The sequence below is a fragment of the Sphaerodactylus townsendi genome, linkage group LG04 (assembly GCF_021028975.2).
Source record: "Sphaerodactylus townsendi isolate TG3544 linkage group LG04, MPM_Stown_v2.3, whole genome shotgun sequence".
NCBI classification, from domain to species: Eukaryota; Metazoa; Chordata; class Lepidosauria; order Squamata; family Sphaerodactylidae; genus Sphaerodactylus; species Sphaerodactylus townsendi.
In genome coordinates, this window is record NC_059428.1 from 8,404,546 (window position 1) to 8,679,096 (window position 274,551).

Below are 274,551 nucleotides of genomic sequence, written 5' to 3' on the forward strand. Positions count from 1 at the left end.
GGCTCCGCTCGGCCGCTGAACCCTTTCCAGACAAAGTCCCCTTGCTTGGGAGAAAGGCTGAGGGGCAGGGTGAGTGAAGTGCACCACCCGTGCCAAAGGGGCACCTGCTGCCCTCTCTGCCCGGATCCCAGGCCACGAGTGTGATGCCTCCTGCCTGCTGGGAACGTTTGCTCGGAAGCCGCCAGCCCAGCCGGGCTCAGGGGGACTTCCGTGCAGAGAGAAGCCCTTCAGTGGGTGGCAGCTGCAGGACACACCATTAGTGTAAGGAGCTGACGGGGACTCCGCGCCCAACCCCCGCCCCAGCAAAGGGGAGGGCTGAGCTGGGAAGCAGTGGGGGGTCTGAGAATGAGGGGGGGCTTACCTTTGAAGAACAGCATGGTGCGGGGACTGCGTCCAGAGGGTCCGAGGCGTCAAACCCTTCCTCTCCATCTGCACAGAAAGCGAAGCTGCAGGAGGAGGCTGGAAATAGCATAGGAGGGGGCTGGGAGGTCAGGACCCCCCCAGGTGCCCCTTTGACACCCCCCACCTCCTGGGTGCGTTCTGCAGTGTCCCTCCCTCCTGGGCACAGAAGTCATTGGGGGGGGGGGCGGTTCCTTCACACTAGGGGAGGAAGGCAGTCTGGGCAATCCTACAAGGCCCTCTGGCCCGGTGGTCCAGCTTTTTCCTGCACTTTCTCCAGTGGGGAGACAGAGGCCAAAGTATGTAGGGCCCAAAACAGAAGAGAGTCACGGGAAGGATACCCCAGGGCACCATGTGGGGTGGGAGGTGCCCAGGTGCCTGCCAAGCTGCCAGTCTTCCCTCCATTGGGCAAGTGGTTCAAAGACACAATGTGCAAGCCCCCTTCCAGGGTGGAAGGCGTGGGGGGAAATGCATTAGGGGGGGGTTGCGTGCAGCAAGGGGTCAGTGTGAGGGTGGCAACAGCTACCACCTGATGTGACCGGCAGAGATCATGACCAGCCTGCGTCCCAGGGCAGGGTGCCAGCTCAGAGAGTCACAGAGCTGGAAGTGCACATAGAGGCCATCTAGTCCAACCCCCTGCTCAACACAGAAGCAGCCCAGAGCATCCAAAGGAGGGCAACCAAAATGGCAAAAGGTCCGGAATCCAGAGGAGGAGGAGACTTGGGAGCCTGGGGATGTGTTTGATTACAGTGGGGGGACATGATAGCCATGTTTAAATATTGGAAGGGATGTCATGTCGAAGAGGCAGCAAGCTCGTCGGCCCAGGAGTGATGGGTTCGAGGTGAAGGAAAAGAGATTCCACCTAAACATGAGGAAGAACTTCCTGACCGTCAGGGCTGTTGGACAGTGGGATGCACGGCCCCGGAGGGTGGTGGAGTCTCCTTCTGTTTTTTTGCTCTGGGAGGCTGGATGTAGACATCTGTCAGGAGTGCTTTGATGGTGTGTTCCCTGCATGTGGCAGGAGAATTTAGACTCTTGCAGTAGATAGCCCTTTGGGGGATTACTCTCCAACTCTATGAGTCTATGATCCCAGGTGAGTGCTGGCCCAGCCACTGCTTTAAGACTGCCTGGGAGGGGCAGCTCACTCCCACTCTGGGCAGCTGGTTCCACTGTTGCCCAACTCTTACGGGAAATAGTTTCCTAACACCCTGCCGGTAGCCCCTGCAATCCCACCCACCCACCCCTCTGCTGCCAACAGGAACAGCGGCTCCCGGCCCTCCTGCAAGCGAGGGCCCTTCAGATACTCCAAGAGTGCCGTCCTGCCCTCCTCCCACTGGCCCCGGCCCCCCTTCTCCAGACCCCCTCCGCCTTCCCTCCTTCCCTCCTCTGCTTCAAACGTGAAGTTAGAGAACAGGACCCCAGACACAACAGGCCAAGCTATGAGGTGGGGAGAGTAGTGGTTAGAGGTGGGGAGCTACGCCTGCAGAGTCCCTGGCTCAAAACCTCGCAGGGCTGTTGTAAAGGTACAGTCAAGGAGGAGGGGAGACGCAGGACAATGAGGGGAACTCCTGGAAAGGCAGGTGAGATAAAGCTCTGGACACAGCCTGTCTGGGACAAGGTCCGACTCGCAGGGGGCCCCTGGGAAAGAGGCAGTATGGGTCAGTGGTCAGGCTGCTAAGCTGGGGCCTGGGAGACTGGAGCCAGGACGCGCAGCTGGGTAGCTTCAGTCTCTCTGTGAGATACCCGGAAAGGGGGGGGGGGGTTGCTATGGGGCTACAACAGGGGGAGGAGAGAAGGGGCTGCCCGGGACGTACCTGTGTCGTTGAGGGCCCCGTGTGACCCCAGATGGTGCCAGCTGCTTGTGCCGGTGCGGTTTCTGCCATGGTCCCTGCCGGAGGAAGCTCTCCGGTTAGAGGTGTGTCTCTCGGATCTCCCCCTCCTCAGATCCCCCCAAGAATCCACACGCCCCCGTCCTGCTTCCAGAAGTGCAGGGGAGGGGGAGGCGGACCAACCCACCCACTCTGTCCCACAGCAGAGCAGCCGCTGCGCCTCCTTCCGGAGCCTCCCTGCCCCCCCCCCCCCAGACCTCTCGGGAAGCAGCCAGAGGGAGCCCTCCTCGCAAGCCCCCTCGGGGCTGTGTGTTTGGGGCCCTGGGGCTCAGCCCCACTTGCTCGGCAGTGGCAGGACCGGAGCGCCCCCCTCCTCCCACATCTCCACTGCCTGCCGGAGCAGCACTCACTTGGAAACGGGGTGGGTCAGGCCCAGGGCCAACGTCCAGGCCAGGCACAGACGGCCAAGCATGGTCTGCAGCAGGCGGGACAAGACTCACAGACTGCCCCACGGGGGGCTGCTTTTATAGGAACAGCAAGGAGCATTGCACAACCTGGAGCAGGGCACGCACACACACACACACACAGAGCCCTCTTGTGGCAGCCCAGTGTGTGCTCAAGCTTACAATGGGAAGCCAAAGGCCAGACGATTCCCAGGCAGGGAGGGGGAGGGGTCTCCACACGTCATTTCTGCTTTGTTAGACGCAGGAGGGCAGCTGCCTGTCACTTCAGCGAGACTTCCTTGAGAGTCCTTGACAGTTGAGAGCCAGAGTGGCATAATGGTTAAGAGCAGGTGCACTCTAATCTGGAGAGCCGGGTTTGATTCCCCGCTCTGCCACTTGAATTGTGGAGGCTTACCTGGTGAACCAAGTTAGCTTGTGCACTTCAACACATGCCAGCTGGGTGCCCTTGGGCGAGTCACAGTTCTTCTGAGCTCTCTCAGCCCCGCCCCACCTCACAGGGTGTTTGTTGTGGAGGAAGGGCAAGGAGGGGGGGAGGAAGGGCAAGGAGGAAGGGCAAGGAGACTCCTTACAGGAGAGAAAGAGGGGATATAAATCCAACTTTTCTTCTTCTTGAATGCCCCCGCCCCAACTTCCCAGCCTGCTCCCTGGAGCCTTAGCTGCTCTGGGCAGGCAAATCCTTGGCCTGGATCTGGAAGAGGACCTTCCGGGAGAGCAGCAGCCTGGGAAGCCCCCGGGGTGGGAGGTCTAACCGGGGGGGTCTGGCTGCAGGGGCCCCCTCCCACCTTTTCCAATTGGGTGTGGGGAGGGCAAGATTCAAGTCAATCAACGGCCGCCCCCTCAGGATTCCGCAAGCCATTACAGAATGGTATTGTTGGAGGCCTTCCCAGCCAGAATCCAGGAGCTGCTGGGGGTCTTCATCCCCCTGTGGGCTGCGGTAGAAGCCAGCCATGTTACCGCTGCTGCTCGGGTAACATTCAGTGATTTCAGTTCAGGCAACATACCGAGGCGCAGGAAGCCGGTGCTCTTCGAAAACAGAATATCTTTATTCGAAAGTGATTGCCACAGCTCAGGCAGGGGACCGCGCGGCCGTAGCCAAACGCAGGGCCTTTTATACACGAACATCAAAGGAGGGCAAGGAGGCAGGTAAGGGGGCAGGCCCCTTACCTTGCAACAAAAAGGAAACATCAACACATAAAAGAAAGGTAGTTACAACTTTGAGAATGGAACCATGAGATCTCGCTGTCAGGAGTCTTCCCGCGAGACTTTACAAGAGCGCAGGAACAGGGAGCAGAGAGTGTCCATTCATAAAACTGGGTGAGGCTGTTAACGCACCCAGGAATCTGGTTATCAGATGGGCTGCTTGCTTGAGTTATGTCGTGAGGCTCCCGCGCCTCAGTCCCACAACCAAAGAAAGTTCAAATGGTCCAGTGGTGATCTTGGCGCGTTCTTCAACGGCTGGGACCTGTGGGGTGCTGTCATCAGATTCAATTTGTAATTCCAAAAGGGTCTTTGTTTTTGCTAAAGAGGTTTACCGGGTGTTGGTCCAAACTGAATTCCAGGACTAACTTCCTTGGGTCTTAATGTCAGCTGCTACAAGCTATTGCTTTTACTAACAGATACAAATATCTAAAGTAACGTTTCTAATTTAAACATTAGATGCAATCCTAAAGAACTTACAATATAATAAAGAGCACCCACAGCACCCACAACTGGAAAACCTAGTGAAGATGTATGATTGACATAAGCATAAACATTAGGCAAACAATAAATCCAACACTGGGGGACTTGCACTCAGTCTTAAGGAAATAAAAAGCAAGAAGAAAACCATGTGAAACATTGGCACAACCACATATACGCGTCCTTTCCAGACTCTATGGAGACTTCTGGATAACACTCGTCTCTTTGCTCTGGTCCTCAGCCAGTGCAGTCTGGCGATAGGCTTAGGAAAATATTTTTCGTATTTTCCTGGCGGTAACAGCCACAGATGCGGGTGAAATCTTAGGAGCAAAACCTACCAGGCACGGCCCCCCAGCCCAGAAACCCCCCAGCCCTCCACAGCCATATTATGAAACTGCTTCCGAAAAGATAATTTTCTGCTTAAATCACATTTATCATAATATCACAACTTTGCACCCACGGATGTGACTGATTCACAGTTGTCACAAACGCGGCGAGAGCTGCAGAGGCGGGACCTTTGGCGGCCTCCTGAAATGCAGTTGCCAACCTCCTGGTGGCGCCTTGAGACCTCCCAGAATTACAGCTGATCTCCAGGCAAGAGTTTCCCACGGAGGAAATGGGGGGAGCGGGGGGAGGGGGCTGCCGTGGCATTACGTCCTGCTGAGGTTCCTCCCCCCCAACCACACCCTGTCCAGGCTCCCCCCACCCCGAATCTCCAGCAATCCCCCCCCCCCGGGTTGGTCAACCCTATTTAAAAGGCCTGCAGATCAAAGGTGAGTCCTAAGAAATGGTGTCCAGTGGCACAAAGAAAGTCTCTGGTCCAAAATGTCAAAGAAGGGGGGGCTCCTTCTCCTCCCAGCCCACGTTCTCTGCCAGGGCAGCAACTGCTGCACGGGACGCCATCTTTCTTCGGCTGGGGGTGCAAAGAACTCAGAAGCCCCCCCCCCGCCAAGCTCCAGGCCGGCTGCAGCCCAAACCGGTGGGGAGGGGCAGGGGGGTTGCTCAGTAGGTAGTGTGGGAGCCCCGTGCCCACCCCCCACCCCCCAGGACCTTTGGCTCCCAACGCCCCGGCTGCTCAGCCTTGGAATAGAGATAAAATAGCCCTGAAAGAGAAGAGGCCCCGAAAGGCCCAAGAGAGACTCTGGCCGCTCGGACTGTTTCTGCAGGTCTGCAGTAGAAGAGGTAGATTGGAGTCCAGCAATACTTTAGAGACCGACCTGACTTTGGGGGTGGGGTTTATGTATACAGGTATGCATACAGCACCTCCCTCCAGAGTTTAAACTAAGAACAGCAAGAGCAGTAGAAGACCACTCCGGCATCCCATCAGCCGTCCACTGAGTCCTGCATCGTGTCCCCCACAGGGGCCAACGAGTCGCCCTAGAGGGCCAACGACCAGGGCAGACAGCCCAAGGCCTTCCCCTGACATTGCCTCCTAGTACTGGGATTCAGAGGTAGACTGCTTCTGAGTGTGGAGGTTCCCTTCAGTCCCTTTGGCTAGTAGGCGAATACGCACCTCTTCCTCCGCGCACCCGTCCCACCCCCTTCCAAAGCCACCTGTAAGAGCAGAAGAATAAGCACAACCACCGGAAACTGCTCTGCAGGCAACAAGGAAAGATCTTTGCAGCTTCATCTGTTCTTTTCATAAACATGCTGAATTTATTGCGTATGTCTCAAAGGTCTGTTCCAGGGGGAGGCCGCCCACGAGCAGGACTGCGTAGCCCCTCTGCCCAGGCAGACTTGCCTCCGGGGTGTCCAGCCAAGCAGTGGCGTAGCCAATGGGGCCATGAGGCGACCGTCTGTTCCTCTTGGGCACACTTTTGAAAAGGGGCGCCTTTCTGGAGTCATTATTTGACCAACCTCCCATTTACCCACAACCTCCTGAGTCTGGACGATCCTGTGGGGTCATGACTCCACCAGCACAGCTGTCCCTCCGGAGATCGCGAGGGTCAGAGCGCAGCAGCCCCCGTCCCCCGCGAGCTGGAAAACCGTAACATCTTTTTTCCTCCCGCTTCCAGCCGAGCCTCACCCCTGGAGCCGGGCTTTGCCTCCTCCCCATGCTCGGGGCCCATTTCCTTTTTTTCTTTTTCTTTTATATCCTATTTATTTAGATCTTTTTTTCTTGTTTGGAATAATGCATCTGTTACAATACAGATTATCCAACTGCATCTCCAACTAATGCACATAGTAAACTGAAATATACTTTGGAAACCAATTCAACTGTTAGTTTTGTCAATTTAATAAAGAAACTATTATTTGGAGATGTTTGAAAGCATGTTTTCCCCCCATTTTATCTTCCTAAGCATTTTTTCTTTTTTAATTTATTAAGAGTTCCAAGTACAGTTTTAAAAACAAATAATTAAACTATGCCTAATTCAATAATTCTTACAGAACATATTTCATTCAGTAAATTAGTTGACTTCGGAAAAAAAGATATTACCTTCTAAACTATTTTGAATAAGAACTAAACATAATTTTCTCCTTCCATGTTTTTGTATTTCTCTCCAACTATACATATAATAAACTGAACTTCCATCTAAGTTTTAAACTTTATCCTAGTTCCATCCATTCTTTCTTAAAGATAAAACATGGAATCACATTCCGGAAAAAAACCTTTTCCCCAAGAGTTTATTGCTCCTGTCCCTATAGCTCTAAACACTCTATTTCCTAATTCTCTATTTCCTAATTCCTAAACACTCTATTTCCTAATTTCCCATTTCCTGACCTCCATCTGCTTTAGGGACTTCTGGGACAGCACAGCTGCCTCACCTGCATAGAATCTACAGTTGTCTAGTAGCAGGCTACTGTCATTTATGTATTGCAAAGGCAAGTTTAAGTTGCGTTTTCATTTTAGGAGTCTTTATTATATGAGTTTCAAAGTGTTTTGCATGTTCCGTGGCGCCTTTTCAATGCGCTCACTGACTTTAGGACCTGGCTACGTCGCCCCCTGCAGCTGCGGGAGCACTCCTCCTGCCCCCTCCCCCTTTTGTGCCTCGCTTTCTGTTTGCCGGCCCTCCCTGCCAACCTCTTTGCCAGTAAACGCTGTGGGTCTGTTGGCCAAAAGAGGCTGCCTCTCCCTTATTTATCCAGTAGCATTCAATAGTGCTGGCAGGGGAAGTATTGACCTCCTGCGGGGTTATCGGCTCTCTTCCCAGACAGATTCTCTCCTGAGCCTCCGGAAGGACAAAGTCTTTCCCGAAGCAACATCTGCCCGGAGTTCCATGTGGCTCAGCACAGGCCCTTCACTGGACTGTGAGCTCAGGCCCCAACGTAGGGTTCAAGAGGGATATTGTCATTGATGGAAAGGGAGTTCAGCTGGCAGTTCACGCGGAACTGCCAGTTACCTAGAGGAGGAGTGAAAGCTGTTTTGGGTCTATCTTGTTCTTCTAATTCAACTTAATAGTATCCATTTTTAAGGTCCGGTGTAGAAAACCACTCAGCTCCAGCAAGCAGTGAACATGTCTCTTCTATCCTAGGAAGAGGGTAAGCGTCCTTACGAGTTATGTTATTTAATTTGCAGTAATCTACTACCATTCTTAAGGCCCCGTTTTTTTTCCTCACTAAGACAACAGGTGAAGCATAGGGGCTATTTGTTTCTTCAATGACTCCCATTGTTAACAATTCTATCAGATGATTCCTCAACTCCTGTAAGTCAGAAGGGGGAACTGGTCTAGTCCTTTCTTTAAAGGGTGTGTCATTAGACAAACGAATAGTATGCATGACTCCACTCTCTTGACCTAAATCCAGATCATGTTTTGAAAAGGCTCCACCCACTTCTTTTAAGATCCTTTCTTGCATTCGAACACGAATCTCAGGGTCAATAGGGGAATCACCAAAATCTAAAAAGAATCCACTATCTTTCACCTTCAATGCATTAGGCACTGGTCTAATCCAATCTATTACTTCCCCTTTTCCCAGTATACATTTTGGAGGCAAAGTTACACAGTGAGAACTCTCATTACTCAATTGAACACTAATGTGGTTGCAGGAAGCTGCAGTCATCTTAGCAAATTGTGTTTTTATCACCAACCCTGCAGGTAGTGCTTTACAATTTGTATTGGTCACCATTACTTCAACCTCTTCTTCATTTGGCATCAATCTCATCCACCCTCTCACTTCTTTGGTTTCTCCTGGCTTTATAATGATAGATTTGTTTGTAGCTGCTTTAATAGCTCGCTCTTAGGTTGCTGTTGCAATTTTTCTGTTGCATTAACTTCAGCATAAGCTGCGGCCCATTCAGTAGCCACTTTCAGCCTTCTAGGAAAATGCTGTCTTTTCAGTTTCTTACAGTCTTCTGCTAACCGACTTCAAACATTGGTCCCTACAATTACTGGTACTGCTGCTTTAGGCTCTTGATTAGGGCACACAATAGCAAGAATTTGGTATGATTGATCAGTTCCGCACTGCTGCTTAGCAAATTTCACACAAACGCACACATACCCTAAATAAGGAACTTCCTGTCCCCCTGCTCCTGTCACCTGGAGAACAATATGTGACAGGTGTTGCAATTAAAATTCTTCTGTAATACAAGTAACTTGAGATCCAGTGTCAATAAGACATTCACACTGAACCCCTTCTACATAAACAGGGAAATAATAGGGATCTCCTACCAATTCTGGTAATACCTGTTTAACATTTGACTGATGTGCTGGCTCCCATCTTCATTTGGATTTCGGCCTGCTTGACACGTCCTCTCCTTCCACTTCTGGAAAGCAGCTTTGTTTGCACTAATTCTGGATTTGATGGGGAAGAACACTTAGTTTGAGAATGTCCTTTCTGACCACAACGATAGCAAAAATACCATTCACCATGGGATGTTGCTTCTTCTTTGGAGCCTGAGAGAAGCGATAAGACAAAGGAGCTGCCCTGTAGTTGATTACGGGTCAGCGTAGTAAGAATGAACTGAGCAGCTGAGATAACGCATCTGGTGGAGATGCCAGCAGTGTGGAACCCGGAGACCGAGGTCCATGTTCCTAGCCGAATCTCCCGATCTGCCGGTTCCTGGCACCTTTTAGTATTACTCTACTCGGGCGGTAGGAGGGAGGGACTGGGGAGTTCGGGAGTTCCGGAGGCGGGAGGTAGGGAGATCATCCAGGTGATGCATGATCTCACATCTGGCTACGCGATGCGGAGAAGAAGCGCATTGCGATCGTCGAGCCTAATCCTCACCTGGGGGCAAGATCATTGTCCCTGCGCCCGGTGATTGAAGCTTCAGACAGTTCGACGCGTATTGCGACTCATGGGGGGGGATGAGAGTGGGAGTCGCGATACGACCGGCAAAGCGCCGCGAGGTCCGTTAGGCGTGCCAGCGTTCTACTCTGGCACTGCTGGGTCCGACGGTGCACTACTACATCTCCCTCCCTTTATTTTACATTTGGCGGGGGGGCGGCGGCTAACGAGGGCCGCATTTAAAGGGATAGCCTTTGTCTCCTCACGCCGTTTGGTCAGGCTGACCAAGCAGCAATCGACATTAGAGTTTGGCTATGTGCGGGGTAAAAGAGAAATCACGAGGGAGCTTACACACGTTTACAGGCACATAATGAATATGCGCATTTTGAGCGAAACAAGATCTGATAACAAGGCACACAATCAAGAGACAGCATGAGAGCTGTACAATAGCACTCAACCCATTCCCTGGCTATAGCCAGCCCCAGAGGGCTGACCATAGCGGGGCAAACATCACACTCCAGATTGGGGTACAATTTCTTGCAACTCACGTAAACAATCCGGGGAGTCATCAGGAAAGGAATCAAACAGCATACATATTATGTACACTCTCACTTGCAACTTTGGTGATTCAGTCCAATGGCGGCATGATTATCCTAGAGCCGCTTTTAATGAAGTTCTTTGTTGCTGAGGAGGCCAGGGCATCCAAGGCAGTGAAAGCGGAGTTGGTGGACTTGCGAACAGGTCACAGATCCAGCTGGCCAATAGATACGGAGGAAATAAGTCGAAGGGGCTCCCACAAGGGGAAGTCGTGAGGGAGGCAGACTCGCACTTCGAGAGGAACTGATGTCGCATCATGAGCGGCAGGAAAGGGATTGAGAAGCGGAGTGGAAGCGATGGCCCGGCAGTGTCGAAGAGCTCCTGGGGTGGAGCCTGGGGGTAGGAGTAGCTGGCAGTGATAAGCGGCAGAGAGTCCCAGCAGATAGGCAGGCCGAGGAGATGCAGTACTAACTTCGAAAAGCTGGAGCATGCGCGATAAAATTAAGCTTAGTAGGTGCATGGTTACCAAAGCTATAAGTTCGGGTGACTCTCTGCGAGCAAAGGTCCTGGAAGAAGGAAGCGTGGTTCCTCGATAACATGCAAGTGGCTGAGAGGCAGCGGAGAGAGTTCCAAGAGTTAATCTATGGGGGGATGTTCCGGCTGTAGGTTCAAATTCGGCGGGCGTTAGAAGGAGGGGAAGGAGGGATGAAGGTCGTAGATACAGGGATCCTGCAGGGGTACCCGACTGTCATGCCGGTGGGGTTAAGCTGCATTAGCAGGCTGCTGATGGCTGTAAAATCCCACAGTGAAGTAGCCACAAAGTGCTACAAGCCTTTGCAGGATTCTTAGGCGTCCTAGAGGCCGGTCATTAGAAGCTGTTACTTGAGAACCTTGGGTTGGCCGGATCTTCGCGGAATTAGTTCCGATGCTGATTACGAACCTGCTGAAGAGGCTGTATGGGATGGGAGTGCGTCCCGGAAGGCCTGTTCCGTCCTCGTGGCATTTATTAGCCTGGCTTCGCTTTGCTTGCATCCCCGTTCCTCCGGACCGCTGGTTGGACATGTCGGGCTACGAGATCGCTAGAGGACCTGTAGGGAGAAGGGACGGCATACCCCCTTCCCCAGGTTATGAGGGGCGGTCCCGCCAGGATTCGGTCTAGGAGTTGAGCGGTAGTAGACCTTGGCGTGGGGGGGGGTCTGACTGCCTGAAGTGTCTTTCTACGGGGGTGACCTGTTGTCCCTGATGGTGGGAGCAAATTTAGATGATTAATGGTGAAAAGTACCTTTTGAGACTGTTTGTTGTATGTGGCCTAAAATGGAAATTTAAACCCCTCTCTCTTTTAGGATTTGTCTGGCTAAAATCTCTTTGGGAAGATTCGCGATTTGCCCTTTCAGCGCATTGCTTGCCTGGTGCTGTTGTAGGGAATCCCGTGTGTTAACACGATTCCCCAGTTATTGCAGAACTGGAGCATGGCTCGCGGGAAAAGAATATGCGATGACGCGTTGTCCGCTTTTAAGCGAGGAGTGACCCATACCTGATTATACATAAAGAAGGTGCTGGATAGCGTGATTGAGTGGTCTCACCTGAATTAGTGTAGCCCAGTGACGATACCCCGAAGTGGGTAATCTATATGGTTACATGTAGGAATTGCTTCCAGGGGCTGCTAGGCAGGAGGGACCAGGGTTGGTCCATTTGCCACAAGTCATTTTGCAGGGGCCCCTCCTACCGGGTTTACTCCGAGGGGGGGTCTGGCAAAGGGAGCCGAAGCGTGAGAGCATTGAGCCCCGAGGTAGGATTTAACGCGATAGACTGCTACGCCTGGTTGAGAGGGATGTTGCAGGATCAGGCCGAGGGTGCTTTGCCCCTGGTGCAGAGGAAAAAATCGTGTGACTGGAAGGGATCCCGAGGAAAGAAGGTGGGAGATGTGGGTAAGCGCTTGTCCTGCGTGCTGGTTTCCCTCGCTGAGGGAGCCCTGGGAGCCCGCGTGTGGCTCTGCGCATATGGCCCTACAAAAGTACTAGGAGGTTCTGCAGATGCTAGAAGGTTCCGTAAGCGTCAGGAAAAGAACTCATGTGAGGTTTAGAGTGGGTCCGAGGGAGAGACCCACGTAGGCTCTCGGGTAGGTGGAAGGCAATTACGATGCGCCCGATACTACAGGAGAATACGCACCAAGAAGGTTGAAGAAGGGGTTGGGGAAAGTTTGAAAGAGACCAGGATGGCCGCTTGGCCGGGGTCCCGCTCTCCCGTTGAGCGGAGAGCTTGAAGGCAGAGGCGTGTAAGCGGTCTGTCACCATTGACCATTTACGTTTGAAATGCAATGCGGCATGCCTCGACCGCTGCCCTCGGGTCGGCGAAGATGGTGGGGCAGCCTTGGAGTGGGGCAGAAGGGGGCTTCACCATGCCGAAGTAAAGCCCGGGAATAGGACAGGGGTGGAGGTGGAGAGTGAGGGGCCGAGGGTCTGGGGGGGGGAGATGGGAAGAGGATCTCCCCGCGGAAATTTCTCTAGGGAGCCAGCTGGAGGGTGAGGGAGGCATTCAAGAGGTGTTGGAACTCTGTCCTGTTTAGAGGCATGTGGCAGTCTTTCTAGCCGGGTCCCATCCCACCATTACCAGAGTGCGTTGGACGCCTTTGGTTTGGAAATGGGGAGATCTCGCGTTAAAGCTGGCCCGGTGTGGAGAAGCCAGCGGAAGGCACATGAAGTGCAGGTAAAAAGCCATCTCGACAAAAGGAAGGTTTGTGGCGCCGCCGTGTACCCTAGGACTCGGTAGGGGAGGGAGGTGGGGTGTTCAAGGAGGAAGGCCCGAGAGGAGTTGATCTTTGAGGGGACTCGATCCTACCACCCATCGGTGCCCAGGCTAGGACCTCCTTTACTGCTTCGAAAGGTGTCCTTGTGCTTCTGGGTGAGTTGGATCTTGTCCCTGGATTTTAAGTTGGCCGGGGAGTAAAGCTTAAAAACAGGGGGGGCTGGAGCAAGGGGTGGTGAGGAAGGCGAAAGGGAATGAGGACCCAGTTGAGGGTTCCGAGCAGCTATGCCTGCAGCCTGGAGGGCGTGGCGATGTCTGGGATTTGGATCCCGGTGCTTGACAGGGGGGCGGAGTAGGAGTGGGAGGAGCTTATACCCCAGATACAAAATGGCTTCGTTCTTCTGCACCTTTTCCGGGAGGCGATGTGTGCGAGCCTGACACTGTTTTAAGCGTGTGACTAGCATTGCTTGGCGTCCTGCCACTGCAGAGGATGGTGGCCAGCGGCTACTAGGATATCATCCATATGATGGAATGATCCTTAGCTCAAGCTTTGGTGTGAGAAATGGGAACCTAAAGTGATGAATGAAGAATTGACACAAGGTGGGGCTGTTGAGGCATCCCTGGGGCTGAGACCTTCCATTGGTATCTGGCATTGGGCTGCTGATGATTAAGCTTACCGGCACCGTGAAAGCAGGAAATGTACTCGGTCTTCAGGGGAGAGGGGATACAAAAGAAACAATCCTTCAGGTCAGCAACCTGGGACCCTGGTAGTCCCTGAGGGGATAAAAGGTTGGGGTTGGGTAAACCGCGCATTGAGGAGAGCCCATGGGCTGGATACAGGCATTTACTGCTCTGAGATCCTGTAGTATGCGCCACCCGGCCGCACTCTTCTTTTATTACAAAGACAGGTGTGTTCCAGAATCGGCGTTAGAGAATCTCCCAATGTGGCCTGGGTCAGCTGCTCCTCTACGGAGTTGGTGCATGGCAATCAGTTTCTCTCTGGGCAGCGGCCACTGTTCTACCATACTGGGATTAGCCCGTGGTCCCACGTGAGGGGGGGAGGGGCAGTGGTGAGCCTGGTTTAGAGCTACTCCCATGACCATGGGAGGCGATGAGCTACCCTTGATTTCTAGGGGGGGGGGGGGTTCCAGTGCTGACCCTGCTCCCTTTCCCTCCCCGAGGCCAAATGTGTCCCGGCGGCCGCCTGATCAGGCAGCTCCGGACACTCGTCGATAGCCCGTGCTGGGGCTCCCCACGCACCGCCCTAGGGTTCCACCTGGGCCTCCGAGGCTGTGTGCAGGTGGTGTGGGGATGCTCTTGGAGGCGAGTAGAAATTTGGCGATGCGGCTTTGCCCTCGTGAAGGCCCGTTCCTGCAGGATGCCCGCCCACATTGGGGTGTCTTGCAGGGCTCAGCCGGCGAGCGAGATCTACGTGCCCCTCTGTAAGCTCAAAGGGATAGATTTTTTGCCAGGGTGGAGAGCTTGGAGGCGGAGCCTCCCTGAAGGTCTTCTCGCTTTGAAGAGGGCCACCCCTTTGGTCTTGAGTCATAAGAGCCTACTGGGCAGCCTACAGGAAATCCCTCTGGAAGTGTGTCGGACTGAGTAGCATTTAAGAGCACTTGCCTCGGGGCTGTTTTCCTGGCCCGGTGGAAAGGGCTGCCGATTTAGGAGGTCCAGCGTGGTGGGCGAAGGACCCGATATCCTGGCAAGCCTTAAGCATGTCACGGCCAGTTCAGGGTCCTTACTAAACCCGGTGATAGCCCTTGCGGCATTCAGCCCGGAGGTAGCTCTCTTTGGCGAGGCAGCAGGAGTTAGCCCTGGGCCTCCCTGGACTGTCAACCACCTGCCTCTTAGCGAGCCTCCTGGAGTCTGCTCCGCGAGGAGCTTCGGCGTAGGGTTCTTGGGGTTTTGCGGATGGCAGAGAGAAGCTCTGTGTGGAGGCTGGCCAGAGACTGGGGACCCTGACAAAGCGCCCTCGTAAAGCACTCCAGAGGCGACCGCAGGGAGTAGCTTCAGGTAAGGACAATCTGACTATTGGGGTTACTACAGAAGGCATCGAAGCCGTGATCAGTTGCTTGTGATTAGCAAGAAGAAACGCCCGGGACTTACGCCCTGCTAAAGGCATTGCTGGGCGGGAACTGGCTCTCCCCAGATGCAAACTTCTGCTTGGGAGCTCAGGAGCATCGCGGGAAGGCGGCCTTCCAGTCGAATCCGGGACCCATTAGAAATAGCTCACCATGACCGCCTCGAGCATGTTCCTCCACGGTAGGGGTGGTAACTCCCCGTCCGCGCTACCGCTTTCGCGGGCTTCGGTGAGATTTTATAAGCTCAGAAGTGATTGCTTCGACAACCAGCGAACTGCCATCCTCCCGGTATCCTGTGGAGTGAATGAGGGCACAATGCAAGAATCTCAGCATGCGTCTTCCGTCCAGGGTTTCTTTCTTCTACAGATGCATTAGCTAATACGTTCTGCCAAGAGTTTACCTGAAACCAGCAGCCATTCACGATAAATGGCTAATGGCCAGTCTGGTAACGGAAAATGAAGGCAGAAGAGTAGGGGCGGCCGAGAACCCAGCAGAGAGTTTGAAATGGGTGAAGGAGGGACAGAGCGTCCAATTTAGTGGATAGAGAAAATTCCGGGGTCAAAATTGAAGGTGAAGATGTCGAAAGGTGACCTACAGCAAGGGGCCGTGGAGTCTGCAGGCTGATAAGCGACAAAACATTGTCTCCACGTCAGTAGCTTGGCGACATCGGTGGCTCTGTGTGAATATATTAAAGCGCTGATGTTTTCCCAGTCAGCATAAGATTCAATGTCCCCCCTCTGGGTTACCATGGACACTGAGCTTCCAATCTCCTCAACCAATTTCGCGCAGCTCCCTTCTCCCTTATGAGGGACCCTGCAGCATTTAAGCTAGCAGCTTTCAGTTGAGTCAGCGTGCTTGTCATAAGCCCTGCGCGAGCTCCATACTCCACCGGTGTTCCACGTCGGGGCCGAGAGAGTGTCGGGGCGGCGATGTCTCAGGATCGCGCCCGATCGAGGACAAGCGATACCCGAAGCAGGGGAGTCCCTGGATCGCGCCGATCAGCGGACTTGTTATGTCAGCCCTTCCCAATGAAGCGGCAGTGAGCAGGGTTTGGAGGTTCGAGGATTCCCTCGGTTTTCGCGCACCGAAACGCGGTAGAAGGTCGGTAATCTAACGCGTCAGCGTAAGAACGTAGACGAGGCGCGATGATAACATCTGGTGGTGGAGATCGCCAGCAGCCAGCGGGGAGACAGGAGGTCCGTGGTTCCTAACCCGAATCTCCCGTCTGCCGGTTCCTGGCACCTTTTATTGTTACTGCTATGGGCGTGTAGGAGGGAGGACTGGGGGGAGTTCCGGGAGAGCGGGAGGTCGGGAGATCATCAGGTGATGCATGATCTCATCTGGCTCACGATGCGGAGAAGAGCGTCGCAGCAGTCTGGGCCTAATCTCCTCACCTGGGGCAAGATCATTGTCCCTAAGCCCGGTGATTGAGCCAGACAGTTCCACGCACTCACGTGGGACTCATGGGGGGGGATATGAAGGTAGGGGAGTCGCGATGCGACCGGCAAGGCCGCAGGTCCGTTGGCGTGCCAACGTTCTACTACGGCACTGCTGGGTCGGCAGTGCACTACTACACTGCCCTTTCCCTAGAAAGGTTACTTTCTGTTTTAATTGGACTCTTCTCCTGTTTGTCAAATACACTTTCAAGACAAGCCAATCTGCTATTTAAGGACGCAACGCTTGTCTCCTCTTCCATACCATTTCCTTCAATGAACTCGAGCTGAACCTAATTGACATGAATTGCTATATATCAGTGGTGGCGAACCTATGGCACGGGTGCCAGAGGTGGCACTCAGAGCCCTCTCTGTGGGCACGCGCAAACAGAGTCCCCCCCACATCTAGGCCATGCTGGCAGGGGCTGATGGGAATTGTAGTCCATAACATCTGGAGTGCCAAAGGTTTGCCACCACTGCCCTACCCCAATCTCCTTGTGGCAGTGTGGGCTTCTTGCGAAGGGGGGAGTCTTTCTCCCTTCCCCTGGTACAACACAGACGCCCTTCCTGGCACAACAGCCACTAGCACAGGAGTCTGCAACCTGTGGCTCTCCAGATGCTGGCAGGGGCTGGTGGGAATTGTAGTCCATGAACATCTGGAGAGCCACAGGTTGCAGACCCCTGGGCTAGCAGTTTCCACTGCTGTCTTCTCTTCCCTGCCGTCATAGCCCATATCCAATACTCCCAGCTGCTGACATTCATGACTGGTGTGTTGTCGAAAGCTTTCATGGCCAGAATTACCAGGCTGTTGTGGGTTTTCCAGGCTGTGTGGCTGTGGTCCGGTTGCTTTTGCATGTGGCAGTGTGGAGCTCATTTGCAGTTGTATTTGAATGTCTTTGTATTTTTGGTGTTTTTTAGTGCCAATAGTCAGGTCTTGTTGATTTTCAGATTATCTTCCTTTTTGTTGAAACTATCCAGGTGTGTGCATATTTTCAATGGCTTCCTTGTGTCTTCAAATAAGATCCTATGTCCAACATGGTTCAGAGCATGCCCAGCTGCTGCTGATTTCCCAGGTTGGGTCAGTTGGCAGTGCTTTGGTGTTCTTTCATTCTTGCCCAAATGCTGTGTTTTGCAGGCACGATGTACAGTTGTCCACAGCTGCGTGCTGTGTGATAGACTCCCGGGGGTCTCTGCTGTCCTTTGCTGACCACAGCCTTTATTGTATTTTCCTGGTGGCTCTGAAGACTCTTTGAAGGTTTTGCTTTCCATCAGTTTTCCCAATTGATCACTGCAATTCCTTTGATGTACAGTATAAATACCTCCTCTTTTGTCTGTGTGTGTGGGGGGGGGGGGGCTGTTTTTCCACAGTCCGGTGTTCTTCTCTCAGCTTTTTAGCTCTTCTGATTTCCGCTGTGGAGGAGCCATTTGCTTGCAAGGCCCAGTTGAGGTGATTCAGTTCATCAGTAAGAAGGTGAGGTTTGCAGGTCCATTTTGCACCATCTACCCGGCTTTTGATTGTAGATATCGGTCTGTATAGGTTTTTTCCACCCTCTGGAGCCCAATTGTTGGTTTGTTTTACAGATGATCATGACATCCAGAAATGGCAGTTTCCCCTCTTTTTCTGTGGTGAACTGATTGTCTGGGTGGATACCATTAGGGTGGTCCAGAAATTTCATCAACTCTCCATCGCCGTGGCTTCAAATGGTAAAAACTGGACTCATAGTGTGGTTTTTTGGTGCAGTTTCTAGGACTTGTTTTTCAAAGTGTTCCATGTGAAGATTAGCTAGTAGTGGGCTGAGGGGGATTTCCCAAGGCCGCCCCATCCAACGGTTCATAGAAGTCATCGTGCCATTGGAAGTAACCGGTTGTCAGGCAACGTTGAAACAGGGCTGAGATGTCATTTAGGAAGATCTGGCTGGTAAGTGTGAAGGTGAAATATTGCAGGTAAAATGTTAGAAGCAAAAACTACCAGCCCACGGCCACACAGCCTAGAAAACCCACCACAGTCTGCTGATGCCGGCCATGAAAGTCTTTGACAATCCAGGGGACGCTCGGATCATAAAGGGAGTTGGATCACGGTCTCTTCCACAGTTGGTATTGCCTTGCTCTTACTGCATCGTTTTCTACTTTTGTCGTTCATTTTAAACACCTTTTATAACATTAGTGTTTTTTTAAATCCTTTGTAATGATAAGAATCGTTGCCTTCCTGCACCATTCGTAGAGGGTCTCGAGCTATGTGAGTATTGTATCTTATCGTGTATACAGACAGTATTGTATCTTATATCTCTATTAAGATATTGTATCTTGTATCTCTATGTATCTTATTGTGGCATAATCCGCAAAAGAGACTCAGAAGGGCAGGAAGCCCTGGCCAGACGGCTACCCAGCTTGACTTGGGCTGACCTGGCCACGTGGATTCATGCCATACCTACCTTGCTGCTGGACTACTGTAGTGGAGTCTACGTGGGCCTGCCCTCAAACACAACTCAGATGGCAGGGAACACACAGGCCGGTTACTATCGGACTCCAAACAGAACATGGGTCGTTCGTACTCCACAGTCACCCCATTAGCTACTGACTGGTCAGCAAGTTCAATTCGCAGTCCTGGGGATCCCCACATCTGTATACAAGGAGGTCTGCTCTGCTGTGACAAGCCCACTCACCCTAGCAAAGCTTCCTAAGGGTTCCCCCCTTCAAATGGGTAAGATCGGCAGCTGCCTGTTCTCGTGCATTCCCTGGGTGGCCCCACCATACAGAACAGCTGGCCTGCGGTGGTCAGGAAAGCCCCCCCTCCCCCACTCCATGGAAGGTGCAAAACAGAACTGTTTGAAGGGCGCTTTAAAGGGATTTGAACTGTAACAGAACAGCCCAGGAAAACACCTTTATAACCGAACAGGACTGTAATTCACCAAGGGGAGAAAAAAGCAAAACCCCTCCCCAATGCAAGGCAAGCATGCTTGGGGGGGGGCACGGCATCAAATGAACCTGTCCCCCCCCCCCACCTTTCTGTCTGGAGAGAAGCTGCTTGCAGCTAGAAGGTAAATGGAAAGAGCACCCAGAGACCCCGGCCGATGGAGAGGACAGAGCTCCAGGCCCCCCACCCCCTCCCCCTCCGTAATGGCCCACAAGTGAGATGCTGTTGCGGTGCTGAGCACGGGGGGGGGGGGGGGCTTCCACCAAAGGATGAAGCAGAGCTACTTTCAGAATACTTTATTGTTATTTTTACATACATTTCATTTGCACGTGGCTGCCTCCCCCCAGCCCAGCCCAGCCCAGCCCAGTCGGCCGGAGCGTGTGTCAAAGGCCCAGGGAGCAGAGCGGAGAAGGGGCAGATCGCAGCAGACAGGAGCAGCAGCAGCAGCAGCAGCTCACAGGTCTGACATGGGCTGGCTGGTGACTGAGGCTATGAGCCCAAGGCTGGCTGGCTGGCTGGTTTGGGAGGGGCAAGGAACAGGGGCAGTGCCCCCCCCCCCCCCGCCCCAGAACGCGACAGGAGGGATGAGGAGCGACCCCCAAGGGTCAGCTCCAGCGCTCTCGTCAGCACAGCGCTGGCCACTGCCCAGCCTCCTCCGGCTCAACGGCTGCTGCTAAAGGCTGCTGTGGCCGAGGGCCAGGCAGACGGAGAGGCAAAGCACAGCCGAGGAGGAGAGCCCCGTGGAAAACGGCTGCCTGTGTGTGGAAGTGAGCCACGCTGCCTGTATGGGGCAGGAAGAGGCAGAGCCGCCACCCCACACACGCTCACTCGCTCGTGCTCCCTCCATGGCACCCCCTCCCCCACCTAAGAGGGAAGAAGGAAGGGCTGGGGCCGAACTCCTCCGGGGATTCAGGGCAGGCCTCACCCCCCCGCCCCCGTGACACCAATATGACGCAGGTTATCTGGCACGGCTGAGAGTCACCTTCCTGCTGCTCCCCCAAAGAGCGACCGGCTGACCAGCCAGCCCCCCTGGCTTCTGAAGTCATAATGGGGGGAGGTGAGCAGTCGGTGTCGGCCCACGATTCTCCTGCACCGCCCCCCCAGGACGAGCCCGGCAAAGTCTCTGCAAAGCAGGACAGGAGGGGGCGGAGTGGACTCGGCCCCCTCCCCAGACAGAGATAAAGTGCAGAAAAAAAGCCAAGTTGGGGAAAGACGGCGGGGGAGGGGTGGGAGAAAAGAAACAGGGACCCCCCCAAGCAGACAGACTGCGACAAAGCCCACACGAGACCCACCTCCCCCAGCCCCCCTCCCGCAACGGGACTGCAAAAGTAGGGTGGTCTTGCTGGAGAAGCCAAGCGGACGACGCCTCCCTGCGCACCCCAGGGAGCGTCCGGAACTCCAACGCGCAGATGCCGTGGTAGCAATTGGCACCTTCGCACGTGGCTGCCAGAGCCCCCTCAAGTCCCCCTGGGGCCCCCACCACCTTTGGGGGCAATGAACAGGCAGGGAGGAGGGCATCCCAGTTACGCCTCCACCCCACTGTCCCCCCGCCCCCACAATTACTGCAGGTATCGGTAGGCCTTGAAACAGTGGTTCCCGGAGTCGGCCACCACCACGTGTCCGTCAGAAGTGAGCGCCAGGCCCTGGGGCCCGTAGAGCGGGTCTGCCGTGGTGTTGATGTAGGACAGGAAGGAGCCGGAGCTGTCGAAGACCTGGAAAGACAGGCGGGAGGGGGGGGGCGCAATCAGCCACAGCAGCCAGGCACGGTGCCCCCCCGCCCCATCAAGGTCCCATCAAGGGGGGGGGGAGGCCTTTCTTGGCCTGTTGCTGCCAGTTCAGATCCCATCCGTGTCTATGAGAAGTCGGGATTACGGGCATCATCCCCCCTCACTTTGGTCCTTTTGGAGCTCTTTGCAACCTGTTTTGGTCTTAACCACCCTAAACAATTGGGGGGGGGGGATCTACAAATGTGGTCCTCTTGCTGTTCGCCCCCAATTCCATGTCCTTTATGAACAAGTTGAAAAATGCTGGTCCCGATGCAAACCCATACGAGACCCCACTGCTCCCCACCCCACCCCCCCCTCCACTGCACGAACCAACCATTTGTTCCAACTCTCTGCTTTGTATTTTGGGCCAATTTTCAATCCACAAGAGGACTCTGAAGTTTGCTCAGGAGTCTTTGGTGGGGGACTTTGCCCAAAGCCTCCTGGAAACCCAAATTAACGACACATCTGGCTGCCTCATCCCTGTCCACATGTTCCCTGACTGTTTCAAAGTACTCTACAAGGTCAGTGAGACCGGACTGACCACTGCAGAGGCCCGGCTGCTTTTCATTCAGCAGGACTTGCCCTTCCAGGTGCGAGAGAGCTTCAACTTCACAAACGCTCTCCATCAATTTGCCTGAAACAGACCTTAAGCCAGGGGTGTCCAACTCTGGTGCTTCAGATGTTCGTGGACTACAATTCCCATCAGCCCCTGCAGAGCACTCCCATTTTAAAACAAGGATCCAGAGCGATCCAGGAAAATACAGGCTGGTTAGCTGAATGCAGAGGTGTCCACCCCTTTGGTGCAGGCCCAGCTTCTCCCACCATGTCTCCCCCAGTGGTGCCCCCTGCCCACAATTTTCTCACTCTCTAGTTGTGCGTGTCCAGCTGGCCCAGTTTTCAGACAGAGCTGCCTCAGAGGTCCTCACGGCTGTTATTCTCCTGCCAGGCAACCTCAACATGGCTTCCTGGAAACCCCCCCCCCCCCCGCTTACTGCACTGCCCCCCTATCACGGGTGCTCACCATCAAGCTCTGCAGAAGATGACCCACAGCCTCCACACCAGGAATCCCACCATGTGCCCATCACAGACCCAGCTATCTACGTGCCCAAGCACTGACTCTACCTCTGCAGCAAGGGAGACCCCTCCTCAGCATTCACCCGCCAAGGAGGGAGTTCCTCCTCAGTGCCCCCTTTCTTCGGCCCCCAAATATCCATGACTGGCAAGAATCCACCCCCCTGAGAGCGGGACCCGACTATCGCTCTGGTTTGGGGTCACTGGGGGCTGGAGGTCAGGGCCAGGACTGTTGGGGCTGACTGAAGACAAGACAGGTCTTCTACTGAGCCAGAGCTTCCGTTTGGTCCCCCAGACGGGTGCTGCCTCTTTCTCCAGGGTCTCCGGCAGAAAAGGGTCTTTCGCATCACCGACTTTTCTCATCCTTTTATTTGGAGTCCATGGGGACTGAACCCGGGGCTGTCTGAACACCAAACGGGAGCTCTGCCACGGAGCCTCAGCCCCTCCCCATCGCATCGTCTCCCCCAAGACACGGGCACAGCTCCCTGGCCTTTCACGCCTCCAGCAACGGCACCGGCATCACGACACGGGCTGCCCTCTGGACCATGCAACCCTCCCACCCCCCCTCCCTCCCTCCCCCCACAGACACAAACTGGCAAAAGGCAGCACGAGACGATGCTCCAGCCCCCCCTCCCCAATACCTGGACCCGGCTATTGCCCCAGTCGGCCACAATGATGTTCCCGTTGGAGTCCACAGCCACGCCCGTCGGCGCATTGAACTGCCCGTTCCCCTCGCCGTGAGAGCCAAATTTGAAGAGGAATTCTCCGTCAGCGCTGTACACCTGGGGGAGCAGACAGGCCTGGTTGGTGAAGAGAGCTCAGCCCCAGCACCTCCAACCCTTCCCAGTGAGGCAGTGAGTGAGGGTGCCACATGTGAAAATGGATGATGGCCGGTCCTCAGTGCATGTGCAGAGAGCAGTCCCCCCCCCTTCCACCAGCCAGTGCACCACAGGCTCTGTTCTTACCTTCACGGAGTGGTTGTGGAAGTCGGTGACCACAATCTCATTCTTGTTGTTGACGGCAACAAAGTGAGGCCCTGCCAAAAAGGAAAAGGGGGAAATGCAGACCTTTGAGGCCCGGGAGACGGAGGAGCTGAGGAGGAAGGGGGGGGCTGGAGAGGTTTTTCTGGGACGCGGAAGGAAGAGGCTGGAATGCAGGGCAGGGAAGAGACCTGGCCCAGTGGGACTCCAACCCCCCCGCCCCCGGGCAGCAGAAGACACAGCGCGCCCCCTCCAAGAAAACGTCCAGGGAGTTCCCAGTGATGGGAGAAGAGAATGCACCTCAGGGACACAATTGTGAGCTCAGCAATCAAAAGCCTTCAGTTACATTCAGGAAAAGGATGAGAGTCAAGGTGACGATCAGAGCTGGGGCCCCCGGAAAATAGAGGGAGCGAACGCCACGGGGCTAAGCTCCAAAGGCGGTCAAAAGGGAAACTTTTTCATATGCCCCCCTGGAGCTGCAAGCCAGTAATCCAAGTCTCGGGGGGGGGGGGGGATATTGGCCAGCACAGTGTTGGTGGTCTGACTGGCCTCCAGGAGGGGGGGTGAGACCCTTCACCTGCCCGGCCTCTGGGACAGGCCTTGTCCAGCTCTTGGCCTCTTGCACCCATTCCAAAGAGCCTGGGCCGGCATTTGGACAACGTCTGAGTGGCCCAGCTCTCGTTTCCTCCCGGCTGACTGTTCCCAGTTGTTTATGATGCCTTGTTATTAAACACCTGATCCTTAAAGATCCGAAGTCTGGCTTGTCTGAGCTGGAGAATCTTGCCCGAAAGTTGGCCCTTCCTCTTCCAGGCGGCCACAATCCAGCCAGGTGCTGGCTGAGGAAAGGGGGTCAGGAGAGACGGGGGGAAGGAGAGCTCTGCTCCTTGACCCCCTCCCACAGAGGTCTTCCTTAGGACTATGAGCCCCAGGAAGGGATGCAGAATTGGGGGTGGGGGGTGTCTCTTAGTGGCGGCCGGCTTCTTGAGAAGAATTTGGGTTCCCTAACTGAAGGAGCTGGGTTAAAAGGGGCATTGCTTTAAGGAGCCATGAGCCCCAAGTTCTCCCACGGGCCTCTGCACCCCTACAAGGGAAGGAGCTGTTTCTTTTGAGTGGGGGACGGTCAAGACGTTGTCCCTCTGCCTCGCCACACAGATGCCACATGGGTCTCCCTCACATCATGGCGAAATGGATTATTGCGCAGACCCAGCTCAGGAGTGATGCTAGCGTTGAAAGAGGAAAGGGCGGCGGGGCCCAAAGTGTTACAGCCAAATTAGTGATTATCACACCAGCCAGCAGAATCGTTAGTCGGTGAGAAAGAGCCGAGAGAGCAGAATCCCAGCAGGCCACGCGGTCCCTGGAGCCTCCCGGGCAGAGCCCCCCAGCCAGCTGGCCTTCCACGAGCGACCTTTCCTGCTGAGACCCTAACCCGCAGCGGGGCAGCTCCTCGTAGGAGTACTCACCGACCCAGTCCCGGCCTGGCCCCGGCAGAAGCCAACGGCATGCAGTAACGAGAGGGAACCTGTGGCTGTATTACCATCGAGGGTACCTGCAAACTGCCGCTCCGACGTGCCGCGGCTCCCAAACTTGGCCACGAGCTTCCCGTTGGACTGGAAGATGAAGACGCAGCAGGCCTTGTTGTCCACCACGATGATGTGCCCGTTGCGGTCCACAGCCACGCCCTTGGGCCCCATCAGGCGGCCCGCCCCGATCTTTGTCTGGGGAGGTGGGGAGTGTCAGTGGGCCCCAAGGACTCAAGGTCTGGGAATCAGAGGTCAACACCCCCCCCCCACCCCCGCTGCCGTCAGCTTGAGCCAATTGCCGTCTCAGCCGGACCTCCCTCTTTGGGAGCACGGTCAGAAGAAGAAGAGTTTGGATTTATATCCCCCCTTTCTCTCCTGCAGGAGACTCAAAGGGGCTGACAATCTCCTTGCCCTTCCCCCCTCGCAACCAACCCCCTGTGAGGTAGGTGGGGCTGAGAGAGCTCCGAGAAGCTGTGACTAGCCCAAGGTCACCCAGCTGGCGTGTGTGGGAGTGCCCAGGCTAATCTGAATTCCCCAGATAAGCCTCCACAGCTCAGGCGGCAGAGCGGGGAATCAAACCCGGTTCCTCCAGATTAGACACACGAGCTCTTAACCTCCTACGCCACTGCTGCTCCGAGGGAGGGAGCAAGAACCATCTCTGTGCGCTCAGCTCCTCAGAGGCAGGACGAGGGCAGAATGGAGGAAATGTTCCGTGCGCCAGAGGCCAACAGTGGGCACCCGACCACACCGGAAGGCTGAATGGGAGCCCACCCATGCCCCCGGTACGGCAAAGTAGAGCGAGGGGGAAGTGGAGAGACCCAAAGCTGGTCCCACACAAGAGACACAAGCACGGCCCCTCCCTGCACCCACATCTCCTCTCCTGCACTGCAGCCCTGCCACGGAATCATGCCACGCCAGCCACGCCTGTGCCCAGTGGGCACTGCTAAGAGGCCAGCTGCAGGGCCTGTCAGGAGTTGCCCCCGTGGAATCACGGCCCGGGCGGGGGCTGCGGGGGGGCTGGACAGTCCAGCAACTGGCTGCACAACTGAGCCGCCTGTCCCAGAAGGCTCCCAGCTCCAGAGGGGCCAGCTCAGCAGGGCCCTGGGGCCGCCCATCAGCCCCCCACGGAGGCGGCCCCGGCCCACGCGCTCAGAGTCTCCCTCCAACCGTGGGGCATCCTGTGCACACCCACATGGAGAATCTCTTGCTCTCGCAAGACTGCAGCGCAACCAAGGGCAAAGACGTATGGTGGAAGACGAGGCTTAGAGCGACCTCCCTGCGGAGTCACCTTGGCCCGCTGCAGCTGCTCCGGCCTCCTCTGACCAGCAGGGCCTCCCCGGCACCCTGGGCAAAGAGACGCCTTCCCCACCCCCTCCGCCCTGGCCCGGGGGCCTTCAGCTTTGCCAGGGGATCGTGGTGCCTCCCAAGCTCCTGGCGGGACTGCGAGACGAAGCTCCGCCCCAACGCCTTCCGCAAACAGGTGTTTTGGCAAAGCCTTATCCCGGCCGCTGACCCCACGTGGGGCCCTCACCTTGAACTTGCCCTCTGGCGAGAAGATGCTGACCCAGCGATTGTCATAGTCAGCAATGATAATGTCCCCATTGAGGTCCACCGTGACGCCCGTGGGGCGCTGCAGCTGCCCGGGGGAGCGGCCCCGCACACCAAAGCGCAGCCGGAACTGGCCCTCGTTGGAGAAGATCTGGCACAGAGGCAGGGAGGAGGGGCTCAGCAGCCACGCAGACACGGTGGCCAGGGAGAAGGGGCTGCTTCCGGTGGTGGGGGGGCGGGGGGGAAGAGGCATGTCCCCTACCTGCACACATTGGTTATTGCTGTCGGCCACCACAATGCGCCCGTTGCTGGAGGTGGAGATGCCCTGCAGGTTGGTGAATTCACCTTTCTCCCTCCCACGATTCCCTGCAAAAAAAGGGGCAGGAGAAAGAGTTCGGGGCCCTGCGGAGCCGGACGCAGCAGCACTCCTTTGCCCCCCCCCCCCAGCGGAGGCTGGCCCTGCTGTCCACAGGAAATAGGTCTGTCCCTCCCCGCCCACACCGGTCAGTACAGGGGAGCAGCTGCCACTCCGGTGAGCGCCTATGTGGGCAGCGGGTGACTGAGCACCCTTTCTCAGAAAAGCCCGTTCCACCCCCACCCGAGAAAGTCCTTCCTGTCCACCCACCCGCCCACCTACCCCCCACTGACCAACGCGGAAGATCAGCTCGTCCTCGATGGGATTCTCCTTCTTCTTGCCGCTGCTGTACATGCTGGAGGGGCGGCGCACGGCCTTCTGGCGGATGTGGCCGCTGCTGGGGGACTTGACGCGGCGCTTGACGTCGTCCGGGGAGGGGGGCACGTCCGAGGCCTTCACGGCCTTGACGCGGAAGGGGCTGCCTCGGATGGGCTGGCCGTAGAGGCGGATGGAGAGCAGGTGGTCCCCCTCCTGGCGCGGCACGTACAGCAGCTCGTAGGTCCCGTTCTTGTTGTCCAGGACCTCCGGGCTGGCGGAGGAGCCGTCGGGGGCCGTCACCTCGGCCTGCAAGCAGGCGCTGCCGCTCCGCACCAGCTCCCCGTCCTTGTCTTTGGTGGTGATGGTGAGCGAGGTGGCCTGGCCCACGATGGCGTGGCGCAGCCCCTCCCCCGTGGCCACCGTCTTGTGGGCCGTGGCGCTGGTGGTCAGCAGCACCCCCAGGTTCAGGATGGACTTGCGCACCCCCTCCGTCTCCACCACGTAGTCCACCTGCGCGTTCTCGTGGGGCTGCTCGGGGAACTCGCGCCCGGCCAGCTCGCTCAGCCGCTCGCTCATCTGCTTCTTCACCAGCAGCACCTCCGTCTCCGAGCCGTGGTCCAGCGCCTGCTCCGTGAAGCTGCAGCTGCTGAGGATGTTCTCCTGGCCCTGGCGCAGCGTGTCCAGCTGTACCTGCAGCACCTGCAGCAGGCAGAGGAGGGATGGCTGGCAGCCGTGGGGGAAGGACCCCCGGGGCTCCGAGGGAAGCAGGCACCGACCCATACCCCATACAGCTGCCGCCGCCGCCAGCTCAGGGCCCTTCTCGGGACAGGGAGCGCGCCCCCCTTTGCGCTGGCCAACAAGCCCACGTGAACGGGCACGTGACCCCAGACAAGGCTCCGCCCCTTGGCCCCAGGCCACCCCAAACGGCTCCAGCGGAAACGGTCCAGGCAGAAGAGTTTCTTCTGAACTGAAAAGGGTTTGCAAAGATTGTCCAGAATGAGAGAGTGGGGTGGAGAAAATGCCCCCAGAGCCCGCCCACCCAAATCACTCAGCCACAGACTGACGGAAGCGTTTCTTTCCACAGAGGTCTGGTCTCTGGTGGGATTTGCTACCCAGCTCACAGGCTTCCAAAAAAACCCTGGATAAATGCAGCAAATAAATCTAAATGGAACCTCCATGCAGAGAGAGAAGGCATTTCTGAAAGCATGGGATGCTGGGGGGGAGGGCAGGGGGGGGGGCTGTCATTTCAAACCTTGCTTAGGACGTCCCCAGAGGCAGCTGCTGGATCCAGGGGACGCAGGACTAGAAGTTCCCCCAAGACAGATGCCTCTACGCTAGGCAGCAAAGCCCTCCAGAGTCCAGCAAGCCTTCCCAGTCAAAGTCCAAAGGGCGAGGGGGCCAGGCAAGGGAGCTGGGGGCCCAGAGGGGGCAGGGAATGCCCCCCCCACCTTCTCCAGCCCAGCCAACTCAACGGGCCTGCTCAGGGCTGCTGACCTCCACGTAAGGTCGAGCATCCTCTTGGAACGGCAGCCGACCTCCCGACCCCCCCTGGAGAAAATGGCTGCACTGACCCAATCATTGGTCACCTCAAGACTGGACGGCTGTCACTCGCTCTACAAAGAGCCGCCCTCAAAATCACTGCCGGGAGAAAACGCCCTCCAGGCAGTGGCTGCAGCCTGGGCCCCCACCGAAGACGAGGCACCCAGAACCAAGGCCAGGCTCCTGGCAGAGGAAGCTGGGACCGAAGCCCCCACTCTGGCCCACCCAGGTCCTGCCGCAGGACCTCTGCCTCGGTTGGATTCAGTTCCAGCCAACTCTGCTGCAACCACTTCATCAGGGCTCCCAGGCACAGGGATAGAACGCCCAGGAAGGAGCCCGGCTGGCCACCTGTGCACAGGTACAGCCGAGCGTCACCTGAATGTCGATGCCCCTCTAGCCCAAAGCTCTGGACTAGCCAGGCGAAGGAGCGCCTGTAGGCATTAAAGAGCACTGGGGAGGGGATCGCCCCCTGTGGGACTCCGCACACCAATGGATGTTGTGTCAAGACCCCATCCCCTGACACACACCCTTTGTTCCCTATTCTGTAGAAATGAGGACAGCCAACGAAGGGCTGCCCCACCTATCCCAGCGTCAGTAAGGCAGTGGGGTCAACAGGTGGTGTCAAACACTGCCGATAGGTCTAGCAGCCACCGCAGAGGAGAAGAAGAAGAGGAGTTTGGATTTATATCCCCCCTTTCTCTCCTGCAGGAGACTCAAAGGGGCTGACAATCTCCTTGCCCTTCCCCCCCTCACAACAAACACCCTGTGAGGTAGGAGGGGCTGAGAGAGCTCCGAGAAGCTGTGACTAGCCCAAGGTCACCCAGCTGGCGTGTGTGGGAGTGCACAGGCTAATCTGAATTCCCCAGAGAAGCCTCCACAGCTCAGTCGGCAGAGCGGGGAATCAAACCGGTTCCTCCAGATTAGATACACGAGCTCTTAACCTCCTACGCCAGAGCTGACCTGCCTCAACCCAGGTGTCTCTGGAGGCTGTTTGTGAGGCCAGCCAGCGCAACCTCCGTCCCACGGCCAGGCCTGGTGCTGGAGGGAAACGGGCCTCGGACCGACATGTCCTCCGCAGCTGACCCCCCCTCCCCCAACTGGGCGGGAGCTGGCAGGACCCAGAGGAGGCTACTTCAAGCGCAGTCTTGCTCCGGCCTCTTCCTATTCCGCCAGGAAAACTCCTGTGGGGATGGACAGATTCATAATAATGTCCCTTAAAGGGGCCTGAACCCCCCACCCGGCACTGGCTTCGGCCTGTAGGCAAGTGGTTGGCTTCCAGCTGGCAGGATCCAGTCAATGTTCCACCTGAGCGAGGAGACTGAGCGGGCCCAGCCTCGGACCACAAGGCAGCCGAGGGGCCTCCAGTGCACTCGGTGGGTCAAGACTGGCGAGGAGGCCGCAGCAGAGCAACAAGGTTTTACGTGCAAAACAGCTTGCAAAAATGCCTCCCGGCTGACGGTCCAACCGCTCTCCTTCCGGGCGTCATGACTCCGTGAGCTGGCAGGTGCCGCGCAGGACGCCCGGGAACTCTTCCTTTGCAGCCTTCGCTGCTGTCTCCCAGGACTGCACAGCCCTCCCACCAGGTGGTCCGGCCACTTCCTCATCCCACCGGCTCCCGTTCCTTCAGGCCCAGCCCCTTGGGAGGCCCGGGGGCCATTTTGGAGTGGGAGCCAAGAGGGCAACGGAGCAACGTCAGTCGTCTGGGAGGAGACCCCACACACTTCAATAGTTCAACACTATAATGGCGACATTCTGTAATTGTGACCTGGCCTTGTGTTATTTTTAACTCATTTGCACTGTTCTGATGTGGTCAGTGTCTACCGGATCCTTTGGGGGCGGGGGGCAACTGAATCAACATCTCAAAATCAGTAAATCAAATAAAGGGATTTCCTGCTGCGGCCCCTCCCCTCGTCCTACAAATCCCCAGGAATTTCCCAGCCCAGCGTTGGCAACAGGGCGGCCTGCAGGCCTTACTTTCTGCTTCGCCCCACAGAGGGCCTCCAGGTCCCGGACGAGCCCCCCTTTCCGCTGGTGCAGGGCCTTCTCCAGCTCAGCGAAGGTGCTCCCGATCTCGGCCACGGCGTCGTTCTTGCGCTCCATCAGCTGCTGGCTGATCTCGGACACCAGCCCGATAGCGGCAGTCAGGTGGGGCAGCCTGGGTGGGGGTGGGGAGGAGAAAAGAGCCTCAGCACACCAGCCGGCCCCGATCCAAGCCACCCCCTCCCTCAGCCCCCAGCCCTACCGGCTCTTGATGGCCTCCAGCTGTTGGCGCAGAGAGGCCTTGTGCTGCTCCACCACGTCCCGCAAGGGCACCGTCATGTGCTCACGGTGCTCCCCGACCGTGCATTCGTGGCACATGGCTGTTTCGCACGACTCACAGTAATACTCCATCATCTGGGGTGGGGGTGGGGGGGAGAACACAAGAGAGAACAGAAATGAATGATCCACCCAGCCAGCAAAAGCAAGCCCTGGGTCGCCCCCACCCGTGCAGAAAGGGGCAAGGCCACGCGTGCAGATCCTCTAGGGCCGTGGTGGCGAACCTTTGGCACTCCAGAGGTTATGGACTACAATTCCCATCAGCCCCTGCAGCAATTGACCATGCTGGCAGGGGCTGATGGGAATTGTAGTCCATAACCTCTGGAGTGCCAAAGGTTCGCCACCACGGCTCTAGGGAGAAGAGGGCCCCCCTGTGCCTGCTCTGGTGTGACTCCCACTCCCCCCCCCCCGCAAGCAGCAGCAGCGCCGCTGACCTTCCCTTCGTGGTTGGGGCAGGAGAGCGGCTGGCCAGGCACGGCGCTGACGGAGTCCAGCATGGCGGCAGCGGCATCCTCGTGGCTGGCGCTGTCCGGCTGGCGCTGCAGCACCTCCATGAGGTTGGTGATGAAGAAGTTGTTCTGGAGGGCAGCCACGCCCTTCTCGGGCAGGATGGAGGTCTGGCGGCACACGGGGCAGGAGAGGGTCAGGCTCTGGGGTGGGATATAGTTCTGCAGGCACCTGGGGCACAGCGGGCGAGAGGAGACCAGAGGGAGGGGTCAGCTGGCCGCGGGGAGGAGCCAAGGAGGACGCAGCAGGCAGGGGCAGGGATGAGCCGCGGGAGGGGCGGGATAGCAGAGGCGGGCAGCAACACAGAGAGTGGCCGGGAGGGCGGGGGGGGGAGAGACAGATAGGCAGGCCCCCCCTGCCGTGTAGGCGCTGGCAACCAGAGGCGTCCAGGGAGTTGCAGTCTCTCCAAGCCAGGAGCCCCCCCCCCCCACACACACTCTCGACTGAACAAGTTTCTGTCTTTTGTAATCCACCTGGAGTCTAAGTGAGAAAGACGAACTATAAATGCAGCTGTTTCATAATAAGAAACCATCACCCCAGCAGGCGGTTTCTGAGAGCCCCAAGATCAGGAGGGGAGCCAACTGTCCGGAGCTTTCGCTGTCCTGGTTTCTTTTAAATGAAGACAGCCGTATTATATCGTTATCATAATATATAATGTACTATTATTGTATTATATTGTTTTACATGCCAGCCTGAGTCCTTTAGGAAATTTCGTGGGGTAAAAATGTAACAAATAAACAAACAAACAAAACCTCGCCTGGGCGGGGAGGGGGGGGAGGATTTAGGTGAGTCGAAATGCTCAGGAATCTCCTGCCCTGAAAAATTGCAAGGGAGAATTAGAACCCTGCACACAAAACTCAAACGTGACCCGCTCGCAAAGCACCACGAATGCAAGGGAAGTGTGATAATCGGCCTGTTTCTCACACTGCCCCGTGCCACCCGCTGCCCACAAGGGGCACAATGTGCAAACCCCCTTCCGACGCGCACCATTGAAAGGGGGCCTTTGGGGTCTCGCCTGCCACAGCACTGCGAGACGTTTTGGCAGCTTCTCCCCCATTCCTGCTCACAGAGTCAGGGATCCCAGTAGAAGCCCCCTCCCATCTCAGGGGACACCCCCCCCAACTGCTTCCAGCTGCAGGGACCTTTCTCCGTCTGCTGACCAGGCCCTGGACCACAAAACACACAAGCCACCCATGCCCCAGGGGCCACTGTCCCAGCTGGCAAACATGCCACAGAAGCAGACCACGTAGTCAGAAGGGCATGGAAGAGCAGGACTGTGACTCAAGAGCCTCTGGAACAGGGGTCTTCAAACTATGGCCCTCCAGAAGTTAATAGACTACAATTCCCATGAGCCCTACCACTTGGCCATGCTGGCAGGGGCTGATGGGAATTGTAGTCCATGAACATCTGGAGGGCCATAGTTTGAAGACCCCTGCTCTGGAAGAACCACAGCACGTCCCCTGACAAACCCCTGGGAATTAACCACGTGATCGCCACAGTACCCTTCTCCCTCGAAACTGGGAGGAGGACCAACCGGGAGTCCCAGCCGGCCAGCCAGGCCAGTGTGCCCTTGAGGTGCCAGAGGCCACGGCAAGGGAGCCCACCCAACCACAGGTAGGCAGGCCACCCAGCCCACAAGGCCACGGCTGGTCCTGGCCAAGAGACGCCTCCCGCATGAGAACAGCTCGGGTGGTTGCTCCACTGCTGCTGCAGCTATTGGCAGGCAGAGCAGCAACAGGCCTCTGGCCGGCAGGGCTCCCCACACCGGCCGTTCCGCCCCACCCCATCCTATGTACGCACACAGCAGCATCGTCACACAGCTGTCCGCCTGACAGGTCCTCTGAATTGCCTGTTTCATTTTTTAAAACAGCCTCCACCCCTTTCTGTGAGGAGAGATGCCTATCCCCTTATATCTGGGCAACAAAAAGGACTCAAGATGTACTCCTTTAAAGGAGAGCTGGCAGTTCAGACAGCCCAACAGACTCCTGGGACATGACAGCGCTGTGACATCGTGTCAATCACCAGTTAAGAAAAAAACACCGGGGGGGGGGGGGCAGAAGCCGTGGGGAAACCTGCCTTGGGGGCGCTCCCAGAGGGAGAATGCGGGAACCTCCCCAGCCCCTCCCTGTGTGGGGAACACCCCCGTCTCCGCAGCTTCTCAAGGGGAGGGGCACACGTGGACCTCCTGGGGGGAGGCAGCAGGGCCAGGTAGAAGCAGCACCTACAGCCGTGGTGGCGAACCTTTGGCACTCCAGGTGTTATGGACTACAATTCCCATCAGCCAATTGGCTATGCTGGCAAAGGCTGATGGGAATTGTAGTCCATAACATCTGGAGTGCCAAAGGTTTGCCATCACTGACCTACAGCCTTGTTCGAAGCCGCCTTCGTCTGAGTCAGCTGCCTGGTTGTCTGACCAGGAGATGCTCCTTCCACGTGCTGAGCAGAGCCCCCCCCCCCCCCGGGCCCCTCCCCTCTTGTGCTGGTCTGAAGCCAGCTTGAGAAAAGGGCTCGGCCAGACTCATGTAGAAACCCAGTGGGGCTCAGGGGGCACCTCTCTTGGCCAGGGGCTGGCAGGGATCAAACACAGGCAGAGACCCCTTGGGCCGTGCTCCCCCTCCTCACTGCCACTCTGGTGGGCAGGCCAGGCTCAGCAAGTCCAGCGGGGCCTCTGCAGGTCACCCCCGTCAAACCCGGCCTCCCTCCCAGCCATCTTGGCCTTGCCTGGTGCAGCTCACGGCCTCTGGGAAGCCGGCCTTTGGAGAGGAAGGCGCCTCGGCCTCCAGGCCCCTGTGCCACGGCCACAGCTTCTACGAGCCCAGCTCGGGGGCAACCCGGCAAATGCCCATCATCATCTGTCCCTTCCTCAGCGGGTGACTCCCCTCAAGAAGGCCCAGGGGAGGGGGGCATTTGCCGGGCGACTCCTCAAGAGCGGCGCCGTCTGGCCTTCCCCCGCAGCCCCCAGGCTCCCGTGGCTGCTCCCTCACTGAAACCAAACCCGAGTGTGGCCTGGGGGGGGGGGCTTCCTGCAGGGTGTGCCCCCCCCTCTCACCTCTCACAGAAGGTGTGCAGGCAGGGCAGCACCTTGGGGTTGAGGTAGCGGTCCAGGCAGATGCTGCACACCAGGAACTGCTTGTCGATCTGCCGCACCACCGGGCTGGAGCTGGACTCCCGCTTCGCCATGGCGCTGCTGGTCCCGGGCCCCCTGGAGGGCACCCACCGCCGCGGGCCTGCGTGGGGAGCGGGCACAGAGTTGAGGCCAGGCCCCCCAGGCCACCTAGGGATCCCCCTGCCCCACCAGGGCCTCCTCTGATCCACCCCCTAGGCAGGGCAGCCCCCCCGCCCCCCCCCGCGCCGCCCACACGCAGATCCGGCCCCGGCCCCAGCTGGGCATCTCCGGGTTCTGCGCGCACACTCGGCCGGCCAGGGGCCCAGCAGCAGCAGCAGCAGCTCAGCCGCCGAGGGGCGTCCGGCAGCCAGGCCTCCTGCAGCCCCGGAGAGAGGCCAGGCCCGGCGGGGCCCCTCCTCCCTCCCGCGGCCGCCCCCTCCCTCCCTCCCCTCCCCCCCCAGCACCGGCCCGCGCCGCCCCCCGGAGGCCTCCCGCCCCCGCGCCGGGGACCCTTCCGGGTGTGCAGCCGGGGCGGGCCGGGCCGAGCTGTCCTCCCCTTCCCCAGGCAGGCCAGGCGGGCAGGCAGGCGGGCAGGCGCGGGGCGCCAGGGCGGGGGCCGGACGCGCGGCCCAAGCCCCCGCTCCCGCCAGGAGCACCCCCCGCCCGCCCGCCCGCCCGCCCTGGCGCAAGGCCGCGGCCTCCCGGGCCGGAGGGGGCGCGGGGTCGGTGGGACAGGCGGGCGCGGTCGCCACTCACCCGAAGGGCTGCCTAGCAGGGGGCGGCCGGAGCCCGCAGCCGCATCGCCCCGGGGCCGGGGGGCGGGGGGAGGAGCGGCGGGGGTTGCCGCACCGGGCGGGCGGGCGGGCGGGAGGGCGGCCGCGGCTCGGGGCTGGGCGGGCTCAGCGCATCCCCGCAGCGGCCGAGCCGGGCTGGAGCGCACCACCGCCGGCGCCGCGCACGGGGGGGCGGGCGGGCGGGCGGGCTCTTCCGTGGAAACCCCGCACGCCTCCGCCGCAGGCCGGCCTGGGTGCGCGGCCGCTGGGAGGGAGGGCCGGGAAGAGCCGCCGCCCTGGCCGTGGCCGCGCCCCCCTCCCCGCCGCCCGAATGGTCGCGTCCGCCGAGCCCCGCCCCGCAGAGCCCCGCCCCGCCCGCTCAAGGCCCGCCGCCGCCGCTGCAGTGCTGGGGGGGAGAGGGCGGCGGAATTGCGACCCCGCCCCGCCTCGGTGACAGAAGCCGGCCCGAGAGGAGAGGCGTGGCGTGGCGGAGGAGAGGGGCTGGAGTGGGGGGGGGGTTGATGCTGGTTGCTATGGGAACTGCATCCCTGCCCTGGGTACCCGCCGAGGATGCTGCAGGGAGAGGGGATTGGCAGGAGGGGGAGTGGGCTGCGCAGCCTCGCCCCCCAAGACATTCTGTGCTGGTGGGGGGCTTCCTCGAGGGAGGCTCCTGCAGGCCCAGCCTCCCCCCCTCCCCCCCCCCACAGCCCTCTGTCTCCAGGGCAAGTGGCAGACCAGGCCCAAGTGCCGCCTCCCTGGCAACAGAGGCGGGGGATGGAGGTTGCCTGGGCTTACTCACAGGTCCCCCCTCAGCATTTCACTCATCCTTTTTAGCAGGGGCAACCCCAGAGCTGTCCGCAGCTGGCGGCTCCTCCCCTTCCCCTGGGGTTCAGGCAAACTGGAATTTGGCGCCACCCAGGGTGCCCCCCCCAGGGCAGCCACCCTCCCCCACTGTGACCAAGCAATGATTTTTTCCACCAGGTTGTTTCAAAGTCACCATCACATTATAGAACATGTCCCAACTCACAAATCTGAACACAGCAATGGGCCATGCCACACAGCAGAAATAATTTTTTGGGAAAACATTTTCAAAATGCTTTCAAAATGTTTTATTACTGCTATGAAAACATTTTATGGTGTTGTATCCAGTCCCCCCAACTGGGGGAAACAGCATCACTTTCAATGTTGTTTAAACTGGGAACCCCAGATTCTCCCTTTAAGGTGGATTTAAAAGGAGAATCTGGGCTCCCTAGTTTAAACAAGTGATGCTGGAATCCACCCCCCAACAGCATCATTTTCAATGGTGTTTAAACTAGGGAGCCCAGATTCTCCTTTTAAATCCACCTTAAAGGGAGAATCTGCAAACAACATTGAAAGTGATGCTATTTTGGGGTTGATTCTCCCCCACCCTGAAACAGCATCACTTTCAATGTTTAAACTGGGGACCTCAGATTCTCTCTTTAAATCCATGTCAAAGGCGGGGGGATTTAAAAGGAAAATCTGGGGAAATTTGGGAGGTGCCTGCTGTCAGGGGTGCAATTGTTAAGCTAGCAGCACCAAACTTTTGGGGTATCTTTAGGAGACTCTCCTAATGATACCACCCATGTTTGGTGAAGTTTGGTTCAGGGGGTCCAAAGTTATCAATCCTCAATGGATGATGCGGCACCCCCTTTGGGGGTCCATAGCTTTGGACCCCCTGGACCAAACTTCATAAAACCTGGGTGGTATCAGTAAAAGATTCTCCTGATGATGCCTCCCAGGTTTGGTGAAGTTTGGTTCAGGGGGTCCAAAGTTATCCACCCTCAAAGGTGTAGCCTCATCTCCTATTAGCTCCCATTGGAAACAATGGGGGATGGGGCACCCCCTTTGGGAGCCCATAACTTTGGACTCCCAGAACCAAACCTCACCAAACCTGGGTGATAGCATCAGGAGAGTCTCCCAAAACATCCCTGAAAGATTCTTGGTGTCTGCTAGCAGTGTAAAAAATTGTGCCCTCTGCAGGCCAAAAATGGAAAAAACACTGAAAATACAAAAAATCCCAAACGAACCTGCAGTTTTTGCGCCCCCCACAGGGCTGCGCCCAGGGCAACTGCCCACTTTGCCCAATGGGAGGAACGCCTCTGCTTCCAGAGCTCTCTCCTGTCCCCCTCTGAGCCATAGCATCAAACTGGAAGGGCTCTTGCTTCCTTTCCTGGCTCAGAAGGGACAGGTCATGCTGCTGCATGTGCGTGTGTGCGTGCGTGTGTGTCCCTGCTGGTGCCATCGTGGCCCCTGAGGGATCGGTCACAACCTATTGCACAGTGCCAGTGGTGGCGTCACACATTCTCCACTCACTGCCCACTCGTGGGGCATCTAAGAATCTTTGGGGCACAAGTTTAGTCAGAGACGGAAGGGGTGGGCTTGGATCCTGTGTGGGTGGGGCAGCTCTTTGTGCCCTGCTGTGCCCCCTTGCAGAGGGGCCCCTAGACTGGGGCGAAGCCCTGCTGGGCTGCAGGAGGCCCCATACCACCACCATCCACTCACAGGGGCTGGAAAGCCTTCGGATGCGTGGGTGGGGGTCCAGAGCTGCCTGGAGGGGGGCAGGGGGAGGCAGGGAAGAGTCTCCAGGCAGAAGCCACATTCTGGTCTGCCTCCTTCCCCCCCCCCCCCAACCAGGCCTTTTGCAGAAGACAGGGCCCAAAGGGGGTCTGGCCTCATGCAGTAGAGCGTCCCGGCAGGACTGGGGGGCTTCCCTCCCAGCGGAGGCTGCCCCCCCTTCTCAAGACCCCTGTTTGCTCAGCAGGCCGGTCTGTGGGAAGTAAAGGGGAGGTCGGCCGGCCGTCCTCCCCAGCATGCACCAAAGGCATTATTCTGTAAGCCCCTCCCCCACAGCCCCGCACCAGACCCACGGATCATGGCCCTTTCCTCCTCACCTCAATCCCTCTCCCCCCCCCATAGTCTTACCCGGCCATCGCCAGACCAGCACGGCCGTCTTCCACCACCTCCTGGGCCGCTGGAAGTCCCTGTGCACAGAAGCAGCATGTCAGGAAGACCGGCACAAGGCCGGGGGGAGCAGCTGCCGGCCCACCCCCATTCCCTGTGGATCCCCCTCCTCTTCCACGTCCACCAGTGGCTCTTCCACATGGTCATGTATTTCCCCCCCACCCCCGAGCTTGTATTGCCCTATTCTGTGAAGCCCCGCCCCCTAGCCTGGGTCAGGACAAGGTGAGGTTTGCGAAGCTGTCCCCTCGCTGCCCCCCCCACCCCCGTGACTAGGCCTTGTCATCCCCGGCGCTACAAGGTGTGTGGAGGGAGAAACACAAGAGTTGGAAGGGACCTTTGGGTCATCTAGTCCAACCCCCTGGATAATGAAGGCAATTCACAACTCCCCCCCTCCATTTGCACGCACGCACGCCTCCAGAAGCCCCCCCCCCCTGCCCAGAAGATGGCAACAAACCATCCCTGGCAGATTTGGCCCACAGGAAAATCCCTCCAAGGCCTCCAGATCATGGCAAGCGGCATCTCCCTTGGCCCTGAGAGCCCCTCCCCAGGGACGTAGGTATAGATTTTTTATGGGGGGGGGGTTCAGGGGTGGGGCCACACCACCACCTGCCCCTAAGGCATGGCCATGCCTTCCAAAGCCCCGCCCCCGGCCTAGCGCTTATAAAAGCAGCTCTCTGAGGCCAGGGACAGCAGACTCCACTGCCCTCCCCCAGTTGGGCTCCCAGCCGGCAGTTCCTTCTGCCCTCCCCTCTGGGCAGAGGCACAGAGGGAAAATGGAGCCCAGTGCAAAATCTGACACACACACACACCCCGGGCAGCCACTGTAATGCTGGAATCCACCCCCAAACAGCATCACTTTCAATGGTGTTTAAACTAGAGAGCCCAAATTCTCCTTTTAAATCCACCTTAAAGGGAGAACCTGGGGTTCCCAGTTTAAACAACATTGAAAGTGATGCTGTTTTGGGGTGGATTATCCCCCACCCTGAAACAGCATCACTTTTAATGTGGCGTAGTGGTTAAGAGCAGGTGCATTCTAATCTGGAGGAACCGGGTTTGATTCCCAGCTCTGCCGCTTGAGCTGTGGAGGCTTATCTGGGGAATTCAGATTAGCCTGTGCACTCCCACACATGCCAGCTGGGTGACCTTGGGCTAGTCACAGCTTTTCGGAGCTCTCTCAGCCCCACCCACCTCACAGGGTGTTTTTTGTGAGGGGGGAAGGGCAAGGAGATTGTCAGCCCCTTTGAGTCTCCTACAGGAGAGAAAGGGGGATATAAATCCCAACTCTTCTTCTTCTAAACTGAGGACCTCAGATTCTCCCTTTAAATCCATGCTGAAGGGGGTGGATTTAAAAGCAGAATCTGGGAAAATTTGGGGGATGCCTGCTGTCAGGGGTGCAATTGGTAGGCTAGAAGCACCAAACTTTCAGGGTATCTTTAGGAGACTCTCCAAATGATACCACCCAGGTTTGGTGAAGTTGGTTCAGGGGGGGCCAAAGTTATGGACCCTCAAAGGTGTAGCCCTCATCTTCTATTAGCTCCCATTGGAAACAATGGAGGATGGGGGCACCCCCTTTGGGAGTCCATAACTTTGGACGCCCTGAACCAAACCTCACCAAACCCGCGTAGTATCATCAAGAGAGTCCCCCAAACAATCCGTGAAAGTTTGGTGCTGCTAGTCCAAACAATGTGCCCTTGCAGGCCAAAAACCGAAAAAACACTAAAAATGTTTTAAAAACCCACGAACGGAGGGGCGGGGCTTCGGACATGGACCAGGACTCCTTGGAAGAGCTTTGTGGACGGACAGGCGCTCGGGGGTGTGCTGGCCCCCAGGAAGGATGGGGCCAGTGCCCCAGGGCCTCCGCTTCGACCTGCCCCTCCCGCCCCCACTCGTGGAGGAGCGCAGAAGTGGGTACCCGCGGTTGGGGCATGGGGGTGGGGGCAGCTGCCCCAGGAATGTTTCCGGCCTGGTTGTGTGGAGGCGCATCCCCGCCTTTGGAGAGGAGCTCCGACGGCTCCTCAGCCCCCGCCCCCCCCCGCCACTCGGCTGCAGAAGCTCCCCCGCCCCGCGGGTTCCAAGCCACCAGCCAGCCCCACTTGGAAGCAGACGGGCGGGCGCGGCAGGCAGGCGGGCGGGCGGGCGGGTGGCCCGCCAGCTGCAGCAGGAGAGGAATGCGGCCGGGCCGGCTCCCTCGGCGGAGGCTCCGGCTCCAGCTCCGCCTGCTCCCTCCCTCCCTGCCTCCCTCCGGCTGAAGCCCACGACCTGGACGGCGGCCGCTGCCTTTCCCGCGCGGCGGGGGCGCCCTCGGGAGGGAGGGAGGAGGGCCAGCCAGGCGGGTAGGGCGCCCCTCCCCTCGCCCGCGCACGGAGCTGCCGCGGGCCTGCCTGGGACCGGCAGCGACGCCCCCCCCCCCCCCGCCAAGCCGCCGCGTGTGGCCTCCCCGTCACCCGCGCCCGCCCCCTCCGAAGCGCGGCGCAGCCCTGCCAAGCGCCCCCCTCCCCGCCCCGGAGTGGGCAGCCGGTTCCCTGCTCCCCCCCCCGCCCCCCGTCCGGCTGCTGGACCCCCGTCGTCGTCGTCGTCACCTGGGCTGTGGCCAGGAAGCGCCTCCCGGACCGGAGGGGCGCAACTCCGGGCAGGCAGGGGCAGGGCAGCAGCCTGGGCGCCGGAGCAAGCGCCGGGCCAGCCCCGTCGAGGCCAGCCCCGCAGAGGCCGAGCCAAACGCACACCCCGCCCGCCCGGCGCACCGGCTGCCTGCCTCCGCCGCCAGGTCGAGCCAGCCAGCGCGGGGGCTCTTCCGACCGGGGGCCTCCCCCCCCCCGCACCCTAGCTCCCCGGGGAGCCGTCGGGCACTCTGCCCGTGGCTCCCGCACTGGGTGGGGGGGCAGAGCCGCATCTGCTCCGGCGGGAACCCCCTCCAGGGCCTTGGCCAGATTCAGCGCGCTCAGACCAGTGGCAGGCAGGACCAACCCAGCCCGAGAGACCCCCGTCCCACCAACAACCCGCAGCCCCCCCCCCCCCGTGGAAGCTCCCATGTTGGCGGTGGGGGGAGAAGATACCTCAGTTCTGCTGGTGTCGAGGTCAGGAAGGGGGGGGAAGCACTGGATCCAGCTGTGAGGGTTCCTGGCGCCCGCCCACCCCCCCCCCAGGGTGGACGAAAGTTGATGCCCAGCTGCCATTCTGAAGTGAGCCGCCCTCTCCAAAGCTGACCCCCGACAATCCCCTGGGAGGAGGAACAGCGAAGAGAGACCCCAGGAATGACTGCTTGGGGCACAGACCCCGGCCTCTCCCCAGGAGACTGTCCAGGCAGTGGGGGCAGCGGATGGATTGGCTGGCCTTTCACAGTGCCAACATTGTGCAATTGTGGGTCAACTGTGTGGGCTTCGTGTGGGGGATGCTGTTTGATGATGTTGCAGAGTCTCCCTTGTAAGCTGTGCTGCTGCCACATGGTCAGACAAATAAAGATGCCGAAGGGAACGGCCGGGAGGGTGTTTTTCCAGGCGTCTCACACTTCTAACCTTAGCTGCTGAAGCTTTACAAAGGGGGAGGGTCTGGACTCTGGACTAGGTGTGTGCCGAGTGGACTGGGGCAGGAAATCTCACAGCAACCCACAGCCTCCGCTTAGATCGACCCCCCCCTCTCCCCCAGAGATGCCAGAAACCCCCTGGTCCCTGCTGCTAACAACCTCATAAGGCTACCTGCATTACTTTCTTTCCTTAGCCTTTATTTGGCATAAAACAAATAAAATAAAATCCTATCAAAAATACAGAACTTATAATAAAAGCAGTATTCAAATATGTAGCATAAGTGCAGGCTACTGGATATACATCACTTCCAATAAAAATTATGCTACCGTTTCACAAGTTGTGAGATCAGAATTATCCAGTAAAAAAAGGAGTCTGCAGGGAGCCTCCATTTCATCAGGAATCAGAGAAAACATATTAGAATATTTTAATCTAATATTTGCCGACTCGGGGCAGAACAATTGATGTATCAATATTTCAATTTGTTGTTTGTTACAAGAGCAGAACTCCCTTTCACTCGTTTCTACGTTGTTGAATCTACCACGCAATAAAGCAGAGGGGCTACTGGCATTACCAAATGGGAAGGGGGCTCGGCCTAGTTGCCACCCTGGTAGGGGCTGGGGGGGGGGCTCGGCCCAGTTGCCAGCGGGGGGGGGGGGCTCAGCCTAGTTGCCAGCCTGGGGGGGGGCTTGACCCAGTTGCCAGCCGGGGGGGGGGGGCTCAGCCTCGTTGCCAGCCTCCCACCAGCCAGCACCAGAGCCCCCTCCTGCTGCTTCCAGCTCTCCTGCTCCAGGGACGGTGAACTGGGTCCCTGCTGCCCCCACCCTATCCTTTGGACAGTGTTCCCAGACCTCAGGCTGTGTCACTTAAGGAGCTCCTCCCCCCAAGTGTGCAGGGTCCACACAAAGACTCAGGCTCCACGGGGGGGGGGGGAGGGGAGGTGGAAACCTGCAGCCCCCTCCCCATCCCTGTCCTTAGGCTGGACGATGTGTGGACAACAGGCCAGTGTTACTTGAATGTCCTCCGTTCTCAAAGTCGGGGCTTCTCCCGCACCCCTTGCTCCTCTATTGAGTCTGGGGGCCCTGTGAGGGGACCCACGGGATGGCGGCCCCTGCTGGAGGCAGACACCCCCAGGCAAGCAGAGGGGACAAGAGGAGCCGGTTGTAACCCTGCCCAGGGAAGGTGGAGAGACAGAGGTGCGCACGAGGAGGACCTTTGCACTTCATGAGACAGGCTGCGCCACTTGGCTCTCATCCCTTGAAGTGGGAGAGGAGAAACACCCCCCCCCCCATTAGCAGGTCATCCTTCAAGGGGTCTGTGCTTGGAGCAGGACGCCTCATTCGCGCGCCCCTCCCCACCACCTGTGAGACTGCAGAGGGTCCCAAGTTCCTAAAGACTGACACTCTGGGGCAAGTCCTTGGTGGGGGTGGGGTGGGGAGAGAAACACCCTGGCTCAAGGAAGGGGGCTGCCATCTCCCTCCACGGGCCAGCTCCCAGGGACCCCCCCCCTATCAAGCATGGGGGGGCATGAATGAGAGAAACTGGTCAGGAGGCTGGAACTGATCCAGGGAAGGTGCACATAATCTCACTGGACTTTGAGACTTCAGCTGTTTATAGGCTGCCTCTCCCTGAGCCTCCAGGTGCGTTGGATCGTGGGAGTGGAGGCAGGTCAGCACCTCCCTGAGACCAGGGCCTGGAGCACGACCTGCACATATCAGGGAAAACTTTGCTTCAGACGTGGTGAGAAGAGCCTCTCTGCCCTCGCCGCATCCATCTGGAATTCTACACATTGGGGGGCCCCACTGAAGCCAGGCTGGCTGACCGCCCCGTGTCGAACTGTGGACACTTTAGCCAGGTTGCCACCAAATGAAATACTGAAGACAAACTCTTTGAGTTGGAGTATGATGTCTCGATGGCCCAGGCCAGCAAGTTCTGCTCGCCAATCCCCCTCGGTATTTCATACGACTCCTGGGGCATGGCCAAATATCTGCTTCCACTTCCTGACCCTAAGTTGCTTCGTGCTCTAACTGCAGCTAGGTCTGACCCTCTGCCGTGAGACAAGCCACGTTCTGCTCCACTGTCCTCTATATGAGACAGCTCGATTAAAACTTCTGCTACCTCTCTGGGGCGGTTCTGAAAACTGGACAGATGAACAAAAGACATCGTTTCTTTCGAATAATATTTTGGGTGCAGCTTTAGAGCAAATAGTTAGGTTCCTTAGTATAGTTATAAGTGTTCTTAATTATCTTGGACAGATTTATGGAGACATCAATCTATGGCTCCCAATCTTGATCTTCCTTGATCTGAGATGGCAAATGCCTTAACAGACCAGGTGCTCGGGAGCAGCAGCCGCAGAAGGCCCTTGCTTTCCCCTCCTGCAGGTGAGCTCCCAAAGGCACCTGGTGGGCCACTGCGAGCAGCAGAGAGCTGGACTAGATGGACTCTGGTCTGATCCAGCTGGCTTGTTCTTATGTTCTAACTTTTTGTTTGGTTATTTTAACACCTGTGTTTACTTTCACTTGAGTGTGTGCCATTAAAGGTCTCGACTTGACTTGAGATAGTGGGAGTGAAACACAGTGAACAGGATTGGGCGTCCGAGGAACTGTGCAAACAGCTGCAGAAACCAGAAACGCAGCTGGGAAAAACCTGCTAGCAAAGCCCCCGGGTCCCTGCGTCAGCTTTCCGCCTGCAGAGGGCTGCGCTGCCAGAACAGGGATTTGAGGGTGATACTCGGATCCAGCGGGACTTCTTTTCTCCAAGGAAGGCGTGCCTCTGCTGTCTACTTCCATTTTCCGGAATGCAAGTGCTGGAACTTAACCCCTCCCGCAGTCTGGTGCCACCGGTCAGCATCCAATATCAGGAGAGCAGACATAAGAACATAAGAACGAGCCAGCTGGATCAGACCAGAGTCCATCTAGTCCAGCACTCTGCTACTCAACAGTGGCCCACCAGGTGCCTTTGGGAGCTCACATGCAGGATGTGAAAGCAAGGGCCTTCTGCTGCTGCTGCTGCTGCTGCTGCTGCTGCCAAGCACCTGGTCTGCTAAGGCATTTGCAACCTCAGATCAAGGAGGATCAAGATTGGGAGCCATAAATCGACTTCTCCTCCATAAATCTGTCCAAGCCCCTTTTAAAGCTATCCAGGTTAGTGGCCATCACCACCTGCTGTGGCAGCATATTCCAAACACCAATCCCACGTTGCGTGAAGAAGCGTTTCCTTTTATTAGTCCTAATTCTTCCCCCCAGCATTTTCAATGGATGCCCCCTGGTTCTAGGATTGCGAGAAAGAGAGAAAAATTTCTCTCTGTCCACATTTTCTAACCCAGGCATAATTTTACAGACTTCAATCCTCTCCCCCCTCAGACGTCTCCTCTCCAAACTAAAGAGCCCCAAACGCTGCAGCCTCTCCTCATAGGGAAAGTGCTCCACCAAAGGCCTCCGTCACTTTGCACCACTGGGATTGGTTGACATCAAAAGTGTGGCAAGGATTTTCCTTCCTGCCTCTTCTCACCCCACCCCCACCATTAAAAATCGTGTCATGGAAAAGTCCCTCTGAGATACCCCCCACCCCCCAAAAAACAGCATTAGGTGGGAGCCAGGATTCCAACTTTGCTCAAATCCAGCCCAGGCAGTAAAGACTCAAACCATTTATTCAGATTAACACATTTAAAAAGAAACAAGAGAGGGAGCTTTTAAAAACTCTGGAGCAGCAATATTGGGCAGGGGTGGGGTGGGGGGGCTGCTGCTGCTGCTGCTGCTGTCTGGGGCAAGGAGTTATGGGGAAGACCTGGGCGGTCCCGCTCTGTGCTCGGAGGCTGGGGGGCCAGAGGCTCCAATCCCAGTGGCCGGAAGGAAGGGAGGAAGGAAGGGGAAGGGATGCAGGCTGGACGGAGCAGAGAAGCCCCAGTAGGACCAGGCAGGAGCCCCCACCGAACCCCCTGCTCCTGGTCTCCCCCTCCCCAGCCTCCCCCCCCCGCCTGGGCAAGCAGCCAGGGGCCCCTCAGCCCTCAGACGGGGACTGTCCTTTATCTCCAACGCTCAGCCTGCGGAAGAATCCCACCAGCCCAGAGCCCTCCTGGGGGGATCCTGGGGGGGTCGCTGCTGCTGCTGCCCCTGGGAGGAGCTTCCTTTGGAAAAGAGTGGGGAAGCGGAGGCCCTGGGGGGCGCCTGGCGAAGGGAGCTCCTTGGAGGGCTCCAGCAGAGGCGACCTCAGCAACGCCTTGAGGCCCTGTCCGAAGCGCCTGCCCCGCTTGGCCTTGCTGGGGGGAGCCGACGCGGGGAGAGCTGCTGTGGGCGGCTCTTGCAGGGAAGGCTGGGAGCCGGGGGACAGCAGGGTGAGCGTGTGCCTCCGCCTGGGGGGCAACGGCCTCTCTCGGGGCTGGGGGCTGCCTGGGCAGGGGTGAGGCCCCCGCAGGGAGCGGCCGCCCTGGCCAGGACGAAGCGCCCCCAGGAAGAGCAGGTCCAGCTGCATGTCCAGCAGGTCAGGATCCCGGGCGGAGCACGTGGCGATGGAGCGCCGCTGCCTCTTCTCCCGGCGCACCTGCTCCTGCTGCTGGCGCCGCCGCTCCGTCGCCTCCCGAGCCTGGTTCTCCTGCCGGTGGGGAAGGAGGAAAGGAGGAGGGCTGCCACCTGGCCCTCCCGTTCAGACCGGCCGGCCCCTGAGGGGGATGGGGCGGGCTACGCCCTGCTACCCCAGCATGCTTTTGGGCAAGGAGATGCCCCCGCCCCCCGGCCTAGGGGTTGTCCAGTGGAGAGCCAATGGGCGCAAAGGGCACACAACATCTCCTCAAGGTTCAGTCTGTCCCTGAAAAGCAGGAATTTGGCACCAGGGCCCAAGCTGGGGGGTTTAAACCGCCCCCCCCCCGAGCCCCTGTTCCCTACACAGACAACCCAGACAACACAGACAACTACACAGTAAGCCAGTGGAAGGGCGACTGCCCACAGCCACGTTCTGCTAGTTCCCTCCCAGTAACTTGCATCATGACTATACTGGTCAGCCACACTAAAAACTGGGCAACTGCACTGGTCATTCAAATAAGGGTGGCCCACTGAGAAGGGAGGCAGCAGGGAGGGAGGACGAGAGGCCACCGGGGGGGGGCAACTCTTTGCGGGCAACAACCCAGCGCAGCACCCACCTGAGCCGCGAGAAGGAAGCGCTCCCCAAACGCCTGGAAGATGCGGCAGCACTCGGCCAGGCTGAAGGCCTCTGGCTCCTCGCAGAAGAAGTTGCAGAGCGTGGCCGTGGCTCGCTTCAGGTCGTCCAGCGAGGCCCCCACAAGGCTCAGCTCCGCCTCCGCCACGTGCAGGAACGGCTCCATCTGGGCCTTCAAGTCCAGGGCCTCCAGCCCCTCCCGAGCCCCCACGACTCGCTGGCCCAGCCGATGCAGCTCCGCCGCAACCTCTGGACCCACAATCCTGGTGGGAAGAGACGCGGATCCTTGCAGGACGGAACCCGGGGCGGGGGGGGGGGGAGCGCTGAGGAGGCTCTTTTTGCTTGGGGGGAGGAGCGTGGCCTTGCTCCACTGGGCACTAAGAGCCAGCTCTCCCCCTCTCTAACGGAAGGAGTGCCCCCCCTATTGCAGCCTTTCTGGGCAGTCACGGTGTGTGCCCACCCCCTCTAAAGGACTTTATAAAGAAAAACCCAGCAGGGGACTGACTGTTTGGGCCAATAACAGGCCACCGGGATGGTGGTGGCAGCAGCAGCAGCAAGGGGCTCCAGCAAGGTGGCAGCAGCCAGCCAAAAGGGCACTCGGCCACTGGGCCTCTAGCGGCCGAGCCAGCCTCAGGATCACGGAGCCCCCCTGGGCCCGGGGTTGGCCAGCTGCGTCCCCTGCAGTTTCCCTCTCCCTCCCTTGGGAAGGGCCAGTCGGCATCAGCCACGCAGGAGGGGTCCAGACAGGCCCTCAAGCAAAAGGGACCCTCCCAGAAAGCCCATCGTTCTGTGTCTGCTCGCGGGGAGAAAACCCTCCTGGCACAACTGGGGACGTCAAGGTTGGTGGGTTCTGACGGTCCCAACGTCCCCTGTTGCCCACAGCAACGCCACGTGCCCCTCTGCCCAAAAGATCAGCCCAGCCCCCTCCCTCTGCAGCATTCAAGACCTCCCTGGGCCCTGCTGATTCGGGGGCGCGGATGTCCAGACCTCTCACTGGGCCTATGCAGAAGATCCTCCAGCTGCAAAGTGGCCTACGAGAGACCCCACCCCCCCCACCCCCCCGGGGGCTCCCCCAAGCCCTGGAGGTGGTCATCGGTGAAAGCCCACCGAATATCCACCAAGGCCTGGAATGGCTCTATCCAGTCAGAGGTCGGCTTTGTCCATCCGGCAGGCCGGATATGGACAGGGATGCTGCTGCTGCCGCTGCAGGGTCAGGTCTTCCTGCCAAGGAGTGCCTCTGCCTCCTCCGCCAATCAGGAGTCGGTGCGCCCAGCACCCACCAGGCAGCTGGGGGTGTGGCTGGGGGTGGCTCCTCCCCTGACCCCAGGGCCTCGTGGGTGGCGGCACCGACTTCTCCTGACAAGGTGTTGCTGGAACCCTTCGCTGCAGCTGTCTTCTTGCCTGAAAGGACTGTGGGAAGGAGCGCCCCGTCCCCTGTGCCCGGCCAGCCTGGCTGTGCTCGACTGGAGCCAGGGGCAGGAAAGCACTCACATCTATTTCGCCGGGGAGGGGGTGGGAGGGACCGGCAGAAGGGCACTTGGCCCATTGGGTCATAATCTCCTGTGGGGGCGGGTGGGCGGGTGGAGGGATGTTCAAAATAAGAAGATCTCTCAAACTTAAACCTCTCTCTCCCACCCCCCCAGATGCGTATGGGGGGGATGGCGCCCGAATACAACCCCTTCTCTGGGCACCCCCTCTGTGGGTGCTCTGAGCCCCACCCCCACAACCTGCATAAAGGGTGGGGCTCGCCCGCCCCCCCCCAATGACCAAAAGGCGTGTACGCCTCTGCACTCCCCACACTCCTGCCGCCCTGGACCAATTCAAGGGCTGTGGGCAAAACCACACCCAGGTCACAAAAAGAGGGGAATAAATGCAAACAGATACATGAACAGTGACTTGGTTCAAGTCCCCTTGGGCAGTTTTGGGAGGTCACTTCTGGCCCAGGTGAAATGCCAGGAAACCGGCGGTCATGTCAGCCATCTTCTACTCTACGGCATGAAGCCTCCGGAAGCCCAACGGCCAGGCCTCCCAGAGCGAGCAGGACCACCACCCCCACCCGCGCCCAGGCAGAGAAGGGAAGGGGGTGCCCTCCTTACCGCGAGGCCGGCCCAACATGGGGGAGCTTCCTGGGGAAGAAGAGAAGTCGCGGGTCTTTCTTCTCCGCCTCCTGCGCAAAGCAAAGGGAAAGCGTCCCTGAGTCAGTCGCTCTTTGGAGGCCGCTGGTGCGAGAGGTGGCTCCGGAGTCTGGGCCTGCGCTGGGCCAGCTGAGCCCCCTTCCCTTCCCTTCCGCCTCCCCAAGAGCCACCCTGCTGAGCTGCTGTGCAGACCGGGTCCAGAAGCTCCCAGTAGCCGTGCAGACCCCAAACAAGGGGCTCCTGTTCCCCCACCTGAGAGATGACATTTTCCAAGCTGCTGAAAAGTTGGTCCAAGGTCTCATTACGGAAAGCCCAGCAAGGAAAGGGCTGAGGTTGGGCAGCGAAGGACAGCCATTCTGCGAGGGGCTTATCTCTGCCTGCGTCAGCAAGGGGGCCAAAATGCCTTTGTGGCGAAAGGGCTGCCCTCCTTCCCCTACAGCCCCCAACTGCAGCCATTCTCCCCCTTCCCCACCCCACTCCAAGAAGGGCAGCTAGTCACCCCTCTGGGAAATGGGAGCCAGAGGCCAGGGAGTGGCCGGGGCCAGAGGGCTCCGGGGCGACACTAGAACCCCTGAATCCTTTCCACAGGCATTTCTACGCATCCAATATTTATAAAACTGATCTTTTGTATTACTTAAGTGCAACACTTCATACTCATTAAACGCCCTTTAACTTGCCTGGGCCCAGTCCTGCCTCCTGTCGAAGCCCAACTGCATCCCAGCTCTGCCTTCCAAGGTATTGAACCCCCCCCCCCCAGTTCAGCGTCATCCAGACTTGATGCGCACCTTTCTGCGCTCCCTTCTCTAAGTCATCTATAAAGCTGTTAAACGGCACCAGGCCCAAAACAGAACTCTGAGGCATCCGACCCGTCACCTCCCTCCAGGCCGATGGGAAGCCACAAAGCCTCACCCCTGGGTTCAGCCGGCCACTCAGGCCTTGATTCACCCCCCAGAGACTGGGCTTCCTGTCAGAGTCTGGGGCTTCTGTCCTGCGTCCTGCCTCATTCACATGCCTGGCAGTATCTACGTCCTGTCATCCTGCTTGCTGCTTTGCAGGTAAAGAGGCCCCCCCAGCTGGAGGGCGGGAAGCTGAAGGGCAGGGGGTCATCACACAGCGGCCCCAAGGTCCGGCTCCCAGGCAACGAGAAGCGGCAGAGGTATCACCAGGGACATCCGGTGGGCCCCTCCCTGCGAGGAGCAGAGTGCTGGGCTGGCTGGACTCTGGTCTGATCCAGCCGGCTCTTTCTGATGGCCTCAGATGTCTGACATCATTACGCCTGAATGTGCACGGTTCCCGCTGGCATGAATGGCCGTTCGCCCAGCGACATGGGTAGCCCCATGTCTCCTTAGGCCATAGGTGTCAAACTCGTGCCCCTCCAGATGTTATGGACTACAATTCCCATCATCCCCTGCCAGCTCATGCTGGCAGGGGATGATGGGAACTGTAGTCCATAACATCTGGAGGGCCGCGAGTTTGACACCTGTGCCTTAGGCGGTACGCCACTGGTCTGGCATGACTTATTTCTAAGAAAGCCCTGCCGAGACTTCACCGTGCCTCTCCAAGGCTCACAGGCTCCTTCGCCATCCCATGTGCTCAGGGTTCAGAGGGGGCAGCCCAAAGTCAGGTCCCCCCCCCCGGGAAACAGAATCAGCACTTTCTTAGCAGTTCCCTCCCACAGACTCTGCTCCCCCAGAGACCCTGGGAAACGGCTCCTTAGAGACCAAGAAGATTTGGGGTGCACAAGCTTCTGAACCCCAGGGTGCCTTGGTCTGGTTCTCAAAAGCTCACCCCCCCCCAAAACCTGGTTGGTCGCTCTGGTGGGGCTCCCAGATCCCACCCCTCCCACCACCAGTGGCGGGTGAGGAGCAGGGCTGACAGATACAGGCGGAGAAACTCCTGGCACTTTAAGGGGTGGATCCTATGTGGGACGGGGGTGCAATACCAGAGAGCCCCCCCTTCCGAGGCAGCCCTTTCCCCCAGGCAAACTGGTCTCTGTCGTCTGGCAAAGAGCTGTAATTTTGGAGGGTCCCCAGGTGCCCCCTGGAGGATGGCACCCCCACTCTCAGGCACTCCTGGATTCGACTCCAGCTCTTCCGCTGCCGACCAACATGGCCGCCTCCTGCCCCTGGTTTTAGGAACAGCCCCACCCAACCTTTGATGCCCACGGCCGGCCTGCTCTCCAAAGAGGGCCCCCAACGTGGCGAGCCTCCAAACCGCTTCCTTTCCCTTCCCTTTGGGACTGACTGGAGAACGCCAGGTGGGCCACGAGCGGAGCAGGGAATCGCCAAGCGCCCCCCACGACTCACCAGCGCCACGAAGTGCAGCAAGTCCACGCCAGGCCTGTTGGCTTTGGTGTCGGCCAGCCGGAGCAGCGAAGACATGTGGAAGCCGAGGGCAGAGCCGGCGTAGCCTCCCTGCGGGTGGGGCACGAAAACGGGAAGCCGCCAGTGGGACAGCCCCCGGCCAGAGCCCCCCCTTGCACAGACGCGCACCTCTGGCCCCCAGAGCCCCAAGGCCCAGAGCCCCACTGCCAGCTCCTCCGGGTCCCTGGCCAGCCGAAGGAGCCCCTGGCCCAGGCCTAAGCGGCTGGAGGAGGGGTTGTCTCCTGCCCAGGTTGCCCCGCTCTGTCCATCCCGAGCCGGGTACCTCATTCATGTAGTTGCCAGCCTCCAGGACCAGCCGGATGACGTCATGGAGCTCTTCGCAGCCCAGCAGCTCTGTGGGGGAGGGAGGGGGAGGGGCTGCGTGGGGACATCTTTGCCCTCCCCACAGTCTGGGGACTGAGGTGCTGACCTGTTGATAGGGGGTGGGGCAAGGAAGAGCAATGGGGAGCCCCCCCCTGGCCACCCCCAGCCCCCACAAGGCAGACTGGAGCGCAACCCACCCACCCCCATCCCTTTGTATTTTGCACTTTCGCAAGCACAGCGGAGCCCCCCCTCACCCCGAGGAGGGCCCATCAGGCCCACGCCCGAGTCTCTCAGGACAGAACAGTCCAGCCCAGAGCCCCCCCCCCAGCCCCCCCAACTTTGCCCACCTGCAGCTGCCTCTGCCATGGTCTGGATGGCCGACCGCAGGGCACTGAGATGCGGGAAGAACTCCTCCTTCAGCACCAGCAGCTCCAAGCGGTGGGCATAGCTGGGAAAGGCAAAGGCAGCATGGGGCCCCCTGCCAGAGCAGTGCCAGGAAGGGCCCCCCTCGCCACACCGGCCCCCCCCCCCCCCCGCCCTCACCTGGGCACCTGGACCAGCAGCAGGGCGAAGACCTCGGCCTCGGAGAGCTGGCTCGGGCTCCCCTGGAACGCCAGCAGCCTCTGGACCTTCCCAAACAGAAGCAAGCGGGTCACTCCCGCTGGGGAGCAAAGCAGCGGCCCCGGCCCCTCCCCACTCCTCCCCTGCTGCTCACCTCTTCCCCGTCGGGCAGCAGCTTGGTCAGCTCCAGCAGCTTCTCTGCCCCATAGAGAGCCCCGGCTCCATCCCGGATGTCGGCCACGATTGCTTGCACAGGCCTGGGGGGAGGGACAGCGGTGGCTGGCAGGCAGGCAGGCACTGTGGGGGGACCCTCCGCACCCAGCCCACAGGAGGGGCCCCCCTGACCCAGAGCCCTCCAGCAGGGGCTCAGGCTCCCCCCCACCCCCACCCCCCGGGCCTCCACTCTACCTTTTGAACTGCTTCAGGAAGATGCCCAGGTTCAGAATCCTTTTGGAGTCCAGCAGAGAGGCCTGTGGGAGTTGGGGGGGGGGGGAGGCAGCCCAGGTGAGGAGAAGGACAACCTGCCCGCTCGCCTGCAGCCACCCTGGAAGCGCCACTCATCTCTGCACACACAGCCGAGCAGTGGCAGCTGCCTCCCTCCCTTTTGGGGAACCAAAATGTTGCCTTTTCATTCCTTGGCTTAATTTGGCAGAGTTTTGCTTTGCAATTTTTTTTTTTAAGTTTGGGGAGAAAAATCAATACAAATGTCACTGAAGCAGGAAAATGGGATGCACTTCTGGAGGCACCATCTCAAAAAGAACATCCCACAGCTGGAAAAGCATCAAGGGGGGGACTGGAGCAGGGGCCTGCAACCTGTGGCTCTCCAGATGTTCATGGACTACAAATTCCATGCTGGCAGGGGCTGATGGGAACTGTAGTCCATGAACATCTGGAGAGCCACAGCTGCAGGCCCCTGGACTGGAGAAACATTCTCTCTGTGTGGAACAGGAGCGTTTAGGGCTCTCTGGTGTAGAGAAAGGCCAGCTGGGACGGGGAGAGGTCGTGCCAGAGAAAATGATGCCCGGCGCAGACAGCAAACCTCTCCCTCTTTTCTGAAGCACGAGCAGGAGGCGGGGCTGCCAAAGGAAATGATCTGCACCATTCTTCCCCCTAACCCAGCAGGCCTCCTTCACTTCGGGAGCTGACAAACTTCGATGACTTTGAGAAGGTTCTGCAAATCCGTGGCGCACGGTTCCACCAAGGGCGCTCAGCCACAACACACGCGCACCAGAACCTTTGTGCGCTGGAGATGCCACCTCTGACTGCCGAGCCATTCCCTTCCTGGCTACTGTGGCTGGAAACAGAGCGCCACAGACTCAGCAGGCCACCCGGTTGGCTCAGAGCTGGAGGTCTCAGCAGGCTGATCCACTGGGGCTGGGCAGAGGGCAAGCTTCCGGAGAGCCCCTCCCCCACTGACCTCGGCCTATTTATGTTCAAGGCAGTGAGGAGTGAGGGGCCCTGCCCTGCCCTGCCCACGCACCCACCCACGGCACCTGGCCACTCTCCATTCAGGCAGGTGAGTCAAGCACATACATAGAGGAAAAGCCACACACGCCCATAGGTAAGGCACCTTCACATTGTCTCTCCTGTGGGCCAGGGCAAGGAATCCCCCCACCTGCCAGCCAAAATATTTTGCACTGGAGAAAAGGGGCTCAGCCCAAAGGGGAAGATCCGAGCTGGTCTCTGCACCCCCCCCCCTTCCTGGGCAGCTGAGAGGAGAACTGATTTGGAGACCCCCTGCACATTCACAGGCGCATTTAGAGGTGGAGTCAAGGGTTGGGTGTGTGTGTGTGTGTGGGGGGGGGGTGTTTCTGAGTGATGCTTCTACCATCCTTTGGACAGCAGTCCTTTGGACAACTTTGCCAAGTAGGCCCACAGGATCTAGAAATATAAGATTTCTATAAATGTTCAAGTTGCAGGGAAAAACAATACTTTTTGTAAAAAAAAACTTGAAATGGAAATATATGAAACATCCACCTACATAGCAAATCTAAACTTCTTTCACTGATTTAAAAACATAGAATGCAACCGTTATAACTTAATTAATATGTACAATTGTACTCTTTGGAGTACTTATGGAATTTGAATACATAAATGACTGTGTTTTCTGTATGAAAACTGGAAGTATCCTCAATACTTGAGAAAGGGTTCCAAACTGTTGCCCCTTGGCCAGCATAGCACAAGCCCCCTACCCTATTTCCCCGAAAATAAGAAGGGTCTTATATTAATCTTTGCTCCAAAAGATGCGTTAGGGATTATTTTCAGGGGATGTCTTATTTTTTCCCCATGATTTTGAGCCCCCAGATCAGATCAGCTGTGCTGGGGAATCTGTAACCAGAGCTTATTTTTGGAGTAGGGCTTATATTTCAAGAATTCTCCAAAAATCGTGGTAGGGCTTATTTTTGGGGAAGGGCTTATTTTTGAGAAAATGGTATTTTATGCCATTTGAGAGGCTGGAGAAATAGGGAAAAAATGCCAGAGTGTGCAAAAGAAAATATAATAATTGGACAGAAACATGCTCATACATCACACTACGCTTTTTCTCAACGAAAGATAACAGGAGATTTGTGAATTAATCCACCATTTCCTGGACTTTCTGTGTTCTAGTTTGCTCCACTTGGGGGTCCTAGTGCCGACCTAGTTCTCAGCCCAGGGCTCTAGGACCCAAGCACAGCATTCCATAACAAAGACGGTCCAGAAAATGGCGGATTCATATACCATTCTACTGTCATCTTTATCTGGACATGAAGTTAAAGTTGTTAACAATGAAAACAGTGAACTCTTGGATAGTGTATTGTCCTTCAACGCACAATAGCATATTAATCGTTGCCAAAATTATTTCCATTTAAGCAAAAATATTTATTAATTTATTTGACTTCTACGTCATCTTCCCCTTTGAACAGGCTGAGAGCAGGTTACAACAGCTACGATTTACAACATTAAAATCAACCAGAGGTAAAAACATAATCTCTGCACCCCAGAACTAACAGGCAGGAGACCAATCAGGAGGGAAAGCAAATGAATCAAGGGCACAAAACAAACAGAAAAAGGGGCAGGAAGGAAGAGGGAGGAGGAGAGAGGCCAGCTGAGTCGGATACTGTTGCTGCTGTCGGCCACTGGGGCCGTGGTGGCGAACCTTTGGCACTCCAGATGTTATGGACTACAATTCCCATCAGCCCCTGCCAGCATGGCCAATTGGCCATCCCTCAGGGGATGGGGCGGTATAAAAGTTTAAATAATAAATAAATAAAAAATAAATAAATGCTAGGAGAGAGAGACAATATTCAAGCAGGCAGGAGTGCATCAAGTGCTAGAGATAATAGTCTGAAGGTGATACAGACAAGAACCCTGAAGAAGAAGAAAAAGAAAAAGAAGAAAAAGAAGAAGAGGAGGAGGAGGAGGAGGAGTTTGGATTTATATCCCCCCTTTTTCTCCTGCAGGAGACTCAAAGGGGCTGACAATCTCCTTGCCCTTCCCCCCTCACAACAACACCCTGTGAGGTGGGTGGGGCTGAGAGAGCTCCTAAAAGCTGTGACTAGCCCAAGGTCACCCAGCTGGCATGTGTGGGAGTGCACAGGCTAATCTGAATTCCCCAGAGAAGCCTCCACAGCTCAGGCGAATCAAACCCGGTTCCTCCAGATTAGATACATGAGCTCTTAACCTCACTACGCCACTGCTTTAAGAAGCAGCCGTGGGGAATGAACCGCGGTCCTAGATGTCTCTACACTAATGAACAAGAGCACGGGAAATAAACAAGACCAACTTAACCTCTTAACCGGGCAAAGCAAATATGGGATAACGGGCAGCACTGAAACCTGGTGGTGGGACGAGTCTCGTGGTCGGAATGTAATAGTGGAGGGGCATCACATATATTTAGAAAAACAGACCCACTAGGAAAGGAGGAGGAGGAGTAGCATGGCAAGTCAGGGGTGATTGCACCTGTGAGCAGGTCCAGGACTTAAATCCTGGAAGCCAGGCTTACAGCAGCTGGGTACAAATTCAGGGGAAGAGAAACAAGAGTGATCTCATGGCAGGGGTCTCTCACAGACCCCCCAAGCCAGACTGAAGAGCTGGACGATGCCTTCTTGGAACAGATGGCCAAAGGTTCAGAAAGAAGGTCCCGGTAGCAGTAATGGGAGATTTCAATTACCTGATATTTGCTGGGAATCCAACTCTGCTGTCAAGACTACAAGACCAACAGATTCCTCCCTGGCCCGGCGGGCAGCTTCATGGTCCAGAAGGCGGAAGAGGACCAACTACCTTAGATCTATTCCTATCCAGCAATGATGACCCGGTTAATGGGGGGCAGTGGTGGGGGCCCCAGAACAAGGGAGAGACCGTCTTCTCAGGCAGTTTGTTCATCCTGGGCAGAAGCGGGCAGTGGGGCGCCGCCGCCACAGACAGGAGCAGACCCCGCCCCCGCCCCCCCCGTCAAGACTCCAGAGCAACCGAGTCACCTGAAGACCGAGGGGGAGGAACCGCCCGTCCCGTCCCTCCGAAGGCAGGCCGACCGAGCAGCCGCCCGCCAAAAGCGCAGGCCGGAGCGGAGGCGGCCATAGGAGCCGGGCAACAGCCAGCCAGCCAACAGCCCCGGCCCGACGGCAGCCCCGGGGTGGAGTCACGGTTCACGGGGAGGGGGCTCCCGGCCGCCAGGACTCCCCGCCACGTCGGGCCTCTCCCGCCCCTTCCTCACCTGGTGGGCGGACGGACCACGCAGGCTCCCCCCGGCCGCTCCCGACGGCTGCCCGAAGAGCTCGTCCAGCAAGCGCCGGTCCAGGCCGAAGCCGCCCGGCCTGCTGCTGCCGCCGCCCGGCGTGGTCCAGAGGCTGCTTCGGCCCCCGCGCACCCGCTCGGCCGGCAGCACCTCCCAGTGGAAGGTGCGCAGCTTGCGACGGGCGGGCGTCGGGCTCCGGGCAGGCGGCGGCGGCGGAGGGGCCGGAGGGCTGGGCCCGGGTCGGCCGCCTGGGGCCCCGCGGCCCGGGGGAGGAGAGGCGGGGGAGCGGTCGGGGGTCGCCGCCGCCTCCTCCCGGGCCTCGGGCGACGACGGGGCGTCCCGCACCAGCACCATCGTCCGGCAGGCGCCGCCGGCCTCCTCCTTCCGCGTTCTCGACGGCGGCCCGCGCTCCTCGGGGGTCTAGCCGGCGCCTGAGCCAAGCCCCGCCCCGCCCCGCCCCGCCGGGGGCTCCCGCCGGCCCCTCCCCCACCCGCGCGGCGGCGGGTCAGTCTCCTCTGAGCAAGGCCGGCCTTCCCGGGCGACGACGGGGCTCCAGGCGCGGGGGGGCACCCTCCGGATTCCGCCTCTCCTCCTCGGCCCCAAGGGCAGCCGCCTGGGCATGTGCAGAGTGCGCAGCCCTCGCAACGGCGCTTGGGCCATCATAGGATCCCCCTTTCCCAGGCGCAGGACCGGACGGACGACAGCCCCAACCTCCCGGGCGACGCTGCCTGCCTAGCCCCGGGCCTCCACCCCCCCCCACGTGCCCGCCGCCTGGGACAGGGGCCGTTTGGAGGCCTTTGCGGCGGACTCGGCCCCTCTTGGCCACCCGCGGCTTAAGGGGAGAGAGGGGGGGTCACGGGGGGGGGGCTTCCCAGGGATTCTCCAGTTCTCCACAGCCGCTGTAACCAGCACAACTTTACACCATTGTGGGGGTGGGGAGAGAGACTTTAATGGCCCGCAGATGCGCCAGAGGTCACTGCACCCCCCCCCCCGTCTCACGGCAAGAGCCACAACAGAGCTGACAGCGCGGGGGGGGGGGAAGGTTCAGCTTTGGGCAAAAGGTTCCCCCCCCCCCGCCCAGGAGGGAGTCGTCTTGCGTGTTCCGGCCCCTGCGGACCTGTCCCGTGGCACTTGCAACCCCCCCAGTGAAGAAGAGGCCCCCCGGGGACCCGCCCCACAGCCCAGCTCAGGGGGTCATGTACGGGGCCGCCCCCGGACTGAGGGCAGCACAGCAGGTGGGGGGGGGGGAGCCCTGGCCTGCACGGACAAGCCTGGGGGAAGAGGCAGGACTCGCAAAAGCACTGCTGGAAGGTCCAGCAGAGCAGCCACTCCACGCCCCGCCCCCAAAGGACCAGCCCTGCAGCCCAACCACACACCGGCACTTGGCCTGGCTGCACCTGCCCACCCCACCCCCTACGGAAGAAGAGAGCCCAGCGGCAGGGTCAGAGCCATGACTCACGTCAGCCTGTCTCCTTGGTGCAGGGGCCAGCAGCTGAAAGGAGCCCCCTCCCCACCAGCTTGCAGGGGTGAACTTCAGGCAGAAGGAGTGAGGCGCGTGTCTGGGGGGGTCAGTGGGCTCTGCTTGGGGGGGGGAGGGTGACAAGCCCCGAGAGGCGTAGTAAGGGGAAATGGAGCCTGGTGCAAAAGATTAGTGCCCCCCCCCCCCCGCTGTCAGGGGTGCAATTGTTAAGCTAGCAACACCAAACTTTCAGGGTATCTTTAGGAGACTCTCCTTATGATACCACCCAGGATTGCAGAACTTTGGTTCAGCGGGTCCAAAGTTATGGACCCTCAAAGGTCCAGCTCTTATTAGCTCCCATTGGAAACAATGGGGGATGGGGCACCCCTTTTGGGGTACCCCCATAACTTTGGACCCCCTGAACCAAACCTCACCTAACTTGGAAAGTCCCACATAAAATCCCTGAAATTTTGGTGCTGCTAGCCTAAAAACTGCCCCCCCTTGCAGTCCAAAAATTGAAAAAAACACTTAAAAATAAAAAACCCACAAATGAAGCTGAATTTTTGCACCCCCCAGGCACGTGCCCAGTGCAACATGCACCCCCTCCCCCTTGTAGCGACGCCTCTGCAAGCCCCCCCCCCAGGTCACGGTCACCGTCCAGGGAGAACTTCCTCTCCTCAGCCACCCACCCCGGCAGGCAGGCAGGCAGGCGGCGGCAGCAGGCTGAAGGCAGAAATCCCGGTTCATGATGCATGTTGTCAGAAGAGCCCCCACCCCCAGGGCCTCCCAGCAGCAAGCCTTCCCACCCACCCCACCCCCTCCAGAAAACAGGGCGGCGTGAAGGCAACTGCCCCCCCCCCCCCAGGACAACAGCCATCTCTGCTTCGTACCGTTTATTCTGGAATCTTTACAGACTGTAGTAGGCATTGGGGGGGGGGGCTTCACTGGGCAGGAAGAGGAGCTGGACCCTCCCCCACGCAGCAGTTCCCACCCCCCTCAGGAACGTCAGAGGGGGCTACTGGCCTTGATCCCTCCCAGAGCCCCTCGGCCCCCGGGCAGGGTCTGGCTGGAGCTCGGTCCATAGTCCCAGGGCGCTCCAGGCTCCTCACACACCCACCCCCCCCCCCCCCCCCCAAATAGCAGCAAATGAAGACCTACGAAGGCCTTCTCCAGCCCTCAGCCAGAGCCCCCTCCCCCCCCCGCTGCAGGGCAGAACAGTGGGAAGAAACAGGACCTCTCCCACCCCCTGCCAGATTCTGGCCAGGAAGGGGGCGGGGAGGCTCTTCTGCCAGGCCCCCCCCCCCCCCAGTCCTGGCTGAGGGAGGGCTGGAAATGTCTTTGAACGGCGGGGGGGGGTGTGGGGGGAGGCTGCCCAGGCCTCCTGGAGCGGAGGAGGCAGTGCCTTTCTCCAGGAAGCGCCCCTTGGAGCACTCCGCTAAACCAGTGCTTAGAAAAAAAGCGAGGGAGGGCCACAGCAGGGGGGGCAGGTGGAGTACAGGCCCTCAGCTAGGAGGTGGGGGAGGAGATCCCCTGCTGGTCCCGGCAGGTCAAGAGTCCTTGGAGTCCCTTGGAGCAGAGGGCAGGGGGGGGAGCATGGCCGAGGGAGCTCAGGTTCACTGCTCTCTCCAGCCAGGAGGGCTTGGCCAGGCGCCGGGCTCTTCAGCTTGACGCTGAACTGCCGCAGGCTCTGCTCCAGCTGCTGCTGGTTGCCGGCGAAGTAGGCGGAGATGGCGTTGTGGAAGAGCAGCAGCTGCTTGTGCATCACCTTCACCTGGGGGGGGGAGGGAGGGAGCCGGTCAGCCGGAGGCCCCACCCTCCTCGCTGGGCAACCCACATCCCCACAGGAGAAGTCCAGCCGCCTCCTACTGCAGCCCCACCCAGCTTGCTGGCGGGGGGCAAAGGGTGCTCCTGGGAGGTGTGGGGGTGAGCAGCCGCTCCCCCACCCGCACCACCGCCCTGCCTTGTTCTCCCTCCAGGAACTTCAGCTTGATGACCGCGTCGGCCACTTCCGCAGCCTTCAATCATACTTGGCGGAGGTGGGCTGGGGTTAGCTGGCGTCCAAAGCGGTGCAGAAGGGTGCATCCCCTGTGAACCCCGAGTCTCAGTTCCTCCAGGTCTGTGCGGTAGGCATCGTACTCCAGCCTGTGGGATGAGGGGGGGGGGGCAGAGGAGCAGGCGAGTGAGGGAGAGAGGGAGGTCTTGTATTCCTGCCAGTCCCAGCTGGTGCCCCCCCTAAAAAGCCTGGCCCGGCAGGGCCCCACCTGGCCGCCTCGTAGTGCTTGACCGTCATGAGGGTGTCCTCCATGGTCTTGTTGACCAGGGTGTTGATGCTGGACACGAAGAAGTTGACAGCCCCCAGGAGCGTCTCTCCGTTCTTGCAGAGCAACTTCTGGGTTTCTGCGTTGTACCCAAACTCCTCCTGTGAGAGAGGGGAGCCAAGGGGAGGGGGGTTGGTTGGGAGATGCCCAGAAAGAGCCCCTTTCCCTAAGACCCCTCACCCCTGACTCCACAGGCCTTCTGCAGGAGGCCAGCCCCCAAGCTGTTCAGGCTGCTGCGTCCCACGAAACCTCCCCACGTCAACAGTGGTGCACGTGAGCTCGCCCGTTCCATCCTCAGCTTCTGCGGGGGGGGGGGGCAGAAGAGGCCCACCCTCTGACTTTGCACCAGCCGCATTTTGCAGGCATTTCATCTTCCATGCAAAACCAAGGCCAAGTTTCAGGCTCAGCAGGAGGATCACAGGACACACCCACACACCATACTAGGCTGTGCCTTGCTGTGCTTTGGGTGGGGTTGCGGGGTGCGGTTGGATTCAGTGGGATAGCAGCATAGGGCGGCCCCTTCTCTGCCCTTCTGGAACAGGTGCAAAATGGAGGGTCTTTTTTGATGGGGGCTGTTTGGTTCTGGAACTCCTTCTGTTGGATCTGCATTCCCGAAGCTTCCTGCAAACCTCCCAACCCCCGTTCAAGCTGGTGGGAGGCAGCTGCTAACTCCCTATGAAGAGTGAATCTACCACTAGAGCCTGCTGCTGTGTCTGGGGATCAGGAAAGGAGCTGCAGGTGATATCTCAACCGAATACTTGGCCTGGTAGTAAGCACAGGACACCAGAGGAGAGCAGGGCGAGAAGGCAGGCCCTGGCAGAAAGCCCGGAAGGGCCCACGGACAAAGGACGTCTGGCAGGGAAGTGTCAGGATTCGCAAGAAAAGATCGCAGAGACCATGCTGCTGTGTGAGATCGAGGATGACTCACTAACATCCTTGGTACAAGATTTTGCAGAGTTTCAGGCAAGGGAGCTTTCTGCCGCACCTTGGGCATAACCAGCCTTGCAGTAGGGGCTGGAGAGGGACCGAGTCTGGCCAGTGTCCTGCAAGCGCCGTGTGGTGTACCATTGTCTCTCCCACAGGACAGGAACTGTGCGCACATGCGTCGTCTTGTAGTAACTGGCTGGCTTGAGAATTAAAATAATAATTCACTTGGTTTGCAAGAAACTTTGATTTCAGCGAGCCGGACCAGAGTTTTTTCTGTCAGCTAAGCAGGCCATATGGAACAGGATGCCGAGCACCTTCGCCCAGACTACTGGGGAGGTGTTGGCTCAGAATCTGGAGTTCAGACTGAGAACCAGGTAACTCCTCCAGGAGAAGAACTGAAGGCAACTGGGCTGACTCATTGCCAGCTAGGGGCCAAGTGCAATTGGTCAAAGAACTTCAAAAGGGGAGTCTGCAATTTAAAATAACATTTAAGTATGTGTATATATATATATATATATATATATATATATACATACACACACACACACACACACGTGTTATATATATATATATATATATATATATATATATATATATATATATATATATATATATATATATATATATATATATATATATATATATATATATATATATATATATATATAAAGTTATATCTATCTACATCACTATATTTGCTATTGTAACCAACCATTTCATATTTAAGTTTTAGTTGTTATAGAAAAATAATCATTCATATAGATTTTATATGTCAGCACGAGGATTTCAAGCTCACTGTTTCAACTCTCTCCTTGGAAATGAGATAAGCAATCGTCCCACTCGAATGCTTCCAAGACCCCCAGCCCCACCCCCAGATCACAGAAGCTTTAAACAGTCAGCCCTGCCTCTTTTTTTAAAAAGGCAGTCATTATTTGCACATTATTTGCAGGAGAAATGTCCCAAGTGCGCACCTTGTTGATAAGCAGGTACGGGAAGAGTTCTAGGCGTTGCTTTGTGATGTCAGCTTGGAGATATCAATGAGAATTTTTTGTTTTCCACAGTCCAGCCCCTGCCTGCTCATTTGAGATGGCGGAGTAACACGTTTGACGCACGGAGCTGTGAGCTACAACTGTGGGCAAGACCTTCAGGAACCAGCCAGAACTGCCAACTTCTGGGCTGAGAGTTCCTCTCCCGCCACGGAGAGCCCAGGGTCTCGCGGCTGGAGGGCATCAGGCTGAGGACGGTGGAAATAATCCCTGTGGAATTCTACCCCCCTCCTCTTTTCCCTCCTGTAAGGAAATTCAAGGCCGCTGACAAGCTCCTTTCCCTTCCTCTCCCCACAACAGACACCTTGGCCAGAGGCAGGTGGGGCTGAGAGAATTAGGAGAAGGAGCATGACTTCTGGCACCAAGGTCACCCAGCAGGAATGTAGGAGTCACGGAAGCTGCATCTGGTTCCACCAGATAAGACTCTGCAGCTCATCTTGGAGGGGAGTGAGAATCAAACCCGGTTCTCCAGATTAGAGTCCATCGCTCTTAACCACTACACCACGAAGCCCCTCCATTGCCTGATGAACCAAATTCCTCCCATCTTGAGGAAACCTCTCTGAGGTTGGGGGCAGAAAGTCTTTCAGTAGTGGGATACTTGATCATTAAGAATGCTTCTCCTATCCTAACACATTAGTGCTGAATGTCCTGTTTTGTTAATTGTTCAGAGTGACGGTCCGCCTGGAGTCCGTGTGAGAAAGGCTACCTATAAATAACGTGAGCAAATGGAGTGGAAGGTTTACCCAACTGGACAGAAAAGAGCAGTCTGTTCTGGCAAAAGATACACAGGCAAACAAGAAGGCAAGGAACCAGACAATCGGAGGAAGGAATGGCCACAGACATAAAGACAAATAGTGAGCATTTCTTTACATCTGCAGGAAACCAGCTAGGGATGTGTTGCGCCTTTGGGTGACCAAGGAACGAACGGCTTGCTTAATGGAGCAGAGAAGAAGAACTCAGTATCTGCACAAGATGTGGAACGCGTACCAGCCAGCATGGTGTAGCGGCTAAGAGCAGGTAGATTCTAATCTGGTGAACCGGGTTTGATTCCCCACTCCTCCACATGAGCAGCAGACTCTTATTTGGTGACCTAGATTTGTTTCCGTGCTCCTACACATGAAGCCTCCTGGGTGACCTTGGGCCAGACCTAGTTCTCTCAGGACTTTCTCAGCCTCACAAGGGGTCTGTTGTGGGGAGAGGAAGGGAAAAGCAGTTTGCAAACCTACCTTGAGACTTCCTACAGGAGAGAAAGGTGGGGTGTAAATCCAAACTCTCCTTCTGCTACCTATCCTGGAGTCACTGGGAAGAGAGTCTGAAGAATAGAGTCAATTTGATGGCTGATAGTCAAACCGAAAACTGTTCAGTTTGTGATGAGATCCACTTGGAGGTTCTCACTCAAATACGAACTTATTCACCTACTAACAATATGTAACTTGCTGCTAAAATCAGCCTCGATTCTGGATGACTGGAAAATAGAAAACACCACCCCGGAGGTGCCAGAGGGGAGCCCAGAAACTTCTTGAGGGTCAGGCAGGTCTAGCATCTACCGCGCAGTTCCTCTGGAGGAGCCACTTCGCCGAGGGGAAACCAGTCCAAGGGCTTCTGCGGAGGGCAGCCCTTGGGGTCCTTGAGGCGGGTGAAGAAGAGCAGGGACGGAGGGCGATTGGGTAGGAGACGGCCTCTGCCTGGGGTGCCAGAGGGCTTTTGCCAAAGGGCCTCACCAAAGACTCCCGAATCAGCTGGGCAATCAGGGGATAAGAGGTGGACTAATCTTGTGGATTCAGACAGCAGGAAGTAGGAATAAACAGGAAGTTCTACCACTTGGTGTGAGGGAACCGTAAGCTTGTGACATCCCACAAGGATCAGTATCAGGGCTGAATTGCTACTTAATTAGTTCATGATTATTTGGAACTGGAGGAGGCCGGGGTGAGACATCACGGCAGCAGCCAAGATTCAGGGATGGTGGTGAGAGCCGGGCCCGAAGAGCTCCAGGAGGCCTCCCTGAAGCCAGGCAAGAGAGCAATGACGCTGACAAAGCGAAGCGTCATATTGGAACATTCCTAGTGGAGCATACACAGGTTAAAAGGAGGGACTCAGTGTCTGGCGTTTGAGCCAGTCCCACCTGCTTGAGAATGGAGCACGAGGCCCTCGCAGCCCAAATCTTCATCTCAGGCTCAACTGGCTGAGACCGAGATTGGAAGAAATCTTGTGGATGGCTCAATGAAAAGGCCAACCCACTGGCTGGAAAGGGCGGACCCCATGCGAGGAATTATTACAAAGGGAGGGAAAATGAAATGGAACGGTTGGGAAATAGGTGTAGAGCAGACAAAAGGAAACGATGCCAGCGATGGTGGAAAAGCCCAGGGGGCTTCAAGAGGGGATGAGACCAAAGGGGGGAGGAGGAGGAGGAGGGGTCCGAGCCCTTGTGGCCAGGCAACCACTGAGTTCCAGTGCCAGGCCTCCCAGAACAGGCCAGATGAGTGGCTTGTGAGGGCTCCTGGCCCCGCTTCCCTCCCTGCCCACCACTCAGAGGCCTCCAGGCAGAAGCTTGTCTGGTAGAGTCCCCACTGGACACTGTTTCAAGATGCGGAGAGGACTCTTGAGCTGAAGGAGGAGTTCCAGAGGAAGCCAACCTTCCTGTCTGACGGAAACCCCCGGCCAGTGCAGTCAAGATGTGGGCGTGTGGCAGGGTCACCGCTCAAAAGCAGAGCGCTGCGGTCTCGGGCCCGTCTCCCAACGCCTCCTCACAGCCCTCGGTCTCCTCTGCCAAACCACTAAGCGCTCAGCTCTTGTCAAAAAGAGACGGGGAACTTGGAAGGGGTGGGGGGGTGAACTGCTGAAGGAAAAGGGGGGGGGGAGGAGCAGGAAATGCCTCAACCGCCTAGTCTGCTCCACCCCCACCCTCCTTGTAATAGTTGCATGTCAACCTCCAGCACAGGGGTTGGTCGGCCCTGCCTTACTGACCCCCAGCGACCCCCCTCCAATCACTACAATCAACCTGGGCACTGCTCCTGGAAGGTGTTACGGAGTGGGGGGGGGCAGAGGGCCAAGGGTGCCAGACAAGCCACACACACACACACACCCTCCCTGTCAGACAGGTAAGCAGAGGGGCAGGAGGGAGGACTCGGCCACTCTGCCTCCGGGCCCCCCGGGAGACCCACCAAGTCCCCCAGTGTCAGGGGACGGCGCGCACCTGGAGCTCCGGGGACTTCTGGCTGAGGTCGGAGAAGGCGTCTGCCAGGGCGTGCTGGGTCTGGACCAGGCTGTAGCCAAAGAGGTGGCTGAGTGAGGGGCCAGCCAGGCGAGGCCTTCGTACTAAGCTTAGTGTCCCGCAACAGCTCGATCTCGTCTCCAGCTCAGGTCAGGAAGTGCAGCGAGCCACATTAGCAGCTCGAGAGCAACTGCTTCGTGCACTGGGGGGTGGGGGAGGTGGGCTGAGCAGGCAGAGCAGGCTACCTTGAGCCATGAGGCTTCCTCGTAGCCCACCCACGTACAGGAAAAGCGCACCTTATGCGTGTTGATGCCCCCCACTTCTTGACCACATCGAACTTCTCTACAGCGATCCCAGCCTCCTGCATCGATCAGGAGCCTGGCTGGGAGTAGAACAAGTGGAGCCTGGAATTCACATGGGGAGGGGGGTCCAAACACGAGCGCTCACAGCCCCAACCCCCCTGCTCTGGCTGGGAAGGACAGAAGAATGGAAAGCAAGGCCCACAGAGAATTCCCTGCCCCACCCCACCCCGATGTGGTGACCAGGCCTAAACAAGCCGTCTCTCCTTCCACGCCCCGCTTAGAATGGTACCTGAAGCTTGGCCAGTGACAGCAACCCTGGCACAGCTATCTGGCTGGCAGGCAGGACTGGGGAGATGAGTGGTCCTTGGGGTGGGTGAGATGGAAGAAGAGACCCTGAAATGAAGGGGGCCGCCGGGGGGCAGGACACCAGGGGGGGGTGTGGAGAGCGGGAGGGGAGCCATGGAGAGGGTGCCAGGTGACACAGGGGAGGGAGGTGAGTGAGCCAGAATGGACGAGCAAGGGGCATGAGGTGACAGCCGCACGGACCAGCTGGGCAACAGGGCCCCGGGCCGAGCACTCGGCTAGCTGGGCAGCTTCCTTCCACTGGGGCTGTGCAGCCGCTCAGGTCACTCCTGGCAGAGCCCGGCGACCTGTAGCCCCCTTGGCTGGTCCGAGGATTTATCAGAAGGGAGGGCTGGGAGACAGACATGCGAGAGGCTGATCAGGAGGCAAAGAATCTTCCTGCAGCTTGCAGTGGCATACGTGGTCCTCCTGGACTCTGACCTTTGATGGAGCTGGTGGGAATGATGCCCTCCGCCGTGCCTCCGTAGCCCCCAGACACGATGCTGGTCTCGTTCAGGTTGGGCCCCGACACCATCACCTGCTGCAGGTCCTGGGGAGAAGTGGCGAAGAACCAGGTGAAAGGCCGGGCTGCCTCCTCTGGAATCGGACCAGCTTCAGAGGCTCTCAGGGGCTCAGGCAGGGAGGGAGTCTTCCTCCGCCTCCCCGCCCCCCAGCCAGTCCTCTTAACACAGATGCTGCTAGGGGGGTTGGGGGCAGCCCAGCCAGCTGCCTGCTCGGACTTAGCTGTGGCCAGAGCCCTCGGATGGGGCGCTGCAGCTTTGCTTCCAGCAACAGGTGAGCCAGCGAGGCCAGAGTTCTCCCGCTCTCCCAGCTGCCCAGACCCATCTGGCTCCCGGCCCAGCCTGCCCCCGCCTGCTGCCCTTTTACTGCCTGCCCTTTTACCTGCTCCAGCCCGTCATCCTCCTGGAGCCGCCTGGAGTCTCCGTTGCCGTGGATGGGGATCTCCATGGTGGCCGCTTTGCTCATCAGCCGGTCAGTCATGCTCACCAGTCACAGAGGCAGAAAGGAGGAGACCCTTCACTACCCTGGGCCAACCCCCCCCTCGCGCTTGAAGTGCCCAGCCCCTCCTCCCACCCCCACCCGACAAAGCTCCTCAAAGGCCCTCCTGCCCCAGAGGCACAGGACAAATAGAAGCAGGGGAAGGGGAGGCTCACCCACCCTACTCCAAGACAGCAGGGGCACCCCTCCTAGTCACTCTGCCTGGCCATAGATGGGTGGGAGGCAGGGCAGGCAGCCCAAGTGCCAGGAAGCCCCTCCCTCCCCCCATCTCCCCCCCCCCATCCAGCTACTCCAAAAATGCAAGGAAAGAATTAGAAAAAGCAGAGAGGAAGCATTTATCTTGCAAAATGAAGAATGAAATTATTTGGGTGCTGTGTGGTTTCCGGGCTGTATGGCAGTGTTCTAGCAGCATTCTCTCCTGACGTTTCGCCTGCATCTGTGTTTTAGCATCTTCCAGGGTTATGTGGCTGGCATCTCAGAGGATCTTGAATCCTCTGAAGATGCCAACCACAAATGAAACGATCAGGAGAGAATGCTGCTAGAACTGTTTCCTTATTAGCTAACTAACTAATATATTGTATGGTTTAAGAGTCTGCAGCTGTTGCATAATGGTGAGTAATTAGTAAGTGTGTTATGTTAGGCACAATGCAGAGTGTTAACTAATATTATTGAATTAGCAGCTATGGAATAAAGTACTATGTTTTGTTCCTCCGACTCCTGTTTCTTGAGACATGACAATTGGCGACGAGGATAAACATGACCGAGTCTAGCAAGTTTTGTGAAGACAAGGACTGTGAGTAAATTATGGCCTTTCAAGGGCAGCTGGAACAACTGGTGGAGTTTCCTTTGAGTGGCAGAGTTATGAGGGCGATTGGAATTTATCTTTGGCAAATGGCATAACAGACCCAGAAAAGGAAAAGAGCGTGTTTTGACCCTCTGTGGTGAAGAGGTGTTTGACCTGCATCTCATGATAGCATGAGGGCATAAGCAGCACAGAAATACTGACTGCATTAAGGAACCATTTCATTCCCAACCGTCAGAAATAGCCAAGGCAGTGTTTTTATAAACGTGATCAGGAGGGACTGAAAGCATTTGCAGATTATGTTGCAGTCTTGCGGCCCGGTTAGCACAACAATGTAATTTCAATTTGGAAGAAATGTTAAGGGATCGTCTCTGGTCTGTGGCCTGAGAGAGGCACCATTGCAAAAGTTGCTGCTGGCAAAGGAGCAGACTTGACTTTTCAAGCGACATACCAAAGCCTTGAATTTTGAATTTGCTGCAGCCTCTCTACTTGGGAGGTGCGCGACAAGCCAGAACCCACAGAGATTGCAAACAGCTGGCAGTGGGACTGTAGACCCGGGTAATGGTGAAATTCCAGAGACTGCAGCATGGTGCAATGAGATGGGAAGACCACCACAACAGAATGTTCCTGAAATGTGAGTTGTGGTGCGTTTATGAAGAGGAGAGAAGGTGTAAATTTAAAGAGGCACAATGTTTCTGTTGCGTTGGGGCCTTATTGGGAGAGTGTGCGAAAAAAAGGCATCAGGGCCAAGAAGACATGTTCACGGCTCATCTGCCACACTCTGTGGATACCTTGCTGTCTAATAGCAGCTGGCTTACAGCCAACCCCACATGAACTGATGTGATAGTGTTTACGCAGCTGATGTAATTAACCACATTACAACCACGAATTCGAGGCGTAAGTTGTCGGTGACTGTGAAGATCAGGATGTCCCTTATTGTGATGGAAGTGATTCTGGTCAGCATTCTCCATGATTTCATAGGACACTTATAAAACCTTATTTACCCACAGAATTTAGTTGGACATTCAATCTTGTGACTTACCACTTACGGATTATCAAGGACATAGGAATTTATGTGGTTGGCATGTGTAATGTCCATGTAAATATCATATATGTTTGATGGATGTTTTGAAATTGTATGTGATGGAAGGCCGGGCGAGCCTCTTGGGGTTGGACTGGTTTGGGAGGTTGGGAATTGCAATTACTGGAATTCGCTGAGGTTAGCAAGTTAACATGGGAGGTGCTGGAAAAGAGGTAAGAGTGTGTTTGCTGGGGACTGGGGCAGTATAAGGGTCCATCTATATCATTAATATCTTGATCCTTCAGTACCCCCAATGCGTCTAAAATCCATGATATTCCATTTTGCTAGCTCTAAAGTGGATGCAGAACTAGATGGGTTATTGGAACAGGGAATATTGGAGCCAGTGGTAAATGCAAAGTGGGAAACTCCAATTGTGACCCCCTGAAGGCCAATGGGGATGTCGCATTTATTAGCACATTATAGAAGTGCACAATTAACAAGGCATTGCAGAAACATCCGTGCCAGTGCCAGTTGTCAGTCAGTTGTTAGCAGCGGGGAAAGGTTTTGCAAATTAGATCTGGCGCAGGCATGCCAACAGCTGGAAGTGGATGATGCCACTGCAGAAGCCCAGACTATAGTGACTCACAGGGGCATTCAGGTAAAGCGTACGGTACAGATAGCTCTGGGATATTCCAGAGTTTGATGGAAGAAATATTAGAAACTTGCGAGTCATGCGTACGATGATGTCTTAACGATGGTAGATTGCAACTGTGAGAACTGATGACGCTGAGATGCGGGGAAAGTACTGCAGTGCTTCTCAGATGTAGGGTTCGCGTGTCGAAATGTCGTGTTTGGAGTAAGCATAGGAAGTAGAGTTTTGGATACATGGTAGATGCAAGGGAATCACCCGACATCAGCAAAGGTGAGGGCCATCAGGATGCCCCAGCACCACAGTCAAAGCAAGAGCTACAGGCATTTTGGGATTGCTAAATTTTTTACCATTCATTCTTAAAGCATAAGGCCACAGTGGCAGAGCCACTGCACCGTTTGTTGAATGGCGGGCAGTGTGGCAGTGGACAAGTCAACATGAGCATTCCGAGATCAAAAGATTGTTGTCAGTGTATTGGTTCATTGATGAGGAGGAAGCCATTGATTTTGGCGATGCGATGCCTCCCGTGTGGAGTTGGGCAGTGTTGAGCCATCAATTGGAGGGATATCACGGGGCTCCAGTGCGCGTGGGGCGTTGTCTGGCCCGGAGGCGTAATTATCGCGCAAATAGATAAGAGCAGTAATAGTGGCTGGGAGTTAAGAAGTTTCATGATTCGTGTATGAAACCGACGTTACAGACCATAAGCGCTGTTGGGATTATTTTCCTCAGGAAGCAGACACCTGTGTCCCCTAGAGATATGCGGTGGGCAATGTTTCTGAATGCATATGATTATGTCTTACAGCACCAGTAGGAAGTGGGCATATGAGTAGCGTTGAGTGCCGAATTACCGAGGGAGGAGGAAGATCACTCCCACTTTTGGAAGGTTTGATGTTGGAATCATTATCAGAGCCTCAGTGCAAAGCGACAGAAAATGTGAAGAGGTCAGCTAAGGACCCAGTGCTTGCCGAGTCTTGAATTGGGCATGGAAGGGTTAGCCATTGGGTAAGTTAAGAGGAAAATTTAGACCATTTGGAATGAGGCGGCCACGGATATCCGTCCACAAAGGGGTGCTTACTGTGGGAAATAGAGTAGTGATCCCAGCAGCTTTAAGGATTGGGGTGCTGGGGGCCTTGCATGTAGGGCACCCACCGGTGTAAGTGAGAATGAAGGCATTGGCCGTGGTGCTGTTGGCCAAAGATGGATAGCCAGAAACTCGAAATGGGTGGCCAGGTGCAGGGGAGTGTCGAATAGCATGACCTGCCCACCTCGAACCTACCTATCAATGGAGTCCACAAAAGACGAGTAGTCAAGGGTACATATTATTGATTTTGCAGGGCCTTTCCAGGGCCAGGTGTTTCTCATTGTAGTGGATTCATATTCCAAATGGCTGAAGTAGTGCCGTATGTCAATGACATCACAAGCAGTAGTGGGGCACTGCGTAAGTTATTTGCAGCATAGCCTCGGTCACGGTGGTATGGGATAATGGGACAGCGTTTGTATCTAAGAATTTGAAGTATTCCTGGCTAATGGTGTTGTCGCCAGATTTACCTCGGCCCCTTGCCCTTTCATCCGACTCTGAATGGGCAGGCAGAAAGGATAGTGCGTGCAACAAAGGATGCATTGCGGCGAATAGTAGAGTTGGCACCGTTAGGTTGGCGAATTTTTTGTTAACACAGCACATAACACGTGCACAGCCACGGGAGGAGTCCTGCTGAGTTGCTAATGAATCGGAAACTTCCGGCGTTGCTGGACGAATGCATCCCGATTCAGTTATTGATAGTCCTTGAAAAGAAGACCAAGTGTTGAAAGCACCTCGGACATTTGATAGGGATGACCACGGTGTATGTCGAAATTATGGAGCAAGGTCATGTTGGTCCCAGCATTGAGGCCAGCCAGGGGCCACTTAATCTTATAGGGTGGAAACTGAAGAAGGGCAGGTGATCCGCGAACATGTTGACCAAGTAAGGAAGAAGTGCCAGGTCAACAGTGAATCAGGAACCCCAGGTCCTTGAGGGAATCTAGAGATTAAGGGGCAGATATGGAGCTGCAGGATGAGGAAAGCAATAAATAGTCAATTGTCGAGAACCTGAAGTAGGTATGAATGAGGAGATGCAGGATAAAGGAAACAAAGGTCAATTGTTTTGCAGAACCAGGAACAAACACAGACTCAGGAGCCAGAAGCGGGAGCTGGGGCGATAGCGAAAGAGAATCCCACAGATTATTACAGGAGTTGGGGGAAGGGGTGCCAATGTATTGTATGGTTTTAAGAGTCTGCAGCTGTTGCACTGTAATTGGTAATTAGTAAGTGTGTTATATTGAGCACAGCTGCAGAGTGATTTTTAAGCTATGTGTGAGTAGCAGCTATGGAATAAGTACTATGTTTGTTCCTCGACTCCTGTTTCTTGAGACATGACAAGTGGTCCGGCGTGAAAGCCGACAATGAAATTATTATCCATCCTTTGAAATTCTTGCCCAGATTCCCAAGACAGAATGAGTGAGGAGCTCTTCGAGGCCTCGGCTGACCAAGTCACTGGGGCACTGTGGGCTTTCCAGGCTGTATGGTATCCTGGTAACATTTTCTGGACATTTCACCTGCATCTGGCTGGCATCTTCAGGGGATCTGATGGGCTGTCATTTTCTCCACTTGCTTCATCAGATCCTCTGAAGATGCCAGCCCTCCAGAAACAATCATTGCTTCTAACTAAATAAGGGAAGTGTTTTCAACACCTGAAATATCACTAAGGGATCAGGTGTTCAAAACAAACAGATTTCATATTTTGTGAACCCTGTTGAGGCTTAGATCCAATTTTATGCCAAAGCAATTGGATCGGCCAGGATCCCCACAGGTGGGATATAAATCTTTTAAACAAACAAGAACTGCCCTTTCGCCTTCTTTTGTTTTACTGGTCACTATTTTGGTCCTTCCCTTTGAACATGTAAACTTTCAATGCTGAAATTGCGTGGAAAAACCTCTGCTTTCTTTTTTTTTTTAATAAAAGAACAAAAATTGTGGGGAAAATTGAAGCAATTCAAAGCTCACCTTGCTATAAACCTTAAACTGGTTTAAGCTAATTTAACAACATAAAATGTATAACCTGGCACACAAAATTATATGAAATCTATGTCTATGTAATTCAAGAGTAGAAATGGGTTCTCTGCTTGAGGAACCCGGCGTCCTGTATCTGGCCCTGCCGGCCGATCTGGGATGTCTCCCGGCGGGTGGTGGGATCGTCTGCGGAGCTAGCTCTCCCTTGCCTGCTCTTTGAGCGCGAGGCGGTCGATTCGTTAAAGGCGGCGCCGACTTCTGCCCTTCAGGCATTGGGGAGTCAGTGCTCTTGCTTGGGTGAGGCATGCCTGCCTCCCATGGGAATGGAGGTGCGCTGTTCCCCCTGGGAGCTGGCCAAAGGGTTTCGCGTGGAACCCTGAGCACTGGTGGAGAGGGACAGAAGCGAGGAATAATGGGGAAGCTATTTTATTTGGAATTTTTTTGCGATACTCTGAAGGAACCCTCAATAATTGTTGCCTTTGGTTTTAGCGTTTTGGTTTGTGGTATTAGGCTCCCAGCTGGTTTTGCCTTGTTTTTTTTAGCTGTTTTCGTGAAATTTGCTGCACTGTTTGCATAAAGCATGCGCCAGCGGCATAGCCGGTTTAAGCGAGCATGGCGGACGGATTACCAGCCAGCCGGTTCCCCTGACCTCTTACATATAATACCACATTAAAAAAAATAGTAACAATATAATGCAATACTACTTATTCAACAGACTTATTGAGCAAATATAAAGCAGTCCAGTTGACATCCATATTCTCCTCTATACCTCTCTCCATCTCATACTCTGTTATGATTTAAAGAGTTGTCTTAATAAACCACAGCCTCTCCTCTATAAGTTAATATACCTTGTCCAACCTCCAATTCTGTTTATGCGTTTTACCATAAAGGCAGATTATGGTTGATGTGCTGATCTATCCATCACACAATAGTGATGCCCTTTAAATTTCCACTCTTCAACTTTCGGTGTTATGTCTGACTTTACATCTGTGCATACATCATCACATGGAATAATGCAGGCATATGTGGTGTTAATGCTTGATCTGCAAAGCAGCTGGACCCAACAAATGGCGATGGGCTGGGAAATTTGCAGGACATTCATTCACAGAGGTCACCATGGGCGAAAGCGCTACCTAGAAGTAGGCCCATATCCCTCCCGACCACCCAAGCATTTCATCTATTGTTTCCTGCCAGGCCTGTGCGTTTCTGACACAAAGGGTACGCAATTCTTGTCTGGAGGGAAATACTCTGGAGTACCCTGATGGCTATGCACTGCAGCAGCCACTGGGAGAAAGCGGCAGGGCTCAAGCCTGAAAGCCCCTCCCCTGCCTCCCCACACACACAAGATGGGTCCAGGACAGGTGATAGCGGTCCTCCACAACTGAGGAATGAACAGCCCTCTGAGGCCAGCGGGGGGGGGACTGGGAATGGCGGCCGAACCCCAGCCCCAGCTCTGCCTTTCCAAGTGACACCATCAGCTGACCCAGCCCCAGCTGCAACCCCCTCGCCATGCCTGCCTGCCTGGCAGCCCTCGCCAGAAGGACAACCTGCAATGCTTACAGGAACAGCCTGCGCTGGCGCCATGCATTGTTGGCTCGCACTCGGTGAGCTCTTCATGCTCTTTATTTCAATTACCCCATTGTCCAGTTCAGGTGTGTGTCTGCAACCTCGCGGCTCTCCAGGTGCTCATAATTCCCATCAGCCCCCTGCCAGTTGCAGACCCCTGGCTCTGGATTCTTGCCACCACAAAACTCGGCTGAGCTTTTCCTAGTTCCTCAGGGAAGCTTCAGGAGGAGCCAGATATGCCTGCCCCACAGATATGCTGGGGCAATCTGAGGTGATCATCCCCATAACGTTAGCTAACGCAACCCTGCCCCGCTGCTCACGATGCCTCACGAACATTCTTGCTACTTAAAAGCTGCCTCTGACTGGTTTGTTTGGAGGGATGCTAACATTCATCTGTCACCACTGAAAGGGGAGGAGAGCAAATAAAACAAGCAATGAGAAGAAACCCCGGGACACATTTTGATGTTACACAACAAGCGGTACGTGCTTTGAAATGATATTTACTTCCCTGGGATGACTGATGAACTTCCACCGGGATGCCCAGCCCGTGACTTCTCTTCCCGAGGTTTGCAGGCACCACGAGGTCAGAGTCCCCCTCCTCTTTGCCACACTGGGAGGGTCAAAAGCCACTCAGAGGCGGGGTCATTCGTCACTGGTGTTTCCATCTGTGACAGAGGGTGTAACAGACTTCTCTCTCCGTGATACCCCTCTAGAAGATGCGACCCGGCCACAGATGCAGGCAAAACCCTAGGGAACAAGATCCACCAGACCCCATGACCCACGCAGCCCCGGGAGAAACCCACCAGGAGCCAGTTGAATCCAGCTGCTTGAGAAGCCTTCGATGATACATTTTCCATTTGTAGCTTTGGAATAGAGGCGTGCTTCGGAGCCCAGATGGAATGAATTCCCTTCCACAGTCGAGGCTCAGAGTTGGGGCCAGCCGACATTTGCCCGTGTTCCCTTCCCCCCACCTCTCCTCCTGGATCAGGGGCTTGGACAGATTTATGGAAGTTGAATCTCAGATCTCCAGACTGCAAATGCCTTAGCGAAAATGCCTGCGGGGGCAGCAGCAGCAGCAGAGAGGCCATTGCTTTCACCCTCCTGCAGGTGGAGCTCCCAAAAAACACAATTTGGAGAAGCCCACTGCGAGGTAGCAGAGAGCTATGGACTAGATGGACTCTGAGTCACAGTCCAGCTGAAGCTTATTCTTATGTTCTTAGGGCTAGAATTCACCGACCCAGGATAAAAACAGTCCTTTGACATTTTTTCCACACAAGTTATCTAAATCCACACGCGGCCAAAAATCCCGGATTCTGTGCACATTCTACAAACCAATCAAGCGTGCACCTCAGTCCAGTTTCTCATTTTGTGTAATCTGTTTATTTTTGCCGAAATTATGTTTGTGGAAATCCAGTCGTGTTTTCCCCTGCACGCTGGGAAGCCAGCAAACATAATGGAACCTGGACAGGTTCCCTCCCAGTTCCTGGAAACGCCCACCTCCAGAAGCCTACCTCACGGTCTCTGGGGCTGGGAACTGGGTCACTCCACTGGGCAGAAGCCAGAAAACGCAATCCCACAGGGGGAGGGAGTTCCAAAGCGAGGACTGCACGCGGGAGGCGGGCTGCTCGCCCCACCCTCACCCTACCTCCCTGGGTTTGGGCGCCGGGAGGCCACTGCCTCCCTGGGAGAGGAAGCCTGCTGTGATTCGTCCCACCCGAGGCTCCGCATACATGCGGAGAAAACTGCACCACTGCCGCGGCTGCCTAAGCGTTGGCTTTTTTACGCTGGCTCAGGACCAGCCACACTCTGCAGGGGAACCAGGTGGGAAAAAAACATTTTGAAAAGACATCCCACAATGAGTCCTTACGTAGGACTTCCGAAGCTGATGCTGCAGAGGAGTCCTATGAGCCAGAGTGAGTGCAGTTCCAGTGGCCTGAAAGGGAGTGACCAAAGGGAAGCAGTTCCTGACAAAGGCAGAACCTTCATGCCAGCTGGCAGGTGGGCACTGTGGCGTTTGACAGGTAGGCATCCAAGCAGGAGCCAGCTAGCAGCTCTACCCGAGGCTCCAGGTTATTGCGAGGACTGGAGGCTAGACAGGTTTAGCACCGCTGCAGGAGAAACAAGTTAATTCTGCCCCCCTTCCCCAACTACCAAACCCGGCTTTCTTCCCTCTACACTCAGCACAGGAGATACCTGCCTCTGCCATGACCTGGCCACTGGGATCCGTGCCTCCAAAGTGAGCTCACCACAGGCGTCTGAGAGCCCCTCTACAAAATTGCCGGCTGGAAGAGCTGGCAGAGGCTCCAGCTGATAGAGAAATACCACAGGCTGATAATGATTGGGAGCCAGGAGGGAGTGCGGAGGACGTGACCCCTCTCTGCAGGCGCGCCCACTGGAGTAGCTTCCGTTGCACTCTGACCTCAAAGCAAGATGCCAGCCCGACGACCTCGTGGCCCGGTGGTGTAATAATGTCACTGCTGACCCAACTGCTGAAGCGCCATGAGTAGAAACGTTGGGACGCCCAGCAGGACCCTCACGGTGCAAGCCTTCTGAGTCGCACCGCGCCCCCACTCCTCATCCCCCTGGAGTCCGCGGGTCATGAGCACTGTCTGGCTCCAGTCACGGTATAGGGACAATGGTCTTGCCCCAGGTGAGGAATTAGGCTCAGACAGCTTAGCAGCTCGCCTTGCGTAGCCAGGTGAGATCATGCATCACATGATGATCCTCCAGGTCTCACGGATCTCCAGCTCATCTCCCTACCTACCTCCTTTGCGCCACAGCCAATGGCCAAACCCTAATAAAGGTGCCAGAGACCAGCACAGGGGCAGAGTTGTCCAGGATCCGCGAGAATCCCAGCGCTTCCTGTTGCTGACCGCTCTCCCACACCAGATGGGAAACCTCCTCCAGCGTCTCGCGCCTATTCCTTAGCGGCGACCCTCGCGGGGATGGCTATTACCAGGGGCCTCTGCCAGCCAGCCTGCCCTGCCTCTTCGGACACACTCAGGCTGCTGCAGCTTTTTAATGTCTGCTCAAACTTGGTTTCTGGAGTTGACCTGGAGGCCAGTCACATGCATCCAACCTAACCTACCTCTCCAAAGTTGTTGTTGTGATGATAAAGGCAGGAGAAGGGAACAATATAGTAGCCACTCTGGGTCCCCTTTGGGGGGGCCAAAAGGCAGAACAGTCCACACAAACAAGCGATGCTCAGCGCCCGGCTGCGGCTTCACTCACCCTCCCGGTTCTGCCACAGCCCTACGCCACCGGTGGGATCCGCGCCCATGGGCCGGCTGCTTCCAGTGCTCAAACTATCCTGAAGCTGCCGCGGCTGGCGAGCACTTCACCAGAGCGCCGCCAGCCCTAATCCCCTGGGGCTCCTGCTTTGGCGTGCGCTGTGCCTGTCCCATTTCCCACACAGCAGCCCCTGCTGCCCTGCCATCACTCAAGTGCACCGCACAGATACGCGCTTGCGCTTGTCTGACAAAGGAAGTCACCGCGGCATGTATCTCAGATTTCCTTGCCAGAATTCTGATCCGCTACTCCCAAAAATATTCCGAGAAACGTTTACATCCCCTGTCATGGAAGGCACCTCGAGCGGCTCCCTTGAGTCCTGGCACCTTCGTGCCAGCCTCTCTCCCTCCTTCCACAAAGTCGCGTCCAAGGCGATCGTCATCTGTAGGGTGTTGTGGGGTTTCGGGCACTGCCATGGCCCATGTTGCCCAGCAACTACCCGGAACATGCCCAGCCACAGCAATCAGGAGAAACCCACAACCAGCTACCCAGTGATTCCAGCCGTGAAAGCCTTCGACAATACCTCTGTCCCCTGCCCCAGCCTCTGAGTGGCAGCCTTTAAGCATGTAACCAATGGAGCCAAACAGGACTGCCCCCGGCCCCGGAGATTCCTGCCAAGGGGCAGCCGCACTCAGGACAGCCAGAAGCGCACACTGCGAAGGACCAGCTCTCCCCTTCTACGAGGACAGGATGCAGGCAGCATTACCCAGGAGCACCTGAGCCAGGCACAAGCCCTGTGAGGAAACTGTGGCCAGGCCAACCCAACCCAACCCAACCCCCTCCCTCTCCCAAGACCCCCCCCCACAACCAACCCCTGGGAAAAGTGCAAAGATGGCCCGAGAGCCAACCCACCGCCCGCCCGTGCCCACCAGGACGGAGCCCCCTCCCCCCGGCCAGCGCTCAGCTTGGACTGTGGAGCCGGAGTGACTCTCGCCACAGCTTGAGCCTGGAAGCACTTCTGAAGCCAACAAGGTGTGTGTGTGTGTGTGGGGGGGGGGGGGGCACTGGTAAGAAGCATTGAAGAAGCAAAGCCCACTTGGCCAGATGCCGGCTGCCCCACCGCAGCTGCCCTCTGGAACAGCCGCCCACCAAGGGCCCAAGCGCAGGAGAGCTGGATTTTGGGCCTAACTTATCAAGAAGCAAAATCCTCAGCGGGCACCAAAATGGACACCCAGGGGGCCTGGCAGTGCGGGGGGGGGGGGCGGGGGCACTTCTGAGCCAACTGCAGCCCAGGAGGGAGGGGGTGTGTGTGTGTGAGTGTGTGTGTGTGTGTGCAGCGCACTCCCCAGGAGAGCAGCAGGCCACACCAAGTCAAACAGCCTCCGTGCCTGGAGGGCAGGCAGGGCCACGCAGTGCTGCCAGGTGAGCCAGGTGTGCCAGCCCTGCCCAGGCGAGGCCCGCCTCCTCCTGCCCCTCCCTGCCCAGGCAGGCGGGTAGCGGGACATGATGGGCAGCGGCAGCAGCGCGGGGGGGGGGAGGGAGGCGCAAGAAGGGGGGCCGCAGCTGGCCGCCGGGCTCCCTTGGCGAGCGGGTCTCACCGGGGCCGGGCCGGCCTGAGCGGGGGGGGGGGGGCGACCGGCGGCAGCAGCAGCCCTGCCTGTCCTCCCCCCCGGAAAGCCCCGAGGAGGGTCCCCAGGAGGGCCACGGCAGGCGCGGGTCCCCCCGGCCACAGTCCCCCCTGCTCCCGGCTGCCCCTCCCCTCGCATAGCCCGCCAAGCCCCCCACCCCACCCGTCGCTCAGCGAAGCCTCCACCCCCCCCCCGGGGCCAGCTGCACAACACCTGTTGGAACACCTGCCGGCGGCCAGGGAGGCCCCTCCCCTCCCCACCCCACCCCGGGATGCTGAGCAAGGCCAGAGAGGGGGAGGAGCCAAAGGGCCGGGGGGAGGGGCCAGGGCACAGCACCCCCTCCCCTCCCGCAGGTGCTCCCTCCCGGCCTGCCTGCCTGCCTGCCCCCCCCCGCGCCGGCGCTTCCAAGGACCCTCCCCCCGCCCCGGCTCCAGACCCCCCCCCCGGCAGACAGACAGACAGACAGGCGGCCTCCCGCCACCGCCCTCGCCCGCTGGCCCCGCGCCAAGGCCACGTCTCCGCCCCGGCCCTGCGCCCCCCCCCCCCGCCGCCTCCCCCCTCCTCCTCTCCGGGCCGCCCCCGCCCGCCCGCCCGCCTCACCTGACCTGGCCTGCCTCACCTGCCGCGCTCACCTGCCGCCGCCGCCGCCGCCGCCGGGCCCGTCCCGGAGCCTGGGGGCCTCAGATCCGGCGGAGGGGGCGGGGCGGGGGTGCCGGAAGCCGCGTCACGAGCCACGGCGGCCGGACCGGAAGTGGCGGAGGGCCCCGATGGAGCTGCCGGCGGCGGCGGCGGAAGAGACCCAGCAACTGCGCAGCGTGAGCCCCGGGGGGGCGGGGGCGGGCGGGGGGAGCAGTGGGGGCGTGCGCGCGCGCCCGCTTGAGGGGAGGGGGGCGCTGAGTGACGCGCGCGCGCGCACGTGCGGCGTTGTCTCGTTGCAGCTGCGGGACTTCCTGCTGGCCTACAACCGCCTGACCGAGTCCTGCTTCCAGCGCTGCGCCTGCGACCTCGGCCACCGCGCCCTCTCCCGCCGGGAGGTGAGACCCAGCAGCAGGAGGGGGCCCGCGGGGGGGGGCTGGGGCTGGGGCTCCCCCTCCCGCTCCTCCCGCTCCTCCCGCCCGCCCGCCCACGTGCCTGTCGTGTCTCTGCAGGAGTCGTGCCTGGACTGCTGCGCGGGGAAGCTGCTGCGCTCCAACCACCGCCTGATGGCCGCCTACGTCCGCCTCATGCCCGCCCTGCTCCAGCGCCGCCTGGCCGACCAGGCCCCCGACCCCGCCCGGGACCCCGGCCCCTCGCCCCCCCGCGCCGCCGCCGCCGCCGCCGGGCTTCCTCCCGAGTAGGGTCTGGCCGGGCGGGGGACACACAGGGACATCCCTGCAAGACCCACAGACGCCACCCTCGTCCGTGGCCAGCACTGCTTGAACGCAGCAGCCCCCCACGTGGCCCCTGGCGCCCCCCACCACACCCAGGGGCCTTTATGTGCAGCCTGGCAGGCCTCTGACTTCCTTCTGCGCCTTCCAGCCAAGGCGCCCTTTTGAACACCGTGTTCAGCCGTGGGTGGGGGCAGCTGGCCGTTTGCGCGAGTGCTGCACTTAAAAGTATTGGGCGGTCAGTGTTCCCAGTTGGCGCCACCATGTCTGCATCTCCGCCAGGTCCCGGGGCTGGCTCGGAGCAACACGGCCCGAAGGCGTGACGTTTGGAGTTGGTTCTCCGGCCACCTGCTCCTCCCACACGGCCGCCGGTGCTGCCCAGGAGTCCTGCTTCGATACAGGCTGATCCAAGCCCACATTTGCCCAAGCAGTTTGAAGGCAGTTGAAGCCACCCAGTATTGCAGCAATGCCAGCTGCTATATTCTGTTCTTCTCCACCTTGAGACCAGACCCACTGGTTTCAGTCAGCGGCAATAATATCCCCTGTTTCCAAGTAGCCCTTCTAACTCAGCATCTCCACTTCGCGCAATTTTTGTGGGGGAGTTTATCCCCGAATTATTTTCCAGCTTATTTGACTTTGTGCTGCCTCTCGTTTGCAGCACAACACATGTGTAGTGTTTATATCCAGAGATAACCACGTCTAGTTGATTGTCTTCATTTCATCACTGTGTCAAAGGTGGGGATTTCTGACCGACCCGCATCCCTGCGAGGATGCCGTCCCCTGACCGGGGGCCTTGGAATAAATCTCCTTCCAATAGGTTGACCACAACTGGGTCTCGGCTCTCACTCACACAGTAGAATACCCCAGCAGAAGCAACAGCCTTAATTGTAAAGATTAAAGAAAAGGTTCAGGTGTAAGCATCAGGCAACAGACAAACAGGTAGAGTGCCATGAAACAACAAAGTAGCTGGTGGGTGAAGGCAAGCAGGTTCTGGCATCTTCAGCTCAGCCGTCGGTGGGAGATGCCGCCAGTGTCGTGCAGTAGCTGGCAGGCTCTAATCTGGACGACCGGGTTCGATTCCCGCTCCTGCTCCCCATGAAGCCTTCTGGGTATCCTTGGGCCAGTCACAGTTCTCTCAGAATTTTCTCAACCTCACCTACAAGGTGTCTGTTGTGGGGGAGGGGATTGCATGCTGCTTTGAGACTGGAAAAGAGGTAGGAAAAAGGGGTGTCAAAACCAACTCTTCTTCGGAGGGTCCCTTGCCTGTTACAGGTGTTGGGCCATGCTGGGAAAAACTTATGCCAGGTGGTTATAGGCTACCGTTTTAGGAAACTGGACCTCTGACCCCCTAACCAGTATCAGGTATAACACCCTGATCCCAAAGATGTCTCTCAAAGGGGGGCATGCTTTCTCCTCCCCACTGACTTTGCTGAGAGCACGTAAATCAGATCGCTTTGAAAGGCTATCGAAGGAGCCGACTCCAAGCGTTGCGTCTTATCTGGAGTTCAGCGGAAGAGCTGGTCAGCGTTTGGTTTGGAACTCTCCCCATGTTGCAACTGGGGTGACCCGTCAGGGTGCATGACGTGGCCAAACACTGATGTTGAATCTGTCGGGCTGATTGATACAGAGGTGACCGTTTGTCTCGACATGCTGAGTTTTTGAAATGCCCATTATATTTGCAGTGCCACTTAGCAGCAAGCAGCCTGGCCACCCCTGTCTCAGCCCAGGTGGGCATCCTGGCACCCGGACCTCTTTAAGGATCTCCGCCTCCTCTGGCTCTCGGGTTCCCCCCCTCCCCAGCCCTCCTTGTCTGCCCTGCTCTTCTCTCCACACTCCAGTCTTCTGCCAGGATGGTGCTGTGTGCTCAGGGCACCACCCCTAGGGGATGAGTCATGCTGGAACAGCCCCCACCCCCCGGCCCGTGTTTCCCCAGGAGTGCCTGAAAAGGCCTTTCCAGAATTCTGGCCGTGGTAGGTCACGTAAAAGCCGCGTCACTTCAGCTGTGCACCACTGAGACTGGCTCCCAGTTTGCTTCTGAGTCCCTTCCCAGAAGGTGCTGGTTTTGACCTGTCCAGCCCTCCCACGTGGCGTGAGCTCAGTGCACCAGAAGGATCTCCTGCTCTCACGTGAGCCTGCCTGACCGCTACAGTCACTCCTGCGATCTGAGGCTGGGTGGGCATTGTTGGCCGTGGCACCAAAATTATGGAATTCCCTCTCGGGAAAATTGGTCCTTTCTACTGCTTGTTTTCCACCCGCTGGTGAAAACTTTTGCTCCATTTACCCTTCTCTTCACGTTTTATGTTTTTACCGTTCTATATGTTTATGGCCGTGTGTTCTCTTGTTTTTTACCATGGTGGAAACCCTGAGTTAGTTGGAAAGTCTGTTCTGAAATATTTTAAATAATTGTCTAGGTCACCCTCTGAAATGTCCTCTTCAAGATGCAGTGACCAGAACGGCACAGAGAACTCCACACGAGGTTGCCCTACAGAGCAACCTCGGGGGCTTTGTTTGCAACCCTGCCCTCATCAGGGCCCGGATAGAGTTTGCCTTTTTCACAGGATCCGCAACCCCTCTGAGCCGCCCGCTGTGCCCTTGAAGTCTCCTTCCCGGCCAGGTACAGCAAGTTCTGACCCCAGCAGCACATGCTTAAAGTGGAGGTGTTTTGCCCCAGTGGGTTTTGTCTCGGCTTTGCCTTCACCGAACTCCGACTGCCACGCTGCCGCCCACTCGCCCGGTTTGTGGCAGTCCATTTTCACCATCCTGAATAATTTTGTGTAATGGCAAACACGGCAAACACTTCACTGCTCACCTCTACTTACACAAATAAACAAATGGATAGCAGGAGCCCCAGTGTGGACCCCGGCGGGACCCCCACTGCTTGCTTCCTTCCGCTGAGAAAACTGCTCATTTATTACTGCACTGTACGGCCTGTCGTGCAACCAGTTTTTAATTTGTAAGAGGACCCGTCCTCTTAAACCCAGGATTTCTGATTTCATTCTGAAATTTTTGCTGAGGTCTCTTGTTGAAAGTGTTTTGAAAGTCCAGGTATATGATGTCTAGCAAATCACCATCATTATTATTAGTACACACACACACACAGAGGCCTTTATTGGCATACAAAACAGGACAGAATTTTAAAGCAAAACAAGGTTAAGAAATCCAGTTAAAATTACTAATTTCCAGTATAAAATTTGCAACAGTTTCACAAAAGATCAGATCAGAGCTGTTCAGGAGATTGGGTATCTCATAACACTCTTGCCACTGAGAACATTGCAAGAAAATGGAATTCATGTATTTCATGTGTATCTTATTGTATTTAGGGCATACAAACAGAATGGTCAAGTGTTTCAACTGTAACCAGATCACAAGAACAAACCCTTTTAGAACTTTCCCTATTCTTGAATCTTCCCTCCAGCAGAGCTGATGGCAACACCTTGCAGTAGCTGAGGCTCTCCTGTGGGTAGGATTAATCAGCAGACGAAGATATGCTATTAGTAGTAGTAGCAGTAGTAATCTGCCTTTTCATGGGGTCTCAAAGTGGATTCCAAGGATGGTTTTTAAAAAACACTTTCTACGAAAACATGACAAAATATGACATCAGTCAATCCATAAATGAATTGTAAAATATGATGACATTTGACTCTGACAGCAAAGATTCTCAGTAAGAATACATCTGGGATTGCAGAGGGGAGGGGGCAGGCATGACCCCCATCTCTGTTTCAGGAAACAAGGCAGGGGGGCGCGAATGAAGCCTGATCCCCAATAGGTGTTCCCTCTGGACAGGATCCCTTCCACCACATCGTCTCCCTTCACCCAAATGCCCACCCGTACCATTTGCTTTTGCCTATTTTGTGAAATGATAGAGGTTGGGGTATGTGCGTGCGCTTCCTAATGGCCTCTGGCAGACGGCTCCCCCGTGCCAGAGGCACCACCAAGAACGCCCACAAGCAAGCATTTGGTGGCTTCACCAGCCGACGGGCAGCCCCTTCGGGAGGCTTGGCTCTCATGTGTGGAGCAGGGCCTAGTAGTGGGGGAGGGGCGTGCCTGTGGGTGTCTGGGTCTTTTATTTGTTTGTTTGTTTGTTTGTTGGTTGGTTTTATATACTGCCCAACCCCCTGAGGGCTCTGGGCGGTGCACAATGTAATTACATCTTACAGCCCATACAAACAAACCCCATTAAATTAGAATTAAAACACAGCGATAAAATTAACAAAGATGGCATCACGCAATAAAACCCAATTAAAACCCTCCCAAAGAGGGAGGGGGGGGGAGCAGAACGAAGAAGTGGGTCCCATGGATGGCAAAAGGGAACTCCAAACTGGAGGAATAAAAAGGGGCACTTAATCAGCGACTGGACACTCCAAAGGCCCAGCGGAACAACTCAGTCTTACAGGCCCTGTGGAATTCACCAAGGTCCCGCAGGGCCTGGACAGCTGGAGGGAGAGTGTTCCACCAGGCGGGGGCCAGGGCTGAAAAGGCCCTGGCCCGAGTGGAGGCCAGCCGCATCATTGAGGGGCCAGGAACCACCAACAAATTTTGTGGGCTTTGTAGGTGATCACCAGAACCTCGAGCTGTCTCAGGGGGATGTTATCTGAGTGACTGAGATGCATTCCCAACTCTGTGTAATTTCTTGAAATAACAAACCAATGCTGCTCAAAAGATATTTGTAACCAGCCTGCTATATGTATCCACGGCCATCTTTGCATTCTTTCCTTGATCTCTGCTTTGTGGCTTTACACTCTTTGTGGGAAAATAGGCTTCCCCTCGCACCTCTGTCCCTTGAGAAAAGAATCACATCAGTTATCTTGTAGGGCAGGGAGCCAGGTGGCTCTCTCACTGTCTACTGCCAGCCCGGGGCACCTTGGGTCCAAAGACTGTTTTTCATGAATTCTTGGGAAACTGGGAGCGGGGGGGGGGGGGGGGCTTTCAGTGGGGAATAAAGGGAACTGTGCATACCAGTTTTGTCAGAATTGGGTTTGCCAAGTATGGTGCTTCAATACCTCATCAATAAACGCTACTGATCAATACTTCAGAGTCCGTTTGTTGACCTATGGTTCAACCTGCCAGTAACTGCTTGGAAACCAAAGGTGTGTCTGCAGAAAGGGAGGGTAATCTGGATTCTGCACCCAGTAACACTTGCGCCAGGGCATTCTGAACCAAGCCCTCTTTAAAGGCAGACCCAAGTAGAGTGCATTACAGTAGTCTAGCATCAGGGTAACCATAGTGTGGGTCCACATGGCCAGGCTCTCAGTGGCAAGGTGCCGGCGGGGGGGGGGGGGATTTCCCAAGCTAATGTGGAATTGGCAGAATGCGGGGGAGGGCGGGATATAAATTGAATTATAAAATAAAATAAATAAATGCTCTCCCCCCGCATTAAGAGTGGCTCCAGTATGGGATGGATTCTGCTCTGATTTTCCCCATTCTACTTTGTTTAAAAACTTTGGGAAAGATCACAGAGAAGCTGGGCTTGCTAAGCTGCGGTTTTCATGTTCCTGATCATTTGACAGCCATTTCCTTCTCCTGCACTTTAAAACAACAACAACAACAACTGAATATCAATACAGCAATATCAATTCACATATCAGGTTAGTTTAATTCCCCGTTTTTTAAAAAAGACTTCACTAGCCCTTTTCATTGCAGAGATCTAAGAGGAAAGGCACATCCCCACACCTAAAGAGGCTAGAGATTTTTTTTAAAAGTGAAAGGTGGGAATTGAGAACCTGATAGACAGATCATTGTTAGAGGGACGAGAGCCCTGATGGCAGAGAAGGACTGGTGGTGATGACTGGCAGGGAACGAGGGAAACCTGCTCTGCAGAGCTCCGGCCACCGCGGCTGCTCTCTAGGGGCGACCCTTGCAGCCGCTTTGGAAGGACACTCTGGTGAAATGTCTTAATAATAAACTTGACTTACAGCTCTGTGGAGAAGGAAGGATGGGAAAGGTAGTAAGACTAGACAGGTGAAGAGGTAGAGAGAAGAATGTCAGGTGAGAATGTTATATCTATCGATAGATGATAGTAGGTAGAGAGAGAGAGAGAGAGATGTTTTATATAGATATAGATAGATATATGTTTGCTTTGTTTAAAATGTAACACCTCAAGCAGGAACAAAGGTTGTTTCCTTCAGCTATGGAAGTAATCCGTGTTAAAGAGTTTACCTCGTCTATTATGACAGGGGAAGCCCTCAAATGCTGAGGAAAGTTTAAGTGGAGATAACGCTAGTATTGACTTTGTGAGTGGCATTTATGCGCCTTGATCATTTTAACTTTTTTGTCGTTAATTTGAAAACCAACAAAGAGAGTTAAAAGAAGAGGACGCGCCTGGTTCGGCCTGTGGGGGGAGCAGCAGCAGCAGCCCCCCCCCCTCCCAGGGCCAGGCGGGGCGGGGGCGCCTTGGTCCAGGGGCCAGTGCTGGGTCCGGGGGGGGGGGGGCGGCGCCCTGGAGCGCCAGTTGCGCGTCTCTAGCAACGGCCGGCGGACCTGCCTGCCTGCCTGCCTGCCTGCCTGGCGGCGGGGCTTGCTCGTGGGGAGCCCGTCCTCGCCCTCCGCGGCTTGGAGCCGCCCTGGTGTCCCGCGCCATGGAGTCTCCCCCGTCGGCCGCCGCCAAGGGTGAGCGCAAGAGAGTGCCCCTGAGCTGGCGCAGAGGGCCGGGCGACTTGGCCCGCAGGAGCGCCGGAGGGGTCTGCCTAGGCAGCCGCCGCCCTGCCCCTCCGGCCCCACCGAGCGACGGCCCGGGGGGGGGGGCTCGTGTGAGCGTCCTTGTGGGGCTCTTTGGGGCTGGGGGGGCGGAGCAGCTGCCTCTGCCTCGTCCCACAGAGCGCCCCCCCCCCCCGCCGCCGGGGACTGAAGCGCGCCCGAGTCGAGGAGAGCTGAGCGAGAGGGTTGCTTGCGGCCAGTCGCCATCCTACCCCGCGCACTCTGCACTCTGCACGCGCCCAGGTGCCCTCTTTGCGCTCAGCCCCTCTGTCTCTCTCCGCAGGGAGCGAAGGAGCCCGAGGCCGGCCGCTGCAGCCGGTGGAGGGCTCGTGGGCCCGGTGTGTGCGGCGCCGCCTGGCCACTCAGCTCCAGGATACGGGCCGGGCCGAGCCGCAGCAGGTGGAGGTGCTGGTGGCCGAGCTGGTGGCCGTCTTCGCAGAGGTGTTGCAGAAGAGCAGCCGCGGGGCCTGGCTGCGCCTGATGGAGGCGCTGAGGCTGCTGGCCCCCTTCCAGCACCTGCTGGCCGGCCGGCCGGAGCTGCTGCCCTATCTGGACAGCCTCCGCTACCAGTACCGGAGCAGCCAGGCCTTGGTGTCGGACCTGGACGTGCTGGGAGCCGTGGGGCAGGCCTTCCCCCAAGACTGGCCCCTGCTGGGGGGTCCTCTGCAGGCTGCTCGCCCCAAAGACCCTGCGCCCCTGGCCAAGGCGCTGCCCTGCGGCCCGGAGCCGGTCTTTGCGGGCCTGCCCTTTCCCTTTGCTCCTGACTGCGGGCTGGAAGACACCTCCGGCCTGCTGCACCCGGCCCCCATCACTTTGCAAGAGCTGCAGAGGAGCGCGGGGGCGGTGGGCAGCGTGCTCTCGCTGGAGGAGGCCCCCCATGCCAGCTGCCTGGGCCTCATGGCGCTTTCCATAGCCACAGACGTGCCCACGGAATATTTGCCCTGTCCGGCACTGGAAGAGGAGCCCGTCGTCGTGGCAGCACAGTAAGGGCCTGGCTAGGCGGGGGTCGGCCGGCTGCCCAAGCGGGAAGGGGTTTTCCCCCTGCCCCAGAGGCCCTTCCGACGCGTCTTTCTGCTTTGTGGCAGGCTGCCTTTGGAGCCGTGCCCAGCAGCCCCTCGGGCCCTGCGTGAGAAGGTGGCGCCCGCGGCAGGCGAGGGCCCGCCCATGACAGGTCTGCAGGCCGTGGAGGTCTTTGTTAGGAACCGGCAGGCGAGGCAAATGCGCTTCTTGTACCTGAACGTGGCCTCCAGCCGGCACTTCAGGTAGCTCCACCTCCTGCCGTGACCTCCCCCCTCTGGGGGTGTGCAGGGAGAGCGCCCCCCGACCGCTGCTTTCCTGGGCTGGCAGAGGAGCTTCCCTCTTTGAGGACAGTCGGCCTCCGTGGACTGCTCTGACACTCTGCAGCTCTCCAGCCCGGGTGATTTCCACAAGTGGTCCTTTTTGTGGCTGCCCGTGGCCCTTGGAGATGCCCGGGACAGGAGGACCGGACGGGTGCCTGCTTGTGACTGAGCCGGGGGCTCCCTTGGGGAGAGGGTGGGGGGAGAGGTGCGGTCCTTTCCCCACTTCTCGCTTGCTCAGCCTGAGCTCGTCTCGTCGGCAGGCCCTACGACCTGGTGGTGGTTCCGAAGAGGCTGGCTGCCCCCCACCACTACGTCTTCTCCCCCTTTGGGGTGCTGCACGTCCACCCCGAGGAGGGCACGGAGGCCCTGGCGCTGGGCGCCTGGCACCGGCAGGCCATGCTGTGGCAGCTACTGCAGCACATCCCCTTCTTCCGCCTCTTCCTGGTCCGCAAGGCCTTCCTCCGGTGAGGCCTCCTGCTGGGGCGCCTGGGGTGGGGGCGGGGGCGGTGGTGGGGCTCCGTCTCACGGGAGGTTCTTTGGTGCCCCCCAGCTGGGCCTGCCACGTGAAGCACCTTTGCCGCCTGAAGCACCGGGAGATGCTGGGCTCCGAGCTGCTCCACGCAGTGCCCCACTTTGGAGCCGCCTTGCTGCACATTTCCAGGTGAGGGGCGTGGGGGCCCTGGGCCTGCCAGGCTCTCGGGGTGGGTGGGGCAGCGGGTGTGTGTGTGTGTGTGTGGCTCCTCCCCCAGCAGCCTGCTTCCTGCCTCCCTGTCGCTTGCAGGCTCTTGCAGGAGATGCGGACTGCCCACTGGCTGCCCCAGAGCGCTGCCAAGTGCTGGAGCTTTGCGGAGCTCGAGTGGGCTCTTTCCCAGGAGAACAGCCACGCCCAAGACTTGCTCCACAGGTTCCTCACCCTCTCCTCCTCCATCCTGGAGCTGGTAAGGATGGCAGCAGCCAAGAGTGGGTCTGCAAGGGTGGGGGTGGCGGTGGGGGCGGTGTGGCCAGACCCACTCCGACCAGGTGGGAGGGAGCAGCAGGGGGCTCCCTCCCTGGGACGGGGCTTTTTCGGTCGTGGCCTCACTTGTACAGGCTGCCCTTCCTCAAGACGTGTGCCTGGCCGGCCCCAACTTCACTTTCTGCTCCAGATGCAGGCCGCTCTGTTCCACTGGTTTCTCCTGCTTGGTTGTGGGGTGGTGTCGCTGCCCTGTGGGGGTGGGGGTGCAGAGAGTTGGGCTGGTTTGTGGCACTTGGAAAGAAAGAACTGCCCAGAATTCTGGGGTGCCTCAGATATAATCCCAGGCAGCGCTCTGTTCTTTGTGGCGCTGCTGTTTGTAATATTTTGTGTTTTGGCTCTGTCACTGCTGCTATTAGTAATGGGTGGTGAAATATTCCTGTGGGGTTTTTTTGTATTAGAACTGTTGGTTCTTTAATGGTGGCTGTAAGAGATCGATATCTCTTACAGCCACCATTGGGGCTTGGACAGATTTATGGAGGAGGAGTCGATCTATGGCTCCCAATCTCGATCCTCTTTGATCTGAGGTTCCAAATGCCTTAGCAGACCAGGTGCTCGGGAGCAGCAGCAGCAGCAGAAGGCCGTTGCTTTCACCTCCTGCACGTGAGCTCCCAAAGGCACCTGGTGGGCCACTGCGAGTAGCAGAGTGCTGGACTAGATGGACTCTGGTCTGATCCAGCAGGCTCTTTCTTAGAATAGAATCTTTATTGGCCAAGTGTGATTGGACACACAAGGAATTTGTCTCCGGTGCATATGCTCTCAGTGTACATAAAAGAAAAATACATTTGTCAAGAATCATAAGGTACAACACTTAATGATTGTCATATAGGTCTAGTAAGCATCAGGAAACAATCAATAGTAATGAAAACATAAAATGTAAAATCATGAAATAAAATGAATGAAATGTATGAAATGTCAGCACAGGCTATAGTCATACAGTCATAAGTGGGAGGAGATAGATAATAGGAATAATGAAAAAAGTAGTGCAGTAATTATATAATAAATATATAATAAATAGTTTGACATTATCGAGAGAATTATTTGTTTAGCAGAGTGATGGCATTCGGGAAAAAACTGTTCTTATGTCTAGTTGTCTTGGTGTGCAGTGCTCTGTAGCGACGTTTAGAGGGTAAGAGTTGAAACAGTTTATGTCCAGGATGCGAGGGGTCAGTAAATATTTTCACAGCCCTTTTTTTGACCCGTGCAATATACAGGTCCTCAATGGAAGGCAGGTTAGCAGCAATTGTTTTTTCTGCAGTTCTGATTATTCTCTGAAGTCTGTGTCGATCTTGTTGGGTTGCAGAACCAAACCACACAGTTATAGAGGTGCAGATGACAGACTTATGTTCTTATGATAGATTATGTTTTTAATTTGGCATACTTAGACTGTGGGAGATTTGCCTTGGCAGTAGTACGTGCGAAAAGGATCTAGCTAGTATACTCTGAACATGTGTCAGTAGCGGTAGCTAAAAAGACAAATGCTATTTTGGGCCACAACACAAGTGTAGGGTCCAGATCGTTCAAAGTGGCTGATATCACTGTAGTCTGTTCTGGCTGGACCTCCATTGGAGTACCGTGTTCAAGTTTCACACATAGCAGTTTAAGAAGGATGTTGACAAACTGGAACATGTCCACAGGTGGGCAGCAAAGATGGTCAGGTGATAAGGATTATAAGAATTTGCTAACTTGAAAGATTGATGTCTTTCAAAACTAAGATAGGTGATTGAAGGATGGAAGTTTATGTTAATACATAAATTGCTAGGAGGAAGTTTTATTTTTAGTTTTTTCTTTCTGTTTTTTCTCTTATCTATATGCAAATTATATGCAAATGTTTTAAATATACTAGACTTTTTTCTTTTCTTAAAATTGTGGTACACGGTATTGTTGTGTGTTTTGCAAAAATTAAACACAAGAGATGGCCGTTGTCTGGGCCCCAGACCCTGCGAGGAAAGGCTGTTGGAGCCGAACACGCTTCGCCCTGAGTGGAGATGACTGTGAGATGCTACAGTAGCCACCGTCAAATATCTGAAGGGCTGCCCTCCAGAGGACGGGCCAGAATCAATGGGTTGAAATGTAAATCCAAAGAATTCTTGGCCACGAGGAAGAACTTCCAGGCAGTTGGAGCCGTTCCTCAGTGGGCCAGGCTTCCTGGGGGAGGGGTGGTTTCTAAGGAATGGCCCCTGGATTTTGCCATGCAGGTGCGCGACGATACGTACAAGATGGTGGACAGGCTGCAGGAGCAGGTGCAAGGCCAGAAGCTGTATGTCACCAAGGAGTCCTTGTACAATCAGCGGATGGAGTCCGAGAGGCTGCAGCGCCGCCTGCAGGATGCCGAGTCCTGGCTGCAGAAGCTGGGCTTCCTGGCCCTCCTGGTGAACTTCTTCATCTGCCAGAACCTGGTCTCCATCGTGCAGGAAGAGCTCACCACCTTTGTCAGCCGCACCATGCAGGTCTGTCTGGGCCGCGGGAGGCCGAGGGGCGCTGGGTCGGGGAGCACAGGGCAGGGCCTCGGCTCACCCTGCCGGGCGGTGTCTCCCCATGCAGGCCGATGGCACCAAGCGGAAAGCCATCATCCAGGTGGAGCTGGTGTTTGACGCAGAGGAGAAGCTGGCGATCTTCCCCTCCTCGGCGGAGCTGGAGGCCTGCCTCTTGGGCGCCCTGGATTCTGTGGTGGAGTCTGTCCTGCTGGTGGGTCGCGGGAGCCAGCCGACGCCTGGGCACTGCCAGGGGGCCGTCGGTGCCTCCGGGAGACCTGGCAGACTGTCTCTTCCCTTCAGGTGACGCAGAGCAAGAGCGAGGCAGCGGGAGTTTCCCCGGAACCAGAGCAAAGCCTGCCCCAGCCGAGTCGTGGGCCGGGCTCAAGAGGGCCAAGCGTGAGCAGGGGGCCAGCCGTCCAGGAGATGAGCCGTGCTGGCCAGGGCCTGTCGGAGCCTCTGTGTCGATTGCCGGTGGGGCCATCTGGGGAGGACCCGCAGCTGGTGCACCGCCTGAACCTGAAGGCCATGGGTGGCCTGGAAGTGGTGGGCCACCGGCTACGGGGCCAGTATCCCTTGCTGTCCCGAGAGCAGCTGGAGAAGGATCTGCAGTCAGACAGCATCGTCCAGGAGGCTCGGGCAAAGCAGCAGGCCCTGCTGAGGGTGAGCTCCAAGCCCCCTCCAACTCTGGGGTCGTCTGCCTGGCGGCCGTGTGGCTGGCCCTGCCCATCTGGGCTCCAGTCTTGCGGGGGGGGGGGGGACTTAGGGGCAGGGCATCTGCTCGGCTTACGGGAGACCCCAGGATTAGTCCCTAGCATCGCCAGTCTGACTGTCGGGGTGGGAAAGCCCCCTGCCTGGAGAGCAGCGGCCTATGGGAAGAGCCAAGGCTGCCCAGTGGTAGGCCAAGGGGGACCTGAGTGCGAGGCAGCTGCAGGGCTTCCCCCAGGCCTTCCTGCGGCTCAGGTGTCTCTTGCAGGGACCGTTGTGGGCTCTTGAGGCGGGAGCCCAGATTGCTTGAGCCAAGTCAGCAGGGGCTGCGGAGGCTGGATCTCTTGCCGCTCCTGCCCTCCGTTTATTTCATCCTAGCCTTATCCAGCCCCCCCCCCCCTCTGCATGTCGCCTCTCATTGCGAGACAGCCAGGAGGAGCCGCCGTGGGGCCAGGGTCTGGCTGCTAAGCTGTGAGGCCGGTGCTGGAGGGGAAAGGGGAGTGCCCCCAGAACCAGCCTCCCGGGGCTGGGCCAGAAGTCGCTGTGCAGCCGAGAGCCAAGGAAAGGCAGCCACGCACAGTTGGGCCGTGGCCGACCGTGGGAAGAGAGCGTGGTGTCCCTTGCCACTGTGGGTGGCGAGCGCTTGCCCCTTTCCCGGGCGCACTTCACAAGGACGAGGGATGCCCAAAGGCCCCAGCCAGGGTAGGAAAGAGCAGCTGGGGGTGGGCGTGGGGGGTGGGGGCTCAGGGCTTTGCCACTGGCTCACAGCCCTCATCGGGGTCACATTGGGGAATGCGGTCTTTTCTGCCCCCCCCCCCCCAAAGTAGACCCATTGAATCCATGTTAAGGTTGTACCAGACCTGCGAGGGTCCCTGTAGTCCTGTGTCAGGGAGGGAGGGCTGGCAGTCAGGGCGGGGTGGGGGGGAGGCCTTTCCTGATTCTGCCTCCAGGCCATGCTGGGGCTGATGGCAGGAGGCCAACCCAGAAGAACAAGGAGAAAGTCCTTGCAGGGGCCAGCTCTCGCTCCCCCCCGCCCCACAATAGCCCCGAACGCTCTTCCTTTGTTCCCAGGCAACCTGCCTACAGGTCCGTGGCTTCCCCGTGCTTGGAGGCCCCCCTCCCTCCCAGTGGGGCTCTCGGGATCATCCCAGGGCTAGGAATGAGGTGCCCGTAGGCCTCCAACGGCCTGGCTGGGATCTGCCCTTGGGGCTACTGCATTTCCCACCCGCCCGGCCAGCCTTGCGATGGATGGGAGGGACAGAGGCGGGGTTTTGAGGGGAGGTGTAGAAGCTTGCTGGAGGGGCTCCCCCTCACTCGAGGGCAGGTCAGCCCAGATGGGAGCGGGGAGGCCCTGCAGGGGCCCCCAGCCTGTCATTGGCTGAGAACACCTCCCCGGACCACGCTGCTGTTCTTGGGGGCTGCCCCCTCCCGCCTGCTGGGGCAGGGTCCCTGTGTTCAGCAGAGCCGCCATGGGTCCTTGGGCTGGGGGAGGCCTTGCTGATGTGGTGGGCAGAGGGGGCATTCTGGGACTGCCCTAGTTTGAAGCCCCAGATCAGAATGGGCCGCTGAAAGAAAAGGCCCTTGCCTGTCCAGGGCTGAAGGGGGCAAGGGGGCGGCAAGGGATGCCTCCTTGGACGCGTCAGCCTCAGTCCTACGTCAGACGGCCTTCCCTGCCCCTCTCCCCAGACTGCACTGCTGGAGAGCAACCACCTGTGCTGCGAGTACGCCTGGCTGTCGGAGCTCTACCACTTTGCCCACAGCTGGAGTGCCGACCAGCTGGGAGACATGAAAGGCTGGCCCTACGAGGAGTACGTGAACCGCATCGTCAAGCTGCGCACGTGGATGAGCCGCGTCAAGCAAGTGCCACAGTCCGTGGTCACATCCAACTGCCTCCTCTTCGTGGACTGCTCTGGCATTCACCGGGACATCCGTGCGTGGCCTGGGAGGGGGAGGGCTGAGGGGAGACTCTCCTTGCCCAGGTGCTGCCCTCACCTGGGGCTCCCTCTGCCCCGGCAGTGCCCCTCCTGGCAGCCATCACCGAGGACATCCTGTCCCTCTTGCTGCAAGAGACGACCCAGCGGAGCGAGCTGCTGATTGCCGAGATCTCCGAGGTTCTGCAGCTGTACCTGACCATCAGCACCGACATCTTTACCATTGCCAAGTGCTCCCAGAAGGTGAGCCTCCTCTGGCTGCCCCGCCCCACAAGCAGGCGGCCTTGGTGCCACGGCAGACCCCACCCCATTCCTGAGCCAGCCGGCTGCTCCTGTGCACCCTGTGGACCACCCCCCCCCTTCTTCAGCACACACACAGGATGAAGGTATTCAGGAGAGACCGCTTAAATTGCCCAAGGGTGCCTCTGAGCATGTGGGGTGTCGCTCCCCACCTCGCCAGCCCTTGTGGGTCCGGAGTGAGGGGAAGGGCCTGCAAGTCAGACCTCCTCCAGAATCCTTGCTTCGACTAGATCAGAGGTGTCCAACTCTGGCGCTTCAGATGTTCATGGACTACAGTTCCCATCAGCCCCTGCTGTCATGGCCAGTTGGGAATTGTAGTCCATGAACATCTGAAGCGCCAGAGTTGGACACCCCTGGACTAGATCTTTCAACGGAAACTCTTATGCTAAAAAGTTCCCTTCGCTTTGAACTGCAGCACTGCAGCCGATGGGGGTGGGGGGGTGGGGGGTGGGTCAAAACCTCCCTCTGAGCTGAACTTGTGGCTTCTGAGGAGGCTGTTTGATGGGCAGGTGTTCAGCCAGGATGTGCCCCATTCTGCCACCTCTTTCTGTGGCTGTAACCTTGTTTGTTTATTATATATTTAATATATATTTATTATATATTATATATTATTATATATTTATTATATATTATACACACCCCTTCCAAGGGTAGGGTGGTTATAAATCCCAACAACAACAATAACAACAATAATAATGATAATGATAATAATAATAATTAGGTTGTCCCAGTGGTAATCGGCATGCTGGGCGCCATCCCGAAAACACTAGGGCAGCACTTGAAACATCTTCGAATTGACAAAATTAACATCTGTCAGATTCAGAAGGCAGCCCTGCTGGGATCCGCACGAATACTACGCCGATGCATTACAGCTTCCTAGGCCTCTGGGTGAGGCTCGAATTGTAATGAAGGCCAACAACCAGCTAAAGATCTGGCATCTGTGAAATCTACAACAACAACAACAATACTAATATATTGATACCCCAACTCTTTTTCTCCCGTGGGCACTCAAAGCTGCTGAGATCGTTCTTCTCTATTCTGTCCTCACAACGACTCTGTGAGGCAGGTTAGGCTGAGAGAGTATGACTGGTCCAGGGCCACCAGGTGGGCTTCCGTGGCACAAGTGATGATTCGAACCCAGGTCTCCCAGATCCCAGTATGACACTCTATCACTCTGGGATTTGGCAGACCCAGGTTCAAATCCCTACTCTGCCATGGAGACTCAATAGGTGATCTTGGGCTCGTCACCCACTCTCTGGCTAACCTACCTCACAGGATTGCTGGGAGGATAAAATGGAGACAAGGAGAACAGAATAAACCACTTTGTCTCCCCCATTGGACAAGAGAAGGGTGGGATTAGGCTTGAGCAATACCCACAATATTCGGTAAAATTCGGATTCGGATTTATTTGGGCATAAAAGTTTCTGTATGCCCAAATAAGCCCGAATGCCATATTTTGTTTGCCCGAATATATTCCAATATCTGAATATATTCGGGTCCATATATTTGTTTTGTATTGTTTTGTGTTTCGGTCTGCAGAGGGTGGGTTTTTAAGCTAGCGGCGCCAAAATTTCAAGGTATCATCCAGAGCCTGTCCCCGATGATACCACCCAAATTTGATGAAGTTTGTTTCATGGGTCCAAATTTATGGACCCTCAAAGGGGATACCCCCATTCCCCATTGATTCCAATGGGAGCTAACAGGAGATGGAGGCTACTCCTTTGAGGGTCCCTAACTTTGGATCCCCTGAACCAAATTTCACCAAATATGGGGAGTGTCATCAGGATTGGCTCTGGGTGATATTCTGAAATTTTGGCGCCACTAGTTTTAAAAATGCGCCCCTGACAGGCACTCCAAGAAATTTGCCCAGATTCTGTGCTCTGCAGTGGCTCTGTTGTAGCCAATGGGGAATTTCAAGTGTGTAAGCAGACTGCACATTTTTCAAGGTAGAGGCAGCAAACTTTCAGGGTCGCTCTAGGAGGTCCTCCTGGTAATAGCACCCAGGCTTGGTGAACTTTGTGTCAGGGGGTTCCATTCTATGGGCCCCCAAAAGCTAGGGCCCATCTCCACCCGCCCCCTGAAGCAAAGTTCACCAAACCTGGATGCTATTAGCAGGAGGGCCTCCTGGAGCGACTCTGAAAGTTGTGCTCTGGAGTGGTTGAAATGGTCCTCATGGGCTGGACGCAGAAGGATGTGTTGGGAGAGCGTCTGTCCAGGCTGTCTGGCTCTTCGGCAGAGACCGTCCCGCCCCCTCTGGTGCCATTTCATTCTTTATGGAAAGCCCCTTGGAAGGGCCAATGCCTTCGGGAACAAAAGGGGACACTCACGTGCCAGCAAGACCCCCGCTGAGAGTGTGCTGTTCTTGCTTTCCTGCAGCTGGAGCACTACCAAGGGCAGATGGCTGAGCTGCAGAAGTCTGTAGACTACGTGCGGGGCCTCAATGAGGTCATCCAGCAGTGTTTCCGCCCACTCAGCTCCAGTGAAGAGAGCCTGGAAAACACGGTGAGGGCCATGTGCTGCTTCCCCCCTCCCCCGTAGGTGGGCTGGCTGGACAAGATGACTCCCTTGAGTTGGCCATGACTGGGGCCATCCCCCCAAGGACATAGGTAAGGGGGAGTTCTCAGGTTCAACTCCCCCATTGCATGTCCAAAGCTTTGCCCCCCGTTTGTGTTTTTTTTGTATTTTTTTAGGGTTTTTTGGTTTTTTGCCCGCAGGGGGTGCAGTTTTTAAGCTAGCAGCACCAAAATTTCAGGGATCTTTTGGAAGACTCTCCTGATGATTCTACCCAAGGTTGGAGACGTTTGGTCCAGGGAGTCCAAAGCTATGGACTCCCAAAGAGGGTGCCCCCATCCCCCATTGTTTCCAATGGGAGCTAATAGAAGATGGGGGCTACACCTTTGAGGGAACCCCCTGAACCAACCTTCACCAAAACTGGTGGTATCATTAGGAGAGTCTCCTAATGATACTCTGAAAGTTTGGGGCTGCTAGCTTAACAATTGCACCCCTGACAGCAGGCACCCCCCAAATTTCCCCAGATTCTCCTTTTAAATCCACCCCCTTAGGCATGGATTTAAAGGGAGAATCTGAGGTCCCCAGTTTGAACATTGAAAGGGATGCTGTTTCAGGGTGGGGGAGAATCCACCCCAAAACTGCATCACTTTCAATGTTGTTTTCACTGGAGACCCCAGATTCTCCCCTTGAGGTGGATTTAAAAGGAGAATTTGGGCTCTCTAGTTTAAACACCATTGAAAGTGATGCTGTTTGGCATGGATTCCAGCATCACAGTGGCTGCCCATGGGAGGAGGCGTGCGCAAAACTCAGATTTTGCACCGGGTTCCATTTTTCCCTAGCTACGCCTCTGCCCAGAGGAAAGGGCAGAAGGGGCTGCCGGCTGCCAACTGGGAGCCCAGTTGGTGGGGGGGGCAGGGGAGGGCGGGGCAGGGGAGTCTGCCATCCCCAGTTTCAAGAGAGCTGCTTTTATAAGCACTGAGGCCAGGGGTGGGGGCCCCACTCGGGGGCCCCACCCCCAGCCCCCCCATAAAAATCTATACCTATGTCCCTGCGTCCCCCCACAAAAAAAGCACAGTGTGGGGACAGACAGTTGTCCCTTGAGCCCGTGATGTCCAGCCCGGTTCTGGAGGCTGCTCTAATTGGCTGCCTGAACAGGAGATGCCTCCAGCGGTCCAAGTGGGGCCTTCTGTGTGCTGAGCAGGGGCTGTCATCTGCCAGCTGTGTGGCGCCATTTGTGTGCTCCTGCTTTGAGTCCTCCCCCCCCCCCACACACAGCTGATGCATTCGCATGTTCAGGCTGAGGCTGATGCATGCTGCCCTTCCCTCGCAGCTCCTGGACACCTGGGATGCGTTTGTGTACCAGCAGCGGGAGGTCTCTGACTTCATCGTCTCCCGGCGCCTGAGCATCATTGCGGAGCTCAGCAGGTCCCTCCATAAGGCCGTGCGGGAGCTGCAGGAGATCTTGGCCGTGGTCACGGTGGGACGTTTCCAGGACTCCTCCCAAAACCCTCGTGCCATGGAGGAGGAGCTGCACAAACTCCTGCAGCACTTCCAAGTGATGGTGGTGCGCATCGCTGAGCTCTGCCGTTCCCAGAAGATCCTGACAGGTGTGTGGGCGGGGCCAGGCCTGGCCCCGGACCTCCCCTCTCCCCTGCCCAACTTCCCTGGGGCCCCTACCTCTGAGTGAGCCCTGGGCCCTCTGCCTCTTCAGGCGAGTCCATGGATGTCTCCTTCGTCACGGGGGGCCAGGGGGCCGTGGAGCTCCACCTGTGCATCTGGCGGCTCTTCCGCGTCATCACGGAGCAGATTACGGAGTGGAAGTGCCTGACGTTTTTCAAGGTAAGGGACCGGGGGAGGGGTGGGGGGGTTGGAGACTCTCCGCAAGGATCTGTGGGGCTGGTTATTGGCACGTGAAGAAGGGCACCAGAAACAGCCATCGAGACTTCCCAGGGGGCAGCTGGACAAATGAATTGGTGGCCTGATGTTCACAAGGATGGTCCCGCCTCCCCGCACCCCCCTGACTGCGGTCAAGGCTTTCCCCCACCCCAGCTGCTCCTCTGCTGCCCCCTCTCAAACGCCACCTGGGGTGGGGCTGAGGCAGAGTCGGGGGCAGCCAGCAGAGACCCCGCCCATTCCCTCTGTTGCCGGCAGTTCAATGCCAATCTGGCCGTGGAGAAGACCGACGAGTGGTTCGGTGAGATCTTCCACCTGGAGGGCAGCTTCCCCACCGGCCACCCCATCCTGCAGGCCTGCTTGCGGGCCCTCCGCAACTTCCAGAAGTACCTCCCCTTGCTGCAGAAACTCAGCAGCCACTTCATCAAAGTGGGCTGCTGGAAGGAGATCTTTGCCGGTGAGACTGTGGCCCTGGGTGTACCAGACGGGGTGGGGGTTGGGGGTTGGTGGCCTCTCCCCTCTGCTAGGGGCTGGAGGGGCTGCCCTGTGGCGCACAGCATGGGGTGGGGGCTTGGGGGCCAATCCCTGGACAGGTACTGGGGGATTCAGCCCGTCTGCTCTCTTCCAGTCATGGATGCCAAGTGCCCCATTAACATGCAGTTCACCCTCGGGCAGCTCCTGGCGCATCCTTTGCTGGAGCACAGCGACAGCATCTTGCGGGTGAGCAGTGTGGCCTAGCGGGCGAAGCACGCTGCACAGCGGCAAGGGGGGCCCAGCTCCTTTTTGCGCCTGCCCCAGCCCTTCGTGGGCTGCAGAAAAAGTGGCCGTGCTCTCAGAGGGCCCTTGCGTCCCCCAGATCTACACCTGCGAGAAGTGCCGCTATCACTCCAGGGACACCCTGAATCGGATGCAGAAGTTCTGGTCTGAGAAACAGTTTCGCCTTGTCAACTTTATCCTGAATGTGCCGTATCAGTCGCAGGCCGAGCGTTCCCGCCGATTGGGTGGCTCCCACCAGCGCCCTGCCAAGCGCGAATACATCTCCAAGGACAGCGGCACCTACGTGTTGTCCGGTGAGGCCCTGGGAGGGTCCCAGTTGGTGGTGGGGTCATTGCCGGTCTCTTGCCGAAGGGCTGCTAGGCGGGGGCGGGGGGGGGCCTTGTGCTGCCCCCCCAGAAGCCAAGCGGGCGAGAGCCAAGTGGCCCTTGTTGGGCATATCTGCTTAAGCCATCCTGGGCTTCAGATGGGGTGGGGAGGCATCGCTTTGGGCTGGCTGCTGCTGCGTGATTGCATGTGCTCCCCCTTGAGTCGCAGTGGGAAAGGTGGGCTGCAAATAAAGCCCGTAAAGGGTGGAAGGGAAGGGGGGGCACGGCTCAGTGGCAGAGCGTCTGCTTGGCATGCGGAAAGCCCCAGGCTCAATCCCATACAAAGTGGGCTGGGTCACCCCCCGCTGGCCTGATATTGCCAGGTCTCAGGTTGGCCCTGGCTAGTATTTGGGTGGGAACATGCCCAGGTGGCAAACCACCCGAACTCCTCTTGCCTTGAACACTTCCCCAGGGGCCACCACAAGTCGGGGGGGGGGGTGTCCATTTCTGCTTTTAAAAGTTGGGGTGAGTTTCTGTTTTTAGACGGTACACTCCATGGGAGCGGAGCTAAGACTTCAGGTGTGAGGTGGTCGTGTGGTATTCAATCATTCTTTGCTCTTCTCTCTGCCCACTGTTTGTGAGGAGGGGAGTGACTTGTGCTAGAAATCACTTCCTGATCTTTGTTCTCCCGAAACTCCCCAGCTGTCTCTCTCTCTCTCTCTCTCTCTCTCTCTCTCTCTCTCTCTCTCTCTCACACACACACACACACACACACACACACACACACACACACACACAGAAACACCCCTGCCGGTCTTGCTCTGTGCATGAGAAGCCATCTTTGCTGCTGCTGCTGCTTCTGTTGACTTGATGCACAGCCGTGGCCAGCCCAGCAGGCTCCATGTTAGTTTGCTTTTAAGAACTCCTCATGCGTGTATCATACAGTTCATAGCAGCAGGCAAGAGAATTCAAAACAATCATTCCTGAAAACAAAACTGGTGGCAGAAGGAAGTAAAAAGCAAATCTAGACCTTTAAGCAACCAAGTTGGTATCCTGTAAGGGCAACAAAATGTATTTATTTGGGAATTAGCAATAGCACTCCAGACTGTTAGATCAGGAAAGCTCTCCCAAGCCGAGTGGGATAGCTGGGGCCCTCAGTGCAACGAGGGAAAGGGCCGGGCCAGTTTCCCAGAGAGCAGTGCCCCGTAGTCCTGGTGATATAATGTCCCAGTTTGATATCAGTTCCGTATCTCAATGTTCCAGGCCAGTCATGGAAGCAGAGGGCCAAGAGGTCAAAAGAAGCCAGGTTTAATTTGTGTTACCTCCTCCTGAGTGCAGCGCTGAGAAGGAGCACCCTTTCTATCTTCATAGGAAATTCCATGGAAAACAGAATGCATCAAAAGGGTGCAATCTTGGTGTAAAATACACCTGTTTTCTTCAAAAGTGCGCAATAAACCAGGAATTCAAAATATTATATCACAAAAGGTTAATTTGCATGATACAATCACAACATCTTAGGATAGGTGGGGTCTTTGGACTTTGATGTGGGAGAGACGTCTTTCTGGAAGGGGGATTCTTTTCCTTGCCAAATGTTTGTCACCCTAAGGTCACAAGGTTAGCTGCCTTGTAGCTGACAGGCAATATGCCCTCCGGGGGTTAGGCGGTATACAAGATTAATAAATAAATAAATAAATATGGAATCATAGAATCATAGAGTTGGAAGAGACCCCAAGGGCCATCAAGTCCAACCCCCTGCAATGCAGGAACACACAATCAAAGCACTCCCAACATATGCTGATCCAGCCTTTGTTTAAAAACCTCCAAAGATGGAGACTCCACCACACTCCGAGGCAGTGAATTCCACTGTCGAACAGCCCTGATGGTCAAGAAGTTCTTCCTAATGTTTAAGTGGAATCTCTTTTCCTTCACCTTGAACCCATTACTTCGTGTCCTAGTCTCTGAGGCAGCAGAAAACAAGCTTGCTCCCTCACCAACATGACATCCCTTCAAATATTTAAACATGGCTATCATGTCCCCCCTTAACCTTTGCTTCTCCAGACTAAACATCCTCAGCTCCCTAAGCCTCTCTTCGTAGGGCATGGACTCCAGATCCTTTACCATTTTGGTTGCCCTCCTCTGGACCTGCTCCAGCCGGTCAATATCCCTCCCGAACTGCGGCACCCAAAACTCTACACAATATTCCAGGTGAGGTCTAACCAATGCTGAATAGAGGTACAATTACATCCCTCAATCTTGACTATACTCCTATTGATACAACCCAGAATTGCATTGGCTTTCTTGGCCGCCACATCACACTGCTGACTCATATTTAGTTTATGGTCTTCTAAGACTCCCAGATCTCTTTTGCATGTAGTGTTGTCAAGCCAGGTGTCACCCATCCTATATCTGTGCATTCCATTTTTTCTGCCTACATTCTACATTTATCTCTGTTGAAACTCATTTTGTTTGTTTTAGCCTAGCTGTCTAATTTGTCTAGGTCATTTTGAATTCTGACTCTGTTCTTTGGGGGTATTAGCTACCCCTCCTAATTTGGTGTCATCTACAAATGTTATTAGCATGCCCTCTATTCCATTATCCAAGTCGTTGATAAAAATATTGAATAGCATTGAGCCCGGGACAGAACCCTGTGGCACCCCACTAGTCACTTCTTTCCAAGATGAAGATGAACCATTAATTAGCACCCTTTGAGTTCTATCAGACAACCAATTAGAAATCCATCTAATAGTAGCATTGTCTAGTCCACATTTCGGATGTGAGGGCGATCTGGCTGCGACATCTGTCACCCCATTGATCGCCAGGGTTGATTCGGCTGATCTGGCTGGCTAGGCGGGTGTCCCCTACCTCCCTCACCGCTCCATGTGCGTCCCTCCCGAAGCTGCGCGCTCGGTGGAAGAGGACGACCATCCCAGATAGAAGGGAGTGTACCGCTCTTCGGGTCAAGGGGTATCACCGATAAAAGCTGGGCGCCTCCCCTGCTAGAACCCATCCAAACAAGCTCAAGTCCACATTTCGCACTTAGCTCACTTGTGCCAGAGAATATTATAAGACACCTTGTCAAAAGTTTCTTTTACTAAAATCAAAGGGTATGCCTCACGTCCCACAGCATTCCTTTGGTCCTACCAAGCTCTGTCACTTCTTTTATCAAAATGAGATAAGATTGGTCTGGCATGACTTGTGTTTCAGAAACCCATGCTGACTTTTTGTGATCACAGTATTCCCTTCTAAGTGCTGGCAGACCGTCTGTCTAACGATCTGCTCCAGAATCTTCCCTGGTATCGATGTCAGGCTGACTGGACAGTAATTATGAAGGTCCTCCTTTCCCCCCTTTTTAAAGATGGGGATAACATTAGCCCTCCTCCAGTCCACTGGGACTTCTCCTGTTCTCCAGGAGTTCTCAAAGATTATAGAAAGTGGTTCTGAGATTACTTCTGCCAGTGCTTTTAATACCCTGAGATGCAGTTCATCAGGCCCCAGAGATTTGAATTTGTTTAAAGTAGCCAGGTGTTCCTGCACTACCTCTTTATTTATTCTGTGCTGAATTTTTCCTACTGTACCTTCTGTTTCTTTTTTTCCTGGATGTGCAGTGTTTCCTTTTTGGGAAAAGACTGAGGCAAAGAAGGTGTTGAGTAGTTCTGTCTTTTCTCCATCCCCATCTCCTCCATGCAGTGACACTATTCTATCATTTTTCTTCCTTTTGCTACGGACATAATCCAAAAAGCCTTTTTTGTTGTTTTTAACCCAGGGGTCCCCAAACTTTTTAAACAGGGGGCCAGTTCACTGTCCCTCAGACTGTTGGAGGGCCGGACTAAAAAAAACTATGAACAAATTCCTATGCACAAATGATTGTAAAATGTTTGATTTCACCTTTCAGCCTTTCTGTCATGGTCTATTTTTAGAACAGTGACCAAAGTATGTCAAGTACAGGGTGGGCTCCAAATATTGTTGCAGGGGAGGGCTGTGGAGATACCTTCCCCTGTAAAAAAAAAAAAGCAGAACTTTCCTTCTTAATGGAAGCATTCCATCTAACCCAAGGATCAGGTATCTTCCATGGGTTCTTTCTCTCCCTAGCAGCCAGCGAAGCGATTCCGCCCAGCCTGGCTGATGCCAATGGGAGTGAGGTGGAACAGAAAGCCTGGAGAGCAACACACATGGAGTATGGCTGGAGAGGAGGGATGGAGCATGAGCGTTGCCACATGTAAGGTTCTGCAACTCTGGGTCAGAGAAAATTCATGGCCGTGGAGATTTAGGGGAATTGCCATCATGTAACTGCAATCAACAGCCAAGTAATGGTTCCTCCTCTCCCTCGAGCCCCCACTGCACATGAATGGAGCCATCGCCGCCATGCCTGGCGGGCCGGATAAATGCCTTCAGGGGGCCACATTTGGCCCCCGGGCCGTAATTTGGGGACCCCTGTTTTAACCTCTCTGGCAAGCCTCAGCTCATTGTGAGCTTTAGCTTTTCTGACTTTCTCTCTACACATCCTGCTTGTTTGTTTGAATTCCTCTTTGAATTCCTCTTTGGTGATTTCCCCCCTTTTCCATTTCTTGTACATGTCCTTTTTAAATCTTAGCTCAGTTGAAAGTTCTCTAGACAGCCATCCTGGTTTTCTGAGACACCCCCCCATTTTTCCTCCTCATTGGAACTGTTTGAAATTGTGCCTCAAGATCTCACTTTTGAGAAACTCCCAGCCATCACGCACTCCTTTCTCTTTTGACCATGGGATCGCACCCAGTAGATTCCTAATTTTACTTAAATCTGCTTTCTAAAAAAATCTAGAATGTGTGTATGACTATGCTTAGCATCCTCTTTCCATTATATAACAAACTCCAGGAGAACATGATCACTCCCACCTAAGGATCCTACCACTTCCACTCCACTAATCAGGTCATCATTATTGGTTCGGAGCAGATCTAAAAGAGCCATTCCCCTTGTTGCTTCTTCCACCTTCTGGGCCATGAAATTGTCTGCAAGGCAAGTGAGAAATGTGTTGGACCTGACTGTCATGGAAGAGTTTGACTTCCAGCAAATATCCGGATAATTGAAATCTCCCATTACTACCTATTTTCTCTTTCTTCATTACAAGGATTTGAGTCATCTGTCTCCAAGAAATGTCCCCATACATCCATCTCTTTCTTCAGACTGGCATGGGGGTCTAGACCCCCACAATTAGATCAGTGTTTTTTCTCTGCCCTTTTATTTTTACCCAGATGCTCTCAGTCTGGCTTGGAGGATTTATGTCCTGGACCTGCTCTCAGCTGTTAACAGTCTTTTATGTATAATGCTCCTCCTCCTCCTTTCCTATTTGATCTGTTTCTCTGAACTAGGTTATACCCTTCCATTCTTATGTTCCAGTCATGAGACTCATCCCACCAGGTTTCAGTGATGCCTATAATATCATATTTGTTTTGCTGCATTAAGAGTTCAAGTTCATCTTGTTTATATTTTCCTGTTCCCTAGCATTTCATACAATGCCTACCTAACCAGGACAGAATTATACTGGGCAATACTTATTCATTTAGGAATAATCATATTTCCTTGCTAAGACACAGCATGTCTAGCACATGGTTTCGTAGATGTCTTGACAGCATCAAACGCTCCCCTGGGATTTGTATTTTACCAATCAGATGATATGTAAGGATACAACAAAAACCGGTACTCAGATATAATCACTTGGGTTTCAAAGGGAGCTATCTTTATTGCCCCAGGAAAAGGGTCCTTTGAGGGGGAAAAAGGGGGGGAAACCCGTGTGATTAAAGAATGTGTCCCCTTGTGAACGAAGGAAGGGTCTTTGGTTCAATATATTTTTAATAATATAGAGCGAAGGCTTAGTACTACTGTCAGCAAGGCTACTATGAAATGAATTCTACTAAGGGTCACACTATAAGTGTATTAGCTGATGATTAGGGTGATCTTGACCAAATTCTGTGTTTCCTGCCTGGCACAACCGTGTCTGCGGCGCCTGAGCATGAAAAGGAGGGGGCCGTTTCTCTCCTCAGACACGGTGGAGCTGAAGGCGTCCGTGGAGCAGAGCCTCTTGACCCTGCAGAACATGATCCTCTCCCCCTACTCCGCGGAGCTCCAAGAGGAGGCTGTGAGGTGGAGCTCCATGCTGCGCTCCTTTGGTGAGGGAGGGGCGGGGCTCTGGGTGCCCTTTGGCCAGCGGGCAGGAGCAGGGGCCGGCTGGGGCTGGCGGGCAAGCAGTGAGCCCAGGGGAGGGTCCCTCCCGCGAGGGAGACTCCGTTTTGGTGACATGCAACTTCTGCTCTGTTCTGCTACAATGGACAACCGTGGCTGCCCCTTTGCAGGACAGCACAAGTCTCCCCCCCTCCCCCCTCCCCCCCCAAGCCTCTCTCTTTTCTCCCCTCATCCCTGACCGACCTTCTTTTCCTCCACGGCTGCAAGAATCCCTCCTGGAGGCCTGGGTCAGTTTCCAGCAGAAGTGGGTTTTTTTGAACATTGTGCTCTATGAGAAGGACATCAGCCTGCCCAGCGCACAGCTGGTGAGTTCCTTGTCCCGCTGCTGTTTTGTTAAGCCCCCCCACTGCCCTTCAGCTGACTTGCCCCCCCCTTGGCTCAGCAACTGCCCCTTTGCCTCCCCCCCACCCCGGACCCTGAGGCCGCCCTGCCTCCCTGCCTTTGGCCCATGCGGGGCCCCCCCTGCGATGTGGTCTTCCCTGCAGGAGTCTCGGTTCCAGGGGGTGGACGCCTTCTTCCGGGAGCTCATGCAGGTGACGTGCCAGGACCCGCTGGTGCTGTCCAGCATCAAGCCGTTGCTCGGCTCCTGCCGGGAGAGCCACTTTGCCGGCGGCCCCTTGCAGGCGGCGCTGACGGAGGCCTCCGGAGAGCTGCAGGGCATCATCCGGGCCCTGGACTACGTGCTGGAGGCCACGCGCATGGCCTTCCCCCGCCTCTTCTTCCTCAGCAACGAGGAGCTCGTGGCCATGGTGGCCACGACGGCCGAGTCGGCAGATGCCACCTCCTGGGCCCGGCGCTGCTTCCCGGGCGTGCGGCAGCTCCACCTGGTGGTGCCCTCTGCCGTGCAGACTGCCAGCACGTTCTGTGCCCTCCCCGTGGAGCTGCACGTGACGGGCCTGGTGGGGGAGCAGGGGGAGAAGCTGAAGCTGTGCGCGATGGTGCCGCTCAGCCGGAAGGCGACCCAGTGGCTCTGCACCCTGGAGCGGGCCATGAAGGAGACCCTCTTCTACCGGCTGCAGGACTGCCTGGCCCAGCGGCTGGCTCTGCGGCCGCAGCTCGACCTGGCCTTCCAGAAGCCGCCCGGCCCCACGGAGCTGCCCCTGCACCTGCTGGTGGAGCACTGGGCCACGCTGGGCACCACCTTCCCCGTCCAGTGCGTGCTGCTGGCCGAAGAGGCCTTGTGGCGGGTGGACCTGGAGGAGGCGCTGGGGGAGCCCGGCAGGCAGGCCATCCTGGCGCTCAAGCTGAGCCTGAAGGCAGAGGCCCTGACCCACTACCTGCGCAACTTCCGCAGCCTCCACACCTGGCAGCCTGAGAGTGACTCTCTGGGGGTGCTGCTGGGGGGGCTCCTGGTGCTCACCATCCAGCAGCGCGACGTCCTCTCCCAGCTGCAGGTGCACAAGGTGAGCTCCCCGCAGGCCTTCGAGTGGGCCCGGCACTTCAAGTACCGCGTGGCCCTGAAAGCGGAGAAAGCCAAGGCTGCTCGGGTCCCTTTGAGCAAGTGGGCAGGCAGCCCCCCCGGCTGCTGGGCAGAAATCCTGGACTGCCGCTGCCCTTACGACTACGAGTACCTGGGGCCCGGCACGCGCCCCCTGGGCAGCCCCTCCCTCGACAGGGCCTTCCTGGGGCTGTTCCTGGCCCTGGACGACTTCTGCTGCGGGGGGCTGCTGGGCCACCACGGGTCGGGCAAGTCCCACGCTGCTCAGGGCCTGGCCCTGGCGCTCGGCCGCCAGCTGGTGACGCTGCACTGCTCCAAGCAGATGCCCATCAGCTGCCTCAGCCGGTACCTCTGTGGGTGCGTGCACGCCGGGGCCCTGCTGCTCCTGGAGTCGGTGGAGCGGCTGGAGCCGGCCGTGCTCTCTGCCTTCGGCCAGCGCCTGGCCGACCTGCGCAAGCTGTGCTGGAGGGTGCGGGAGGCGCGGGGGGGCGGCGCAGGCCCCTCTCCGACCAGCCAGGACTCCGCCGACTCCAGCAGCGAGAGCGAGGAGAAGCAGGTGGCCGCTGCGCCAGAGCTCGGCCCGGATGAGGCTGAGCCGTACCGCCCCCAGGTCATAGGCAACATCCTCTTTGGGGGCCGGCTGCTGCGGGTGCGGGAGACGTACGGCTGCCTGGCCACCCTCGAGCGCCCCCCGGAGGCCCTGCGGCTGGTCATGCGCCCCCTGGTCATCCTGCCCCCTGACTTGACCAGGCTGGCTGAGGTCACCCTTCTGGTGGCCGGCTTCCGGGAGGCCACGCGCCTCGCAGAGAAGCTGAGTGCTTTCCTGTGCCTGGAGGGGGAACTGGGCCCAGCCCCCCCGTCCGGCCGGGCAGCCCTGGTCAGGGAGGTGGTCAGCAAGGCCATCAGCATCTTGTTCAACCCTGCCGCCCAGTGGGACCCTCTCCAGTCCAGGCCCAGGGCCGCCAGCAGGGCCACCTTCTTCTTGGGCCTGGAGGAGGCGCCGGCCGTCATCAAAGCGCTGTGCACCTCCCGCTTGCTGAGCGGCCCCGAGGGCCCCCGGCTGCACCATGTGCTGAACCTGCTGCGGGGCATCTTCCCCGCAGTCACCCTGCGGCCTCCGGAGCCCCCCACCTTCCCGCGACTCCAGAGCGCCTTGGTCGCCCAGCTGCACGAGGAGCGGCTGCACCCGGACTCCCAGCTCCTCAGCACCGCTGGGCAGCTCTTCCAGGCCCTGGCGAGTGCTCCCAGCGTCCTTTTGCTGGGGTGCTCGGGGAGCGGCAAGACCACGGCCTGGCGAGTGCTGGCCAAGGCCGTGAGCCGGCTGGCAGCCAGCGAGGCGGCTGCCTTGGTGCGCAGTTCCAGCGGGCACGGGCTTGGCTTGGCCGCCTCCTTCCTGTCTGTCAACGCCGTCTGCATCTGGCCCAACGCCCTGAGTGTGGCCGAGTTCCTGGGCAGCCTGGAGGAGGGCATCTGGCGCGACGGCGTCCTCTCCCGGCTCCTGCAGAGGGCGGACACCTCTGCCGTGGTCGGGGGGGCGGGGGCCGGGAGCAGCCAGCAGTGGGTGGTGCTGGACGGGGCTGCCAGCGCCACCTGGCTGGAGCCCATCTCCTCGCTGTTCGGCCCCAAGCCTGCCCTCCACCTGCCCAGTGGGCAGAAGCTGCAGCTCCCCGAGAGCGTCAAGGTCCTCTTTGAGATGTCCACTGCTGCCGGGATGCCCCCCTCCATCTGCGCGCACAGTGTGCTCCTGCACTGCAGTGGCACCGGCCTGTGGCAGGGGGTGCTGGCCGGCCTGCTGGGCTCCTCCCTGCACCGGACGTACAGCCTGACCCAGCAGAGCCAGGCCATGCTGCGGGAGCTGGCTGAAGACCTCTTCCCCCGGACCGTGGCCTTCCTGCAGCAGCAGCGCTGCTCCTCGGTCCTGGTGCCCCATGCCAGCCCCCAGCCCCTCGTGGAGCAGGGCCTCCAGGAGACCGCGGCCTTCACCAGGATCCTCCGTGCCCTGCTGGAGCAGCACCTGCGCCGGGAAAAGTTCTGGAGTGTGCCCACCACGCAGCCACAAGGCGAGTCGCCAGCCCTGCCTCCCAGCCCCGACGGCGGTCCCACAGACCTCCTCCGCTCCGCTCCCCCCGGGTGTTGGCCGGGTGAGGCTGGGCAGCTGCAACGTGTGCCTTTCCCCCCAGACTCCAGGGTCAGCTCCTTCGAGACCAGCACGCCCCTTTCTGCCCGACTGGAGGAGACCATCCCTGCGCACCACCACGCCTTGGCCCAGAGCTTCTTCGTCTTTGCCTACATCTGGGGTTTCGGGGGCCACCTTCATCCCAGGTACTTCCATGCAGAGGGAGGGGAAGGGGAGGGCTCAGTGCTGGCTCGTGTGTGGTTTGGGGGGTGGGGTGGGGGGGAAACCAGACTTCTGTTTCGACTGGAAGGGAGTATGCACCGGGCAACACATTGGAAGCAAGAGAGCTTCTCAGAAGGGAGGGAGGTAAGGCTGGGGCTGGGGCCGAGACCCTCCCCAGCACCACAGTCATGCGTGGGTGTGGGTCAGGGCTGCTACCATTTTTCCTCCTAAACAGGAAAGAAGCCCATCTAGGGTTTAAAAATCCTGCAGATTTTGTGTGTTGTCCCCCCCCCCTCACATATTTGTGGCACAGACTTCCTGCTTGTGGAAACCTCTAGTTCCAACCTGGATGAAATTGTCCCCCTCCCCCTAGCAAGAGATGCACGGCTGAGAGAGCCGAGTCCAAAATGGCTGTGACGGGGAGGGGGGGCAAGGCTTGGGGGAAGACGGGCTCTGCAGAGCCGGGCCTGCCTAGTCTGGTGCATCCTACGGTCTTCCTCCTACAGGCCGAACTCTGCAGAAACCAGCTCAGATGACAAGAGCAAAAAGAGATTTCCTGGGGGGTTGGGGGGCTTCCGGGCTGGACGGCTGTCTTCCAGACGTGTTTTCTCCAGACGTTTCGCCTGCATCTGTGGCCGGCATCTTCCCAGGCAAGACGTCCGGAGAAAATGCTACTGGAAGACGGCCGTCCAGCCCGGAAGCCCCCCAACCCCCCAGTGATTCTGGCCCTGAAAGCCTCCGACAACAGAAGACATTTCCTCCCTTCCTCAAGGCGGGGCTGCTGAAGCAGGACGGGGGGGTGGGGGGTGGGTGCAGCAGGCAAGAGTGGCCGCCGAGCCAGCCTTCGATTCACTGGCAGGAAACGGCCAGGGTGCTTAACGGTGCACCTGGTTCCACCAGAGCAAGCCCACGCACAGAGGTGCCCATTGTGAGCTCCTCTCTGCTTTGCTTGTGAAACTGTGGGAGGTGCCATGTGCACTGGTTTTAAGAAAGAGGCCACTGTGTGGCCCACTGCAGACTCCGCTGCAGACAAGACTCACCCGGCCCCTCCTCAGGTTCTGAGAAGGAAGGGATTCATCAGCCCAGACGCGTAGCAGCAGTGGGGACGCCCGGGGCCATTGCTGTCACGTGTCAGGGGCGGGAGGGGGCGCTCAGGCAGCTCATGCCCCGGCCGCAGTTCCCCCTCCCTTCATCATTGCGTCAGCCCTAGTCTCTAGGATCCGGGAGCGCAGAAAAGCCCTGCAGCCACCCCCCTTCGATGCCTGTCCCTGACTCTTTTCTGGGTAGTAAGTCAGCCCCGCCACCCACCCGTCTGCCCGGGAGAATCCACCTGTGAGCTGCTCAAAGCCTCCACCTTGTGGCCGCGTCGCTCCCTGTGCTGCTCCTGCCCAGCGGTCTGTTCCACTTTGGCTCTGGAGGGGGGGGCGGCTGAAGCCACTCGTTGGAAAACAAGGCCAGGTGTGGGCGGAGGGTGTTTACGGAGGTCAGGGTTGGGGCGTTTAAAATGCCAGGACGGGTAATAAACAGGAAGCTTCCGTGGGGTCTTTGCAGGCGTCCCGCTGAGCCCAGGAGAAGCTTCTCGAGGGGAACTCGGGGGGGGGGGGGTTGGCCATCTGTTGCTGCTGCTGTTGATTGATTGTGCTGTGTTGCTGTTAGTGGATGCCCTGAGCCGTGTGGGGGAGGGGAGGATACAAGTTGGAAAAATAAATAAATAAGGGGGGGCATTTCTCCATGGCTGCCTTTACGAGACCCTGGTCAGTTACACACGAGGTGTCTGCTGCGTGGTGGAGGCAAATGTTTGCTGTGGCAAGATTTCTTGTGCCAACGTATTTCCTCTAGGCCCGCTTTCACTTTCCACTGTCTCCGCAGCAATCAGATCCACTTATAGCATGATTTTAATTTTGCTTTGCTGCCAGAGCAGGACAGATTTGACAGCGGGAACAGCTTTGCCCCGGACCTCTCCCTCCACCCGCAGCCAGACACACACACACACTAAAAATATGTAAAACTAATAAGACTGGCCGATCAGCCCAAACACCCAATTTGCCCACGCGTTTGATCAGCAAACTGGGACATCTCCAGCCTCGTAGTTTCATGCACGAGCCGTCCGTGATTCCAGACCCCGCCGGGAAGAGCCCGGTGGTCCCGAGGCCTGGCTTTGCAGCACATCACGAGGCAGACGGTGGTGAACCCGGGGAGCTGAGCAAGCGGCAGTGTTCATGTTGTCCTTTTGCAATTTTGGAGTTTGCACACCGCCATTACTCCCCCCCCCCACACACACACTTCTCACCATGAAAGACAATCAGTGTGGGGGCAAAGTGTACAGATGCCGTATCCAAAACTTTAATAGTCTGCCTATAGCGGCTGAGCCTCTCCTTCAGAAGTGATTCCCCCACAAGCCCCTCTTGACCCAAGGGTGGGGGGAGAGCAGTTCCTGGGCCGTGGGTGAAACAGTCTTCATGGGCCGGGGGCGGGGGCGGATATTGTGAGGTCAGAGCTGCTCTCAACTGCACCCCTCCCGTCCCCTTTGTGCAGAAGCTGGCCCCTCTTTGAGCGGTTCGCCCGCCAGGCCCTCTGCAAGAGCCGCCATCCTGTTCAGCTCCCTCCGGCGGCTTCTGCTTTTGACCTCTGCCCCCGGCCGGAGGATGGAACCCTGCAGCCGTTTGATGGGCGGTACCTTTATTGCCGGGTCAAGAGCATCCCTTCCACCTTCTGTGTCCTGCCACAGGTATGAGTAGACGCTGGGTAGCATCTTGCCGTGTGTGTGTGTGTGTGTGAGAGAGAGAGAGGGGTGGGTGGGGATGGTTCCCAGAGCTGGAAGTCCTGGGAGAAAAGTGCCTCACTCCCCAGGATGTGGTCCTGGGCGCTGGCCTGGATGGACAAGGACAGCTCTCTTGGTGGCAGACAGAGCCCTCCATGCTTAGAGGCCACGACCCCCTCAACCAGCCCCCGTGTCCAGCCTGTGCTGCAGCTGAGACAGCCACGTGTCTCCCGTGGCCCCTGCAGAGACAAAAGGATGGTCTGGGCCGTCCAGTCCTGGCACCCAGGGTCATCCACAGGGTCATCCACAGGGTCATCCACAGTAGTTGAAGGGTGGAAAATTAGGACAGACACAAGGAAGGACTTCTTCACTCAGCACATAGTTAAACTGCGGAACTCCCTGCCCCAGGATGTGGTGATGGCCACTAACTTGTTGGCCCTCAAAAGCAGAGCAGCATCTTCATGGAGGGGGTTCCGCTGGCTACTGAGCTCCATGGCCCCGGCCCCCTCCGGTCCCAGAGGCGAATTGGTGGCTCGCTTGGCCAGCTGCTGGGGAGCACGGCGGCGGGGGTGGGGGGGATGCTGTGGCCGTCCCTCCTGCTGGTGGGGCTGGTCAGCCTCTGGGCCTTCCTGCACAAGCTCCTGAAAACATCGTCAAAACCCTCCATTCATCTGCACCCACCCACTCGAAAACACTTCCTGGCCACCATGTTGTGGTTCTTCCATTTTAAAAAACTTCTTCTGAGATTCATAGCTACATATAAATATATATATATATATCCGGCCTGAGCTCAGAGCGAGGAGGAAGTGTGGGGAGGGGTCGTCGGGAGGCCTGGGGGAGGTTTCACAGAGATCACGCAGCAAGTGAAAATGTTCTCAAGGCGGTTTCACAAAAAGAACCACCAGGGAACAGCGTGCAAATAAAACGTTTTCAGGCTAGAAATGAAACATTTTGGGCTAAAAGCCATGCCCAACTCCACGAAGGAAACATTGCATTTCTCACTTGGAAGTGTTTTTAGTTGTGTTCTGTAGCAAGCCAGCCCCCCACCCCCCACATGTGAACAGGATGCTGAGCCAGACGGCTCTTCTGTCTGCCCCGTCTGGGCTGTGGGCGCTGTGTGACAGAGAGGCAGAGCCTGAGCCCCGTGCTGGGCTGAGACCGGTGCCCCCCCCCCCCCGTCTCTCTCTTGGCAGTACGAGCGAGCGCTCTATCTCCTGGACCTGCTCTTGGGGAGCAGCCAGCCGGTCCTCCTGGTGGGGGAGCCCGGCTGTGGGAAGACGTCCTTTGCCGAGACGCTGGTGCAGCCCAACCACCTGTACCAGCGGGTGTGCGTGTCCTTCATGCTGAAGGCGTCCCACCTTCGCCAGCTGCTGCAGAAGAAGTTGCGTGAGAAGGGCCCGTTGCCCTTCGGCAAGCCTGTCCGAGCGCGGGCCCAGAAGGGGCACTTCCTCTTCCTGGTGGAGGACCTCCACATGGCCCCCCTCGGTGAGTGGCAGAGGGAAAGACCAGGACCATGCTCGGGCCTCTGGGGATCTTGGGAGGAGGGGGCCGGGGGCTGGGCGACAGGTGGGGGCCGTGCCCTTTCCAGCATCCTCCTCCTCCTCCTCCTCGGCAGATCCCGCTCGGGGGGTGAGCCTCGTGGTGGAGTCTCTGCGGCAGGCCCTGACCCACCAGCAGTTCTATCACGCTGACACGCTGGAGCTACAGCGCTTCCCGGCCGGGGGCTTCAACTGCTTCGCCACCCACTCCGTCCCGGTGCCGGGGGTGATGCCGCTGTGCCCCCGCTTCGGCCGGCTCTTCAGCACGGTGGTGCTGCCCAACCTGACCCGGGAAACGCTGCTCAGCATGCACATGCCGGCCACCTTGGCCTGGGTGGAGAAGTTCCCGCTGCTGACCCGGCACGGCGACTTGGCTGCCACCCTGGTCAGGGCCACGGTGGACGCCTACGAGGCGGTGAGCAAGCAGTTCCTGCCCTCCCCCGCCTGCTGCCTCTTCCACTTCTCCCTGCACAGCCTCCGGCAGGTGTTCCGGGGGCTCTTCCTGCTGCGGCCCCGGCCAGGCATCCACCTCAGCTGCCCGCTGGAGGAGCAAGGGGTCAAGTCCATGTTCAGCAGGCGCAGCGTGGGTGGGTCGCGGATCCCCACCGGCACCAGCCACGCCGGGGTGCTCTCCATCCGCCTGATCGTCCGCCTGTGGCTGCACGAGGCTTTGCGCACCTTTGGCGACCCGCTGCGGGGGAGGTCCCAGCAGGCAGCCTGTGGGCAGCTGCTGATGGAGATTGCCATGGCCAATTTTTGCGCCAGGCGCCCCTTCCCGCACGCAGCGCCCTCCCTCGGCCCCCAGAGCTCTCAGCCGCCCAGCCGGAGCCACATCTCCTTCTACCAGTCCAGCCTGTCCCGGTCTTCTGCCTGGGCATCTGCCTTGGAGGAGGAGGAGGGGGAGGGGGAGGAGGAGGAGGATTTCCTCCCTGACCCGGAAAACCTCCAGGAGTTCCCTGTCAGCATGGAGGCGGAGCACCCTGACCTCTGGGATCCTGTGCTGCACGCCCCGGCCCTGGCGCTGGAGCCTCCTGACTCGAAGGAAGACCCCGCCCTGGGAGGGCTGCAGGCGGAACCGGCGAGGGCAGAGGTGGAAGAGCAGGGGGCCAAGAAGGGCGAGGCCGCCTTGGTAGTGCCCTCCCCCACCCAGCGCCACTCTCAGGCGCCCCACCCACTGTCCTCCCGCCGGGCCAGTCTGCCCAAGGCCAGGCGCCGCCTGTCCTCCAAGAAGGAGAGCGCTGGCCCGCTTCTGCCCACCCACCTTCTCTTGCTGCGGGGCGAATTGCTGGGAGACATTGTGTTCAGCCAGGAGCTGGGCCCTGAGCAGCACAGTCCTGGGGTCCACAACCCTTACCAGGAGCGGCTCTGGAGGACCTTGGAAAGCCAGTTGGCCCCCTTGCTGCCCCCCGACTTCCTGATGCCCGCAGAAGTCCTGAAGCATGTGGTGCACCTGTGCCGCCTGCTCTGCGGCCCGGAGAGGCATGGCGCCCTGGTCTCCTTCCGGCGGTGCACGGGCCGGCAATCGCTTGTGGCCCTGGCCGCCCGGGCCACTGACTCCCTGCTGATGGAGCTGCCTGCGGAGTCTGACGAGGCGCAGGTGCTGGCGCTGCTGAGACTGGCCAGCTGGGAGGCAGGGGTGCAGGGCCGGCGGGTGCTGCTGCTGGTGCATGCTGGCCTGAGCACCGGCCTCCTGTACCTGGTGCTGGCCCTGATGGCCGAGGGCACGTGCCCGGGGCTCTATGGCCCGGAGGACATCATACCCGTCGTCCAAGCTCTTGCTGAGCAACAGGTCGCCAAGCGCTCCATGCGGGAAGACCTCCTTCTGCAGAGGTGAGGGGGCAGGGGCGGGAGGGGGTGGGGCTTCAGCACTTCCCGGCTGGCCGTGGGCTCCAACTGCGCAGCCGGTGAGGAGGGCATTCAGCATCGGCCTCTCTTTCTCTGGGGCAGGTTCTTCCAGCTGGTGCGTGACAACTTGCACGTGTTCCTGCTGCTGGGGAGCCCCAGCGGACAGGGCCCGAGCAGCCTGGGGCTTTCCCCCTTCGCCACCACCGCCCTCTCGCACCTGCTGTGCAGCCTGAAGATCTACCAAGCCTGGAGTATCACGTCCCTGCAGGAACTGGCCTCCAAGCAGCTCCAGGGGAAACTGAATCAGGCCTCCGCCCTCTCACCCGGTGGGCACCATTTCCCGGAGGGGAGGGGCCAAAGCGCACGGGCAGCATCCGCATCCTGGCCCTGAGCAGCCCTTGGGGGTGCCCCCGTGCGCTTCTCACGGCACCGGAATCCCAACATTACGTACCGGGGGGGGGGGGGGGGGGGGGGGGGGTTGGTAGAAAATCAAAATGACTGCCTCCTTTGCCCTGGGTGTCATCCCTACCCCCCCACCCCCACCCCCCGAGCTACCCCTCTGCCACGGCCCTGTGGCTCCCTAGCTTGTGGGTGGGGCCCGGGGAGGCTGTCTCTGAACGAGGCGCGTGGTCCCTTCTCTGTCAGGGCGCAGCTCCCTGCAAACCAGCCAGAACCTGGTGCCGTGCGCCGCCAAGGCTGCGGCCCTGATCCACAGCATGGCCTCCACCTACGCCAAATACTTGGCTGCCCACCTGCCTCTCGTCACTCCGAGGAGCTTCCTGGACCTTCTGGACACCTTTGTGTGGCTCCTGGGCCATTTGCAGGAGCAGAATTGCCAGCGAGTGGAGAAGTAAGTAGGAATTCTGCCCGCCCCCCAGGACTGGTCAAGGCGAGCTCTGCTTGGTTCCCCCGGGCTTCAGGGCCCTGATCACCCCCCCCCCCTCAGTTTCCTTTGTAAGGATGCCCCCCCCCCCTCAGTTTCCTTTGTAAGGAATTTGAGCAGCAAACGTGACTCTGTGCAGGAACTTGTTGGTGTTTCCTTTAATCAGTTGGTCTGCAAATGTAAAGCAATATATTTGGTAATGAAAACCAAAGGAAGAGAATGTCAAATTCTGTACTCCAGAGAAGAGAGGGTGTTCCACTCAGGCCACTACCGAAGTCGTATGGTGTGGTGCTGGGTGGCCCCTCTCAAGAGGAGTCTCGGGGTGCTGGGCAGGATGCAGAGGGGGGGCTGAAAACAAGGGAAATGGCTGAGGCTCAGTGGGACATGACAGGAACTCAGAGAATGGTGGTGGGCAGGGGGCAGAGACAGCATTTCACCCTTTCTCTGCCATCCTGAAATCGATGGGGAGTGGTCAAGGCAACCGGAAAGGAGCCCTTCCTGACCCAGCAGGTAACGTGTGGAATTTGCTGCTCCAGGGTGTATTCATGGCCCCGAGAGTGCAAACAGACGGGGCCAGCTGAACCTGCACAGTGACATGCAGTCTATCTCTGAATATTGGTTGTGAGAGGGCAGCCCTCAGGCCTTCTGAAACACTTTTCTGGCCGATGGTGGAAATGGGGTTCCGAACGCTACAGGCCTTTGTCGGATCCCGCCGGGCTCATCTTCCTTTTGCCGACACCGACTTCATTTAAGTGTTGCTAAAACTGGTCCGGCTCCACAAAACCTGCTGTGTTCCCGGCCACACCTTCCGCGTGGCCATTGTGGCCCTGCCTCCACACACACATACACACCCCCGGCTTCATTCTTTGAAAAACAAGTAATTAAGAATGGAACATGCACAGAAAAAGCGGAATGAATTCTGCCTGCGACGTTTGTCCGTGTCGTGGGGCCCTCCCTTCAAAGGGCTGAGGGCGGCTCCTGGCCTCTTTCCTTCCTTCTCTGCTTGATGCGCGCAAGCGCCCTGCGAGGTAGACGCGGCAGAGAGGCTGGCTGGCCTGAGGTGAGGGCAGCGTATTTCCCCACTGACAGGATGAAGCTGGCTCTGCACAAGATGGAGGAAGTGAGCGAGAAGCAGCAGACCCACTCCCGGAACGTGCGGGTCTTGCAGGAGAAGCTGGAGAAGATCAAGCAGGTGAGTCCCGCCTGCCGCCCGCCCTGGTCCCCGTCCCGAGAGCCAGCCCCATCCCGGGCCAGAAGGCCCCGCAGTCCAGAGCTTGGCCAGGTCTTCTGGGTCCGCAAAATGATATTGGCCCCTAGGAGAAGGAAGAAGCTTTTCAAAAAGCATTTGGCTGGGGGGTGAGGTCAGATGCAGTGGGGCCGGGGCCGGGGCGGGCCCCAAGGCACAGCCTGGCGCTGCTTCTGCCCTCAGCAGTCGGTGGTCAGACAGGGGGCCTCCTCCCGAGAGCAGTCAGGTGGTGCCAAATGGGTGGCCGGGAGGATTAGGTTGTGATGGGGGTGGTGGTGCAGGTCTTGTCCGATGTTGCTTCAGCAGCAGCTGCCACCGCAGCACAAGGATCAGCAGCACGTGACCGAAGTTGAGCTGTGGCAGTTGTTTGGTGGCTGCTTCCTCCTCCCACGCCTGCCATTTTGTGGGCGTGCCATTTCCTGGCGATGGGAGGAGGACTGTCACGAACTTGGCACTATCTCTTCTCAAGTGGGCCATCGTGGGAGTCAGTGGGAGGGGGGGGGACTTCGTTTCTAAGTTTGGTCATCAAGCCTCGGGTGCAAAAGCCTCAGCTCAGGTCTCAGCTGAAGGTCAGCCACCTTTCCTGGCCAGGGGTTGAGCCTGTAACCTTTTCCTCCGTGCCCAGCTGCACTGTGCCCAGATGTTTTGGATGGGAGGTCTTTGAGGACGCCCGGTTCAACGTGGCAGAGTCATTCGGGGAGAAGGTGCCCATGCTCCGTTCCATCCCAAACATTTTGTGCATAGAACTTTCCGGACTCTTGTGCTGTGTTGGGCACAAAGCCTGTCGGCTGCCCCTGCGAAGCAATCTGTTCTCCCCCTTTCTGCCCTCTGCCGTGGGTTTGTCCCGAGGGAGGGAGGGAGGGAGGGAGGGAGGCTGCCCATGTGTCCCTGGCCGTCAGAGGTGTATCTAGGCAAACTGGAGCCCGGAGACAAAACCTGAAGTTGGCGCCCCCACCCCCACCCCGTATGAGTGGCCACCCTCCCCCACCATGACCAAACAATGATTTTTTGCACCAGCTCACAAAACCCCAGCAAAACATACATGGCTCTCCACCAACTCTCTTTGCGAATTTTGTCCTCACACCAACCCTGTGAGGTAGGTTGTTAGCCTGAGAAACAGCTCCAAGCCAATGCAAGTGTGTATTAAGCATGTAAATCTCTCACAAATCACCCCCAGCAAAACATTTACCAAACAAATGTCAGCATCATCTCTCACAAAACACCTCCAGTGGAATCCACCCCCAAACAGCATCACTTTCAATGGTGTTTAAACTAGGGAGCCCAGGTTCTTCTTTTAAATCCACCTTAAAGGGAGAATCTGGGGTCCACAGTTAAAACAACATTGAAAGTGATGCTGTTTTGGGGTGAACCAAACCTTACCTAACTTGGGTGGTATCATCAGGAGAGTCTCCTGAAAAATCCCTGAAATTGCGGTGCTGCTAGCCTAAAAACTGTACCCCCTGCAGGCCAAAAACTGAAAAAACACGCAAACGAATCTGGAATTTTTGCGCCCTCCACTAGGGGGCGCCCGGGGACGTAGGGTGCCCCATGTCCCTAGGCAAATACGCCACTGCTGTCTGTGGTGTCCCTCCTTCTTTCTGCACCGCAGCAAGTGATTGACAGCCAACGGGAAGTAGAGCGGGAGCAGATGGTGCTGAAGCAGCAGGAGAAGGAATGCCAGGTGTATGAGGCACGGATAGATGCCCTCACCAAGGAGCGCGAGGAACTGGAGAAGGCAAAGGAGCTGGCCATAAAGAAGGTGGGGTGTGGGGGAGGCGCAGCTGAGGGGCACAGCGGGCGGGGCCAGGGGCAGGTCAAGTGCTAGCCCTTCCCGTCTCTTCCCAGATGAGCAGTGACTATAAGGTCGCCCTGGCAGGTCTGCGGGCCCACGACATTGAGGAGCTGCGTGGCTACCGGCAGCCCCCAGAACAGGTGGTGTGGGTGCTAGACACCCTCTGCTTGATGTTTGGAAAGAAGCCGGGCTGGGAGAACGCCAAGCAGCTGCTCTGTCAGAAGGACTTCTACGAAGTAAGGTTCTCCCAGTCCGCTGGGCCTTCCCAGGGGCAGGTCTTTGGACCCAAGAAGGGGTTCCCCGGGCATCTTTGGTTGAGTGGAGGGTGGTTGACTCGGTCTGATGGGCTCTGGTGTGCCTCAGCCTTGCCACCCTGACTTACTGACAAAAGAGACAGAGATGCCCCCGACCCACCTGGCAGGCTGACCCTGCCCCCCCCCCCGCCCCCACTGCCTGGAATCAGTCCTTGGGAGACTCATGATTTCCCAGAAGCCCTTGGGTGTGTTGGGAGGGATTATAATAAGAGATTCTGCTCCAGGGTCCAGTTAGGCGTGGTGGCGAACCTATGGCACTCCAGATGTTCATGGACTACAATCCCAATTGGCCATGCTGGCAGGGCCTGATGGGAATTGTAGTCCATGGTATCTGGACTCCTCAAATTAACTCCTGCCACCATGGAGTTAGAGGAATCTGGAGGAAATGTTTTCCAAGAAGGCTTCTTTGATAATGCAAACTGTTTAGCAGCGGAGCTCTCCGGGATTTATCTATTAAAGGGCGATTATCAACTTATATTGCTGAGGGTACAAAAGAATAAGAGGGTGAGTTAAATTCTTTGAACTTTAAGCAGCAAACCTATCAGAAAGCCTGAAGAGATGTTTGTTTGAAAAAAGGAATTCTTCTCTTTATCAAACAAGACAGAAGAAAATACAAGCAAATAAAAAAATAGTTCTACAATTACTGTGAGGATAAGTTGCTAAAATTATTCGTTCCTAGCATTGCTTAATCATATTATAGCAAATAACAGTTTTAAAAAGCAAATTAGGTTTCATTGGTTTGTCTCACTGCTTTTAGGGATTATCAAAAACCGTGTCGATTTGATTTAAATTAAATGGATTTAAATCACAATTTAATTAAAACAAGCAAGACTTGTTTTAAACCACGGTTTTCTACACAGAGCCATTGTTGCTGGTATAATCTTAATATTTACAACCAGATGAAGGTTTCATTTTTGGAATAATGCCGGAGGTAGAGGAACCATTAAAATATTCCCCAAAGGTCCCTTTTTATCACCTGCTGCCATTATAGATTTTCTCCCCTCCTGTGTCTTCTCCGTGACCTACTCGGAAGGGTGCTGGCGGGGCGTCTGCTCCAGGGCCGCTCTTGCCTCCGTCCGTCCGTCAGGGCAGCTGAGTCTGGAGCCACCAGGACTCCAGTTCAACTCCAGGCGCCCAGCAAGTGTCCACGGCAGAGCGGAAGTTCCAACCTGGGTCTCCCAGGTCCTCAGGCCCCCCCTGCCCCCTGCTGGACCTCTGCATCATCCCCCAGTGAACTGACAGGGCCTCATCCTGACTGCTGTCACGAAATTCCCCCCATCCTTAGCAATGACCACTGGAGACATTGGAGTAATGTCTTAAAGCTACAATACTCTCTTTATCATTTCAGGAGGTTGGTGGGGGTGGGGGTGGGGGTTGAGTTTGTTTTTTTGACTTGGGTCTTTTCTCAGGTTTGCAGAAGGAAATGTCTGGATGGATTTAAGTGTCCACAGATTTGCCCGTGTTGAGAATTAAATATGTTGACAACAATTTGGACGATTTTCCATTTCTCCTCTTGGTATTCCCAGGCTGATGCTTGTACTGGTATGGATCGGCTCCCCGGTGTTTCTGTTGGCACACAGCCATGGAGAGAGAGAGATGTCTCGTTGAAGACTTTCACAGCCAGATTCAGCTGGCTGTTGAGAGTTTTGTCCAGGCTGTGTGGCTGGCATCTTCAGAGGCATGAATGTCAGGGGTGCCACGGAGTGTGGCTGGCATCTTCAGAGGCATGTATGTCAGGGTGCCACGAACGGCATCTTCAAGAGCATGTATGTCAGGGGTGCCGCGGAGTGTGGCTGGTGCATCTTCAGAAGGTGCATGTATGTCCAAGGGGTGCCGCAATGGGTGTGGCTGGCATCTCTTCAGAGGCATGTATGTCAGGGGTGCCACGAGGTGTGGCTGGCATCTTCAGAGGCATGTATGTCAGGGGTGCCGCGGGGTGTGGCTGGCATCTTCAGAGGCATGAATGTCAGGGTGCCACGGGTGTGGCTGGCATCTCTCAGAGGCATGAATGTCCAGGGTGCCGCGGGGTGTGGCTGGCATCTTCAGAAGGCATGAATGTCCAGGAGGTGCCACGGGGTGTGGCTGGCATCTTCAGAAGGCATGAATGTCAGGGTGCTGCGGGGTGTGGCTGGCATCTTCAGAGGCATGAGTATGTCCAGGAGTGCCGCGGGGTGTATTGCTGGCATCTTCAGAGGCATGTATGTCAGGGTGCCACGGGGTGTGGCTGGCATCTGCAGAGGCATGTGTGTCCGAAGTGCCCGCGGGGTGTGGCTGGCATCTTCAGAGGCATGTATGTCAGGGTGCCACGGAGTGTGGCTGGCATCTTCAGAGGCATGTATGTCAGGGTGCCACGGGGTGTGGCTGGCATCTTCAGAGGCATGAATGTCAGGGTGCCACGGGGTGTGGCTGGCATCTTCAGAGGCATGAATGTCAGGGTGCCACGGGGTGTGGCTGGCATCTTCAGAGGCATGTATGTCAGGGTGCCACGGAGTGTGGCTGGCATCTTCAGAGGCATGTATGTCAGGGTGCCACGGAGTGTGGCTGGCATCTTCAGAGGCATGAATGTCAGGGTGCCACGGGGTGTGGCTGGCATCTTCAGAGGCATGTATGTCAGGGTGCCACGGGGTGTGGCTGGCATCTTCAGAGGCATGTATGTCAGGGTGCCACGCGAGGTGTGGCTGGCATCTTCGGGCATGTATGTCAGGGTGCCGCGGGGTGTGGCTGGCATCTTCAGAGGCATGTATGTCAGGGTGCCACGGAGTGTGGCTGGCATCTTCAGAGGCATGTATGTCAGGGTGCCACGGAGTGTGGCTGGCATCTTCAGAGGCATGTATGTCAGGGTGCCACGGAGTGTGGCTGGCATCTTCAGAGGCATGTATGTCAGGGTGCCACGGAGTGTGGCTGGCATCTTCAGAGGCATGTATGTCAGGGTGCCACGGAGTGTGGCTGGCATCTTCAGAGGCATGTATGTCAGGGTGCCACGGAGTGTGGCTGGCATCTTCAGAGGCATGTATGTCAGGGTGCCGCGGAGTAAAACACATCTTATTGTGACGTGTCTGAAGATTCAGCCATACATGCGAGTGAAGTGTTAGGAACAGAAACCTGAAAGCCAGCGTGGTGTCATGGCTAAGAGCCGTGAACTCTAATCTGGAGAAGTGGGTTGGATTCCCCACTCCTCTCCATGAGCAGCGTACTCTTATCCGGTGAACTGGATTTGTTTCCCCGCTCCTACACATGAAGCTTGCTGGGTGACCTTGGGCCAATCACAGTTCTCTCCGAACTCTCTCAGCCCCACCTGCCTCACAAGGTGTCTGTTTTGGGGAGGGGGAGGGAAGGACTTTGTAAACCACTTTGACACTCCTTGCAGGAGAAAAAGGCGGGGGATGAATCTTAACTCCTGTTCCTCCTCTTAGTCTACTCAAACCACCCAGAAAACACCTCAACAGCCAGTGATAAAGAGACTTCAGGAATTAAACAACCCCCCACCCACCTCCCCCCGACTGGTTCTGCCCCAGCTTACTTCCTCTCCCCCCCCACCCCCGCCAATTTCTGCTTTCTCCTCCAGGAGTTGGTCTTCTACCCCAAGGACACCATCTCTACTGAGCTCTTCCATGAGCTGGGCAAGGTGGTGATGGGGAATAACCTCCGCCTGGCCTCCATCAGGAGCGCCAGCCAAGCGGCCGCGGCCCTCTGGGGGTGGATCTGCGCCATCTACTGGTACCACCAGGCACTGCTGAGCTGGCAGCCGTCCATGGCGAGGCTGGAACACTGCGACGTCCAGATCAACTCGGAGAAAGCCCAGCTGGGCCACAGTCGCCTGATCTCGGAGAACCTGAGGGATGCCACGCAGGCCCGGATCCGGGAGCTGAAGGAGACCCAGAGGCAGCAGCAGCAGCTGCTGCAGCAGCTGACCCAGACGCTGCAAGCCCGGGAGGAGGCCAGCTGCGTGGAGAGCTCCGTGGCGAAGCACATGGCCAGCTGGACCGTGCAGACGCAGGTGAGGGCCGGGAAGGGGGCCCCCTCCTCTCCTGCTCAGCCCCCTCCTCTCCTCCGCAGGCCCTGCTGCTCTGACACGCTCTCTGTCGTCGTTCCCCCCCCAGGTTCTCGAGCAGCAGCACAGCACGTTGCACGGGGACGCCTTGGTCTGCGCCGCTGCCCTGGCCTACTTGGGGCCGTTCCCCTCCGCACGGCGAGAAGAGCTGCTGGGCAAGTGGCAGGCCCTCTGTGCCGGGGGCCGGGTCTCCCTGGGGCCGGACGACGTCGGCCGGCTGCTGCAGAGGGAGCTGCCCTGTCCGGGCTCCGCCTCCGCTGGCCCCCCCCTGCTGCCCGTGCAACAGCCCTTCCGCCTGGCCTCCTTGCTCAGCTCTGCGCGAGAGCAGCGCCTCTGGGATCGGGCCCAGGTGCCCAGTGACCCCGACAGCCGCCTGGCCGCCCTGCTGCTGCACTCGGAGACCCACCGGCAGGCTCACCGCTGGCCTCTGCTGGTGGATCCTAACAAGCAGGCCACCGCATGGCTGCTCCTGGAGGCAGCAGTGCACGAAGGTAAGAACGGGGCTGCCCCGGTGCTGGGGTGAGTCTGGCCGTCCCTGAGCCCCTCCCCAGCCAGCGGCTCATGGGCCCGTCTACTCCCAGTAGAGTCCCAGGCCTTGCTCAGCGCTGAGCTGGAGCCGGAGATGGTGGAGCAGGGCGACTGCGACGAAACGCCCAAAGACAACTTAGTTGTGTTGTCGTTGAAAGACCCCAACCTGGAGCAGATTCTCTTGACTTCAGCTAGCACAGGTGAGCCGAGGGGCACAGAGTGGCCTGCCAGACCTTCCGGGCTCTCTGGAGCTGAACTGGGCAGCTGCAAGCCACGGGTGCCTCTCCTCCCCCCCCCACCCCCTCCCCCACAGGGGTTCCTGTGTTGCTGGTGGACGTGGAGAAGAACATCCCCTGGTGTCCAGTTCTCCAACAGCTGGTCAAGAAGGAGCCATTGCAGGGAGTTCCATCGACCTGCTCACAGACCCCGCAGGAGAGATCAGTCTCATCTTCCTTCCAGCTCTATCTGTGTGTCCACATACCCCTGGAGGCTTTGGCCACAGGTAAGAGGGCTAAGCTTAGAATCATAAGAGTTGGAAGAGACCCCAAGGGCTATCAAACCCCCTACCATCAGAGGCATATGGGGGAAGTGGAGCCCAGGGGGCAAAACGTCCTCTCCCCCCCATGGGTCACGTAGCTCCTTCCCCATGCATTGTGCAACTCGGCCCCCTGCACATCCCTGGTGCCAGCTCCGGCTCTACGGAGGGCCTGGGGAGGGCAGAAGCCTGCCTGCATGAACCCCCGGGAAGGTGGAGCAGAGGCATAGCTAGGGGAAATGGAGCCCGGCATGTAATCTGAGTTTTCCCCCCTCCCCCTCCCTCCGTGCTCCATTTTTCTAGGTCCAGTGGAGGGGGGGAGAGAAATCAAGCCATCTGCTGATCTCACGGAGGAGCGCCCAGGTCTACCACTGGGCAGCCAGCAAGGGGGCCAGGTCTACTGCTGGGCAGCCAGCAAGGGGGCCAGGTCTACTGCTGGGCAGGCTGGAAGGGGTTGAGTCGACGTGCTGGCACAGACGGTGGCTCTGGAGGGTCAGCGCCCTCCCTTGACCTGTGACACCCACCTTAAAGGGCGAATCTGGGATCCCCAGTTTAAACACCATTGAAAGTGATGCTGTTTGGGGGTGGATTCTCCCCCCCCCCAAAAGCATCACTTTCAATGTTGTTTAAACTGGGGATCCCAGATTTGCCCTTTAAGGTGGATTTAAAAGAAGAAGAAGAAGAAGAAGAAGAGTTGGATTTATATCTCCCTTTTCTCTCCTATAGGAGATTCAAAGGGACTTAAAAACTCCTTTCCCATCCCCCCTCACAACAAACACCCTGTGAGGTGGGTGGGGCTGAGAGAACTCTGAAGAACTGTGACTCGTCCAAGGTCACCCAGCGGGCATGTGTTGGAGAGTGCAGGCTAATCTGAATTCCCCAGATAAATCTCCACCACTCAGGCGGGAGAGCAGGGAATCAAACCTGGTTCCTCCAGATTACTCCAGATTACACCTGCTCTTAACTACTACACCACTGCTGCTCCTGGAATCCACCCCCAAACAGCATCACTTTCAATGCTGGTTCTGCCCCAGCCTAGATTCTCCTTTTAAATCCACCTTAAAGGGAGAATCTGGGGTCCCCAGTTTAAACAACATTGAAACTGATGCTATTTGGAGTGGATTCTCCCCCACCCTGAAACAGCATCATTTTAAATGTTTAAACTGGGGACCTCAGATTCTCCCTTTAAATCCATGTCGAAGGGGGTGGATTTAAAAGTAGAATCTGGGCAGTTTGGGAGGTTCCTGTTGTCAGGGGTGCAATTGTTAAGCTAGGGACACCAAACTTTCAGGGTATCTTTAGGAGACCCTCTTGATGATACCACCCAAGTTTGGTGAAGTTTGGTTCAGGGGGTCCAAAGTTATGGACCCTCAAAGGTGTAGCCCCCATCTCCTATTAGCTTCCATTGGAAACAATGGGGGATGGGGGATGGGGCACCCCCTTTGGGAGTCCATAACTTTGAACCCCCTGAACCAAACCTCACCAAACTTGGGTGGTATCAGGAGAGTCTTCCAAAAAAACTCCTGAAATTTTGGTGCTGCTAGCCTAAAACCTGCGCCCCCTGCAGGTTAAAAACTGAAAAAAGCACAAAAAAACCACAAATGAACCTGATTTTTTGTGCCCCCCATGTAACATTTTACTCCCTATGTTCCCATGGCAAGTACACCCCTGCCTTCCATGCAGGAACACACAATCAAAGCACTCCTGACAGACTCCAACCTCTCTTTAAAAACCTCCAAGGGAGGAGACTCCACCACCCTCCGGGGCCATGCATTCCACTGTCGAACAGCCCTGACGGTCAGGAAGTTCTCCCTAATGTTTTGGTGGAATCTCTTTTCCTGCACCTTGAACCCATGACTCCTCCATCAAGGAATGATGGAGTGAGTGTGCTTAAAAGTTCAATTCTTCCTGTGCTACTGTGAGCCAGGATATCTGTCCAGCCATGAGCTCTCATCTCCCGGGTAAGACACCAAAACCCCTTTCTTTCTATGCCTTTACCTGCAAGGAGAACTGTGTGGCTGCGGTCTGTTGTTTTAGCTCCTAACAGAGAGAAATACACCTGACCCTGACATGGCTCTGATGAAGCCAGCCACAGGTACCGGTGAAATGTTAGGAGCTCAGATCTCCAGATGACAGCCACACTGCCTGGAAGGCACCCAGCAAATAGCCGGTGAGGCTAGAGTTTGCAGGCCTTTGCTGGCCACATGAAGGTTGCCTGTGGGAGGCCGTGGCCGTGGCCTGGAGCCAGGCAGGGGGTGGGGGCCTCCCTCAGCGGCTGCTCCGCTCTTCCCAGAGCTGGATCCGAGGGTGCTGAAGAGCCTGAACGTGATCGACTTGAGCCTCAGTCCTGCGGAGCTGGAGGAGCTGCTGCTGGCGGAGGTGCTGCACTCTGAGCGCCACGAGATCTTGAAGCACCGCCGGGCCCTGCAGCTGGGAGTGCTGCAGCTGGAGGCCAAGCTGGAGGCCACAGATGTGAGTCTTGCGCCCCCCTCCCCCCGGCAGCACCGGGCCTGAGAAGCAGCCCCTCACTCTCGCTTCCTTCAGGAGGAGCTGGTGGCCCTGATTTCCAAGCCGCAGCGGTCGCTGCTGGAGGAGGAAAACTTCATGCCAATGGTGCAGCTGCTGCAGACCCAACTGCAAGCCCTGCACGCCACGCACCAGCACATGGGCTCCCTGTACCAGGACCAGGCCGCGCTGTGCGACCAGTACCGGCCGGTGGCCCGCCTCGGCTTGGCCCTTCACCAGGCCCTCCAGCAGCTGGGCCGCCTCCACCCGCTGTACCTCTTCCCCGCCCAGGACTGCTTCAGCCGCATGCGCCAGGCCCTCTTCTCCGCCAAGCGCTCCGACATCGACAAGCAGGAGTCTCTGGAGGCCCACCTGCTGGAGCTGAGCAAGGCTGTGCTGCGGCACCTGCTCGTGCAGTCCCTCCCTGGCCTGCGGGAGACGGACCGCCTCCTCTATCCCTTCCTCGGGGCACTGGCCATGCTGCAGGTGGCCGGCGACTCGAGCCCTCTGGAGCGGCTGGCTTTCTTCCAGGGCTTCCGTGAGCCGGCGGCCCAGGAGCTGCTGCGGCCCGAAGCCGGCGTGCCCCGCCCCAGCTGGGTGGGTGAGGGGGCGTGGCAGGAGTGCCAACTGCTGGAGAGGCTCCCTGGCTTCCAGGGGCTCCTGGCTTCTCTGGCCGGGCGCCCTGCGCAGTGGCTGGAGTACTTCCACCTGCCCTCCACGGTGGTGGGGCTGGCCCTCTGCCCCAGCCACGCCCACCTCAGCCTGTTCCAGCGGGCCATCCTATGGCGCATCCTGCGGCCGGAAGCCATGAGCAGAGTCATCTGCGACCTCACCACCTGCCTGCTGGGCTGGTCCCCCACGGAGGAAGAGGCCATCACCTCCGCTTACTCCCACAGCCGTGCCAACCGGCCCGTTGTCTTTGTCGTGCCCCCAGCAGGGGCCCCGGGCTCCTTCACGCCCCCTCTCCACTGGATCGAGCAGATGGCCCAGCAGCAAGGACGGGTAGGGAGACAATGCTGGGAGGGAGGGAGGGAGGGAGGGAGGGAGGGGGCGTGGGGGCTCCCTTGCCAGCCACCCCCCCTGAGCTGAGGGCACTGTTGTGAGGCTTGCAGGGGAAGATCGCGGTCACCTCCTTGGGAACCTCGGACGCCGTGGGCCGGGTCTTGCGGATGCTGCCCTACTGCGCCAAGAAGGGCAAGTGGCTGGTGCTGAGCAGCTGCCACCTGCAGGAGCGGTGGGACCCCAAAGTGCTGGCGCAGCTGGACCGGATCCTGGGCACGCAGGCAGGTGAGCCTGGGCGGACCTTCGCGGAAGCCTCGCCTCTCCCGCCAGTGGTGGTGCCTCGAGGGGGCGATAGAGGCCAGCCCAGCAAGCCGGCAGAGGGGGAGTCCCGTTTCCGCCCCAGCAGACAGCCCCCCACCGCAACACAGCAGCTTGGCCATGTTTGTAATACCACACTTGTGGGCAGGGCCCCCTCACTGCAGGAGGACACTCCGAAGGGTTGGTGCCACTCAGAGGCGTAATGCCCATTGGGCAAGGTGGGCAGCTGCGCAGGGCATCATCTTGTGGGGGGCACCAAAAATGCAGGGTTCGTTTTTGGGTATTTTTAGTGGATTTCCGTTTTTGGCCTGCAGGGGGCACAGTTTTTAGGCTAGCGGCACCAAAATTTCAACATATCATTAGGAGACTGTCCTTATGCTATCCCCCAAAATTGGTGAGGTTTGGTTCAGGGACTCCAAAGTTATGGACCCCCAAAGGGGGTGCCCCCATCCCCCATTGTTTCCAATGGGAGCTAAGGAGATGGGGGCTACCTTTTTGAGGGTCCATAACTTTGTCCCCACTGAACCAAACTGCACCAAACTTGGGGGGTAGCATAAGGACAGTCTCCTGATGCTACGCTGAAATTTCAGTGGCGATATGTCTAAAAATGCACCCCCTGCAGGCACCAATGACCTGGTGCAAAAAATTTTTGTTGGTTGTGGTGGGGTGGCTGCCCATGGCGGCGGGGGGCGGGGGGCGGGGGGGAAAACCAACTCAGGTTTTGCCCAGGGCTCCAGTTTGCCTTGTTACACCACTGCCACTGCACAAAGACCATGCTGTGGCCAGTGGGAAAGCTTTACAGGAGAGCACCTTCCTTCAAGAAGGCCTGCCTTGGGTTCGGTGGGCCTCGGCGCATCACAGTAGACATCCCGGTTGGGGGCTGAAGCACTCGCGTCCGTCTGCCTCGAGATGGGACAGGCAGGTCCCCCTCCCTGGGCTCCGGCCTGCACGGCAGCGGCCCTTGTGGTCTCCACCAGCAGCAGCTGTGGAAGAGGGCTAGGGTGGGCAGACCTGCCCTCGGCACAAAATGGAGCCCAGGGTGGGGGCGGGAAACTCATCTCCTGCCCCGGGCTCCATCTTGTGCCGGCATGCCACTGCTTGCCAGGAGAAACAGACACACTCCAAGGTGCTCCTGACACCTGAGTCGAGCGGTTTCCTGAAATGCTTGTTGGAAGGATGTGGAGGAAACCAAATCAGTCAAAAGGCAGACTCGACTGACATGAACAAACTGCACACAAGCAGACTGCAACGTACGATGCAGGAACCACCAGGGGAACCCACGCATGGGAAGCCCCCAGGAAGACGTACGGGGCCACAGTCGGTAGCCGTGAGCTGGAGGGACAGGCAGGGCCACCTAAGCAAACCAGGAGGGTGCAGGACGACTCCAAGCCGGCCCCCCATTGAGGAGGGGCTGCAGCGCAGTGGGGAAGCCACAGGCTTGCACGCAGAAGGCTCCTGGCTCCGTGCCTGGTGGCATCTCCAGCGGGATGCGGAAGACCCTTCTCTGCCTGAAACCCTGGAGTCCTGCTGCCAGTCTGGCCTGATATGTTGAGGGGAAGCTTCAGGTACACCTGTGACACGCGTGGGAGTGGAGACATGAACTAGACGCTGCCACGCGGCACGAAGACAATGGTGGCCGGATTCTGGGGATAAGAGCAACCTTCCTGTACCGCTCCAGACACTGAGGCTCTCCCCACCACCCCGCAGTCCCTCGCTCGGGCCTCTCCACCGTCCGTCCGTCAGCCGGCTGAGAATTAGGAGGGAGGGAGGGTGGGCTGAGGACTGCCCTCTGGAGGCTGCAGGGCACCCCGCCAGTGGGTGGCTCCTAAGGGGAACAGGCTTATTTGGCTGAGCCTACCTGCCCCTCGGGCAGAAGCAGTACCCTGAGCGTGGAGGCAGAGCCACGCAATCGATTTCTCCTCTGTGTGGCCAAAGGCTTTCACGGCCGGATTCAACTGGTTGTGGTGGGTTTTCCGGGGGGCTGTGTGGCCGTGGTCTGGTGGATCTTGTTCCTAACGTTTCGCCTACATCTGTGGCCGGCATCCCTTCAGAGGTGCATCACAGAGGGAAGTCTGGACACACCGTGTAACCCTATCCACCAGACCACGGCCACACAGCCCAGAAAACCCACCAGAACCAGATGGGAAAGGTGCTTCTAGGATGAACTGTTTTGTCGTCTCCGTGTCCCCCTGTGCTTCCTCGTGCAGTCTCATCCCCTGTGTCACAAGAGGTCGGAGGTTTCGCCACCCGGCCGTTCTGAGGCAGCACAGCAGCCTGGGTGCCCAGAAGGAGGGCCTGGGTGGGCTCCGCTGTTCTCGCCCCCCCCCCTCACATCTCCTCTTCTGTCTGGCAGGGGACAGTGAAGGAGGAGATTTTGAGATCCACCCCAAGTTTCGCCTCTGGCTCATCACTGCAGCTGATGCCCCAGGCTCTGTGCCAGGTACTGCTGGGGCACGGGCGAGCACCAGGAACAGCCCTCCTGTCGGCTGACTGAAAACCCAAAGGAGATCCCTGTGGGAAGCAGCAAGCTGAAAGCCAGGAGGGGCCCAGGCCTAGCTGCCAGTGGGGCACCCACGGCCTCTTTCCCCAGGGCCCAGGTTTGCCCCCCACCCCCTTCTCTGCAGATGGAAAATCCCCCACAAGCTCCACTCAGTGCCCGACGCTGCCTTTGCCCCCAGGGCCCATCCATCGGAACAGCGTGGTCCTCTTCTGCGAGATGCCCCTAGAACTCAGAAGCATCCTGGCACGCACCCATCACCTGCTGCAGGGGAAGGTGCCAGGCCTGGACACAAACCACCGGCTGGCCCTGCTGGTGCTGTACGCGGCAGTGAACTACAGGCAGGCGTATGGCCACTGGACTCAGGCGGATTCTTACCTGTGGTGAGCCAGGGACCGAAGGGCAGGCCCACCGAGTGCCGACGGGTCTCCCCTGCCGCCACCGCCTCCTCCCTCCCTCCTCCTGGCTTGCTCTTCCAGTGGCCCCAAGAGAGGCACAAGCCCCCGAAGCCGTGATCCCAGGGCAGAGATCACTGAGCTTCCCAGTCGACACCTGCAGACTGTTGGCTTAGCTGGAGGGCCTCCCAGTGGCCCAGAGCATCGATCTGCTGCCCCCCCACTTCCCAGTTCCCCCCACACGCCCAGTGGCTATGGCAGGCTTAAGAACATAAGAACAAGCCAGCTGGATCAGACCAGAGTCCATCTAGTCCAGCACTCTGCTACTCGCAGTGGCCCACCAGGTGCCTTTGGGAGCTCACGTGCAGGAGGTGAAAGCAATGGCCTGCTGCTGCTGCTGCCGAGCACCTGGTCTGCTAAGGCATTTGCAACCTCAGATCAAAGAGGATCAAGATTGGTAGCCATAGATCGACTTCTCCTCCATAAATCTGTCCAAGCCCTTTTTAAAGCTATCCAGGTGAGTGGCCATCACCACCTCCTGTGGCAGCATATTCCAAACACCAATCACACGTTGCGTGAAGAAGTGTTTCCTTTTATTAGTCCTAATTCTTCCCCCCAGCATTTTCAACGGATGCCACCTGGTTCTAGTATTGTGAGAAAGAGAGAAAAATGTCTCTCTGTCAACATTTTCTACCCCATGCATAATTTTATGGACTTCGATCATATCCCCCCTCAGGTGTCTCCTCTCCAAACTAGAGTCCCAAACGCTGCAGCCTCTCCTCATAAGGAAGGTGCTCCAGTCCCTCAACCATCCTCGTTGCCCTTCTCTGCACTTTTTCTATCTCTTTGATATCCTTTTTGAGACGCGGCTTCCAGCGAAGACCTCCCCCCATCCCTATAGGTGGGAGCCAGCAGCCCCGGGAGAGCCTGCTGCCGCTTGTGGGGAGGGCGGCTGCCGCATTGAGCAAGGACCAAAAGGCACACCCACACTCTCCTGTTTCGGGCTACTTGCAGGAGCCAAGTGGAACTCTGGGAAGGCTTGAAGGCCCAGGATCGGCTGAGCAGGCTGATGGACAACTCGGGAACAGCCCTGCAGGAGCTTGCAGGTACAGAGGATCGCTTCGGCGGGGGGGGGGGGGGCACTTTACCAGAGGCCCTCCTGTCCCTGGGGCCAGCTGAGCCTCTCTTCGATTCCCCTGCCTGCATCACCTGCAGGAAGCATCCCTTTTGGGGGTCACATCCTGGACAGCGGAGATGCTGAGGCCACGCAGTACCTGACCCAGCAGTTCCTGAGTTCCGACGCGCACCAACTGGCCGAGTCTGGCCTCTCCAACCTCCTGGCCGCTGTCCGAGGCAACCCAGACCCAGGTGAGCGACCCAGCAATGCACCTGCCGGCAGCCCTCTTCACCCCCCCCCACCCCCATCCCCCCCGAGGCAGGCAGGGCGACTGCAGTTTGCCCCTCTTCTCTTCCCTCCAGAGCTGTCCGAGGAAGAGGCGGCGGCGGCCACCGAGGCACGCATCAAGCGGCTCCCGATGCCCATGGAGCCGGCCTGGGTGGGCTTGAGCAGCGGCCTGCAGCAGGAGCTGTTGGCCAGCCGCAGCCGGGCCATGCTCTCGGCTCTGCAAAAGGCCCAGGGCCTGTGGCAGCCACGGCGCCTGCCGAGCGGCCAGCCGAAAGCCGCCGTGGAGGAGCTGGTGGCGCAGGGGCTGCAGCTGGCCCAGGAACTGCAGGGGAAGCTGGAGGCGTGCGGCTGGGAGGTGGGAGTCCGCATCCACGTGCCCAAGGGGCAGCCCCACTCCAGTCTGCGGCCCCTGCAGCGCTTCCTGCTGGAGGAGGCCGGCAGCCTCCTGGCCCTGCTGCAGCAAGTGCAGAGAGACCTCCGGTGCTGCCAGGAGCACCTGCAGGGGCCCCCCTGCCCCTCCCCCCACTGCACCGCCATCCTGCGGGAGCTGAAGCAAGGCAGAGTCCCCTGCCTGTGGCTGCGATACACCCCCACCGGCCCGCAGCCCCCCCAGGCCTGGCTCCAGATGCTCCGCCGCCGCTGCCAGCTCCTCTGCTGCTACCTGAAGGACCAGGCAGGGGTGACCTTCCAGCTGGCCGCCTTCCAGTACCCCCAGCGCCTCTTCCTGGCCCTGCGGCAGGAGGCCGCCCGTGCAGAGAAGCAGGAGCTGGACCGCTACTCCCTGGAGCAACAGGTAGGCCCCTGCCTGGCCCAGCACGGAGGAGGGCAGCAGAGCCCGGCTCCCGGACGCCAACCTCGGTCCTTGTCTCCCCCAGGTTCTGCTCACGATGCGGCCCCCCAGCAACGCTCCCAACAAGGTGGGGCTGTACCTGACAGGCCTGGAGCTACGCCACGCTCTCTGGGACACCCACAGCTACCGGCTGCAAGAGGCCCCCTCGGCCAAGCCCTGCAAGCTGCCCGCCATCTGGGTCCAAGCGGCCTTCAAGCCATGGAAGGTGCCCTCCCAAAAGCCCACTTACCAGTGCCCCGTGTTCCTCGGGACGCCCGACGCCTTTGTGCCCCTCGGCAGGCGGAAGCCCGTCACGCACGTGGCCCTGCCGTGCCAGCTGGCCCCGGAGGTGTGCGCCCAGCGACGGGTCCACGCTGTCAGCATCTTGCAGGAAGACCGCTCGTCCCCGTGAAGAAAGACTCCCACCCCCCACCCCCGCTTCCGAGCCAGCAATGGGCAAAGACCAAAAAGCACACGCGTACAGAAATAAAGGGATGTATTGTTTGCGTATACAAAGCCTGGCCCTCGTGCTCCTTGGTTCTGCCTCCCGGTCTGGCCAGGCCCTCTAGCCCGTCAGCTCCTGCATGAACCCCGGGCAGGCTCATCGGCAGCAAGGAGCCTGAGACCACGGGAGCCACCGGGTCCCACCTCTGCAGGGAGCCTCAGCAGCAACCCCTACAGCACAGTCCCCCCCCCCCCACCCGGCGGTGCCCAGTTCTGACCAGCACTGCAGCTCTGCCAAGGCAGCCGGGTTGAAGTCCAGTTTCGTACCCGCCACCCTGGAGCCAGCACCGCCTCCAGCCCCAGAGCTCCCTGCCACGGTCCACGTCGCCCTCTGCTCCGCCACCGTCCACACAGCCACGCCATTGTGCTGAATGGCGGACAGCATAGCTTTGGCCAGGGATGGCAGGTGCTTTATTCAGACTGCGCACAGACATCATGCGCCCTGGCTTCACCCCCCCCTCAGCGCCGCTTGTAGACGCAGGGCCGGAGCACCAAGCCTGCGGGTGTCTTCGTGGGGCCAGCCCCACTGGTGTGTGGCGGACCCTCCTTGCGCAGCTCCAGTGTGTAGAAGTGGGAGCCAGAGACATCCTGAGGGTGGGGGGAGAGGGAGGGAACTGGTCAGGAGCAGGAGGGAGGCAGACCACGCCCACTGCCAGCCCGAGAGAGAATGCACCCTCCCCCAACTCACCTTGGAGACCAACTGGAAACCCAGTGAGGCCAAGGACCCCAGGAAGCCATGCAGGTCTTCAAAGCGACTGGCCACCTCGGCCACCAGGAGAACGCCCCTGCAGAAAAGAGCGTGCCTGGTCATCGCACCCCCCCCCCAATGAAGAAAAGGTGGCAGAAACTGGCCCAGGTGCAGGAAGGGGATGGGAGGAAGTCAGCCCTGGGGGCCCCCACCAACCCCCCTCCCCTTCTGCCCCAAGGGAGAAAGCCCCTGGGCCCGCTCTGTCCTGCCAGGGCCCCCGATCCGTGGGGTGCAGACCTCTCATCAGGGCATGACGCCACTTTGGGAGACTCCATGGAAAAGCGGGAGGAATTCTGACCAGGACGGGGGCATGTTGAAGTCACTGGGTCTGCAAATCCAAGACAGTTTCTTTTGGAGACCGCCGATTCCTGGCAGGTGGCTACGGGCCTTCGCCTGGGAGGGCCAGTCGAGCTCGATCTCGTGAGATCTTGGGAGCTAAGCAGGGCCGCCCCTTGATCTCTCGGCGACTGCTAGCCATGGCGACTGAAGGGAACCTCCACAGGCACCGAGGGGGCAAACCTTTGGCTCCAGTGCTGCCCTGTTGCTGGCCCTCCAAGGTAACTGGCCAGCCGCTCTGCTAGGCAGGATTCTGGGCCCCCGGGTGGACCACGGTGCTGTCCAGCACTTGGATGGGAGACCACCCACCCAGGGCGGTTGTGCAGCGGCAGCCAACGGCAAACCCCCTCTCCGCGTTGAAAAGACTGCCAGGTTGCCATTTGTTGGCTGTGATTTGATGGCACTTCACTCTCTCTCTCTCTCTCTCTCTTCAGTGCCAGACAAAAACAAGCACCTGATCTTTCCTCGCAGTTATTAGCAGCATCTTTGATCCGTTAAGGCCAGTTCGCGGGGCCTTCAGAAGCAAAGGGCTTGACACAAGAGCTACACTGAGCGCGGGGGGGGGGGGGACGGGGGGGGACCTGGTTTTCTGAATGGGCTGAAAGGCGGCCAATTAGCCGAGCCTCCTGGGGTCTGGCAGCCCTGCTTGCAGGACAGGGAGTTGTGTGCAGGCAGGGCCGGCCAAGCACCTGCTGCTGATGCTCCGGTCATGGCTGCGATGCCCCCCCCCCCCCCGCCCAGTCAGTCCAGTCTCTTGGCCCCAATTACCCGACTCGCAACACCCGGTTGGCTTCTTCCAGGATCTCACACAGATTCGTCCCCATGAGCGCCAAGCAGAAAACCGCCACGTCCACAGAAGCATCCTCCAGGGGCACCTGTGGCCATGTGAGCCGGGAACAATGTTGGGGGAGGGGGGGAGATGGGATGACATCCCATGCCAGAGGTCACCCCCTCCCCCAAGCACAAGCAGGGGATCCTGTGCCCACAGCCCCCCAGGCACAGCTTCGGGGCAGAAAGGGGCAGTCTGTGCAGAGCTTGGGCCGAGAGCCCCCCCCCCCCCCGTCCTGCTGCTGCTGCTGTGGGGTACCTGGGCCATGTCGCAGATGGTCACGCGGGGGTCCAGGGCTGCCACGTCGAAGCAGTGCACGCGGTTCGGGATGCTCCGGGCCAGCGTGCAGTCCCCGCAGCCGAAGTCGGCCACCACCAGCGAAGCCGGCCTGCTCGGGAGAGGAGAGGAGAGGAAGCCCCTGCGGCTGCAGCAGAAACCCACCGGCGGCTGCGCCCGCCCGCCCCTTCCCCTCACCTGCGGCGCAGGTAGCGGACGAAGCGCTGCAGGGGCCTGTCGGGCCAGCGGGCCAGCTGCTGGGCGAAGCCGCGGTGGTAGGCGGCGAAGGCCTCGGGGTCCTGCTGGAAGAGGCGGGCGGCCTGGCGGCTGGGCCGGCTGTACAGCTGCTGGTTGAGGTAGCGGAAGCGGGCCGAGTCCAGCCGCTGCTCCAGCCGCCGCCGCACCGGGGGCGAGGGGGGCGAGGGGGGCGAGGGGGCCCCGGGGGGCGGCGGCGAGGGGGAGCGGGGCGCTGGCGGGCGCTGGCCGGGACGGAACTTGTTCTTGCGCCGCCGCTGGTTCTTCTGCCGGTTCCGCCACTGCCGCCTGCTCAGCCGCCGCTCCGCCCCCGCCCCCCCCTCGGGCTCCGCCTCGGCCGCCGCGCTGCGCTCCCCGCGGGGAGAAGAGGCGCTGGGCGGGATGGCGGCGGCCGAGGCGGCCTCCAAGCGCCGCAGGGTGGCCAGGAGGCGGCGGCGGCGGGCGGGGGGCGGCGGCGGGAGCGGGGGGCGCGCAGCCGGTGGGGGCGCCCCTTCTCCGTCGCTCCAGGCGCCCTCCTCGAACATGGCGGCGGCGGCGGCCCCGGGCAGGCAGGCAGGCCGGCAGGCGGCGCGGGCTCCCGGTAGCAGCGCAGACCAGTGACGTCACGGCGGGCATGGGCTCCCCGCAGCGGCGCAGGCGAGCGACGTCACGGGCGGGGGCGGGCCCTTCTGGTGGCCGGAGCGCCCCCTGCCGCCCGGAGGCCGCGCGCCCTCCCTTCCGCCCCTTCCGCTCGCCCGGGCCCCCCGCCCTGGCAGTCGGGCGGGCAGCAGGAAGGAGCCCCCGCCCAGGCCAGCAGCGGCGCCTCGACCCTCCCTCCCTCCCGCGCAGCGCCCGGCGGAGACCCCCCCCGCACCCCGAGGAGGAGGAGGAGCCCCCGCCCCGCGCCCCGCGCCCATGGACGACATCTTCACCCAGTGCCGGGAGGGCAACGCCGTGGCCGTGCGCCTCTGGCTGGACAACACCGAGAATGACCTCAACCAAGGGTGAGCGCGGGAGGGGGGGCGGGGGCGGAATCGCACGCCCGCCCGGCCAGGTAGGACTCTCCCGCCGGAGGTTCCCGCCGCGGCCAGCATACAGGCGGGACTGGCAGCCGACGGGCGATCTCCCGGCGGGAGGGCGCGCTAGGGCGGGGGTCGCCCGTCTGTCCCCCGCCCCCCGAGCCTCCCAGCCCGCCCTCGCTTGACAGCGCCGGCGCCCCCCTCCTCCCTCCCTCCGACGGGCGCTCCCGACCAGGGCGGCGACGGGGAGGGGCTCCGTGGGGTTGGCCGCCGCCGCCCGCAAAGCGACCGAGGGGAGGGGGGGCTGCCTGGGCCGAGATCTCCTTTTAAGGGCCGGCGGCGCGCTCCTCCCGCGCTTGGCCGCAGCCACAGACCAGCCGCCGGGGTGGGGGCGGCATCCGGGGGGGGGGCGCGCTCCTGGACCGCCTTCTGCCCTTCCTGGGGCTTCCTGCCGCTGATGCTGCCTCCGAGTCGCGGGGGGGGGGGTTAGGGTGCTCCTGGAGATGTTGGGGTGGAGTCTGGGGAGGGCAGGGACCTCGGGGGGGGGGCGGGGGCTGCGGCGGCAATGCAACGCCACAGAGCCTCCTCCCTTCGCTCTTCAGAGCGGGATCTGGAGGGAGCTGTAATTCATGGGAAGGGTCGGCCCCCACCTGGGGGTCGGCGGCATCCCTGGCAGAGGAGGGGCTGCGACACGCCCTGCCGCCCTGTCCGTGCTGCTGAGCCCAGCCCTCTCCCTGCAGAGACGACCACGGCTTCAGCCCGCTGCACTGGGCCTGCCGAGAGGGCCGCTCCAGTGTGGTGGACATGCTGGTCATGCGCGGGGCGCGCATCAACGTCATGAACCGCGGGGATGACACCCCCCTGCACCTGGCCGCCAGCCACGGCCACCGAGACATCGTCCAGAAGGTAGGGCTGCCTGCGAGCTCTTCGCGGGCTGCGAGCCTCCTGGCACTGCTCACGCACACACCCCGTGCTCTGGGGCGCCCCCTGCTGGAAGAGGGGAGGGAGGGACACTGCTGCTGCGCCGGGGGGGGGGGGGTCAGAGGGAGGGTCCCCCCCTCAGCACTTCTCCTTTTCCTGTTCTGCTCAGCTGATCCAGTTCAAAGCGGACATCAACGCCGTCAATGAACATGGGAACACCCCACTCCACTACGCCTGCTTCTGGGGCCAGGAGCAGGTGGCTGAGGTGAGGCCGCCATCAGGTGTGAGCTGGAGGGGAGGGGGGGCAGATGGAGGGGGGTTGGGGGAGGGGCAAGCCTGAAACCTGCGGCTGTAGACTGCGGAGGTGTGCTTGGGCCTTGCGAGGAGGGGCTGGGCTGTTTCCAAGCCCCCCCCCCCCGGCCGACATGACCCGCTCTCTCCTCGCCTGCCTCTTGCCAGGACCTGGTGAGCAGTGGGGCTCTGGTCAGCATCTGCAGCAAATACGGGGAGACTCCCCTGGACAAAGCCAAGGCGCCCCTGCGAGACTCGCTGAGAGGTGAGAAGGCTTGCCGCACACCAGCTCCGCGGCTTTGGTTGCCGCCTCTAGCCCCACACCTTGGGGGCCTGGTAGCGTGAGTGTGCCCCTCCTCTTGCTGAGCTCTCTCTGGGCATGAGCGGGGCCTGCCAGGGCACTTTCTTTGTGGAAACGTTTGGGAGCTGGGGCGTCTCGTGGGAAGGGTTAGGGGTGCTTGGTCAGGAGGCCGATGGGGCAGCTTCCTCCCTCTGGCGCCTGCCCGTGCCCCCTCCCACCTTTTTAGGGGTGCCGGTTTCTCTCTCCCTGCAGAACGCGCAGAGAAGTTGGGCCAAAGTCTGACCCGCATTCCTTATAAAGATACCTTCTGGAAGGGCACAACGCGAACGCGACCCCGTAAGATACTTTCCCCCCCAGAGTGTGTGTGGGAGGGGGGGCGCAGAGGTGGTGGGCAGGGGCCCTGGCTGAGAAGCCCTCGCAGACCTGGCCTGACTGTTTGTTCTAGGCAACGGGACTTTGAACAAGCTGGCAGGGATCGACTTCCGGCAGCTGAGTCTGGGCCACAAACTCAACGAGAACCAATCAGGAGAGGTGCTGACCTTTTTCCCCACACGCCACCCCCCCCCACCCCCGAGGATACCTGGGAGGCTAATTGCCCACTGGCTGCTGTCTGTGCCTGTGGCCAGTTCCCGTGGCTGTCGTGCCTTCCTGCCCTTTCCCACCCTGACACCCCTTTCCCCCGCAGTTGTGGAAGGGCCGCTGGCAAGGTAACGACATCGTCATCAAGGTGCTGAAGGTGCGGGACTGGACGACGCGGAAGAGCCGGGACTTCAACGAAGAATACCCGAAGCTCAGGTGATGGGGGAGGGGCCAGTCCCCGGGGGCAGGCAGTTGCCGGCTTTCTGTTTTACTGACGCCCTTTTCTGCTCGGTAGGATTTTCTCGCACCCCAACGTGCTTCCGGTGCTGGGGGCCTGCCAAGCCCCACCCGCCCCCCACCCCATCGTCATCACCCACTGGATGCCCTACGGCTCCCTCTACAACGTGCTTCACGAGGGCACAAGTGAGTCCTGTGGTTCGCTTGTGTGTGTGTGTGTGGGGGGGGGGACACGTGGAATGCCTGGACTTGATCCTGCCCCATAAGTGCCACGGCCTCTTCCTTGCTCAGGTGTGCAGCAGCAGATGTCGTTGCCATCAGGACAGAAAAGATCCTGGATCTTGCATCTGCTTCTTTCTGTGTAGTTCAGCAGTTAAAATGTGCCACGTTTCCATCAACGTCCCCCACTGCTGGCTCCTTTTTTAAATACTGAAAATTGCCTCCTCACCCTCAAACATACATATCGTTTGCACTATAGGGTAGTGGACATCTCCCCCCCCCCTCCCAGATTGTCCGGGGTCTTAGGACAGGTCTCCCTTCCTTTCCTCTGTCTGTGGGCTGTGTCGGGTTTCCCTGAAACTAATTGGGATCTGAGTGGATTTGCAGGTTTTCTCTGAACAGAGTGTGGAGTCCTCAGTTGTGGCCTTTGAGCGTCTGAGGTCTAAAATGGGTGAGCTCAAGAGACAGGCAGCCTTGAGCTAGCGGTTGCCGATCCCATCTTCTGGCAGAGGGGCACCCCCCCTCCCCCCGGGTCGCTCTCCCTTGGCCACCAACCTGGATAGCTTTAAAAGGGGCTTGGACAGATTTATGGAGGAGAAGTCGATCTATGGCTACCAGTCTTGATCCTCCTTGGTCTGAGATTGCAAATGCCTTAGCAGACCAGGTGCTCTGGAGCAGCAGCAGCAGCAGCAGGCCCTTGCTTTCACCTCCTGCCTGTGAGCTCCCAAAGGCACCTGGTGGGCCACTGCGAGTAGCAGAGTGCTGGACTAGATGGACTCTGTTCTGATCCAGCAGGCTAGTTCTTATGTTCTTATGGATGAGGAACAAGCCTTCCTGCCCACCCTCTGCAAATGCTGACAGCAGCTGGATCAGACCAGAGTCCATCTCCTGGCACTGCACACGCAGTACCTTTGGGAGCTCTCCTTCCTTCCTTCAGCCGCTGGGCTGGGGGAATGACCACAGCTCCTCAGTCGGCTCAGGCCTGGCTTAGCTTCTCCGTTTGGGTGCATCAGGGCGCAGTGGGTTCTTCTGCCGGCCACGAGCGGTGGCTGCTGAGCCCCACCAGTCTCTGTCACGTCTGTTCAGACGTTTGCGTGGGGTTTAGATACGGGAGCTTCAGAGGGGGCCCACGGTCTGCCTCCCCCAGCGCTTCCTCTTCTGCTCCCTGCCAGTAAGAGCCATGGTGGGTGGGGGTGGAGGGGGCTCTGGAGGAGCAGGTCCCGCTTGGCCAATGAGGGGAGCAGCCGGGCCACGTAATCCCACCCCCACCCCCCGCCTGGCGTGGCCTTGCTGTACCCCAGCACCTGTCCTCTCGCGGCAGATTTTGTGGTGGACCAGAGCCAGGCGGTGAAGTTTGCCTTGGACATTGCGCGTGGAATGGCCTTCCTGCACACGCTGGAGCCGCTCATCCCCCGGCACTACCTGAACAGCCGCAGCGTCATGGTGAGTGGGGGGGGGGCAGTGCCAGGAGTTGGGGCGGGAGGCACCCAGCAGCTCAGGCTCAGCGTGTTTTGTCCAACAGATAGACGAGGACATGACTGCACGAATCAGCATGGCAGACGTCAAGCTCTCCTTCCAGTGCCCGGGCAGGATGTACGCCCCTGCGTGGGTAGCGCCAGAGGGTGAGTGGGGGCGGGGTGCAGCCCATTTGGCACAAAGCGCTCCTTTCTGCCCTCCCCTGGGGCTTCGGTCCCTTGATGAGCGCTGAGGGTGTTTCGTGCCCGCCCAGCCCCAACCAGCCATTCAAGGAAAGGTGCCGGGGACCCGGCAGAAGAGCTGGCAGCTGAGCTGGGCTTCTTGTCTCTCCAGCTCTGCAGAAGAAGGCGGAGGAGATCAACCGCCGCTCAGCAGACATGTGGAGCTTTGCTGTGCTGCTCTGGGAACTGGTGACCCGGGAGGTGCCGTTCGCCGATCTCTCCAACATGGAGATTGGCATGAAGGTGAGGAGGGGGCGTGGGCGGGGCTGCTCCCCCCCCGAGGGCCCCCCCCCCGAGGGCAGCCGTGGAGCTCTCACTCCTCTGATGTCACCCTAGGTGGCTCTGGAGGGCCTGCGGCCAACCATCCCTCCCGGGATCTCTCCCCACATTTGCAAGCTGATGAAGATCTGCATGAACGAAGACCCAGCAAAGCGCCCGAAATTTGACATGATCGTCCCCATCCTCGAGAAGATGCAGGAGAAGTGAGGGGAAGAGCCGTCCCCCATCCCTCCCTGGCCCCCGCCCTGCCCAAGTGCCTTTGGGTGGTGTCGCCCCCGACAATACGGTACAGCTGGAGCCCACCGCCTCGCCTTCCCCCGCACAGGAGCTGGGGGGGGGGTCACGCTCGCTGTCTGCCGCCTTGCTCTCCTGTCACGTGTAACCAGACTCTTGCTGCTTCGACAAGGTCCTCCTCAGTACGGCAAGCTCCTCTACCACGACTCCCTCGCTGCCTGCAGCCGCATTTCTGCTCCTGCCTCGCCCTTGCCCCCCCCAAGTGAGCTTAATTCTAGCTTTTTATTTCTTTTTTCTATGCAGCCCCAGGGCTATGGCCAGGGCCTTCAAATAAACACTTGCTATGAAAGGACGCCCTGCTGGTTGCTTCCTCTTGCTTGGTGGGCGTGGAGGGAGGCCACGCTGGAGGGAGCCCTGGAGACCACGGCTTCGGTGAAGCTGTTGTGGGCCTGGGGGGGGGGGGGGGGGGTTCGTGCTCCGTCTTCAGTGGCAGAGCTACAGAGGAAATGCACCTTGGGGTTCCTGCCTAACAGAGACCTCACTGGGAGAACAAGACACCCCGTGGGGGTGAGGGCACAGATCTGGCCTCGCTGCAAAGGTACTCCTAGTCAGCAGATCAGCCTAGGTGACAAATATCTCTGGGGCAGAGCCTTTGGGGGGAGGGGGGCTGCCTCCCCAGCAAGTTTGCACCACCCCTGCGGATGTTTAGTAGTTTGCTGGGTAAATCTCTGAACAAGCACAGTGCAGACCGGGCAGCGGGAAGGCACAGGTGCGGGTGGAGCCCTGTTCTATGCTGCCAGTTTCAAGCCAACCCCCTACATCTCTGACCCCCACCGTGCAAAGCAGCATCTGGCCTGCTGAAGAGCTCCAGTGGACCGGAACACCTGCCCTAGTTTGGGCAGTCTGGTTCTGAACGAAAGATGCTCCTGGGTTTTGTGGGGCCCAAGAGGTGTCTTTCCACTCGGCAGCCTCTCTTCTCCTGGTGTGTGGAAATGGGAAGAGCCGGGTTGCTGCTTCCCTGCGCTAGTGCCCTCCTCTTTGGGAAAGGGGGCGGAGGGGCGTGCCCGGAAGGGACCCTCCTGGTTCCAGAGCCGGTCCAAAGGGGCACCGTGGTGCTGATGAACTCAGGCACAAAAATTCACTCCACGCTCACAACTTCAGAAATGCAGGTGTCCCCTTTTTATAGCGCAACACTTCCCCTGCACACACAAGGATATCGCCTGGACACACACGTGTTCTCAAACAAGACATCTGGACCTGCAAGGCAGCCAGAAGAACATCGAGCCCAGAACGCAGCAACAGCGCTTGCTCTGCTGGACTTTCTTAGCCCAAGGGCACCGGGCAACCCCAGTTGGTGCCCACTGGACACACACGCGGCCAAAGAGGCCAAGCACAGCAGCACTTTCTTCCATGGCAGGCAGCAGGTCAGGCCCCAGCTCCTGAGGTCAAAAATCTCTAGGGTTACACAAGCAAACTTGTTGCCAACAGTCCAGGGGGTTTAAAGGGTGGTGGGGCAGAGAGACACAATAAGCTCCCCCTCCTGGTCCAGGCTGCCCCCTTCCTCCCCCTGCCAGGATCCACCCTTGGCAGCAGCCAGAAAGGGAGTGGGCAGAGATCTACGCAGGCCCCAGAAAGCACTTTAATATCATGGCAACCAGCACAACGTCTCTGAAGGGAGCGAGCGAGCGAGTGGGGGGAATGCAGGCGGGCAAGCGCCAGGAGTCCCGAAGATGCCATCCCCCAGCGGGGCCTAGGTGAAGTAGTGGGGCTTCTTGACGTTGACACCATACTCTGCCAGTGCGGGAGCCAGATCCTCCATGGTCAGTGTGTACTTCTTGTCCTGCAGGGAGGGAGAGTTCGGAGAAGAGCAGCGGTAGCCACAGGACCGCTTCATCAATTTTCCTCCCCCCTCCCCCCCAGTTCTGCCCCTTGCAGGAAACCTGAAAAAGTATCCCATTCGCTAACAATGCAAGACTCTCTTAACTTAAAATGCATGTGTCCGACAACGCCCAAGGCAGCTTATCAAATGCAAGCAGGCACAGTGAAAACCACGGGACGTACACTAAGCTGGAACCACGACGCCAGAGGCATCTGCCACCCCCGGCTGCTGGTCAGTGACGCCCATTCCTTACTTCCACCAAAGTCGCAAGGGAGCAATTCCATTGTGCGCCTTTTAGGGGAGAGGGCGAGTGTTGAAGCTGCCCATGCGCGTGCCAAAGAGCAAGTGTGGCCGTTCACAATGGGCGTGCCCAGGCCGTGGGCAAGCCTCCCTCACAAACAGAAATGGCGAGCCCGAGAACCTTAGCTCTGGATCACAGGATTGCATGGGGACAGGCCTCCATTACAGGTGTAGATCCCACACGCACTTCTAAAGGGCAACAGGCACCTTGAATTGTGACTGGAAACAAACAGGGAGCCAATGAAGCTACCCACACACCAGGGTAGCAGGATCACTCTGGTGTTCCCCGGCCAATCGTTTTGCAAGAACGTTCTGCACCAGCTGAATTTGCAAGTAGTTTTCAAGGGCAGCCCCACATACCAAACACTGCAACAGTCAAGCCTCAAAGTTAAAGCAGCGTGGGTAAGCGTGGCAAAATAAGCACTGTCGAGAGACCAGGCCAGTGGGCCTCTGGCACAGAGGACACAGAAGGCGCTTTTGGAGGCCAGCCTTCTCTTGAGGAGAGCCCTACCTTGGTCTTGTTGCGCGAGCTCCCGGAGGCCGTTCCCTTCATTTTGCAGTGCTGCAAAGCGTCGTTGGCAATGTCAGAAATGAACTTTTGTGCAGCCAAGGAAATCAGGCGGATGCTGCGGGAAAGAACTCACAGTGGTCAACCAAAGTTCCCAGATGACTCCCTGGTACTTGCCACTGGCATTTTCACACACAAACTTCCAGGGGCAGGGGGTGGGAATCCAGCAAGGGACCTTGAAGGGCAGCAGGAGGAAATCCCAGCCCTTCCTGCCACAGAAATCTACACAGCACTTTATTTCAACCCTAAACTTCTAAACGAGCAATTAGCACACAGACTTTGCTGCCAGAGAATGTAGTAATAAGCACAGGCAGCTTTAGAAGGAAGGAAGGGAGGGAGGGAGGGAGGGAGGGGGGGGGGGCGTGATTTATCAGCATATGTGCCATGTTCAGAGACAGGGACCCTTTGAATCCTGCAGTTGGGCCTCCAGAGGTCCTGCCTGCCTGGCCACCCTGTGCGGCAGGATGGCGGCCTCTCCCTGGGGGGCTCTCCTCCTTCTGAGGTCCCATTTGCCAGAGCTGAGCTGGGGGAAACCAGGAAGCCCACCTTCCTTGCAGGCCGACAGCTGGGGTGGGGAACGGGGGGGGGGCAGCCAACGCCCTGCGAGGATCGTGGAGGCAGGACCTGAAGGGAGCCTCTCCGCCCAGCCCTGCGGATCCTGCCCCTGCCCGCCCGCCGGGCGCCCCCGACTTACATGCGAGGGTCCGAAGCCTCAAAGCCCGCCCGGTTGAGGTAGTAGCCGCTGACGGCGTCCGGGATCTGCGGGGCAGAGCGGGAGGGGGTGAGTGAGGGAGAGGCGCCGGCCCCCCTCCCCCCCCCAGAGCGGCGGGCGCACCGTGGGCGTGTAGTCCTCCAGCTGCAGGAGGAAGTCCACCAGGGGCGCGCTGGAGGGGGCGGGCGAGCAGGCGGCCTTGGCGTCGCCGTTGGGGGTCGCTCCGGGCGGCACGAAGAGCCCGTTGGAGACGGCGGGGCCCTCGGAGGGCGGCACGGAGGAGGAGGCGGCGGCGGCGGCCACGGAACCTGCGCGGGGAAGGGGCGGGAGGAACAGGAGACGGTCAGCCGCCCCAACGGCACCGCCTCCGCCCACCCGCCGAGGGCTCTCCGCCGCCCGCCCGCCCGCCCGCTCACCTGCTCCTCCGCCTCCTGCTCCTGCCGCCGCCACGGCCCCGGGGCTGCCCTTGGCCCCTTCCCCTGCGACGGCGGCCAGGGCGGAGGGCTGCGGGGCGGGCGGGGGCGCGGGGGGCTGCGGCGGCGGCGGCGGCGGGGGGGCGGGGACGAGGAGGGCGGCCGCCGGGCTGGGCTCGGCCTCCAGGACGCTCCCGCTGACGGCGGCGTTCATGGCGGAAGGCGGTCAGTCACTTCCGGCCCACGCTACGGAAGCCGGAGTGGGTCTTTCCGGCGGGGCCGGCCTGGCTGCGGGGCTTCCGGCCCCGCCTCCACAGCAGGGGCCGCCGCCGGAAGTGCCGGGCATCGGGCTCTCTGCTGGGGCCGGGGGAGGGGGGGCGCCCTGGAGACCCCGCCCCCAACCCCCTCCGCGTCTCTTTTCCGCCCCCCCCGGGCCTCTCTCGGACCCCCCCCCGCGCATCCTTCGGCTTGCCCGCCACGCCCACCAGGCCCTCCCCGTGGGAGTCTGCCGCTGCCCGGCCACTCGCCGCGAAGCGGGGGGGGGTGTCTCTGAGCCCCCCGTGGCCATTTTGCAGATGGAAGAGCCCCGCCCGCGGCGGCGTCTCCTCGCCTCCTTCCCCCGCCCTTCAGTACACTTAAGAGAATCGCGTGTCTCTGCTGTGCTATGCGGGGGGGGCGGGGGGGCGGTCTGGCCTTCCTCACTGCACTGCGAGCAGCAGCTTCTGTCTTCTGGAGTGACCCGTCTGGTGTGGGAGGCGCTCTGGGACTTTGCCGCCGGGACCCTCCCCGGCGAATGCCTGCCCTGCCCCTCGCCCTTCGCAGGCTGCCTCCTCCGGCCGGCTTGCTGCTCTTCAAACCCTATCCTTTCTGTCTGTAATTTGGACCCACCATTAGGAGTCCTCTGCTGCCAACAGAAACGGCAGCTCCCTCCAAAAGAGCCCCTCCCACCTTCTCCATACGGAACATTCCCCATTGGCCATGCTGGCAGGGGCTGATGGGAATTGTAGTCCATGAACACCTGGAGACCCACAGGTTGCAGACCCCTGCCCCAGTCCCTCCATCTTTCCTCCTCGCAGGGCTCGGTCTCCTCGTCACACCCACCTGCACCCGCTCCATACTGTCTGCGTTCTTTGGGAAGTGAGGCCTCTCGTGCGGCACAAGGGACTCCAGGCGAGGCCTGATCGATGCAGGGTCCAGCGGGACTATGACTCCTGCCTTTCTCAGGCTGCTGCCTTTCAAGCTCCCTGCTGCAGGGCCAGACTCCCTCACTGCAGCCCGTTTCTGCGAGTTGAGCTCTTCCCTATCAATTCTCCCATGGATTTTGATGTTGACCCGTCTGCTCTCCTTTCCCTCAACTCCTGGATCATGTATGTCCAAAATTGGGCAGGGTGGATGCCCTAGTGGAGAACAGCCATGTCCACAGATGGTGTTCAGTTTGGAAGTACAGACCCTCGGAAAGGGGCCTGTCTCTTCTACTGAAACCAACAGGAAATATGACAATGAAATGATGAAAACTAAACAACAAAAGAAACATTAACATTTAACGAAAGTCCCTTTTGGAATTAACAAAAATGAAACAAACTCCCATGCAGAAGACTAGGGTAGACTTTATTCCAGATGTGGCCACACCAGAGTTCAATGTAAAAACATTACAATTCGTGGACACTTCTCTCTGTGGTACTGTGATACACCTCTGAAGATACCAGCCCAGATAGAGCCAAAACATTAGGAACAAGATCTACCAGACTATGGCCACGCAGCCCGGAAAACCCACCACAACCAGCTGAATCTGTCCGTGAAAGCCTTCGACCATATAGAGAAAGAGTCCACAGGCCCAGCTTCCTTCCGCACCTGGAGTCTCTTGCCCCACCCCTCACCTCCCCACTCTGGTATTGGCCCTTCCTCCACTCTCTGCCCACACCCAGTTAGAAACACCAGCCGGAAGAGAGGGCCACTGGCCTGCCTTTCTCTGTCTCTGGCACAGCAGACAAGGTCCCCATTGGGCCTACCTGAGCCCTCCCCCTGCTGTGGAATGGTTGCCCCTGTTACAAGCCATCACCCATCAGGGAGGACCGGCTCAACCGCCCCCTCCCTTCTTCCTTGGGAGAGCGTGATTTGAGACCGGCATGGCTGGGAGCAAACAGGAGTCTTGAGTTCTAACTCAAGTGACACCGGTGTATTAAAAGAAGGGAGACAGACAGGCTGTGTGAGCAAAACTGGGTAACTGCATTCTCTCTCTCTCTCTAAGCTACACTTATCATTCCCCCCTCCCACCCCCCCACCAAAAAAGCTACATAGGTTCTATTATTATCAGGTAGCCTGAATGGTCCATACTCATTAGAGCTTGAAAGCTGAGCACAGACAGCTGTGGTCAGTACTTGGATGAGAGAGAGACCACCTGCAAAGGCGGAGGTTGCTGTCCAAAGGCAGGCGATGGCCAGCCATCTCTATTCATCTCTCACCTTGAACGTCTCCACGGGTCCTTGCCAGGAAAGCCCATCTCAACACAGACCCGTTTCCAGAGTATTTATTGACATGGGCTTCAGTTAAAGAGATGGCAACATCTTAACGCGACTGAACTTCCCAAGCCTCTCGCTGTCGACGTGAGGCGGAAGGAAGAGCATGCCACCCTCTCCCCGTCAGCAGGGTGCCGTGATCAGAGATGTAGAGCTCAACGGGCCCAGGGCGGCCTGCTTGCTCCAAGTCTGCCGGCCCCCGAACCCACAGGCCGGCCACAGAAAGGCTGGCCTGGTGCTGGGAGAGGCGGGGAAGGGGGGAGACCCAAGAGAGAGACCCCAAGTGGGGAATGCAGACGGATTGCAGATGGCTGCGGACACAATCCACCCTCCGGGTTCAGAAGGATGCCCGTCCTTGCAGCGCATGAGAAGGGCCAGAGAAACATGAGTGGCGATGAAATGACGCCCCCCCCCCCTTCCCCGGGGGCCACTGCAGCAGCCTGCCCGGAAACACGCCTCTCTTGCACTTCCAAGCATCTCTCTTAGCATCCTGGAAATCAGATTGTTTAAATTACAGTGTCCAAATATAACAGTTTGAGGGAAATCAGAGCTCCATATATGAAATCAAAACGAACTCCATGTAAACCAAGAAAACTAATTCCTCAGGTCAAATGCGCACTCCGAAGAGACAGTCTGTTGCAAACTCACAGCCTGCGTCCTGTCAGCCACTCCGCTCTCCCCCACGCAGGCAGGAATGTGTGGACAGACATGCCGAGGGACACAGAACTGCCAGGCTGCTGGTCTTCCCTTCGCGCAGCGATTCTTCCGTCAAGAGGCAAATGTCCCAAGAAGGGAACCCAAGAAGGGGCTCGCTGTAGGGGCCGCCAGAGAGGAGTCCTGGACAGCTAGGAAGTGGTTTGAATGTTGGGGGCAAGGGCTCCACTTCCTGCCAGCCCCATACATCTGACCCCTGCCCTGCGGTCTTTCAGCCACCTGCAGCCCTACTTCCTTTCCAGGAGGCAGCTGGCCAAAAGAAGAGCAATCAGGACTGATGCAAACTCGCCCTCCGGCCCGCGGGTCCTGTTTCCGGAGGCACAAGAGGGTCTCTTTCTTTGACTGGGGACCCAATTCACGAGTGTTCTAATCACCCCACAGGCAGCAGGACAAGTGGCCTGCCCCGGAACCCACCCAAGGACAGCACGCCCCCCCGCCCCCCATTCCCAAGCAGGTGCAGAAATCGGCCCCAAGAGAGATCCTTTCCACAGGGGGGGGCCTCGTGCGCCGAAGAGGTTGAACAGCTTCAGGACCGGAGCCAGAGAAGGACCTTCCTCCCCATGGGGTCGTCATAGAGCCAGCAGGGCACGCAGGAGCTCTGGGAAGTTGGGGGTCCCCCAGCCGGTCACGGGGTCCCAGGAGGGAGCAGCGCAGAACCCCTGGCCCTCCACGGTGGCATCCAGGCACGACAGGTGGCAGCCCTGCGTCACCTGCAAGGCAGAGCCGGGTGGGGGTGACTGAGAGACTCCTCAGGTGGATGCCTCCCTCCACCCCACAGGTCAAGCACATGGAACAGTAAGACAAGAAGCGAACACCCTTCCTCAGGACACCGTGAGCCTTCAAGACACACACACAGTCACTGTGGAAACAACTGGGTGCCCCTGCAGCTACCTACCAGGAGTCCCCTGTCCCACGGCCATATGAACCCACGCGGCTCAGCTCTGGCCCAACCAGCACCGTCTCCCACTTCCCCAATCTCCCCCCCTTCAGCCACACTCACGTCGTAGAAGGCAGAGGACCTCCCCTGCCCCTGGAGCTGGTAGAGCGCAGGGTTCAGGAAGCCCAACGGGGGACGCCCTTGCTGAAGGCGCCGGTCATTGATCAGGGCAACGATGCCCCCCACCACTGGAGTCGAGGCCTGCCACGAGAGAGGGGGCAGAGTGAGGCCTGGCTGCCTGCCCCGGCCTTTCCCTTGGAGCTGGGGCTGAGGGGAGGAGGGGGGGGGGCAGGCAGGGGTGCCAGGCATGTTCTCTCTCTCTCTCACCGAGGTGCCAGAGACCCACGGCATGGGGATGCGGTTGGTCACCACCCAGTAGTTGTCCGAAAGAGCCGCCACGTCTGGGTACGCTCGCCCACTGCTGTTGTAGTAGGAGGCGGGAGGCAGTTTGGGGGAGGTGCTCAGGAACTCTTTCACGGCAGACACCTGCATTGCAAAAGGTAGGAGAAAACACCTTCCCAACATGCTGCCCTGTCGAGAGGCTGGAGGGCCACTGGGCCTCAGGGAGTGCTCAACGGCCCCCTCGGCCCCAATTCGATGGAGCCGACAACTGCGGCTGCCTCCCACTCCCTTTCAAGACCTCTTGGTAAGCGTCCCGCAGAAACCCCCGTGGCCCAGAGCACCCCAATTCTCAGGCGAAAGGGCAGAGGGGCCTCGGCGGGGTCTGCCAGAGGGGGAAGGAAGGCACGCACGCACGCACCTGGTAACTCGGCATGGGGAAGACGTTGCTGAAGCCCCCTCCGCTGATGTAGTCAACCACTTCCGCACTCACCAGGAAGGGGTGCTCAAAGGACGTCCCACCCACGGTCGTCACGTAAGGACTGCAGACACACAGGAAGAAGGTCCCTGGGCACAGGAAGCGGCCTCCGAGCAAGCCCACTCCGAGGCTCACCTGAGCTGCTCTTACCTGACCAGGGGCTGTCCAGGGCCTCGTGCAGAGAAAGGTCTTCCCCAGCCCCTGAGGTCCCTCACGGGGAGATCGATTTCTTAGCTGAATGTTGGTGCCCCGACTAACCAGGTCTCATCCGGTTTTAGAAGCCAACCAGGGTCAGCCCTGATTTATTTATTTTTCTGTACATTTATTCCCCCCCCCCCCCACCAGTGTCCCTGGGTGGGAGACAAGACTGGGACAGGAGACCCCCCCAAGGAGGTCCAGGGTTGTGATGCGGAGACCACCCCCAGTAGTGCCTTGCCTTGGAGACCCCACCAGGGGTCACCACACGATATGACTGGATGGCCAAAAAGGACGCTTGCATTCTGGCTTTGTTCCGGGAGGGCGTCACACACAGGGCCTCTCTCCCACCTGCAGAGCCTCTGCTGTGAACTAGGACCTACTGGCCACTCTCTCCCCCACCAACCCCACCAAAGGAACGCACCTCCACCCATGACCAAGACCCCCCCCCCCCAGACAGCAGAATCCGTGAGAAGCCCCCACAACTGAGGGGCTCCTGTGAATAAAATAAATCCTCACTGATGAAGCCTAGATCCAAAAGGAGTGCTGTTCCATGCAGCACGCATTTACACTCGAGAAGTGGCATCTGCTGCAGAACGTGGCCTCGCACTGCCTTCAGTGCGGAGTGTTTCAGAGTCGCAGACCCTCATGATCCCTTCCCAGAGAGGGCTCTGGAGCAGCAAAGTGCAATGAGGAGTCTTGAGAGTTATGGGGAGCTGCTTCAAAGCCCCTCCCTCCAGCCCAGCTGTTGATCTCCCTTTATTTAGAAAACACTGATGCTGTCTCTCCAGAGGGCCCCCCACAGCAGGGGCACAGAGGGGGTGGAGCACACGACTCCCCATTACCTGGAAGCTGGGAAACTGGGGCGGAACACGTGCTTCCCCCCGGAAGCCTTCCGGCAACCTGCCCCGGAATCACCTGTACACAGCAAAGCAGGTTAAGTGGCGCTCTGTCATACCTATGAGTGACTTCTTTAGAAAAACAGAAGTAACCAAGTCGCCTTCAGGCCTCAGACACCAGTTTCAACAAAACTTTGCATTAAATTGAGAAAAGCCTCCCCCTCCCCCCCTGCCAGGACTGCAACCCTGGGGCACTCCAGCTGTAAAGGCTGGGAAGGGACAGTAACCCCCCCCCCCCGCCCCTCACCCCCCCACACACACATACCCAGCAGTATCTGCACTTAAACACCAGTGGGAGATGCAGCTGGCCAGGCCTTTGGCTCGGCTTGCCGGGGAGGAGTCCAGGAAGACACCGGGGGGGGGGGGGCAGTGACCCGATCCTGCCGCTGATTCTCATAGACTCAATCAGACCAAAAAGAGAAAGATTCGGGGCTGCAGGGGACGCTTTCCTTAGCGCGAAAGCTCTGTGGTCCTCGGCCCGAGGGGCGCTTGTTGGCGAGGGGCACCCACTTGCAGGGTCGGGCCGTGCAAGTACCTGAGGCAAAGAGAATGCTGATCCCCCGGGCGGCCGCCTTCATGAACTCCACGTTGATGCGCGCCATGTAGGCCTGCGAGAGGCTGTCTTCGTCGTCTCCGTAGCTGACCGTGTGCACCCACGGCAAGGCAGACATGTTGCTCAGCACCAGCAGCCACTGCAGGAAGGGCTCCTGGCTCTCGTGCCTCCCTGCGGCAGAGGAGAGGCCGCTCAGCTGGGGCGGGCAGAGCCAGAGGCCCCCCTCCTCCCCAGCACCTTCCCTGCCGCTTGAGTCTCTGCTGACCCCACCCCCAAAGACTCCTAGGGCAGTTTAGAGGCAAGTTAGCAAAAGACAAGTGCAGACTCCACAGACAAGACACACAATCACCTACAGTTTCAGCTGCAGCCACACGCGTCACAGGAGGCCCTGGCTTTTGTTTCAGAATGGTCTGTTGCCTTTCCTGAGATCAGATCTGTCTGAGACACCTCCTCCTCCTCCTCCTCTAGTCCCACTGGCAGCCAGCTGGTTTCTGAGCTTAACACAAAATGCTGCTTAGGATCTCTCAAGGCCTTCCTGGCCTGGGACCCAGACTCTCCAGAGACCGTCTCTTCTCAAATATCCCCCTGGCCCAGCAAGCTGCCTTCCTTCCCTCACCACCACCTTCTGGCAGTTCCCCTTCTAGAGACAGGCCGGCTGCCATCAATGGGGCCCAGGGCTTTTAAGTGGTAGGTCCCCCTCTGTGGGATGGACCGATCCAGGAGGTGAGGGGGCACCATGTTTAGAAAGTTTCTTCAGGAGACACATTTTATTTGCTAGACCATTTCATGTATTTTAAGTAATCCAGTTTCAACAGAATTGCAAGGAAACAGAGGCCAAGTAGAGGACACCGGGAGATCTCAAAAGGAGCACAGACCTCCTTAGAAGCAGTTAAGGAAAGAGTTGATGTCTGCAAGTACTTCAAACCATCTCCAAATGTTTCCAGCATCTCAAGTATTCTTTATTTATTGTCGAAGGCTTTCACGGCCGGAATCACTTGGGTGCTGTGTGGTTTCCGGGCTGTATGGCCGTGTTCTAGCAGCATTCTCTCCTAGGAGAGAATGCTGCTAGAACACGGCCATACAGCCCGGAAACCACACAGCACCCAAATTCTTTATTTAGTTAGACTTCATGGGAGGAGTCAGAGTCCTAAACATTCAATGTTTATTAAACCATTTTTTAGCTATTACTTGTCTGTGGGTCTTACGCTCTGTTCTGGCCCAGAGCAAGGCACCTGATTTTTAGTCTGCTTGGGGAACAGAACAGCCACTTTAGAAAATGGAATGCTGGACTTGATGGTTGCCAAGGTCATAGTTTGTCTTGGGCACCCAAAATACTTGGGCCATCCCAAGAACATGGGGGGGGGGGTTTGGAAGTAGAGAAAGTGGCCAGAGACCCAGAGGAGTCCGGCTCCAGAACCCACCGGGGCCCATCACATAAGAAAACAAAATCCTTCTCTGAAAGGGCATATTTGAGGTTAGGAAGAATACTAAGATAGCCAGCATGTGAAGAGAAAGGCAGTCAAAGGTTTATGCAGTGGTGGGATCCAAAAATTTTAGTAACAGGTTCCCATGGTGGTGGGATTCAAACTGTGGCATAGCGCAAATGGGGCTGGGTGGGGTACGATGGGGGTGTGGCTGGGCATTCGAGTGCAGGGCATTCCTGGGCAGGAGACTGTGGCTTGGAGCGCAGCAGCTGCCCAAGCGCTTCGGTCATGGTAAGCGGAAACAAATGCAACACTGGCGCAGGCTGCCGCGCCGCGCCGGTGTCACCTCCTGCTAGGCTACTTCCAAGTTCTGGCGCTACTGCTGAGAGGAGGCGTAATTCAAGGCAAAAAATCGCGTGGCAAAATCACCCATTAGGGGTAACCCGCCTCGGCACACACACAGATAATTTTGATAGTAAATTCTACTCTCGAGACCTGTGAGAACCTGCTGGATCCCACCTCTGGGTTTATGGGACTAAAGCACTTCTCGGGAAGGAAATGCCAACTAACCAGAGAAAGGATAAAGCCTCCTTACCAGATATATCAGGACCGATGTGGGGGGGGGGGGGGGGGGGAGAAGAGGGCCGAATCCTTATGAGACTGAATAGAGGGAGCCCAGCACAGAGAAGCCGACCGCCTGGCCCAGGTACCTGTGTTGCTGAAGACCCAGGTGGAGATGTTTGCGCCTGTGGTCATGAGATACTCCACATCCAGACTGGCTTCCAGGCCAGCCTTGCCTTTCCCCTGGCGCCCAATAACCTGGTCGACGCTGGAGCGGTGCGGGAAGCCTCCCGCAAAGAGATGCATGAATTCGGCCAAGTCAGCCGGGTGGAAGTATTGCTCGAGGAACTGGAGGAGCAGAAAAGCCACGTGAGCCTCTCGGGAGACAAGATGGACTGCCAGAGCGGCCAAGAACCGGTTCCCCCTCCTTTCCCAGGTGATTTAACGCTGACACAACCTGTTCAGTGAGGCAGCTAGAAGGCTGGACCACTGGGGAGACCCAAGCTCAAATCGCCCTCAGCTGAGAGACTCATAGAGTGGTCCATCAGCACCTCTCGGTATTACGTAAACCTGTGTTATCACCCAGTTGGAAGGAGTCATGCAGGCGACCTCGCCCAGCCCTCGAGTCTCCCAGGCAAACGTCTGTCCAGCCACTGTTTAAAGGCTGCCTGTAAGTGGGCGTGCCACCTTGCGAGGCAGCTGACTCCACAGTAAAACAACTCTCCTTGTAAAAATGTTTCTCTGGCCTCCCGTGGGTAAATAAAAGGGGGAGGGAGGGGTTGAAGCCATCTGTAGTCTTGCTATTTTATGTATTATTTTATGTAAATTATATATTATGATGTTTTAAATTGTTTTATTATTGATGGAAACCGCCCTGAGCCTTTGGGGAGGATGGTATATAAATATAATAAATGAATAAATAAATAACGTAAAACCCAGCTATAAGGGTCGCGTCATGCGAGTGAAGTTTAGTGAAGTAGCCTTGGCCAGCCTCTTCCCAATTCCAAGAGGCCCTGAAGGTGCCCCGGCCGAGGCCAAGCGTGCTCTGCGGCCACGGGCGGGGAGAGGGCTCTGCTGGGGCTCCAGTTCCAGCTGCTCTGATGCTTGCCAGCTGTGTCCTGCTCAGCTGCGCACTCCTGACAAACTACCTGGGGTGGCCTCTTGGAAGTCTTTGCTGCCCCTTCTGGCTGCTTCCAACTAACAGAGTAACTGCAGACTGCAAGAGCGCTGGGAGACGCAGGTGTTAAATGGCAACGTCTGCCTCTGAGGAATGGGACGGGCAGGCAGCTGTGCAGGCATTTTTAAAAGGCGTGACCCTGATGTGTGTGCATGAGCCGGGCTCCATTTCCTCATTCATTTCCGACCCTTCCCCCCATGAACAGAGCAACCACCACAGACTCCTTGTAGCTGGAAGAGACCACCGGAGCCCTCCAGCCCAACCCCCGGCCAGGCAGGAACACCCCCCCCCCTCGAAGGCCACAAAACCGGGACAGAATTACCTGGGCACACGCTTGGCTGTTGTTGGCTGCGGCCCCGACGTCGGCGTCGGTCAGGTTGTAGCGCTTGCGGATCACGGCCGGTGTCACGCCCAGGTGGAAGGGAGGGATAGCTGCCGCCTGCCAGGCCTTAACCCATACTCCTGTGCTCCCCAGGCCCAGTGACCGCCTTTGCTGTGGCTGAGGCCGGTGGAGGCCCCCCGCACTACTTAGGTGGGGCAGATACAGACACACTGTGGGCAACCTGGCTCTCCATCCAGCCTCGCTGCAGGCAGGAGCTCAGCTGCCTGGCAAGGACGGGCTCCAGTAGGCACCCCCTCCCCCTCCCAAGTGCCATCCAGGCTGCGGGAAACTGTGTGAAGGGGCCGGCCCTGAGGGTCTCCTGCAGCCCCATCCACCCCCCCCCCCCAGACTTTCCATACCAAACTCCACATGCTCCGCCAGCTCCTCCCGCAGGGTGTATGGGAAAGGAGACCTCACCACACTATGCGTGCCATTCTTGTAGCGGTGGAACTGCGCACCCAAAGGGCTGCTCCATGTTCACACACTGCAGAGAGAAGCCCCAGCCCAGTCATAGCTGAGACATGCATACACACTCCAGACTGGCTTCCAGGCTAGCTTTTCTGGAAAGGGGGGGGGGTCTCTTTGCCCTGTGTCCTTGCCACCCATCCCATCCCCCCCCCCAAGGCCAGCCTGCCCAACTCACTGTGCTGGCATCAGGCACTGCAAGAAATCCCCAGTGTACACGGTTTGGCAGTCTTGGACGCCATAAGCCTCCAGCCACTTGTGAACGGTGTCCAGAGCCAGTGAGGATGGCTTGACCAACGCCTGGACCTCCTCCAATGTCAGGAACTGCCCTAGAAGGCAACAGACAGGAGATGGTAGCATTTCTCCCAGCCTCAAAGGTGGCTCTCTCGCTCTCTCCTTGGATCCTCCCCCCCCCCCCACCGCCCCCAGGAGCAAAAGAGATCCCGTGGGCTGGGATCTCTTTTCCCCAGAAGGGCTGAGGTTTGGGCCGGCTCTCCCAATGACTTTGGGCCGACTCCCTGTTTTATAACCGCCTGACCAGCAGGCCCTTCTGGAGACAGGGCTCCAGCGCCTCGTGCTGACTCCGCCAAGGGCCTTTCCCATCCTCTCCTGCCTGGTCTTTCCCCCTGGAGATGCTGCCGGGGTCTGAACCTGGGCCCTTCTGCAGACGCACTGCCGTTCAGCTGTTCCGTTGCCACCGCTTTCGGGTGGAAATCTTTCCCTTTACCTCTTTCTACTGGATCCATTTACCTGAAGGGGACTGAATTGGGGGTCTCCTGCCTCCCTGCAAACGCTCTGCTCACCGTCCCCCCTCCACCCCCCACCAACACTTAGACAGAGGTTTGCAAAGGGAGCATAAACACTGCAACAACTCTTCTTGTAGTCTTACAGCAAAAAAGGCAGCATGTCGTTTCGGCCAGTGAGAGAAGCAGGGAGCAACTCTGCTGTCCCGTCTCTCTCCAAGCCCTTTCATTGACAGTTTACAAGTGGAAAATCAAACAAGGCAGGCAGGCAGGCAGGCAGGGGAAACGCAATACAATGGAGAGAGCAAAGAGCATGGGGGTTACAGCAGAGGATTAAGTATTTGCACGTACACATATTGGGGCCAGAGAGTCTGCAATGTCAGCAGTTTTCTTCGAAACCACATTTGGGAAGGAAAGGTCAGCTGCACGTGAGAGGCCTTTTCCAAGCAGTGTATTGTTGTACTCCAGGTGTCTCCCCCCTGGGTGTTGGGGTACCCGCTTTTCCAAGCAACAATGTGCTGCCAGTTACTGAGCCTCCCCTGTGCCCCCCAACATCTTCTGGGGAAGGGCCAAGCCAAGCAAAGGGACCCCGTCCCAATGCTGCTCTGAGATCAACAGCCTCTAGGCAGAGAAGGCTCCAGGCCGGTCATCAAGTGATGACACACAGATCTGGACTCCATGGTAAATGTGCTGACTTCCTTTATATCCTTTGTTCCCGCCTTTCTCTTGAATGGGGACACGACGCATCCTGCTGCAAAGCTCCTTCGTTTTATTTTCACAACAATAACCATTTGAGGTAGGCCAGGCTGGGAGTGTGCTCCACGGCCCAAGAGACATACTTATGCGCACGCATGCACACACACACGCATGCACGCACACACGGTCAGAGCAAGGGATTCAAACGTGGCCTTCCCAGATTCCACTCCAGCTCCCACACCACCACTGGCTGAGTCTTAATACACTCATATTACATTTAATTGTAAAAGCCTATCGCCTCCCCACGCCAGCCCTAAAAGGCCCAGAGCACCCAGCCGCCCACAGCAACCGGATCCACCCTGGCGCTGGCACCATTTTAAGGAATTTCCACTGCTGCCCCTCAAGAGTAAAAACAACACAATAGAATATCCCCCCCCCCAAAAAAAATTACACAAATCACAAAGTGTCAATGTAAAAACAAAGCAAGCTAAAAGCACAACACCAACACTCCGCCCTGAAAAATATCCATAAAATAGACCTCCAACCAGAAGCGGAACATAAAGAGCTACAAAGACCGATCCTCTTAATAGAAACAATATTTGAAGTAAGTACCATAATATCCAGAGGTAACCTGCCACGGAACAGGGAGGTTCCACTTAGCTAAAGAGGTCACGTACAGCCAGAAACAGACATTGTTGTACACAAACGCAACTGCCACAGCCCTCCCTCAGAAGCCTGTTTCTGTCTGCCACACACGAGGAGCCCGGTCACCAGCAAGGGTGAACAACAGCTAGAGCCCTCCTGATTCCCAGCCAGCCCACCTCTGCGTTTCCTGCCCTCTCGACTGTGTCTGCTAAGCCCCCTTGTCAAGCCCTTTTCAGCCCCTTTCCTGGCGCTTTGACCTCCTCATCCTTGAGAGGCAGGGGCTGGATCCCTCCTCCACCTGCACCCGGCACCTTGGCCTGCCTGGCGGAGGAGGAGGCCCAGCCCCTCAGCAGAGAGCCGCTTGAGTTGGAGCAGAATGTCTCAAGGCAGCCGGCGCCATCAAGACTTTGGGTTGAGAGGAGCAGCGTAGGAGTTTAAGAGCTTGTGTATCTAATTTGGAGGAACCAGGTTTGATTCCCCGCTCTGCCGCCTGAGCTGTGGAGGCTTATCTGGGGGGATTCAGATTAGCCTGTGCACTCCCACACATGCCAGCTGGGTGACCTTGGGCTAGTCACAGCTTCTCGGAGCTCTCTCAGCCCCGCCCACCTCACAGGGTGTTTGTTGTGAGGGGGGAAGGGCAAGGAAATTGTAGGCCCCTTTGAGTCTCCTGCTGGAGAGAAAGGGGGGGGATATAAATCCAAACTCTTCTTCTTCATCCTGACACCTTTCCCTAGAACAGAAGTGGCCTCTTCCTCTCTTGTTGCCCGGCTGCAGCTGCTGCCTCTGCAGAGCCTGCAGGACACGGGAGATCTTGAAGGCACAATTTCAAACAGTTCCAATGAGGAGGAAAAATGGAAACCAAGAACTTTCTTTTGCCCCATTTTTTAATTTCTCAACATAAACAAAAAATAATACTCGATACAAAAATGAAACAATTTATCAGTTACATTATTTTATCATTTTTATATCCTATTTCAGTCTGCTGTTTTCTTTTAGATCTCAAATCTTGCATTTTTCAACCATATTTTTTCAACTGGTTGTCCATAAAAGGTTTCCAGTTTTCTACAAACTTCTCTGTACTACTGTCCATTAACAATAAGAAGAAGAGAAACAGAGTCTGGATTTACACCTCCCCTTTCTCTCCTGTAAGGAGACTCAAATGGTCTTATAATCTCCCTCCCCCCCCCCCCAAACACCCTGTGAGGTGCTTGGGGCTGAGAGAACTCTGAAGAGCTGTGACTAGCCCAAGGTCACCCAGCTGGAGTGTGTTGGAGTGTGCAGGCTAATCTAGTTCCCCAGATAAGCCTCCACGGCTCAAGTGACAGAGCGGGGACTCAAACCCAGTTCTCCAGATTAGAGTGCACCTGCTCTTAACCACTGCTTTTCCCTACGGTTGTTAATGTTGCCATTTCTGAACATTCTGTGACTGGCATTCAGAGCTATGCTGCCCCCAGAGTGCAGGGGCTCCATTGAGCTCTTCTGGCTAAGAAGCACCGGTGGGTCTCTCCCAGGGGTGTGTGTGTGGGGTGTGCCAGTCCCCCTCGAGTGGGCCACCGTCCGCCACATCTGGGAGCGGGTTCCTTGACTTGGCAGCACTGATCAGGAACTCCATCCTGATTGCAACACTCACGCCGAGCCCGATTCTCCCCGGGACACATTCCTGCTTCGTTGACGCGACTGCAGGATTCTGATAAACACACCACTCCTGACCCGTGGGCGGGCTGCACATTTTCTCTCTGAATGTTGCAACTGCCACAGGTAACTAGTCTCCAGAAGGGGGGGGGGGGCAGGTCCCAACCCCTTGCCAGTGCCAAGGCCTGGAGGCGACTCCCCTCCCTCCCTCCCTCCCTCCCTCCCACAGGGAGCCCCCCCAGCTGGCTGAGCCCAGAGAACTATGGGGGGAGGAAGAAGAGCCCCGCGGCGGGCCCTTCCCCACGGAGGCCTCTCTTCTCTAGCTGCACCCCCCCGCCCCCGCCCCCGCCCCCGCCCGGGTTTCGAGAGCATAGAGTGCAGCAGAGTGGTGGGCGGCTGATCCGTGGGCGGCCCGGGTTCGAACCCCCGCTCCACCCTGGAGGCTCGCTGGGGCGCAGGGGGGCCACTCACCGTACTGGGGGGAGTCCGGCGCGGAGAGGCGCTGCACCAGCTCCGCCAGGCGCTCGACCCGCTGCTGCCGCAGGGCGAAGGTCAGGCTGAGCGCCTCCGAGGGGGCCACCCGGCCCAGGCGCCGCCACCCGACGGGGACCCTGCGGGCGAGGAGGAAGGGAGAGACGTGTCGGGGGGAAGCAGCAGCAGCGGCGGCAGCAGCAGCGGCACGGGGGGCGGGAGGGCCCGCAGCTGGCCGGGAGGGAGCCCCCTTACCGGAAGGGCTGGTCCGGCTCCGGGCTCCGAGCGGCGGCGGCGGCGTAGTTGCGAGGCGGATCCGCGGCGCCGGTCAGGCACAGGCAGAGGCCGAGGGGGGCCAGCAGCGCCACCAGCCTGGAGGAGGGGGACACAGAGAGAGGGAGGGTGAGGATGGCGGGGGGGGGGCGCTCCTCCCACGGGCCGGCAGCGGCAGTCCCGACCCCAGCCCGGGCAGCCCGTCGGGTACCGGAGAGGCGGCTGCGCCATGGAGACCTCTGGCAGGGACAGGAGCCGCTTCTGGGGCGCGCTGGCGGGGAAGAAAGAGCCGGTCATATGATCGCGGGGGGGCGGGGACTGTCACATGACCGGAGCCGTCGGCGGGGGGGCGTGCACTCTGCGCGTGCCCGAAGGCTTGCTGGTGCCGTGCGGGGGGGGGGGGGGGGGCGGCTTCCGAACGGGTGGGGCGCGCGGCTGCCTGAACCCTTCTCGCGGCGCCCACCCGGCGGAGCTGGTGCCCGCGGGCCCCTGGCGCGGGAGCAGCGGGCGGGCGGGGGGAGGCGACGGGACCGAGGCGGCCTCGCGGGGCCCCTCCCGGCCAGCAGCGCAGCGCGCGGCGCATCCCCCCCCACGCCCCCCCCCCCCGGCGGGGCTGCCTTGCCCGGCAGGAGTGCCCTTCCTGCAGACGGGGCTGCTTCTGTGGGCGGCAGGATGTGTTGTCGAAGGCTTTCACGGCCGGATTCAACTGGTTCTGGAGGGCTTTCCGGGGGGCTGCGTGGCCGTGGTCTGGTGGACCTTGTTCCTAACCTTTCGTCTGCACCTGTGGCTGGCCTCTTCAGGGGAAAGTCTGTGACACACCACCATGTCCAGTGAGAAGGGAATTGGGCACAGTGCGAAACAGACTTCCCTCTGTGATGCACCTCTGAAGGGATGCCAGCCACAGATGCAGGCGAAACGCTAGGAACAAGATCCACCAGACCACGACCACACAGCCCCCCGGAAAACCCAACAGAACCAGGCGACAGGGGGCCCGCCTTGTGCCCAGCAGGGAGGGTTGGGCATCCCCCGAGGGCGGGGCTGTCTTGGTCTGGGCTTGAATGTGCTTCCCAGGGATGCCAACGAGGCTTCAGGGCGGGCAGGGGGCTGGTGTGCCACCTGCGAAAGCGAAATCCAAAGCCAGCCTCCCCAGGGCCTCCCGCGAGGACCAAGCAGAGGCCACCGAACTCTGGGCCAGCCGGCTTTCGAGCCCACCAGAAGGAAGGAAGGAAGCGTTTTTCAGGGCGCACCTTGCTTACGAGGGGAAAGGCTGGTCGCCCCGGTGGGCGGGCTGGAGGCTGCGGGTGAAGGAGCCAAGAGGAGCAGCAGTGGCGTAGGAGGTTAAGAGCTCGTGTATCTACTCTGGAGGAACCGGGTTTGATTCCCCGCTCTGCCGCCTGAGCTGTGGAGGCTTATCGGGGGAATTCAGATTAGCCTGTGCACTCCCACACACACCAGCTGGGTGACCTTGGGCTAGTCACAGCTTCTTGGAGCTCTCTCGGCCCCCACCCACCTCACAGGGTGTTTGTTGTGAGGGGGGAAGGGCAAGGAGATTGTCAGCCCCTTTGAGTCTCCTGCAGGAGAGAAAGGGGGGATAGAAATCCAAACTCTTCTTCTTCTTCCCTTCATCTTTGGCGCCACTTTTGCACCCTCCCTTGGGTTGGCCCCCCGGCTCCCCACACTGATCCGGGCTAGCACGGTCACTTCGCTTGTTCCGTGGAGGGCTGCCCAGATAGTGGCAGCAGCTCCGTGGCCGGCAGTGGCAGTGGCAGCAGCTCCGTGGCCGACACACCTGTCCCGCCGGAGAGCGTCTCTTCTGTTGGCTGTGGATGGGGTCAGGGTGCCGCTCTCACTCGGCGGTGGCTTCAGCATCTGCCGCCCATTCCTGGGAGCTGCTGCGGGGGCCACTGGCTGGCTCCCTTCATGGCTGTGAGCCATCCAAGCCTAATGCACAAATAAATACCAGCTCCCCCCCCCCTTCTCAGGCAAGCCCGGTCCGATCAGCTCTGAGAAGCCAAGTAGGGTCAGCCCTGGTTAGTGCGGGAGGGAGTCCAGGGTTCCTTCGCGGAGGCAGGCAGTGTGGCAGACCGCCTCTGAACATGGCTGCTGCTGCTGCTGCGTGCCCAGAGTGGGTGCCCTCGATGGCCGCCCCTCGGCTGGCCAGTGCCGCTGCTTTTCAGCCCAGAATGCCGGCCTGGGCCCTGGCCTTCAGCTTCACGAGGGTGACTCCAGGGGGACGGCCCTGTCAGAGTCGAGGGGTGAGGGGGCTCCAATGTCCCTGTAACCATTCCCACAGTTCCCGCAGCTGTGCCAGGCGGTCCCGCCTTATGGACGGAGGGGGGCGTTTCAGGCTTTGGCTGTTTCCGCCATCTTTTCCTGCCTCTGGAGAAGGGCAGCTGGTGGCGGAAGCAGCAGGAGCAGCTGCTAGACTTTTTGGGTGGGGGAGGAGGCAGCCCTTGGGTTTGTGCTGCCAGCCCCCTCCCCTCTGACTGCCCCCCACCCCAGCAGCTGCCTCTGTGGTGGCCGTGGGTGCTCTCTTTTGGCCCCCAACCCCCCTCAAAGGCTTGTCCCCACTGCTGGCCCCACCCAGGGGCTCTGGGATACGGCAAAGGTGCCCAGCTGCTCCCGGGCCCAGGAAAGGGCTCCCAGGGTGCCCTGAAGTCACAGTTGGCTCCCCTGATTGGGCACTGCCCTGTGTGATGTTAAATGGGGGGGGGGGATGTCCGGGAGGGCATCTTCTCATGTTCTGTCACCCCTTGAATCCCTCCCTGCCCAGAGTCACCCACAGAGCCTCAGCCCCCCTCCTGGCATGCAGGGAGTTGGCACGGACCAGGAGGTGCCTGGCTGCCTGTCCCCCACCTGCATGTGCTGACATCTCTGAGGCAGAGGCCCTTGTGCCAGGCTGGACCCCCCCCCCTGGGCCTCCTACAAGCCCCCCTCCCCCCCCCCCCCCCCCCGGCCAGGGAACAGGCTGAGTCCATACAAACAAACATGGTGTAGTTTATTAAGGCATTACTTAGAAAAGTTGGCACTTAGGATTGGGCTCCCCCCCCCCCCCCGCAAGAAGGAGGGCCGGGTGAACGATGCCCAAGACTCGTGTGCACCTCAGCAATACAAAAAGATACAAATGACTGGATCAGGGAAGAAATTGCAATAAATAGCCGGGGTCCCCGCTGGGCTGGACCGCTGGGCACGAGGCAGGAGGGGGGCAGGCGGGGGGTGGGGTGAGCGTGTGGCCGGCGGGGATGTGCCTCGGACATGAACACAGGTGGGGTTCTGCGGAACGGGACAGTGAAGAAGCCCCCCCCTGGCAGAGCTGGGCTGAGCGCCTGTTCCTGGGTGGGGCTGGCTCTTGCCCACCCCCCCACCCCCATGCTAGGGCCCCGTGCTGATGTGCAGCGCTCGGGGGAGGCTCGGCCTGCTGAACTTCTGGCTGGCCAGTGAGGGCACCAGAGCACACGCCAAGAATTGCCAGTGTTCGTGGCACTGATCCATGCTGGGAAAGGGCTGCTGGTGTGGGGGGGGGGGCGCATGGAGAGGGTGCCGGGGGGACAGTCGAGCCCTCTCCATGGCACTTCCTCAGAAACCCGTTTTCTCCTGCCTCCTGCAACCATCTCCCATTTTACTCCCTGCCTGTCTTGGCAGCAGCTCCCTTTCGCTTCGCCGCCCCCCCCCCCCGCCCGCTGCAACGTCCACTGGGGGGAGGGGAGGGTCACTGCTTGTTTCTGGCTATGGGGGGTGGGTGGGTGGGTGGGCTCTGAGTTCCAGCTGTCTAAGGAGGCAGAGGTGTTCATTGCAAAAGGTTAGTCTGTGCTGAGGGTGGGTTATTGCTCTGGAGGGCTGCGGAGGAGGACCCCCCCCCGAATCAAGCAAAATGAAAGGGGGGGCCGCAGGTCTACGCAGCCTGGAGATTAAGGGCAGGGTCTCTAATTTCATGGGCACCCCTGGCTGTCAAGCTGTCCGGGTGCCACACTGCTGGGCACGTGCGGTTAGGCCAAGACGCCCTCTTTCTGGGGGAAACCAGCCCCCCTGGGCTACGTGAAGGTGTCCCCCATGCTTGAGAGGGGGCCACAGGTCCCCGGCGTACAGGGAAAGCCGAAGACAGGCTGTGGAAGTTGCCAGACCCACTCTTGGGCCCCAGTCCTGGCCCAGGGTGAAAGAGGCGCCCGTCTCCAGGCCGGTGCCTGTTCTAGCCACGCACACGCTCCCACAGCGCAGGGCGGCAGGAGTGCTTTTGGCTAGGGGGGAGCCCCGTGGCTGTGGTGGTCTGAGTGCACCTTGACCTATCCAGGAGGCAGCCCAGAGGCCCGGTCGCAGAAGACAGCAGGCAGGGAATAGCAGCGGTGGGGAAACAAGGGGTGGAGCTGGGCAGCCGGGCTAGCCCAGCAGTGACCGCTATACATGGTGTCAGGGAGACAGTGCCACGTGCAGGCCCCCGCCCCTGCTTCTGGCATGCCCCCCCCCGGGCCCTTGGCCTCTTGTCGTCTGTTCAGCAAGTGCACCGTTTGGAAAGAGAGGCCTCCGCAGGGTCCAGAAAGGGGCTGCTGTTCATGACCCTCCACAGTCCTCGGGAGGGAGGGCGGGCCCCGGCCTGTCAGAGTCCCGTGGTTCCAGAAGGAGCAGGCCTGGTGCCCGTGAGCCGCCTGCCCCAGTGTGCAGAGGACAGTGCATTCCGCCCAGCCTAGATGCGGAGCTCGGCCCCCTCGGGGCTCTCCGAGGACTGCTCGGTGCTGATGGTGGAGGCAGAGGGGCCCTGGGAGACCCCGAAGGGCGAGACGACCGGGGAGCGAGCGGCCAGTGGCGACAGGGAGGGGGAAAAGCTGGGCGACATGGCGGCCGAAGAGAGCGAGCCCTCGTGACTGATGGGCGAGCGCCGGAGAGAGGAGAGGTGGGGAAAGGCCCGGCCCACGGCAGGCTTGGGGGGCACAGACTTGGCGCCGGGGTGTGCAACAGAGGTGATGAGGGGGGGCGGGTCTATGCGGGGCTTGGGTTTGGTGGGGAAGGGCTTGCGGAGGGAGCTCTCGTCCTTGAGGCGGGCGATCTCTGTGAAGACGCTGGCCAGCGGCTGAAACTGGGGGCACCAGTTGAGGAGATAATCCCAGTTGTAGCTGCCCCGGAGCTCCTCGTCACTTGCCACGATGGCTGTGAGCGAGCCGTCCACGCACGGCTTCCCGTCCTCCGGAAAGGAATAGTCTTTGGCGGCTGAGATGTTGAGGCCGCAGCCGGTCCCCAAGTAGGCAACGCTCCCCCCGCCGCCGCCGTCGTCCCGGTAGAGCTGCGGGGGCTGCCCAGGCAGCAGCAGGCCGGGGCCCTTTCTGTTCTTGAACCAGTGGGACGCGTCGAGAGTGGCCGGCTCGCAAGACACGTCAGAGAGACGGTCGGCGTCTGTCTGGATGCCTGAGTCCGGCCCCCGGGCAGCCAGGTGCTCCTGCAGGGAAGAGGTGACGCTGGACATGCGGGGGCATTCGTTGATCATGCGGATCTCGTCATCCTCGGCCGCCTCAGCAGAGCCACGACCGCTTGAGTGGGAGGGGTCCAGCGATCCCCCCCTGGCGTAGGGCCCGGCAGACTCTGTCCCGTAGCCAGGCAGTGCCTCGTGGTAGAGGCAGTCTCTGCCCGGCAGTGCTGGGTCCGCATGGCCCAGCTTCTGCAAAGAACCGCTCTTCACGTGGGCCAGGTCTGCCTCTTTGCGGCAACGGCCCTGCCGAGAGCGGACGAGGGCCAGCATGATTGCCACAGCGGCCAGGACCACCACCACACCCAGCGAGGCAGCCACCGCCACCACCAGCAGCAGGTTGAGGTCAGGCACCAGCCCGAAGGAGGTGTGGGTGACGTCAACGGTGACCTGGGCGGCCGCGGAGCGGGAGGCGGGCAGGGGGCTGTGGGCCTGGACTTCCAGCACCATCTCCCGTGGCTCCCGCTTGGGAGGGCCCCCCGCTGGCACCTGGCTGTCGACACGCAGGTAGATGGTGCCGCTCGTTTGGTTGATCCCAAAGAAGGGAGATGGTTTGGTCAAGGTGTAGAGCACCACCCCATCTGGGCCCTCGTCCTCATCCGTGGCCACCACGTGCCCGATGCTGTGCCCCTTGCGTGCCCCCTGAGGAACCTCAAAGCTGAAAGCTGGACTGAGGAAGACCGGGTCGTATTCATCTTCTCCAGTCACCAGAACACGCACGGTGACCGTGGCTGACGCGTTCCCTGCATCCGTGGCTTGTACCTGCAGCTGGAAGGCCTTGCTGCGCTCGTAGTCAAAAGGCAGACGGGAGCGCAGAGCCCCAGAGCTGCTGTTGATGCTGAAGGCATCCCGTCCCTCTGTCCGCAGCAGGGCGTAGCGCAGCTCCCCAAAGACGCCCACATCTGTGTCGACAGCATGCACAGTGGTGACCAAGCTGCCAGGAGGCAGGTTCTCCCTCAAGGTGGTGGTCAGCACCTCTACTGGGAAGTAGGGAACGTTGTCGTTGATGTCCTTGACCTCAATGGTGACCGAGGCCAGTGCAAAGTGCCCGCCTGCGCCATCTGAGGCCTGCACCACCAGGGTGTGCTGGGCTTGCAGTTCGCAGTCCAGGCCCTTGGAGAGGCGAAGAGCTCCCGTGGAGGGGTGCAAGTGGAAGAGCCCGCCGGGGTCGCCAGAGCTGACGCGGTAGCGCACCTGGCTGTGGGTGCCCGAGTCGGGGTCCTGGGCAGCCACACGAAGCAGCTCTGACCCGGGGACAGTGCTCTCGCTCACAGCCATGTGGTAGCTGGGACGGCCGAACACCGGTGGGTTGTCGTTGGTGTCGAGCACAGTGAGAACGACTGGCACGACTGCGCTGCGCTGGGGCACGCCTCGGTCGGTCACGGCCACGCTCAGGTTGTAGACCTCCACTGCCTCAAAGTCAAGAGGCTCCACCAGGACCAGAGCGCTGGCCCCGCCCACCTGGCCCTCCAGCTGGAAAGCGTGCCCGCTGTTCCCACTGACGATGGTGTAGTCCAAGGCCGCGTTGTCCCGGGTCACGTCACCGTCTGTGGCATGCAGGGTGAGCACTGTGGTGCCGGGGCGCTGGTCTTCGGGCACACGGGCATCGTAGTGGGGCTGCGAGAACTGAGGCCCGTGGTCATTCACGTCCAGCACCTGGACTTGCACGGTGGTCCAGGACGAGAGGCTGGGAGAGCCCCGATCGTGGGCCTGCACCTGAATGTCCAGCGTGGTGCATCCGGGCTCCAGAACGAGGGGCTGCATGGTGAAGAGGGTACCTGTAAGGCAGGAGGAAAAGCTATCAGAATATGGGTGGAAAGTGCTGTGAGAATGGGTGGGAAGGGAAGACCCCAGCTGAGGGGTGCCCAACTCTGGTGCCCCAGATGCTCACGGACTACAATTCCCATCAGCCCCTGCCAACCAATTGGCCCCGCTGGCAGGGGCTGATGGGTATTGTAGTCCGTGAACATCTGGGGCACCAGAGTTGGGCACCCCTGCCCCAGCCCCTCCCTTGGGGAAGACTTGGTAGCCTTTAGTCACAGGAAGAGACTCTGTGCCGGCCACCCCACGCTCTAACAGCACGTCCTGCAGACCTAGAACTTGCCTGTTTACAAACAGCGATCGGGGAGGGGAAAAGGGAAGAACGAACCCCTGGATCCCCCCTCCCTCCTCTGCTCTCCTACCATTGTGAGGATCGATGGCCATAGCATGGCTGGGCGTGGCCAGTTGGTAGGTGACTTCCCCGTTGGTGCCAGAGTCCAGGTCCGTGGCACGGAGGGTCAGGATGGGGCTGCCAGCCGGGGTGTACTCTGGCAGCACCACCTGGGAGGGCGAGAGAAGAGTGCTGTCGTTCCCTGGAGCTCCCTGGCCCCAGGCTGTGTGGGGGCCCTGCTGCTATGGGGCAGCTTCTCCCCAGAGGCGGCTGTGGCAAATGGCAGGCTGACAGGGTGGCCGAAGGCAGACATTCTGTGGCCAGGGGTGGAGCCACAAGCACCACAGAGCCAAAGGCTGCTTCCACCCATTCACTGCTCCACAGCTCTCTCCCGCTGGTTCTGGGGCCCTGACGTCCCCCTCCCCTCTGACTCTCCTCTGGCTTCCAGGGCCACCCCAGACCTCGGCTGCCCACGGGCAAGGGCCCACTTTCCTGAATTCTGCAGGCTGGCAAACAGCCGGGGCTTTCCGTGTCTTGGGACAGAAGGCAGAACTCACCAAAGGACACCGCCATGTCTCTGCCTTTGGCTCCTGCCCCAGCACGGAAGGAGGCCCCAGTGGCTGTCTGGGTCAGAGCACTATGCCTGCCTCCCTGGCACCGGGCAAAAGGCAGGCAGCGCCCGCGGGGCCCCGTACCTGATACAAGGCCTGGGCGAAGAGGGGCGCGTTGTCGTTGACGTCTTCCACCAGCACGGTGACGTTGGCCTCTGTCTCGTGCTCAGAGTCAGAGGCGCGCACCGTCAGGGCGTAGTGGTGCCGCTGCTCGTAGTCCAGCAGCCCCATCAGCGTGATGCGTCCCCCGTAGCGGAGGATGCCGAAGGTCCCCCTCGCGCTGCTGTCTAGCACCAGCAGGTAGGAGAGCAGCGGGCCAGAGTCCACGTCGTTGCCCGTCACCATGGTGATCTCTGTGCCCAGGAGGGCGTCTGCGCCAGGGAAGGACAACAATGTCAGGCCCAGGCGTTGGCATCCCACCCCCACAATGGAGAGGGCAGAAGCTTCTTGGAGGCTGGGGCCGAGGGCGGGCAGGAAGGTGGGAGAGCCCAGCTAGCAGTGGAGGCCTTGAGGGTGGGAGCGGCCCTTTGGGCTCCAATGACCCCCCCTCCCCCGACTGTGTGAGTCCAGCCCCCAAGTGCCCCCGGAAAGGCTGAGGACGCTGCCCTACAGGTGGTTCACTCTCCATCCTGGAGACTACGGAGGGGCACTCCATGTATGGCGAGAGGAGACCCTTGGGCACACGCGCAGCAGCCCACTTCTCTTTATGACTATACTTTGTCCCTGCCAGGGGCGGCTGGCCCCCCCCTCTGGCGATGCCCCCCAAATGCAGAAGGAGAACTGGGCTTTCTCTACCTTTAAGGAGCCTCAAAGCAGCTGACAAGCGCCTTTCCCTTCCTCTCCCCACAACAGACACCTGGCGAGGCGGGTGGGGCTGAGGGGGTTCAGAAGGTGCTGGGACTAGCCCAAGATCACCCAGCAGGCTTCACGTCAAGGAGCAGGGAACTGAACCCGGTTCTCCGAATTAGACTCCGCTGTTCTTAACCACAGCACCGAAATGGCTATCCAGGAAATGAACGGCTGTCGAGAGGCACTGCACAGGGGCCCTGAGAACTGCCCCCCACCAGGGGTACTGCCTGGCCCATGGAGACACCCCCTTCCTCCCCCCTGTCCCATCCTTCCACTCACTTTCAGGCACCCGCACCTCCCAGGGGGCAGGGATGGAGGGGCTGTTGTCATTCACGTCCATCACCACCACGGTCAGCGTGGCCGAGCCCATGAGGGGGGGGCTCCCTCTGTCCATCGCCGTCAGCACCAGCCTGGGGGAGGGGGGAAACACGACCACCACGAGGCCTCAGTGGCTTGGCTCAGGCCCCTGGAGAGGCAGGTCACGAGTAGAGCCCCGGCTTGGCCCTCCGACAGCCCTGCAGAGTCCCCTCTCCAGATAGGAAACTGTGTTCCCACGACTACAAGCTCATGGCAGAGGTGGGGATGGAGCTAGCACGCCCCCGCCCAGTCTTGTGACCACTGGCATCCCATAGGCACAGGCTTGCCAAGGCTTGTGTGTTCCCGCACTTGGTGGCCCTCGGGGTCTCTTCCAGCTCTATGGTTCTCAGGACACAGAGGAGAAGAGAGGCCCCTCCTTACCGGGTTTGAGCCCAGATCTCCCTGTCCAGAATGGCTGCCGTGGTGATAGAGCCCGTTTGTGGATTGATGTGGTACAGCCCGTTCATGGGCAGCGTCTGGTTGATCATATAAGTCACCTGCCCGTTGGGGCCCTGATCTACGTCATCAGCCACGACCTGCCACGAAAGGACACGGTGGGTGCCACAGCCACGTGGAGCTCTCCCAAGCCACACACTCCCAACTCCCCCCACACCAACAATTTCCTCCAGTTCCCTCACTCTTCCTGCTCCGCCCCAACTCCCTTCACCGCCCCCGCCTTGGGGCTTCAGCGAAAGCCCCCTCGACCAGACAGAGGCTCCTGACTATGGGGGGGGGGGGGCACGCTCTGCACATCGCGGCCCCACCAGTCCAGCCCATTGCTGGATACCAGCCAGGCTCCAGGAGTTCTCTGGTCAGACCTGCATCCCCATGCAAGTGTGGGCTGATGAGGAGCACGGGAAGCAGGGGCGGATACTCCCCCACCCCCTGCCCCCCACCCCCACACGCTGGTCTGCTGACCTGAACCACTTTGGGCAACTATTTGTCCTGATGAAGCAACTCATGTACAGCCCATCTGCAGGGACATTGACCCCGCCCCACTGGGACTCTTGCAGGTTGGGGAAATGGTGTAGGGGAGAAAGCCAACACACACACAAACGCACACCACAGAGCCAATTCCAGTGGGCCTGAGCGGGGAACTCGCAGCTCACGTCTGACTGCCTGGCTCCAGAGAGGGCACCAGGAAGGACTCGTGTGTCGAGAGGTCCCACCCAGCCCAGCTTCTCTTCTCCCCCTCTTGCTCTGCTGGAGGCGAAGGGCCCCTCCTCTTTCCCGGTGGTACCTGGATGACGGGCAGGTCATAGCCTTGCGCCTCCCGGATGAAAGCCACGTAGTTCTGCAGCTGGAAGCGCGGGTGGTTGTCATTCACATCCTGAAGGTTGACCTGGACAGCCAGGAAGCCGAAGGAGGCGGCTGACTCGGCCTGCAGCACCAGGCGCAAGCGGGGGCTCGCCTCAAAGTCCAGGGCCCCAGGATTCCGGACAGAAACCACACCTGGGGGGGGGCAAGTGGGGGGAGGTGAGCTTACACTTCTCCATGCAGAAAATAAATTACCTGCCCTTGGAAAGGAAGAATTGCTGCCCCACAAGGCAGGATTAATGGCACCAAAAGCTGCAGAAAGCAATGCCCGCGAAGCCTCAGTACAACCCCCAAGATCTTGCCCCGCTGCCGTCGGATCAGTCTTTGGCTACCCACTGGAAGTGGTTCCACCTGGCACTGACCACAAGACAAAATTGTTAAGCCTGAAGAGGAACAAAGTCTGTGGAGGGAAACTCGGCGTGACTTCTGCGAAGGAAAGTCCTGCTTCACCAAACTCCTGGAGCCCTTGGAGCAGGTTAACAAGTGTGTGGATAAGCGTGGCCTGGCAGACACCACGCATTTGGACTTCTTAAAGGCTTCAGGTGGGACACCTCATCAAAAGCTCCAGGGAACAAAGGGTGGGTTCCCTTGTGGTGAAATGGCAGGCAGCACAGGGAGTTCCTGCCAAGGTGGGAAATGAGCGCCTGGTTCCCCCAAGTTTATTTTATTTATTTATTTATTATTGTATTTATAAACCGCCCTCCCCCGGAGGGCTCTGTTGTTCGTGCCTGATCGGAACTGGGGCATGAGCAGCACAGCGGCCCAGTTGGCAAACGACCTCAAAGGACTCAGGACAGGAACTGCCCGGTCAACTGTGTAGAGCTGTAGCAGATCTCTCAAAACTGAACGTTGGCAGCAACAAAGCTAGTGACGCTGAATGCAGGGGGAAAGGGAGGGGGTGCAAATCAGACCCCAAGGCCCCAATTTCAGATATCTGCAGATTGGGTCCAAACTGGGTGAGGCTGGGGGCTGAGTGTAGCAGGAAGCTCGGTGGAAATGGCGACGTCGTTTGCAGCAGTGGTGAAAAAGGCAACCTCCGGGCCAGGAACGACTAAGCGAGGGATGGGGGGGGCAGGGCAGAAGGGGCAAATGTTGCCACGCCCTTCTGGTGGGAAGCTGTGCCCTGGCCTCGCTTGGAACCTGGGTGCAGAGTTCTGATCAGCCTGCCTCAAAAAGGAACATGGTGACAGAGCTGGGAACCGGGCAGAGGAGGAGGGCAGCCAGGGTTGGGGGCTGCAGCCGCTTCCCAATGGGGAGTGTGGGGCGGCGCAGCCTAGAGCAAGGACCACCGTGGAGAGACATGATCCAGGTTTCTAGAATTGTGCAGGGCAGGGAGAAAGCCGACCAAGGAAGCTTCGCCTGTCCTCTCCAATAATGCCGGAAACTTGGGGGCACCCAATGCATTTGTCTGGAAATAGGTCCAAGATAACAAAATGAAAAACAAAACCACTTTTTCACTCAATGAATAATGAAATTGCACGGGGGTGTGTGTGTGTGTGTGTTTCACTGCCAATGGAGATTGTGATAAATATGAGCACAGGCGGACTAAAAAGACACAGGGACGTTGTGAGTCGCTCTGAGCCGTTTCAGAAGAGCAGCATATACATTTAAAAATAAAAATAAAACCCGGCTACCAGCCCATGTGGCTGAAGGGCGAACCTCAGGACTGCATGCCGGGAGTCCGCCTCAGGGGAAGGCCTCGGTCTCTGGGCCCTCGGGGGCAGCTAAAGGCTGCTGTGTGGAACAGGATGCTGGGCACAGGTAACTCTGGTTCTGATCCAGCCGGGCTCTTTCCATGTGCCTAACCAGGGCCTTGTGCACACCGAGCCAGGGCTGGCTGCGTGTGCGAAGAGCCCTCCTCCCAGGGCCAGAAGACCCCTCGCTTGTTCCTGCTGGAAACAGAGCGCACGGCCGGGTTGCTACAGACACTCTTTATGTCTGTAGCACGAGGGAAGGAAGCTCTCTGCTCAGACAGGTACTCCTTGGAGACCCTTAAAAGAAGCCCCCCTCCCCATTTAGAGACCAGCTTGCCCAGGGCTGGCTCTGTCCCTGCCCCAAGCCGCCCCCTGCTCTCTCATGAAGGCAGCCACCTTGTCCCAGGTGTGCACCTCCGTACCTGAGCCAGTCTGGATGTGGAAGGCTCCCCTCTCATTGCCGCTGACGATGCTGTAGGTGATACGGCCCGAAGAGCCTGCGGTGTGCGTGGCAGGGATGCTCACCACAGTGGTACCTGGTGGGGTGGGGGACACACAAGGGCACAGTCAGCTGTGGCAGCAGGAGGGGGCAAAGGACCCTCTTCGTAGGCACAGCCGGGCTGGGGGAAAGAGCGCCTGCAGCCACGGAGGGAGCCAAGAGGTGCCCGTGCAGGGGAGGAGGAAGGGGGGGGGTCCATATCCCTGGCTCTTTGGAAAAACTGGGTGCCCTTGGCCGGTGAATTCCCCTCTCCGAGTCCCTCAGCCCACCACGTGGCTCAGGCCTCAGTGATCTCGGCATCCCCTCCTCTTGCCGCCCAGCACGCACTGCCGCAGACACCCATCCCCAGGGGCTTAGCACTCCCCACACTCGTGGAGGGGTCTGTTGGTCCCTGTGCAGCTCTGCCCCCAGGCTCAGAGGGCCCCTCCTCACGCACAAGTGTGGCAGAAGTGGGCAAGCTCTCCTCTCTTTCTGGGACTCGATTTGTGCAGTGCTGGTGGTGCGCGTGGGACACACTAGGCCAGAGTTCCCCAGTCGGTGGGCACCGCACGAGGCAGCCATCTTGGGGCGGCACTCACGCCCCTCTCAAAACGCTGAAGGCTCCGGGGGGGGGGGGCCCTGGGCGAGGCTACCTGAACCTGCTGCTGGGGCTCTGCCCGGAGGGACGTACCTGGTGCGGCATTCTCAGGCAAGGCCACGTCGCTGCTGCTGCGCGGGAAGCGCACCCCCCGTTGACCCTCACCCTGCAGGTGAATGACCACCACGCCCGTGGAAGACAGCGAGGGCCGCCCCAGGTCGCTGGCCACCACAAACAGGGTGCGCTGGCGCTGGCTGGCCACGGCCGCCAGGGGCTGGAGCAGCTGGATGGCCCCTGTGTAGGTGTTGATGGCGAAGGCTGGGGAGGGGGCGGCCAGGCGGTAGAGGAGGGAGGCGTTGGCCCCGGCATCGTGGTCTTCGGCCCGCAGCGTGGCGACCACCCTCTTGGCCGGTGTGTTGCGAGGCAGCGTGACGGCCAGCGGGCTGAGTGGGAAGGTCGGGAAGTGGTCATTCACGTCCTGGACAGTGACCGTGACCGGCACGGAAGCAGTCTGGGGGTTCAGGGGGGAGGAGTCCACTGCCAAGGCCAGGAAGCTGTAGGTCGCCCGGCGCTCCCGGTCCAGAGCCTGGGTGAGGGTGAGGCGGCCCCCCTCCGGCTCCACCTGGAAGGTGCCCACAGACTCCTTGGCCAGGAAGTATGACACCTGCCCGTTGGCGCCCTCGTCCGGATCCAGAGCGTCCAGCCACAGCACCAGAGAGCCCACGGGCAGGTCCTCGGGCACCTCCGCCGCGTAGGCCTCCTGAGCAAAGCGGGGGGCGTTGTCGTTCAGGTCCAGCACTTGCACATGGAGCGCCAGGTTGGCACAGCGAGGGGGCGAGCCGTGGTCGCAGGCCTGCACCGTCAGAACGTATCTCGACACCCGCTCCCGGTCCAGCCCCCGCGTCGTGTGCAGCTTGCCTGAGACGGGGTTGAGGGCAAAGTCTTTCTCAGGGTCTCCAGCTGCAGGGAGGAGGAGAGAAATAAAGCCCACTGGGACGCAGGTCGCTGCACCCCCCACTCACCCGCCCCCTCCACAGGGGGGGCCTCACCCCACACTGTGCCCACGGCGTCATACGGAACTGCAAGATCCTGAGAACGCTTCTGAGGTGGGAAACATTGTGCTGCTGCGGCCCGTTCAGAAGCACTCGGCCCGTGGGGGAGGGAACGCAGCCCTGTGGGTCCTTCGCCCTGCAGAGCTTGACCTGGCCTTTGGTGCGGGTCACCCACAGGGGCATTTGGGAGCCCCCCACCCGGATCCTGGAGGAGGCTCACCTGTCAGCTGGTACGAGAGGCGGCTGTTTTCGCCTGCATCGTGGTCCGTGGCACATACAGTGATCACTTCCACCTGGCTCTGGTTCTCTGGCACCTCCAGGGCACACGCGTCGCTCTGGAAGGCTGGGCTGTGGTCATTCTCATCGGCCACCAGGATGCGCACTGAAACCTTGGCCTGGCGTGGAGGCACACCTCCGTCGCGGGCATACACTGCAGGGGGGAAGGGCAGCTGTGACTCCAGGGAGGGCCGTCAGCAACACCAAAAGGTCACTGCTCTGGTTTCACAGGTTGTGAAAACTGCTGGTTTTCACAACCTGTCACCTCTGCTTCTACTAGTCAGGCAAAAGACACCAGCGAAGTCCTGGGCCCTCCAACTCTGTCTCAATGAATTCCCGGCCTTTTGAGTCAACTATCGAGTCTACGTAAGGCCCAAAAACAGGCTTTGCCAAAAATTAAAGCTGAGCTCCTCAAAGCCCCAAATTCTCCACTCTCCACCAAGTCTTCCCCTTGCCCAGCACTAATCCCCCCTGGTCGCCCTGTGAGACAAAAGATGACCACACGTCACCGGGTGAAGGACCCCTTCTCACCCATCAAAATAAACGAATGAATGGATAGATCAATAAACCCCTTACCTGTCAGCAGGTGCTCTGCCTGTTCCTCACGGTCTAACGATCGCCGGGTGCTGATAAGACCCGTGGAGGGGTCGATGGAGAAGTCATCTCCAGAGATGCCACCGTAGGATACCTGCCCGCTGGTCTCTGTAGAAAGACGCAGGTCAGACGGGCTACACGTCCCGCTCGAGGGCTGGAGTGTCAGAGGAGGAGCCGGCAGACCCAGGTGTGACTCTCTACTTGACCACGGAGGCTTGCTGGGTGGCCACGGGTCAGCCACGCCCCCTCTGCCTAATCTGCTACACAGCTTTTGCGAGTACAAATTGAGGAGAGGAGGATGAAGTGCTTTGTGGCTCCCTCCCTCCGTCTCCACGGGGGAAACTGGGAGGGTGCAAGTAGAGTAATGGCTACGAATTCCCTTGCCGTGGGGCTGCAGACATTCACTGCGGCCTATACTGGAAGAGACGCCCCCTGCCCCCTCCCCCCAGCAAAGAGGGTCAAAAACAGATATAAGCACCCTCAGTTCTTGGTACAAAGTCGCCTCCCAGCGAGGTCCACGGCACTCCACCCCGGCCCACCCATTCAGCAACAAAATGAAGTCCAACTGAAACGGGACACCAGGGGAGCGCCCCAAATCCCCCAGGCCTTTTCCGTGAGCTCAGCTGATAATAGATGAATGGTTGGCAGAGGGGGGATTTCTTGCCTGGAGTGGCAGCAAATTGGCATCTTCCTCCTGGCGGGGTAAGAACCGGGGAGCTACACAAGGGTGGCCCGTGACTCTCTGCACGAGGAAAGTTTAAACCAAGCCTCACACAGACAGAATTTTTTAAAATTAATTTGCTTCCTTTCTTCCCTGCCCATTGTTTCCCCCTCCATTCTATCCTCACAACAACCTGGTGAGGTAGGCTAGAGTGTGTGGCTGGCCCAGGGCCACCCAGCCAGATAATAGGGCAGAGGGGAGATCTGCATTTCTGTGTGCCAGGCCCCACTCCAGCCCCAGTTGAGCGGCTTCACCCCCCCACCCCCCACCCCCCCGGCTCTTGGTGGCAGAGAACGGCAGCAGCTCCCTGGCCCCCAGGCTGCCTCGCTTCTTCTGCTCAGCGGCCTGTTGTCGAGGTGCTGAAGGCCAGGCTTTGGCCCTGCGGCTCCCACTGAGATGAGGACAATGGGGACCAGGAGAGGCAACTGCGGGGTGGGGGGAGAGGAGGGCCCCCACCATCGCCAGCCCACCGTAACGACCACCGGCCAGGCAGCACACAGCCCAGCGGGCCCTGCTTCCTCTTCCCTGGCTCGGGGGCAGCTTGACAGCTCGGACAGCCGTCCAGTGGGAGGGCAATGGTCTGCCTGCCTGCCGGTCAACCCCCCCTGAGCCCAAGAGCTGTCTGGCGCCTCTCTCTGCTTTCTGTCCAAACAGCCATACTACAGGACGGCTCAGGAAAAGAGGGGTGGGCTGGCTGGCTGGTTCGCACTAAGCGCTCCGCCCACTCCGCCCTACAGCTGGACAAGGGTTCTGGTCCCATCAGAGACAGGCTGATGGGGCTCCCACTTTGGGGGTCGCAACCAGCAGGTGCCTTCGGGAGGCTGCCGTCGGGCACAGAAAAAGGCAACTTTCCCTGGCACGGGGGCTCGCGTGGGAGGAAAGGTTTCACCAGAACCCACGGCTGTCTGGGCCACTTCCTAGCGTGGCCTGTTCTGGGCTGCCCTGGAAGAGGCCCCTCAAAACCACTGGGTGTGGCGGCAGACCCTTACCCAGGTCGTGATCAGTCGCTAGCAGCTGCAGCACGGGAGTCCCTGGGGGCAAGTTCTCTGCCACGCTGGCCTCGTAATGGTTTCTCTGGAAAGTTGGTGTCTCGTCGTTCACATCCAGCACCCGCACCGTCAGCAGCTGTGTGGCGGAGCGCCGCGGGGAGCCATGGTCCGTGGCCACCACAGTCAAGTTATGCTGCGACACTTCCTCTCGGTCCAGTGACCGGACGATGGACAAGGCTCCTGCAGGACAGCAAGATGTCCCTGTCAACCCCCTCCGGAACCGAGTGCTTCCGCAGCCCCCCCAGCAACAACCCCCCCCCAATGGGTCAATGCAAAGCTTCAGATCTGCCCAAGGCGGGTGTGGATTTCTCCCCCAGCCCCGTCACTCCTTCCACTGACATGCCCAAGACAGCCTGCGCCCCCCATGCCTGCCCCCCATGCCTGCCCCCCCATGCCTATTCCACACCAAAAATGAAAACGACGAGTCCTGCAAAAATGCTACCAAAATTAACCAGGCAACTTCAGCTGTTCCCATTCAGTCTATAATTGGAAAGTGATATTGTGATGGCAGGAAGAACATCTAGGGACGCACACAAACATTTTACCTACTGCAAGAAGCAATCAGAATCTCTGCACTACTCCAGTGTTTGGCTCTGATGATGCATAATGTGCCCCTGAGACTGCTTGCTCCCTGTATCCCCGGCAGCTCCACACACCTGTAGTAGGGTTGAGGTGAAACCTCCCGTCGCTGTTCCCCGCTCGCAGTGTGTAGCTGACACGCCCGTTCTCCCCCAAGTCGCCATCCCTTGCCAGCACCTGCAGAACCAGGAAGCCCGTGGGCTGGTCCTCCGGAACGGCAGCGCTGGCCGGAGAGAGGAACTCTGGGACATTATCATTCTCGTCCATGACAAAGATGTGCGCCGTGAGGGCTGCCGAGCGGCGCTGGCTGACGTTGCGTGCCTGGTCAGTGGCCTGCACCACCAGCAGGTAGGCCGCCTGGGCCTCCCGGTCGAGCGAGCCTCGCAGGCTCAGTTCTCCGCTGCGCGCGTCCAGCTGAAAGGGGGAGTGACCGGCCTCCGGGGGTGGCAGCAGGCTGTAGCTGAGCTGGCTGTTGGGGCCGGGGCCGTCCCCGTCCAGCGCCTGGAAAGTGAAGAGGGACATGCCGGCCGTGGCGCTCTCAGAGACCACCACCGTCACAGGGTCCTGTGGCCAGGTCGGCGCGTGGTCATTGCTGTCTTGCACGTGAATCTCAACCAACACCAGGCGCTGGCTGGGGTACCCCCGCAGCGTATCTTCCACGTTCACTTGCAAAGTGTGCCGGGAGGCAGACTCATAATCCAGCTCTTGGGCCACGTAGATTTCTCCTGTGTTTGCATCCACCACGAAGGTGCCATCTCCGTTACTGCCCCCCACCAACACGTAGGTCGCCTGCCCGTGAAGAGCTGATTCCAGGGAGGCCACTGAGCCAATGACGGAGCCGGGCTGCAGCCCCTCCATGGGATAGAGCGTCAGCACCGTGGTGTCCGGTCGAGGAAGCAGCCGGGCTGCAGACACCACCTGCGGAAAGTGAGAAACCGGACAGTGGTTCAGGCTATTGTTCTCTTGCAACAGAACTTCACAGGCAGGATCCGATGCAAAAGTGCAGAAACCAAGAACAAATTTGAGACCACGTCCCAACATACCACTCTGCGCAATCCCAGGGGGACCCCAGACGTCCTAATTCACCACAAGAGCTAATCTTTCTCTCACACACATCCCATCTCTTCAGGAGGCGAATCTGAGCCACTGTCTCAATTCCTCCTGTGTTCAAGATGATGTCTGTTCTACTTGCTGTCGCTGGCAAAGGAACCACTTGGGCCAAACGGGGGCCCATTCTGACTGGATCTGGGGCTCCTCTGTCTGGCCTCTCTCACTCTTTCCCCCCAACCCCCTGGTTCTGTAAGCAGGCCAGACTGATGTACCTCCCCACGCATCTGAAGAAGGGAGCTCTGCCTCACAAAAGCTTTGGATGAAATAACTGTGGTTCGTCTCCCGTGTGGTCCTGCTACACTGCTGCCTCTCTGCAATCGATGCCACGGCGGGGTGGGTGGGCAGCTAGCCCCAAACCAGGCTACAAGCCTCCGGACAAGGCTGGGGGGATAGAGCGGAGGGAGGCCGCGGCTGTACCTGGATGCGCACGGCTGCAGAGGTGCTGCGGGGACTGGCGCCTCGGTCGCTCGCTGTTGCAGTGAAGGTGTATTCCCCACAGTCCGCCTGGCGCAACTTGGTGGCCGTGCGCAATTCCCCCGTGGCCACGTGCACGGAGAAGCGTTCAGCCCAAGCCCCTGTCAGGAGGTGAAGAGAGCAGTCTGAGGCTGGGGGCCCTGCCGAGGAAGCTCGTGGGGGGGGGGACCTAGTGCCAATCATGCACCCTCAGCCTCTCCTGCCCCGCAGGGCTGCCATTAGGACAAAACGGAAGAGCGGAGAGCCCAGCATCCGCAGGCCCAGAGGCCAAAGCTGGCTTCATGGGGCTGGGGCGGGCACCATTTGGCCCTGGCTTCTGTTCTGCCTGGGAGAAGGTGGGGCTGGGTGACTGCCACCCACAGAGACCCTCAGCATGTCTGCGTGGAAACCCCCCCCCCCCCACCCCCGGTGCATGAGCTCATCTGGGGATCTGTCAGTAATATGTGGGCGACACTCCGCTCCGTCTCACACGTCTGGCCGACTGCAGGGAGGCAGTTTTGGGGTGGGCGTGGCCTCGCGAGCTGTGCAAGATGGAAGTGCCCCTGGGAAGCAGAATCTCAGGTACCTTCAGGTACCACACAGAAGAAGAGCCCTGCTGGAACCCGTGTCCACTCCAGCGTCCTGTTTGTGGCCAACCGACTGCCCCGGCGGGCCAAGAGGCAGGACACAGCGCTAGAGACCTCCCCCCGAGGGTTCCTGGCACGGCTGAGGCCCATTTATAGTCTGCTGAGCGACCGCTTGAGCCTGGGACTGGCTCCACAGTCCAGCACTTGCCCCTGACTCTGGCCCCACGACTGAAAGGGCCCCCACCCACTGCAGGCCTGGGGCGGGGCTCAGCTACCTGCCAGCGAGTAGAAGACAGTCCCGTTTTCACCCTCGTCGGGGTCCTTGGCCTGCAATGAAGCAACGAGGAGCCCTGCCGGCTTCTCCTCCAGAACCTGCCAGAGAGATACCTGGTGGGAGCAGCTGCAGCACGAGGAGGAGGAGGTAGCAGCAGCCGCCAAGGGCCTTCAGTGCTCCTGCCCTCTTCTCGCCCCCCACCCCCACCCTGCATGGGGCCTCACACCCCTGCAGGCCCAGGTCCCAAGCGAGCCCCACAGCTGGGCCTCTGAACTCCCCCAGAGACCCGCAGGGAGCCCGAGGGAGAGGCTGGGGGGAGGCCCCGTTGGTTCCACCCTGGTCAGTCCTCTTTCCTCCTGCCACCGGGGAGCAGCCCCAGCCGGCTGCCAGCCCTCTCTCACCCGGGCCCGATCCTTCCCCTGCCCTACCTGCAGGAGCAGTTCACGCCCCTCTGCCACGTGCAAGAAGGCAGGCGCGTTGTCGTTCTCGTCCAGCACAGTGACGTAGGCCGTGCCCGTGGTGCTGCGTGGCGGGGTGCCCCCGTCTTGGACCAGGACTTGCAGGTGGTAGCTGGCTTGCTGCTCCCTGTCCAGGCTCTGCCGAGTGCTCAGCTCCCCTGCAGAAGACAGGCGTGACCGCCACAGCTCCGGCTGCGCCCGAGGCCAGCCCCCTTCTCTTCCCTCCCTCCCTCCAGCCCCCCCTCTGCCCAAGCGCCCTCCTCACCCGTCTGCGTGTGGATCAAGAAGTTGCCCTCGTGTGGGACCAGGCGGTAGGAGAGGTGGCTGTTCTGGCCGGCATCCCGGTCACTGGCTGCCACGCGGCCCACGCTGCTGCCCGCAGGCTGGTTCTCAGCCACCGTGAAGAAGTAGCGCTCCTCGCTCAGGCGAGGGCTGTTGTCGTTCTCATCGGTGATGGTCACTCGGACGGTGGTGGTGCCCGTCTGGCGCCCCTCCCCCTCCCCGGCAACGGCCAGAACCGTCAGCATGTGCTGCTCCTGCACCTCCCGGTCCAGGGTGCTGCGCACGTGCAGCCACCCAGTGTTGGGCACAACGCCGAAGCTGGCAGCGTCTCCATCCGCACGCAGGTGGTAGGTGAGGGGCACGTGAGAATCCCGTGCCAACGCACGAACTTGCAGGAAATGTGTGCCCACGGGCATCCCTTCGCGCACCTCCACGCGGTAAGTGAGGGTGTCAAAGACCGGGCCGTGCTCATCCTCTGCTTGCACGTGCACCAGCAGCGTGAACGTGGCACTCAGCCGAGGGACCCCCCCGTCCTGCGCCAGGATGAGGAGCCTGTAGGGAGCGCTTGTCTCTCGCTGGACGGCTCCCACCAGGCGCACCTTACCTGAGAAATGCTCGACGGTGAACGCACTGGGCCCGCCGGGTGCCAGCTGGAAGTGCACCTGCCCGTTGGCTCCGCTGTCCCGGTCCTCCGCGTGCACCGTGTACACGACCGTCCCCAGCGCCACCCCCTCCGGCAACAGCACTGATTCAGACGGGACCAGGAAGGCAGGGCTGTTGTCGTTCACGTCCGCCACGCTGATCTGGACCCAGGCGCTGCTGTACGCAGGCGGGGAGCCACTGCGGGCCTGGACCTCCAGGCTGAGCGCCGCCTGGGCCTCGTGATCCAGGGCCAGGCGAGTGTGCAGCTCTCCCGAGGCTGGGTGGATGGAGAAGTAGCCGTTCGGGTCTCCCGAGGAGATGGAGTAAAAGACGGCGTCTGCGTGTCCTGAAATGAGAGAGAAGCCCGGCCTGCGTGAGCTCCCGGAAGGGGCACAAGAGTCCTGAAGGCAGCCCTGAAGCCAACTTGGGAGGCGGGGGGGATTCTCTACCACAGAGGGGCATTCCCTGGATGTATTAATTTCCTCTGAAGGTTTTAGATTCTGAGTTGGCCAGGGCTATTTTAGAGACGTGGAATGCTCTTGCAAGCCACTGGAATGGCATGAATTATATTACAGCAAAAACATAAGAACAGCTGCCGGCCCAGTCTTTTTTGTGCAAACCTCCCATAAATTCGTTTCACATGTACTGTTGACGCCTGGCTTGACAACAGTACATGCAAAAGGGATCTGGGAGTCTTAGTAGACCACAAACTGAACACGGGTCAGCAGTGTGATGCTGCAGCCAAGAAAGCCAATGCGATTCTGGTCTGCATCAATAGTATAGGATCTACATCGAGGGATGTAATAGTACCACTCTATTCTGCTTTGGTTGGCCCTCACCTGGAATATGGTGCAGTTCTGGGCACCGCAATTTGAGAAGGATGTTGACCAACTGGACCGGGTCCAGAGCAGGGTGACCAAAGTGGTCAAAGGTCTCGATTCCAAATCCTCCCCCTCAGCTGCACTATCTCCTTGTCTCAACGGGGTAGCGACATCCAGCGGCTGAGGCCTTTGGAGCAGAGAGGAGCGCTCCAGGGCGAGGCCTGCCCTTGGCATCCTACCTGGGGGGTTGTGGGCGTAGACGGCGCCTATGCTGCTGCCCAGCCGGGTGTCTTCCGGGACCGTGAAGTGGTACTGAGCCCGCTCAAAGCTTGGAGGGGAGACGGTGCCGGCAACAATGCTGATGTTGATCCGAGCGTTGGGCTGGGCAGTCAGCCCCCCTCCGTCCCGGGCCGCAATCTCAAGGTGCACCAAGGTGTTGGCTTTGCCTGCCAGGCTCCGGAGCAGAGAAACGGCACCTGCAAGGACAGAGGGAGGCAGGCGGCGGGTGGGTGGGCGGGCCATGATGACAGGCGGGTGCTGCGGCCAAACCCTGCTTCCACTTCTGGCAGGGAAGGGGACGGACCCCTCCCTGCAGTGAGAGGCTGGGCAAAGAACCTGCTGCCCAGTGAGGCTGAGACCAAACAGGGGAAGGGCAGGAGGCGGGTGGGTGCTCTGCCCCGTGCCCAGCAGGTCCCTTTCTGCCCATTCCCCTGCCCCCCCCCCTCTTACCATTGTCTGGGTTTATGGCAAAGAGCGACGGGGTGTTCCCGGCGGCAACCTGGTACGTGATGCGCCCGTACAGCCCTTCGTCCTTGTCGTGGGCACTGACCCGCAGCACGGCGGAGCCTGGCTGGCTCTGGGTGCTGATGCTGGTGGCGTACTCCAGCGGGTAGAAGGCGGGGGCGTTGTCATTGACGTCTTCCAGGAAGACCTTGACATACGCCGTGGAACTCAGCCCGCCCTGCAGAGCAAGAGAAGAGACCCTCCACTCCGAGCTCCGTGGCAGCACCACGGTTGGAGCTGGCAAAGAAGCAGACAGAATAAGCGCATTCCTGTCCAGCAGGTGGGCCTCGGCCACGCTCAGCTCAGTGCTCAAAGGGAGCAGGGAGGCTGCCCCGGCCACTGACTGAAGCTGAGAGAGCCCCCTGTGGAGACCCAGCAGCCCTGGGGACTCCTTGACCACCAGCCCCTCCCCCAAGAAAGGGCCACCTCCCAGGCACTCACCCCGTCCACAGCGGTGACCGTGAAGTCATAGGTGGCCACGCCCTCGTCCCGGTCCAGCTCCTCCGCGGTGCAGAGCTGGCCGGCCTCCTCCCCCAGGCTGAAGGCAGAGGGGGCCAAACTGCTGATTCCAGTGCCCAGCGAGTAGGAGACGGAGCCGAAGGAGCCACTGTCCGCATCGGTCGCAGTCACCTGCAGGGAAGAAGGTGAGGGCGCCCACTGAGGCCCACGATGAGCACGTGCGCAGGTGCACACACGGGGGCTCTGGCCTCCTGCAGGGCTGCCATGCAACCCTCCTTTTCTGCCCATTGGACTAACCCCCTGGCCACACGCTGCTCCCCCTGCCCACCTACACCCCCGGGGCCACCTGCCAGCTGAAGCCACGCCCTTTCTCCTACAAGGCCTGAACACCCCCCCCTTCTGCAAGGCCAGCTGGAAACTGTCCATGGATGGCACAGGGTCGGGGAGGGGGCTGGAGCAGAGGGCAGGCTCCCCTTCGGGGGGGGGGGGTCCTCTCAGCCCCACTGTGGGAGCCATGAGGTGGGCAGAGCGGCAACTGACAGACAGCTCAATGACAGGCTGACGTTTCTGGAGTTTTCTTGCCAGAGATCCTCCCCCCTCCCAGCTCTCAGCCCAGACTCTTGCCCCCCCCCCCCCGGCCGTGCATCCAGTGGAGGGCAAACATCAGCTGCCCAGGAACAAGAGCCACGGCCCCAAACAGCCCCGCTGCATCCACTAGGCAACGCAGCATTTTAAGCTGAGCCCTTCAGGACCAGTGCCAGGGCAAAGGGGCCGCAGGCGTGTCGGGCTTCTACAGCTGGGCCTAGGCCACGTCTGTTCACCTGCCAGGGTGCAAGGGGGGGGGCAGACTACAAGTGGCAGCAGCCGTGGGCCCATACTGTGGCCGCTGTTGCCATTTCAGAAGCACGTAAAGTTCTTTAAAATGGCTGCAAGGCCCCAACGCAGATCGCAGAGATTTTAAAAGAACAATAAAGGCTTATAAAATGGGGCTGTTGGCCACAGGATGGACCCCTGGCTGCTGTCATGGAATCGCAGATTGGAAGAGACCCCCAAGGGCCATCCAGTCCGACTCCCACTTGTAGTCCAGCCCAGGGAGGTAGGAAAGGCCGGCTCCACACAGGCACTGATGGGTGGGGAAGCTGTAGAAACATTTTTGGTAGAGAACTCTAAAAAGAAATAGCAAAAAATCTCAAAGAAGGTGGAATAATTCAGCAAAAACAGGTATAGAGACTCGGGCATTTTTCACCTGGGGACAACTTTGGGTGGTCATCACCCCGCTCCCCGCAGCTGCCGACACGGCACTGGGGCCAGGGTTGGGGAGGGGCTCCCCGTGCAGTTTCTCCCCGCCCCCTTGACAGCAGCCACCTTCCCCCCTCCAGCTTTTTCTCCAAATCAGCAACTGGAGCGTCCTTGGAGGGTTGTTTCTGTGAGAATCAGGTCCTCCGAATTCCCACCTTCATTTTTAAAGTTAGTCTTTATGGAGAGCATAAGAATATAACAAGAGGTCAGCTGGATCAGACCAGTGAGTGTCCATCTAGTCCAGCATCCAGCTCCGCAGAGGGGCCAAACAGGGCGCAGGGGCCGAGGCCTTCCCCAGACGCCGCCCGCTGGCAGGGCTGCTCCCAGGCTGACTGCCTCTGAACAGGGAGATGCCCCCGACTCAAAGCGACTGGCAGCCCTTGACCTCCCCGTTGGGCATTTGCCAGGTCCCCTTTTATAGTCGGTTGATAAGGCGACGTGAGGGGAGAGGTCTCTTCCCGCAGAGCAAGGGGCTAGAAACCCACTTGAATCCAAGAGAAACAGGCTGGTTATTCAGAGACCCTGACAGAAAGGCTGTTCCAAAGCTACGGTACTATAACGATATGTCAAGTGGCAATTAAAGAAAAACCCTCTGAAAAGTCTTCCACAGGCAGGGGTGAGAGAAAGATGCCCCCAAGGCGGGGTGGGGTGGGGGGGATGGCGCCAACCTGCCTGGGATGAGGAACGTTCAGGACCCCCACCCAGATGGGTGCCGACTCGGCTTTGCTGCCATCATTCCCAAAACATCTCTGCTAACAGGTTCCCTGGAAATGTGGGGGAAACCTAGCAGGGGTGTATGTGGTGCACCGGGATGATGGGGCAAAATGTGGTGCGGGGGGTGGGGGTGGGGGTGGGACACACACCTACTTCCCAATATTCCAGCTGGGGCGAAAGGCCCGTGTGTCAGAGATCTTTCTGTAAAGTTCCAAATTCTCCCCACGCTATTCTGAGCCCTGTGACCAGCAAACCTCTGGGCATTTCAACAGGGCTGCACGTAATTTGTTCGCCTTCTGTAATTAAGCAGGAGGGGCGGAGAGGTTTGAGGGCAGCACTGGATGGGGAAATGGGGAGGGGTACAACAGTCCGCCCCCCCCCTCCTCAGAGAGACAGAGGCTGCACCTCATTCTGGAAGCCCGTCTCACAGATCCCCCCTTCGGTGCTCAGAAGTGTGTGTGTGTGGGGGGGGGGGGATTCTGCGCCCAGGGCCCATTTCTGTGCTTGAACGAAGAGAATGCAGCAGGAGATACAAACTCAGTCCCGGAAGAGAGCGTCAGAGGGGAGGCTTGAAGGGTGGGGGGGGAGCAGAGAAAACACCATTTGCAGAATGCTGGGCGCTCCCTCCGAGGATGTGCACGCACGCACCTGCACACACCAATGCACACTTCCAGACTGTGAGCCGGGCACCCTCAACACCCAGGAAGCTCCCTCCTGTTGAATCAGCCCATCAAGGGCCCATCGCGGTCAGCCTTGACCACTCAGACTGGCAGTCTCAGGCAGAGAAAGGTCTCTTCACACCACCAACTACCTCGTCCTTTTAACCGCAGATGCCTGGGATTGAACCCGGAAACCTGTGCATGCCACGCAGATGCTCAACCCCTCAGCCACAGCCCCTGCTTGCTATTGGTCGTGAGAATATCAGAGTCTTGTGTTAGAACCAACCAAATTCATATCAGGCCTTGTGCATGCTTTTGGGCAGCTCGAAAACCTGCAGCATCTATTACATCAGCCGGATGGAGACGGTGGGACGGGAGACGGACAGGGCAGGAGGCAGGCTCACCTGTCTGGTGGGGTGGGGGGAGGGCGCCGATCTCCTTGGGCCAGCCTGTCCCTGCGCCCCCTGCCGAAGGTCTGCACCGGAGGGGGCCCTTCAACCCTCCTCCCACCCGACACAGGCGTGAGCTGCTGACTCTGGCTCCTGTGGAGAGGCCACCCCTGTCCCTGTGCCTAGGCGGTCCTTCCTCAGGCCAGACAGGGACGACCCCCTCCTGGGCTCTCCTAGCATCCTCACGAGAACCCACCAGGCGGGGCAGAGAGCAGCCCAACTGAGCAGGCATTTTGTCCACACACACCCCACTCCCAATTGCAGCCTCTTCCCGCCCCACCAGTTCTCGAGAGGCACAAGTCAGGGGCTGACGGAGTGAGCGTGGACTGCCAGCCCCACAGGGAGACGGCCATGGAAGAAGCAGGCCCACAAGGCCCGGGCCCAGGAGAGCGTTCTGCCGGTTGCCACTTCCTCCCCCCCACAGCCCGCCTGCCTGCCTAGCCCAGCTCCCAGGCCTCTCATGGCAGGCTGCCCAGCAGGCCCTGCGCTGCAGATGTGTGCAGAGCCCAACATCTGGCTTTGGTTCAGGCCCGGGAAGGAGAGGAACGCTGGCGCCAGTGTGGTCAGCGATCCCACGCACGCTCCCTGCCAGGCGTTTTGCGCAGCCTGGCACAGCTGTCGAGCAGCTAAACTCAGCCGGCAGCCTGGCTATTTCGGGACATGATTGTTTCCAGCTCCCAAGCGGCCGACTCCCAGGTCAGCTGGGGGCGGGGGCCGGCACGGGCGGGGTCAGGGGAGCCAGGCCCCTCGGGGAGCGGGCGGCAGGAGGCTCAGGCCAGGATGGGGGTGTCCACGAGGACGGGGGCTTGTTTGCCCCGCGGGGACACCAATCCGGCCCCTCCACTATGGAAAGGACATGAGGCAGAATTGCTGCAAAGGGGCAACGGCTGCGTTACACTCACAGAGCCCAGCGGTGCTGCAGAGCGCTGGCCACGGGTGCTGGGGGGCTCCGAGGCAGAAGGCCCAAACGGAGGCGGGGGTGTGAACAAGAGGATGCGCACAAACAGCTGGAGGCAGAACTCAGCAGAGAGATGCTCCCAGGGCAGCCCTTGCCCCCATTTCCCCCTTCTCCCCCCCCGCCCACTCCAGACGTCGGTCAAAACCCAAACACAACCTAGCAGCCGGCCTGCAGAAGCAGCTGTGGAGGGTGAGGGCACCCTGGGGGACCCCAGACCTGTCCCATCCCCCCCACCCAATTCCTTAGAGCTACGTCATGGATACCCTTGCTTGCAAGAGCAAGAACGCTGTGGAAACGTCCAAGGTAACAGCCCCTCTGGTGAAAACGGGGCTGCCTCAAGAGGTCCCTGTTTGCTATCTGGGAGGGGACTGTAGAGGAGGAGGAGGAGGAGGAGCCGGACGCTCCGTGGAGCTCAGACTGGCCGGCCAGCCCAGCAGCTCACAGCAAAATCCGGGCAGATCTAATTTTTCTCCCTCTATTTCAGGAGGAGGCGAGGCGAGAGGAAGGGCGTGGCCTCGGGGAAATCGAGGGGCTTTGGGTATCTCCTTCCCCGGGTGGCCAGGATCATTTCAAACAGGCAAATTGCAAGCATCCAGCCGGCAGGAGGCATCTCAGAGATGTCAGGGTGGGGAATCCTTCTGGGGACTGAAGGACCAGGAGAGGGGGGGGGATCCGGAGGGCTGGGCAGGGGGGCAGGGAGGAGCCTGCAACAGTATGCCGGGAATGCCCACACAAGGGGGCTGCTTTTCTATAGATGGGGCAGGAGTGGCCCTGGAGCCCCTACAGATCCTCCCATACAGAAGGAAAGTGGGCCACTGGACGAGGGCATATAGGGCAATGCCCAAGCACCGCACAGCACCATGAATGCCCCGGGTTGCCGCCTGTCAAGCCAGAGGGCCTGAGGCTGAGAAGGACCTTGCCCATTTCCAGCTCCAAGTCCACTGCTTGGACTAGGGAGGCCAGGTCTGGAATTTGGGTTGGACTCCCTACTTAAAAATACTTGCTTCACCACTAAGCCACTGCCCATCCTGCAGGAAGAGAAAAAAACCTCTAACAGCTGCATGCCCAGAGGAATCTCTCTCTCTCTCTCTCTCTCTCTCTCTTGCAACAGAGAAGCCCCGCACAGTCCATTACTGCTTTGTTGAGGGTTAACTGTTGGGTCAATTTGCGTGTTAGTGAATTATATATGGGATCAGATCAGTAATTCGGTTGTGGAATTTGCCGATATGAGAACCTCGTGATGTCTGTGCTGATGATGGTGACTGAAGTGAACCACCATATTCAGGGGCAGCGTGAGAGATGTGAAGGTCCAGAAGAAAAACGGGGTAAATTAAGTGAAACAGAACATTTTTTTCCTGAGGACTTTTCACCAATTGGGAACACTGGAAAAAAGAAACTCCTGTGAAGTATTTTCTCTTTTGGAATTAAGGAAATGATTACATGCGAAAGGGATCTGGGAGTCTTAGTAGGCCACAATACGAGTCAGCAGTGTGATGCGGCAGCCAAGAAACCCAATGCAATTCTGGGGTGCATCAATAAGAATATAGTGTCTACATCTAGGGATGTAATTTCCCCTCTCTATTCTGCAACGGTCAGACCTCACCTGGAATATTCAGTACAGTCCTGGGCACCGCAATTCAAGAAGGCTATTGACAAGCTGGAACGGGTCCAGAGGAGGGCAACCAAAATGGTGAAAGATCTGGATTCCATTCCCTAGAAAGAGAGACTTAGGGAATTGGGGAAGTTTAGTTTGGTGAAGAGAAGGTGACATGATAGCCATGTTGAGATATCTGAAGGGATGCCATGTTGGTGAGGGAGCAAGCTTGTTTTCTGCTGCTCCAGAGACTAGGACCAGGAGTCATGGGTTCAAGGTGCAGGGAAAGAGATTCCACCTAAACATCAGGAAAAACTTCCTAACAGTCAGGGCTGTTCAACAGTGGAATGCACTACCTCGACGTGTGGTGGAGTCTCCTTCTTTGGAGGTTTTTAAAGAGAGGCTGGAGTGCTTTGACTGTGTGTTCCTGCACTGAAGGGGACTGGACTTGATGGCCCTTCCTTGGGGTCTCTTCCAACTCTATGATTCTATGATTCTTACAATAAGTTTCTTCTCATTCAAGTCTGAAGACTTTTTCAATTTGTCTAGTTGAAAACTGGGACATTTGGGGCAATATCGGGAAAAAAAACTTATGTGAAACACTATTTATTTTATCCCTCTGAAATGAGTGAATTTTTAAAAGATGATGTTGTACTCAAAATGTGTACTACGAACATTTTCATATAAGCCAATCTACAGTATGGTAGTAATTTATATATATTGGGTAGACATAGATAACATACTTTCAATAATATGTTTATTGTGTTAAATCTGAATAATTCCGGCAACATTTAATATGTGATATTAAATGTCCCGTATCAACTCCATTGGCTGCCAATCAAGTTCCGGATCAGGTCCAAGGTGCTTGTTTTGACATTCAAGGCTGTGAGTGGTCTTGGACCTACATATCTATGGGACTGCCTCTCCCCATATTGCCTCTCTAGGCCCCTCCATTCATGGGGGGGGGGGGAATTTACTGGAAGTTCCTGGCCCTAGACAGGTTCGGCTGGCTGCTACTACTAGTGGAAGTACTGTAAAGGATTCAATGGTGTTGATGTTCAGAACAGCCGCCTGGCCTTGACTGAATTCCGGAACCCGGGCGATGGGCCAGCATCTGCGGCGGAGACTCTGGTGGAGGCCTTATCTCTTCGAGAGAGATGAGAACTCCGTTCCCATGAGAAACCGGGAGGGGGGATGGGATGGACAGTAATATAACCTGTACTTCTGGCGGGAGACTTTATTCCTGCCACGTCGTGTACGTGAGCTTTCTAGGATGTCTGAATAAACGGTCTTTTACACCAAAAAGCCTTTTATTTCTGCTTCTATGGAATTCCTTACATTGTGGCAGGAAACCTAGTTCATCTATCTTCCCAGTGTAGTGGACCTCTGGTGTCTCGGCATGGAGAGGTTGAATATTCCTGAAACTGTGGAAGGTGCGGTAGCCCCCAAAGAGGGCTCCCTTCTGGATTTGGAGGAGCCGGCGGGAGAACGGGTCTCGCTGGTAACTCTTTCCCGTCCTCGTATCAACACGAGTCTTCCCTTACTTCGTTGGGACGAGGGACGAGGGAACGATCATGTGGACTTGCATGAGTCGTTTGGGGCGCTGTCTGTGGATCGGGCGCCTGTGGATCGGATACCTACCCGTTTCCGTGTGGATTACAAACCTCAGATGCAACCTGTCACGGAGGAGATGGGCCTGACCACCTTTCATGCGGCAACCCAGGAGTCAATTGAACGATTCCTGGACTCGTATTTCGAGGATGCTCCCAAGAATCCACCGTGGCATAGCACTGGGGCCCGTCCTAAGACCACCGTAGAAACCGGGACTATATCGGGGATTGGGAGGGGTATCCGTACCAGCTTCCGATCGGACCCCCCAGATCCCGGATCAGCAGCTGCACCAGGCGCCCCTGTGGAGCCGCCGGTGACAATGCAGGTGCTGCATTCCGATGAGGAGGAATCCGAAGAAAGCCTGCCTTCTCATCCGGACCTCTTTCCCCTCCCGTCAAAAGAGAGCTGGGATGAGGAAGTGGGCCGACTGCGAGATGCCCAGGAAGCATGGGCCCGTGAACGCCAGCTATGGGAAGAGGAACGAGAGCAGCTGCAGCAAGAGCGTGAGAACCTGCAAAAGGACCGGGAACAGCAGCGCAAAGAAATCCAACTCGAACTGGACCGTGCCAAAGACGCGTTGCAACGGCAATATATGCAGAATCTATCGGTCCATGATAAGGTCCTGGAACACTCCAAACTGGACTTAGAGCGTCAACGCGAAAACGCATAGCCATGCGTGCACAAAGTGGACCAACCGCAGCCGTTCAACGGGACGAGCTGGCCAAACTGGAACGAGGGAAAGCAGCCTTGCATGCGCACCAAGACGCCTGGGCTCGCAAGGAAAGAGACTTCGCCGCCTGTGAGAAGGAGCTGAAGAAGCAGCAGGACAAGATGCCCCAAGCTGGAGTCTACGCCGTGACCGGTACGGCCAACGCCAGAGGGGCGACGCTTCTGGGTCCTGCTACTCGCGTATCTGCCACCTTCCAAAGGCCTGCTCCCACCAGAGCACCAGCGGCGCCGGCACCGGTGCCCCCACCTCCACCGATTCCGGCTCTCCCTGCGCCGCCGCCTCAACCTGCGCCACCGCCGCCCCAGCGAGCTCCGAGGGCCGTGGAGAGAGGATATTACAGACCTCCCATACCTGCCCGCTTCGATGGGACCGCTTCCAAACTCCCCTACTTCATCCTGCAACTTGATGCCCACATGGAGGACTATGACGATCTGTACCGGTCTGAACGCGAAAAAATACGGGACATCGGTTCTGTCTTGGATGGGGTGGCAGCCGACTGGTTTGTGACTCTTTTTGACCTGCAAGGGGAGGATACTCGCACGGTGCCTGCGTTCCTCCAAGCCTTAAGGGCTCGCTTCCAAGATCCGGATGCTGAAAATGAAGCCATCCGCACCATTAAATCTATTCAGCAAGGCAACCGCTCTTTTGCCGAATTTGCCCGTGAATTTCGTGGCGGGCGGCTGCTCGACTCTCCTGAGTGGTCTGAGCGATGAAATGTGAATACTTCTCGGATGCCGTCGACGGCAAAACCGCGCAGGAAACGGTGTTCCTTATTCGGGTCCCACGACAATTGCTGACTGGATCGAATTAGGATCTCAAGTGGCGCCTTCGTTTGGATTTCATTGCCTTTACTCAAAACCCGCCGCTACGACAACCGCTGCGACAAGGAAGCAAAGCACAGCAGACTCTACGGAAACCACCTCCGAACATCGCCGCTTGGGATTGTGTGTTTAGTGCGGAGGAACGCATCATCTAGCTGCGAACTGCCCGAAAAAACAGAAGCGAACCGCTCCGGCTGCGCGCACCCCGTCTGCCAAGCCACCATCGTAAATCTGGGGCGCCCGACGGGCTCTTCCGCCTTAAGGCAAGGTTACCGAAGGCGATCCAGAAGAGAAGTGGCGGGTTTGCCTCTCTTCAACGCTTCCATGGATATGGGTTCGCCTCCAGATGCGGTGAGTGAAGGCAGCGCTCCCATTACGATTCAAGCGATTCTGGCCAACCCCGCCAAGCACCCTCGTATTATAGCCTCAGCCCTTGTAGATTCTGCAGGTGCTCCCATTGTTTAATGCGCCCCAAGTGGCTGAAGAACTTGGACTAGACCGAAGTTCCCTAGCTAAGCCCATACCGTTCACACAATAAATGAATTCGGGGTTCCCGAAGGACCGGCCCAGTTCAAAACGCAACCGGTTCTCCTCCGTTGCGCTGACCATTGGGAGAAAATTAGTTTTATTCTGGCCCCAGTGGCCAAACACTCCATAGTCCTGGGCATGCCATGGTTGTTGTTGCATGAACCAAAATTCATTTGGAAAGAACGGATCTTAGAATTCACTGACCCCCCCTGTGGGGAACACATGAATGGGGAGGATAACTCACCTCCTAATGACATACACCCCCTGGCTTCATCAGCGGTGCACGCTCCAATTGCTCCCGAACCCACCGGAATTCCACCGGCTTACCAGGATTTAGCCAGAGTATTTCAGGAGCAAGAATGCGATCAATTGCCACCCCATAGAGACACTGACTGCAAAATCGTATTACAGCCAGGGGCTCAACTGCCCAAGGGTAGAATCTACCGCATGAGTCCCACTGAGGAGAAGGGACCTTCGTGCCTTCTTAGACAAGAACCTCGCTCGCGGGTTCATACGACGAGCTACCAAACACACACATGCTGCGCCTGTATTGTTTGTTAAAAAAAAAAGACGGGTCTTTAAGGCTCTGTACGGATTACCGAGGACTCAATGCGGTTTCCCTGTCCAATAAATACCCTTTGCCTTTGATCAAGGACCTGTTAGACGCATTGGGCAAGGGACGTATTTTTACTAAGCTGGATTTAAGAGAAGCTTACTACAGAGTCAGGATTGCGGAAGGCTATGAACATTTGACTGCATTTAACACAAAATTTGGACAGTATGAATACTTAATAATGCCATTCGGGTTAAGTGGGGCCCCTGGAGCTTTTATGGCCCTCATCAACGAAGTTCTACATGACTTATTATACAAGGGAGTAGTGGTGTACTTAGATGATGTTTTAATTTATTCACAAACCATGGAGGAGCATGAAGCCTTGGTTCGGGAAGTATTAAAACGCTTGCTCGACAACTCCCTCTTTGCAAAACTTTCTAAATGTTGTTTTCACCAATCCTCCATCGACTATTTGGGTTACCGGATCTCTTCCGAGGGATTAAAAATGGATCCTGCTAAGATTGAAGCAGTCCTCCAATGGCCTGCCCCCACCAATCGGAAAGAACTCCAGTCTTTCCTAGGGTTTGCTAATTTCTATCGTGACTTTATACCCCAATTCGCTGAGCTAACTCTCCCACTCACAGACCTCTTACGCACTAAAGGTAAAGACCCACAGGCTGCCAAGCCCGGGGCGCCCCTTTCTTGGTCTAAGGAATGTCAGACAGCCTTTCAACATTTAAAATCAGCTTTTACTACCGAACCTATCCTAAAACACCCTGACCCAGATCTTCCTTTTGTGGTTCACGTGGATGCCTCGGACAAAGCGCTTGGTGCAGCCCTGTTGCAGAGAAATAAAGATGATAGGCTTGTTCCGTGTGCTTATTTATCAAATAAATTCTCCGGTGCTGAGCTCAACTGGACTGTAGGGGATAAAGAGACTGCGGCCATCAAAGTAGCGCTCTCCACTTGGCGCCACTGGCTGGAAGGGGCTAGACACCCCTTTCAAGTTTGGTCGGATCACAAGAACTTGGCCGCCCTTTCCACCCCCCTCAAGATGTCCGCAAAGCAACTCTGTTGGGCCGATTTTTTTTCTCGTTTCTCTTTCACCGTCCATTTTTTCCCCGGAAAAACCAATAAACTGGCTGATGCGCTCTCGCGCCTACCCGGGGAGGGGGGTGGAGCTGCCTTACGGGATATCCCGCGCACTATTCTCTCCCCCTCCCAATTGGGGCTGGCTGTCACCCGATCTCAGACGTCCACTCCTCCTTCTCCACCCATTCCCAGCCTGATCTCTCCTTTCCTACGGGAACTCGAGGAGGCGGGGCTGCGGGAGCCACCAGCGGAGGAGGGTGACTCCCAATTACGCTTGGAAGATGGTGTTTGGAGGCGGGGGGATTGTTGGTACGTGCCTCCCCCCCTCCGTAAGCAGGTTCTCGAGGCCTGTCATGATGCCCGCTCGGCTGGACATTTTGGCTTCCTTAAGACTCTGCATTTGGCCCGCCGTCAATTTTGGTGGCGCGCGATGCGCAAAGACATTGAGACATATATCAAAGGATGCTCTATTTGTGCGGAGGCCAAATCCGTTCCGGGAAAACCCCATGGTCTGTTAAAACCTCTCCCGGTGGCCTCCCGCCCCTGGGAAGTCATTTCCATGGATTTTATTACGGATTTACCAGAAAGTCAAGGCAACACAGTCTTGTGGGTGGTGGTAGACTTATTTTCCAAGGAAGCCCATTTCATCCCATGTACTTCCATCCCCTCCGCTCCTAAGTTAGCGCGTCTGTTCATTCAGCATATTTATCGTTTACACTCCTCCCCCGTCAAGGTGGTATCCGACCGCGGGCCCCAATTCATTTCGAAGTTCTGGAAAGCTTTCCTGGGCTTGTTGGGGGCTCGCACTAAGCAATTCCCTACCACGTTCAAAGTGACGGTGAGTCGGAGAGAACAAACAGAACCCTGGAACAGTATTTACGTTGTTACACCAACTACCACCAAGACAACTGATGTGATTTAATTCCGTTTGCAGAATACGCCTACAATAATGCGGTCCATAGTAGTACAAAAAAAAACCCCTTCAAAATTGTGTCTGGTCGATCCTTCCCTCCGTTGCCGCAACTACCTGCAGGAGCGTTGAATCCTCCAGAGTTCCAACAGTGGATTTCATCTCTGGCCGAGGGGTGGAAAACAGTCCAGACCGCCTTACAGCAAGCTAAAGATTCCCAAAAACTTCAAGCGGATAAGCACCGCTCGGATTTCCCTTTACGGGTATATTTGTCTACCAAGAATCTCAGAGACGTACATAAATTTTCAAAACTGGGCAAAAGATTCGTGGGACCTTTTAAGATTACTAAAGTGATTAATGATGTCACTGCCCGATTGGACTTGCCTAATTCTCTAAGTAATATCCATCCTGTCTTTCATTCCAGTTTACTCAAGGAGGCTCCCGTTTCCGATGTCTGGCACGACCCTCCGGAGAGACCCCCGCCGACTATAATTGATGGCCACAAGCATTACGAAATTGACGCCATCCTGGACTCTCGTTTTAATCGCAAACGCTTGCAATATTTAGTCTCTTGGGTGGGATATTCCTCTGGGTATAATCAATGGGTTTATTCAGAAAATATTGACGCCCCTTCCCTCATTTCTGCTTTCCACCGCACCTTTCCGCACAAACCTGGGGGGGAGAAGTTTTTCTTAAGGGAGGCAGAGTGTAAAGGATTCAATGGTGTTGATGTTCAGAACAGCCGCCTGGCCTTGACTGAATTCCGGAACCCGGGCAATGGGCCAGCATCTGCGGCGGAGACTCTGGTGGAGGCCTTATCTCTTCGAGAGAGATGAGAACTCCGTTCCCATGAGAAACCGGGAGGGGGGATGGGATGGACAGTAATATAACCTGTACTTCTGGCGGAATGAGTTCCCAGCTGAGATCAAGGCCCTGCAGGACACTGGTGAGTTCCGCAGGGCCTGATAAGACGGAGCTCTTTCGCCGGGCTTTTGTATCTTGCCAGCCGGCCTGATGGAACATTGTGACCTCCCGTGGGGGCCTATTATGGAGTGTTTATTGCCATCTATTTATTTATGTTCTATTGGTTGAAGTTTTAATTGATATAGTTGCTGTTTTACTGGTTTTATGTTGCACTGTTTTATTCTGTTATACTGATGTTCGCCACCCTGAGCCCTACTGCGAAGGGCGGGATACAAATCTAAGAAACAAATAAATAAACAAACTGTTGAAGGCTTTCACAGCCAGATTCAACAGATTGTGGGTTACACTGTGTGTAACAGACTTCCCTCTGTGATACACCTCTGAGATGCCAGGCACAGATGCAGGTGAAGCGTTAGGAACAAGATCTACCAAGAGCTACAAGATCTTGATCCTCCTTCATCTGAGGTTGCAAATGCCTTAGCAGACCAGGTGCTCAGCAGCAGCAGCAGAAGGCCATTGCTTTCACCTCCTGCGAGCTCCCAAAGGCACCTGGTGGGCCACTGCGAGTAGCAGAGTGCTGGACTAGATGGACTCTGGTCTGATCCAGCAGGCTCTTTCTTATGACTACGGCCACACAGCCCGGAAAACCCATCACAACCATGTGATAAATTAGAATTAGAATTAGAATTAAGAATTAGGACTAATAAAAGGAAACACTTCTTCACGCAATGTGTGATTGGTGTTTGGAATATGCTGCCACAGGAGGTGGTGATGGCCACTAACCTGGATAGCTTTAAAAGGGGCTTGGACAGATTGATGGAGGAGAAGTCGATTTATGGCTACCAATCTTGATCCTCCTTGATCTGAGATTGCAAATGCCTTAACAGACCAGGTGATCAGGAGCAACAGCCGCAGAAGGCCATTGCGTTCACATCCTACATGTGAGCTCCCAAAGGCACCTGGTGGGCCACTGCGAGTAGCAGAGAGCTGGACTAGATGGACTTTGGTCTGATCCAGCTGGCTTGTTCTTATGTTCTTATAAACTGTTTATATTAAAGAGTTCAGTATTCTCAGTGGTATAAATAATTTGATATTGAAAAATGCTGCTATGAAATATGCAGACTGTGACGGTGGGAGAGTGTTTCTGTAGCACGAGTCCACCTCTACTGGCTACACAATTTGTCTGTTTGCCTTCAGTGTTTATGTTTTCCTCCCTCTCAGAGGCAACAGGGATGATGCGTGGGCCATGGCCAAGTAGGGGGCATCTGTTCGCAACTCTTTCTCACTTGGACAGCAAGTATGACACAGTGATTAAGAATGCCAGACTAGCATCAACGAGGCCTGGGTTCGAATCTCCACTCGTGCCATGGGAGCTTGCTGAGTGACCTGGGGCTAGTCACGCTCTCTTGGCCTAATCTGAGACCCAGTGCTGTATAAGAGCAGTTGGATCCCAGTCTGGAGAACCGGGTTTTATTCCCACTCCTCCACATGAGCAGCGGACTCTTACCCGGTGAACTGGGTTTGTTTCCCCACCTCTCCCCATGAAGCCTGCTGGGTGACCTTGGACCAGTCACAGTTCTCTCAGAACTCGCTCCGCCCCACCTACCTCACAAGGTTGTGGGGAGAGGAAGGGAAAGGAGCTTATAGGCTGCTTTGAGTCTTCTTACAGGAGAGAAAGGGGGATATAAATCCACACTCTTCTTCTTCAGTCTATCGCAGGGTCATTGTGAGGATAAACTGGAGGAGAGGAGGATGTGACCTCAGCTGCTTTGGGGCCCCGTTGGGGGGGGGGGCAGCTGGGTGTAAATGGGGCCAATAAAATGTTCTAGCTATATTGGCAATTTTACGTACAGAAAAATAAGATATTTATACTTTTAAATTCCATAATTAAGCCAAATAGTATAATTTTACATGCAAATTAGTAAATAATAGATAACTTCAAATAATGTATCAATAACTATATACAGTGCATTTTATACTGTTTTGTTTGTTTTACTGATTTAAGTTTAAGTTCAGTAGAAAATTAAATATCACAAATCTTTCAATCGCCTCAGGATGTCAGTTTTCTGGGGGGAAATCCCAGAAAAACTCCAGCTTTCACGACTTGCTGTGGTTTTCTGGGCTGTGTGGCTTTGTAATTTTTGCTCCTAATATTTTGCCCCATCTATGGTTTGTGCCATGGAGAGAAACACAACCTGCCGTGACGTACCTCTGAAGATGCCAGCCCTAGAAGCGGGTGACCCCTCGGGGGCAAAGGCTATCAGGCCGCAGCCAGGAAGACGAAGCCCCCGTGGCTTCACAATTTCTGGACGTTTCACATCTCTACTTAGGACAGAACATCTTGGCCTCTATGCCCGTGTATCTTGACCCTCTAAAGTTAACTGGTCGGCCACCACGTGATGCTGAAGTAGAAGGACCCCATTGGTTGGGTCCAGCAGGGCTTTTGGTATATTCTTATAGTAGGATGACAGTGACTGACCCCCATTTTCCCGGTGAGTTTCGCAGATGAGAGGACATTTGCACCGAGATGAACTGACTCAGTCCAACAGCTGAACAGCTACCCTGCACCAGCCCTCCCCACGCAGAAGCGTGCCCTCCATGTAAGAGGGAGAAAATGAGGGTGGAGAGAGACCACAGGGAATCGAGGCCTGAGTGGGGTGAGACCAGAAGGAAGGCAGGAGGGGGATCAACATATGGAGGGGAAAGGGGAGCCCTTCCAGAAAAATGAAGACGCAAGCCAGAAAACACGTAAGAGGAGGACAGTGAAACTGGCAGCAGAGGAACGGGTGAGCACAAGAAGGCGAGAGGAGTGGAGGAGTGCAGGGCAGAGGAGGAGAGCCGTCAAAGCGAGGAGGACCGTCCCCCTGGCCTGGGCTGTTCAGGAAGCCCAGACCTCGGTGCTCAGCAGGAAGCCAGTGCAGGGTTGCCAGGGGCCTGCCTCTAGGACCTCTGCAAGGTGGAAACAGCTTCCAGCAAACCTGACTCAAAAGGCATTCTTGGCCCTCCAACCGCAGCTCAGACCGTGCAGGAAACTCCAGCCGTTTGTTCTTACTCTCAGTGATGAAATATCCAGCACCATGAAGGTCCCTGAAAGAATGTCTCCGAATTGGGCAAGGGGTCACAGCAGGACAAGGGACGTCTACCAGAAGTGTGAAGGGATGCACCGTGGAGTGAAATATCCTCTCTTTAAATATTCACGGCATCCAAACTGACAACAGTTCACTGTGTTCAAACTGGTGACTAAGCAGGCAACTAATTTTGGGGCTGAGGTAGTCACAGCTCAATGAAAAAGCCAGTTCGGTGTGGGGCAGGGGCAAGTCACGGTGAGGCCAGACCCGCTCCCAGAGGAACTCCTTCACAGAACACCAACAAAGGCCAGCCTGACCTTGGAGCCACGTGCCCAGTCGACCACCTTTGCCAACACACCCAACTTTGGCAATCCCAGCAAAGCCTTCTAATGGTGCTCCCCTGCAGATGGTTGAGACCAGGACCCCCCTGCCCACCCGCCCACCCACTCCCGCCTTGTGGAAAGGCCCACCTGAGCAGCTCAGGAAGGCGCCCACACTGCCAGCATTTCACAGAAAGCACCGAACAAAAATGTTCTGTGGGAAACGGAACCGTGGCAAACGGGAACGAGTAGAATGGGGCTGACTTCCAAGGAAACCTGCTTAAGGTTGTCCTCTCAATTGCAGACTTCACTGCCACAGCACGTAGTGACAGCAACATGATCTGGCCGCAGGGATCTGTGCACCGGTCACATTCAGGTTAGGTTACTGTAATGTACTCGCTGCAAGGTTGCCTTTGAAAACCACCTGAAAACTTTAGCTGGTCCCAGATGTCTCGGCCAGACTATTGTCAGGAGCTGGATACAGGCCTCCCATGCAAGGACGTAGGTAAGGGGGGTTTCTCGGGTTTGAACCCCCTATTCATGTCCGAAGCTCCGCCCCTCCGTTTGTGGGTTTTAAAAACATTTTAGTGTTTTTTCGGTTTTTGGCCTGCAGGGGCCGTGATTTTTAGGCTAGCAGCACCAAACTTTCAGGGATTGTTTGGGGGACTCTCCTGATGATACTACCTGGGTTTGGTGAGGTTTGGTTCAGGGGGTCCAAAGTTATGGACTCCCAAAGGGGGTGCCCCCCTATCCTCCCATTATTGTTCTGGCCAATAGGGAGACTAATAGGAAGATGGGGGGCTACACCTTTGAGGGTCCATAACTTTGGACACCCTGAACCAAACTTCACCAAACCTGGCAGGTATCATCAGGAGCAGGGGTCTTCAAACTATGCCCCCCCCCAGATGTTCATGAACTACAATTCCCATCAGCCCTGCCACTTAGCCATGCTGGCAGAGGCTGATGGGAATTGTAGTTCATGAACATCTGGAGGGCCATAGTTTGAAGACCCCTGATCAGGAGAGTCTCTTACTGATACCACCCAGGTTTGGTGAAGTTTGGTCCAGGGGGTCCAAAGCTATGGACTCCCAAAGGGGGTGCCCCATCCTCCATTGTTTCCAATGGGAGCTAATAGGAGATGGGGGCTACACCTTTGAGGGTCCATAACTTTGGACCCCCTGAACCAAACTTCACCAAACCTGGGTGGTATCATTAGGAGAGACTCCTAAAGATACTCTGAAAGTTTGGTGCTTCTAGCTTAACAACTGCACCCCTGACAGCAGGCACCCCCCAAATTTCCCCAGATTCTCCTTTTAAATCCACACCCCTTCAGCATGGATTTAAAGGGAGAATCTGAGGTCCTCAGTTTAGAAGAAGAAAAGTTTGGATTTATATCCCCCCTTTGTCTCCTGTAGGAGACTCAAAGGAGTTTGCAATCTCCTTGCCCTTCCTCCTCATGCTACAAAACACCCTGTAGCAAAGGTGGAATTTAGGGCTGAGAGAGCTCCAAGAAAGCTGCAGGAGAGCTAGCCCCAAGGTCACCCAGCTGGCATGTGTGTGAGTGCACAGGCTAATCTGAATTCCCCAGATAAGCCTCCGCAGCTCAAGCGGCAGAGCTGGGAATCAAACCCGGTTCCTCCAGATTAGAATGCACCTGCTCTTAACCACTACGCCACATTAAAAGTGATGCTGTTTCAGGGTGGGGGAGAATCCACCCCAAAACAGCATCACTTTCAATGTTGTTTAACTGGGAACCCCAGGTTCTCCCTTTAAGGTGGATTTAAAACACCATTGAAAGTGATGCTGTTTGGGGGTGGATTCCAGCATCACAGCGGCTGCCCGGGGGGTGTGTGTGTGTGTGTGTGTCAGATTTTGCACCGGGCTCCATTTTCCCTCTATGCCTCTGCCCAGAGGGGAGGGCAGAAGGAACTGCCGGCTGGGAGCCCAGCTGGTGGGGGGCAGGGGAGGGCAGGGCAGGGGAGTCTGCCGTCCCTGGCCTTGGAGAGCTGCTTTTATAAGCGCTAGGTTGGGGGCGGGGCTTGGGGAGGCGTGGCCATGCCCCCAGGGGCGAGTGGGGGTGTGGCCCCACCCCCGAACCCCCCCACAAAAAATCTATCCCTACGTCCCTGCTCCCATGAGCCCTGGGCTGAAGGATGCCCCCTGGCCGCCCACCCTGGTGCAGGTTCCGACTTTTAAGGCCCTAAATGGCTTGAGGCCAGGAGACCAGGATGTTCCCTAAAAGCTCTGCCTTCAGTGCCTCCAGTTGGCGGCTAACCCCCGACTCCGTTCAGCAGAGGCCGTTCAGCTGCCCTCCTTTCTGCCCACTATGAGTCTCTAGCAGGGGGTTCCACCTCAAAGAAGAAGAAGAAGAGTTTGGACTTATACCCCACCTCTCTCTCTCTCTCCTGCAAGGAGACTCCAGGTGGCCTGCAAGCTCCTTTCCCTTCCTCTTCCCACAACAGACACTTGTGAGGCAGGTGAGGCTGAGAGACTTCAGAGAGAACTGGGACTAGCTCAAGGTCACCCAACAAGGATGTAGGAGTGTGGAAACACATCTGGATCACCAGATAAGCTTCTGCCACTCAGGTGTAGGAGTGGGGAATCAAACCCGGTTCTCCAGATTAGAATCCACCTGCTCTTAACCAATACACCAGTGTAGTCACGATGGCTAAAATACTGGGGTGAATGCTAGGGTGGGGAACATTTCTCCATTTGCCTCCCTTCTGGCTGCTCCCTGCCAGGAGCTTTGCTTGACTCTCTGCTCCCTCTTCTCATTCATTCATTGGACTTCTACAACCACCTGCCAGGCAAATGAAATTCCAGGATCCCAACTAGAGAATGCAAGAAAAGCCAGACCACGCCCACCCAGTCCAGCAGCACTCTGGCCACTCACAGAGGCCAAGCAGGTGCTTCTAGGAAGCCCTAAGTGGGGCAGCAGCAGCAGCAGCATCCCCCTGCCTTCTGACGGGCAGCTCCAAGGGGCCCTGCAGCTGCAAACCCACCATTTCCCCAGCAGCTCCCTGCAGTCGCAAGCACAGCCTGGGCAGGAAACCAGCTCCAAGAACATGCAGGAAGCTTCCGAGCGGCCTCAAAATGAAGCACGGAAGGTTAAACCAGCCCACTGTAAACCACCCTGCCCCAGAGCGGCTTCTGCCCGGAGGCCGTGGGTTCCTGGTGTGGCTTTCGTTGCTGCTGCCGTTCCGAACGCAGAGGCCATGGAGCCACTGAGCCTTCGCTCAGCAGTTTCCCCCAAATGGTAACCCAATATTGCTGCTCTCAGCAAGTCAAGGCCGAGCAAAACCACTGGGCGAAAAGACAACTACCCCCCGCCCCCCCGCAGTGCTGAGTGTGCTGGGCCAGGAGGGCCCAAGAGGCCAGAGCACAAGTCCCTGCCAGGGGAGCCCCCCGGGCGACCTTGGCCCAGCCAGCCTCTCTCAGCCTCCCATGCCCTACAGGGGCAAAGTGGGGGGGGGGGGGGCAAAGGCAGGCATCGGTTTGGGTCCCCACTGGGGTGAGAGGCAGCCTATGAACACCTAACTAAATAAAAAACAAACTGTAAAAAACTGTTCTGTGTGACGGCCCTATACTTTCCCCCACGACCACAGGACTTATTTCCTGGATTTATTCTCCACCTTTCTTCCCCGTTCACCCCCTTCTCCCTCTTATGCTCACAGCAACGGAGGCAGAAGTGAATTCTCAGATCCCCATTCATATTTCCGAGTTCCTGTTTCATGAATCCAATGGCAAATACTGAGGGGAAAGCCACTCCCTGCTGCTTCAAAATGGGGGACCCCGAAGACAAACGCTCATGCGGAAACCAGGGCCAAGGTGCTTCGGTTGTGTGTTATTTATTTATTTATTTAAACTTTTATACCGCCCCATCCCCTAGGGGCTCTGGGCAGTGTACAGCATCCCCACACACCAGCGACTGTCCCCTGAAAGGAGACCAGAACTGGTGGCCGGTCCTAACAGCGGTTCTGGCATCACAAGTGTCTATGAGGGTTGCCTCCAAGAACCCAGCATCCAGAAGAAGATTGACAGGAGGACCTGGGGGGCTACCTGCCCTCTGCCCTGCAAAACAAGGCTTGGACCATCACGTATCACGAACCCCCAAATTCAGGGGGGACAAATACTCCTTCCTGAAGAAAAGCCACGGTTGTTTTTTTGTGTGCAGGCTGCTCCAAAGTGGAAGTCCAGAACCTGTGTTCAGGTGAGGAAGCAGCGTAGGTTCTCTTGGAGAGCAGAGTTCCCCAAACAATGGAAGTGCCAACCTTATCTTGGGGTGTAGAGATCTTTCGTTGTCTTTAATATTCTGTCATTGGATTTGCAAGTAAGGAACTAGGAAACGTGAATAAGGAGCTGGAAACCGGAAGGCAGCCACAAGCACCCGTGGGGGAGAGTTTGAGCCTCCATGGCAGAGTGGGGAGTCGAACTCTGGCTCTGCAGGGCCTCAGTCTGTCACGCTCCCCACGAGGCCACCATGGCTCTGATGCCAGGATTTGCCTTTGGTTGGCCTTAGGCAGGAATGACCCTGATCTCAGTACGATCCCTTTGAGAAACGAGATGGCCCCACTCTTGTTCCAAGAGGTTCCGCTAGTGCCCTGGGCACCGGCTAACCTGTTTTCTTCATCAATAAAATTAAACAAAATAATAATTAAGACAAAAAATCTGCAGCTCTGGAGGTTGATGGCACCCCCCCCCCCGTGGCATCTGAGGGGCAGGCAGCTGGAGGGGGGGGTCACTGGAGTGGGGCTGGTGGCAGGACGGGGCATCCCCATGAGACGGGCAGTGGAGGAGGAGGAGAAGGAGGGAGAGGAACAGCTAGGGGGCAGACGATGCACGGGGGCCACCGGCTGGCGGGGCTGGCATGAGCAAAGGTGGGGGGGGGGCTTCCCAAGGGCTGAGAACTAAGCCTCCCTGCCGGGCCATGTGCCCCAGACACTGGGCACTGAGGGGAGGCAAGGCACTCTGCACGCACTCACAGCTAGTCCCTCCTTCACACAGCCCTCAGTGGAAAGCAGGCTGCACTCGGGCCCAGCTGTTGTAACTCTCCACACAGACTGTCTGAGAGAGGGGGAGGAGGGGAGAGGAGCGGGACGGCACAAGGCCAAGAAGGAACAGGGCCAGGGGAGCAAGTTGTGGGCTTGGATGTGGAGTGGGGGAGGCTGGAGAATTATGGGACAGCTGAGAAAATGGGGCTGGGGAAGAGGACAATGAGAAGAGCTCGCTGCGTCTGAGCAGCTTTCCAAAATCTCTTTCTGGCCATGTTCCTCGGGAATCCAGCCACCTTCCCCTAAGACAGCTCCCGGGCTGGGAGAAAAACCCTTCTGCTTGTGCCCAAACCACAGAGGGGGGGGGGCCTCCCCTCACAGGGCTTGCAGGGGGGGGGAAGGGTCTGGCGGGTCCTCACCTGGAGCTCTGGGGGGGAAGGGCAGCGCTGTGAGGGAGCTGGCCCTGGTCATGCCAATGCACACCTCCCCATTTTGAGAACTGTCCTCTGAGAGCCCTTGGGCTAGACACCCACCTTGCAGGGCTGTTGTCAGGGTGAAAAACAGAAGGGGTGGGGGATGTTATAAGCTGCTTTGGGCCCCCACTGGGGAGGGAAACAGGATAGAAATAGCAAAATAAAAAACCACAATAAATTCATTTTCTGTCCCAGCTGCTGACCTTCACCATCTGCAGAAAAGCAGCAGCAGCAGTACATGAATACGCATAAAATGCTCATTTTAAAAAACGGATGAGAAGCCCATTTTGCAGAGTGTGCGTGGCTGGCGGCTCCTTTCCTGTGGCCCAGCGCCCCTTCCTCCCGCCTTCCCCTCCTTCTTAAAGTGAAGGCAGCTGTGGAGGTGGAGCTGTCAGCTGACAGGAAAAGGTATTCTGGGGCTGGGGTGACAAGGGATGAAACAGCAGCGCACCGTTAGGATGTCAAGGGAAAGAGGCCAAGAACGGAGAGAGGCCAACGGTGCCCAAGAGCTGCTGAGCCTCTGGAACAGCCAAGGGAAGCTCACTGGAGCCAGAGGGAGGGCCAAACGAGTCACAACGGGACTCCAGGACCCACGCAGGTGGACTGCAGCTTTTCTCTGTCTGACGCAACCAGCCAACCTTTTAGGCTTCCAAAAACACTTCTCTGGCTTTGGCCCAAGCTCTCTCCAGGTGCAAGCCGTGAGACCCACGCAGGAGACGCCCCAAGTCAGCTCCCGCCACATGCTGTCCCCCACGGCCTTAGCCACGGCCACCAGCGAGGCTCCAGCGAGGTGGCAAAGTCTGAGCTGCACGCTCCCGGCCTGGCCCAGGGGGACAGCTGCAGCCGCCTTCTGTGGAGGCAGACCCCCCTCGGCCCAGCCAGCCCAGCCTGGGATCCTGCTCCAAACGGGCAGCCCTCACCCCACACCGTGAGGCTGGGGCCAAAGGGGGGCCTTACCCATCCCAAGCTTGGAGGAAAGCAAGCGAAGGGGAGGCGGGGCAGACAGCTCCCCCACAGCAGGCCCGTCACGCTCCTTGTGCAGCTCTTTAGGCCACTGCTGGGATGCACTCCCTTCTGGGCTGGAGCCTCTTGCGCTGAGGAGACTGGACCCCGCCGGCCCAGCAGTGCCCCCCCCGCCTCACCTTAGCACTCACCTGGAGGAAGCAGGTGCCCGGTGGGATGTTCTCCTTCAGGGAGGTGTTGTAGAAAGTGCTCTCAAAGATGGGCTCATTGTCGTTGACGTCCTGCAGGACCACTCGGACCACGGCGGTGGAGGACAGCGGGGGCTTCCCCCCATCCGTGGCCAGAACCGTCAGCCGGGGCTGGGGATTGGTCTCGTAGTCCAGGGGGGCGGCCGTGGTCACGATGCCCGTCGTGGGGTCAATGGCAAACCAGTGGGAGTGGGTGTGGGGGGTGTGCAGGATGCTGTAGCGGACCTCCCCATTGGGCCCTTGGTCTTTATCCCGAGCCGTCACCTGGAGCACAAAGCTGCCTGGGTAGACCACCTCCGGGACGGTCTGCTCGTACTCCTGAGCGTCAAAGAGAGGAGGGTTGTCGTTGACGTCCGTCACCTGGAGCACAAAGGCCGACTCCGCACACAGGGGGGGCGTCCCCGCGTCGGTGGCCGTCACTCGCAGCGCATAGGAGTCCCGCTCCTCCCGATCCAGCAGCTGGTCCACGCAGATCAGGTAGATGATGTTGTCTTTGGTGGTGAGAGCGAACTTGCCTTCCCCTCCCTCCAGGGAGACGTTGACGTTGGCATACTCGCCATAATCTGGGTCTGACACGGAGATGCGGGCCACAAACTGCCCGGGCTGGGCTCCCTCCGAAATGCGGGGGGAGCCGTCCTCGCTGAGGAAGATGATGGTCATGGTGGGCTGGTTGTCGTTGTAGTCACGCACCTGAATGGTGACGAATGCCGTGGACACCTCTGGGTGCACGGCCTTGTCTCGGGCCTGCACCACCAACTCATGGACCTTCCGCAGCTCATAATCCAGCCCCTTGTTGAGCTTGATGACCCCCGTCGCCGCGTCGATGACAAAGTAGTGCTCGGGGTCACTCTGGCGGCGGTTGATCTCGTACACCACGGCCCCGTTGTCCCCTTCGTCGACGTCCGAGGCAAAGACCTGCATGATGCTGCTGCCGGGCTGGAGGTTCTCCGGGATCAGCGTGTGGTAGCGGCTCTGGTTGAAAGTCGGGGCGTTGTCATTGATGTCCTGGAGGGACACGTCCAGGGTCATCTGGGAGCTGCGAGGGGGGGACCCACCATCGTAGGCCTCCAGGAGCAGAGTGTGGGCAGAGCGGGTCTCCCGGTCGAGGACGCCGGCCACCACCAGCTCCGGGTGCAGGGCGCCGTTGGGGCCCCGGCGGGTCTCCAGCCGGAACGCCTGGCCCGAATCGCCCCCCTTGAGCAAGTACCCCTGGGTGCCGAGCAGGCCGCTGTCTGCGTCGAAGGCTGGCTCGAGGGGGAAGCGGCTCCCCAGGGGTGTGTGCTCGGGGATCTGGAGGGAGCCGCGCGGCTTGGGGAAGGTGGGGGGGTGGTCGTTGATGTCATTGACCTGCACGTGGACCTCCACCGTGACCCCTTCCGGGGTGACAGCAATGAAACTGTAGTGGTCCCGGCTCTCGTGGTCCAGCACGCGAGCGGTCTTGATAATCCCGCTGTTCTCGTCGATCTCCAGGTCCGTAGCCACTCCGCTGCCCTCCTGGGCAGAAATGAAATACATGAAGGTGGGGGTGCCGGGCGGCAGCCCTGCGCTGATGTCCCCCACAATGGTGCCCGCCGGCTGCTCTTCGTCTATCTGCAGGTCGAGGGTGCCGGTGGAGGCCCAGCCCTGGCCCAGCCCCCCCCCCAGGAGGAGCAGCAGCAGGAGGGGTGGGGCCATGCCTGGCTCTTCCCTGGGGTTCCTCCAAGGCAGGCGGGGGCTGAATCGAGGCCTCTCCCCCATCAAACAGGTGCCTTAATCCTGCAGGGATCACAAACGGAAGGCTGATCAGGAATGCAGCTGTGTGGGGCAGAGCAAAGGAGAGAAGCTGGCCAAACTCCCCTTTCGGGAGGGGGCAATGGCAGCACACACGCATGCACGCAGGGGTGGGATCCAAAAATTTTAACAACAGGTTCAGATGGGGGTGGGATTCAAACAGTGGTGCCGCCACACACACACGCACCTCCAGTCCCTATTGGGCAGGAAGGCTGCTTTAGTAACCCCTTCTCGGCACTCAGAAAAAATAGTAACCACTTCTAGAGAAGTGGTGAGAACTGGTTGGATCCCACCTCTGCATGCACCCCCCAACACACTGTCAGTGGTTCCTTTTGCCCCCCTGCCCCCCTCCTCAGGGTCTGCAGGGGGCAGCCTACACCTCTCAGGGGGCCAGGAATGCCGGGGTAGGATGGGGACTCCCCAATTAAAGCATCAGGGCCTTGGAGATTCCTGGGGGGAGGCGCTAAGCCCTGGGGGGGGGGGTCGTCTCTCCAATCACTGCTTGAAAGCCAAGGGGGTGTCATGGCCAGAAGGTCGGACAAGGGCCTGGAAGCTTCTGGCCAGTCAGCTGGGTGCCCTTGGGTCAGTCAGACAGCCGCAGCCTACCTCGCAGGGTGGTTGTGCTGAGGATGCCATGGGGGACAGCCGCGTTGGGCTCCTCCACGGGGAAAAAAGAGCTAGAGAGCCACGAAGCCTCCGGCGAAGGCGGGGCTGCCAGGCGGGGGCTCCGGTTGCCAACCTCCTCCAGGAGGGGCGGGGGGGGGGGCCTTCGGGCGAGAGCGCGCTGGCCACAGCCCCGCTTTGTCTGCTCTCCGCCGCCCGCCTTCCCCGCGCCTTTGTCTCCGGCTCCACTTGGCTGCGGCTCCGCTCCCGCCCGCCTCTCCCCCCCCCCACCCCGCGCTGCAGGCAGCGCTGGCCCCGGCCCCCCCCCCCCTCCGCCCGCTCGGCCGGCCGGCCGGCCGGCCGGAGGAGCGGGCGAGCGAGCGGGCGGGCGGGCAGGCAGGCAGGCAGGCAGGCAGGCTCGCTCGCGGAGCTGCGCCCGGGCGCCCGGGGCTGGTCACTTGCCGGACAGCGTCCAGCGGAGCCCTGTCCTCGGCCGAAGCGCGACCCCCCCCTCCCCGCCAGGGCTGGGGGCCGCGAGCGTCACGGAGCGGGCGGGAGGAGCGGGCGGGCGGGCCGCAGCTGCTTCCAATTTGCACAGCGCCTGGCGCGGGCCGGGGGGGCGGCGAGGCGGGGTCGGGCGGCCGGGGAACACGCCAGCCAGCCGGGGGGGGGGCTCCCCTCCCCCCGTGCCAGCGGAACCCGCCGCCGCCGCCATCGCCGCTTTTTCCGCCGGGCAATGGAGGCACGGCGGCCGGGGGAGGGGGGGCGCAGTCCGAGCTACCCAAGCGGCAGGGATGGGGCAGAGGGGGACGCGGGCCCCAACCTCGGCCGCCGACCCCCCTCCCCTCCCCTCCCCTCCCCTCGAGTCACCTACGTGCATCTCCGCCGCTGGCCATCCGACGTGGCGGGGCTCTCCGTCCACCCGGCAGCCCCAGGACTGGGACGGAGGGGGGGGGCGCGGCTCGGCCGGCAGGCAGGCTGCGAGGGGCGGACAGAGGCAGCCCGGGCGCCGCTGAAACCAGAGCCGCTCCCGCTCCCGCCCGCCCTTCCTGGACTGAGCCGCGCCCCCGCCAGCCCCTCGCTCCTGCGCGCCCCCGCCAGCCCCCCCCTCTCCCCCTCACCTCCTCCTCCTCCTCCTCCGGCCGACTGGGGGTCAGCGGCTCTGCGCCTCCCGCCTTGGGCCAGCCGGGCTGCGAGCCAAGAAGGCGCCTGCCGCTCCCGCCCCCCGCGGGCTCAGGAGGAGGAGGAGGAGGAGGAGGCCGGGCGCCGCAGGCAAAACAGCCCCCCGCGCCCCCAGCCCCTCCTCCCTCTCCCCCCGCCCCCACCGCCCCCACCAGGCAGGCTCCCTTCTTCTGCTGGGCTGGCTCCTTTCCTGGGCCATCTTTCCGCCGGGGGGGGCGGGGGTGGACCTCGCTCTCCTCTCCTCCCGCTTGCCCCGGGAGCCACGCTGGCCGAGAAGGTGTGGCGGCGGCCGTTGCTGCTTCTGCCCAAGGAGCCCGGCGGCCAGCGGGGCCCAGCCAGGGCCGAGGGGGGGGGGTCCCAGCTCTGGGCTGCTCCTCCCCGACGGCTGTTGAGCGGCCCGCTTGGAAACTGCCCGCTTGGACATCCAGGAGGCACCAGCAGCCGCCTGCAGACCTTGGAGGCTGACGGGGGAGAGGCCGGCGGGGGCTTCCTGGTCCTGGGCGCCATCATCCGCTCCCAGGGAACCCCGAGGCCAGCGAGAGAGCTGGAGCCCATTCTGCAGGGGCAGGATACGACCCTCCCTGGCAGCCAAGGCCGAGCCAGCTCTTGCCACAGTAGTCGTTCCCCGTTCACAGGAGTGAGTCTTGGAAGGTGGACCGGGCAGAGAGGTCGTCCCTTTGGAGCAGGGAGTTGAAGGAGAGCTTTGCAGACTCTCTGGACAGCCAGAAACCCAGAGTCCGGCCTGACGCGTCCCTGGAAGCTCAAACCAGGAGACCGCGGCGGCCGCCATACTTGGCTCACATAATGAGAAGACGAGTCACTGGAACAGTTGAAGGCCGCAGGAAAAAAGAAAGACCCCCTATGTGAGAGGGGCTGACTCCTTCAAGGTAGCCCCCCCCCCCGCCCTCTGATTACAAGACCTGAGCCAAGGCGGGTGAGGACGTGGATTCATCTGGACCAGGAAGGAGGGGTGAGAAAAAGCCAACTCTTCCATCCCCCCCCCCACACTTCTGCCTCTTGTTGGTGGCAGCGCCATAGCAGCCATTGGCAGGGAGGGGGGGGGGCCTTTGCTACACCTGGTGCTGAAAAGGAAATGGCTGACCGCCTGTTAGGTCTCAAACCTTAAGCCAATAAATGGACTCTCTGCAGTATTCATCAGTAGTGTTTATTGAGGAGGAGGAGGAGGAGGAGGCTTCAGTTCTGACAGGCGTGGCTTTTGCCCTCCCCTTTATCTCATTGCAAGTCCCCCACCCCTGCACTTTCCCAAGAAGGTGTGAAAAAGAGTCCCTGGAGCTGAGGCGCACCAAGACCGGTGGCCACCTGGCTTCCTGTCCCCATGGGATAGAGGATGCAGCTCCGTTTCCCATGGGACCAGGGTGTCAGGGGAAACCTAGTTATCGACAAAACATGTGAAGCCATAAAGTAAAGATCCCGGAAAGAATGCCCAGAATGCCTCTGAAGTTGCCAGGCGTGGTCTCAATAGCAGGTTGGATACGTATATATTTTAGTAGCAGAGATTTGCAGCTTTAAGTAGCTACACTGAGTTAGGAATGCACCTCAGTCTCGTAGATACAACCCCCCTAACACCGCTCAAGTGGGGTCCCTTTGGAGCCAGTCAGCTGTCTTGCCTGCTGCACCCTTGGAATGTCTTCAGAAGTGCCTGGGCTGCTCATCACCAACGCTCCGTGGCAGGATCCAGCCTTTGGAAACCCCCCCCCCCTTCTGGGCCCAAGCCCTGCTTCACCCACACCCCTGCAGTGGAGGGCGCCTGGCTTTGCTTGTCGCCTAGTGGCCCTCCCTTCTCCCCCTTTCAAGAATTCTGAAAGTGCTGCTTCAGGGATGCAGAACTGCCCCAGGGCAGCCCGGAGGCCTTTGGTTGGAGGATCTTCCTGGGCGGGCTGGCTGGGTGGTGCCCTTTGATTTTGGGCTGTGGGGCGGGGGCAGAAGAAGCGAGTGTGGTTGTGGTGGGACCCACAGAGCTGAGCCAGTCTGGACAGTGTCTGCTCTGCTGCTGGCACGCAGGTTGCGGCAGGGACTTTCTCAAGCAAAGGGTGCCGATAGGATCAAAGCAATGTCCTGTCAGTCGCAGGAAGCAACGTGTTGGTAGGCTTCTTGATTGGGTGCAGTTTTATGTTGCCACCTAACAAAAAGTTCTGGTGGGAGGGAGGGGCTGGCAATAAGGCTCTCTGTGGGAAAAGAATAAAAACACTGATCGGAACACAAGACGACCCTAAAAGAAACCAACATAGAGACCCTGCAGTGGCTGTGGAGTAGTTGCTGGTGTGGAAATGGTGGAACAGGGGATGGGAGGGGGGGTGTTCAGAGACACTCTGCCCCCACCCACTGAAGGCATTTTTGTCTGAAATGCAGAAACTGTTCTGCACACAAGTCAGCCCAAATGATTGATGTGGGTTTTCTGGGAAAACGTGAAGGGAACTGAATGTTATAATTGAGCTTCAAGTCAATGGTTAAATAATGTTAGCAAAATGTAAATAATGGTTGCAAAATAAAGCAACTTCAGCCCATATGAGGCTGGACCACGTCCAAGCAGGGGGGGGGGGCACCGTCCTTAGCGTTCCACATCTCACCCCCCATCAGACACGATGGATTCGGTGATTAACACCCTCAACAACCCTGGTTGGTCTATGGGGGGTTTACACGGGTGGGGGATTGTCCCACAGGGAATTATAGCCTGGGGAAATGTCCCTCCCTGCACCCCCGCGCTCAGCCCACCTGCACACGTGCAGAACTTCACCTGTCACTTCAACGTGCAACACGTGGACCATCAGGGGGACTAGCGGGGGCTCAGACGACCCCGACCAGCCCAATCTGGCAAGGTGGCCTCTCAGGCGCTCAGCAGCCGGGTCAGCCCCGCTCAGAGGGCGGATCATGGTGGGAGGCAGCAGGCAGACCACCCGGGAAGCCCAGGGCGGCCCCCGTGACGCAGAGCCAGGCACAGGGCAAAGGGCGAGCCCGGTCTCCTTCCTTGGCCTTCGGAAGCGCCTCCTCACCCCCCCCCCCCCACCGCCGCCGATTGTCCCCGGTCAGCCCTTGGGGGGGGGATTCCCCGAGAAACCGCGGGGGCGGGGCGGGCTGCCTGGCCGAACCACCCCCGAGCCCTCTGGCCTGCGAGGCGGCCCTCAGGAGGCTGGGACTTGGCAGCACAACCAACCCGGGGGTGGGGTGTGCGGGGTGTGCGTGTGTGTGTAAGAGCGGGTTCGCGAGCAGAGGGAGGGCAGCCCTGCTGCGACTGCGCCTTGGCCCCTGCTGCAGGGCCGCACCCCCGAGGGGAACGGAGGCCCAGGAGCAGCCGCGCCAACCCGCGGCGGCGGAGACCCAACCAGCCGTCCTTGGCCAGGGGGTGTCAGGGACAGGTGGGTCCGCATCACGTTTTGGCTTCGGCTCAGGTGGGGAGAGAGGGGGGACTACACGCGGGGTGGTTGCCAATGTCCAGGTGCCGCCTGGAGGCCTCCCGGGATCAAAACTGAACCCTGACAACAGGGCTACATTTCCTTGGGAAACGGAGGAGGGTGGGCTCTATGGCCTTGTAGTACCCCTCGGAGGCTTCCTCTCCCAGAGAGCCAGGTATCTCCCACTGCGGCGCTGGCGACCCTGGAAGCCAGCCGAGGCTGGAGCTGCGAAGCGGGGGGAGGGGGGGCAGGCCGTCCCCTGGGGGACGTCGGGAGCCCCCAGCAGCTCGGTCTGGTGGGGAAGCGGCTCTGCGCGCGGGCCTCCCCCCTCCCCCCTCCCCCCTCCCTCCCTCCCTCCCGACCGGCGGGACGGCTCCAGCAGCGGCGCCGCCGCTCCTGTTTGGTCTGGGAGGAGGAGGAGGAGCCACCAAGTTGAGGCTCCTCCTCCCCCCCCCGTGGCTGCGCCGCTCCCCCCTGCCCGGCTGACCTCCCCCCCCCAGCCCCGCCATGGTTGAGCGGGGAGGGAGCCCGGCGGGGGGCGGCGCTGGTCTTTGTGTGCGAGGGGGGGCGCCGCGCTTCCGGTCACGTCCCCCGCTCGGCCAGGAGGGGTCCCGGGGAGGCGGAGGATGGCGGCGAGCGAGCGGCTTCCTGGAGCTTCTGCGCGGGGCCCCGTTTGGAAGACCGGCCAAAGGACTGCGTGGGGGGGGGGTCCCCTTCTCTCGCCCGCCCGCCCCCGGCTTGGCCCCCCCACGCGCGCCCTGCAGTCCAAAGCCTCCGGGGCAGCCAGGCGCGGGGGGGGGCCCTTTCCGTCCCACGTCCTTTCCCCGGGCGGGCGGCCACTGCCAGGCTTCTTCTACCGGGGGGGGGGGGGCGGCGGCGGCGAGGAGAGATGCCCACGACCTTGATCCTGAGATCGGGGCAGGAGGCGGAGCCGACGAGAAGCCCCCGGCGCCTGCCGCGGTCTGCTGCCAGCCCCCCCACCCCCTGCCCTGCAGAGCCTTTCCGCCAGGAACGGGCTAGCATCGCAGCACCGGCGCTGGGGCTGGGGGGGGCCCTGCCTTCCTCTGCCCTGCTGTTGACTGGCAGGAGGGTCCCCTGCCCTCCTCCCTGGTGTTGGAAGAAAGGGACTGTAGGCTGTTTCCTGCCTCAGCTATAGAGGGGGCTATTTACTAGATAGCCAGTGACTGGAAAGGGACCTAGGAATTGGTCACCTTTACTCTGTCAGGCTGGTCCTGTCCTTTGATGTCGACTGATGCTCTGAGGGACTTCCTCCCTTGCTTCCGCCTCCTCCGCAGAACGCTCCATGCTCTTACCTTCCACCAGGCCTAGGGAGAGGACGTGTCTCCTCCTGCGCATCCGTCTCCATCCAGCTAGAATAGGACAGTGAGTGAACCTGTCTCTCCCCCTTTCTATCCAGGATGGAGTTCACTAATAAACACTCTTTTTAATAGATTAGAAACTACAAACGACTCTGACTTTCTTTTGTGCCTGAGCGCGCTCTCTCTCTCTCTCTCTCTCTCTCCCCCTCTCCCCCAAGCTCACCCACGCGGTTGTCCAGGTGAGCTCCGCTGTGTTTCAGCCTCCGTGCCCCCTGCTCTATGTGCAAAGGGGAAACACACACACCAGGTGCTGTTTCTCCCAACACCTGACAGGAGTACCCTGTCCTCCTCCTGTGGGTGTGCCTGCCCCTGCTGGACGGATGGGCAGCCCTTGCCCGGTGGCGTCCAGTGTGGCCAGGCCGGCCAGCGGGTGTCAGGTCAGGGAGGCTCCTCTTCTTACCGGCCCTTGGCCAGGCTTGGTCTCAACAGCCCCCCCCCCCAAGCTGGCCAACAGCCTGCCCCAAGGAATGGGACAGAAGCCTTCTGCTCTGGCTGTGAGGGTTGGGTGTGCCCGTGTGTCTGCTGGGGGATTGTGCCCAGGTCAGCCTCCCCTCCTTGCAGGGCTATGGGGTGGGGAGGGGGCACCCTGAGGCCGCAGGGGCCCCTCTTCTGTCCTCAGGGAAACGGGTGCCCCCTTTCCAGGAGATGCTTCCCGGAAGCTCAGGAGACGTTGAGCTCAGAGCAAACAAGGCGGCCGGTGGGGTGGGGGTCGACAAGAGGCTTACTCTGTGGCTGGGTCCCACCTGTCACCAGCCCCCTCCCCAACTCGTGCCATTTGTGCCTAACCTCTGAATTGCAGGGTCTGCCTGCCTGCAGAGGGGATGCCGAACGGCCTCACCCAAGCCCCAACAGGTGGGCCGGCCAGGCAGATGGACGGGGGACCCAGTCCGAGAGGACACTGGATTTGCAGAGGTCGCTGTAGCAACTGAGAAGGCACCACAGATTAGGTGGGGGGCTTATAGGGGGCCTGGGGGGAGCCCACAGCAGTCAGACAGACCCCAGCTGGCACTAGAGCTTTTCGGGGGGGGGCGTAGCTCACTCGGTGTGCTGAACATATTCCACGGTCTCCTTGCCCCACAAAAGGTTTTGATTAAAACATTAGCACTGGAATATCGTTGTGCAGCACATTGTTGGGCGGTCACCCAATAGTCAGGGTAAACCACCCGGCCTTTCCCAATAAATAGTGAGCTTGTGAGGGTCTCCCGAGGATCTTCTTTTGTGTTAAATGTCAGGAAGATAAACAATGTGTGGGATGAACTTTAATGAAACCAGGCAGCTGGGTTGTCAAGGCTTCAAGGGCTTGTGGCTGAGTTGCACGGGTTAGTATCCATGGTTACGTGGTGAAACCTGAAGACCCACAAAGCTGACCCTGGCTGAATGGGGGGCCTTGGGGGGGGGTCTGTCTTCCTGCTCCAGTCTAGCCTGCAAGATGGTCCCCTGCTCAGGTGCCCAGCTCATCTGGCCACCTGGATCCAAGACTAGACTACTGTAATGCACTGTACATTGGTCTCCCCTCAAAGGCAACTCAGAGACTCCATTTGGTGAAGATGCCACAGCCTATTTCTTGTCGGAAGCTGCACGAAATGGGCCTCCTGCTCCTCCCCTCCTGCACGGGCTGCCCATCGGTTTCCAGGCTCAGCTCAAGATACCGGCTGTCCTGTCCCTGGTCCTTTGTATCTGCAGCGTTGCTGCTGTCCCTTGGCTCAACCACAGCAGTGGCCGTCATCTGTGGAGGGCCATCTGCCCGCGATTCCTGGCAAATGGACAAAATCAACTGTGTCCTGGAAAGAAACACACCTTACCTTGACATGCCTCTGAAGATGCCAGCTGTAGCATTAGGAGCTCCAACTACCCAACCACAGCTGCACAGCCTGGAAAACCCACCATAGCCAAAATCAACAAGCGTCCATACACGTTTTCTTTCTGTTGTGGCCCACACCTAGTGGAGTGACCTGCCTGTGAAAGTTAGGAAGACCCTCACGCTCCCGGCTTCCTACAAATCATGAAAAACAGAATTATCCAGGAGGACCTTTTCACACCAGTGAGAGCTCCTTACGGTTCAGAAAAGTGGTTTGGTAAAGTGGTGATGGCTGGATTGTGTGACTGTGTTCTGCCTGTTACTGTAAATATGCTCCTATAATGTAATTTCTACATTTTTAAACATGTCATGTTTAAATGCCTAGTCTGTGTTTTGGGTTTGTTTCAGATCTGTTGCAGATTTCTGCCATCCAAACCCAATCTTGCTGCTTACTGGATGTCTCATCCCTCTGACCGTATTTAATTTATACTGTGTAACCCACCTTCCATCTCAGTGGGATGGATTATAAATCGCGTAAGTAAATAAATGAGCCTCATTTTCCATTTAAATGCATTAAACTCTCTCAGTACTAGTACTGATGATACATCTTTACAATATATTCTTTATTTACACTTTTAGTATAAAAATGTTATGTTATGTAAAATTTAATGGCTACTTTTTTAAACAAGTGCAGCCAGTATAAGGTATGACCTGATATTTATTTCTACAATGGCATAACATCAGGGATGACCGTTGGTGATGTTGGCCATTGATCATTTTTACTGCGCTGTAGACTCCTTTCCAAATCCATCCAGGTCTCGGACTGAAAGTAGCAGGAAAAGTCTCCAGGCACAAGAGCCACCAGGGGCAAAATCACCACCTTCCCAGCAAAACTTGGGAACCTGGAAGAGACTCCTTCACGTGAGAGTGGGTGGGGGTGGAGGGGTATGCATCCCATTGGAAAAAACGGGATTTCCCACTTTATTTCTCCATCAAATGTTAAAGGGGGGGGGCACCATGTGCAGGGCAACATAGGTGTGTGTGAAGGTTGCTTACCTGTTCCTTAGTTATTGATGCTTCCCTGCAAAGCCACCTTCCATCCAGTTACCAGGAGGAAATGATCTTGAGATTGCAGCCTTTCAGTTGTTAAAACCCTTCCCCCCCACCAAGACCCACCTATCCCTGTTTTTCCTTGCCCTACAGCTGTTCCATTCTGTGGAGTGGGGCGGGGCATCCTGGAGCCCTATGAAAGAGGAAAGATGGCCGGGAATATTCAATGAAGTTCCTGACATTTGCAGCAACCCTGAAAAGAGCTCTCGTTTGCGTCACGGAGCCCAAATGAAAACAGATGTTCCAAACCTAAAATAGATGACTATATGCAAAACAGATGCCAGTACAAACCAGTATCTCCATTACCAAACCCAGACTTCAAATGTAAAAATAGTCACATGCTTCAACTACTCCACCTCTTCTACCCCTAGTGACGCTTATTATTTGCTTTATTTTGTCTGCATTTCACACTGAGCATCAAAACAGATTCCATGGAGTAAAATTAATATCATCAAATAGCATGAGAGATCCAGTAAGTGATGCAACATGACTAGGATTACAAAAATTTGAAAGGGCTAAAAAGTACCAGGACTGATATGTCAAATGATGCAGAAGTAGAAAATGCTGCAGTAACAGCAGAATGAAATACGCCCCCCACAGACAAGACCGGGGCTTTTAAGGGCATTTAGTAATGTAACAGAATTCAAGGCCAGCTGCTTCATTTTTTATGCTACTCTGGGACTTTTCTCAGGTTTGCAAAAAGATCTGCGTTGCCTGTCTCTGCCCCAAGCGTCTGGATTTTGGTGTCCACTGATGGGGCCATATTGATAATAAAATATATTTACAAGTGGGGGAGGGATCCGTACGGGCTCACAGGGGCATAATGTTTTCCCTACCCCATCCCTCTTTCCTTTCTCTGAAAGCCCCCCCCTTTGTATCCTCCAGCCAACCTACCTTTATCGCCCCCCCCTTCAGCTCTCCCTCCTTCCCTCCCCCAACAGTCTCTCCAGTTGCTGGACTGGGCCCAATTGTGCTGTGTCAACTGGTGGGCTAGGTCCAGTGGCACAGTGAGGAATCTATAAAGAACTGTGGGAGGGGGAACCTCACTTTGTATAATCCCCCCTACCCCACCCCACACAGAATTTCCTCTTTCTTTCCTCCTGGCAACTCTCAATTCCTCATCTTTCCCTGCTTCCTTCTGTCCTTCCCCCCCACCTGGCTTTTATCTCCCCCCCCACCCTGTATTTATTTCAGTCGCCCGCTGCCTCTCTTCACAGGGGGGGCCCAACGCAGCTTCCCCCGCTCTCCTCTCTCCCAGTTTATCCTCACAAGGATCCTGTAAGGTACGTTGGGCTGAGCAGGTGCAGCTGGCCCAGGGTCACTCGGACAGCCTCCGAATTCGAACCCCTGTCTCCCAGATGCTCGGCTACTCTAACAGCTGCAGCACGCTGTCCCTCAACAGTAGCAAACCACAGGGCCTGCTTAGCCAGGCAGTAGCAAGTTGCCCAGACGTTCCTGTTGGTCTTCTTCACCCTGACAGGTTCTCCCTCAAAGGCCAAAGCGGCCCCACAAGGCCCCCCCCCCGCCCCCCCCTCCATTCTTTACTGACAGAGACCAAGGCGGGAAGATTGGCAATTCCGAAGTGGTTGCCTAGCAACGGCATCCATTTCTTAGCCCTTCAGCCTCTGCTTCTATCACTTTGAATTTTTAAAACATCTTTAAAGTTCAGATTTATTTACTTATTCTCAACCCTGGACTTTTCCAGGTTTGTGGAAAGACCTGTCTTGACTATCGGTGGCTCCACTCTCGAAACTTGAGTATCCAGAGATTTGGCCACATTCAGAATTAGATAAACTGATATCCCGCACATAGTGGCAGAGCCCTCCGTCCACTTCTGTGGAGCATCCTGTTTGACTGTTGCTCTGTGGACCAACTCTGTTTATCTCATTTGCAGAGCGATGGACTTGGGGGAGCCCCCTGATTGCCCCCAGGCCGGCCATTCCACGAAGAGGCGGGGGCCACAGCAGAGAAGGCAGCTGTTGATCTTACTTAGTGCCCATCTGCCAGGTGCCACTGTTACCGCGCTGCTCAGGATAACACTTTCCGTCTCAGAGGTATCTGGGGGGGGGGGGTGGGGGGCGGGCGGGGGGGCGGCGGGAAGGGGGGTTTTTTCGGGGGGGGGGGCTGGGAGGGGTGGGGGACGGGGGTGGGGAGAAGGGGGGGTGGGGGGGGGGGGGGGGGGGGGGGGGGGGGGGTGGGGGGGGGGGGGGGTGGGGGGGGGGGGGGGTGGGGGGGGGGGGGGGTGGGGGGGGGGGGGGGTGGGGGGGGGGGGGGGTGGGGGGGGGGGGGGGTGGGGGGGGGGGGGGGTGGGGGGGGGGGGGGGTGGGGGGGGGGGGGGGTGGGGGGGGGGGGGGGTGGGGGGGGGGGGGGGTGGGGGGGGGGGGGGGTGGGGGGGGGGGGGGGTGGGGGGGGGGGGGGGTGGGGGGGGGGGGGGGTGGGGGGGGGGGGGGGTGGGGGGGGGGGGGGGTGGGGGGGGGGGGGGGTGGGGGGGGGGGGGGGTGGGGGGGGGGGGGGGTGGGGGGGGGGGGGGGTGGGGGGGGGGGGGGGTGGGGGGGGGGGGGGGTGGGGGGGGGGGGGGGTGGGGGGGGGGGGGGGTGGGGGGGGGGGGGGGTGGGGGGGGGGGGGGGTGGGGGGGGGGGGGGGTGGGGGGGGGGGGGGGTGGGGGGGGGGGGGGGTGGGGGGGGGGGGGGGTGGGGGGGGGGGGGGGTGGGGGGGGGGGGGGGTGGGGGGGGGGGGGGGTGGGGGGGGGGGGGGGTGGGGGGGGGGGGGGGTGGGGGGGGGGGGGGGTGGGGGGGGGGGGGGGTGGGGGGGGGGGGGGGTGGGGGGGGGGGGGGGTGGGGGGGGGGGGGGGTGGGGGGGGGGGGGGGTGGGGGGGGGGGGGGGTGGGGGGGGGGGGGGGTGGGGGGGGGGGGGGGTGGGGGGGGGGGGGGGTGGGGGGGGGGGGGGGTGGGGGGGGGGGGGGGTGGGGGGGGGGGGGGGTGGGGGGGGGGGGGGGTGGGGGGGGGGGGGGGTGGGGGGGGGGGGGGGTGGGGGGGGGGGGGGGTGGGGGGGGGGGGGGGTGGGGGGGGGGGGGGGTGGGGGGGGGGGGGGGTGGGGGGGGGGGGGGGTGGGGGGGGGGGGGGGTGGGGGGGGGGGGGGGTGGGGGGGGGGGGGGGTGGGGGGGGGGGGGGGTGGGGGGGGGGGGGGGTGGGGGGGGGGGGGGGTGGGGGGGGGGGGGGGTGGGGGGGGGGGGGGGTGGGGGGGGGGGGGGGTGGGGGGGGGGGGGGGTGGGGGGGGGGGGGGGTGGGGGGGGGGGGGGGTGGGGGGGGGGGGGGGTGGGGGGGGGGGGGGGTGGGGGGGGGGGGGGGTGGGGGGGGGGGGGGGTGGGGGGGGGGGGGGGTGGGGGGGGGGGGGGGTGGGGGGGGGGGGGGGTGGGGGGGGGGGGGGGTGGGGGGGGGGGGGGGTGGGGGGGGGGGGGGGTGGGGGGGGGGGGGGGTGGGGGGGGGGGGGGGTGGGGGGGGGGGGGGGTGGGGGGGGGGGGGGGTGGGGGGGGGGGGGGGTGGGGGGGGGGGGGGGTGGGGGGGGGGGGGGGTGGGGGGGGGGGGGGGTGGGGGGGGGGGGGGGTGGGGGGGGGGGGGGGTGGGGGGGGGGGGGGGTGGGGGGGGGGGGGGGTGGGGGGGGGGGGGGGTGGGGGGGGGGGGGGGTGGGGGGGGGGGGGGGTGGGGGGGGGGGGGGGTGGGGGGGGGGGGGGGTGGGGGGGGGGGGGGGTGGGGGGGGGGGGGGGTGGGGGGGGGGGGGGGTGGGGGGGGGGGGGGGTGGGGGGGGGGGGGGGTGGGGGGGGGGGGGGGTGGGGGGGGGGGGGGGTGGGGGGGGGGGGGGGTGGGGGGGGGGGGGGGTGGGGGGGGGGGGGGGTGGGGGGGGGGGGGGGTGGGGGGGGGGGGGGGTGGGGGGGGGGGGGGGTGGGGGGGGGGGGGGGTGGGGGGGGGGGGGGGTGGGGGGGGGGGGGGGTGGGGGGGGGGGGGGGTGGGGGGGGGGGGGGGTGGGGGGGGGGGGGGGTGGGGGGGGGGGGGGGTGGGGGGGGGGGGGGGTGGGGGGGGGGGGGGGTGGGGGGGGGGGGGGGTGGGGGGGGGGGGGGGTGGGGGGGGGGGGGGGTGGGGGGGGGGGGGGGTGGGGGGGGGGGGGGGTGGGGGGGGGGGGGGGTGGGGGGGGGGGGGGGTGGGGGGGGGGGGGGGTGGGGGGGGGGGGGGGTGGGGGGGGGGGGGGGTGGGGGGGGGGGGGGGTGGGGGGGGGGGGGGGTGGGGGGGGGGGGGGGTGGGGGGGGGGGGGGGTGGGGGGGGGGGGGGGTGGGGGGGGGGGGGGGTGGGGGGGGGGGGGGGTGGGGGGGGGGGGGGGTGGGGGGGGGGGGGGGTGGGGGGGGGGGGGGGTGGGGGGGGGGGGGGGTGGGGGGGGGGGGGGGTGGGGGGGGGGGGGGGTGGGGGGGGGGGGGGGTGGGGGGGGGGGGGGGTGGGGGGGGGGGGGGGTGGGGGGGGGGGGGGGTGGGGGGGGGGGGGGGTGGGGGGGGGGGGGGGTGGGGGGGGGGGGGGGTGGGGGGGGGGGGGGGTGGGGGGGGGGGGGGGTGGGGGGGGGGGGGGGTGGGGGGGGGGGGGGGTGGGGGGGGGGGGGGGTGGGGGGGGGGGGGGGTGGGGGGGGGGGGGGGTGGGGGGGGGGGGGGGTGGGGGGGGGGGGGGGTGGGGGGGGGGGGGGGTGGGGGGGGGGGGGGGTGGGGGGGGGGGGGGGTGGGGGGGGGGGGGGGTGGGGGGGGGGGGGGGTGGGGGGGGGGGGGGGTGGGGGGGGGGGGGGGTGGGGGGGGGGGGGGGTGGGGGGGGGGGGGGGTGGGGGGGGGGGGGGGTGGGGGGGGGGGGGGGTGGGGGGGGGGGGGGGGGGGGGGGGGGGGGGGTGGGGGGGGGGGGGGGTGGGGGGGGGGGGGGGTGGGTGGGGGGGGGGGTGGGGGGGGGGGGGGGTGGGGGGGGGGGGGGGTGGGGTGGGAGGGGGGTGGGGGGGGGGGGGGGGGGGGGGGGGGGGGGGAAGGGAAGGGGGGGGGGGGGGGGGGGGGAACACAGTCCAGAAGTGGAGGAATTTCACTTCTGGCTCCGCTATCACCCCCTTAGCAGGTCTTTGCTCGGGTGAGCAAAGGTATCATGGGGTGGGGGGAAGGCATAGCAGGACAGCTTGTTCTGTAGCTATGAGGCCATGCAGGGCTTTGGTTATGGTAAGCATTACCTTGACTTGAACATGGTAAAGGATAAGTAGCCAGAGGGGTGGATGCTGAAGGGGCAGGTGGGGGGGGGGGTAAATGAATACTCGCTGCCCGCAGTAACTGAGCTGCAGCATTCTAAACCTACTTAGACATTTCTTCTGTCTCAACTATGTTACAACATGCATCCAAATTGGAATGTGAGACTCCTAAATATGATTTTCTCAGGAACAGGAGATTAGTTGTGATGCCTTTTCAAAGTTGTTTGCTAACAAATCTCTCAGGTTTCGAACAGGCATCACGACTAATCACCTGTTCCTGGGAATGTTCCGTTGAGGGCTTTCACGGCTGGAATCAATTGGCTGGCACAGGTTTTCCGGGCTGCGTGGCCGTGGCCTGGTCGTTTTTTCTCCTGATGCTTTGCCTGCAATGGGCCTTCTCTGCCACTGAGCCATGGCCCCTCCCTCCGTTAAAAGTGTCAGACTAGTATCTGGAAGACCCAGGTCTGAGCCCCCACTCACACTATAGGAGCTTCCTGGGTGACTTTGGGCCAGTCACACACTCTAAGCCAGGGCCATGCTGGCAGGGGCTGATGGGAATTGTAGTCCATGAACATCTGGGGTGTCATAGGTTGGCCACCCCTGACTAAGCCTTGTTGCGAGAATAAAGTGGAGGAGAGGAGAATGATGTAAACCTCTTTGGGTGCCCATTGGGGAGAAAGGCAGGGGGTTGGACTTGATAGTCCTTGTGATCTCTTTCAACTCTATGATTCTGGAAAGGAAGGAAGGAAGGAAGCAAGGAAGGAAGGAAGGAAGGAAGCAAGGAAGGAAGGAAGGAAGGAAGGAAGGAAGGAAGGAAGGAAGGAAGGAAGGAAGGAAGGAAGGAAGGAAGGAAGGAAGGAAGGAAGGAAGGAAGGAAGGAAGGAAGGAAGGAAGGAAGGGAGGGACAGTTCCAGCAATGTCCTGAGATTGGCTTTATCTACGAAGTGCATTGCGAAGGAATCACAGAGAGAGCCAGCATAGTGTCCTGGTTAAGAGCAGGTGGACTCTCATCTGGAGAACTGGGTTTGATTCCCCGCTCCTCCACATGAGCGGTGGACTCTTATTTGGTGAACTCGATTTGTTTCCCTAGTCGCACACATGAAGCCTAACCTAGTTACAGCTCCCTCCGAACTCTCTCAGTCCCACCTACCTCACAAAGTGTCTGTTGTGGGACTGGAAGAGAAGGGGCTCAAAGTAAGTTACTTTGAGATTCCTGAAAGGCAGAGAAAGGTTGGGTGTAGATCCAACATCCTCCTTTTGATTGATGCTAGAATTCTCACCTGCAGAACTCTGTGCCAGTGCTGGGGGTAGGAAGCAGGCTGGGGAAACTGTGCTCTTTTTCTCCAAAGCACACCTCTGCTGCTGCCTGTTCTGCCCTGGGGCTGTGGCACCACTGTGCCGTGCCACGGGTGTATCTCCGGACATGCCGGCATATCTTCAAATTATGCTGGGGTGCTGCTTGCTGCCATAACCTGGTAGCTGATGCTCTCCAGCTGGCGTAGAGGGATGGCACACCAGTACTCCAGAGGGTGTAGGTGTGTTAGTAAGGTGGACAGGTCAGATTCCTCCTTGTCCTTCCTGTTCTCTGGTCTGCTTTGAAGTAGCATTATATGGAATGGGGTTTTTATATTTTCCTCAGGTCCATCACAGCTGTGCTGATACTTCTGCTTTATCCCAGCTTTTTTCCCAGGGTTTTTTAAAAGCTGGCTTCAGGTTTTCTGAGGCTGCAGTCACCTTTTGGATTTTGAGACAGGGTGATGAGCACCAGCCCAAAATGGCTTCCACTGGAAATGAAGCCAAACCCCAAATGGCTGGCGCAGGAGGCAGAGCCAATCAGAAGACTTCCCTCCTCACACCTCCTCCTGGGAAGAAGGAAAGCCAGAAGGCGGGACAGAGAAAGCCAGTGGTTTGCTGTTAGGTCTTGAGCCTGAAGCCAATAAACGGACTCTGTGTTGTTGATCAGCTCAGAGCACCAAAGCTTGGCAAAGCCCAATCTGGCGAACCCCACTCCCGTTTCCCCAAGAAATTTGAAAGAAAGTTTGCAGAGCCGAGGCTCCCCAAGGTTGGTGCCAGATAGTGATAGAGAGCCACCTGGCTTCCTGCCCCCACGGACAGTGGAAACAACACAGTATCTCATAAGACCAGGGTGTCAGGGGGAGCCTAGTTATCTACAGAGCATGTGAAGCCATAAAGCAAAGATCAAGGAAAGAATGCCCCAGATGGCAGTGGTAACATACAGCAGGCTGGTTACATATATCTTGTAGCTGTTACACTGAGTGGGGAATGCATCTCAATCACCTAGACAGCAGCCCCCTGACTAGTCTTCCTTCTCCTCAAGTAAATGAAGGAAGACAATAACAAGCCATTCCTTACAATGTCCCCCCCCCCCGTTTTTCTGAAAAGCTCAGTGGGCACCAGAGGGACCACAGTGCCCATGGGCATCACATAGGGGGACCCTGATTTATCCTGTGTAATCTGTCTCCACTCTTAATGAGAAAAGCAGACTATCAATAACATAAATAAAACAAAAACAAACATAGAAAACTAGTACACCTGGGGAAAACCATTAGCATTCCTGGCATGCTAGTTTACATCATTCAGTGAGGACTCTTTTTACTCAGGGCAGTAGTCAAATGTATGGTACGATAAGCCCCAGGCTGGAAAATTCAGCGTTCTACTGCTTCGTTCTGGACAACCTGTAGGTCTCCTCTTCTGGCAGGAACAAGGGCAGACAGTGAGATAGATGGGACGAGAAGCCCTTCCTGTGGAGCTGCAGGTGGTGGAGGTGTGGCTGAAGACTGGCAGATTCAGAAGGGGAATTGGGGCACCATGTGAATGATTTAAGCACAACTGACTACTGGCCACTGATGAAGTCCTTCTGCCAGGCGCTCTTTCTGTGAAGAGTGTTTTGGCCGGTTTCATTGGGTAAAATGCCGGCAGATGGGGCTCAGAGCCCCCAAACGGCCTACGGGCAGTGAAAGATCAGAGCCAGCGTGCTGTGGTGGCTAAGAACGGTGGACTCTAACCTGGAGAATGGGTCCGCACTGAAGGAGTAGTTGTCCATGACAATTCACCAGAATGAAGGAGGAGTCCTGGCAGAATGACCCTGCCTCGTCAGAGCCTCAGTTGGTTGACACTCAAGAGCAGCCAGAAGCCTCACAGGAGAGAGATGGAGCTGGCCCACAAGCAAGCCAAAGGATTTGCAGAACCAACTCCAGCCACTGAGACCGGAACGGGCAGCCCAGCCAGCTCATCTGAGCGGGTGACACAGCTCAGAATCTGTGGCCGGCAGGAGCTGCGCTCTGAAAGACCCGGCGTGCGCTTGGAGGCTCGCAGAGATCAGAGAGGATGGCCTGAGTCGTCTCAGGAGTGAGACTTCTAAGAGACGGCTCTGGGAAGTTGAGGTTGCAGGAGAAACCTTGTTGAAAGCCGGATAGCTTTCTGCTGCACCTGCTCTCAGACGGGTATCTCTGGACTCACGGACCTGGGCTGGGTTGACTGGCCTAATCCACACTCTACCCTCCGCTGGCTCTCCTCAGACCTGCACCAGACTTTCGGTCAGCCTCCCCCCTCCCTCCCTTTCTGCGGTGCCTGCCGGAAGTTGTAATTCGACTCTGTGAATGCAGCAGGCCAGGACAACAGTCCTGCTGTGCGCTGTATTCTTCAGGCCTCACCTGGAGGATTGTGTGCAGTTCTGGAGGCCTCCCTGCAAAAGGGATGTAGACAGAATGGAGCCGGGTGCAGAGGAGAGGGACAAGGATGATTGTGTGTGTGTGTGGGGGGGGGGGGGGCTGGAGACCCAGCCCTGCGAGGAGGAAAGAAAGACGGAGGGACTGGAACGCGTCCAGTCTGGAGAGGAGGAGGCTGAGTGGAGATATGATGGCTCTCTTGCGGGATTTGAAGGGCTGTCACCCAGAAGAGGACAAGGAGCAGTTCCTTTTGGCAGCAGAGGAGAGGACTCACAACATTAGGACTTGTAAATATTACAGGCGGAGGGGTTCCAAATGGGCATGAGGAACAAGTTCTTCCCAGGGGGAGTCATGCAGCAGCGGAGCAGCTGCTCAGGGAGGGGCTGAGCTCCCCCTCCTTGGCAGTCTTCAAGCAGAGCTGGACACACACTTGTCTGGGATGCCCTAGGCCAGGGGTCTGCAACCTGCGGCTCTCTAGATGTCCATGGACTACAATTCCCATCAGCCAATTGGCCATGCTGGCAGGGGCTGATGGGATTGTAGTCCATGAACATCTGGAGAGCCACAGGTTGCAGACCCCTGCTCTAGGCTGATCCTGCATTGAGCAGAGGGGTGGACTAGATGGCATCTATTGGTCCTTCCAACTCTGTGGTTTTATTATTCTAGCATGACCTCAGTCTCAGAGCTCCCCCCCCCCTGCAAGTTGCTCATGCCAGGAGGTGATGCTTGTATACAAAAGCAGGGTATCACCTTTGCTTGGACTTGCAAGAGGCTGCGTGCGTGCACTGCCCCCCTCCCCAATGGCTTGATGCATTTATTTATTTGAAAACTTCTACACTCAGGGCGGCTAGCAGTAGGAGTATATTAAAATTATAATCAACTGACAAGTTGACAGTAGCCAGTGGATTCAGGATGGAAAAAGGAAATACTTCTTTATACAATAAGTGATTAAAATGTGGAATTTGTATTGTCGAAGGCTTTCATGGCCGGAATCATTAGGATGTTGTGGGTTTTCTGGGTTGTATGGTCATGTTCCCGTAGTGTTTCATGCCAGCCACAGATGCAGCCGAAACATCAGGAGAAAACACTACTGGAACATGACCATACAACCCGGAAAATCAAGAAAATCCTAATGTGGACTTTGCTGCTAGAAGATATAGCGATGGCCACCCACTTGGAAAGCTTTAAAAGGGGATTCTTAGGGGAGAGGTCTATGTATGGATTGCAGCCATGGTGACTAAATGGAACTTCCATGTTCAGAGGCAATCAACCTCTGAATAACAGTGCCAAGAGGCCACCGTAGGGGAAGGCCTCGGCCTCAGTGCTGTGTTGCTGGTCCTTGAGAATAACTGGCTGGCCGTGGTGTGAGCAGGAAGATGGGGTTTATTGTCTCGTATCTCCACAGAATGGGCAGACTGTGCTCTTATATCCCTTCTCAAAACCAGGCCCCAAAGGAGCCTGCAAGGAACAGCAGGTGTCTTTCCGGTGTTACTGCTGCCACCGTTCGGTTTAGGCTTGTCTGATGGCAATGCGTGTTGCCTCCGCCCAGGAGTTCACCTCAGTGTTTCGACCGCTGGGGCGATGCTCTCTGTGTGAACTGGAACCTGGACGCAAGCTAGTAGCTGGCCGGAAGGGGAGGGCTGGGGTGGAGCCATCCAAAGCACTTGAGGACTCACATCTGCTCATGGCTCTGCCCCAAGCTGCACAACGGCTTCCCATCACACTCCTGGCTGGAACGTTTCGCCTCCAGAGCAGAGGCAGCAAACAGCCAAATGGCCAGAGTACTTTTTCCCTCTTGAAGCAGGAAAGGGTGTATGGGGGGGGGAGGGGGCTTTTCCAACGGGAGGTCATGAATTCTCTGGGTGCAGAGAAGCAGCTCTCTTATTTCATGGCTTTTGAAAAGGGAGGCCGCAGCCAAGCAGGCTCAACTTGTCCGTGTGGCAAAGGCAGAAAAGGGCGAGTTAAGGTCTGGCTGAACTTTAAACAAGTACAACTTAAAGATGTACCAGGGAGGCCTATTTAAATATCACGCAGGATAAGTACCGAGTGCAGGGAAAGAGAACTGCATGTTTTCACCTTTTCTGTGTACCTCGAAGAGGCTCTGCTGGTCTACACCCTTTGTGGTCCCTTTTGCGCAGCCTGATCAATGTAAAGCCAGCACCCCTCGTAGGCCTTGCTCTCTGAAGCGTGGGAACGGGGAGAAGCAGGGGGGGCGTTCCCCGCCCCGGGAGCCTCTGAAGTGTGATGTTGTGATGGTTTCCTGCACTAGCCTGCAGGAGGAAAGCAGGAGGGGCGGCAACTTGGTGGAGCCTCTAAGGGACAACAACGCAGGTGGAGAGAGCTCGACCTGCGACCCCCCCCCCCCCCCCGTTCAGCAGGAGATCTTCTCAGAGGGGCTGGTCACTGCACCTGAGAGCCGGGTTCTTTTCCGCAGCAAGAAAAGCAGTTCAAGCAGGGACTTGGGACAGCCGTGAGGGTTTTGCTGCCTCCCTGCTGGGGACCGGCCCAAAGCGGCAGGGCGGGGGCTTGCTGAATCTGCTCCTTTGCAGCATGCATTAACGGGTCCGCTATCTCATTGCCTCCAGAAGGGACTCCGGGGAAGGCTCCGCCATGAAATGTGCAGCACTGGCCTCGTTTTGCTGCACGTGCTGGGAAGCAGCGCGAGACACATCTCACGCCTGGGAACGGGTTTCACCGGCAGGAGGCTCAGGAAGCCGCAGGAAATGCCCCGTCCCACAATCAGCCTGCAAATGATGCTCTAGACTGGATCTCCTGTAACAAATGACGCCTGAAGCCAGGGACACATTCCAGGTCACTCCATGGGGGCTGGGAGCAGAAGCACTTATTTCATGTCTAGGTTACAGATCCAGGCTGGCTATTATGAAAAGCACTTGACAGGAGGCTGATGCGCGCGTGTGCAGGGAGGAGTTCCTCTGGCCTGGAGAGGCAGCCGCCCGTCCGTCCTCAGGAAAGCGGCTCCTCCTGCTCTGGGATTCTCCGGTTTCAGCAACTGAACTGCGAGGAAGAAAGGAAGTGATGAGGAAACCATCCGGTGGCTTCACACCAACCTCCCCCCCCCCCCCGTTTGCAGAACGGAAGGCGAAGGCAGCCAAGCCCTTTCCTGCTGCCGCTTCTGACTCTGAGCGCTCCCTTGGCTGAGCCCCTGAAATGCTGACAGGCCTCACTTCGCGCTCTGCCTATCGGGGGTGGGGGGGTTGCTGCTGCAATGCAGAGCTGCACAGGAACTGTTTTTACGCAGCTGGGAGACGACGAGAGAGGCCAGCGCTCCCCACTCGCTTCAGTCCTAGACAAAGAAATGCTGGGCTAGGAGGATTTCCCCCATCCAGTTGCTGGTGGAGTGATGCAGAAGCACAGGAAGCGCGCTCTGTGCCTGCTGGCGAGTCTATCTGCCTTTCTTAATCTCCACTTCCTCTGTGGCTGCACTGAAATCAGGCGAGGAGACGAAGCCCTGGCCCCAAACACACGGCCGTCCTGGGTCTGGCCCGGCAGCCCCCAGCGTGGCGGAATGTCTGCCTTTCAGGAACTTGCCACAGAACGGTGAGGGTGGAGGGACACGGCCACGACCTCAAACAAGGCCCTGGGCCTGGCTGACGTCTGCCAAGCGCAGCAAAGGGAACGCTTCAGGGCAGCAGACCTGTTGGTGGAAAGGGAAAGCCGGTGAGGTCAGGAAGAGGCCCCCTCAGAAGATGCTGCAGCCTGAAACGGAAGACTCCTCAAATGTCTCCTGGGAATCCCGCTTGAGCACCAGTGTGGAAGGGGCGTGTGTGTGTGTGTAAAATGCTAAAGGTATCCTCCCCCCAAAGCAGATCTAGGTCTTCATGATTGCCAAATCTAGGGTGTGGAGCTCCTGGAGTTTGGGGGCTGGAGCCTGGGGGGGGGGAGAGGGGCCTCCGTGGGGCATGAGGTCAGAGTCCACCCTCCCAAGGGCAGCTGATCTCTGTAGTCTGCAAGTGGACGTTAATTCTGGGGAAACTAAACATGTCTGTGTTTTGCCACATGAATGCCTTTTGAGTTTATTCTTCAGTCTCCCTGTGAGATGCCACCATCTAGTGGACATGACTGAAAAGCCATTTAAAGGTGTCAGAAATGCCCCTGCGAGTTCTGGCTCACAGACGGGTGTCTCAGAAAACACTGGAGAAACAAGGAGTCATTCCTGCCTCCCAAAATGGTCCCTGTGACAAGTCATGCGCCTTTGAGAGGCATCGCGTGTGCAGAACGAGAATCCAAGTCCCAAAGGATCATAAAATCAGAGGTGGAAGAGACCCCAAGGGTCATCAAGTCCAACCCCCTGCAATGCAGGAACAGACAATCAAAGCACTCCCGGCGTATGTTCATCCAGCCTCCGTTTAAAAACCTCAAAGGAAGGAGACTCCACCACTCTCTGAGGCAGCGAATCCCACTGTCGGACAGTCCTGACGGTCAGGATGTTCTTCCTAATGTTCAGGTGGGACCTCTTTTCCTGCACCTGAAATCCATGACTCCGTGTCCTAGTCTCTGAGGCAGCACAAATCAAGCTTGCTCCCTCTTCGACATGGAATCCCTTCAGATCTCTAAACATGGCTGTCCTTTATTTATTTATTTATATATATATTTTAAATGTATAAACCGCCCTTAACCTTCTTGTCTCCAGACTAAACACCCCCAGCTCCCTCAGCCTCTCTTCGTAGGGCCTGGACTCCAGACCTTCGACCATTTTGGTTTCCCCCCTCTGGACCCGTTCCAGCTTGTTAATGTCCTTCTTGAACTGCGGTGCCCAGAACTGTACACAGGATTCCAGGGGAGGTCTAACCAGTGCAGCATAGAGAGGTACAACGACATCCCTCGATTGAGACACCAGACTCCACATCGGCTTCCTTGGCTGCCACTGGACAGCTGATTGATGAAGAGCTCTGGGCTATGGCTCTATGAAACTCCAGAGAGGAATATTGGGGGTGGGGGGGTGGGGAGACAGACACTTAAAAATCACAGCAGGGTAAGATAGTGAAGCTAAAAAGTTCAGTAATAAAACCGAAGTGCAAATCAATTTTGGAAAACCAATAAATTATGCAAAAATCCATATGTTTAACAGTAGTTACTTTAAACTATTGCCTAAGGATAGTTACTTCAACTAAAAAATTGTATTGCTCCCTAGTGGCTATTTCAAAGGGAGAAGGAAAAGGTGGAAGGAGTGTAAAGACGGGAATGACATTTCTCTGCCTTGTCTTTGAGTCAAAGATGAATGATAAATCTATCAGCCTAATAAACAGCAGAAGCATAAATCCAATACTAGCTAATAGAATAGAATAGAATAGAATCTTTATTGGCCAAGTGTGATTGGACACACAAGGAATTTGTCTCCGGTGCATATGCTCTCAGTGTACATAAAAGAAAATACATTTGTCAAGAATCATAAGGTACAGCACTTAATGATTGTCATATAGGTCTAGTAAGCAATCAGGAAACAATCAATAGTAATAAAAACATAAAATGTAAAATCATAAAATAAAATGAAATGTCAGCACAGGCTATAGTCATACAGTCATAATTGGGAGAGGAGATGGGTAATAGGAATGATGAAAAAAAAGTGAATTACAGTAATTATATAATAAAATATATAATAAATAGTTTGACATTATCGAGGGAATTATTTGTTTAACAGAGTGATGGCATTAGGGAAAAAAAACTGTTCTTATGTCTAGTTGTCTTGGTGTGCAGCGTGCTCTGTAGCTTAACGTTTAGAGTGGGTAAGAGTTGAAACAGTTTATGTCCAGTGGGGATGCGAGGGTCGATAAATATTTTTTCACAGCCACTTTTTTGACCAGTGCAGTATAACAGGTCCCCTCAATGGAAGGCAAGCGTTAGTGCAGCAATTGTTTTTTCTGCAGTTCTGATTATTCTCTCGAAGTCTGTGTCGATCTTGTTGGGTTGCAGAACCAAACCACACAGAAGTTATAGCAGGTGCAGATGACTGACAGACTCAATGATTCTCTATGTAGAACTGTAATCTTGTAGCTCCTTAGGCAGTTTAGACTTCCTGAGTTGACAGAAAGAACATTCTTTGTTGTGCGCTTTTTTTGATGACATTTTTTTGATATTAGGTGACTACATTAGGTCATGGAGATATGATGGAGCCTAGAAATTTAAAGGTCTCTACTGTTGATACTATGGTTGTCTAGTATTGGTGTGGGAGAGGAAGTGGGATGGGAGGGTTTCTCCCGGAAATCTACCACCATTTCCTGCACGGTTTTTAAGATGTATTCCAGTTCTAGATTGTTCCAGTGGTAACTTACGAATTTTAGGATAGCTGTTCAAACCTCCGATCTGTATACAAGCGGTTTCATCAAGTTGTCTTGGAATGAGAGACCAATCACTGTTGTAGTCATCTGTACAAATTTCAGTATTTTAACAGATGGATCGTTTGAGATGCAGTCATTGGTATACAGAGAGAAGAGAAGTGGTGAAATTACACAGTCTTGGGGAGGCCCCTGTGCTCATTTTACAGGTGTCTGATGTAATTTTCCCTAGCTTCAATTCCTGCTAGTGTTTCCTCTATCTGTTAGGGAAGCTTTTCGCAGATCCACTTCTACAAAATATGCTCAGGTACCTCGCTAGCTGATTTAGTTTGGTTAGAAGAATGTCCGGTCTCGATAGTATTGAATGCCTGAACTAAAGAGTCAACAAAGAGTGGACCCTTTGCATAGGTCTTTGGCGATTCTAAGATGCTGTAGGATATAGTGGCAAAGCCATATTAACAGCATGCGTCTGTGTCGATCTGTTTACTTTCGGTATGCAAATTACAAGTAAGGGTCCAACAGTGGATCCGCTGCGGATGGTTTTCAAAATGGTACATCACTTAGCCTTTCAAAAGTTTCTCATAACTACAGATGTTAGTGCAACTGGTCTTTTGTAGTCGCCTTCAGTTCCTTGATGGAAGGCTTCTTCGGCACTGGGCCGATAATTTGGAGTGTTGCCTGAAGCAGGAAGCGAACATAGCACATCTCTAGTGCGGATTTGTTAAAGATTTGGGTGCGAAGATGGGAGCCAACTTGGAACAGCATACAGACTTTTAGGCAAGAAGGTGTTATCTTGTCTGGGCCTTGGTGCTTTTCCAGGCTTCTGTCTGGTGAAATAGATCTGTGCACTTCCTTTTCTGAGATCTCCTGGGGTTGTAAAACCCAATGGAAATGGGTTCAGCTTGTGGTAGGAAGTTTGGCTATTGTTGGTGGCATCCTGAGATATAGAGGTATTGTGGAGAAAAGGTGACTGTAGATTTCGTTTTCAAAACCTACAGTAGAACACGTTCAGGTAAAATCGCCAATTGCTGCATTTCCTTCAGCTTGGGAAGGTGGTTTACTGTATTGGTGATATTTTTTTGAGAGTTTTACATGTTTGCTGTTCTAGTTTGGGTGAAAACTGATTTTTTAGCTTTTCAGAGTAGTTTCTTTTGCTGCTCTGATCTCGCTTCCCTGTTAATACATTTCTGGCCCGATTTCTGCAGCATGTCTATCACCCCTTTCTTGTAGGCCTCTTTCTTTGGAGCAGCGTTTTAAGAACTGAATCGCTTAAGGATTTAGCTGTAGACCAAGGTTTGTTGTTACTATATATCATACCGCAAGTTCCTGGTTGGTATGCAAAAGTAGTCGCACTCCACGCCGGGTCTTGATCGTCAGCCGTGAAGAACGGTAGACAAGGCGCTGGAGATAACATCTGGTGGAGAATGCTTCATGCAGCAGGAGACCGGAGGTCCGTGGTTCTGAAGCGAATCTCCGGCCTGCCGGGTTCCTCGGCACCTTTTATTTGGTACTCTACCAGGCGGTAGGAGGGAGGGACTGGGGGAGTTCCGGAGGCGGGGAGGTGAAATCGGAGATCATCATGTGATACGCATGATCTCTATCTGGCTACGCATGCGGAGAGGAGATGCAGACGCTGCCTGAGCCTAATCTCCTCACCTGGGGGGCAGAACCAACCATTGTCCCTAAGCTACCGTTGATTGAGCCAGACAGCGTTCCACGACCTGCGGACTCATGGGGGGGATGAGGAGTGGGGGTGCGATGCGACTCTGCAAGACCCGCAGGTATCCGCTTCAAGCGTCCCCAACGCCTTCTACTCTGGCACTGCGGAGTGCGGCAGTGCACTACCCTACATCTCCTCACTTTTTTACATTTTTTTAGAAAAAACTAAATAAACGGGGCGTAAATAAAGCGCTTAAGTGTACATTTAAAGGACGCTTTGTCTCCTCCGCTTGGTTTAGTCCAGGATTGGCCAAGCTGCTTGTGCAACATTAGAACTTGGTTGCGGGGGTATGGAAATCACGGGGGATTTCTTTACACACGCGTTACAGGGCAATATTAGACATGCATTGAGCGTAAACAAGATCAGATAATCAAGGCACACCAATTAAACCAATGCAGTAGCTGCGTACAATAGCACTCAACCATCCTCCCGACAGCCAAAGGCTCCAAACGAGGGCTGACCACCAATGGAGCAAACATCATCATACTTCCAGATTTTCAAGATGCAACTTAGCACTTTGCAGCTCACGCACTTTCATACGTGGATCAACTGAGAGGAATTATGGAAAAGATTTAAAACAACACACATATTATGTACATTCTCACAACCTTGGGTGATGCAACAGCAACAAATAATCAATGGCGAAGCTGCACGCGTTGTCTGGGGTCGCTTTGGATCGAATTTGTTCCTGCTACTTTCCGGAGCCAGGGCATCCAGAGGCGGTGGAGAGTAGAGTTGATGGAGACTTAGAAGGGCATAAGACAGGCCAGCCAGCCAATAGTCTTAGCAGCATTGTAGGAAGCCGAGTCCGGGGACTCCCACTCAGGAAGTTGCGAGGGAGACTTAACTCCGCTTGGAGAGGCTGACAGCGTCGCTGGGCCGTCCGACAAGAGAGAGGTCGAAAGCAGCTTTGAAGCGGAGGCTTGGCCCGGCGGGCCCGTCCAGGCTCAGTGGAGCCTGAGGTCCAGGACAAATGGTGAGGCGACTGAGGCAGCAAAGGTTAAGTAGGCCCGCAGGAGTCGGGCGGGATGCAGTGAAACGCGATCCCTTCCCCGCAGGTCCAGAACCAGCCCCTGTGGGAGCAGGATGTTTTTTCGAATCACCCATCGGGTTTGGGAATATACTCCATGTGTGTGCAGTTCCAACTGGCGAGCAAACTGGTTTAATGGGCCGGAGTCGGTTCCCGTTCGGCTACTTGCCCGGTGATGCGGGCGCAGGTGTTTGCTGACTTCGTGGTTAAAGCGACCGCCTTGGTGACACAAGCGGAAAGAGCGCCCAGCCGGAGAGGTGGCTGGGCAGCGGGTCCCCAGTCGAGCTCCTGGGAATATCTTCGATGGATGAGGAAAGACATTCATTGAAGGGCTTTCCAGTTCCCCAGACTCCGCTTAGGGAAGTCTCGGGTGCTTTTGCAGGCGGGGAGCAGGCAGGGAGCTCAGCAGGCCTCCGGACTCCTAGGTGAGTACCTGGCCCAGCAGGCAGAAAGATAGAGGCGTTGGCAGCGGCAGCAAACTGCTCTCCCAGATGTTGGTCTGGTGAAAGCTTGCCAGGGGGGGTGGCCCGAGCCATCGGCAGGAGGCAACAGAGCAGGCAAAGGATGGTGGTAGCTTTTGAGTTGGTGGTGATGATGGCAAAGAGAGGCGGCACAGAGGTTCTCGGGTGTCCTGAGGGTGGTCTTGCTGGCGCAGCTTGCTTAGGGAGCCTGGCTGGTGGTTGCCTTTGACGTCTCCCCCAGTGTCATTCGGATCTTTGAAGGCGTATGACGGCCGGCGTTCCTGCTGGAATCGCTGGGCGGGATCCCTTCTAGGAGAGATCGCGTATGCTCCATCTCCGGGATGGGGTTGGTTTCCTCCTGGCCATTCCATGGGTTGGCTGATCAAGTGGCGAATCGGAGTCCACGGGAACCTGTAGGAAGAGGGACTCGAAACACACCCCCCTCTCCCAGGCAAGGTTGGCTGGAATGGGCGAGAAATTCCCGCTCCGCCGGTGGCTCAAAGGTTCTAAGAAGCCGGATGGCGGGAGATTGGGATCGAAAAGTTAGTGTTTAGATTTAATATGGGAAGGAAAGAAGGCTTGTTTTGCAGCTCCTCCGTAGAAGGTTGTTACTTTTTAATGCCAGCCCTCCTGGGGAGCCGCCTACACTCCTCTTTAGTTGTTTCGACAGCGTTTCTACGTGGAGTGGCAGGAGGTAAGCTGACTGGCGCGGGAATTGGCTTCAGCTAGGCGTCATCAGCTACTGGTGCGCTTTCGAAGGCTAGAGTCCTCGAGCCTTTGAGCAGAGAGAGGGAATGAGCGCAGTCCTAGGGATTGTGGGTATGCATGCTTAATCAGCAAACACAAGGGGGCTTTGGAAGCACCTTTTGGGGGGGATGGAGGTGCATCGAGGAATGAAACAATCAGGGCAATTAGAGGCAAATTTCTAGCAATAACAATGCCACAAAGGGAAAAGAGGGGAAGGGGGTTTCTTTTATGCGAGGGGTTGCACTTACCGTGGACCTCTTGGTAACTAATGCAGCAGCTGGATGGTGCTAAATTTTGTGTCCGAATCTTTATCGGGGAACTGCATGTGACTTGTACCGCTCCTTAAAGAGGCGGCCTCGAAGCCAAGGGTCGGAATAAGGTCAAGAAAACCGGAGAGAGCAACATTGTTGGGGTGCCCTTCAAAACCGGTTTATGGGTGAATTTAGAAAGCGACAGCATCCCGGAGTTTAGGAGCCCTCGTCCTGAGTGCTACGGTACATCAGGGCCGGGCCCAGAATTTTTAATCCCAGGGAGACCCAGTCAGCCCAGGTGGCCCTCCCGGCCTCTACTGGTCGAAAAAACAGAAGGGGAAGAGAGGAGGAGAGGAAACAGTTTGCCTTCCTGTGGAAATTAGGAGGCAAATCTCTGAGGAGCGCGCTTACAGTTAGGAATCAATGATCCGTGGACGGCTTACTTCCATCCCAGTACCAGAGTCGCTTTAACCTGGACTCATGAGGTCTCTTCCCCAGAGATTGACATGGATATAGAGCGAACTGGGGACTGTGAGCTGCCTTTCTGAGTCCCTGGGCTGTTGACCGTGAGCCCAGGCGGATGCTCCCGTCTACGGTTCTGGTTCCCCTCCCACCCCCCAGATGTGCGAGGGCAAGCCTGATTACATTGGGTGAGACCCACTCGGCTGCTCTGATGGCAGTAACATGTCAAGCGCGGTGTCCACCAGAGCACTTCCTGGAACTTTACATCCCTTCTACATGGCCGGAGCTCCAGGTATGGGCGGGAGCTCCCCGAGTAGAATGTCTCCATGCACCGCTATGACGTGGTGGTGTAGGCGCTCTTGCGCCATGTTGGCTGCTGAGGCTGGCTAGCCTTTGTTGGGTGAAGCATGCGGAGCAGCGCATGGGGCAAGAGAATCAACTGAGCGCCCAGCTGGCTCAGGCGGGCGGCTCCTGTGGGATGACTCCCAGACCTGGAGGTGGACTGGTCCTAGCAGTGCGTGGAGTCGCCCATCACTCGGGGGCGATGAGCCAGCCAGTCGCCCTGTTCAGCGGCTGGCTCTTTCGCGCAGCACTAGCCCAAGTGTCCCGCCGTAGGGATAGACTGTCACATACTGGGTTGAAGCTGCACAAGAACCTACGTGGGGAACTAGTTGAGATGGGCTGGAGTGCATGCGAGCCGAGATGCCGCGCAGAGGGGGTGGTTTTGGTAGAGCTCTTGGCGTTTGGGTCTGCTCCTAGTATACTCCTCCTTGGTCCTAGGCTGGGAGGCAGCCGGGCGGGGGAGTTTCCCGGCGGAGCAGTGGTTTCTCCAATGGAAGCCAACCCCTGCAGCAAGCGTGGGCACCCGGGTTTTAGGTGGCGCTTCTCCTCTGGGGAGGGACCCTCACTCCATGCAGGGGTTGTAGGCCCCCCCCACGGGGGCTGCCTGGAGCTCCCCTTGGAAGTGTCAGGGTCTGCCGGTTCAAAGTGCAGTCACTTCCTGAGACTTGTCTCCCGCCCGGTGGAGGGAGTGTTTCCGCGGCGAGGAGGAGGCCCCAGCAGTGGGCCAGGAGGTCCGATGTCCCTAGCAAGCCTTAAACTGTATGTCGGCCAGTTCCCAGGATTTTTTACCCTACCAGCCCGTGATTGCCTCATGGCCTCCATGGAAGCGTTCTCACTTTACTTGAAGGCGCATGAGGAGCTCATTTGGGCCTCCTACGCTATCTCACCTGCCAAAGTTCCCTTGAGCGCTTCCTGGAGCCTGTTCTGGAAATTCAGCATAGGAGCTCTTGGGGTTTTACAGGTTTATCGGAGGAGAAACTCTGGGTTTGGCTGTGACATTGGGAGACTTTGATAAATGTCTTTATACCTTAGGCAACGCTCAGAGAGGCGACCGTAAGGGTGGCTTCGGAGCAGGACAATCTGATACGTTGGGATTGGCAAAAGCTTATCCGAAACCCATTAAAGCTGGACGGCCCGGTGTGAGGCGCCGCCAGAGGTCAACTGCTCTGTTGAAGCTTATTGCTGGGCGGAACTCTACTTTCCCAGACCACAAGTTGCGCGGGGCTCCAGGAGCATCACGATATATATAATACAGCGTGGTTTTCCAGGTCATCTGGAACCATGTGGAGGTGGTTCCCTTTGCGATGGTTTCACAGCATGCCTCTCACGTGAGGGGCTAGCTGACTCCCTCGTCCCGCAGATTGCTTTGGAGGAGCACAGGTAAGGATATTACATAGCTCAAGGAGGCGATTTGCGACAACCATGAGAACTATCATATCCTCTCGCCGGTATCTGTGAAGTGGATGGGGCACAGCTACAGAACTCTCGGCATCGTCTTCCGTCAGAGGTTTCTTTCTTCACAGATCATTGGCTATCGTTCTGCGAGAGTTTGAAGTCTCAGCGCATTACTGATAAGCGCTGGCCGAGTGAGATGCAATTAACCCGAGAAAATGAAGAAGTGAACAGGGGAGGCTGACTGAGCCTTGAGAGAGTTTGAAATGGGTGAAGAAGAGGCAGGGGGGGGCAGAAGGGACAGGCGTCCAACTTGTAGTGGATGAGAAAATTCCGGGGTTGAAATTGGAAAGGTGAAAGATCGAAAGGCGAGGGCTGACCTATTACAAAGGGGAGCCCATAGGTCTGTGCAGGCTGATGGCGACAAAACATTGTCTCCATCTGCCCGTCAGTAGCAAGCGACATCTGCGTAGCAGGTAGGCTCTGTCTCTTGAAAGAGTCGCCCCGATAGTTTCTCCCCTAGTCCTTAAGATTCAATGTCCCCCCCTCTGGGTACCATGGACACTGAGCTTCAATCTCCTCTCAACCAACTTCGCAGAGCTCCCGCTCTCTCTTCACGCCGGGGACCCCTGCCGCATTTACGTTAGCAGCTTTCGAGTTGATTACGTCCAACTGCTTGTCATAAGCCCTGCTTTTACCAAGCTCCCATACTCACCCGGTGTGTTCCGGCTACCGGACGAGAGAGTGTCCCTAGGACGCAGCGTGTCTCTGGATCGCGCCCGATCCAGAGGGACAGGCGATGCGAAAGCGGAACGAGGATCCCCTGGATCGCGCCGATCCAGCTGGACTTCGGTATCATGACCCTTCCCAGGCGACGGTGAGCAGGGTGGAGGTTCGAGGATTCCCGGGTTTGACGGCACCAGCTTGTGAGTCGCACCCAGCGTCGGGTCAAGCGTAAAGAGCGAGACTCCAGAGGCTTGGAGATAACATCTACAGGTGGAGATAAGCCAACCGGCGGGAGACGGGAGGTCCGATGTTCATAGCGAATCTCCCGTCACGCCGGTTCCCTGGCACCTTTATTGTTACTCTATCGGAGCGGTGGTGGAGGGAGGGACTGGGGAGTTCGGGCGGAAATTGAGTGCAGAGATCTGTCATATGATCACCGCACTGATCTCGATCTGGCTACGATGCCGGATGGAGAGGGCGTCGCACGGCGTCTGAGGCCTAATCCTCACCTGGGGGGCAAGACCATTGTCCCTGCGCAGCCGGTGATTAGAGCCAGACAGTTCACTGACGACAGACTCATGGGGAGATGAGAGAATTAGAGTGGGGTGCTGTCTGCTAACGGCAAGGCCGGTCCAGAGTCCGTTAGCGTCTAGCGTTCTACTACGGCACTGCTGAATTGACGGCTTGCACTACTACAGATATACAAAGGTCTTCAGCAGAAGCTGACATATGATGTTACAGTATCACCGAGTTCATCCAAATCTGCAGAGGTAAGCTCTTTAAAAATATTCCAGTCTGGCACAGTCAAGGCGAAGCCTGCAGCTTTAACTTTGCCTCTTCGGATCAAGTTCTCACTGGATTTTAGTTATTGGTTTTGTGGCTTTAAATCTTTTGTTTTGTGAACAGCAGTTTCAGGAGTGAATCAAGTGCAATACGATCAGGAATGGCCTACAACTGCTTTCGTGGTAAAGACCGATAAGGCATCTTTCAGTGTTGGCCTAGCCAGTGGTCCTAAAGATGAACTCTTGCCTCTGGCGGTGGGGACAGTTGACATGCTGAAAGTGTATTTGGTAGGTCTTCCCTTAAGATTTTGCTTTGTTTAAAATCTCCTGTGCAAAATAATAACCAGTGAATCAGGGTATTGGGCTTCAGCCTCCATAATCTGATCGGTTATAAGAGTTCACCAATGCCTTTTACAGGCTCAGCTTGTGGATGAACATATAAACCAAAAAAAAACAGAACTGAATTTATCTCTGAGAGGGAATAAAAAGGGTTTGCAATTGTAAAGTAGGGACTCCAAATTTTCATCACAAATTCTTTTGAGATTATTGTTATGTGTCTTGACACCAGCTTTTGTTGATGTATATACATAATCCCTCCTCCTTTTTCTTCCCTGATAATTCTGCCAATCCTGTCTGAATGAAATATCTGAAACCCCGGTATGCACATGCTATTATCATCAATGCTCTCATTTAGCCAGGTTTCAGTAAAGCATAGGGCAGATGCGTTGTAAAAATCAGAATTGCATCTGTTTAAAAGAAGTATTTCATCTATCTTGTTGGCAAGTGAGCATAAATTGGTAAGAAAGATTGAAGGGAGCGGGGTTTTTTTAATTCCCTTATTCCTTAGTCTATTTAAAATTCCCGCCCTTTTACTAATGTGTATAACTGAAAATATAAATCAGAAGGCTTGTATGTAAATCTATGGTGTGGCTGTATTTGCAGAGCAGCCGTTCTGCTTTTAGGCTCGCCTGTGGCTGGCAAGGAAGGAGGCTGGGAAGGCTCTCCAGCGGTGGCATCTAGTGGCCAATATAAACCCCAGTCGGTGTGTGGGTAAGCTGGATGCTGAGCCACGTGGCATGGGCCTATGTGAGCCAGCCCCATAACTGCAGCTCTTGACCACGCGAGTGATGAAAGCACCATGTGGAAACATGACTCACCTACAAGGCAGATTTGGGGGTGGGGGGCGGGGAAGTTGCACAGAGGGCGAACAGGCCCTGGTGGCGCCCCTCTGATAGTGCAAAGGGGTACCCTGGCTCTCTTCCACGGGCGCACTGATCTGGAGCACCAACAGCAGCAGCACGCTACCTGACAGCAGGGTCCAACTTCACGGTTGTGGCATAGACGTCCCAGTACGGAGCAAGGTAAATTCACCGCCCCCCACGCTCTTTGGCAGGTCTCCTTCCCACACCCATATTCCCCTGTCCCAGCCAGGACTGGACCATACCTGGGCAGACCGTGGGACAGCCAGTGGGGAGCTGCCACCAACCGTGACCCCGCTGGGGGCGCAACCCTGAAACCACCCCCTTGCCACTGAGGCCGGCTCAAAAGAGCCTGAGGTTCCCCAGCCAGGCGACCGCCAACACCCGCACCCACCCAGGTAACACCTGTCTGTTACCCCAGAGAGCCTCTCCACTCGCCATCTGGGCAGCAGGCCTCCATGCTAGTTGGACACTCCAGGAGGACCACCCCCCAGACTGCAGAGACCACCGACCACTTGCGGGCCGCTGGCTCGACAGAGGACCTCCACGAGCGCAAGTCGCCTGGTCCCACCTGAACCCCCCAGACTGTCTCACAAGCCTCCATCCCTGCCGGCCTCCAGCCCAGCCAGTTCGCAAGTATTTCAACGCAGCAAACAACGAACAGCCACATCGTCATGAAGTCCCAGGGAGGAAAGAGCCGAGCAGCCCCCGCCCCCCCCAACATCGAGCATGGGCTGGGTGCCGCCCCCAGCGGCTTCTGCAAGCGGCCCTGGCCATCTTCCCGGCCCGAGGACAAGCACCCCACACACCCCTCCAGGCACCACAAGACACCCACAAGGGGGCCCAGCTGCCCACTGCCAGAACAGCCACGTGGAGGAACATTCAGCTGGGAGTGCAACCAGGGGGCTGTGCCCCTGCATCCCCCCCAGCTCACAGGATGAGGCCACGTGGCCAGTGGGTGTGGCTTGAGGTGGGGCTGTCAAGCCCTGGTTGGCGGGTGGGAATTCCCTGCTGTCTGAGTGCATTTCTTGGGGGGGGGGGAGGTGTTGCTGGGCAGCAGCTGCACGCCAGCAGAAGCGGGCACGTCAACAGCTCAGTCCATGGCTGCAGTGAGGCACGGGGGTGGGTGGAGGAAAGGGGGCAAGCCATATAGGCCCACACTGTGGTGTGCCCTGGATGAGGGGGGCGCACCTACACGCACACCCTGCGGCAGCACTGTGGGCAGAGCCCATGGGCACCAATGTGGCTGGCCGGTGTCACTGGCGGTGCCACCAGCTGTGATTCCAGGCCCACGCCCCCTGGTCACGTCCCAGGTGTTTGGGGCTGTTGCCCCTGCTGGGTCCAGTGGGCTGTTCACCACGTTCCCCGGGCCAGAGGCGGAGGGGGTTCCCCTCTTCTCACCAGACGTCCATGTTGGGGAAGGGCTCAGCCATGACTCAGCCCCCCCCCCCCGCTCAGTGGCCAAGGAATTGGCAAAATTCTCGGCCCTGGCGTATGGCATGGGTAGGTCTGGGTGCAGAGGGTAGCCCTGGCCACCTGTGGGTGGCAGAAAAGAGGGAAGCCATCAGCTGAGGGCCGGACAACGCCAAGCAGGTGCCCCTCCTCCCCCCCAGATGCCAGCCCTGGCCCTTTGTTGGCCAGCAGCCAGGGAGACCAGACCTGCACATTGCTGCCCACAGGATCGCAGACACTGGTGGGGAGGGGGGGAGGAGAAACTGGTGACGGTTTACACCGGAGAAGAGGAAGGGGTCCCCCCCAGGGACGTAGGTATTGATTTTTCATGGGGGGTTCGGGGGTGGGGCCACACCCCCACCCGCCCCTAGGGCATGGCCACACCTCCCCAAGCCCCGCCCCTGGCCTAGTGCTTAGAAAAGCAGCTCTCCGAGGTCAGGGATGGCAGACTCCCCTCCCCTGCCCTGCCCCTCCCCTCTGGGCTGAGGCATAGAGGGAAAATGGGGCCTGGTGCAAAATCTGAGTTTTCCCCCCCCCCCCCCGGGCAGCTGTTGTGATGCAGGAATCCACCCCCAAACAGCATCACTTTCAATGGTGTTTAAGCTAGATCCACCTTAAAGGGAGAATCTGGGGTCCCTAGTTAAACAACATTGAAAGTGATGCTGTTTGGGGGTGGATTATCCCCCACCCTGAAACAGCATCACTTTCAATGTGGCGTAGTGGTTAAGAGCAGGTGCATTCTAATCTGGAGGAACCAGGTTTGATTCCCTGCTCTGCCACTTGAGCTGTGGAGGCTTATCTGGGGAATTCAGATTAGCCTGTGCACTCACACACGCGCCAGCTGGGTGACCTTGGGCTAGTCACAGCTTTTTGGAGCTCTCTCAGCCCCACCCACCTCACAGGGTGTTTTTTGTGAGGGAGCAAGGGCAAGGAGATTGTAAGCCCCTTTGAGTCTCCTACAGGAGAGAAAGGGGGGATATAAATCCAAACTCTTCTTCTTCTAAACTGAGGACCTCAGATTCTCCCTTTAAAACCATGCCGAAGTGGGTGGATTTAAAAGGAGAATCTGGGGAAATTTGGGGGGTGCCTGCTGTCAGGGGTGCAATGGTTAAGCTAGAAGCACCAAACTTTCAGGGTATCTTTAGGAGTCTCTCCTAATAATACCACCCAGGTTTGGTGAAGTTTGGTTCAGGGGGTCCAAAGTTATGGACCCTCAAAGGTGTAGTCCCCATCTTCTATTAGTTCCCATTGGAAACAATGGAGGATGGGGGCACCCCCTTTGGGAGTCCATAACTTTGGACCCCCTGAACCAAACCTCACCAAACCCAGGTAGTATAATCAGGAGAGCCCCCTAAACAATCCCTGAAAGTGTGGTGCTGCTAGCCCAAACAATGCGCCCCCTGCAGGCCAAAAACCGAAAAAGCACTAAAACGTTTTAAAAACCCACAAACGGGTGGGCGGAGCTTCGGACATGAATGGGGGGGGTTTTCAAACCCGAGGAAACCCCCCCCCTTAACTACGTGCATGGTCCCCCCAATGCCCTCCCGTCTCCATGAACACAGAGGGGCGGACGGGACGGTCTTCGCAGCCAGCCAGGCCCCTGGAGATCATCTCGCCCACCCTCCCCTCTGGCTGGTTCAACCCGGAGGCCTTCCTCGCCTTCAGCAGCACCTGCAGCAGCGGCGGCGGCGCCTCTTTTCCGTCCCCCCCCCCAATGCGAAGTGCTCCCCCCCCGCTAACACCTGAGAGAAGAGCCCGAGCCCGGCCTTGCTCGCAGGGACAGTTTGGCAGCCGAGGCCTCCCGCAACGAGCATCGCCGCCGGAGGGGCAACCTCAGTCTGCGGGGCGGGGCGGGGCGCTCCTGGGGCGGGGCTCGGGCACCGAGGTGGGCGCAGCAGGACCCCCCACAGCAGCCAGCGGCGGCGGGCGGGCGGGCTGGAGGCGGGGAGGATGCAACCAGGTGTGCGAAGGGAAGGCGGAGCGGAGAAGGGGGCGGGGGGGGGACGGGGGAGGGGTGGCCACGCGCAGACCAGCCGCAGGGCCCCCGCCGCCCCTCCCCCCGTGCATCCGGCGCCCGGCCCCGTCGGCCCCGCACAGTTAGGACCGGGGGGGGGGGGGGGAAGGGGTCGCAGCCCCTAACCCCCCCCATCTCCTGCGGGGCCCTCCCCTCCTCCTCCTGCTGCGCTCAGCCTGCCTGCCTGCCTGCCTGCCTGTGCGGGGGGGGGGGCGGGGGGAGCCTCCGCTGCTGCCGCCGCCGCCGCTTCTGCTCCTCCCGGGCCGGAGGCGCTCTGGCCCGCAGCAGCCCGCCTCTATGGCGCGGCTCCTCCCCACGTGGCGGCCGCCGCCGCTTCCGCCCGCGCCTCCCCCCTCCCCTCCTGATGGGGCGGCGGCGGCGCTGCCGGGATGCGGCGGTGAGTCCCCGTTGGGGGGGGTTGGGGGGGGGAGGGGGAGGGGGGGACCGGGGGATGCTGGTGCTGGTGCTGCTGCTGCGGCCTCCGCGCTCAACCCCTCCCCCTCCCTCCTCCCCCCCCTTCTCCCGGGCGCAGGTTCGGGGCACCGGGGGCAGCAGCGCCGCCAGCAAGAGGTCGGCTGCCCAGCGCGGCTACACCGACGACCGCTTCGTCCTCCGCCTCGTCCCCGGGGCCGCCCGCCGAGCGCCCGCCGTCCACCGGTGAGCAGCAGCCCCGTCCCTCCCTCCCTCCCTCCCTCCCTCCCTCCCTCCCTCCCTCCCCCGCTGGGGTCGCTCCCGGGCTCCAGGTGGGGGCGGGAGGTCTCCCGGCTTTACCCCCCGCCCTTTCCCCGCCCCCCCTTCCTGCTCTCAGCTGCGCCGGCTTCTGACTGTCTCCCTCCGCAGAGGCTACTACATTCGCGCCCGAGCAGTGGGCCACTGCGCGACCGCCTTCTTGCAGGCCCCTGCAGGGGGGCGCAGGCAGGTGAGACCCCCGAGAGGGAGGGGGCAGAGGGGGGCGGGTTTGAGCCGAGGAGGGTGACGCTGCCCGGCCTCCTCTCCCCACAGATCCTCTCCTTGGGGGCCGGCCTGGACTCGCTCTACTTCTGCCTGAAGGCCCAGGGGCTGCTGGGGGGAGTCACGTTCTTCGAGGTCGACTTCCCGGACGTGGCGCGCCACAAAGCGGCCCTGATCGCCACGCAGGAGGAGTTGGCCGCTGTGGCCGGGCACCGGACCTCACAGCAGGAGTCGGGTAGGGCGTCCTTGCCGGGAACTGCTGCCTGGGCAGCAAGCCCCTTCCCCAAGTGGCCAGCGGGGACCCCAGCAAAGGGCCGGCCACCAAAGAGCAGCCCTGTGGGTCTGCATGGGGCCCCCCCCCCCCCCCCCGGTTTAGCAGGGCAGGCGGCTCTTGAGCTGCCGGGGCCGAGGTGTCCTGCGGGAGCATCCCGGATAGACTGCTGCTTTCTGAACTGGGAACAGGCAGCCGGGACAGAACCCGGCCGTGGAACCCCAGGACCGGCGAGGCGACGTTCCTATTGGTTGGGCCAATGCAAGGAACGCCGAAGCGCAACATAATGGCTGCTTTGCTGAGAGAGACACATGCGCAGGCGGAGGGAAGCTCTCTTTCCAGGGAGCGTGTCCTTCCTTCTGGCCCTGACAGGCATTTCTGAGCACACGGGATGTGGGGCAGCATCTTGTGTTTGGTCCGGCAGCTGCGGTGGGTGGAGGCTGATCGTGCCGCTGCCTCTTCTTCTAGGAGCTGTCCATTTGGCAGGAGAAGACTACAGGCTGCTGGGAGTGGATCTTGCGCAGCTTCCGCAGCTGGAGGAGGCCTTGTCTGGGGCTGGCCTGGACCCCCGAGTGCCCACCATGCTGCTGGCAGAAGTGGTGCTCACCTACATGGAGGTGGGAAGGTGTGTGGGTTTCCCTTGTTCTCTAGTGCATGTGGCTACTGGAGCGGTCAGACTTTGCCAGAGAACAGCCCCGTGTTTACAGGAGTGATGGGCGCGAGAGCAGGTGCGTTCCCCTCGCTACAGAGCCAAGTCAGTGAGCTGCCGTGGGAGCCCTGACTGCACACCTGGCCGCTCCCATCCTGAAGTGAAGTAGACCAAGAACACCTGGGTGTTTTCCATAAGGTGGGCGGCTGTACGAAAAGCACTGGATTTAATGCTGCTGCTATTTGTTGTCATTGTGCTGCTGCTCCTGCTGGATTCACTAGGTTTTGGAGGCTGCCAGTGATTCACGTGCCGTGTGTTTCCTCCCGTGACAACAACGTCTTCTAGGTCGGATGCCCTGATCGAGTGGGCAGCCAGGCATTTCGCGCAGGCGTGGTTCGTCCTCTACGAGCAGATCCACCCCGGGGATCCTTTTGGGCGTGTTATGCAAAACCATTTCAGACGGTGCAACTCACAGCTCTGTTCCTTGGCCCAGTACTCTGACCTCAAGGCCCAGCGGAGACGCTTCCTGCAGAAGGCAGGTGGGGGGCTTGCACCTGGGGGAGGCGTAGGAGCGCTTCCCTTGGTCCCCTTCTCCTTGGCCCTGCCGAGAGCTGCCCGGGGGGCCCCTGCTTGGAGCTGGATGTGCCTCTGACGGGCAGGTGGAGGTGTGCTTTGAACGGAGGTTGCTTCTTAGAGACCGGCGGTTCTCTCTGCAGGGCTGGGCTGAGTGTCACGCCGTTGACATGAACGAGTTCTTTGACTGCTTTGTCTCTGGAGAGGAGCGACGGAGGATCCAGGCCTTAGAGCCCTTTGATGAGTTTGAGGTGATCCGGGACCTTCTGCCGCTGCAGCTGAGGTTGGGCTTCAGGGCTTGGGGGCTCCAGGGGAGGTTTGGCCAAAGCTGTGCCGGCCAAGATTGTTGTGGCAAACTGAGCAACTGCGTCTGGAGGGAGGCTGTGCTGACGGGAGAGCTCAGACCCCGGCCCACCGCCCAGCCCTTCCCTGCCTGCGTGTGTTTGCAACAGCCCCCTTTTGTCCTGGCGGCTGGAGGTCTCCGGAGCTCAAAAGACGTTCTGGCCATGAAGTTGTCCAGGCTGGCCGTTGGTCTGAGTCTTGATGGCCCAGCTGGTCCATGGAGGGGTGGGTGGTCATGCCAGGCTACTCTCTGGCCACTGACCCCGTGTTTGGGTGTCGCTGGTGGCACTTCTGGGGCGTGTGGCTTCTCTTCTCTGTCCGGAGGAGGAGGAGTCCTGTTTTTGGCCTTGGTCTGGCTGAGGCTGTTCAGCCACTTTCATGCACCTGGTGAAGAGGCCGGGGGTGGGTGGGTGGGGGGCACACAGACTCCTGACTTCCTTTTCCACTGAGCCATCCCTGACTGAGCAGGTCTGGCAAGTGGGCACCACCAGGAGGTGGAACGTCCCTCTGATGGGGGGGGGCTCCCCTCTTCAGTGAATGACCTCCTCTGCTGGCCTCCTGGCTCTTGGGCCCCCCTGTCAGTGGAGGCTGCCGGTGTTCAAGGGGGTGGGGGAAGGAGTGTTGTAAAACCAGGGGGTCCAGAGTGGGCCCAGGTGTGTGTTTGACTCTGAGTGTGTGTCGGGGGTCACTGGATCACTGGATCACTGGATCACTGAGCCAATCTGCCGGCTGGCTTGTTTGTGGCCGTGGGGGCTTCCCTGAGGGGCACAGCTGGGGTCTTGAGCATGCAGGGAGTGGTGCCAGTGTCCCCTCCCCGCTCTGTTGGCAGGAATGGCACCTGAAGTGTTCCCACTATTTCATCCTGGTTGCATCGAGAGGAGGGGGGCTACGTCGGGCTCCCGTGTTTCCTGGCGTGGAAGAGAAAGGTGCAGTTGACTTCTTGCTACTAAACTGGGTTGGTGAGGCTGAGAGCTGCCAAGCGATGGCATCTCTGTGGGTGGGGGTGGGTGGGGGGCGGGAAGAGGGTCTCAGCCCTGCTGGCAGAAGACTCTGGCAGGCCAAGGTTTCCTGGCACCCTTCGCCAACTGGGACTCTCGGGGGTCTCTTCAGTCCTGAATATTTTTTTACTTTTATTTTTCCTGGTGCTCCCAGCCCTTCTATGTTCCAGCCCTTCCAGAGAAGGGAAACGGCCCACAGTCAAGACAGGCAGGCCGGCCGCCTCCCTTCCCCGGAAGCCTCTGGCCCTGGAGCCTGTTCTCGGCGGGGGTCTCCTCCTGTGGGCACAGTCTCACGGGGGCTTCTTTTGAGCCGGCCAACCTCATCGTTCCTGGCCCAGCGGGAGGCTGGTTGTTCTGTCCTGTCGTCTTACAACTGCTACGAGCGCAAACAATTCTGTGGGTCAAAGAAGCAGGGAAGGAAATCAGGAAAAGGGCAGATTGAATTTATTTCCATTCTTATCACAGGGAGGGGCCATGACTTGGTCGTGGGGCATCTGCTGGTGTGGAGGGCGCCAGGTTCAAACGTTGCTCAGGACATGCACACAACTGGCCCCCTCCCCCCCCCGAAATCCATCCTGTGTAACCACACACGTCATTCTCATTCTACTTATATTGACATCAAGGCACGAACAACCACTTCCAAGTGTCTTACTGAGAATTTTTGGGCAAAACGTAGATTTCACTGAATTCCCAGCTAGAGCTTCAGAGTCATAGGCTGTGGCCACCTTATTTTTTTAAAAAACCTTACTATATAGGCCTGGCGCAGCCTGGATGACTCTGTCTAGCCCAGATTGCGCAGATCTTGACAATAAGCAGGGTTGGCCTTGGTTAGTATGTGGCTGGGAGGCCGCCAAGAGAGTACTCGCCAGGGGGGAGGGGGGCACACACACACACACACACACACACACAACTGGTCATAATGGGACACTCTGCTACTGTCCTGGTACGCTGGCTGAGTAAATACGTATTTTGGACTGTGACTGAGATGAAATTTATGCAGACTATCACTGGCTGACCCTCACAGGACTGACTTTTGGGGAGAAGTCCCTCAACTCTGCTGTCAGAGAGGTCTGGCCACCTCTGATGCTTGGCTGGGCACCACTCAGAAGCCTGACATATGTTTCTTGTGGCGGGGGGGGGGTGTGTGCCCAAGACTTGGTGAAAAAGTCGAGTGTGGTCGAACCGCTCAGGGATGGTGAGCGGAGCTCAGTCGGGCTCACAGCGGCCCCTGGAAGACCAGCGTTGCGGCCCTTCGCTTTGCAGGGGGAAAATAGCGGTGCGGCTCATGCTGAGCAGCCAGGTTGGGGACCCCACAGTCCTGCGATGAGCTTGTCGGTTCTCTCTTGTTGGCAGAATTCCCTGGCTTTGTGGGAACGGTGCCTGCGTCGGTCTGCACGGCAGAGACGGGAATCACTGGCCTGAGACGATACGGCCACTGCTCCTTGCGCATCGCACCGCACGTGATCCTGACCACAGGAGGCTTCGGCAGCCACGGTGGCCGTCATTGCCGCCTGACTGACTTGCATGCCCTGGTCAAGGATGGAGACAGATGGACTCATAGTGACGTCTGCCTGGCCGAGTCTGGGGAAGCCTGGGGTAAGTGTGTGTGTGTGTGTGTGTGTGTGTGTGTGGTGACTCCATGTGTGGTGCTGGCAGGGAGCATGACTGTGGGCCGCTGCCTCTGTTCCCCTTGGAGGCCATCTTTTTTGTGGGCATGCCAAGGAGCTGTTCTCTTCTGTCTGTTCTGCAGAGGGCACCAGCTGTGTCTCCCTCCACCGGCCTGGTTTCTGGGATGACTTCCAGGGTGACCCCCCTCCCAGGGTGGAGACCTTTCCGGGCTTGGTTGCGCAACACTGACAGGGGACAGAGGCTGATGGGAAGATGGGAGTGAAGAGGGGGGGCTTTGGGGGGGTGTGACGGGAAGGGAGCTGGGGGAGGGGGTAGCTGGCCCACAGGGCTTTCTGGCCATTGATATTGTAAGTTTGGTGAAGTGTGGAGGGTGATGCAAGAACCTGCCCAGTCTCAGGGTCAGAACTCGGGGGGTTCTCTGCCAACTGGGGCAGAAACAAACAGTGGTTGACACAGCAGGTCCTGAAGAAGAGGGAGATTGTGGGTTGATATCCCCTTCTCTTCAGAGGAGTTTATAGAGGCCTTTCGCCACAACAGACACCATGTGAAGTTAGAGAGAACTGTGACTAGCCCAAGGTCGCCCTAGCAGGTGGAGGAATGGGGAAACAAATCTGGTTCACCTGATAAGACTTTGTTTCTTGGGTGGAGGAATGGGGAATTGAACCTGGTTCTCCATGTTAGAGTCCACCTGCTCATCATCACTGCACCACACTGATTCCCAGGGCGTCACTGGAGGGCTCCTCACTCCCCCCCCCCCACCCATGGAGATCTCCCAGTAACCCGCCCAACGTCCCCCTGCTGCCTGCCTGCCTGAAGCCTGAGCCGTTCTCCTTGCAGATGGACGGCTGTTCCACACGGTGACGCTTCTGCAGCCAGGCTGGGCTGTTGCCGTGGGGGGGCGCCAGTCGCCGGCAAGCCCTGCCCGGGAGCCTTATGGCTTGAGACTGTTGGAGGCAGACGGCTGCGGGGCCCCCCTGAGCTGCCCGGTCGTGGAGCTCTCTCGACTGCCGCCTGTTGAGGGCTCGGCTTTGTCTCGCTGGAGACATTCAGCAACTGAAGTTGTGCATCAAGGTAAGGGGGGGGGACTTCTTTGCCATCTGGAGGGGCCCCGCCCCACCCAGAGATCCTTGGTGTGCTCACGTTGCTGCATCAAAGTAAGCCTGGATCCATTGAAGGCTTGGGGGGAGGAGACACCCTGTTTTCTCTCCTCATGGGTGTTGCTCTCTGCTCAGCAGGGATGGGGGCAGGGATGGGGCAGTTGAGTCTCCTCCCTCCCATAAATCCCTTGCCCTTTGTCCATTGGTTGGGGTGTGCCCGAGTGGCAGAACCCCTGATTGGCACGCAGGAGGTGGCTGGTTCAGTCCCCAACTCCTCCACTGAGAGGCCACGTCGCTGTCAGTCTGAGGAGACAATCGGCCAGCCGTCTGGCTCTCTGGGAGGCAAATGTTCAGTAGATTCGTCAGAGGCTGACGCAAGGAGGGCCGGGAGCTGCGGGCGGCAGGCGTCAGGGAGACGGGCACAGGGTCTGTGTCGTGCGTGTCGTCGTGTCTGGGCTCTCCTTCCAACAGGGCTCCATTGTGATGGCACGGACTGTTCGTGTTTTGCTGTCCTTCTAGGGGAGCGGTACCTGTTCATTTATGGTGGCTGCGGCAGAGGACAGTCCGTGCTGGCCGACTGGTGCTTCCTACACGCACGGGAGCTCCGTTGCCGACAGGTATGGGCCAGGCAAAGCCCCCTTCCGGTTGAGGGGGGCGACTCTGGGGGGTTGCCAGCAGGGCCAGTGTTAGGGCCCCGCCCTCTGCACGCTCTCTGGGCTGGCCCTCTGGGCTTGACCTGTAACAACATCCCTTGGAGGACAGGCCCTCCGGCTGGCACAGCCCTCTGCCACGGCTTCCTTTCTCTTGGGCCTGTGCAGGTGACGAGGGTGGGGGTGGGGGTGGAGGTGGTGTTTGGCCTCCATTTCGCTGAGTTCTTCTTTTCTTTTCAGATTCCCGTAGAGGGTCCGGTGCCCGCTGGCCGCCATTCGCACAGCGCGTGTGGCTGGGCAGGCGGCGTCCTCGTTGCCGGTGGTCTGGACTCAACAGAAAGGGCTTTGGGCGCTGTCCTGCATCTGAAGCCAGTAGAGAACGGCTTCCGGTGGTGCCCTCTCGAGACCAGGCCCCCGCTCGTGCCCAGGTCAGTGGCCAGAGCCCAAGACAGCCCCCTCGTCTCGAGGTGCCCACCTGCAGCATTTGGCAGCCACTCGAATGGGCAGAAGGCTGCCACGCTGAGGGCGAGATGGGGGTGGGATGGCTGACAGCTGGGTCCTCTTTCACCGTCTCTGCCTCAGGTACTCGCACACGGCTCACGCGCACCGTGGGAAGCTGTTGCTGGTGGGCGGAGTCTGGTCTCATGGTCCCTCTGTGCCGGGCGTGGCGGTGATTGAGCTGGCGACAGGATTCACTGCAGAATACGACATCGACGCGGTGAGTGGCAGCCATGGGGGGGTGGGGGTTGCTGAGGTCTGTGGAGACCTCCCTGCCCCAGAGCTCAGGGCTGTTCTGGCACTGATGCTCAGCGAGCGTTCCTTGGACTCCTGGATTTGCCCCTTCACTCGTTCCTGTGCTTGATCCTAGAATTTGCATTGGGTTGGGTGGTCTCTTGCAGGCATCCCTGCCTCTGTTGTGAAGGCTCATGTGCTTCCACAACCAGCCCAAGCCACATTCTTCATGGTTTTATTCTTGTTTATTTGAAGAAGAAGAGAAGAAGAGTTTGGATTTATATCCCCCCCTTCTCTCCTGCAGGAGACTCAAAGGGGCTGACAATCTCCTTGCCCTTCCCCCCTCACAACAAACACCCTGTGAGGTGGGTGGGGCTGAGAGAGCTCCGAGAAGCTGTGACTAGCCCAAGGTCACCCAGTTGGCTTGTGTGGGAGTGCACAGGCTAATCTGAATTCCCCAGATAAGCCTCCACAGCTCAGGCGGCAGAGCGGGGAATCAAACCCATTCCTCCAGATTAGAACGCTCCTGCTCTTAACCACTACGCCACTGCCGTTCCCTCCGCAACTTGGGGGGAAACTTTTTTCCCCTTGAAAGGCCTGCATAGAGGAGCAGAAGGTCTGTTGAAGGGGAGGGGGCTGGGCTGGGCTGCTCCTTCTGCCTGCTGCTGCTGCTGCCGCTTTCCCTGCCTCCTGCTCACGGGCCGCTCTTCCCTTGCAGGCGGTGCTGGAGCGGCCTCTGATGTTGCACAGCCATAGCAGCGTCTTCCTGCCGGAGGAGGAGGGGGTCCTGGTGACGGGGGGCGGCGGCAACTGCTTCTCCTTTGGGAGTCACCTGAACTGCCGTCCTGTCTGCCTGGCCCTGGGGGGCCTCTGGGGGGCGGGGGAGTGATGCTCCTGCAGCGTCAGGGGCCAGAGGGACCCAGCTTGCAGGGGGGGCTGTCTGGGAGTCAGAGCAGAGTGGGGCTGTGGGCCAGGGCTTGGCAACGTTTCTCTGGGCACGCCAGGACCTCCTGGGCAGCAGCCGTGTGGTTTGCTTTGGCATTTCTAAGTTCAAGATGGTTTAACAGTTCAGTGCCGTTAGAAATACATGCAGTATCACATCAATAAAGGGTTTTTTTAACACTTCAAAACTTTCCATTCAAAATGATTAATCTTTATTACTGATGCACATGATCCCCCCCTTCCCCCCCCCCCGCAGAGCCTGAAAGATTTGTCACAGGGTTTGCACCTGCCCCTTTCGCAGCCCCTCCCCTTCTTCTGCCCCAGTGATTTTTCTTGGTTCACTCCTCCCAAATAGTTTCCTTCTGCAGAATGAGATGCTGGCCCCCTCAAGAGCAGCGCTCCCTCCTGCTTGGCTTCGGGACCGTGGCCTGAGGAGCCGCTCTCCGTGTCTCTCCTGCCAGTCCGTTCTAGGATCTTGCCCTGGGGGTGGGTGTTGTAGATCCAGAGACTGGCATTGCCTGGGAGGCATCCCCAAAAGAGCTTGCTGCCAGGGTCTCCCCCCTCCCCCCTTTAGCCCTGGGAAGACTCTAGTTGAGTGATGAGCTTTTGTGGACCTGGGCCAGCCCCCTTGGTGCCTGAGTTTGGGTCACCTCTTGGGGGACTTCCCCAAGTTCAGGCCACCTCTCCGGAGGCCACCACCATTGGGTAGAAGTTCACTAGCAGAGGGGAAATGGCCGCAGGGGAGGTGGGGAGAGGCGTGTCTGCTGGCCCCTGGTGGGAGGGGCTGTGACTTGCTGGGATTGGTGGCTGTGCTTGAGGCGTTATCTTTTCCGTAATGTGATTCTGCAGTTAGGGTGAGGGAAAGCAAAAGGAGCTGGCTCATGTATACTTGACTGCAGTGGCTTCCCTGTCTGTCATTGTGGGGGAGGGCTGGGATTTACCATTGTGGGATGCTCAGGGGTGCTCTGCTGTCACGCAAATGGCAGGTCTGTCCTTGGTTTCAAGTGGGCTCAAGTAACCCCTGGAGGACAAGCCAAGAGTGTTTGGTGGCTTCGCATTGCTCCTGCCCCCCGCTTGCTGCCGCCTGACCCGTGGCTCCGCTGGCTCAGAGACGCTCAGCACCGCCCCACGTGGCCACCCTGCGTGCCGTAGGCTCATTTACTCAGGTGCTCCTGCGATCAAGAAAACAAAACCAACCCCCGCAGCACTGGTGGAAGGCTTGTGCCAGAACCATCGGCTCTGCCGCTTCGTTGCTGGTTCCTCTTCTCAGCAGAGGGCGGCAGCCACACCTTTTGCTTGCATGTGTAGGTTTGCAACGGTTCCATGCCTTTTACTATATAAACGGTCTGCTTTGTGGCTCCCCCATCCCGCTCCGATTTTAAAAGCCTGGAAGGAACAGAAAACCCCCAAGGGTGGATTCTTGTCAGCTTGCTTCTCTAGAGGCTTGCGTTCAAATCCCCGCCCACTGGATGGCCCTGGGCCAATCACCCGCCCACTCCTGACCCACACCCCCTGGGATCCCCCCTGGGGAGAAGAACAGAGAATAAAACGAATAATCTATTTCTGTTGGGGTCAGAAAGTCTCCTCAGCTGCAACTGAGTGCCTCACATGGAAGCGCCCGCTTTGGGTTATGCCGTTCGCCTCTATTCAAGTGCAATGTCGCCTAGAAAAGCTCCAGAGTGGAAGTGAGGCTCTGCCAGAGCTTGGGACCTCCCCCTTGCAGAACACCCACCTCAGCTGAGAGCAGCAGGGGGGCTCTGTGGCTGGTGGGGGAAGGAGGAGGGCGGAGGGGCAGCGGCGTCATCTGCAATTTCCCGCCACACTGCAACACACACACACCACCCTCTCACACACAGAGTCGCCTCGTCTGACCCGTTTCCGGCTTCCTGGTTGTGTGCTCCACTGTGTTTTCTAAGTTAACACTAACCCTTCTTAGCACTTGTGTGATGCTTTCACTGTTTTGCTCTCCAGTTATCTTTAAAAGAGCCCTGCAAGGTAGGCAGGCTAGTATTAGGCCTTTCGACCTCACTACTTTAAAATTCTAAACAGTGTGTTCAAAATAAAATACACAGCTGTACATGATGCCCATATTGCAAATGTTGATTTACAGACGTACACGCTGCTTTTCTCCCCAGTGGAGAGCCTGAGCAGCTGACAAAACCATTCTTTCCTCTTCCATTTTACCTTTGCAACAACAACAACAACCCTGTGAAGTAGGTCAGGCTGAAGGTCAGCCAGGGAGCTTCACGGCAGAGCGGGGATTTGAAGCTATGCCCTTATCTAAAAGGGAGTGGGTGGGCTATCTAGGGAGTTCACAGCTAACAATATTTGCCTCAGGGGGCGTTCACACCATAGGCCTTTCTCTTAACCAGGGTACTGCTCCAGCACCTAGACTGATTGACGTCCGTGGAAGTGGTACCTAATATAGCTGCCTGGATGTTGCATGGCAGTCACACCCCTCCAATGTTTAACTCTTGGATCACCACTAGCAGCATCTCCAGAGCCTTAAGCAGCCCGAAAGACAAAGGCCAGGACTGCGTGGGGCTGCCGCTCAGTGGCAGAAGGCCTCTGCTTCGATGCCTGGCACTTCTAGCTGAAAAAGGATCACATTTGACAGAAAAGCCCTCTTAACTGGAGATGCTTGGGAGCCACTCTGGTCGTCTCGGCAGGCAGTCTTGACCTTGCGTGGCCAATGCCAGTGTGAGGCTGCCTCCTGGGTTCAGGTGACTTAACACAGGCCTCACGCGAGGGATTTCAGAGATTTTAACAAAAGAACTCATTTTAATCTGGATTAGACAGGGTGAAGTAGGCTGCCAAGGGAGGGCCACCTCCACTGACTCTGCGTGGTCCTGGATCACCAGGAAGTGTCATGACGTGTGAACATGGAGGGCCAGGAAGCTGGAGTCAGCAGGGGGCGGGTCCAGCAGCAACACCCATTAAATGGCGGAGAAGTGGAGCAGAGTCAAAACTGCTTTCCCAGCTGTCCTGGCAGCCTGTTCTCTCCCCACAAGCTTCCATGTTTCTTATGGGCAAAGGGAATCTTCACTGGATGCCCTACAAACAATGGGTTAGATGTGTCTGAAAGGTTCAGGAAGCATCACTGCCCACAGTTCTGATTTTCACTGATCTTGGCTTCATAACCTGCAGAAAAGGAATCAATATTCGTGCTTGTTCCTTTTTAGACAATAGTCTTGATATTTAGCAGTGGTGCCTCTCAGACTTCTGACCGGAAGAGTCGGAGGCCCTCCCCACCATCATTCCCATGTGTAGTTTTACAGACGCTGTCTGGTTTGCTGGCAAACCCCACGTGGATCCCTGTTTTCGACTGCTCTGGTTTATCAGCCCTATGGAAGTGAACGTTTTCTGAAAATGAACAAGGGCTTTAACATTTCTAGGTGCTTTTCAGATGTAAAAAATTGCTATGTTGTGCTGTCACCTATAAATGGCTTTTCAGATATGTCCACTAGACGGTGGCATCTCACAGGGAAACTGAAGAATAAATTCAAAAGGCATCCATGTGGCAAAACACTGACCTGATTAATTTCCCCAGAATTAAGAGTCCACTTCCAGACTACAGAGATCAGTCTTTCTACATAAGACCTCTCTTGTGGACTTGTGTGTTACTCTAGGACGTGGCTTCTAACTTCTTCATGTTCTGTAACAGAGACTAGCCACTTATATTTTCAAGATTATGGAAGCAAATAAAAGGCCCTGTATTGTGGGTAATTCTCAATGAACCAGTTACTGGGTTTTCATCCTACACGCTTTACAGGGATAGTAAGATCCTAAGAGATTAGGCAGCCTTTTTTCCGCCTTGCTATCGCTTCAGACTGCCGTCTCCTCCTCATACCCTGAAGTCCATCAGCCCTGGGAACCCGCGACGTCTTCTCCGCCATTTCCTCCTGGTGGTGAAGGAAAAAGAGCCAGCATGCAGCCAGCTCAGGGCTTGAGCCTCCTGCTAACTCCATTGGCATGAAAATATCAGAGGGCATCGTGTATCTGCAGGAACATGGTGTGCAGACATCCGCCAAGGTGGGGGCAGGGGTAGGCGGGTGGGGTTGGGCAGGGTTTGGACAGGAGATTGTTTTGCCTTTGTCTCTGAGACGCCCTCCTTAAAGCCACAGCCAGAGGCCAAGTCTAGCCTGCACGTAATGCCCCCTGGCTAGGCAGGACGGGGCCTAGAGATGCCAGCCGGTCCCACCCAGTAGCCCGGGTCTGTGGCGTTGCTGGAATTGGGAGGGGGCGGTCCAGTTCCTTGCTCTGATTGCTGCAGGGATGAGAGAGTTCATTAAGCAACCTGGGGATGGAAAGGGGCATTATATTGTAACCAACTTCACAAAGCCAACTTCACTGGATCATCGCGGCTTGTTCTACGTGGGCCTCCCCTTGAACTTGGTCTGGAAGCTGAAACTCTTGCAGCACGCGGCTGCTCGTCTCCTGGCTGGGGTTTTGAGCTGGGACCCCATCACACCTGTCCTTCATCCACTGCATTGGCTGCCAATTGAGTGCCAGGCCATTTTCAAGGTTCCGGTTTTAACCTTTAAGGCCTTGAGCAGTCCTGGACATACGTACCTCAGGGACAACCCCTCTCCATATTTCCCAACTAGGTCGCTCCATTCACTGGAGGTGGACCTTCTGGGAACCCTTGGCCCGAAAGTCGCCCGGCTGGCCTCCAAGGGGCCAGGGCTTTTTCAGTCCTGGCCCCAACCTGATGGAACAAGCCCCTCCTAGAGATCAGGGGCCTGTAGGATCTAAATGGATTCCACAGGGCCTGCCCGCTCCTGATGTGCCCCGCGTGAAGAGGCAAGCGGCATCTCTGCCCCTGCTCACCTGAGGAGAAGTCCACCACAGTGGCAGGAACCAACCTGGACCGCTTGGAAGGTACCAGTGTCCAATCTCTCTCTGCAGACTCTGGAAACCCCTTTAGGCATGCTAGAAAGTGGTGCTCTTTCCAAAGGACATCAGTAACAAAATCCAGGGTGTTGGCCCATCTGAACAGATTCCGGAGAGAGAGATCATAGAGCCCCCGAGAAGTTTCATCCCCCACGATAGGCATTTTGACTGTGCGAATGTGTGCCCCTGCAAATATTACAGTAAACAATTTTCCAACTTCTTCTGTCCTTTCTCTTTCTTCCTTTCATAAGAATAACAGAGATGGTAAATCAAATATAGAAAACAATAATTAACACATGATGGTTCAGGCCTGTTGTGCTCAGACGGACTAGCAGAGTCTCAGACATTTCTACCTTTGGCCTGGGTGGGTCCCTTGGAGATGGGCAGGCTTTGCAGCGCTGCTTTACCTTTGCTGAGCAATATAGCCTTGCAATAACAAGCCTGGAGTCCTCAGGCTGTGGAACAAGTCAGGGAGAGCTGCACCTTTTCTTCCTTATATGGGAATATCCCAACTCTTTAGCGCCCCCCAGCGCCTCTCCCCTGCAGGGCCCCGGTGACATTTGGCAGTGTGTCCCACCAGGCCAGGGCTTACAACTAAAACCTTGAACCAGATTCGGTGCTCTATCTGTTAGTGAAACTTGTGAACATTTAGTGCCACGGATAGGTCAGACTTTGTGAGGAGTGATTTAAGCCTGTCCTTCGATGAATGTTAATTAATATTGACCTGTTAGACTGCTGTTTGTTTCTGGGGTGGCTCAGAAAGAAATAATTAGAAACAATTTAAAAAGTACCTTTTGCCTGGTTGGGGGGCGGGGGGGGGGGCTGCAGTGGGCAAGACGTGGACTTGGAAGACTTGGGGGACTCTCCAGCTCCGCAAAGGCCTTTCTGTCCTCCCAGAGTCCTGGGCTTGACTTCTGCTGCCAGGACCAAATGGGACCTGGGCAGCCTCCTCCTCCTGAGCGAGAGTTCAGCCTGGCTGGAGGAGAAAGCACAGCTGCTGGCCAGGCTAGAGAGGACTGGGTCAAATCAGGAAGGGAGAATCAGCCCAGCCAGGCCTGTTGTCCTGTTCAGAGCCCCCTTGGCTGCCTGCCCCCTGGAAATACCCTGGCTTCCTTGGCTGCTCCCCTTCCTGCCAACAGCGCCCAATTTCCCCAAGCTCTGCAAAGGTGAAGACCATGGGGGAGGGGGGGTCAACATTGTTATCCAAAGTGCTTGTATTGTAGGAAGGGGGGTGGTGCCATTCTTACCATTAAATGAGTGGCTGCCCTCTTATTCCCTCCTCCCCAGATCCACTTCCAGGCCAGAGTAACTGCTCCTTCCCGGGATGGCTGTGTCCAGGGAGTGCCCAGGTAATCCAGGGAGGGGTTTGAGAAGAGGCTAAAAGAATATCTATTCAACCCGCCTCAACACGGGCGCTTTTCTACCCTCTCCCACTCACCCCCGCCCCAATTTTCTGTTCCAGGTGAGGATGGTAGCTGTAAGGATCTCAGTCGTTCTTGTTTCCCTTACAGCCTAACCTGACCTTGACGGAGATTCTTTTGGCCGGGCGTCCGGCCAGGACCTGCACCAACCTTGTGAGAATGCTTATCTCGCTGTTGCATAGTAGAATTCCGTTCTCATGAGAACGGGGCAGGGGGGATGGGTTAGTCAGCATTATAACCTGTTGTTTGAGCGGGGATGCTCATTCCTGCCATGGCGTGTGTGTGTGCTTTCCAGGATGTCTGAATAAACGGACTTATAATCAAAAGCCTTTTTATTTCTGCTCTTTCGAATTCCTTACATTATGGCAGGAATCTAACTCACTTTTTCTCTTGACTGTGTTTGGATCTCTGGTGTTCTAACATGCAGAGATTGAGTACTCTTGACCATGTGGAAGGCACGATAGCCCCCATAGAGGGTTTCGAGCCTTCCCTTCCAGACTCCGAGGATCCGGGGGATGATCCGGTTTCGCTGGTGACTCTCTCCCGACCTCGGTCCAGTTCGAGTCTGCCTCTCTTCCCTTGGGACGATCGACATGGATCAGATCGTGTGGAGATGCATGAGACTTTTGGGGCGCTATCTATGGATCGAGCGCCTGTTGACCGGTTCATCTCCACCCGGCAACGTGTGGATTACAAACCCCAGATGCAGCCAGTCCCTGAGGAGTTTGGATTATCTACCATTCATGCTGACACCCAAGAATCCATTGAAAGGTTCCTGGACAAATACTTCGAGGACATTCCCAGAGATCAGCAGTGGCATAGCACCGGAGCTCGTCCCAAAGTTACAGCGGAAGCAGGGACGATGACGAGGGTTGGATCGATGATCGGAAGAGGGTTCCACACCACCTCGGCAGTACCAAACCCGGGAGCGAACGAGCGAATGGGTGAAATCCTTGGAGCAGTTGGAGGCGTGGAGGAAAAACCATCAGAGGAGGAACTGGATCCTGATCGAATGCGTTACCCATGCCCTCGAAAGAAAATTGGGACAGTGCGGTGGCCATGCTGCGGGACGTAAACTTGCCTGAGAACCTGGCGAACTGTGGGAGGAGGAGCGCGAAAATCTGCAACGGGACGTGAAAGTCTGCAGCGGGACCGTGAAAAGCAACGCAAGGAAATCCAAATGGAGTTGGACCGTGAAAGAGAAGCGTTGCGTCAACAGTATCAACAGAATCTAACGATTCATGACAAAGTGCTGGATCAGTCCAAACTGGATTTACAGCGCCAGCGCGACAACATCAAAGCCATCCAAACCCAGAATGTACTGACTTTAGCCGTTCAACAAGGCGAAAGAGCTAAATTGGATCGAGAGGGCAGCTTTGCACGCGCACCAAAGATGCCTTAACACGCAAGGAAAGGGAATTGGCTGAGCGGGGAGGCAAACTCTATGGCGGCAACGTGAGACATTGGTTAGAGCCCCAGTTGGTGCCTACACCTTCACCCCCGCACCGGCGGCCCTCCCTCATGCGGTGGCTTGGCGCCTGGCGGCCCGGTTCAGCTTTCAACCTGGGGCACCTCCTCAACCCCTGCTCCTCCAGTGCCCTACCTATCCAGTACAACAACCAGGTTACATGCAGCAGCAACCCAACACGCACCTAGGCGATTGAAGAGGGTTCTACAGACCCCCCATCCCAGCTCGTTTTGATGGTACCGCGTCCAAACTTCCTTACTTTATTCTGCAACTCGATGCTCATATGCAAGAATTTCATGATCTATATCGTTCTGAGCTAGCGAAAAAAAAATCACGAGACATTGGGTGGGTGTTGGGCGGGGTAGCAGCTGAGTGGTTTGTTTCTCTTTATGAATTGCAGGGGGACGATACCGCCGCGGTGGCGGGCTTCCTCAAGCGTTAGCGCATTCGGTTCCAAGATCCCAATGCTGAAAACGATGCCATCCGTACAGTAAAAACCATCCAACAGGGCAACCGCTCCTTTGCTGATTTTGCCCGTGAATTCGGCGCGAAGCGTATTAAGCTTTCCACCGGACTGGCCCGGCGCATGAAATCGCCGAGGAATATTTTTTTGAAGCAATGGATATTAAACCCGTGAAACAGTGATCCTTATTCGGATCCGCAAATGCTAGCAGTTGGATCGGCTTCGGCTCGCAGGTTGCTGCCCGTCTTGCCTATGCCCAGCGCTGGAGGCATACGCCGAAACCAGCCAACATGCGGCGCCGTAGAAAACCAAGCCCGGCTGTAGCGGCGAGACCGTCGAACGCCGTCGCCCGTTTGGGATTATTGCCTCTATTGCGGAGGTCCTGGCCACCTGGCTGCCAACTGCCCGAAGAAGCAGAAGCCTCCCCTCCCGGGGGCCCGCGCTCCGTCTGCCAAGCCTCCACGCAAATCCAGCCTGCCAACTCAAGGATCGTCCAAAGCTACTTTTGATGAGGATGTCGAAGAGGAAGAAACTGCGCTTAGTCTTTCAGTGGCACCCGTGGATCTTAATCCTTCTCCTGATCCGGTGAGTGAAGGCAGCGCCCCCATTACTATTTTGACTTCCTTAGCCAACCCCAGTAAACATACGCGTATTTTAGCCTCTGCACTTGTGGACTCAGGTTGCTCCCACTGTCTTATGAAACCGCAAGTGGCCGAGTTCCCTTGGTTTAGACCGAGTTCCCTTGGTGAAGCCCATTCCTTTCACCCAAATGGACGGTAGCCCACTGGGTGGTGAGGGTCCGGCCCGGTTCAAAACCCAACCGGTACTTCTCCGTTGCAACGATCATTGGGAAAAGATTAGTTTCATTCTTGCTCCAGTTGCAAAGCACTCCATTGTTTTAGGTATGCCATGGCTACTTTTACACGAACCAACCTTCATTTGGAAGGAGCGAATCCTTCAATTCTCAGATCCCCCCTGCGGAGATCACATGGATGGGGGGGAAGATCCATCGGTAGGGGAGGGGGAAGCAACCATCGCTACAGCTTTCAATGTACTGTCGGCTCCCCTTGCTGTAGAAATCCCCAAGGCGTATCAAGACCTATCTAGAGTTTTCCAGGAACAGGAGTGCGATCAGCTTCCCCCCCATAGAGATACCGATTGCAAGATCCTGCTACAACCCGGAGCCCAATTACCTAAGGGATCTATCGTATGATCTATCGTATGAGTCCCACCGAGGAAAAGGAGCTCCGCACCTTCTTAGATAAAAATTTAGCCCGCGGATTCATACGGCGGGCCACAAAACACACCCATGCCACCCCTGTTTTATTTGTTAAGAAAAAGGACGGTTCGTTAAGACTTTGTACTGATTATCGTGGACTAAATGCTGTTTCCATCTCCAACAAATATCCTTTGCCCTTAATAAAGGACCTCTTGGATGCCCTAGGCAAAGGCCGGATTTTTACCAAATTGGATTTGCGGGAAGCTTATTATCGTGTCCGCATCGCGGAAGGGTACGAACATTTAACAGCATTTAATACAAAATTCGGGCAATATGAATATTTAATAATGCCCTTCGGATTAGCTGGGGCCCCAGGGGCTTTCATGGCCCTCATAAACGAAGTATTACATGACTTATTGTACAAGGGAGTACTCGTATATTTGGATGATGTTTTGATTTACTCACAGACCCTGGAAGAGCATGAGGCTTTAGTCCGGGAAGTTTTACAACGTTTACTTGATAACTCCCTCTTTGCCAAGTTGTCAAAGTGCTGTTTTCACCAATCCTCCATAGACTACCTGGGCTATCGAAATATCCTCTGGCCGGTCTAGAAATGGACCCGGCTAAAAGTGGCAACGCAGTGGTTGACTGGCCTGCCCCACCAATAGAAGGGAATTGCAATCTTTCTTAGGCTTTGCTAACTTCTATCGTGACTTCATTCCCCATTTTGCCAAACTTGCCTTACGCTCACTGATCTTTTACGCACTAAAGGAAAGGACGCCCAAGCGGCCAAGCCGGGGCCCCCCTCCTAGTCGCAGGAATGCCAATTAGCGTTCCAGCAGCTGAAAACAGCTTTCACAACTGAGCCAATTCTGACACATCCCGACCCTGAGCTTCCTTTCATCGTTCCGTGGATGTTTAGGACAAGGCGTAAGGCTGCCCTCTTGCAGAAAAATAAAGACAATAAATTGGTACCGTGTGCTTATTTATCCAAAAAATTTTCTGCAGTTCGAACTAAGCTGGACTGTGGGAGATAAGGAAACCGCTGCCATCAAACTTGCGTTGAGCACTTAAGCCATTGGTTAGAAGGAGCCAAGCACCCCTTTCAAGAATCTGGTGGGATCATAAAATTTGGCTGCGCTTCCACACCCCTCAAAATGTCCGCAAAACAATTACGTTGGGCTGATTTTTTCTCTCGCTTCTCCTTTACGGTCCATTTTTTCCCTGGTAAAATCAATAAGCTGGCTGATGCGTTGTCCCGCCTCCCCGGGGAGGGGGGAGACGCATCCCTACGGGATATTCCACGCACCGTTCTCTCTCCCTCCCAGCTAGGATTGGCCGTCACCCGCTCACAATCCTCTACGTCACCCCCCCCTACGCCCATCCCAGCCATCGTCTCCCCCTTCCTTCAAGAACTCAAGGAGGCGGGATTACGCGAGCTGCCATCAGAGGAAAAAGATGCACAGCTACGCTTGGAGGATGGTGTCTGGAAAAGGGGGGGTGTTGGTACCACCACCTAGATGAAGGTGGTGGTGGGGGGTGTTGGTACGTTCCTACTCCCCTCCGAAAGCAGGTTCTTCAAGCATGCCATGATGCTCGTCAGGCTGGGCACTTCGGGTTTGTGAAAACCCTTCATCTAGCCCGCCGCCAGTTTTGGTGGCGCTCTATGTGCAAGGACGTTGAGTCTTACATTAAAGGGTGTTCCATATGTGCGGAGGCCAAGTCAATACCGGGAAAGCCCCATGGGTTACTGAAACCTATCCCCGTTGCCTCCCGACCCTGGCAGGTTATTTCAATGGATTTTATCACTGACTTGCCGAACAGTCACGGAAACACTGTTTTGTGGGTGGTGGTGGATCTACAGTAGCCGTGGGTCAGGTGCTGGCTACAATGAAGAACGACCAGCCCAAGGGGCAGGGGGAGGAGTCGTGGGGAGACCCTCCTCTGGCTCCCGCTTCCCAGCTGATGCTCACTCCCCCATCCTGGAAAGGGCTCCTCTGCCCAACACAGCCAGAGCAGTGGGACCAGGGGGCGCACGCCTGTCTTCCATGGAGGCTGCCCCCTGGCCCTCCTGTTCCTGCTGCCCCCCCCAGGGCAGATGGTGGCCCACCGAGGCGTGGCTCTTGCGGGTGATTTCCCATGGTGTGGTGTAGCCTCTCCCTCTGGGCGGCAAGAATCCCTCTCCACTGGCTGATGATAGTAAGGACACTGCATGTGGTCCTCTCCCCTCCTGGGGGTAGACTGAGGCTCGGTCCAAAGCAATGGACACGGAAAGGGCAGACCAGGGCATTTGGATTCTTCTCTCTTCCAAGGGTCTGTCTGGAAGCTAGAGAAAAGTCCCCAAGCCTTGCTCAATCTCTCTCTCCCAAAGCAGGAAATTCTTTTCATGGAAGAGCATTGGTTGGCTTGGTGGGTGGGTGGGTGGGGGGCACCTTCCATATGCCTTATGCTGGCCGGATCCTTTACAGAGGGACAGGAAACGCCAGTGTAACCGGTGAACCCCCAGAGTTTCCAGTTTGTCCTGTTTCTTTACCCGTGTGTGTGTGTTTGTGTTAATAAAGGATTTTATTTATTTATTTATTTATTTATTGTATTTATATACCGCCCTCCCCCAGAGGGCTCAGGGCAGTGAACATGGATATATGAATAGATCACAGAATAAAATCAATAAATCTCAAGTAATTAAATAAATCATAATGAAATGGCTCTATACACTTTAAAACCATTAAAACCCCATTAAAAGCAGCGTATTGGTACCAAAGTACAATAGATGTTCTCCTCCAGGAAGCCAGCCCAGGGGTGTGTGTGTGTTTGTGTGAGCGCCTGGGAAGATGCAAGTGTCTACACTTTGGGTTGAGGGATGTACAAATAAGAATGGTATTCATTTGATTCTTTCTCTTTTTATACACACACACACACGTATAGTAGATGTATTTTAGGTTCCTTGGTTTTACATTGGTTTTGCCTTGCTTGGACCGGGGTTTCTGGAAACAGCCAGGACATGTAATCTGGCCAACACCCTCCTGCCATTTGCCAGGCAGGTAAACTCATCAACACAACCAAAGGACCTTTGGACTTACAAAATAATAGGACCAGGGTGTGCTGTGGCCGTTGGAAGACGTCACTCTACTTCCCATTGGACTATTTGAACTTTCCACGGACAGGATCTCAAGGCACAAGCCTCAGGCAAAGAGGGTGCAGCCTCCTCCTTTTGGGACTTAATCTCATCAGCACAAGCAAAAGACTGTCTTCCTCCTCTTTGTTGTAGATGGTTTTGTGTTGTGTTGTTGGGGACTGCCCCCTCCCTCCCTTCCTCCCTTTGAAACTGTATAAAAGGTCTGTGCTTTGCTCTGCCCAGGGCACTGCTTGCCCGGAAGGAGCTTCAAATCACAATAAAGAACCTCTGCTCTGAAGGCAGCCTGCCTCTGCATCCGCTCATTGCTGCCAAAGCTGAAATCACTCTGAAAGCTACTAGGGCGGCTGCGGCTGGTAAGACCAGCTGCTGGGAGGTCTCCAGGTCCCATCAGGCAGAGGCGTGGCTAGGGAAAATGGACCCCAGGGCAAAATCTGAGTCCCCCCCAACAACAAAAGAATGATTTTTGGCACCAGGTCATCTCAAAGTCACCATCACATTATAGAACATGCCCCACTCACAAATCTGCACACCCAGGGCTCCCTGGTTTAAACAACATTGAAAGTCATGCTGTGGGTGAGTAAGGGGGGGAATCCACCCTGAAACGCCATCACTTTTAATGTTTAGACTAGAGAGCCTGGATTCTCCTTTTAAATCCACCTTAAAGGGAGACTCTGGGCTCCCTAGTTTAAACAACGTTGCAAATGATGCTTTTTCAGGGTAGATTCCCCACCCCCACCCCCCAAACAGCATCACTTTCAATGTTGGTTGTTGTGGATTTTCTGGGCTGCGTGGCCGTGGTCTGATAGATCTTGTTCCTAATGTTTCGCCTGCATCTGTGGCCGGCATCTTCAGAGGTGTATCACAGAGAGAAGTCTCTTGTACACTGTGTGCAGACTTCTCTTAGGAACAAGATCCACCAGACCACGGCCACGCAGCCTGTGAAACCCACAACAACCAGTTGAATCCAGCCATGAAAGCCTTCCACAATCCTTTCAATGTTTTTTTTAAAATCTACGGAGCCCAGATTCTCCCTTTAAATCCACTCCGAAGGGGGTGGATTTAAAGGGAGAATCTGGGGGGAAATTGAGGGGGCCTTTCAGGGGAGCACTTTTTAAGATGGCAGTACCAAAATTCCAGGCTATCTTCAGGATAGTCTCCTGCTGGTACTGTTACCCCCCCCCCGGAAAATAGCTAAATAGTTACACGACTACACTGGCTCCATGTCAAGACGGGGAGACCTGTGTGGTTCAGAAGCCTCCATGAGGCTTGCAAAGGATGTAAACATGTAATTGTGCCAATGTTATATGGTTTCCCTCTTGCCTCTGCCCTTTTAAGATGTAATGAAAGCCCCTTTAGAATTGAATTTATTATTTGCCCGCTGGTTAGCATTATAGTTTGACTAGGTTCTCCAGTTAGTTTAAGGTTTTGTTATTGTTAATTTAGGAGATTCTTAGGTGCTTGTACTGTATTGTTTCCCCTAATGTTTATGTTTAGAACTGTTATTCTTGATAATTGTGCTGTTCGTGAAAGCAGTAGCCTGTGGAAGCTGATATTAAGGGACAAGGAAGTTGGCCCTGGAATGCAGCTTAGACCAACACCCAGCCAACTCCTTAGCGAGGACAAAGATCTCATTTGGTTTTGCAAATTTATTTATTTTATTTTATTATTTATTTATTTATTGTATTTGTATACCGCCCTCCCCGAAGGCTCAGGGCGGTTTCCAACAAAATAAAAATTTAAAACATCATATATAAGTTAATTAAAATACATAAAATATTAGACTAGAGATGGCTTCAGCTATTCTATTCCCCCTTTTATGAACCCACGGGAGGCCAGATGTTTGCTTTTTATTGCAGTTGATATCATTAATTAATTAATTAAAACCTGATAGCAGCACCCAGAGGTTCCAGCCATTGGAAAATGTGTTGGAGCAGGCGGCTGCCTTCTCTGTGGGGCAGAGAGGGTTTGAATGCCCGGTGCAACCGGCTCACGCAGCACAAGAGCTGGCAGCACTGAAGGTTGCCGCCGCCGCCGCCCCCTCTCTGCCCAATGAAGCAAGCAGCTGCCTTCTCCATGGGGAAGAGAGGGTTTGCAAGCCCGGAGGAGGACAGGGAGCTGCTCCTGTTGGCAGCGGAGGATACGTCTTGCCATAAAGGCCATAAACTATGGGCAGGCCAGATAATTGGGGGAGGGGGATTACAGTAAGTGTTGTGTGACAGTAGAATCAGCTCCCTCTCACTGGCAGTCTTTAAGTAGCAGCTGTGATGCTCTAGGCTGCATTGACTAGCAGAATTCAGACAAGACACAGGTCCTACTGGTGGGGAAGGCTTATGTTTCAGAACAGTGTTCCCCAATCTGTGGGTCCCAAACCAAAAGAGAGTTGCAAAGGCTGTGGCAGTTTGTCCCCAGCTTTTGCTGTTTCGTGGCTTTGTAAGTGGCCACCATACCAAGTAGATTTGGACTCGGCTGCCGTTCTTGCAGTGGCTGGTCGAAAGGGTTTGGACGGAGCTGAGTGCATGGAACTGGTTAAGAGCAAGGCGCCATTGGAAAGCACGCTGCCAAAGGAGCCAGGAGGATCTTCTATTGCCCACTCGTGCCTTTCGTAGACTCAGCAGGCCTGGCTATGCTCATTGATGCTTATGTTGGACTCCTGGGCTGCCCTCGAAGACAACCTAGATATTGAAGCAGACTCACAGTGCATCAGCCAACAGGAATACATGATACTGCCCATTTTAAGAGCTCTGTCGGCCGCCAGCTTGTCTGAATTCAAGTGGAGTGACTTCAAAGCCCTTAATCAGCCCGTGTGGTGTAGTGCTTAGAGCAGGGGTGTCAAATTCAATTGCACAGGGGGCCAAAACTCAAAGCACACTTGAGGTTGGGGGCCGAACAGGATAACCATTTCTTGCCAGGCATGCAAACCCCCTCTGCCCATGGAGAAGGCAGCCGCCTGCTCTGTTGGGCAGAGGGGATGGCGGCGGCGGCCTGCCTGGTTGCTGCTGCCCTCGCGCCATGCAAGCTGGCGACACCGTGCTTGCAAACCCTGTCTGGCCCACGGAAAAGGCCGCTTTCTGCTCCATGGGCAGAGAGGGGACTTGCCTGCCTGGTGCTGCTGCTCTTGCGCTGCGCGAGCTGGGAACACCGGCCATGCAAACCCCCTTTGCTCAACGGAGAAGGCAGCTGAGCCGCCTGCTCCATTGGGCAGGGAGGGGACAGCAGCAGTGGCATGCCTGCCGCTGCTGGTTTTGCGCCGCATGTGCCAGCAATACTGGGCTTGCAAACCCTCTCCTCCCCATGGAGAAGGCAGCCGCCTGCTCCGTTGGGCAGAGAGGGGGCGGCAGCAGCAGCCTGACTGGTGCTGCCAGCAGCACTAGACATGCAAACCCCCTCTGCCCTACGGAGAGCAGCAGCTTCCGTTCATCCCACACGGCAGCCTACCCTGCAGGTATGCACAGAAGTCAGAGCAGGACTCCCCTGGCGCAAAGCTGAATCTGGACCTCCCATCCGCCCCTTCCACTCGGCCGCCTTACCCCCAAAGCACAATGGATGGGGCGGCTCTTGCACACTAAAACTCATGGCCTGCAAAGCTTGCCAGGCAAAAAACCACCCCCCAACTTCTGCCCGCAAGGAGATGCCAGGGGACTTGGAGGCGGGGAGTTTGCACGTTTGGGTGGAGTGAAAGAGGAGGGCTGGCCCTTCTTTTGGCTTGGAGTTCTGTAACTCATGGCCCCCCTTTTTTGCATGGATTACAGGGCTGGGGCCATGTGTTTGCAATGGGTCAGCTCTCTTGCAAGGAGAGGAGATTATTTTCCTTCTCCTTTTGGGTCTGCAACTTTGGGGAGGGGTGAGCATTACTTACAAAGGATTGCAAAGTTTGCATGCAAATACAGTTCCCTGGGAGGGAATCTCTCAGCCAAAAGGCTGGCCTTTTGCAAATGCGGGGTTGAAAACAAAAAGCTGCAGAACGAAAGGGAAACTGGAGGCAGCTGATGCTCAGAGGCTCAGTTGGAGCTGCTCTTCGAATGCCAAGGAACCCCTCTAATAAATACACTGAGTGTCCCGTGTGATTCTCTCTGCAGTCCCCAGAGCAGGTTTGCTGCCAGAGAAGCCCCAAAGGGCAGCAGCTGGGACCCCGGGGAGGGGCAGCCGGGCCCAAAATGGAGCCAGAGCAGCCCTGGAGAGGGGAAGCCTGCCCGCCCACTCCCCCCCCCTTGGTGCTTACCAGTTGCCTCCTCCTTCGTCCCTCACTGCAGGCTGCAAGCTTCAGGCTCCTGCTGTTGGTTTGGGTGGGTGCAAGAGGCTCCCTTGGCTGCAGCCTTTCCCCACTGCTCTTCCCCAGGTCCGACACCGCCCCTCCCCCACGGCTCCAGGCCTGGGGGCCAGACAGTGGGCTGTTAAGTGTGTGTTAACGAGGGCCAGATAGAATTATACAGAGGGCCTGATTTGGCCGCGGGCCGTGAATTTGACACACGTGGCTTAGAGTATTCAACTGGGATCAGGGAGACCCAAGTTCAAATCCCGCTCTGCCGCAAGGTCTCTCTGGTGCCTCCCCTCAGCACCTTCTGGGCCCCCTGTCTTTGTCTAGTATGGATTCCACCTTGCAAAACGGATCACCGGCGAAAAAGGCCATACAGGTTTTTAGGTGCAGCTAGCAGGCTGTTTTATTTGCCAGGATTGTAATGGAGTTACCCACTGGAAGGGCAACAGGAAGTGATTTCA

General features: G+C 57.9%; 12 protein-coding genes and 1 long non-coding RNA gene across 20 annotated transcripts; 5 read left to right on the forward strand and 8 right to left on the reverse strand.

Annotated features, from left to right (window-relative positions):
• Positions 1-19,529: 19,529 nt before the first annotated feature.
• On the reverse strand, positions 19,530-40,693 carry TRIM3 (tripartite motif containing 3). 4 transcript variants are annotated; one of them, XM_048495252.1, is made up of 13 exons: positions 40,609-40,693; positions 37,991-38,049; positions 34,218-34,395; positions 31,096-31,339; positions 30,588-30,739; positions 30,320-30,500; positions 26,782-27,505; positions 26,396-26,499; positions 26,117-26,284; positions 24,600-24,780; positions 23,051-23,121; positions 22,727-22,867; positions 19,530-20,960 (listed from the first exon to the last, which is right to left on the reverse strand). In XM_048495252.1, exons 3-13 carry the CDS (start codon positions 34,346-34,348, stop codon positions 20,808-20,810), a joined length of 2,250 nt encoding a protein of 749 aa, XP_048351209.1. In that variant the 5' UTR covers positions 34,349-34,395; positions 37,991-38,049; positions 40,609-40,693; the 3' UTR covers positions 19,530-20,807. The 4 variants fall into 4 exon arrangements, with proteins under 4 accessions (XP_048351209.1, XP_048351210.1, XP_048351208.1 ...); XM_048495253.1 differs by lacking the exons at positions 37,991-38,049; positions 40,609-40,693 and adding an exon at positions 35,031-35,380 and having other exon boundaries at positions 24,612-24,780; XM_048495251.1 differs by lacking the exons at positions 37,991-38,049; positions 40,609-40,693 and adding an exon at positions 35,031-35,380.
• A 4,485-nt stretch (positions 40,694-45,178) lies between these two features.
• On the reverse strand, positions 45,179-57,214 carry LOC125431984 (FH2 domain-containing protein 1-like). Its single transcript, XM_048495256.1, has 10 exons — positions 56,775-57,214; positions 52,490-52,551; positions 52,236-52,338; positions 52,064-52,149; positions 51,868-51,968; positions 51,480-51,550; positions 51,140-51,247; positions 48,795-48,865; positions 46,682-46,961; positions 45,179-46,137 (listed from the first exon to the last, which is right to left on the reverse strand). Exons 1-10 carry the CDS (start codon positions 57,147-57,149, stop codon positions 45,547-45,549), a joined length of 1,848 nt encoding a protein of 615 aa, XP_048351213.1. The 5' UTR covers positions 57,150-57,214; the 3' UTR covers positions 45,179-45,546.
• Positions 57,215-59,134: 1,920 nt separating this feature from the next.
• ARFIP2 (ADP ribosylation factor interacting protein 2) lies at positions 59,135-80,166 on the reverse strand. The gene is given in 12 exon segments (XM_048494000.1): positions 59,135-59,895; positions 59,897-60,025; positions 60,210-60,396; positions 60,516-60,673; positions 65,739-65,850; positions 65,852-65,919; positions 66,002-66,160; positions 66,348-66,451; positions 66,842-66,950; positions 67,304-67,407; positions 72,160-72,169; positions 79,993-80,166. Coding segments are annotated over 10 exon segments (1,260 nt in total). The 5' UTR covers positions 67,403-67,407; positions 72,160-72,169; positions 79,993-80,166; the 3' UTR covers positions 59,135-59,760.
• TIMM10B (translocase of inner mitochondrial membrane 10B) lies at positions 79,998-81,555 on the forward strand. The gene is made up of 3 exons (XM_048495257.1): positions 79,998-80,175; positions 80,299-80,394; positions 80,509-81,555. Exons 1-3 carry the CDS (start codon positions 80,128-80,130, stop codon positions 80,695-80,697), a joined length of 333 nt encoding a protein of 110 aa, XP_048351214.1. The 5' UTR covers positions 79,998-80,127; the 3' UTR covers positions 80,698-81,555.
• Positions 81,556-87,302: 5,747 nt separating this feature from the next.
• Positions 87,303-135,607, forward strand: DNHD1 (dynein heavy chain domain 1). The gene is given in 43 exon segments (XM_048494001.1): positions 87,303-87,333; positions 87,704-88,425; positions 88,519-88,682; positions 89,021-89,224; positions 89,311-89,421; positions 89,542-89,698; positions 91,971-92,222; positions 92,317-92,460; positions 92,550-92,909; positions 94,641-94,884; positions 94,971-95,128; positions 97,562-97,687; positions 99,027-99,303; positions 99,408-99,535; positions 99,848-100,046; positions 100,218-100,309; positions 100,446-100,659; positions 106,689-106,814; positions 107,095-107,192; positions 107,373-110,353; positions 110,391-110,457; positions 110,529-110,647; positions 113,199-113,391; positions 114,618-114,909; positions 115,040-116,792; positions 116,910-117,133; positions 117,453-117,657; positions 118,780-118,882; positions 120,546-120,700; positions 120,787-120,964; positions 124,608-125,039; positions 125,143-125,584; positions 125,678-125,821; positions 125,935-126,123; positions 128,450-128,628; positions 128,701-129,663; positions 129,774-129,948; positions 132,335-132,421; positions 132,660-132,861; positions 133,888-133,979; positions 134,089-134,241; positions 134,353-135,071; positions 135,154-135,607. Coding segments are annotated over 43 exon segments (14,220 nt in total). The 3' UTR covers positions 135,520-135,607.
• Positions 135,587-138,914, reverse strand: RRP8 (ribosomal RNA processing 8). Its single transcript, XM_048494881.1, has 5 exons — positions 137,999-138,914; positions 137,783-137,912; positions 137,464-137,570; positions 136,300-136,396; positions 135,587-136,199 (listed from the first exon to the last, which is right to left on the reverse strand). The coding sequence occupies exons 1-5, from the start codon at positions 138,577-138,579 to the stop codon at positions 136,071-136,073; spliced, it is 1,044 nt and encodes a 347-aa protein (XP_048350838.1). The 5' UTR covers positions 138,580-138,914; the 3' UTR covers positions 135,587-136,070.
• ILK (integrin linked kinase) lies at positions 138,763-144,163 on the forward strand. The gene is made up of 12 exons (XM_048494880.1): positions 138,763-139,038; positions 139,794-139,959; positions 140,144-140,239; positions 140,434-140,530; positions 140,819-140,902; positions 141,012-141,097; positions 141,252-141,361; positions 141,441-141,568; positions 142,923-143,044; positions 143,124-143,223; positions 143,411-143,541; positions 143,635-144,163. The coding sequence occupies exons 1-12, from the start codon at positions 138,950-138,952 to the stop codon at positions 143,782-143,784; spliced, it is 1,359 nt and encodes a 452-aa protein (XP_048350837.1). The 5' UTR covers positions 138,763-138,949; the 3' UTR covers positions 143,785-144,163.
• An 804-nt stretch (positions 144,164-144,967) lies between these two features.
• On the reverse strand, positions 144,968-148,314 carry TAF10 (TATA-box binding protein associated factor 10). Its single transcript, XM_048494882.1, has 5 exons — positions 147,687-148,314; positions 147,394-147,578; positions 147,253-147,317; positions 146,502-146,616; positions 144,968-145,651 (listed from the first exon to the last, which is right to left on the reverse strand). Exons 1-5 carry the CDS (start codon positions 147,895-147,897, stop codon positions 145,562-145,564), a joined length of 666 nt encoding a protein of 221 aa, XP_048350839.1. The 5' UTR covers positions 147,898-148,314; the 3' UTR covers positions 144,968-145,561.
• A 958-nt stretch (positions 148,315-149,272) lies between these two features.
• TPP1 (tripeptidyl peptidase 1) lies at positions 149,273-163,136 on the reverse strand. Its single transcript, XM_048494883.1, is given in 13 exon segments — positions 149,273-151,623; positions 151,914-152,051; positions 152,178-152,336; positions 152,611-152,731; positions 153,708-153,780; positions 154,297-154,485; positions 156,449-156,647; positions 157,799-158,003; positions 158,223-158,342; positions 158,502-158,652; positions 162,511-162,650; positions 162,766-162,882; positions 162,995-163,136. Coding segments are annotated over 13 exon segments (1,839 nt in total). The 5' UTR covers positions 163,081-163,136; the 3' UTR covers positions 149,273-151,482.
• Positions 163,137-165,764: 2,628 nt separating this feature from the next.
• DCHS1 (dachsous cadherin-related 1) lies at positions 165,765-212,915 on the reverse strand. Of its 3 annotated transcripts, none has more exons than XM_048492978.1 (21): positions 212,831-212,915; positions 209,280-211,091; positions 186,414-186,602; positions 185,919-186,150; positions 185,429-185,665; positions 183,710-184,714; positions 183,415-183,602; positions 182,988-183,084; positions 182,090-182,247; positions 180,640-181,480; positions 179,924-180,163; positions 178,196-178,321; positions 177,564-177,773; positions 176,385-177,251; positions 175,638-175,751; positions 173,445-173,656; positions 172,586-172,740; positions 172,127-172,257; positions 171,083-171,369; positions 170,419-170,557; positions 165,765-170,013 (listed from the first exon to the last, which is right to left on the reverse strand). In XM_048492978.1, exons 2-21 carry the CDS (start codon positions 211,071-211,073, stop codon positions 167,462-167,464), a joined length of 9,774 nt encoding a protein of 3,257 aa, XP_048348935.1. In that variant the 5' UTR covers positions 211,074-211,091; positions 212,831-212,915; the 3' UTR covers positions 165,765-167,461. The 3 variants fall into 3 exon arrangements, with proteins under 3 accessions (XP_048348935.1, XP_048348932.1, XP_048348933.1); XM_048492975.1 differs by lacking the exon at positions 212,831-212,915 and adding an exon at positions 212,584-212,803; XM_048492976.1 differs by lacking the exon at positions 212,831-212,915 and adding an exon at positions 211,713-211,845.
• Positions 212,916-216,128: 3,213 nt separating this feature from the next.
• On the forward strand, positions 216,129-220,943 carry LOC125430600. 2 transcript variants are annotated; one of them, XR_007244199.1, is made up of 3 exons: positions 216,129-216,265; positions 219,887-220,012; positions 220,682-220,943. It is a non-coding gene; the product is annotated as an uncharacterized LOC125430600 (long non-coding RNA). The 2 variants fall into 2 exon arrangements; XR_007244198.1 differs by lacking the exon at positions 216,129-216,265 and having other exon boundaries at positions 218,665-220,012.
• Positions 220,944-222,759: 1,816 nt separating this feature from the next.
• On the reverse strand, positions 222,760-224,280 carry LOC125431090 (basic proline-rich protein-like; the record flags this gene model as incomplete). The annotated part of the gene is made up of 1 exon (XM_048493660.1): positions 222,760-224,280. A coding segment is annotated over one exon (1,521 nt), but the record flags the coding sequence as incomplete, so codon positions are not given.
• Positions 224,281-248,304: 24,024 nt separating this feature from the next.
• LCMT2 (leucine carboxyl methyltransferase 2) lies at positions 248,305-257,423 on the forward strand. 2 transcript variants are annotated; one of them, XM_048494972.1, is made up of 14 exons: positions 248,657-248,798; positions 248,934-249,058; positions 249,242-249,320; positions 249,404-249,587; positions 250,092-250,248; positions 250,618-250,807; positions 250,989-251,096; positions 252,017-252,113; positions 253,539-253,781; positions 254,652-254,885; positions 255,431-255,528; positions 255,802-255,989; positions 256,144-256,279; positions 257,012-257,423. In XM_048494972.1, the coding sequence occupies exons 1-14, from the start codon at positions 248,766-248,768 to the stop codon at positions 257,180-257,182; spliced, it is 2,043 nt and encodes a 680-aa protein (XP_048350929.1). In that variant the 5' UTR covers positions 248,657-248,765; the 3' UTR covers positions 257,183-257,423. The 2 variants fall into 2 exon arrangements, with proteins under 2 accessions (XP_048350930.1, XP_048350929.1); XM_048494973.1 differs by lacking the exon at positions 249,242-249,320 and having other exon boundaries at positions 248,305-248,798.
• Positions 257,424-274,551: the final 17,128 nt, after the last annotated feature.

Coding starts and splice junctions, on each gene's coding strand:
- TIMM10B (XM_048495257.1), top strand. CDS start 80,128: ATGGAGCTGCCGGCGGCGGCGGCGGAAGAGACCCAGCAACTGCGCAGC. Junction 80,176..80,298: donor AGACCCAGCAACTGCGCAGC/GTGAGCCCCGGG, acceptor GTCTCGTTGCAG/CTGCGGGACTTCCTGCTGGC. Junction 80,395..80,508: donor GCGCCCTCTCCCGCCGGGAG/GTGAGACCCAGC, acceptor GTGTCTCTGCAG/GAGTCGTGCCTGGACTGCTG.
- RRP8 (XM_048494881.1), bottom strand. CDS start 138,579: ATGTTCGAGGAGGGCGCCTGGAGCGACGGAGAAGGGGCGCCCCCACCG. Junction 137,913..137,998: donor GTCCGCTACCTGCGCCGCAG/GTGAGGGGAAGG, acceptor TCTCCCGAGCAG/GCCGGCTTCGCTGGTGGTGG. Junction 136,397..137,463: donor AACCGGGTGTTGCGAGTCGG/GTAATTGGGGCC, acceptor TCTTTTCTGCAG/GGGCGTTCTCCTGGTGGCCG.
- DCHS1 (XM_048492978.1), bottom strand. CDS start 211,073: ATGGGGGAGAGGCCTCGATTCAGCCCCCGCCTGCCTTGGAGGAACCCC. Junction 186,603..209,279: donor CGGGCACCTGCTTCCTCCAG/GTGAGTGCTAAG, acceptor TCTTCCCTGCAG/GTGACTGCGACCGATGCGGA. Junction 175,752..176,384: donor GCCTGAGAATGCCGCACCAG/GTACGTCCCTCC, acceptor CCACCCCACCAG/GTACCACTGTGGTGAGCATC.
- ILK (XM_048494880.1), top strand. CDS start 138,950: ATGGACGACATCTTCACCCAGTGCCGGGAGGGCAACGCCGTGGCCGTG. Junction 139,960..140,143: donor ACCGAGACATCGTCCAGAAG/GTAGGGCTGCCT, acceptor TGTTCTGCTCAG/CTGATCCAGTTCAAAGCGGA. Junction 143,542..143,634: donor ACATGGAGATTGGCATGAAG/GTGAGGAGGGGG, acceptor ATGTCACCCTAG/GTGGCTCTGGAGGGCCTGCG.
- TRIM3 (XM_048495252.1), bottom strand. CDS start 34,348: ATGGCGAAGCGGGAGTCCAGCTCCAGCCCGGTGGTGCGGCAGATCGAC. Junction 26,285..26,395: donor GCAATAACCAATGTGTGCAG/GTAGGGGACATG, acceptor CCTCTGTGCCAG/ATCTTCTCCAACGAGGGCCA. Junction 24,781..26,116: donor CGCCAGAGGGCAAGTTCAAG/GTGAGGGCCCCA, acceptor CCACCTCCCCAG/ACAAAGATCGGGGCGGGCCG.
- LOC125431984 (XM_048495256.1), bottom strand. CDS start 57,149: ATGGTGCTGGTGCGGGACGCCCCGTCGTCGCCCGAGGCCCGGGAGGAG. Junction 51,551..51,867: donor CATGGCAGAGGCAGCTGCAG/GTGGGCAAAGTT, acceptor CCTCCCCCACAG/AGCTGCTGGGCTGCGAAGAG. Junction 51,248..51,479: donor CTGGCAACTACATGAATGAG/GTACCCGGCTCG, acceptor CCCCACCCGCAG/GGAGGCTACGCCGGCTCTGC.
- LCMT2 (XM_048494972.1), top strand. CDS start 248,766: ATGGGGCGGCGGCGGCGCTGCCGGGATGCGGCG. Junction 253,782..254,651: donor CGAGTCTGGGGAAGCCTGGG/GTAAGTGTGTGT, acceptor TTCTCCTTGCAG/ATGGACGGCTGTTCCACACG. Junction 255,990..256,143: donor AGGCCCCCGCTCGTGCCCAG/GTCAGTGGCCAG, acceptor TCTCTGCCTCAG/GTACTCGCACACGGCTCACG.
- TAF10 (XM_048494882.1), bottom strand. CDS start 147,897: ATGAACGCCGCCGTCAGCGGGAGCGTCCTGGAGGCCGAGCCCAGCCCG. Junction 147,579..147,686: donor AGCAGGAGGCGGAGGAGCAG/GTGAGCGGGCGG, acceptor TTCCCCGCGCAG/GTTCCGTGGCCGCCGCCGCC. Junction 147,318..147,393: donor TGGAGGACTACACGCCCACG/GTGCGCCCGCCG, acceptor TCTGCCCCGCAG/ATCCCGGACGCCGTCAGCGG.